The sequence below is a fragment of the Podarcis melisellensis genome (genome assembly GCF_964234715.1).
Source record: "Podarcis melisellensis genome assembly, chromosome: 4".
Taxonomy (NCBI): Eukaryota; Metazoa; Chordata; class Lepidosauria; order Squamata; family Lacertidae; genus Podarcis; species Podarcis melisellensis.
In genome coordinates this window covers 51693504-51981861 of record NC_138531.1, presented here as the reverse complement: position 1 = coordinate 51981861, position 288358 = coordinate 51693504, and the positions used below count along the sequence as shown (strand labels likewise).

Below are 288358 nucleotides of genomic sequence, written 5' to 3'. Positions count from 1 at the left end.
AAATTGAAAGGATCAGAGAATTGGAATGCTATTATTTTTTCTTATTGGGGGACAATGTCCCCCAAAGCAGGCCTCTGTGTTATGAAAGCTAACACAGTAGTCATTTCATATACAGTATTTGGTGGGTTAACTTGGTAGTGGTAGTTCCCCCTATCTTATCCCAGATTACTCAAAGCCTCAACAAATAGATAAATTGAGTTTTTGCTTCTGTCACATCACAAAACCCAGAATTTACGACTGACATTAAGGGAGTTGTGCAGTGACCACTGAAAAAAATCTGACATTTTAAATATATCTCATGTTATCTTTACCACCCCAGGAATATCGGTGCGCATGCTCTTGTAGCATGCTTACAATCTGCACTCCCTGCCCCTGGCTCAAAGTAGGCCTCTGTGTTATCAGAAATGGCAGGAAATGGCCATTTCATATATGTGTCCCTCAGCAAGGAAGAGAGGGGAAACTGCCGCAACCATTATAACTCACCAACTATTGTGTCTTTTTGTTGAAGGGGAAAGTCTAATTAACGCAAGTCAACAAAGCAACTTGTAATAAGAAAGTGGTCTGATTTTAGATATGGTCCAAATTTAAAAGACAACTAGTATAGAGCAAAACCCATCTCTGAAGGACACAGCCTGTGGTAACTTGATATATTCATTCCCATCGCAGCCTCCTTCTCCGCTGATTACAAGTCTCCACTAGTGTTTGCAGGACAGATTAGCCATTCTCCTCATATATAAGAGACACTGTTCAAAGAGGTTGGAACGCAGCTGCCTCTTTACAGACTTTACCTAGTTTTCAAAAGGACAAGGATCATGCGGCGGAGGGATGTATGCCTCTGCAAGAGAAAATCTAAATTAATCTTCATAGAAAACGGAGGGTCTTGTTTGGATCTAGCAGAAAAGAAGAGCCACTTGTAGGTAAAATCTTCTTAAGACCAAAGTGGAATCCTGTGAAAATTCGGGTCTGCAAAACTTCCTAGGCATGGCAGACAAAAGAAATTAGCTTTCTGAATAAAAGGTTCTTGGTTTAAATTTAAAAGTTTCTTGCCATGAGAGCCACTGCACTGCCAAATGTCTGAGAATGTAGCATCTAATCCTCCTATCTAGTTACTGCAATAGCTGTGGCTGCTTTTTGTGTTTTTCTTAGTAGCTCTCTACTTCTTTATATTCTTTCCTTTCTTTCTCTTCCTCCTTGGAGAAGAGGCAGGATAGTACATTTCATTTGGAAATGAGAAAATAAATCAATAAAACGAGCGCAGCTTCAAGGTTCGTGAGATACAATTCAATATCCTGCAGGGGCTCGCTCCTGGTTTTAAATCTTTGTTTCTCCCTCGTGAAACTTTCAGTTTGGCCTATAGGTACAGAAACTGAACTTACTTAGATAACAAGAATCAAAAATAGCACAGGCTAGCTACCCTGCTGCTCTGATCATTCATGAATAAGTCTGCTGCAGCCAATACATTCAATATTTGAACTTCCATTGGCTGCAATCCTGCAAACAGCTGACTGCTTACAAGCCCCATAAGAATTGATGGGCCTCAGCACACACCGGATTGCAAGTCTGGCGCTTTGGAGCATAACAGTTGTTTACAAGAACGAAGAGTTGGCACTTGACAGAGATAGCTCTACTTTATCAAATGGCTGGTGACTATTAGCATCTTTTCACTAGTCCCAACGGACTATGTGCAGCAACAACGTTAATGGGAATCAACAGACAAAGTTTGTAAGATAGTGCATCCATTCATTCTCTCTCCGTGGTATTTATTTACACATACACATAGTTCTGTGTTCATGGCTTTCAGGTCAGGGGACAAACTAAATGTAGGCAAGAGAAAAACTAGAAACTAAGGAAGTGAATAAGTGTTTTCTCTTTCTTCTTGCTTCTCAAATGACCCCCTACAAATTCTTCTTCTTATGAAAAGCCGCATAACCTCCTCTATAAAGGTAAAGGGACCCCTGACCATTAGGTCCAGTCATGACCGACTCTGGGGTTGTGGCGCTCACCTTGCTTAATTGGCTGAGGGAGCCGGCGTACAGCTTCTGGGTCATGTGGCCAGCATGACTAAGCCGCTTCTGGTGAACCAGAACAGTGCACGGAAATGCCATTTACCTTCCCGCTGGAGTGGTACCTATTAATCTACTTGCACTTTGACGTGCTTTCAAACTGCTAGGTTGGCAGGAGCAGGGACTGAAGAATGGGAGCTCACCACGTCGCAGGGATTTGAACCGCCGACCTTCTGATCGGCAAGTCCTAGGCTCTGTGGTTTAACCCACAGCGCCACCCACGTCCCATAGCCTCCTCTATACCTTTGAGCTATTTCATCCAAAGTCCACTTGAATCAACTGACTTTAGAACAACTGGTCCCATCTCCAGCATTTTCCCAAAATCTGTTGGACGGTGCAACTGGTTACAGGTGACTCCCAGCACAGGCATAGCCGGGAGGGCAGCCCTCTAATTTGAAATATACTAGCTCGTTAGTTATGATGGTTTGAGTAGTGCATGTTAAAGTGTTATCTACCTCAGACTCTCACATATCAAAACAAATTTTGAGTGGGATCATTGAAGGACGCTTAAGTCTTAGGTTTGTGAACTGGACACTCGAGGTGGATGTCTCTACCATTAGTTCTATAGGCTTTTAATATGTGTTGTGGTGCCAAAAAGATATGGTATATTTATATGAAGGAAATGGGTTGTAGGGAGAATCCAGGGCTTGCCTGCAGAGTAGAAGGAAAAGAGGACCTTTTTCTGCCTCCCCACTTCCAACCAGTCTCTAAAGACTGCAGAAGGGACCCTCTTAAGAATATTAGGGCGGTGGGCAGGGGAAGCATAGCTTTGTTTTTTAAGTCTTCAGATGAGGACTAGACCATGTGAAAAATGAATATAAGATTTCAGCAGCAGTTCATTCATTTTCAGCTTTGTATTCTTGTTATAAAAAGTGCGCCTAGACATTCTGTTGTTGCGCCCATAACCTAGGCGCCATTTAGCTCCTAGCTTCCGTATCTCAGTTTCTAACGCTGACTGGTCTTTAACTAAAGCCAGGTGGCAGCACTGGTGATGACAGTGATGAACAAGAGCAAGTGCCACTTCTGAGGAAAGTTCACCATTGAAAAGCTTTTCCTGGGGTGATGCCATTATGCTATTCCCTCTCCAAGAACATCCGTTAAGGTATGACATAACTGAAAGCTTCTCCAGAGAACCTATTTCTTGTGCATTCATGCACAAAACCTATGCAGAGGTTAGCTATATTTGGTCTTTAATAATGGTGTTTATATGTCTTCTTGAAGGAATGGGTGTCTGTGCAGTAAGTTTAAAACTGACTCAACCCCCCCCCCCTTTTCTTCTTTCTCCAAGAGAGTACTCTAAAATGCGTAAAACCTGAGCTGTTGAGCAAAAGCATAACAAGGATACAGCTGCATAAACAAGCTCTCTCCTTTATCAGTCATGGCAAGGGATGACCCTGGCTGTTCTTCTAGGGGAACAGAGAAGATATGTCAGTACCTTATCTTATGTGCTGACCACAAAAGACGCACAGGCCGATGTCCGTGAAAAACGCCAAAAGCGTGTTCCCGGAGATGATGACCTCTTCCTCCCAGATAAAAGTAGGAAGAGGAAGATCCTTTTATGGTCAGAAGTACAGGAAGGAACACCCTTTTATGGTTAAGAATACCAGAGCAAGAACATATGTGATGTCAACCTGCGTACATAGGCTGATGTGGTTGGAAAGACGGAGAGGGTGCCTGGAGGATATATATACTGCATGAAACCTGTCATTTCTTTGGACTTGCTGTGGACTTGATCACGCAGGTGCCTTCTGCTATCCGGAGAGCAGAATAAACTCTTTCTTTGAATCAACCTCGGTGTCATTTGACTTCCTTCCTCATGTCCCGGAGCAACGCAGACCCAATCGGTGAACTCCAATAAGGCTACATTCTCATTGATCATTTGTTCATTCCACACTTTCCTAACCACTTTTTAAAAGCAGATTTACTGTATTAGGGTGGCAGGGTGCTTTCATTCACAAACCTAAATTTCCCAGAGTGCATTCATCCTGCAAAATACTGACATTCAGAGAAATCCTGAGTTTTAATAAACAGGTTGGAAATTTGCCTGTTTTGCCACGCTTGGGGAGGGGGGGGGACCTAATGGAGCACATATACAGCAAACCTGCAACTTGCGTGCATTTAACTTGTGTGCATTCAGTTTTACATGTGTAACAAAGAAGAAGAAGAAGAAGAAGAAGAAGAAGAAGAAGAAGAAGAAGAAGAAGAAGAAGAAGAGGAGGAGGAGGAGGAGGAGGTGGTGGTGTGGAAAGCCGGCAGGCGTCTGGGGGTAAAGACTTTAGCAATCCCACCTGCCATTGAATCCAATGTATTTTGACTATACATGATTTTGGCTTTAGGTACAGTCCCTGGAATTAAACCCCTACATAAGTTGTAGGCTTAGCTTGTGTTTTATTTATAAGTTGTGGGTATGCTTAGCATTTTAGAATCATAAAGTGGATGATATTTTATTGTTTATTTTCTATATTATATGTCACTTTGTTACTTTTCTGTGGAAATGCAATTCAGTAATATTGGGGAAAATATATTTTAACAAACTGAAGAGCCTGTCATTCCTTCTAGGTCTTACTCGTTGCTTCTTATATTTTTCCTTCAAATTCCAAAATCATTTTGCCTTAGTTTTCATTGGAATTGCAGCATATAGTGGGTGGTTTCAGTTTGCTGAAGCCAAGACTGGGCCAAATTCATCATGGTAAAAAAATCCTGCCTGCTTTAATTCTTCTTAGGCCCCACTAGCTTTGATGTTGAAATCAAGAAAGAGTTTTGAGTTCATAAATACTTTCCCTATGAACTCGTATTTTTCAGCATAATTGCACAAACAATAATATCATATTTGGCACTGCTTCATGTATTTCGAGCTTTGATTATCATGTTTTGAAAAATGAAATGTTTCAGGCTTTCATTCACCATAGCGTCTTGCCACCTCCTTAATTCCTTCCCCTTTCAGCAAGGCACTTACAGAAGTGCTCAGAGTTAAGCAGAGGGCTAAAGTGCTTTCCTGAAATGAGATCTTACCATTTAAGACCCTGTCCCTTTGATTGGCCTTCCCACTGCTGCACTGCAGACAGCTAGTAGTAAATTACAGAGACATTAGGCCTTCTCAATTGAACAAATTTGTGGATACCTAAACATATAAAGGACTGTCCTCCCTCACCTTCCACACATCCACCTGAGCCTCTGCACAAACCTTCTACCAGGGCTGGCTCCAGATTCTGGAGAGCTGTTGGGTAACCTACCCTGAGTGGGTCCTCCTACTCTTCACTGCAGTTGTCACCACGTGTTCACTTAACCTCTCCCTCTGGGCGCAATCTGCTCAGCCATCTTGAGGGTAGCGTGGATCAGAGAGCAGCAGCACTTGAGAGGGCCTTCCCTGTGCTGTCCCCTGGTGGTGGAGTTATCGTCCATTTGTGGGGCATCTTGCACCATCTTGTACTGTTTGCTTTTGGACCATTGGTCAAAACACATCTTTATATCCAGGTCTTCGGCCCAGTCACGGAAGTCTTCCCTCCTCCTCCTCCTGTATTCTTGTTATTAACACTATTGGTGGTTTTATTTTATGGTTTCAAGTGTATATTATATTTATTTTCATTGTGATATTTTTGTAACCCGCCCTGGGACCTTTCGCTGAAGTACAAATAATAAAATCAATAACGCAATCTGTGCACACCTTGATTTTCTCTGTACAATCTGCAGAAACAAGGAAGCAGGTTGCACATCATGAGCCTACATTGGGGATCACTAGTGTGTGGCACCCTTGAGGTCTTCCTGTGTCCATCCACAAGTTCTCTGAGCCCCTCCCCACACTGTCCCCTTCATCATGAGGTGATGAGAGCTGTTACATTTTTCTCCCTTGATTAAGTATATACATCTTTCTCCTGTTTCTTCTTTCAGCTCTGTGTGCTTTTCACAGTTCCGGTCCATTCTATTGGATCCCACTTTTACCCAAATCCCTTGGGAAAGTCTCTGCAGATGCCCTTTCTCTCTTTCTGTCTCTTGCCTGGGGGCTGAGGGGCGGGGAGGGAAGTGACCAGAGAGGGTGGTGCCCATGGCGTTCAGCACTCACTCAAAAATCTAAATGTGTCCAGAGGTCTAGAAAGGTTGGTGACCGTGCATACAGCTTCTATTTATGTTGCTCTGTGCAAAAGAGCCAATCAATATGTAAAGGTTGGAAGTGAATCTACCTAGTGCAATCCTGACCCACCACATTCCTCTTGAATGGATTTGGTTGACCGAAATGGGTTTTGCTTGCTTTCCAGTCTCTGAGTGCCAAGGCATTTAACCAATTGTTCACAGGAACCCTCTGTGCAGACCAGACCTTAGTTTTGCTAAGTGCTACAATGTGTGTTGTTCACTCCATCAAGGGAAGAGGGCAACCCAACTACCAAAAAAAGAAAATACAGGAAGAGCATAGCTAAAAACATAAAAAATATAGAAGCCTCTTTAAAACTTATTCAATGCAAACAGTGAATTGAATTCTGTGGCTTTGCTTTTTTGACTCAACAGTCCTCACTTTGAAATCCAGAACACGCCCCCATCCAAAGATTAGGATATATAAAGGTTGATGAGAGATAAATCAAGACAGCAGTTTAAAATGTCTAAGCTAACCAAGAAGGGTGGAGAATTGTTTTTTTTAGACAAAAGCCACCAAAAGCAAAATGCAAAAGTTTGCTGCCGATTTGGCCTCTATAGAAGCATTACAAAAACAGGTACATTAGTGGGATAACAGAATAAATGTGATTCCAGCTATTCAGGCACACTGCAACAAGACCCTTTATTTGTTTAAAGGAAACTCTCTAACAATGGCCCTGCTTGCTTCGGCAAGCATGTCTTACTGTTTAATAATGCCAGGGTCTTTTAATTATTATTTTAAATGCAGGTTTCCCCCTCCTGACTATGTTTGAACAGATGGTGTGCATTGCAGCACCTACCAAGTTGGTCATACTAAATTTACTTTAGTAGAAGAAAACACATCAGGGAGGAAAAAAAGAGGAGTCTTGTTTTAAAATACTGCTTCTTAAAATGTTAGTAGCTGCTGCTACCAAAACAGGTTGGATTTCATGAAAGAATGGCAAAAATGCCATTACAGAGTACACTGATTTGAACTGCATTGTTTTTTGTTCTGCCACAGTGACTAGCAGTGGATATAGGTGGGCCTGGAGGAGTTTGATCCTCGCAAGACACCTAAGAACTTCCTTGTTTGAGCAAGGTCCATCTGTTCCGACAGAAACCCATCAGAATTCTGTAAAAAAAATATCGTAAGGAAAGGAATCCTCTGTCCAATAGCCTGAGTAAGGATTATCCGATGAGTTAGCTGGCAACTGAAATTACACATTTCTTCCTTTAGCTGGAGAAGGGCCATAGCTTTACAGTATCTGCTTTACATTCAGAAAATTCCAGGTTTGGTCGCTGACATCTCCAGATAGAGCCAGGATAATAATAATAATAATATTTTTTTATTTATACCCCGCCCTCCCCAGCCAAGGCCGGGCTCAGATGGCTCCTATCTACAACTCTGGGGAGCCATTACTAGTCAGTGCAGACAATATTGAGCTAGATGCACCAATAGTATCAGGCAGCTTCATGGCCATCCTACACCCCCTCTCAGGGCACTGCTCCAACAATATATAACACCAGTCTTGAAAGACTTACATTGGCTCCCAGTATGTTTCCAAGCACAATTCAAAGTGTTGGTGCTGACCTTTAAAGCCCGAAATGGCCTCGGCCCAGTATACCTGAAGGAGCATCTCCAACCCCATCGTTCTACCCGGACACTGACGTCCAGCGCTGAGGGCCTTCTGGTGGTTCCCTCACTGTGAGAAGTAAGGTTACAGGGAACCAGGCAGATGGCCTTCTTGGTAGTGGTGTCTGCCCTGTGGAATGCCCTCCCATCAGATGTCAAGGAAATAAACAACTATCTGACTTTTTGAAGACATCTGAAGGCAATCCTGTTTAGGGAAGTTTTTTATGTTTGATGTTTTATCATGTTTTTAATATTCTGTTGGGAGCCATCCAGAGTGGCTGGGGAAACCCAGCCAGATGGGCAGGGTATAAATAATAATTTATTATTATTATTATTATTAGATGAGAAACACACAAGAAAATGCCATATACCAAATCTTTGGGGGAAAGACTGTAGCTTAGCAGTAGAGATTCTGCCTTGCATGCAGAAAGTCCACGGTTTCAAGCCCTTCAGGTAGGGCTTGGATAGACTGAAGCCTGTGAGAGCTGCTGCCAGTCAGTGTAGATAATGCTATATTAGATGGACCAATGGTCTAGCTCCATATAAAGCGGCTTTCTATGTTTCTGTGTTTCATTTTATTTTCCACAGCCTTTTAACCCTCTTAAACTGTTGCAAGTTTTCTGTAATGATCTTTTATCATTCACACTGTGCTGTGTGTTGTTGTTTTAGATGTCGATTGGTTTCTTTTTGTTTTTCTGGCTTTTTGATGTAGTAGTAGTTGTTGTAATATTGTATTTCTATTCTTTCTGTATGCCATCCCACAAACACTGATTGCCCCTGAAAGTGTGGGATATAATTTTTTTGAAATCAACACGCTGTGTGTCTTTGTTCACAGTTGAGCAGCTGCATTTTCCAACCAAAGAACCCAAGGACAATTTCATACATATTTATTCCTAAGAAAAACTTTATCCATATTAATAGTTTGTCCCATCATCTTTCTCAGAGGAATCCAGCTGCTTGCTGCTGTTTCACTGTACTGCAGAAAGGGTGGGGGGAAAGGGGAAAGTTTTGCACACTGAAATACAATGTGATATAAATGGCCTTTAATAGCATTTAAGACTATATAGTGGCATTTCTGGTAAAAGTAGAACCCACTATATAATTTTAGTTTGTTTCCCATTCCCAATAGAAAACGAACACATAATGCAAACATTGTGTGTCCCTTTATAACGGGAGTTGTAAGAAAAATACTTGCTACCTGAGATATTTCTGTAAGTCAGTGAAGCAAACAGGCCAACATGTGGATTAGGTTACATTCAGAGCTGATCCTCATTTTGTAACACACACTAAACAGCAAAATGCAGGAGTCTCGGGTTTAATAAAACACAAACTTTCAGCCGCACATATAGCCAATAAAGACTGAAGCATCCTGGCCATGATCAGCATACTAATTGCTGCATGAATAAATCCTGAGGCTTGGCTGTTTTGAAAGGCAAACAAAATCTCTGCAGAAGCCAGAAAGAGTATTTACTAAGAAAACCTAGCCTGTGTGTACCTGTAACAGTGTCCTTATGAATGTAAACTATGCCTCTTGTTGATCTCTCTTGCTTGATATTAAATATACGAGTGTGTTTCAGAAAGTTTCAGCAAAATGACTGCATGCGCAGCATGGTGGAAATTACCATTCTGAATTATCCTGATATTAAGCAAAACTACCATCACTTTGGACTTCAGTTAAACTCTTTCTGAAAGGAACTACCGTAGTGGAAGTGTGATGGTGGGGAAACGTTGGAATTGTTCTTGATTCTACCATTTCATTCCCTCCAACCTCTTGAGTCCCAAAACTGGGACACACATCTTCCCACCAATGCTTCTGTGTGAGTCATGCAACCCTTTCAAGATCATAAAGCCCCAAAGACACAATTTTCTTGGCCCATGCTCACCCCAAAATGCACTTTTTGGGGCTCTGCGCAGGATTACAGCCCCACTGTGCTCAGGGGTGAGATCTTGGCATGCAATCGTGTGAGATCAAAATGGTTGCCGTGCTCTTGCACAAGAAAACGGGATGTTCCGTTTTTTCCAGGATACTTGCGGGGTACACTGTTTTGGCAGGAAGTGTTCAGGGTAACTCTTCCCTCACCTTCCTATCATGCCTCCTGGTTGGAGTAGGAACGAATCTGTGGGATTGAAGTTTTATCCTCTATTTCCTCTCAATGACTGAACTTCTACCATAAATTGGTACTCTGAATCTCCAGAAATAGTGGGGGGGGGGAGAGAATCTTACCCTCTCAACAAGAACACTTTTACCCCAAACGATGCTACACCACTGTCACAAACAAAGGCAATGTGCAGCTTTACTCCATACAATATATGAGTGGGAACGGCACTTGCAAAAAAACCTGTGTTGCCTCACAAATGAAAGAAGCTTCAGCGTGGATTGCACTCTTATTGCTAGAGATCAGCTCAGTCATCTGAAGTCAATTTAATAGCCAGATATAGCAAATCTAGGATGTGGGTGGCGCTGTGGGTTAAACCACAGAGCCTAGGGCTTGCCGATCAGAAGGTCCGTGGTTCGAATCCCCACGACAGGGTGAGCTCCTGTTGCTTGGTCCCTGCTCCTGCCAACCTAGCAGTTCAAAAGCACGTCAAAGTGCACGTAGATAAATAGGTACCGCTCCAGCGGGAAGGTAAACGGCGTTTCTGTGCACTGCTCTGGTTCGCCAGAAGTGGCTTAGTCATGCTGGCCACATGCCCCGGAAGCTGTACGCCGGCTCCCTCGGCCAATAAAGCGAGATGAGCGCCGCAACCCCAGAGTCGGCCACGACTGGACCTAATGGCCAGGGGTCCCTTTACCTTTACCTATAGCAAATCTATGTCAAAACTGCTTTTCACACCAAAGTCCCATTGAAATCAGCTAAGTGCCTATGCCTGATTGCTTTCAATGGGGTTTAGGTATGCCTGATTTTCTCTAGATTGCACCCACTTTATACTTAAATTGTCTGTGTGCAATTTAAGATTGCACCCACTTTATACTTGTTTCACACACACACACACAAATTATTTATGTCTAAATATAGTTAGATACTTTAAAGGGAATAACTGGAAAGTACCAGTGTTTGCTATTGGAGGCTTATGCTTCAGGCTTGATTTTCACAGCATTAAAAGATTAGAAAGTCTTCCCATGCCTCTCAGAGGGTTTCCTCCTGAAATGAACATTTGCTGAAGCCTTACTTCATAATGTGTGAGTGAAATACATTGCACAATGGATTGATAGGACTGTTCAAAGAAGCCTTTGTCAAGCCCTGTGCTGTGCACAACCAGTGTCTTTAGCGCTAAGCTCTAATCCAACATAGGTTTCCAGTGAGTAGAAGAAAACCGCTTGGCATAAATGGCTGCAGATCTACCTATGTGTGCTCTGATGTGCTGTGAGTGTTCTCTGAGCTTCTGCTCCACTTAAAAGGGCACCTGGTGGAATAAAATGCAGTTAGGAAAAAGAGAAAATGTTCCAGCGTTCCTAACAACATTGTTAAGCTAAAGCTCTTTAAGCATGTGTATACAAGAATGTTGGTGTGCATCTATTAGTAATAATGAGAAAATAGTTTGATACACCCACATATCAAAGGGATAAATGCCTTGTCTGCTAAACAGGTATGTCCTCATACTGAATATTGTCTGTGCTATCTAAGACCTGCTTAGACAAGCATTCCCCTGATCTCCTGACCAAACCTCCTGTTTTCATTGTTTTACCTGCCCTTTTAAACTGCTTTAATTGTTATGCAGTTTTAAAGGCCTTGTTTATTGCAAATTTTATTTATGGATATTTATTTTAATGCTTTCATGAAATTGTTTTATTGTGGATTTTAATTATGCATGGCCATATTTTCATAACTAGCTTTATATACCTGTAAACTGCTTAGAAGCCATTTTGGCAACAACACATCATATAACTTTCTGTAGTTTATAGAGACAAGAGTTCTGTTTTTTTTAATAAAAAAAAGATAAGTGGAATCCTATAGTCAAATATATGAAGAGTAAATATGGCATAAATGTTGATGCATGTAATAGCTTCTCTATGTGGTAAAATATCAATAGCTGTATATTGGAGGTATTTATAATGTGTATGCATTTAATTATTTGTTATAATAGTTACTGCTTCTTCTTGAGAGTTGATAAAGTTTAAAATATATAAATACATAAAATATGATAAAAGTGTAGCACATGGGGTTATTAAGGGGACTTTGACACATCACACTAAACAGGCTTTTGGCGTTTCCCAGTCTGTAATAGGAATGGAGAATCAATTTTGATTTAAAATGTCTTTCCTTCATTCACAAGCTTCACACATACAGACAAATTGTGAGAGAGGGGCTCAAAGAATCACTCCAGGGATTAAAGCTCCCCTCATTCCAGAGCATCAGTCATCCTGCCTGGGGCTGATGGAAGCTGGACTCCAGCAACAGCTGGAGAGCTACAGGTTTCTCATCTCTAGATTACACCATTAGGCTAGAATGGCAGAGGCCTGCATTAAAAATACTACTGCTTCTCTCTCAGCCTTACCTCTTTGGCTGTGAAATGGGCAAATAAACAATCTACCTCACAGGGCTGATGGTGAGATCAGAAACTGAGTTTTTAAGCATTCTGTACACTAAACACCTTATAAAGATAGGACTGGGGGAAGCCGTAAAATACTGGTCAAGAAGCTTTACTTTGCACTACAGAGTCTTTTAAAATTAAATGAAACTGGCTGAAAGTGAAAAATTCCTCCTGACACACAAAATGTGAAAAATAAAATCCTTAGTCTCAAATGCTAGATACCTAATTTAAGATTCTTCTATTAAGTCAATCTCAACTCTTCACTATTACATTCTATGCAGAAGCACAGAAAAGTTTGCAGTTTTAACAATTGTGGTAAAATACAGAAGTATGATGTGTCAGATATAAAAATGGGTTTAATTTTGCACTGCCACACAGAAACTCTGTCTTGGCTGTCATGTTCCCATATTGCCGGCTACGCTGCTTAAAAACAGTAAAGCAACATCAATCTGGGCTATGCTCTTATTCACATCTGTTTTCCATAGAGTCCACATGTCACTGTTTTCTGCTGGGAGTTCACACATTTCATCCTACAATGGAGCCCCTGCTAAGAAGTCTCCATGTTCTTTTCCCACATTATTCAGTGCTAAGACCTTTGTCTGATTTGATATATAGCTGAAACGCTTTGTTCAGAACCACCTATTCCTGCCTTTGCTTCTACTAAGAAACTCCATGAAACTCCATGCAACCCAGGAATAGAGTTGTAAGGGAAGGCCGCGGTTTCCATCCTGTTCTGGTTTCATCACAATCAGCTCTGTTTCCATTCTGCTGCACTTTAGCTTCTGCTAAAACCTATACTATTTATCGTGCTGTCTGCTATGGCCAAAACTTACATAATTAGTTACGTGATTCATTTCTTTATTGATTGCTTTTCAACAAAATATGAACAGAACGTTACGTTTCCCCCAGTTCCACCCTGCTCCCCATAGAACAGAAAATTAGTATGTCAAGTTTTGCCATAAGTCTGTGTGTGTAGCTGGTAGGTGCCAGTCTTCTGAGTGTGCATTCAAACATTTTATAAAGGGGTACCATATTTCAATGAAATCATCCATGTCAGATGTTCTACAATTAATTTACATCAAAAGATAAAAAACAATGTGATTATTTACATAGATTCTGCCGACTAAAAAACCTGTAGTGAATGCCAGTCAGAATTGCTTGTGTGATTTCCATTCCTAACCTCTGATGAATATGTGAACTCTGCAGATTTCCGCCCTGTTTCAATTTCTGATGGCTCTTCCCAACTTTTTTTCTTTTCTTTTATCATTAGAGCAACTGTTAAGGGATCCACTTAAGATTTAGCTTCAGGTGCAAGGGGGAAATGGGACAGGAGAAAGTTAACAAACACTCCTCCCTCCAGCACCAGTGTTCCAATCAAAATTGAAGTGTTCCATGGCTTCTTTAAAAAGTTAAAAAAGAAAAAGAAAACTCAGATGATCTGCGAGACATATGAAGGCTTGTTTGCTGTCTAGGCTGAGACTACATGCCGAAAATGGATTTCATGCTACATGCCAAAAATGGATTATACAAGAATTGTGTCTTGTTCTTAGCTTTTAACAGCTAATCTGGGACCCAGTAACTTAGCTAGTGTTATTTCCTTTTTATTTCCTTTTTTTTCATTTTGCAAGACTGCATTTATTGATTTTTATTTTGGGAGGGGAAATGACACAAACAAAATATTAAAACAAACATAGTACACTCACCAAATCAAAACACAGACTGAGTGTCTACCCACAAACCCTGGCATTACAACAAAAGCAAGAGAGTCTGAAATAATTTTGCATATTCGCATTGAAAATTAATAGCAATTTATAAACCTCTTATGTTTGTCTCAGCATCTATGGTTTGAAGCACGCAATAATGCATGGGAATAGCATCCAGCCACATAGATTTTTGAGAGGCAGATGGAAGAATCAGACTCTGTTGCTGGCTCACATAAGTTCTGAGAGGGTTCCATGTCCCATCAAACACACTTTTCAGTTTGACTCCCCTCAAACATCTGTTGCTGTTGTTGCTTATGAACTTTTCCACTCCACCCAACACACAAACTTTGACCCACCCAGCTTTGAAAAAATATTGTGTAATGTATCTCCAATGATGCGCAATTTCGAATTGGGCTTCCCCTAATTAAAAAAATAAAATTAAGGACTGTAGGTTATATTTGCAGTACTATAGCAGATATTTCTTGAAAAACTCTGTCAAAACGATTGTGTAACAGGGCACTCCCACCACATTTGTAAATACCCCCCCCTTATTTCCTTTTTATGTCTGATCTGATGTTTTGGTCTGGCCTGCTCCTGCCCCTTGCCTTCCTTAAGTATGTTCTGGAATTTAGTTTGAGAGATTCAGATGCTATGGCCTACACCCAGTTAACTCTGTCCCCTTGGACCCTCTGCCAACTAGGTACGGTGTATTACCTTGAATCCTAACTAGGTTTCTGCTAGTAAAAGCTTACCTAGAGCCGAGTTCTACTTACTGGATGCTCTCACCAGCAGAAGGGAACTAATGACCTTCCATTTCCTTTGCAACACATCCCTCCCGCCCAAATCTGTTCTGATGGGCTGGGGGACCATCTGGAGCAACATGAAAGGCAGTACAAGGAACTGCAATGGGGAGGGGAAATCAGGAAAAATTGCCTATCCCCAATCCACCAGAGAGGTCCTACACTGGATCTCAATCCCATCTGTGAATAGCAGGAGCCCTTCTGTTTACAGACATGTCGTTAGGATCCTATCCATTGAATGGATTTACACTGCCCTTCCAAATTTTCTAAGTATCATTAGAAAGGTAGGGAGTGGTTTCAGACAGTCCATGTGTTAAAACACAAAGGAGTACAGTGGTACCTCGGGTTAAGTATTTAATTCATTCCGGAGGTCCGTACTTAACCAGAAACTGTTCTTAACCTGAAGCACCACTTTAGCTAATGGGACCTCCTGCTGCTGCCGTGCTGCCGGAGCATGATTTCTGTTCTCATACTGAAGCAAAGTTCTTAACTTGAAGCACTATTTCTGGGTTAGCGGAGTCTGTAACCTGAAGCGTATGTAACCTGAAGCGTATGTAACCCGAGGTACCACTGTATTTAAAATACTCCTGCTTCTTTTGCGTACCTGAGCCTAAGTATCTGGAAAGACAGTAGCAATCATGTAGTAAGGAACCAGTGTAAAAGATGTTTAAGACCAACAATTTCAGAGTTTAAACCCAACAATCAGCTGGTTTTACGTAGGTAAAAAACAGGGCCACTTGAGATCACTGAATGCCAGCTGATTGACAGGTGGGCAGCTTGGTTCATGTGGGGTGGGGAAAATGAGGCTCTAGCCCACTGGCTATATCCAGTTCCTCATCCCTTCTATAGATGGAGAAGAGACACTTTATATTATCAGAAAAGAAGCATTCACATTATTATTAGTATTTGTTGCACTTTGGTTAATGAAAGACAGATTAACACTCCTGTCATGTCAGGCGCCTGCTGCAAGTGGAGAAATTCAGAATGAGTGTGGATTCTGATTTGCATGTTTTGTAGTTGCTCTTTCCCTAAAAGCTGTATTTTTAAACTGCCCAGCAGAATAAAAGGCCTTTCTATGGCAAGCTGACCTTTCTCTGGGTTATTCCTGCCTGAAGCTGAGCCAGCATGTGTTGCCTTCCAACTTGGAAAGCTACAGGTATATCAATCTGGGTTTAAACAAACAGGATGTGGTGGTTTCTGGATGGTTTGAAATGATCAAGAAAATGTATATTTATAAAAACTGGGATCTGCAGTTAAGATGGCCAGCAGTAAGGAAGTGGCCTGGGCAGCATGGGGATATTTTTTGTGAAAACGGGCCAGAGACTGTCTATACCTTAAGGTTAATATACAGAGATCTAATTGCAGAGAAGAGGACTTACAATGACAGTGGTCTGCTATTTACAGATACAGTGGTACCTCGGGTTACAGACACTTCAGGTTACAGACGCTTCAGGTTACAGACTCCATTAACCCAAAAGTAGTACCTCGGGTTAAGAACTTTACCTCAGGATGAGAACAGAAATTGCGTGGTGGCAGCGGGAGGTCCCATTAGCTAAAGTGGTACCTCAGGTTAAGAACAGTTTCAGATTAAGAACGGACCTCCGGAACGAATTAAGTTCGTAATCCGAGGTACCACTGTATATGGGGACTTTGGAACAGTTTATATGTAAGGGTGTCAATACACTGTCAGTGTCCTGGGGTTTAATACACAGCAACAGCACATTTACATCGTGAAATGTAAAGTAGCACAATTATCATCCATTCCTAAATAAATTTTGTTTTCCAGTAGTATCATGTATATGCGAATAAGCCTGGCACATCTATCCGGTCTCAGCTACACCAACACTCATTGCTTTCTTAAAATAATCACAAAATAAACATCATGACATTTAATATATCATATACCTATCTCTTATCTAATCTGCACAAAGCTGATGCCATATGGGCTGGGCAAATATATATTTATTTTTTTAACCAATTCTAAGATAAGTCTAACAGGAAATTGAAGGTTTAGATATCCAACTGGAAACTGATATCCAAGTGGAAATTTGAGGAGTGAAGCCACTGAACCGTCCCCCCCCCCCACAAACACATGGAGTATTTTCTAGACTATGTTCATGCTTTCATGTGGATTTGTTAAGTAGACTACAGACTGAATTCTCTCCATTGCTTTGTTTTCAGCCAGCACTTGCCTGCTCTTCCAAAGATATTGTTATGAATCTGCAGATGCAAGACAGCCTAAATTCTAGATCAGACTAGTGCCAGAATCTAATTAAAGTTTGAAGTGTTTAATTAAGCTTGTTTTAAAATCTATGTGTCAGACTATCTAAGAGTTGAAATCTAAGAAAGCTAGTTAAGTAGGCACACTTCTTGTGTTGTGTATTAAACACTGTAATCCTAACCAATTCAACAACTTCCTTGTGAGGTGACCGCCTGAGAGTATTAACCACTACGAGTTCAAAACATCAAAGCATATAGGTGTTAGAATACAAATGAATGGAGCCCTCCCTACCTATGTAGATAACGAGGGCTTGGTTTAGGAAAGGGGTGTGGAGTGTTGTAACAGTTAAACTGGGATGTTGCCTTGCAGAACAAGAGAGGCTGCAGAAAAAGGATGCTGATACTTCTTCTGTGGAATAAGCTGGTATGTTTTAGGCTGCGGCTGCGGCTGCTGCTGCGAGCCCCTCCACAAGTAGGCTCAGGATGTATATATGTGTAAATAAGCCATATATAATAAAGACACTATAGTGTCAATTGTTTCTCATTTCCAAAGGAAACACAAACCCTGGTTAAGTGCCAAGACCCCTGAAATCTCATGCACCACTCAACAGAGATTGGGGTGACCTTTAACAATTTTGTGTTCTAGCAGAAGAAAGCTAAGACACTTGTGTTGTTGTTCTCTCAGCTTATCTTTCGGCTTTCCAATCGTACTTATTATTGCTTGGATAACAATCAAATTGAGTGATAGGGAATCTAGGCAGTTCAAATTAGTTACAGCAGCTGTCTAGCAGCCACAGCAACTCTACCTTATCAAATGCTTTCTGTTTGCTCACTCCACGTAATTTTAAAATTACTGTAACAGTTTAGCAGGGTGGGTGGAAACTTAATAGTTATTCAGTACTAGCATGCAGAAGGCTAGTACTAAGAATGGTATATAAACCCTATATCCAAAAATTATAAATACAGTGGTACCTCGGGTTACATATGCTTCAGGTTACATATGCTTCAGATTACAGACTCCGCTAACCCAGAAATAGTACCTCGGGTTAAGAACTTTGCTTCAGGATGAGAACAGAAATAGTGTGGCGGCGGGCCAGCGGCAGCAGGAGGCCCCATTAGCTAAAGTGGTGCTTCAGGTTAAGAACAGTTTCAGGTTAAGAAGGGACCTCCGGAACGAATTAAGTACTTAACCCAAGGTACCACTGTAAGGACTGCAATTTACTCTTTTCCTACACAGAAAATGTGATTTTCTTCTAAAGCACTTGTATTTACTGAAAAGCACAAAACCCTTACTTAAATCACCACCTGTACATGCAACAGAATATACACATGTGTACTCATTGTGCATAGCAGTCAACACATTAGTTTCATATTTTTTCCTAGGTGAGAATTTCAATTTGATCTAGCCTTATGACTTTCAAGAAATTAAATTAATTAATATGGGGTCATCATACAAGCTGTGGAGCAAGCTCTATAGCATGAAATGTAACTTTATGCTTTAGAGAGAGATTGCAGACAGATGTTTAAGATTAGGACACCAAGCTGTAAAGCTTCTGAGCAAGATCCAGATTCTATTCAGGTCAACATCTAGATCCCTAACAATTTCCAACAGCCCAAAATTGCAATAAGAGGCGTCAGCTAAATAATGCTACATGTTTGGTCATGAATATCACAGTACAATTACAAAACAAAACACTGTGTGGCCTATTTCAGTCTTACGGCCCTGATTTAAAAACCAGTGGTACCATTCTCATGGTTCTGAAATCCACATGCAAAGACAGCCTATTGGTATACAAAGGTTTCATTGTAAAAACAACAACATTTCCATACTTGAAAGGCTTCTAATTTTTTACTTCTGCATTTAGTCTCCCTGTATATGTGGCCTCCCCCTATGTATTTTATCTTCAAAACAACCCTGTAAGGTAACCCTGTGACTAGCCCCAAAGTCATCAAATGAGTTTCATGGCTGGGTTGAACCCATCTTTCCACAGTCCTAGTCCAACATTGTATATCACTACACCATACTAGCTCTACTAAATGGGCTGCAGGAGCATTTGCCATGATTACTTTCCATCCCTGCTAGGTGCCAGTGATAGCACTGTCAAGAGCGTAACTGCAGCATCACCCCACTGCACCACCAATCCTGCTTCCCAGTAAACATGCTTAGAATTGATCTTTCTCAGATAGAAAGAACGGTTTTTTTACCGGAGCTTTTCACTCCTTTCAGGATATTTCAGTCTTTGTTTCAGCCCTAGAGAATATAAGCAAATTGGTTGAATTTAGGGGGTAGGGGTGCTATCCCAGGATAATGGAAATATCTTGGGATATCCCTCTTATTCATATGTAACTGACAATACAATAAAACAGGACCTTCCATCACAAACCTCCTTGCCATATTACTCAACCTAGTAAGTTGAGCATAATGAAAAATACGCATGAAATCTATAACTAATGTCTATCTTTGCATCTGGTTCTGTTCCAATGAATGAAATCTTTATATGTTTTTACATACTCAAATAACATATAGCTGGGGGGACAATGAATTTCTGAGCTTCATAGCCTTTTTTGAGATGGGTGACTGACAGCTTCCCAGGTTAAAATATTTGTCTACAGTAGTTGCAAAGTATGTCTGCAATCACAGAGACCATGACTTGTCAAATTTTCTTTACAGTGTTATAGAGAGTAACTCATTAAAATGCAAATAGCTTCTGTCAGGATTTATTGATCCTGATGTCAGCTACCCCCTAAAATAATAAAATGGTTGATTTTTATGTTATCTTTGGACCAGAACAGATGAGGAGTGTTCAAAAATAATCACCTTCTAAACAATGCTGAATAATGACAAGGGATCTCAAGGTGTAAAGGAATAAATTGCATTACACTTGCAGAATATCAATTTACTCCAGTAACAAAAGTACGGTAAATATAAAAAGGGAAATGGTGAAAAAGATCACTGATGGAATGTGGGGTTATTCTGCGGGGCGGGGTGTTGCTTTTGTTTTACATTTTTCACCTTTGGTCGACAGTTCACTATCCATCTGAAGAGGGAACCAGTTAAACTGTTCTTCTAAGTGTGACCTTGGAATATGAATACAGCTTTTATTTTTAAAATGTATATCCCGCCTTCTCCCAAACCGTGGCATCAATGCAGCCAGCAACAAATTTCAGACAGGTTAGCTAGGTGTACAGGAGGAAACAGGAAGAGATACAGGCACAGTGGCATAAGCAAGTAAGGGCAAGGTCATGGTAGTATACTGGGAACAGGCAGGGGCAGACTAAGGAATATAGTCTGTGAACTGTAGATGTGGCTGATCTCTTGTACGAATTTGTATAAACTGGTGCGCAGGTGGGAAACAAAAGTGATATAGCAACAGGAGAGTGTAGAGATAAGAAAGAAGACAATCCATAAAGTTAATTGGGGCCATTCAAGGTCCACGGTTTTCTAAAGAGCTGGAGTGGCTCCCACAATGTCTGTGGTTCACTTCTGACTTATAACCCTAACAGCAACATGTCTGAAGAGCTGCCTTTGAACAGCTATCATGTGCTTTAAAGTATTGGGCTGCAGTATAGCTCAAAGGAGCATGTGTTGCCAAGTACAGCTCCTATCAAGTATACATTTAGAGAACAATCCTATACACAAGAAGCTAGCATAAAACAAGCCAGCATAAACTTGTACCAGATCCAAGCCCCATTCAGGACCAAGGCCCAAACCAATCAGAGGGAAACAAGCCTTTAAAACAGGCATCCCCAAACTCTGCCCTCCAGATGTTTTGGGACTACAGCTCCCGTCATCCCTACTTAACAGGACCAGGGGTCAGAGATTATGGGAATTGTAGTCCCAAAACATATAGAGGGCCGAGTTTGAGGGTGCCTGCTTTAAAACTTACACTGCTCTTTTCCCCAGGCTATGTGAATGAGCTGAACAAAATTAGGATTGTCCCCTCTGCCCAGTCCTTCCGAACCACGCCCCCAGAATACCTCTTTTGGGGAACTTATACTGACTTCAGCCTAGCCAGCTGCAGCTCACCTGACTGAGCCCTGACTGACCAAGCCAAGGTTGGGGTCTTAACATAGGCTGAGCCCAGCTGAACCAAGCTCGTTCATTCATTCAGAGATCTGCTGTATCCTAAAATGCTCACCCAGGCAAATCTTGCCATAGGATTGCCCCCATAATCATTCACGCTATCTAGTGATAACTAACCATCTAAGAGAAATAAACACTGTAATGTCAAAGTGCCTTTAGTCTGTCTTGTCAAAGAGCCCATTGAGGTCTAACTCCGTTCTCTGTATTATTAATCTTAATTCTTATTCACAGCGTAGACATAATGGATCTTTCAAATGACGGCTTTGAATGACTATTAAAACAGTATGTCTTTGTGTACAGAATGTAAAAATAAACTGCATCGTATATATATTTAGCATATATCTCAGAAGGTCATGATACACATTTTGAACTTACTATGGAAATCAGACATAGAGACAACACTGAGTTCAGACGCAGGCAATAACTCTGATTCTGTCAAACAATATATGATGTAATTATATTCATGATCTGATGCTGTGTATATATTTATGACATTAAAAGGAGCAAAAGACTTTTTTTTTTAAAGGCATTCACAATCCTAAGAAGCACACATGAAAATGCTACATTTGATTCCAAATATTTGATTTAGGCTTCAATGCCCTCTCTGATACCCAATTTGGCATGTTTAATTGTCCACAGTGCATTATTAAATTATTAAAGCCTAGGGAAGATTGAATCTGTAAATTTTGGGTTCTCTCAGTTTCTTGTTTTTCCAATCTCAATTTCAGTTCTCCACGTTCCCACATTATATTACTTTTTTTTAAAAAGTCCTCATGGGAGTTCAGCATTTTAGCACAAATTTCTCCTAATATACACATATTTATATGTAGTTCTGCCTGTTTTACACATTTTTAAAAGAAATTTCCCCAATATAATACATTTTCTATGTTATTCTCACTAATATATACTTTTTAGGCACACTACGCATTTCTATGCACATTACATGGCTGCAGAATTGTTACAGGAAGTGCAAATTAGTTAGGTTCATCTTTAAATATGAACTGAATCAATTTTATCCCCATACTAAGATGTTATAGAATATATTGGGGAAAACAGATATATGCCCCTGCCTTAAACCTCGTATGTGATGATGGACAATTTATACATATTTGGACCTCATCTGAGCAAATTCTTTGTTCAGTTGGAGTTCTTAAATAATACACAGGCATGGTTCCCAACTTGAATTTCACTTGCATTGAATGTTGATTCTCACACTGTCGCTAATTCTAAACTGATATATATAGGAACAAAGGAATCAGCTTTAAACCACATAGTTCAGCATTGTCTACTGACTGCCAGCAGCTCTCCAGGGTTTCAGATGGGGACATTCCTAGCACTAGTCTGAAAAATATATCTCCCTGCGCTCCATAAGAGATTAAGGGCTGGCTTGATTTTGAATAGGACACTCTGCTCAGCCATTTCTACCTCGGAAGGAAGCAGATATTACACTCCATTCCCAAAAACAACATCTCTGTCAAGCAGCCCAGGGAAAGAGCAATAAACTGCTGGATCTTCCAGTACTAACTTTTTATTGAACTATCAAGTGCAGCCCATTTTACACTAGGGGCATTTTTTAGGTTGACCTATAACTATAGAAAGTAGTTACAGATAGGTAGCCGTGTTGGTCTGCATAGTCAAAACAAAACAAATTCCTTCCAGTAGCACCTTAAAGACCAACTAAGTTAGTTCTTGGTATGAGCTTTCGTGTGCATGCACACTTCTTCAGATACACTATATAGAAGGGTCTGGTGACTTCTGCTTCAGTGTATCTGAAGAAGTGTGCATGCACACGAAAGCTCATACCAAGAACTAACTTAGTTGGTCTTTAAGGTGCTACTGGAAGGATTTTTTTTTGTTTTGACTATAGAAAGTAGATGGATTATAGAAGTTATGGATGCTGTTATTGAACGTTTGCCATGCTGTGCAACACTGCCCGGCATGTTCCTGGCATGATAAACTCATTGCTTAGAAATCATACTGATTTCAACAGGAATCCCTTCTACCTAATGATTATGGCCCCATCTGCACTGTTATATTTTAAAGAGGCACCATACCACTTTAAACTGTCAAGGCCACTATTCCCTTCACAGAGCTAAAATTCTCAGAGTGCTTTAATTATCAATTCCTCCTCCTAGAGAACTCTGGGAATTGTATCTCTGTGAGGGAGAAAGGGCTCTCTTAACAAGCTGCATTTCCCAGGATGCTTTTGGGGAAGCCACGACTATTTAAAGCAGTATGGTGCTGGTTTAAATGTATAGGCCTTACGGTGGATGCAAGCGATTACTATTTTTACACATGGAATGGAGGAGAACACAAAATATCTATGGAAGATCAGCCTTGTTAATCCCTGTTTTGTGGAAGAATATTTGGCTTTTTTATCCTCCTTCCTCCCTTAATTTTTTACAGCATCCAAGAGACAGACCAACTATGTCAGAGAAGCTGATTGGTTTAGCTTACCATCTATCCCATGCAGAGTAGCAAGTGATATTTTTTAATGTATGACAGGTTACATTCTTTCATAATGCTACAGTAATTGAATACACATGAAACTCCGGTGCACTGTGTGACCTTGAAGTGTGCCACACACATGGGAGCAGAAAAGTTCAATTAACGTGTCACCGCTACTAATAATGGCTATTAGTGAGAACCACCAGCCAGTTGCCACACAAAAGGAAACAGTAATCCCAGTATTTAGACAGATAATAGCATGCAGTAAACACCATGGAACCATTGTTTACGTGAGACTGTTCTAGATCAAGAGCTAAAATGTGCTCCCTTAGGAGTTGTGTGTTTTTTTTTAATTTATTAAATGACTGCATACAATTCTCTTTCTCTCTTTTTCTTTTTGAATTGTTGAATCATAAATGGCCTAGACAGGGCATAGGGTACGTGTGTGTGTGTGTGTGTGTGTGTGTGTGTGTGTGTGTGTGTGTGTGTGACAGAGAGAGAGAGAGAGAGAGAGAGAGAGAGAGAGAGAGAGAGAGAGAGAGATTTTATTTACATTCTTTGTACTCAGGCTACTACGAATGAATGTGTACCATTTGTATTTTTGTATGATTTATTAATAGGATCACATACAGTGGTACCATTCCGGAGGTCCGTTTTTAACCTGAAACTGTTCTTAACCTGAAGCACCACTTTAGCTAATGGGGCTTCCTGCTGCTGCCGTGCTGCCGGAGCCCGATTTCTGTTCTCATCCTGAAGCAAAGTTCTTAACTTGAGGTACTATTTCTGGGTTAGTGGAGTCTGTAACCTGAAGCGTATGTAACCTGAAGCGTATGTAACCCGAAGCGTATGTAACCTGAAGCGTATGTAACCTGAGGTACCACTGTATTTGTACAATTTTTAAAAAATGCAATAAACTGGGAAAGAAGAAAAGAAAAGTTTCCATTTCAATCCCATAGGAAGACTGAAAGTACCTTATACTGATTCAGACTATTGGCCCATCCAGCCCCAATTGGTGACACTGAGAGGCAGAAGCTTCCCCTTCCAGGAAAGTGTCTCTTCCAGCCCTGCCTGGAGACACTGGCAACTGGACCTGAGACCAGTCAGATAAGAAGCAAGGGTCAAGGGACTGGTGGTCAACTTCACTTCTTCAAGCAACTTGTCCACAATCCTCAGGCTCCAATAACTGAGACAAATCCAGTACAGATGGAACAGACAGTATTCCGGTACCCCACACTGGACTTGCTCTAACTTGTAGCAGCCAACTCTGAGTGATTTTGTCCCTAAAGTGCCTCACCAAGTTCTCACAGCAGGCCACTTGGAAAAGCTGTGCTTGACAGCTACTTGCAGATCCAGTGGTGGTGGTGGTGAAATAAGTTTTCTCTGCCACCGCTACCACATTCAGACTGAGAATTACACCATCTGCCCACTGTGTTTCATCGCACACAGGCCACTGGAATACCAGTGTCACCTATGTACTCCACGGCAAAAGTGAAGGCATTCAGGAGGTGTTGTGTCAATGGCTCTGAGCATTTCCCCTTTCCTCAGTGAGACAAGGCCCTCAATATGAGCACCAACCATGTCAGCCAGCAAATTCCCCAGAGCATTCATGAATCCATCAGAGTCTATCAGTTTCTGAGGGCAGAGCATCTCAACGAGTCCCCCGCCCCCAAATGGAGTAGCTACATTCCCCCCAAACCTCACCGATGGACTCACAGCAAGCCCCAAACACACATGTCAATGGAGTACTACCAATCCACCCTGTTGCAAAGACTAGGTCTAGGGACTGCCCTGCCACGTGTGTTGAACCACTGATATACTGAAACAGCCCCATGGTTGCCCATAGAGACCATGAACCACCAAGCTGGCCTGTTTGAGGCAGCCTCAGCATGGATATTAAAGTCCTGCAACACCACCAGGAAACGGCTGTCCAACAAAGCATCCAAAATTACCCCTGCAAGTTTGGTTAGGGAGGTTGTAGCACAACAGTGTGAAGGGTACATTAACAATATCCCAATCTGTTCCTCTGGCATTTATCAACAAAAACAGGCCACAGGACAGCTGTGTGGCACCCCCAGATTCTGAAATACAGCAGGCAAAGCAGAGGGGGCAAGGGCTTTGATGGAACTAGCCCTTCTCCCTCCCCTCTATACCTTCTCCCTCCTCCATATCACCCTCTACCTACTATCATAGGGATGGCAACCTCACTCCCATCCCATCTACCCACCCCCCATTGACCCAAGGCTATACATAATTTCCCTGATCCACTTCTAGTAAATTACAAACATACAGCAGAGGATAGCGTCAGGGGGCATTAACTAGGCGACACAAAATAAAAATATCAGACGTGACACACCCCAGATTTTGTAAGGTGTTTTACAATGTGCTTTGGATACAGACATTGAAAACATTTAATCAGGATGTTAGGGCAACCTCTAAGAGGGTGTTCCAAGGCTGACATGCATTTAATTCTTTATTAATGCTCTTGAAAACATGGCAAATCAAGCTATGATCATGTATCAGCAACAGTTTAAATCCATCATTTCTAAATCATGAATAAAGAAGTCATGAAGTTTGCCTTTATTTAAATGACTTCCAGAGTTCCTATGACAACCATTGTATAAAGCCTCATGACGGCCATAAATTGAGAAAGAAAAAGTTTGTATTAAAACTTCTGTATTCCTTAAAGATCTATTATTCATTCCCACTAGATTAGTCACAGTGTGCATTCAAGGTAAGAGTAAAAGAAACAAAAATTTAAAAAAGCTTGCTTAAGTCACTGAACAGCACTTAGAAGAATACTTACATTGACTTTCAAAGTGTTCAAAGGTTTTCAGACAAATGGAACAAAAATACTCTAGTGTGTGCTTTTTCAAAGTAGGTTTTTCCTATTTCTTCAGCCTAGAAATTTCCTCCCTGTGATTAATATATTGCCTCCCCTTCTCCCAAGAAAGGTTTTCACCTTTTAAACTATCTACTCCCGCTAAAATGTGTGTGTGTGTAGCATTGCATCCTGAACAAGCCAGGGCTAATGTTTGCTCATGATAATTATTATTAATGTCCCATTTTGTAATGCTTTCAGAATATTCATCACGCACCAGGCCTAACCGAAACAATCAAGTCTGGCCCAAGCAAAATAGTATGAGTTTGATTTCAGTGCTGAAATATAAAACTAGAATCAATTGATGGATTTTGGCCTGAGAATGTAGCACTGAATATGTATGCTATTTGCACATAAGCTGGTGCTGGGGTGTTTTAAGTCATACTTTTGAATTAATTCATCAATGCTGACAACTGTTCTGGCGTGACTACATGGGTATCACACTCCATATAGAAATGCAAATAAACTGATTAGTCCATGGTAAAGGTTCCCTTTATTTAACAACTAGCATTTTCTGGCCTCTGGCTTTAATAGTCTCCAACAAATATAAAAAATGTTACATGTCTTGAGTGAGTGAGCACCCAGTCTTCATGTGGCAAAGCAGCATGCCAGGATAATATTTCTCATCTAAGCTCCCTACAACTTCTCAAGTAAAGGGTGGCTTTTACAAACTAGTCATACTGGCCATTTGAAAATTATCTTGCAGGCTGAACTTTATCGACACAGCAAAGAATTCCACAATGGCATATATAGCTGAGTGCAACTAAGGCTGTGTACATGCTCCTAATTACTCGTCATCCAGGGCATTCCCACAGCCGATTTGGAAAGTTGTGTACACACAACATTAGCCACCATCCATATCTATCCTGCATCTGCCCTGTTGTTTCTTGTGAAATACTGTGTTTCGATGCATTTCCCCACAAACCATCTTTGATCCAAATTGAGCAAAAGAATGATCTGGCTGTGTTTTAAGCTAGTAATGTGCATATAGCTTAAAAATCTACGCAACAGTAAATCCACAGACTGTGACCCTGAAAGGCCCTTTGTGTGACCTTGGCCCCATCAAATTACCCACTGTGTATGGTTGCCATTGTACAGGTAGTGAGTCTTCTGTATTTTAGTAGGACTCCTGTGGATATAATTGCATTATTGCTCAAAGCGAGCTAGGGGAGAGGAAGATTCAAAAAGTCACTTGGTTTAGAGGAAAAATAAAGATCGCTGTAAAGAAGTACCCAACATGATTCACCGCACTCAGGGTTGGAAATATCCAGACTGTGGGCCTAATGAAGCCTCCCCATTTTGCTCAAAAGACCACTCTGGCCAAGCCATCTGCCCTTCAACTCATGTCATATATAGCATCAGGTGAGTGGCAGCATGGCAGATCAGATGTGATTGGGCCAAAGCAGGTTTGCAGACACCACTGATCAGCTGACACGACTTGCAAAGCACTGTGCTCAAGGGTATATAGTATAGTGACTATACTGTGACTAATACACAGCATTAATATCGATAAACATATATCATCATCATCATTTGCTTACATTGTATCCCCACTTTCCACCAAATAGCACTCATTACACCTATTGGCAACAATGCAAATAAAATAAAACCACAATATAATTCAAAGCAAAAGAAACAAAGAAGCTGATCATCAATACAATCAAACAAATAATCGTTTAAAACCAAACTCTCTCACACTAAATTACCTGTGTCAGTTTATGGGCCAAAGGCCTGTTTAAATAAAAATCTCTTTGTCGGCCAGCAGAAGGTCATCAAAGATAGTGCTAGCCAAGTCTCGCTTGGCAAGCAGTTCTAAAGCCTTGTATTACATCTTTAAATGACAACACTAAACAGGCTGACATCCACAATCACAGCCCCAAAACAAGTGCAAGCCAGACAGTACAGACAGGTTAGCAGTGTGGGAATTAAACTTTATGTTTAGGGTACTACTAGGGGAGTACCCCACAACTGCAAATCTGTGCTTTGGTTTAATATCAGCCTTCTGTCCGTGTGCAGCAGATCTTTGATGTGTCAAATGTATATGTGAATTGTATCTCCTTATATTGCTTTTTTCTTACATAAGACAAGATATGTTGAACTTTTTAACCACCCATGAGCCTGTATGAGAAGAAAGGGTGCTGGGGATAAAGTATAAAATATAAAAACATTGACAACATTGCTTTGGGTTCTGTGACGTGAGTATTTTTAAACATTGACTTGTTGTAGGGGGGCAGCTGCCCCCCAGCCCCCCATGGGGGTAATGACCTTTCATTCTTTTGCATAGTGTAAGCTTTTGTGTCAGCGTCACATGGCTAGATGTCTTTGAGACAGAATGCATTGCTTCGAAATGGCACTCCAACCAGGGCCATCTTTAGCAGATGCAGCGCCGGGGTGCAAATATCTGCCCAGCGCCCCCAAATTACCATGCAATGGGGGGGGGTATGAAACTGCGCACTGACAGCCATTGGGGGGGCAACACTCCCCCATGCTGCTGCAGGAGAGCAATGCCTGCAGAGGCTTGAGAGGGAAGCTGCATGCCCGCCGGCCATATAGTTAGCGGAGCACAGCTTCCATCCTAAGCCTTTGCAGGGATCTCTCTCCTCCCACGGAGGCTTGGGAGGCAAGCTGCACGCCCGCCAGCCCTATGGTTGGCAGGGCGCAGCTGGCGGGCATGCAGGGAAAGGGGAGGCCACTGGCAAAGCCATGCAGCTCCCCCACTCACCGGGGCGCCCCTGAAAGGCCGGCACCCTGGCGCAACGCACCACTAAGCCCTACGGAAAAGATGGCACTGACTCCAACTTCCATCGCATGCAAAATGGCCATTGCTCCCTCTCATTGCCTTCTTCTGACATTTCTCTTCACCTGGCTGGAAAGTGCTGCAGATTCAGGTCTGCTGAAGCCCACAGAGATCGGTGAAGGCAGACACGCCTGCCTCGGTATATGACTGGGCTGTTATATCCACTGTAGGTGAAGCAAGGTTAGTCAAGCATCACACAGTTTTATGGAGTTCCTTATTATCCCAGTGTAATAAAAGGGAGATAAAAAGAAGTAGTCAATTAATGCTACACTTCCAACTCCATCCCGATTCTGCTCAGAGATAGGTTGCCCCAGTAGGAAGGAAGAATGGTTTGCTTACCTGAAACTGATTGGCAATTTCCTGAGCATTATTGAGGTCGCACCTGTTGTCTCAGCCCCAGGAGTCACGACCTGATATTGGCCAAAGGAAGAGTTGGCGGGGAGGGCAAAGCTTGCCAGATTTGAACTGTAATCTACCTATGAAGTATGGATTTCAAATTAGTTACATGTGTGAAGGATTTCCCCAGAGACTCATGCAAAGAGTCAGCCCTCTATTTTTCTCTTTCACTCACTGAGGCCACATTAAACAAACCAGCATATAGTTGTGGATAGACTTCTTGCTCTCCTAAATGCATTGGTGCCTCTGAGGCTTGGTTGGAGGCAAAGAAATAGACTTCCAAAAAAAAAATATTGCTTCCTACTACATTTAAAGTTTGCATATAAAAAGATTTTCTCTAAATGCTGGAAAGCATAAATTGTGGCATCCTAGGACCGAAGGGAAGTAGGCAGTCAGTTGGGAGCCTTCTGCTGTTATCATTACGTTCTGTGATTTATGTGCGCTTTTAATCAAATTAGTGCAAATGAATGCATTGTGCATGACTTCCATGTGTAGCTAATCTTGTTTACCAAAAGGTACTTTTTATTTTTAAAAGTTACCTTCATTTATAAAAACAAATACAGAACAGTTGTTGTCCAAAAATTCTCGCAAGGAAATAGGAAGTTGCATGCTGCCATCTCTTGCATCCCTATGCTAGTCCTCATTATATGCTGGCAGCAGAGCATGCCAGGAATGTTCACAGCATCCTGCAATGTGTGTCCCTTGATATCACAAATCTGACGCAGCACAAAAAACGCTGGGACCACGTCATCACCTTTTTCTCCGCTGCTACTGGCTGGGAAGCACCTTGACCTGGCCTTGAATCTGCCAAAGGCCCACTCAAGGCAACTGTGGCATTTTGAGAGTCCTCTTGCAGATGGCCTACCTGTGACCAAAGTGTCCTCCACATGCTTTCATGAGCTGCTTCTGCAGAGGGCAGGCACCATCTGCCAGCGTTAGTGGTGGAATCTGCACACCATTGATGGACTGTTGGGTTCCCTGGAACAAAACTGCTTCTGCAGGGTTACAGAGCGTAAGCACATCCATGGTTTCTTCTCCAACCTGCCTCAGTCAACAAATAACTTGCTCCGGTCAGCTTTCCTTAAAATAAAATGGAATTTGTTGACAAACACATCTGATGCCAACACAGTGAAGGAATCCCAACTTCCCCCAAACCATTCATGATCTGTAAAGGATAAGGTGGTCCAAGCCTTATGCTGTCCACAAGCATTGCAACCTTCGGGTTTGAAAACAAATCTTTCAGCCTCATCGCTAGCAGCTGGTTTAGCACAAATGCTCTCAGTGAAATCTCTGGTGCTGTCCATCTGGGTCGGGTTTTTTCCTTCCTTCCTTCCTGCTTCCTCCTCGCAACCCGAAACGCACGAAGTCCTGCGATGGAAATACTGACGCAATAATTGGAAAGTTAAGTCGAGCGGCGTTTAGTTGATCTCAGCGGCCCCTTTCCTTTCCAGAAAGTCTGCGTGCCATCTCTCCTACTAATTCTGAGGGAAATGGTGTTGTTGTTGTTGTTGTTGTTGTGTTGTTGTTTTTTAAAAAAAACAACCAGCTTCGATCCAGGATTGTGGGCTCGGAATAACTGGTCGGACTACAAAAGGGCACAATTCAGCCACAGCTAAGCCCTAAGGCAGCCTGATCCCACGCAGTCTCCCTCACCCGCTAGACTGACTTCCAAGTCAACGGGAGAAATGGAAGCGTGGTCTTGATTCCCCTATTGAATTCAGTGGAGGGGAAGATGCGCACATTTTTCAAGCTTGTATTTTTAAAATCAAAGTGGCTCAAAAAGTGATCGATTGGCGCAGCCATACACTGAAAGCACATCGCCAAAGGCACACACCCAAGAATCCCGGGAACTGTAACTCACCCTCAAAATGCTCTAATTCCCTTAAACTACATTTCCCGGAATTATATGAAGGGGTGGGAGGGATGTGTGTGTATATTATAGGCGCACAGCAACCCCAAAGGGCACTTTTGCGATCAGTGCCTGAGTTTCTAGGTTAGCTTCGCTTTCCATAATCGCTTTTGGTGTCTTGAAGGAGATCCTTGTTTTTTCTCATCGCAGAAAGCTGGAAAGGAATCCTGACCTGAAGTCGGGATCCAGGAAAAGGGAGAAGCTGGGAAGCGGATGGGGGAGCGAAGAGAGGGGCGCAGAAAAGGGGATGGTATAAAGAGCGTTTTCAGAATGGAAAGGGAGCACAAAAGCCGGTTCCTTAAGCCTTGTAAACCGGCCTCTCCTTGTTTGTGCAGGCTTTGCCCAAACATTGTTTCTGTTATATGGAGACATGGGTTCCCAAGCGAAAGAAAAGCCAGAAGTCGAGGAAAAGTAAACAGGCTCCGGTTCCCCGGACTTTGAAAGTCTCCACGTTTCTTCGCATAAAACTATTGGGCCGGCTTTTTCCTTCTATTAACGTGTTAATGTGAAGGTCAGATCTTAGCTTACCCGGGTCAGGAGAGCTGGCAGGCATCTGGGGCTCACGCTTCCACCGCCCCTTGATATTGTCGCGCTGCGGCGGGAGTCAATTTTCCCGGGGAGGGGGGTGGAGATAATAAATAGGCAGCAGCTCCAAAGCAAAATTGCCATCTCAGGTCACCGTCCCAGCAGGCTCCCTTGGGGTGGGGGACATCGCAACCCCCACCGAAGGTCCCGATTCTCTGCCTAGTTATTAGAGAAAGCGAAATGTTCCTGAGAGATGGCTTCATTCAAGTTAGCGGAGTTCGCTGCCTTTGGCCTGGAATAGCCACAAATAAAGGGGCGAGTTTCAAAGCACCCCCGCGGGCTTTTAATGCCCGCTCCTGCTCCGGTTTGCTCAGAAGTCAGCCTCCCTGAGTTCAATGGGACGTTCCCAAGGAGGATCGCTTAGGGACGGTGGCATTTCAACCCATTGTAGGTTTACTCGGAAGTAAGCCCATTGGGGCCGCCTCCAAGTTAAGTGCGCAGAGGGACAAGAGGCTCTTAAGGGTTGTTGTGGTACTGGAAGTAGGTGCCACTAAAATGAAGGGGACTGAAATCAGAACACATAGGATCATTCAAAGCTGCTTGAAAGCATACCTCGTGGATTCCAGTGCATACTGCAAAACTGAGAGCACCATCGTCAGGACAAATTTGCCCAAGTTTCCTTGCATTCAGCGCTGCTTAGACTTTTAAGTAAACCTGTGAGAGATTGCAGCTTCGGAGCCGCTGAAATCACTCCCAGCCAGGGTGCCAACTTGAATAAAATATTGGGGGAGGGGACCAGGTAAGCCGCGCATAATCGATCACAAGGCGCGCGCACCATTTGAATAGGAATCCCAACAACTTTGTGGGGTGGCAGGCCCCTCAAATATTTTATTGGGGAGGAAGCGAAGGGATCTCGGCCCCTAGGAGTTGGCTCTTATGCTCCCGGCCCTTTACCCATTGCAGCAAACACGCTCCAAGCAGTTATGTTAAGGACCCAAGATCAATAGGAAAACTGCACTTCTAGAGAGTCGAGCACATTGAACTCAATGGGATTTATTTCTCAGGCGACATCTTTAGTTAGGATCCTCACCAAACGCACCTCCATCCTAAAGGCAAATAGGACTCTTATTGCATCTTCCAAATAATTCATGTCAACAGGACTTACTACTACGATGACCTTCCCTGCCGTGTGCACCTCCCTAACTTGGAAGGAAATCCCTTGAAAGCAAATGTTTCCAGGGCATTTCGCGCTACGGATGAAATATACAGGGTCCGACTGTGTAAGGCAGGAAAGAACAAACTCCTCCGTTTGGGACGTCGGAGCAAGGATCTCCAAGTCCGCCCGCAATTGACAAATTGCGAAGAAATGGGCAGAGTTTTGTTCCCTGATTCCGGCGCAGCTGCTTCTCTACTGAATCTCTAATAATTATTATCAAGTGGCGTTTATTTATTATATGATATATGGTGTCCCCAGTTTGGACAGAGAGAATACTTTATGTTACAGCAGCTCTTGTTCCATTTTATAGAGTTTGGGGACAGGATTTTATGACCCACCCAAAAAGGAAAGCAAGCCCCGGCTCTAAACACACCGAAGGAGAGCTGACTTTGGTGCGAGATTCAGAGCGTAAAGTTATGTTTTCTATCCTTTCCACGCGATTCCCATTTATCCCCTTTCCCCAGGAAAAAGAATGTCTTTGGGGGGGGCTTTTAAGTCCAGCGAAGCAGGATGGGGACAGGAGGCACCAGCCTTTGGAAATGAGCTTCATCAGGAAAGGAAAAGGTGAAATATACCCTGCTAAGAAAAGCGCACAGGGACCGGCTTTGTTACGGCCGGAGACAGCCGCCCGCGTCTGCTAAAGAGATCAGGGTCCTCGTCTAGATGGGGAAGGAGGAGATCCGACTAAGGGAAGGAAGCGAGGGAAGCAGCTGCTGTAAAATGGCGGCGAGGTCTGGGCGCATTTACGCGGAGCCCGCCGCGAATCTTTCCCGCGGGCCGCTAGATGCGCTTCTGGCGGGCCGGCGCTTTGGCGGCTTCAGCCTCTGGCGCGCCACCGCCTGGGGTTTGCAGCAAGCAGAATGGAAGGACAAGGGGGGGGGATGAGGTGAGAGGGTCTCCCCCCCACACACACACAGGAAATGGACCTTTACTTTCCCAGTTAATTAGTAGTTGGCTAACTTCGGCTGACGAAATGGAAGAAAAGGGCCGGTTGGAATGGCAGAGCTTTGAGTAGGGAGACTTACTTTGGAGTAAACGCGCGCGGGGTTCGAGCTGAGCCGGCGCTTTGTTAGGATCAGATTGTGTCCACAATTTCTCTGCAGAGCCGCCTTTCCGCAAAACCGTTCTCCAGGCGGCCTACAACAAAAACAACTAACAATCTCTTTAACGCCCCGATTCTCCCAGAGAACATCTCACTGAATCCAGCCCGAATTCTTGGAATTGGGGTAGTAGGAACCGATGTCGGAATGCCTGCATTTGCCATGTTGTTGGGAAGGCAGTCCAAAACCTACCTAAACCGTCTGCGCATTTAGGCGCTTACCTCTCCCCAGAATGAACAGGCGCGCGCTCACCTCCCCAACCCTCATACAAATAGTATTCGTATTCACTCGCCGATTAAAAGGGGTTTCTGCCTTCGATTTTACAAAGCGATAGACAAAGGGGTAGAGTTGGGTTAATACCATTTATCTTCGCTTAGTGGCCAAACCTGCAAGCGAAGCGAATCAGAAGCGGACCCCGGATTGCTCGATCGAGGAAGAAGCAAGTGGCCCGGATTCCAGCGATCCCGGCTCAAATCCCTGCTGTCTTGGAAAGCCAAAGCCGTGGCAGCAGTTTTGCATTTATTTTAAAATGCAAGCAGATGTAGGGTAAGTGACTTCAGACGGTTCTTTCTGCACGGGGATGTGAGAAAGATCCGTCAGATAAGAATTGTGAAAAGCATATGCGCCATGAAAACTTCTGCAATAGTAATATTCTGACACATCACTACCAAAATACGGTACTCTGCTTCTGAGGATTCAGGATTGGGTATATTCCATTTTCCGCCTTTCCCCCCTTACCTTGTTTTAAGCCTGACCCTGTGCTCCTCGGGTAACTCTTACAAGTCTACCCATAAGCCAGTTAAGGACACCCTCCCCCTTTAAAAACAAAACACAAAACAAAACAATAGTCTCTCATTTGCTTCGAGGGCACGAAGTGAGTCTAAATCGGTCAGCTCTGGTTTGGCTGGTCAGGCCAGTCAAGCAGGAACTGTCGTTAATACCAAACTGTCGCTGTTTATTTTAGAAGAAGCTGATCTTTTATTACCGGGCCATTTAATTTATTTCTGTTTATCGTCCTAGGCAGCGATCTTGGACAAAAGCAGCCCCTTTCGGGCTGGAGTTTTGCTTAGAAGGGGGTCTCTCTGGGAGGGTCTGTTAATCTGTGACCCCCTCAGGAAATGTGGTGGTGGTGTTAGTTTGCAGGACTCCAAACCGGGTGTAAGAGAAGCGCTTTCGACGCCTTGCTGAACCAGGATTGTTCAGGAGTTCTCTCTCTGGCCCTCGCAAGTCACAGTTTAAAAGAGCCAGCTCTGATTATGCTAAACCTATTTAAGGAATACTTAATACAGAATGCGTCGTTTGTCAAACTCTTTCCTAAGAGCAAAGTACGCCTGTCCCGCTATTCGTGTCCTGTTCAGCCGAGTTAGTCGGTTTTCCAAGTCGACTGAACAGGCAGTCTCACCACCTCGAAGTTGAAAGTTACAGACGTAGAAAATACGTTTTTCGTGTCGTGGTGGGTGCAGCAAAATCAGACACTTTGAAGAGAGAGAAAACCTAATGTGTGGAACCGCCTGAGAACTTTTGCCAGCGATCTGGAGCCGGCTTGGTTTCCAACTCGTGGAGCACATTTTTGCAGAAAACTGGGACAAAGCGGTTCAAACACAAATGTTCCATCCCGGCTAGTTCAGGAACAGATCTGTGATCGTGCCTGTGTCTACTGCCTGTTTCCACATACACAGAAGCAGCACTTCTGTCTCCAGAGAGCGCAGCCCAAGCCTTAGCCATCCAGATTGTATTCTGTGGCTTTGGGGATTGTCAATAGGACAGGGAACTTCCACGGCAAGCGCAAAGGGGTTTACTTTAGGTGGAAGCAAGGCTCCTTGATTCCTGCGGAAGTCAACGGCCAACCAACTAAGTGATTTAAGAGAGTGGTTTAAGCGCAGCAGCGCGCGCGCACATTCATTTTCTTCCCAATTGCTGAGAGCAATTGTTTGGTAGGTCTGCACCACCCGGGATCCTAAACCCTCTAAATGGAGAATAAAGCCGGTTTAGTCCCATGTCATCAACTGTCACAAAAGCGCGACGTGTCACTCATTGTATGTGTGTTGGAGGGGGGGGGGGATGTCTAGTCTCGCAGTCGTTGACCTTACGTAATTTTGTGAGGAAGAAAGCCCTACTACTGTCAATAATACCAGCCCAGAGAAAGCAGTTAGGCTGTCTCAGCTCCTCGCGTCGTAAGCAAGGAAATATATTAACAGCGCGACCCTACACGTGTCTACTCGGAAATAAGCCTTGCTAAATTCATCGGAGCTCGTAGGCTGCCATACTAACCCTCCCAAGTACCTGGGAGTAAACCCACTGGATTCAATAGGTCTTACTTCTGAGTAGACGAGGTTAGAATTGAACTGCGAGTCACCTATTTGAAAGTGTTATTAAATGCGCCTCATGTTCCGTAATATTCAAAATAATTAAATAAGTGGCCCATAATGGATTAAATTGCTGGTGTTAGTACGGTGTTTGCAATCTATTGACCTGAGAAATATGCGGCTACCAATGGCTCCTTCTGCCATGCAGGGGCTACTTCCAAATCTAAAGGATGGTGTTCAAGCTTTTAAAAGCGTTTCCATCCACTTCCCAGGGAGCAGGGAGCGTCTTTAAGTCCCATCCCTGCCTACTAGATGTACCAGGAAGTCTGATCCATTTCCAAGCACAGGTGAGACCGCGGCCCAGGCTGCGGAGGAATTGCCTCGGGCGGTGCCCTAAAAGCCTTTCTTGTGCCATTCTCGCCTAAAGGCGCAGCGGAGCCCTTACCAGAGGCCGGGTGTTGACACAGAGCAGCTTTGCTGGGGAACTGCCCCCTCCGAGCCCCGAAAGTCATAAGGGCGCAGCAGGGTTGGGAAGACAATCGGATTTCCCTATGAGAGGCGTTTCAGAAGCGAGCAGAGCCGCGCTTCCTCGGAAGTAAGCGTCATGGGGTTCACTTTGCAATAAAACTTGCTTAGGGCTGACAGAGTGTGTGCCTTGTGTATGTGTGTGAGGGAGGGAGCGGGGAGCTTCGCAGGATGTAGATTTCCATCCGATTCCTCTGCAGGCTTCAGAAAACACCTCGGAATCCTCCTCCCTAAGGTCAGTGTGCGAGGCATGAATTCACAAAGCAGATGCATTGTCAGAGGACTCGGGCAAAGCAGCAGCAGCAGCAGCGAGCTGATGGGAAGGAACCCAGAGTCGCAAACCACAGTCCTGCTTACGCCAGGACAGTCCCGTCGAATTTAATCGGACTACTCAACATCATATATACACTGTGTTACACTGCTATTTAGACCGTTTCTGCGCGTCTAAAAACGCCTAAGAAGATACTCCATGTTGAATAGAGATTAAAGGGATGCATGCTTGCTCAGATGTAAGTTCCGTGGGGCTAACTACTCCCTGTCTGTCCGTCTCTCGAGGTGGAAGTAGGCAGATTGGGGCGCAGGTACCTCCCTTCTCCGAAGCATCTTCGCTTGGAAAGAAGGCGCCCGCTCAGCCTGCAAGACCTACTGAATTCATAGGGAGTGCTTCTAGGCAAGCACATATAGGATCGAGCTGCACGCATTAATTCGCGCAGCTTACTTTCAAGTATTCAAGGTGGTTAGTTCACGTGTCAGAGCGTGACGCTGACAAGCCCAGGTCGTAGGTTCGATCCTGGTGCGCGCCAGCTACATATTCCTGCATTGCAGGTAGTTGGATTAAATGATCCTCGGGTCTCTTCCAACTCTGCCATGATTCTATGAGTAAATATAGTCTTTGGGATCGAGCGGCAGAGATAAGGAAGGCTGTGGAGTATAACAACGCGATTGCGTTCCAAAGGAGGAGGTTACTACAGCTCCCGCCATCCCCAACAATTCCCTATGCTGGCTGGGGTTGATGGGAGTCCAAGAACATTGGGAGGGCCACAGGCTCCCCATCATCTGCCCTAAAGACTGTCAGTAGCTCGTGTCCATTGATTGCGTAAATACCGGTCAGTTTGCCTCAATAGCAGATCCATCCTCTTGTAAGGTCAGTCTCCAGATCGGAGAGTTTGGAACCGCTAATCACCAGCACACCCAACCCTCCTTGCTGGTCCCAGAGCCGCCAGCCGCGTTGCTCGACGGCGGCCCCTCCACCGTCCCCTACAATCCCAAGGTTGCTGCAGAGGACGGACAAGCGCGGTCCTCGCTAGCCGCCAGCCGCCTGAGCAGTCCGTAGGTGGGATGAATTCCCCCGCCGGCAGCGCAGTTAAAGTGGGCTGCTCTCATTTGTTTAGTCGGCCTGGGAGCGTGGTAGCCTCGATGGGCGACACTTCGGGGCACATTGCCTGGCGCATGCGACTTTCCTGCAGGAAGTCACTTGGGCGCAGCAAGATACGCTTGTAGGCAAGGAGATTATGGCCTTTTCAGGCTTCCTCCTGGGTTGCACGTATGTACCCAAAAGTCTCTCCCACTGCGTTCAGTGGAGCTTACTCCCGGGGAAGAGTGACTTCTGAGTAAGCGCGCATAGGACCCTGTATTGCTAGGGCAATTCAATGGATGGAAATCCCACAGTGTTAAATGAAGCTCCCTCTTGAGTGAGTGTGTATAGGATTGCAGAAAATCCTATACTTCTGAGTTCTTGGAGTACAGCCCCATCATACCCAAGGAAGCTTAGCTAACGGCCAAAGATGATGGGATTTGTGGTCCAACAACATACTGGGACCCAAGGTTGAGTTTAGGCCAAGTTGCTGGATTCCCCCATTCCGACTCTCGAGTAGATCTGGGCCTCTACGTTAGTGCGTCTTAGAGCTACTGGGGACCCGCAAATCTAAACTCAGAAGAAAGTCCCACAGAGTTGCACGGGACTGACCCTCAGAGACGTGTGTGCAGGGTCGCGCACCCCATGAACATTGGGAATAGGGTTGAGCAATCAACTAGGTCGAAGGGGAGTTATAGTCTGGTGACAGATGAAGGGGTTGCATATATACTTGGAAGAGGAGGACACGACTAACTAACAGCACAATCGTATGCTTGTCAACTCAGAAGCCAGCCTCATTGAGTTCAGTGGGGCAGAGAAGTGAGTCAAGGATGGGCGCCTAAGTAATGTTGATCCACTCTTTCATAACATGCCTGGGAGTCCAGAGGGGATTTTACACCCCAAACCTTCTTCTTGCTCACTAGAGGGGAAATCCCACCGTTTTAATGGAATGTATTATTAATAACCCAGTCAGGATCCATTAACTAATATGGTTGCTCAGAAACCGCTGAAGCCTCACTCCCAGTTTAATAGGTAACAAGCTTGGTCAGTTGAGTGGAAACTAGTGCAACTTAAGGACCTTTAACCGACCAAAGGAACCTTAATTTCCAGCGCGATCAGATCCTAAGCACCTTTATTCAGAAGTAAACAAATTGCGGGGAGTTCAGTGCTCTGGGGACCGCTGCTTTAGGTAGATGCTGGTTCCGGCGGGGATCAGGGGCCGGAATTTTTTATTTCAAAATGCCTAGGTTCTGTCGAAAGCTGTAGGATCTTAAATAAGGCAAGGCGTTCGCTTGGAAAGACCTTCCACCGACTGCCTTCGAGATCCTTCTTTTGTGGACAGAGAGCTGAAAGACAAGCGCCTTCCTGGCCTCGGCAGGACGTCTGCACTTGGAAGCGAGCAGCTCCCTCGAAACCAGCGCCATTTGCACCAGGGTCGCGAGGGCGGGCGTCGAGGCTTGCGGGCCTGAGGGTCCCTCGCAGAGGGAAAAGACACTCGAGCCAAGCCAGCCCGAAGCGGGGCCTTTTTGGAAAGACCAGCCCTCGGAATCGAGGGGATCTACTTGCAAAGTCAACGCATATTTGAAAGAAGGAGGGCGGGCTGAGGGGTTGTCAGAAGGCTGATGGTTTGAGGCGCTTGTGGATGGAGCAGGCTGGCTGCGAAACGAGAGAAAGAGAGAGAGGTTTGTTTATTTATTTATTTGTGTGAGCGAGTGAGAGAGAGAGCAGTATAAGAGTGGAAATAGGAACGCGCCATTCGAAGAGAAACCCTGCCTGCCCCCCCCTTCCCCGCGTCCAGTTAGTCCCCTCCTTCCACTCGCACGCACCCGGCGCGCGCGCTCTCCTCGTCCCTCCAATTCGAGTGTTAATTGGGCCTGTATTTGGCTGGTTTGGACGGCGCTGCCGCTGCCCTGAGCAGACCACGCAGACGTCACTGGGCGCGCTTTCCCCCTCCCCTCCGGCGGCTCCAAGCCTTTGCCTAGCCAGGAACTGACGAGCCCACTTCAGAGCTTCTTTCTCTAGCCTGGCTGCCGCCCGGAGGAGAAGCGGCGCCCGGCGACAGCTCCGCAGCGCAGCCGCCCTCCGCTAGCCCGGCCAAGCCACGGGAAGCGCTCTCCTCTCGCTCCGGTGGCCGTGAAGAGAGAGCAGGGAAGAGAGCCACCCCGGCCAGGGGAGGTGGACATTTCTCTCTCTCTCTTTCTGGCGGGAAAGAAAGAAGAAATATCCCCTCAGGCTTGCTGGCGCGCCAAGTGCCCAAGCGGCAGGTCTGCGTCGCCCACCGCCGAGAGCCGCTCGCTGCTGCCTCGAGGGGCGGGGCGGGCGGGAGAGAGCGACGTCCCCACACGCCCTGTGGCAACTCCGGGCTCTCTCTGAGGGAAACGGATCCCCGCGGAGCCCTTCCTTTGGGAGCCAGGCGAGCCGCTCTCCTTCCCGGCCGAGGGGCTTGGGCGCGTGTGACGCACAAGGCAGACCAGTTTGGCCTGGAGGGGGGTCTAAAATAAACACAGCAAGTACACACGTGTTAAGGGGGGCGGGGAGAGAGGCGGAGGGAAAGGAGCGAGCGAGTCCTCCCTGCCTTGCGGGCGAGCGAGCGAGCGAGTCTCGATTCAGGGGAGACGCCGCCGAGCCGAGCTGGCCGGCCGCCTGCTTCATTCGAAGGCTGCGCTGAGGCGAGGGAGACCATTAAGCACGGAGAGATAGAAACGCCGACGTTCTCGGACGGCCATCTCGCTGGCCCGCTTTAAAAGGGAGAGAGGGAGAGAAGAGGCAACCGGGCGCCGCCACCTCACGCTCCTCCTCCTCTGGGCTCGGGGGCTGGTGCTGCCCGCCGCCGCCGCCGCCGCCGTCGGAAGGCCCAGGCGAAGTCCCTGCTCGCGGCCCGCCTGCAGCAGCCTCGCGGGCCCGAGACTATGCCAGTGCCCGCCTCGCGTCCGCCTCGCCACACTTGCCGCTGCGATGAAGGAGAAGTCCAAGAACGCCGCCAAGACGCGCCGCGAGAAGGAGAACGGCGAGTTCTACGAGCTGGCCAAGCTGCTGCCTCTGCCGTCGGCGATCACGTCGCAGCTCGACAAGGCGTCCATCATCCGCCTCACCACCAGCTACCTCAAGATGAGAGCCGTCTTCCCCGAAGGTGAGTCCTCCGGGACGAGGGGGGATTCGCCTCTGCCCCTTCAGATCGCGAGGGTCGAGGGAGGTGGGCGGGTGGGGGGGTCAGGGATGCAGCTGAGAAATGTAGGACCCCTGGACTTAACGGTTTTCCGCCTCCTTAGGGGGCCACTGCATTCAGCTTCAAAGGTGGGTCAGCTAACCCTGCTGGGGTTAATTCTGTCGAGGAGGGGATCCTGGACGTGCGCCCCCAGATCCTGATCTGAAGGCACCAGTTGGCTTTTAGGAGGACCCGAAAGAGAACCACGGGCTAAATGGAGCTTTGGGGCCAATCCAGGGGCTTCTCGGGGTCCTACTCGATTGTCAGCGGAGGCTGTCGTGAGCTCTCGGGGTCGCCTTGCAGAGGCCGGCGTTTAGTTCTCTGCACACAGTTAGAAAGATACTCAGAGCTCGATTTGCAACGTTTTGGATGGCCGCTCTCTGACACCACCAGCTGAATAACTTGTTCAGCCCCACGGACGCCAAGGCAGCCGCGCATCGCCCACCCCCCAAATTCTCCCTTGTTCCTATGTTTGTTAGTTACAGTGAAGCCCTTTGCTTTTGGGAGCGATTTCCGTGACTTTTTGTAGGACTACTATGAAGTTTCAAAAATTGTAGATTGTGGCCCAAGAACCCCAAACGCCGTTTCTTTAAAATAACTTCAGTGGCCTTTTGCTTAACGAAATGTGTTTAATATCGGACTGAGAGTTCTTTAATACCAGTCGCGGAAGCCTGAGTGCAGAAATAAAAGATATTTGCAGCAATCTACAACGCGTTGAATGCTGGAGTAGTCCTGCTGAAGTCAAGAGAGATGGCCATTGCAGCCGGGACTTTCCACCATTAAAAATACAGTACAAATCCTTCCGATGTCACATGTACTGCATTTGATAGGACTTCTGTGGGAGGAAGACAAGACAGGATTTGTCCGTCAATTGTCAGACAGTTCACCATAAAAGCACAGCAAAATAAACCCTTTAACTTAACTTTGCTAGCAATATGTAGAAGAAAGAGGGGGAAATGTGTGTAAGGTTCCAGAAAAAGGGGAGATCCGTGTTTTAGCCATGATTGCTGGGGTTTCCGCCAACAGTCAATGGTTTGTCAGACTCAGGGAAGAAAAAGAAAACTTTGGAAGATTACATTTTGTATCTCACGGTCTAGGGGGGAAAGTGTCAAGTTTTCCAAGATCAAAGGCCTACCAACACTACAGATTTGCTCGCTTGTTGCCTGAATCGCATTTACCGTCCGGAAAATCGTCCAGGTGAAAAATAGACAACAGTCCTGCTCTCCGTATCTTTAACTAGCAAAACAAGCTGAATTGAGTAGATAAAGGACTCGACAGCCCGAGGGCGATCGAGTGGGGAGGAGCTGGAAAGTAAACTCACTTCCCTCCAACCTGAGGCGTTATCACAGTTTTTTTACTTTACGAGTCATATAAAGCAACGGCGCTTACTTCTAAGTAAATGTGCTGAGGATCTAAGTGAACAGATGCAAGAGGCAGTGAGCAGTGCAATCCTATGCGTTCCTATTCAGAAGTTTGTGAGAGATTGCAGCCAGAAGAACTTTATTTGAAAGTTAAGGCGGAATGATTTAATATAAGCTTTCTTATACTGTAATACAGATCAGCTTAATTGGGGGTTCAGAGAGTCGCACACGATCTCAAACCCCCTCTCGCAAAGCCAGCACCCTAAACCCATCTAGACTCAGACGGTCCCAGTTCAACTCGGGGTGTCTCCAGGTATGGCTTTTTGCAGCCTTGGAAAAGTGCTCCCAGTTAGAATATTGTGCTACATGGTCTGACTCAGAAGTTGAGTTGTGCGCTTAAAAAATAACAACAGTAAAGTCGATTGATTGCAATCTAAATACTTTAGGCGCAAGGTCTGCTATTCTAGGATATCTACTTTAAAATGCGCCCTACTGGAATTAGAGGCGAGATCAGTGGCAATTCCTAGATGTAAGATTAGCTAGCAGTATAACTGGACTTGCAGTACAAACTGAAAATTCGGCCCAGGAAGCCCTCTGAGTCTCCCTCGTTGGGTCGCCTATATTTGAAAGTGGTGTAAGTAAACTCTCCACCGCAGCTGATCCGCAATGGTGTGGATTTCGCCGGTTTCCCTTTTCGCGCAGCCGCCTGCAGGGCCGCGCTTTCGGCGGAAACCCCTCCTCAGCGCCAGCCTTGAAATTGACAGGAGTCGCAGGGAGATTTGCGTCTTAGCCTCCGCTGTAAACAAGCGCTCAGCCGGCTTGGGTGGTGGGCAGCGCCAGCCGGGAATCGAGCTGAGTTGAGCTGACGGCAGGAGATATAATTAGTTCCATCCAGCGCCGCGGACAGCTGTTCAAAGCAGCCTCTCTGCTCTGATAAGCCCCGCGCACTGCTTTAAATAATGTTCATTCTCCTTTGCAAACAAAGAGACACACACACACACAGATGACTTACCCACCTCTTTCCCTCTGGAGGCAGGGTTGCGTCAGATTAAATGTATTGTCCTTGCGTTTTCTTCCCCTACAATCCTAAACCCTAAAATAAAATGCACCTGCCATTTGGTGGAGATTGCCTTGTGGCTTGGCTTACTCGCTTGAGTCTTCTAACTTCCGCATTTCGTAGGATCACTTCCTCCAGTGATGGGAAAATAGACTTTCATTTTTCGTTTTATGGTTTAACAATCGCTGGGTCAGTAAGGAAGTCACCCTTACACCTGAGCCGCTCTAATTTTGATAGCAGACGTTTTATTTCTACACTCGGATTTGGAAATATGTCCTGTTTTCGAGCAAACTATGTAGTTAAGAGTGGTTTGAGACAGGTTTTTGTTTTATATCTCTCTCCTTAAGGCCGGAGCCCTACGCATACTCAATAAAAGTACAGTTCTATGAAAGTTGCCGAAATTAAATGCCATTGAGTTAAATGGAAATTACTCACGTGAAAGCATGTCTAGGATTCTATGCACACTTAATTAGGAGTATGTGCCATTGAAGTCAAAGGGACTTACTTCTGAGTAGGCAGGTATAGGGTTGCACTGATGATCACACTGAAGTCCAGGGGGCTTGCTTGCAAGTTGAGGTGCTTGAGGCTGGTATTCTATCAATGCTGATTATAATCTAAGCATCGTACATGGCGTATTACACTGTAACAAATAGTTCCCTGCCCCAGGAAGCTTACAGTATAAATTGTTGTCCTATTTCTACCCTATTCCTTTAAAAAGCTTATATTGAAATCAATTGGGTTTACCTTTTCACTCCTGCTTGTGGGCAACTCTGGCCTGAATAAGGAGTCCTGTTGAGGACCTCTTCTAATGCGCTCATTCTGCATCTGTTGCCTTGAAAGCCGAGAGTTTTGTTTGTTTTGTTTTCATTTGATCAAGCGTTTGCTATAGCTGTAAGCACACTATAAAAAGCCCCATCCCGTCGGAAGGAAGGCAAGTAGTTTGGGGAATCTGCTCTTCCCAAATCACCAGAGCTCTTTCTGGCTAAGAATTCTTTTTGGGATATTTTTTCCTTCACTTCTTAAAATTAACTCAGAGAAGAGGCATTGTGGGAGGTTGCTTAAGAATCGCCATCTACACCATTTCAATTTCTTTGGGTAGATTTTCAGGCAAAACTGCGGTTCCTTCTGCAAAAGGATGCCCTCATTTCTCCAGTCCACGGCATTTTATTTCATAGGCTTTGAATCCAAGGTTTCATTCCCCTCCAGAAAACGCCACAATCCTACACAAGGAAGCAATTAGTCCCAATGATTTCAGTGGCAGTTTCTTAGTGGACCCGAACACTGTCCGTAATCCATGCTCACTTGGAAAGGTGCGTTTGAGCTGCGCATTTTCAGTCGGAGGAAGTAACAATCGGACGTGCAGTTTGTTCACGCTTTTTCTCCTCCCTCCTCTGCCTTGATAACTTGAGGCAGTTTGCCTAAAGAAAATATACCAAATCAAGTGCAAGTTTGCGTTTGGCTTGTGTCGAGACCGTGGAGGGTAAGAAAAGAATAGGCACCTCAAAAGCTCTGATTTTCCTTTCGCAGCTTCATCCACAGCCCAGTTTAAGACGAGTTCTAGGTGTTAAGGCGATTGCAGCTCCAGTCTCATTGGGCTTGTTCGGCATTTCATAAAGTTCGTTGGTGTTACTCGGGAGTAAGTACTATGAGGATTGTAATAAATCCCATTAAGTTAAACAGAGCTTACTCCCAGGAAACTGGGCATGGGATTGCAGCCCTAACATTGACTGCCAGTCAGACTCTAAAGGCGTATACCAAGTTGTCCAACCGAAGCACCAGGAAAAAAAAGTTTGCCAGCATGTGCGTGTTCCTGCTGCGGAGATACACCAGCAAAGTCTAGCTTTAACAAAGATCCATTAAACAGAGAACATCTGAACTGACAAAAGCTAAGGACGCTGCAATACTTAGCGTGTCTAGTCAGAAGTAGGTCCCATTGAGTTCAATAGATTTTACTCCCAGGGAAGTGGATTTAGGGCTGCCGCTAACTCTGTATTCCTGGGCATTTCTAGAATAAATCCCACTGGACTCAGCAGGACTTACTTCCCAGTAAACATGGAGAAGATTGGGCTGCTCCTCTTTCTCCATTATTTCATAAATTAAAAAGTGTGAATAAAGTACAAAGTTAACAGCAGGGAGATTCGATAATTCTGCCATGCTTACAAAAACTTTGAAAAGATTCCCCACGTATCTTAAAACGTAGGAATTGAGTAATATCGGAGACATAATTTTGATCCATTTTTGTTCAATTCCTTCCGCGTTCCTTCTAGAAATTAGCCAAACTCCCTTTGTTGAGAAGTATGCATGAGAAGTGAAGGTGCACAAATATGTGAGCGATTTTGTGTGTGTGCGTGCTCCGATTTGGGATGACTTCACTGCATCCCAGTTCTATCCTTCAGCCCTTTCAGGAAAGGATCGCTTGATAATAACATTTTAATGAAAGAGGAATAAATTTGGATAGTGTCTGGATTTTTGAAGGGAGCCGGTTCCGAGGGTCGCAACTCGCCTGGACACTTTTTCTAAAGGGCCGGGAAACCTGGAGGGCAATTAAAATGATAGGGGGGAAACCATTTTAGGCCCACGGATTCAGTTGGATTTACTTCTAAGTAGACATGGTAACAATTGCTGTGTAAGCCCTGTAGAATTCAATGGGGCTACGTTCCAGGTGAACGGGGTTAAGACTGGAGCCTCAGTCCTCTTCAGAACAGGACGTGGCGATCCCCGAAACCCCCTTTGGGACTATAAATCAATGTAATCAGGTTTATTAATTGCAGGGTTTCTGGGGGCGGGGGGTGGTTCTTTTAACTTTCGTATTCAGCAGTTCTTTTCAAAGTTGGGGATCTGTTAAGTACGGTAGGAAAGCGGAAAGTTCGGTGTTATATAGGACCTCCCTGACGGTTCTTCCTCATTGTCTCCAGGAAAAACATGTTGCAAACCACAAGCTATTTATTGCAAGGAGTTTCGCTTTCTCTCTGTCTCATAGTTGCTAGCAACTCACAATCGTCCGGCATGCGTGGAGGGAATGTCACTTCGGGTGGATTTGGTTTTCTTAAGCAAAGAGACAGGAAAAAGGAAGGGCGGGAGGAGAAAGAGAGATGATCTGCCTTTTCGTGTATCTTTCAAGAACAAGGGCTCCGGCTACGTGCATGGGTAGGCGAACTAAGGCCCGGGGCCCGGATCCGGCCCAATCTAAATTCGGCCCGCGGACGGTCCGGGAATCAGCGTGTTTTTACATGAGTAGAATGTGTCCTTTTATTTAAAATGCATCACTGGGTTATTTGTGGGGCATCGGAATTTGTTCATTCCCACCCCACCCAAAAAAAATATAGTCCGGCCCCCCACAAGGTCTGAGAGACAGTGGACAGGCCCCCTACCGAAAAGGTTTGCTGACCCTGTAAGGGTTTCCAGGCCTTTATAACCAGAAAAGCCCACCGAAACGGCCCAGATTCAGAGTTACCAGTCCAAAAACAGGATTGCACTGGAAAGTCGAAACCCACTGCAATCTGCTACCGACAGCAACCACTTAAGAGTGTCCTATGGCCCAAATAATTACATTAAACAAGAACAAGAACAAAACCACCTACTCCCCCAGCTTGCGGATTTCTCTATTCGTAATGGTTTGTATGGTGTGCAATAAATGCAAACTCAACTCTATATGGAATATTAATTTAGATTCGCCCGTATATAATGTATCGAAATAAATGTCTTCCGCTCCTCCCGCCCCCCTTTCCAAGAGATCTACTGCACTTCCCTTGTTTTTCTGCCTGGTACTTAGGAGAGGTTCCCGCAGCAGCCTGGCTGGGCATTTCTCTTGACTAGCGGGGGCGAAGGAAGAAGTGTGGTTGGGGGGAGTTGAGGAGCAAGGAAACCGTAGCACCGCTGGGAGGAGGAAATGCCTTTGAACCCCCGGCTCCCCTGGGCTTAGGCAGCCCCAGCCTCCGCTGAAGCCTGATCCTGCATGAAACAGGTGGCCGCTAAGGCCGCCTGCGACCCCGAAGAGACGCACGAAGGCCGTCGGCCTCATTGAACGCCCTGGGTCTTACGTGCAAGTAAACCGCCTTTATGAGCGGGCCGAACGCGGGAGCGCTGACCAACATAAATCCTGGCTCTTCAGCTCTTACAGATCGGGGGATCAGACCGAGAGCCTTTTCAGCAGATGCTGGCGAGGTTTCTCGACTGACCCGGCGGAGTCCCCGAGCCCCGCAGTGAGAATCCCCAGCTGCTCCCCAGGATCTAATATCGCGCTCGACTTTCTCCCCTTTCGCCCCTGAGCTTTTGCGCTGACCTTCGTGATCCACGAATTAAAGTCCAGGCAGGAGGCAGAAACCCGCGTCAGATCTCGGCTCTGTAACACTCCCCGCGGCTGTGCTTGGATTTTGTGTGTGTGCATGTTTTCATGTCCGACCGTTTATTGCTGTAAAACAAAAATATAGAACAGGATGCCTTCATTTTCCTTTCCTCTCGCCCTCCCTTCTCCCCCTCTCTCCGCGGGTGTTTACTTTTCTTTTCCCTCCACAATAGGAAAGGGGGAAAGAGGAACACTTTAGGAAGTAAAGCGCCCCTCTCCCCCCCCCCCCCGCATCCAGGTCCCTCCAGGTTGGGGACGCGCCATGGTTAAAGTGTGACACGGCGTAGCGATGAAAATGGACATTTAAAAACAGCCCTCTTCGTAATGATTAAACCAAAAAGGGAGGCCAGCTGCTTAATGAATGACTTTTTTAAAAAAGCAAGCAAACCTGGAACCTCGGTCGCCTTAATCCAGAAAGAAAGGCAGGCATATGATAACGCTTTCCAGAGGTTTCTTCCTCGCATAAGCCCCTGTTTATAATCGTATAGTTATCAGCTCAAAATCAAGTACAAAGGTGCCATAGCTGCATTGAAAGCACACATCCACGAGAATCCTGGGAACTGTAGTTTATGAAGGGTGCTGGGACATGTAGGGAAGGAGGGAGAAACGACGGTCCCCATGATTCAGTTGCTTTGCTTTAAATGTATGTCGTGCGCGCTTTAAATATAGTGGCACCTCGGGTTACATACGCTTCAGGTTACAGACTCCGCTAACCCAGAAATCGTGCTTCAGGTTAAGAACTTTGCTTCAGGATGAGAACAGAAATCATGCTCCGGCGGCGCGGCGGCAGTGGGAGGCCACATTAGCTAAAGTGGTGCTTCAGGTTAAGAACAGTTTCAGGTTAAGAACGGACCTCCGGAACGAATTAAGTACTTAACCCGAGGTACCACTGTATCCTGCTCTGCTAGCACTGCGCCATCATTGCCATTTGCCCTGTTGGTTAACTTATATGGCGAAATAGAAAAAGGCGCGTGGGGCTCACAACCCCTCTTTAAACGGAGAGGACTCGGGCTAGAGGGGGGCAACTGGATAAATTGTAGCCTGCGGACTTAGTGGTCTTCACCTCTATTAGGATGCGTCACGTGCTATTTCAAAATGTGACCCTACTGCGCTTGGGGGGCCCTCCAGATTCTGCCCTGGTGGCACTTGGTTTGGGGCGCCGCCAAGGTAGTGGTGGGGAACGCCATAGCCTGGTTAAGCGGAGGACTCCCGCACTAAGAAAAAGTAAGAGACTCTCCCACTTCAAGTCAATGTGCTTAGAATCCAGAGTCCAGTTCGGGTTTAAGGACTTTTCCACTCGATCTTAATGGGACTCGCTTCATTTATAAAGGTATCCCGCTTTCTGCCTTTCACGTTTAGTCACCTCCCAGCCCAGCTTCAGAATACTAAAACGCCCGTGACGCAACTGTGGATCGCTTAAACCAAAACTTAGTCGTCTTGCACAGAACCACCAGGCTGTAAAATCCGAGGGCTTTGTATATTCACACACACTCCCTCTCTTTCTCTCTCAGCTGAAAAACTGCATGCACCTTTTAACATGCCATGAGCACAAACCCCTGTTTACTATCAATCAGCGTTTGCCGAAGCCAGCCGTCTCCTTCTGTAGCAGCGGGAAAAACCTGGAGATTTTCAGCTTTCCTTGGCGTTGGCTGTTCTTATTCAGTCAGAATTGAAAACCCGCAGCGCATGGTCTTATTACTGTTTCTGGTTTTCTTATGAATATTGCATGATCAATTATATTACACCTATTTAATCACTACTTCTAGAGCAGATTAAAGCAGAAAAGCTAACATCATATACCAGGTCCAAGTGAATTCACATTTACTTTACTTATGGGTAAACATGTTTAAAGATTATAACCCTGCAGCACAATCCTATCCACACTAACAGTGTAATCCTAACCAAATCTACTCTGAAATACATCTCTATGAGTTCCGTGGGACTTACTCCCAGGTAAGTGGAGTTAATTGCAGCCTAACCTGGGAGCGAATCTCTCTGAACTTAATAGGGTATACTTCTGAGTAGACATGCTATGGATCGTACTGTATTAGAATACTTTTATGCAAGTAAGTGACAATGAACGCGCTGGCTCTACTGTTAGGATCTGGCTGGCAGAGCACAGGGTGGTTGCTGTTGTTTTCAATAATTGCACACCAATTTTTAGAAATACGCAATTTGGCCGTGGGAAGACTTTCCTGAGCAATGCAGTACAGTGGTACCTCGGCTTAAGTACTTAATTCGTTCCGGAGGTCCGTTCTTAACCTGAAACTGTTCTTAACCTGAAGCACCACATAGCTAATGGGGCCTCCTGCTGCCGCTGCGCCGCCGGAGCACGATTTCTGTTCTCATCCTGAAGCAAAGTTCTTAACCTGAAGCACGATTTATGGGTTAGCGGAGTCTGTAACCTGAAGCGTATGTAACCTGAGGTACCACTGTACTGTAGTATTTGGGGAAGGAATGCGGGGCTGACAGTACAATCCGATTCGTTCCTACCCAGATGCAAGGCGTTGCTGAATCCAAAGGGACTTACTCTCAAGTTAAATGTTTGCTGCAAGCTATTTTCAGCCGGGGTCCGAAGGTCCCAATAAAGACGAGAGTACCCCCACCCCCAGCACTCGCAGAGTGCCATCTCCTCCCTCCCGTGTAGTCTCAGCTCCTATTTATCTGACATTAAGGGCAGAGGCGTGTTTGCACCTCGAATAAAGGAGAGGAAAGTTTTACGTGCTTAATTCTTGTTTGTGTGACTGCTGGTTAAGACCCAGAAGGACCGCTGGCCTTTCCTAAAACCGCCATCCTAAACACCCGATGCTCTCGGGAAATTGGATTATATATTTCTGCCAGAGCTCCTGGCCTTTCTATGCCTGTGGCTCCCTCCTGCCTATGCCTTCAGCCAGCCTTCACCAACCGGGTGCCCTCCCCATGTTTTGGTCGAAACATCTGGAGGGCAACAGCTTGGCGAAGACTGGCTTAAAGCATGTGGGCGGAGGCGAGGGGGGCAAGCCAGCCCAGAAAGCTGGTGGTGACCCCAACTGAAATATGCAGTAAACCGTGCTTAGGATCAAGTGTCAGCGCTATCAGCAGTTTTCCGTCGGATTTAACTCGCTCTGGATGATACGTAAGGGAGAGAGGCGCCCTCGGCTTCCCTCCCTCCGCGACACCCAGCTGCTTTCCTCTCCTGTTTCTCCAGCCCCCCGGATCCCTTGAAGGACCGCCGTGGGCGAAGGGAGGGCAAGGGGCGTCTGGGACAAGGGGGAAGGAAGGAAGGAAGGTAAGCGGGGCTAGGACTAAACCCGACTGAATTAAACGGGACACAGTCCCAGGTAAGTGACATGACTGCCTCTCCCCCACACTTACCTAAGAGTAAGGCCCATTGGATCCAGGGGGCCTTAGTCCTAAATGGGCAGGGTTAGGATCGTAGGAGCCAAGGGGTCTTCGGCTCCCTCCAATAAAATATTTGAGGGGGCCGACCCCCCCCCCCCAGATGATGGACATTGCCATTCACATACGTGCACCAAGTCATGTGATCGATTATGAGGGGTGCGGCTTACCTGCCACCCCAAACATTTTATTCAAGAGGGCAGCCCTGGCTAGGATGGCAGCCTTGACCTTTCAGCAATTTCTTTCCCCGCCCCACTCGATTCAAGCGCGAAGTGAAAAGGAGTGGGGATTGGGTTGGGAGAGCGCCATCCCTCGGCCCGCGGGCGCTGCTCGCAGTCAACGGGCGGAGCGACGCCGCGCAGAGCCAGGTTTGGCGCCTGCTGCTAAAAGGAAGGGAGACGTTTATTTTTCCTGGGAGCGGAGATGTCTTTCCTCTAGCAGGCGATTTCCCCTTAGAGAGTCACGGGGCGCTGCTGCTGCTTGTTCTCACCAGGCAAGCAAACAGGACTTGCCAGCAGAAAGAGAGAGAGAGAGAGAGAGAATTGTCTTTGGGCTGCCGCCAGTTTTTCTGCCCCAGAAAAGGTGCGCTCTTTGTTTGTAGATGGCGGCCTCGCTCGCGTGCCGCAGTAGCAGCGGCAGCAGCGCCATAGCAGAAGCGAGATCTCTCGCACAGAAGCCAAGGGCCTCTTATAAGATGGCGCCTGTCACGTGCACTTTTTTTAAAAAGTACTTAATGTGGGGTGGGGGGGTGTTGAAATGCCTGATTCATCGGACGCCTGTATCGATTAAGTTCCATCAATTAATCAACTAAGGCTGCGATTCCTCCGTTTCTCGCTGAATTCGGTGGGATTTACTTCTAAATTTATAGTTGCGTTAGGATCGCATTGCAAATGTCGCATTCTACAGCCCGTGCAGGTATTAGGATTGCTCCGGCTCCGGATTTCTTAAAGTGGATCAGATACTACATAACATACATATCGGTATTCATCGTCGTCGTCACGGACTGGTGTCCTATACTTTCAAGCGCATTAGCCATGAGTTTTTAAAGGGGCGATAGCTTTAGGTAAATTAATCCGGACCAACCGTAACTGTTGCGAGTCATATACAGTACAGTACCTACAAAGCCGAAGAATCAGCTTTTCTTCAGTCTCCTACTTCCCCTTCCCACGCAACCCTTTGGGTGCAGAAGGTCTGCAGTCTGAAGAGGGAGCTTTCCAGACACTCTGAGAATCGCCGGGCCGGTACATGCGCGTACGCCTTTGCCAACAACCAGCAAAAATAAAAATAAAAATAAATCGCGGCCCGGTCGCCTTACTCCCGCGTATGCCGATTTCATTATATACTCCTTTATGCCCACTGGGCCCCAGAAGATCCTCGGGAATCCTTCAAAGTGCCGCTGATGGTTCTGATTTTGGGGCCAGGGCCGATTCTTTGGAGGCTCCTTCCGCTTTCCGGAAAGCGAGCGCTTCCAAGCGAGCTGTTCCAAAAATAAGCCTTTACCTCGTTGTTTACCTGGGAGACAGACCCAGCTCTCAAATTTAAGCAGGAATTTAAACACACATTTATCTGTGAGGAAGCCCTGGAGAATTCTCAGAGTTCTGCAAATAATCCCTGGTTATGAAACAACAACACAGAAGAGACGGACGCTTGTGCTCCCTTCGGGGGGTCTGTTTCTGGGGGCGTCCTTGTTTCCCTGGGATGGGAGACCCTGGCGTCCAGTGTTTACATTTTAAAGAGAGATGGAGGCTCAGCCCCTCGGGTGGAAAGTAAGGCGGATAAACTCCGCGGTTCTCTGCAGTACCTGACTTAGAAGGAAGTTCTACGTACATTTAAAGACCCTCACTTTAGGAAGCACGATGTGGATCCTAAACGCATTGCTGCTATTCGTGTGATGCGCTTGTTTTGGATTTATATGCCGCCTTCGCCTGAAGGTTCAAAGGCGGCTCGAACGGTGTCCTGTCGTTGGAAGAATCTCCCTCATCCCCGTGTGTCATAGATCTGGACTCGGGGTGAGAAGAGGAGAAGGAAGGTGGTGGGGACTGGGGTGCGGATCTTTAAAATATGTACTCAGTTCATCAAATACTCAACAACGACAGCAATCTTCCCACATGCCGGGAAGATAACAGTTCCTCCGGGAAATGGGGAAGAGGAGAGATTCAGCTGAGCTTAGTTGAATCGTCAAGTCGGTTTCGTTGTAGCAAAACTGGCTGTTTCTTTTAAGGCAGCCGTTTAGGAGGGAGATGTAAAGAGGAAGTCACCTCGGCAGTCATTCCTCAATAGAGGCTACAGCAGCAGAGCAGGGAAAGGCAAGCAGGGACGACCAGCCTCCTCCTGCTCCTTCTTTCGTGTCTTCTGGGAGTTATTTGCCAAGCCAATCCTCTGCGTGCCAAATAAAGGAGCTGCTCTCCGAGGGGGGAAACCCTCACCATGTACGATAAATAGAAGAAGAAGAAGAGGTAGAGAGGTTACACTAGGATGCAAGCTAAAGGATTAAGCAGCCCACTTCTGCTTCGAAGAAATGTCGGAGTCCCTTTATTCATTATGACCAAACAAAATGTCACGAAACAACGAAGGAGCTTTTGAGTCTTCCGAAACGCTTTCATCAGCCTGTTTGATATTGACCATAAAGTCTGTATTGGTCAAAGGTTCAGCTTTGTTGCCTTAGGAGGGGCACATGGCTTTTGTTGCGGGGAGCACTTTTGTGGGGAGCGGGGCAGAACCGAAGTGATTGGTCAGTTACTTAAGTATTTCTATTGTTTTACTTGATGGGTGGGGGCAGCTGCTCCCCTGCCCTCCCTTGGCTATGTCCATGAAGGGACATGGAGATGGGGTATTCACCGCTACATCACTGCCGACGCACACTTACTTGGGACCAAACCTCACTGAATGCTGACTGTGCTTCTAAGTAAACACTCACAGGATTGCGCTTTAAATAGCTAATGTCGCAGTTTCTATCAGCATTAGCCTAAACAATTCGGCTTCATTGTTTTTTGGATCGAGCTCTCTCTGGCGACATACACCTGAGCTTTAGCGGTGGGAGCAGTGGGGCAATTTTAGACTTTGGTCTTATATGGTCCCGTCTCTGAATGCTAGTAACGTGCGTTTTGATACCGGTCCCCTACTGATTTTGCTGAGTGGGACTATGGACCTCTGCCCCAAAGCCCTGCCGTCACCGTTGACAATGCGACTGGAGGAATTCAGTTTTGTACTGGAGAGAATCTTGCAACACTTAAAAATCTTCGGGAATCCCGCAACTAATGTCAAATGATACAATGCAAAGGAGCCCGTCTGGCGGATTTTGGTGCATAAATCCATTGGCTCAAAGAACAAACATGCTTTGTATTTCCTGATCGTCAGCAGACATATTAGCATCAAAACACACACTCACAAACAAAGATTTAGCATTTTGCTAACTCTGTTGGCCCTTCTTATGATGTACTTACGGCTGCCAGGATGACAACAAAGTTGAAACTGCTGATGCCGTGGTTGAATGTCACGCCGAGGGATGGACTTGGCAACGTTTCTTTGTATTTCTATATATTTTTCTAACCCAGTTAAGACAGCATTTCTATGTATAAAGACGTAACGGGTATACGTGGGAATGGAATTTGTAGCCCTCTGGAAAAGGCTTTGAGATAAGTAGTAGTGGAGAGCAGCAGCAAATAAATCTACATTCTGTTCCTTGGGAAATGCAACAATGGATTCATGTCTTCCTCAAAATGCAGCTGGGCTCTGCTTAATCAAGCAGATTAATCATTAAATAATCATTTAATAAAAAACAACACGATTTGCTTGTACAAAGAGGTTAAAAGGTTTATGAGACAGCATTTACTGAAGCCCAGGCGATAGTTATTCAGACAAAAGGTGCATGTAGAAATAACTCTGAACATGCTGATAAATTCGTACCACAATGGGATGGGGAGAATAAAGAAAAAGGAACTCAAAGAGACAGTGAACCCCGCAGAGCCACTTAAACACTAGCATGCCAGTTAACAGATGTTTAATATAAAACGATGTATGATTTCTCTCTCTAGTGCTTCCCTCATTTGGCAACGCCGGGGCGCGATCTAAACCACAGTGAGTCGATGGAAGGTCTCCCATTCATGTTGTTCAGGAATTTTATGATAGCTATATCTTTTCCTTTTAAAAGATGGGAGTGTGGCTCTTAATTTCTATATCTTTGTGACATCACTTCTTCAAGATACGGTGTTTACAACGTAGTCTAGCATGCACCCCCCGCGCCCTGTGCATTCCCATTGCATGCAGTTCCCTTATTAGCAGAAAAAGTGGACGGGGCACCAAGTGCACATGGCTCTGCATCAGCTTGTATAATTAGCAGGCGCGGCGCAGCCGGCGAGAAAGCAGGTACCGAGCGGCGGGTCTTGAAAAGCCGGCGAACAATGGCTGGCTCATCTGCTCGAAAGAACGGACGCCTCTTTGAATGGGGGGATGGCTCAATCCATAAACCTGTTAAAGCTAAGTCTTAGCTTTAACAAAAACAAACAAAACAAAACCCAAACCAAACCAAACCAAACCAAAAACACACCGATGTGTAATTCGGAACCCAATTGATTTCTGTAAATATTCTTGCAGCACAATGTACTCTCAAGTGAATCCCATTGCTGCCCAAAAGGCGTTGCTTCTCCAGCAGCATGCTCTTTCGGACTGTGAGCTTAAGGGGGTTTGCACTTCTGCACGAATTTGCATGGCGCTGGATGGCAGTCAGACGCATGCATGCATTTCCCGCTCCGATTCCGAGCTTGTCTCGCAATGTCTCCAGCGCAACGACCCTGGGAGCAGGTGCAGTGGGAAAGGCTGACTGACGAGTCCCTTTCTCCTTCCCCTCCTGCACAAGATAAGGAGCAGTTCACATCAGCAAGAAACCCTTTTTTAAACAGCCTTGGAAATAAGGCTCTGTCGGGACCACCAGAGAAAAGGTGCAGCTTTGGTTTCCCCACACCTCCATAGGGTAGATCGCGTTTGTCCTCTATTTACTTGACTGGGGTCAGGGCTCCAGTCTCCGGAAGAGGAAAGCAATAAGATGGATATCTCGTGCGCCACCCGCAGGCAGAGCAGGAGAATGACAGGAGGGAGGTGCGGCCACGGACTCCGCGGGGCTCTTCGCTGTGCTTTCTGGGAGCCACGCGGAATTCACAGTGGAATGAATGGAGCGAGCGCCGCAAGCCTAGGCGAGTGTTTTAGGAGCCTCGAAGAGGCAGCGCTTATCCCGGCCTTGAGTACTGAAAGTGAATTTGTGCTAGAATCACCACATGAGTGACCTTTGGCTATTCTTAACTGCAGTCACCTTAATTAAACTTGCGGATTTCCAACCAAGTCTCCCCCGCTTCCCGCATGGACTGGCCATGTGTGCAAATTAGCCCTCCACGCAAATTAATCCGAAATAATTACCAAGTTTTGCTTATGCATACGGACGTTGGTTAGCATCCCCGCAGCACTCATACACATACAGGGAAAGGGTGGAAATAAAAACCCATTCTGTGAGTGCGAAGAAAGGTTAATAACTCCTCATTAAGATGAGTATTGTGTAACCACGAATCTGTTACTGTGTGTTTACAATGCTTCTGGACAAGGAAGGTACCAGGCCTTGATAGTTACTCTGGAATAGCTAATCTGGGTTACGAGGAGTGTACCATCTCCTTACTCCTTGTGAGGAAGCGGGAAGATTGCTTTCTACAGCCCATTTGCTAGAGTTAACGGGATAAATTATGTCTTCTTGTGGCGCTCTAAAAGTCATATACATCATTATCATTAATCTCTTCTACTATGGAGCTTTTGCTGCACAGAGATGTCACCAAAACCACGCTCTCCAGTATTAGATAAAGGAAATATGCCCCCGTTGTGAATCAAGCACTGATAATCTGGTAGCGCTCAGACAAAATAAGATTTTATCCTCTTGTGAAACTGCCCCAAAATCATATTTACACATCTAGATCACACCAACCTCATATATGAGGTGCTGTACGAGTTGGTGCTATCAATTAATCAATTAATTACACCGTATAAAAGTGATAAGAACCCAGTTACACAGGCAATATTGTGCCAGACGGATAAGGATTCAAAGGAAAGAGATGCCCAGGGGAGAACGAGACCTTCACGCCTCTCTTGCGTCTTATTAAAAGTCGATTTCAGAGCAACTTGCTTCTGATTTAGCTCCGGGCAAAGCGGTCTTTTGCAGCACGATTTAAACCAAGCCTTCATGCAAATCTTTCATTCCGTGTTACAAAACTGTTATTAGCAGAGAGCAGAGTGGGACTGGAGAGAGGTGGCGAAGGGGCGTGGGAGAGATTATATAGTATGTACAATCTATGTAGGCTGTAGTACACACCAGATATTTAAAGCACAGATCACACCCCCCCCCAAAGAGTAATGGGAACCGTAGTTCGTAAATATAGTTCAGTGAGGGGTAAAATGCAGTTTGTGGGGTTCTTCATAGAATTGTAGAGTTGGAAGGGACCCCGGGGGTCATCTAGTCCAACCCCCTGCAATGCAGGAATCTCAACTAAAGCATCCATGATAGATGGCTATCCGACCTCTGCTTAAAAACCTCCAAGGAAGGAAAGTCCACCCCCTTCCGAGGCAGCCAGTTCGTTCCACTGTCAAACAGAAAATTCTTCCTGACGTTGAGTCGGATTCGGAATATCCTTTGTTTCTTGAAACTTGAAGCCATGGCTTTTTGTGTGTGTGTGTGTGTGTGTGTGGTTTGAATATGCTTTAAAGGTATAGCGTGTGTAGTGTAATATTATGAGTTAAGGTTTACATACTATGCCAGTATACAGTACACCCAAATCGCCTATTTAGTCTCTGAACATTCTTTCAGCATAACGATTTTGGCCAGGAAAGCATGTATAGAGTACATATAGAGCGCCGTTGCAGCTGCTGTTCGAGGGGCTGGGCTGGGGCTTCTAGAGTCCAATGGGCAGGCCGAAGCCCCGACATCTTCAACGGCGGCCTGGCGGGGTGTGTGTCTTCCTTCCCTGCAGGCTGACTTGTGGCACATTTTTAGCTTAGAACTGAAACCTTGGGAGGATTCTGCAAACGGATTCTTCTTCCCTGATGCGACCTGTGGCGTTGTTGCTTTCGGCGGCTTTTGCACATGGGCTGCAGCTTTCGTTACTGCTAGTAATTTAGGAGAGACGAATTTTCCGAGGACAATGTCAGGGGAAAAACAGGATCTCCGAGGAACCGTCTGGAGTACTCATTTTGTTTTGATCCGAAGCCTGTTCGAGGGGTTCTGAAATGGCCGTGTTGAAGTTAAGGGCATTATGTTATGACCTCTCTTTGGTGAAAGAGGCTTCGGCCATCCGTTTACACAGAGCACCGTGTCGATCACTATTTAAAGAATAATTATTATTTTAAAAGCAACCTAAGTGAAGCAGTGGTCCACGCTCTGCAGACAACCAGGAGTGTGAGCGCTAAGGTGTTTCGGTCCCCTTAAAGAATAAGCGGTTAGGTTGTCTACTCTACGAAAGCGACAGCCCTATTATCTATGATTTATTCTTCTACTACTACTCCCAACATCCCACTACTTTTGTGGTAGTTGGTCAACCTCTCAGTGGGTCAGGAGGTGGGTCCGAGCAATGCCATTCATAATCAAGAACCTATTGATTAAATGTGTAACACTGAAGGAGATCCGTGCCCGGGATAAACAGCGTGAGATCCCATCTACCCTCAGTCTAGACTTCCTGCTGAAGGGACTTCCGAGGATGGAGGAAACGAGGGGATTTCACGCGGCTGAGGGAATTTTCCCTCACAGGAGCAAAGGCGGGAAAGTTACGTTCAAGTTATGCACAGCATAGACCCATTAAAATAAATAACTTCATTGGTTTCACTGGGTCTAACTCTGATTATTTCTTAGAAATCTAAAGGGTGGATATAATATAGCCAATTAACAGGAGCTGCACGGTTTGCTAGCAAACCGTTCCGCCCAAAGTCAAGTTGTATAGATGGGGAGGTCTTGAATCGGAAGGATTTGTGAAAGGGACAAATGGATGGATTTGCCGAAGCGACAGCAGCGGGCGTTTGAGTGAAGGGACCAAACGTTTGCACTTAAAAGCACCAAGGCAATAATACTGTATAGCTCGGCGGCCTTTTGCCTCCGTGGCCTCCCTTCGCAAGGGCTTGTGGGAAGATGGCGGGGGTGGTGTGGGGGAAGAGGGCAGAGAGAGAGTACAAAACTCTTTTTCAGGGCGTCTTTAGCGAGGTCCCCTCGGCCGATTTCAGGGAGGCTTATGTTACTTTGTGGGGGATCACCCCCACCTCTAAAATGGCAACTGAACCCTGAGTAACATGTGGGCCGGCCGGGCCCTTTCGCAACGTGGCGGCCTTCAGCTGAATCTAAACCCTAATGTCATGGAGCTAATTTTCCTGAGGAAAAGACCACCTAACTCGCCGAGAAACCCGCTCGGGGAACTGCACAGGCAGGGCAGGGAGGCCCAGCTCCCCCTAATATGACCCAGCCAATGTTACGCTGCTTCTCTCCCTCTGCTGCAGAGGGAAAAGGCCAACTTGCACCTCCCGCTAGTGCTTCAGATGAACTGTATTCCTGTGCGTTAACTGAGGCTTCTCGGTTTCTTTTCTAGGTCTGGGAGACGCCTGGGGCCAGCCGAGCAGATTAGGCCCCTTGGATAATGTCGCGAAGGAGCTGGGCTCGCATTTGCTTCAGGTAGAGTCTCTGCGATTCGTGCTGCTGCTTCAATACTGCTTGTGTTGTTTCAGGAGAAGTTCGTTGCGTTAAAACCCACTGGATTTCGCCCCAGAACCCAAGGCTCGGTCCCCTGGAGAGAGCCGCATTTTTTTTGTTGCAAAGGCGAAAGGGAAGAGACGGTCCATGAGTCTAACAACCGTGGCTTGTGAATAAACCGTCGCAGAGAAAATGGGCACATGCTGGCCAGCTCTCTCTTCTTAGGGGTAGAGTGGGACTTCAAGTCCGGGTTTATTATGATTTGGGAGTACAGAATTAGGGCGTGGCAGTGAATGGGTTAATGCAAAGTAAAAGAATGTGATGATCTTGTGTATGCAGGACAACCATAAATCAAGTGGCATAAATGGGCAAGAAACCCTAGTGGCTTGTAATTTATAATATATGCTTGCATATACACACATTTCAGTCAATCTACACGTGCTGCAATAGGCTCTTTTTAAACGGCTGCATATCTATATCTATACACATACATGCATTTTTAATGGGAGACTTCAGTTCACTCATTGCTCAGTAGGGAAAACCTTTAAAAGAACGCATGGCTCCTGTGGTGGGAGGAGAACATCTGGATTAGATCTTCCATTGACGTTAGCACCTGAAAATACAGTTGTTCAAAATCTGGTTGATCCACTTTGGAATTCTGCTTCTCTCTATTGTGTAAGTCCCAGTGCTGCAAAGGGTATAGACATGCGTGTGCTCACCTCACAAAAGGTTTTTTTGCTAGTAAATTCCTCCTGACTTTACAGGTATAATAAAGAGAAAAGCAGCCTAGAGTAGGTGAAACCGGAAAAATAAAACAGTAAACTGTTTTTCAAAATTACTATAATTTATCTTACACTCACTATTGTAACCATTTTGCATGTTGGTAAAGGTAGCCCTGAAAATATTAGGTAAGGGTTGAGAACTTTGTTTTAGTTATGCTTTATGCCGCTGTTCTAACCATGTTTACTCAGAAGTAATTCCCATTTAATTCAATGGGGTTTACTCCCAGGTAAGCGAGTTCTTAAACTTTTCAACCACATTTTACTAGCAGATTGACATTTGCAGGGCCTTCTGAAACTTGAATAAACAGACACTGTATGATAAAGGTTTCCATATCTTAATCATTATTTTCACTAATTTCCATTGGATAGTGGGGTGTATATAATTGTAATACATTAACAAATGCTTTGGCATTGATGTAGAATGAGGTGTATAATGATCTTTTTGCTGGAATGTAACCTGTTTTGAAAGTAACTTTAATGTAAACAGAAATTGATTCACATCCTTAAAGTATATTTTGTCATATTGTTGTTGCATAGAAAGTCAACTTCATGAAAAGTAGTGTATACTTTGAGGAAAAAAAACTTTTAGAACACCTTTGTTGACAAAAATCAAATATATGTTTAAACAAAATGTGATATAAATTAATCTTTCAAAAATATAGTTTGGCACACAGTAAGGAGCTTAGTGACATCTATTTATTTGCTAGCTATTTAAAAATTTGTATCTTACCTCTTATGCTTGAGATTGCATGCAGTAGTTAATATTTATAACATACCTGCAACTTCTTAATTTACTATTTTCAAATTGTATTTAACACAAAATAATGATGTAATACTATTTAAAATGTCCAGCTATTTCTGAATTATAAATGTTGTTTTAAGACATGCAGCTACTTTACTGAAAATATGTGTGCTTTCACCTTTGAGCAAAGAAGGGAGGGGAGTGCCATGTATTTAAAGAGCCACTAAAAGTAAGGTTTTCTAATGGAAGTGCCAATGCAGCCTAACTATAACATCGGGGAACAAATTGCTAGTTTATGAGGAATGTTTTAAAGCAATGTTTTATTTAAGAAAGCAGTGATTTCTTCCCCATGTTAATACTGCTACAAAGTTTTGTTTATGTTCAGAAGAAGGGGGGCGGGAATGAAACCAAAGAGTAATCTGGTTCTAATTACATGCTGTAAAAGTAGAGTAGGTCAGAGAATAATTTGGAATATTTTTTATTGGGGTAACATTGAACTTGCCCCTCTGTTGCAGACTTTTATTACTTTCCTTTTGTTCCAGCATCTTAAAATATGAACTAGTAAATATAAAAGGCAATTGTTTTATCTATATACAGTATTTAGAAATACATTTCCCTTTTCAAATGTAGACCCCTTTCCCTCCATATGAAGAATTCTTATGGTCTAATCACACTTGTGTAGAGGTGGGTTTTGTTTTAATGAACATTTGGTCCTCTGATAAGCAGTAACTTCTAAGGTCTTAGACAGAGGTCTTTCTCAGCCTGCCTACCTGAGATGCTTTAACTGGCAATTTAACTTGAGACCTTTGATGCTCTGCTGTTGAGCTGTGGCAACTCTCTCAAATGATTGCTCCATTCTGATTGGCAGGCTTTTTCGAACTTTACCTGCCTTGCTACCTGAGATTCTTCAAAAGGCAATGCCAGGGATTAAACCTGGGACCTGCTGCATATTAAATGGTATTCTAGTGCATTAAGGTTCTTCCCTGAAATCAGCAGAGCTTGCTTCCAAATACATGTTTCTGGGGCTGAGATTGCTTTCCTTTTGTGACTCATACCCGAATCCTCAAAATGGTGTTTGGAAGCAGATTTAAATCTACTCATGTGATCAGGATTAGTGTTTTTAAAATACAACAATATGCTTAAATTTTTGCTGAGCCTTCATTTTATCTTATTGGTTAAAATATGCAATATTAGGTCCCAAGCAATAACTATAGAATCAGTCAAAGTAGCATATTGCAGAGTTACTTGTGAACAATTATATAAGGTAGTTTTAACTTTCAAGGGATTTCCCTTCTATCGCTTTTGAAATTATGGTTTCATAAAACTTATTTTATGAAACATTCATGTTCTTTCCATTACAAGTTTCAAAGGAGCCACTTGTCAGATTATTCTATGCTCACGAAACCCTTAATAAACATAGTCAGAAGAATGTAAAACATCACTCAGGAATCATTAAAACAGTAAATAGTGATAAGTTATTTCAACCAATTAATTGGGATTGGTTTCCCCCATAAGGACTCAAGATTTTTGCTAAGTACTATAATATCCCAATATCAACATGAGAATGTTAAATTTGCTGCTGCTGTAAAACTAGCATATGTAAGGGGAGAATGAGTTAGATTTAACTTTTTATAGTGTGTGTATAATAGTAATTGGGCAGCACCAATTATATAATACAGTTAAATCTGTTTTTAATCTGTTTTAATTTTATTATTGTATACTTAATTTGATTATTTATTTTACCTGCTTATAAATCATTTTGGGATGTTTTAGTGGGAAGTGATACACATATTTAATCAACCTAACCTAGTCTTCATCAAGCCAATTTGGGTAATATGTTTTAAAATATATGTTCTTCTGTAGGGGGAAATAAAAAAACTTATCACAAGCAACTTGACTGTAAATTGTAAGTGGTAAGATTTTATTATATTTCTTTCTCTTTTGCAGACTCTGGATGGGTTTGTTTTTGTGGTAGCATCTGATGGCAAAATAATGTATATCTCAGAAACTGCTTCTGTTCATCTAGGTTTATCACAGGTAGGAGCAAGTTCTGTCCCCCTATTGAATGATGATGTTCTTCCTTTGAATGGATTTTTGTTTTGTTTTTTAAGTTAAATAATTCACACAGCTTATCACTGTAAAGGAAAAACTTAGCATTTTGCTTGTTACTTATATACATTTTGAAACTAAAAATGCAGTCCACAAAAGTGCTCTGCTAATTCTACTCTCCCTTGTGCTACTAAAACCTCCTGGAAGCTGGATACAGCATAGTCCACTTGTCATACAATTATAGCAAGTGCTGCCTATTGCTTGCTGGGTGTTGTTACAAATGGCCATTGACCAGAGCAGTGGTATAGATCTCTGGAAAAAAGTGGAAATTTCCAGTCTGTGTTTTGAATTGTATGCAGTAAGAATATAAGAACTGCTGGATCTGACCAAAGGCCCATCCATCTCACAGTGGCCAACCAGATGCCTATAGGAAGTCCACAAGCAGGAACTGAGTGCAACAGCAGTCTCTCCACTTGTAGTGTTAGCTGCTGTGAAAACAGAGGAAACCTGAGTTTTATAGTAAATGTGCTTTAGGAAAAAATAAAAAGGGAGCAGATTTATGAGTGTTCACATGGAATTCAGGCAATTTTTCTTGAGTTTTGCCAGCCTTGTGGCCTTTTCAGTAAAGCGTTTTATATGTTTATGGTAGAACTCATAAAACCAGGTTTACTACTGTTCTGCTCAAACGTTAGTGTTTGGGGTTTTAGGGCACTGTTACATTTGTTCATTTTAAAGGTAACTAACAATTTCTTAAATGTATGTTCAACTGAAAACAATGGGATTTACTTTCAAGTACATGTGTTTAGAATAAAGCAATTCTATTTCTGTTAGCAAGCTGAATTGGGATGTGATGCAGCATTTTGAAATATTTGTGCCCCAAACTTGTAATTAGCCCATGTTTAATGGTTTGAAAAGTTATTTTTTAGCAACCTTAGGTTGCAATCACATACCACTTAAACTCAGTGTGATTTCCTTCTGATGTAGAGGATTGTGCCATTTATCAACACTGGATGTTCCCACTATCATGGAAATGTTTCCCACCCCCCCCCCCGAAACCTGTGTGAAGTACTGCTGATTCAGTAAACAGTAAAGAGGGTGTTTATTTTCATGTGTGGAGTGGCTCTTACAGAATGCTCCCATGTGGGCCTTAAAGTGCATGGTGGGTCAGTATTAGCTTGCCAGCTTCATTTTGTAGGCTTCTCCTTGTAGCCTTGAGCGAAGATCCACATATTTGCTTTGACTTTTATTAATTAGAGACAGATTGTTATTTATCTTAAAAAAAAATTAAGAATGGTATGTAACTATTTATGAACTCACTGATAGGACAAAGGACCTGAGTAGAGTCTGGAATCGTATTGCCTAGGCACCACTAAGAGGGGAAGGGCAAGGCAGCAGATGCAACCTGCTTGCTGTTTCCTCAGGGGCAATTAACAATTGGGCACTAAGTTTTTTTGCAGGACCATTTTTGTCATTGTTGGACCTTTTGAAATAATTTTCTTTTCTGTGATTAGAAAAGACCTCTGTACTAGACTTGTCCCTGACATGACACCATATTCTCGAGTTGCCTACACAGTAAAAACCAATTTTCTAGCTATTTTTTTAAAGTAACTTCTCATTTCTTTTCAAAAGTGCTCTGCTTTGGTGACATCTGCTTTTCTCTGAGACTCTCAGATGAAAGCAGACACCACTAGAATGAGGGAGTTCTTTGGTGGAAAAAATAGAGTAAAAGAAAGCAACTAGTTGTGTTAGTAGTAGCAAATCCCTAAATGCAGGCATGGCAAGGAGGTATGTGAGGTATAGAAGCACTCTTAAAAAACTTTTGACTGTTTTGGTATTCTGGGGAGAGGATTCCCTTCACTTTTTCTGTGCGCCAATAATGTATAGGTAAAGAGGAAATTCTATACATGTGATGCCTTGTTAAGAGACTAAGGTATGACTATGTCTGTTCTACCCTTCCCCAAGTTCTTTCTGTCTCTAATTTCTACTATAGCTGCCTTTTCTGCCTTTTCAAACCACCTTTTCCCTTTCCAGTTTCTATCCTTCACTCCCTAAAAATGTTCATTGTGCAAACTGTGTTGCCTCCTTCACTCTCCTGTCTGCAATACTCTACCTTCTTTCTTTACCCTTTTTTCCTTTTGAGAACAATAAGTAGGAAAATATATTTTGGAAGAATGGCTTCGGGTAAAACACTGCATCTTTGCATTTACAGTCTCTTTCCCAACAAAGCTAGAAACAGAGAGCTGTGTTATGTTAGGTCTGATTCAGGGTAATTCTTCCTTCTTGGAAAGGACACAGATACAAACTGATACTACTACTTGTTTCCATGTGGGTGGATCTGCCCCTGCTTATATACCACTTGTTTCCTCAAAACTGGAATGAAGGCCCACAGGACAAGATTGAATTTTTCATATAGCTATTATGTATACATTTGGTAAACATTAATAAGCATTCACATAGCTGTTAGCCAGATGAAAGACTGCATTCTCTGGCTTATAAAATGTACTGAGGGACAGCTTTTAAAACTTTAAATTAGTTGAGATTCCAATCTCTAAATGAATCTATGCCTTAATTCAGTAAAGCAAGGCACATGCTTGTAGAAAACACATGAGTTCAACCACATATTTAAATTTAGACCTGTTGTTAACTAGTTAAGTACTGAGAACTGTGAAGTCTAATTCACAAACTTGTTAAAGCTGCTTTTCATTCCAACCCTAAATGTCCTAGTTCTGGTTGGAACTCAATCAGAATACTAGTCTCATGGAGTTTACTAATTGGTGGGAGAGGAGAGCAGGAAGAAACGGTTGAACCTGTGACTCTTAATAGCTCATCCAGACCATGATAAAAAGGACTGTTTTGCAGTTTTAAGCTACTGAATGCTAACTGCAATGGTACAATCTGCATAAGGTGTGAATTCACCTTTATAGAAAATATAGCTATGTCAGTTGTTTGAGGAATCAGGAGTGCAAATGGATGGTGTATACACTGTTTCCAAGCTCAATGTAACAGCCACACTGCCAGGGTTGTGAGAACATAGTCCTTTAGGAAAAGACCAAACTCTGGTTAGCCTTTGAGAAATGAGTGGGGCTATTCAATTCTCCCCTACCACCCTCCATCCAAGCTGTGATCACACATTTTTTAATAGAGGTTTTTTTTCATTGTGAAAAATCACGGGAACTAAACATTCTATTTCATAGTTATCTCCTCCAGCAATAACTGTTTGACTCCCGAGCTCAAAATAGGGTCATACTTAACACTGAATCCTTTTTTTGGTGTAATTAGTATTTACATAGATCACAGTCTTCAAGTCATGTATGCTGCAACTGAACCTTTTTTGCTCATGATAAGACAAAACAACTTGTTGATCATGGCTATTGGTTGATAGCTGCTTTTGGTCTAGGAAGACAATAGGAGTGTTAGAAATGCAGTGGAGTATTTGTAAATCATATGTATATTACACACAAGAGACCTCTGAAAATTAATACTAAAAGGAAAAAAAAATCTGCTATAGTTCTGAATGTATTAAATATATTCTTGACAGGTGGAACTCACCGGTAATAGCATTTATGAGTATATACATCCATCAGACCATGATGAAATGACAGCGGTTCTAACAGCTCACCAGCCTCTTCATCCTCATCTCTTACAAGGTACTTCCATATGATATGACCATATACAAGTAAAAAGGATGATGAGATATAGTGCTGATCTTAACATGCCAACACTTAATCCACTGAAATTTACAAATGTAAAAAGGGTTCCTGGCCAAGTGTTGTATGTAGCTATATTGATGTAGAATCTTTTATCTCATTCCAAATTGTGAAATTAATATTAAAACTTCATTCTTCAGCATATCTAGCTGCAATATTAGGTTTGTTCACAGTGACGAAACTTTAAATTGTAGACTACAGTTATGAAATAATAAATGACTTTGCTCTGTGAACAAGGGTATAGTAGGTATAGAGTTGTGAAAAATGCTTAGTGACCATTTGACAACAAACAAAACATTCTGAAGTTTTATGTGATCCTTCTTCAAAACACATAGAAATGGGAGAGAGCAAGTAAGATTGATTTCATTCCATCACCTCAGGGATGATTCAGGGTTGCATGAAAGCTAAATATAATTTCACAGAAGGGGCTAAAGTATCTTGTTAAATAGTCATGTGCAATCTGAATGTACAGGCACAAATTCATTACATAAAATAGCCACTGCCTCCTTTTTTAATACCGTGACGTATAGCAGAGCAAACCGTTGAAATGTCCATAGGACATATTTATTTGTAAATCTTTTTTGAAGTTGGACATGTTGTCTTTGAATTTCCAGGAAAATGGGATAATTTAAGATACATACTTGATTAAAACAAGAACAATTCACTTATTTGAAATTCCATTGACGAGATCAAATGAGTATTTTATCTTTAATGTGTATTTGATAATTGGCATCTCAGTTCAAACTGGATGTAAATAAATAGGTGGGTTTAGATGAGTCTGTTTTATGTTCTCTCTTAATATCTGGATTGTCTGATCTTCAAAGTATCAGCAATCTATTTGATGTATGGGTAAGACAAGGGGGACACAGGTGGCGCTGTGGGTTAAAGCCTCAGCGCCTAGGACTTGCCAATCGAAAGGTCGGCGGTTCGAATCCCTGCTGCGGGGTGCGCTCCCGCTGCTCGGTCCCAGCGCCTGCCAACCTAGCAGTTCGAAAGCACCTCCGGGTGCAAGTAGATAAATAGGGACCGCTTACCAGCGGGAAGGTAAACGGCGTTTCCGTGTGCAGCTCTGGCTCGCCAGAGCAGCGATGTCACACTGGCCATGTGACCCGGAAGTGTCTCCGGACAGCGCTGGCCCCTGGCCTCTTAAGTGAGATGGGCGCACAACCCCAGAGTCTGTCAAGACTGGCCCGTATGGGCAGGGGTACCTTTACCATTTTATGGGTAAGACAAAGGTACACAAATGACGTGGAGCATGATTTCTTTTGTCACATGTGGAGAGTTTCTTATAAGGCCTGGTTAATGTCTCTTCTTTCCTTCCTCCTCTTTGTCATATATGCACCAGCCATTACATTGGAATAGTGCAGAAGGTCTGGATACACTAGAACCATGCTGGCCTTTTGTTCTGAGTAATGGCCAGTACATGGTCTCCAAGAGGGAAAGGAGAAAACACATCATTTGTCACCCCTCTGATGGTGGCTACACATGGAGATGAATTGCCCCTTTGGTTTTAATTCATTAAGTATCACACATTGTCCAGTTGCAGGCCATGTATCTGGGAAATACTGGCTAGAGTTTTATTTGCAAATTTTCTTTTTAAAGTGCTTGATACAGTTGTACCTCTAGTTGTGGACTTAATCAGTTTCGGGGTGCTGTTTGCATCCCGAAAAGTCCGCAACTAGAGTGCCTTTTCTGCGCATGTGCGCGGTGCGATCGAGCGCATCTGCGCATGCTTGAAGCACGCAGATCGCTTCTGCACATGTGGAAGACCTAAGGAAGGAAGACCTAAACCCCAGGAGGCAAAGGGGAATGTTGCTTGAAACTCTGGAGTGGGTTCCTTGTTTTGCTTTCTGGTTGAATTCACAAAGCTACTAATCTGAGCGCCTGGTAGGTGTATGTGTGTTTGTGTCGTTGCACATGAACTTACTGGTTTAGTTATAAAGCGGGCAGGGAGGATTTCCATGAAAAGGAGCATGCAGGGAGTGGAGGAAAACCTCCCTTCCTCATCCTTATCTCTCTGCGTTCGTTTAAGAGGTTTTCTCTGTGCTGTACTTCTAGTATTGGAGCTAGACAAGGAAAAGGATGGGTTTCCTTCTCATAAATACTCCTTTTGTCTTAAATCCCACTACCCCTCACTTGTCCTTTAGGGACGTGGGTGGTGCTGTGGTCTAAACCACTGAGCCTCTTGGGTTTGCAGATTGGAAGGTCAGTGGTTCGAATCCATGTGAGCTCTGGCACTCTCCACGGTGTCCCGTTGCGCCAGAAGCGGTTTAGTCATTCTGGCAACATGACCCAGAAGGCTGTTTGTGGATAAACGCTGGCTCCCTTGGCCTGAAAAGCGAGATGAGCACCACACCCCATAGTCACCTTTGACTGAACTTAACCGTCCAGGGGCCATTACCTTTTATCTTACTTGTCCTTTAACTTGAAGCAGCAGATATATGCTCTTAGAAGACTCAGTGAGTGGACAGTTCTTCAATGGAAATTCAGTGATTTGACAATGATTATTTAAGGGCCAGCAGTAGCAGCTGGGTGAGAATACAGTGCAAAAAGCAAAGCAAAACAAAACAAAAAACAGTGACAGGATCACTCAAGTGGATTTATTGCTAAACAATTGACAAAGATGCTGAGATCCTGAAGAGGTTTAAAAGTCTCAAGGTTTCAACTGTGGCCATGTTTCCTAAGTGTGTTGTAGATTGGCTGCTCTTTCTCAGAATGTAGGCCATAGCATCAAGGGTCTTTAGCTACCAGTTAGATTGCTGCAGCTGCTGACTTGAAAAAAAATGTAGCAGACTATGAGACACCTTGCAGAAAAAGATTTTCTAGTTTGTTATTCTAATGTCATCTTTTACTTAATGTGTTGAAGTAAAGCTATGGCTTACATATTCATGTTTTGTATGTAACATGTTAAGTCAGCTAGTTAGATAGATCTTCAGGATTTTATAGGCGTTAGGCCAATAGATTTGTGGGTTTTTTTAGTTTATGAACCTAGCTCTTAGGTGGCTCAGGAGTTACATAGCTTCATAGGTTTGGGAAACTTCTTGCTATCTATAGATTAGGGATGGATCAACATGTTTCTGGTCTGTGTTGGTTCACATATGATCATAAATCTGTTTCTGCAACTATCTGCAATTTTTTAAAAGCAAAAAAAAAATCACATCAATGTATTTTTATTTTTACAAAAGACACATTTTGAACGCATTTTATCCTAAAATACACATTTTTGTGTGCATTTTGGTACATTTTTTGAGCTGATACCTGTATTGCAAAATGGGAGAAGTATGAAAACAGAAGGATAACTGCATTCTGATCCACGTATTAGTCTGGTAAGTGCAAATCTAGTCAGTTTGCTTAAAAATGAAGACCAAACAAAATCCTCAAGCAATTCAAGGATAGGTGGGTGGGTCATTTGTCTCTCTCGTAGTTTGTCTGCAGGGGATATCAACCTGCTAGCTGTATGAACCTGCATTATCTCTACAATTCTATGATCTCTCACCAGGCAGCTTATTGCAATTGTCTAGTTAGCAAGGATGTGCTCTGTGTGGCACAGGTCCTTAAGCAGGGGTCTGCAACCTTTAAGACAAAAAGAGCCATTTGGACCCGTTTCCGAAGGAAAAAAAACTGGGAGCCGCAAAACCATTGCGACATTTAAAACAAATATATCTCCGGAGCCGCGATCTGACAGCGGGCGGGAAGGTGACGTCAGGACGGTGCGTGACTAACGCACGCCCCGCCCCCATGCGACGTCACAGCCAGTACAGCGCCCGCCACAGTGGGGAGTGTCGGGGCGCACAGTGCGCCTCCTCCCCTCACTAGTATCCGCCCCGGAGCCACGGCAAAGGTGTAAAAGAGCCACATGTGGCTCCGGAGCCGTGGGTTGCTGACCCCTGTCCTTGAGGAAAGAAAAAATGAATGCAGTCAGCAGGAGGTAGCAGGTTGTGCATAGATGTAGGGTGCCCAAATATTTGTTCAAGGGCTAAGTATCCACGTGTCTCCAACATGTCCAGAAAGGTGAGAATTAGTATCTTGCTCTAATTTCTAGCAGATCTTAGTACAGATGTCATAAAGTCAATTTTTAGTGAGTTTACATGTGTATTGTTCATATTCGTAAGCCGTTTGTTGTGAAGAACTACTGTTTTCCATGTAGGAATGTTACATGGAAGAAAGTGAAAGCATGTAAACACCTTAATTTGGTGGAAGCAGCACAAAAATGTCAACTTCTTAATCCATAGGAAATAAATTTAGGTTGTGATTGTATGCTTAGCTGGGAGTAAGTTCTACTGAACTTGGTGAAGTTACTTCTGAGTAGACGTGCACAGGATCACACTGTTTCTCAATTTGCTGGAATGTGGAAGTCCTCATCAAGGGAGTTTGGGAAGTTACTAAGGGAAGTATAATTCTGCATTTAAATAAAGCATCTTAATTGCAAATAAAATTATATTATTAAAATCATTTTTTTAACAATGGAATATACTTTGAAACCCTGTGCTCCAATTTGACATTCTGAGCATAAGTTTCAAACACCTAAATATTCAGAAATAATCCGAAGATAATGAAATGAACATCTCTGTGTGAGATGGTTGTCTTTTCTACACTAAATAAGGCAGTTTCCTGTCAACTCATTAAAAAATCTATACTGGACTCAGACAGTTGTGCCAGCTTCCTGCCAGTTATCAATGTACCTTTTGAGGAGAAGGTGTTCACGCAACTCCAGACACCCTTGAATGACACTGATTATCTAAATCCATTTTTGATTAGGGTTTGGCACAGAAACTATGATCACCATGGTGCCACCTTTGTGAGGAGAGAGTAAGAAATTGCAATCCTGTTGATTTTCCTGTACCTCTCAGAGGTGTCCAGTACCATCCACTATGATATCTTGATGAACTGGTTGGCTGGTGGAACTTGGTGTATAATGTTGTGGGCTCCTGCTCCCTTGATGATCAACTATTAAGGCTGCTTATTGGGAGTTATTCTATGGTGCTCTTCAGGTTTTATTCCACGCGATGGACAGCATCTATATAAATCTACTGACTGGGGTGTTCTCAATATTTTGATAGCACGGAGCTCAATTTCTCTTGTTCATTATAGTCAGGTTCGTTGTCAGGTGATAGTGTACTCCACCTGAAAAATCAGGTTCCCAATATGGAGGTGTTAGCTTCAGAGACCCAAGTGACCTCTGTGGCATGAAGCACCTTTCGTTTGCTAACGGTTGCACACCAACTGCTATCTTTCTCAAGAATGAAGATAGCCTGACCACAGTTCTCCATGTATGCATTTAGAGTATTGTAACGTACTGTTTCATGTGGGACACCTTTTGAGGACTGTTCAGAAACTACGGCTACTGCATAATGTAACCGTGGGGCTGGTCATATTGGAGTTTTAAAATAGCTACACTGCCTTCCAGTTAATTTAAACGTGCTGATTTTGACCTATTCTAATAGTGAACTCATTCTCAAAGTGTGGATACCTTTGGACCAAAGCTCACAATTTGAAAGAGAATTAATACAAAATAAGGATAAACCTTTGTCCAAAATGTATAACTTTTTATTAGAATGGGAAACGAATGACGAGCTAGTTAAAGCTTCAATGACACACTGGGCAATAGATATAGGACACAATATAGATTTAAACCTCTGGGAGAAACTTTGAAAAAATGATCTGAAATTTACTGCATGTTATTCATTCAAAGAGAACTATTTGAAAATGATCCATAGATGGTCTTTAACTCCGAATAGGTTGGCTAAGATGTATAAAGTAGAATCAGATATGTGTTGGAAATGTAAGGAAACGGAAATACTTTTTTCATGTGTGGTGGACATGTAAAAAAGTAAATGAGTACTGGGAAATGATTTATAATGAGTTGAAAAAAAATGTTTAAAATAACCTTCCCGAAAAGACTGGAGTCCTTCTTATTGGGAATAAGTCATACAGAAATTCCCAGATGTCAGAAAAGTTTTTTTATCTATGCAACAACAGCGGCTTGAGTATTGTTAGCACCAAAATGGAAAGTGAGTGAGGTCCCAGGTAAAGAGGACTGGCAACGTAAGATTCTAGAATATGCAGAACTTCAGGCTTAACGCATAGAATAAGAGAACAAGAAGAACACATATTTAAAGAAGAGTGAAAAATATTTATTGAATATATGGAAAATAATTGCACACAGCTGAAAACGCTGGCAGCATTAAGATAAATTCATCAGTGTGATTAATGTTTAAACAATGTAAAAATGGAGAACTGATTTAATTGGTTATAGTAAAATATGCAGGAATGGAAGATAAGTAAAATGAACCATGGAAGGAGAAGAAGGGAAGTCACTGGATATTTAAAAATATGTAAAATGTTTATTCTGAAACGTAAAAATTGATACATCTGAGAGAATGATGGCATTTCAGAGAACATAGTACAGAAACTGGCCTAAAAATGTTTAAAATAAATAAATTCATGTTTTTAAGATTTTGAGGGATGCTTAAAATCATGAGGCCTGTGACAAATAATGGCTTAGCAAGCATTCTAATTATCACTTTCATATTCATGCTTCATGTTTGTAAGCTTAACTAAAAAAATGTACTACAGGTTTAATATTAAAAACTATGTTAAAAGGGCAAAAGGAATATTGTAAAGATTCTTGAAACATTTGTATTTTGTTTTCAGAGTATGAAATAGAGAGATCTTTTTTTCTGCGAATGAAGTGTGTTTTGGCCAAACGGAATGCAGGACTAACATGTAGTGGTTACAAGGTAAAGTGCTTAGATTTTTGCCATCTTCGCAGGGCAACAGGTTTTAATTATAGAAGCTTGCCTTAAAGCAAACATATATTTTACAGTAATATACAGTAATATCTGTGACATTGATACTAGGGCTGAGCCAAAATGGAAGGGAGTCTGTAAAAATTCCCCCCCATCATGAAACTTGCCTTCACTCTTTTTTGGTGGTATGTGTGGATTTGTGAAACATGGCAAAAATGTTTGACTATTCAAAATGCAGTCAGGAAAACATCATTCTGTATAGCTTCATAATAACACCATGAAGCCAAGTTGACTGTCTCTTTGACATCCTCATGCTGTATGTGTCTGGGATTCCATTTTTATAAAAGGCACTAAAGTGGCAGATCAGGAAAAGAAACACCTAAGAACAGTATGCAAAAAAGATAAGCAATGAGTGCATGTGTAACACTCCACTCTTTTTCACCTTAAAACTTCACAGGTGAAGATTCAGTACAGCTCTGATTAATAGCATTTATTGCCATAGGCTCCCCAGTGATTGAACTTTGCTTCCAGGGAGGCTTGTATTGTACTATTCTTACTACTTTTGAGGGGGCCAGTGAAAACCTTCCATTATTGCAAAGGGCCTCTTAGCTGAGTTAGATTTAAAACTGGATATTTTGTCTTGCTTTGGGGGACGGATCATAATTCAGTGCTTTGTGTACAGAAGGTCACAGGTTCTCTCCATAGCATTTCCAGTTAAAAGATTAGGTAGCAAGTGATGGGGAAGACCTCTGCCAGAGACCCATGATAACTTCTGCCTGTCATAGTAGATGTTACTGGGCAAGATAAGCAAATGGTCTGGCCTGGTATCATACAGCTTGCTACGGTGTTTTGCTCTGTAAAGCTCTTTCTTACTGTGAACTACCCACAATGCTTCACTATGGGGCAATATGTAAATTAAACAAAGAACTTATTTAGGCAGGTAAACTCCAGTGTATTTTGTACCTTCTCCTTTGACTAATTAGCCGACTGTTGGGCAATCTCCGTTTCCCCAGCGCATCCACCATGCATGTTTCTCTCTCTCTCTCTCTCTCTCTCTCTCTCTCTCTCTCTCTCTCTCTCTCTCCTCCACCCTCCCCATTCCCTTCTTCCAGGTCCACAGCCTCTTGTGCAGACATGCAAATGCTTTGCAGTAAAGCTTATAGCCTGATACTGTGCATGTTTACTCAAAAGGAAGGCTTTGCTGAATTCATTGGGGCTTATTCCCAAGTAAACAATCATAGTATTGCATGTTTTCCTTTGCTACTTCATGCTATGTCCCGGGAGAAGCCAACCCCAAATCCAGTCTGCGACGGTTTTGGCTGTCATTTGTTTGCTGCATCAGCAGCCTCTATGAAAGCAGCTATTGCCACAGCAAATAGCAAATGGCTTGTTTGCAAGGATAACTGAAAACTCTGAGGATCAAATAGATTGAAGGTGGAAATTGCACAGCAGTTCTTCCTCCTCTTCTCTCCTTGAGTGAATGTGAGGAGGCAAAGGTGGAAAGCCTCTGCATGTGTACATGTTATTGAAACCACTAAACTCACTGAACGTACTTTTGAGTAAATATGCATAGGCTACACATTATAATGAATCATGAATGCATGTGGAGAAGCCAATGGAATTGCTTCTATCCCTATGAAGGTTCAGCATGCCATGTGAATGAGCCTATGCATATACTGATGGTATGGCTATAAGCTCTGTCTGCACAATCACAAACTCTGAAAAAGGCTTGTCTCCAGTTGCATGTGCAGTGCTTCCACACTCACATATTTTTGTGCTGAATTATGCCATGAGCGCCAACCACAAAATGGCTAACATGGTGTGGGTGGCATAAAATGGCTGCTCTAGGGTGTGTGGCATAACTCACCCATGTTTAAAAGAGCAGAAAAAGAATCAGCACTACCAAATGGTGTGTGCATGTCCCCCCTGTCGCATCAGTGTGGAAAAAGGCATCTTCCCCAGCAACTGCCGTACTGCTCATAGAGAGAAGTTATTTGCACCTCTCTTTGTTCAGAATAGGTGTGTGTCCATTCAAGTGAAATGTGGGCATGTTTAATGGAGTGTGGTCAGTGTAGGAGAGGCCAAACCAGTGCAAACAGGAGCTGAGCTGAAAGAGCAAACAGACTCTCATGCGTTGCAGATTTTTGAGCGGATTATTTACTGAGATCTGTGGACTCTGTGTTGGCAACCCCAGGGGATGGGACACAATCCTACTGTCTTTCAGTTTCTGTCGGTCTTTCTGCCACCACTCATCTCTGCCTCCCTCCTTCCAAGCTGATAACTGTTTATGGCAAGACTTCGGTACAATCACCAGTGTTCTGTGTGTGCATTTCAACATAGGCTTATCAAATGTATAATTTAAATTTGTGTGTATGCATGTTTAATTAGGTTTATGCAAAGACAATCAAATATTATCTGGATATTTCACATTGAGCATTATGTTATAAGAAGATAATGTATAATAAATATTCAGAGGGCCACAAAAATAATTTGATACTCTGAATGTATCTAGAGAATGTAGAGTCAAGATCTTTGCAATTTAATGTCAGCTTAATTGTCATATAGTGTTGGCATGCAATACATGGTATATGTTGACCTCTGCTTTAAACCTACCAATTCACCTGTAAAAAGACTACTCAGGAAACACACACACACACACAGAGAGAGAGAGAGAGAGAGAGAGAGAGAATATATCCTGGAGATTTTAGGTAAACAGCATTCTCAAGAGGCCATCTTAGTCATTCGTTTCTCCTTCATAACTGTACCTTTTTTCTCCCATATCATACCAGGTGATCCACTGCAGTGGCTATTTGAAGATACGTCAGTACATGTTGGATATGTCTTTGTATGATACCTGTTACCAAATTGTGGGGCTGGTTGCTGTAGGTCAATCATTACCTCCGAGTGCAATCACTGAGATCAAACTCCATAGTAACATGTTTATGTTCAGAGCAAGCCTAGATCTAAAACTGATATTTCTAGATTCAAGGTAAGTAAAAATTTATTTTCAAAAATGGTTGTTCCATTTTCCCATATGCTTGTGGCAACTTGCAAAAGATAGCTAAAAAATATAAAGCTGAAAAAGAGCAAGAGAACAAGAGAATCCACACAAAACTGTAGAAACAATATTATCTTTGAATTGTTACAGCATTTGAAAATGAAGCTTTGTTGTATGTTATACGTGTTAACGCCTGTAACATGAACATAGGATAAAGTGACACTTTAAGTATCACTGTAGGACAAGCCACTGCTCATGGAGTAAATACTTTTATTTGGTAGCAGTAATGGTTGAAATTGAGTTAACCAAAATTACTGGAAGACTGAGGTTGTCTTTTGAAGACTGGACATTCTTTTAATTATGCAAAGTGGAGAATAGAGGAAGTACTAAGTTGCTCCATGACAAAGTTGACAAATGAGGCACAGCTTAACTAGAAAGCTGTTGGCAAAACTTCATACACACTTCAGGACTCTGAAGTTCTTAGTTTGTACTTTTATCACAAAACCAACTTTTGTTCCTAAGGTCACAGTTTGCATAGCTTGCATACCATAATATGGGAATGCTGGGGGTTGTTTCCCAACCTTGTGCCTCCAGCTGTTTTTGGACTACAATTCCCATCATCCCTTGCCACTGGTCTTGCTAGTCAGGGATGATGGGAGTTGTAGTTCAAAAACAGCTGGAGGCACAAGGTTGAGAAACACTGGACTAGATGATCCTCGGGGTACCTTCCAATTCTATGATTCTATGAAAATAGTCATTTGTAAGATGTAATGTCAATATTGGCTTGAATCCTAACCAAAACAAAATAGGCCTTTGCTGCTAAAATGCTGAAGTGAATTCCCACAGAAATAATAGAACAGGAGAGTCTTCTTTTGCTGTTCCTGCTGTATACAACATACCTCACCCAGCCCTAAACCACTGCATGTTAAAAAGAAATAAAACTAATTCACACTAATTGTTTGTTTGTTTATGGACCATTTAATTATAAATATGGTCAAAGCAGTCTAAGCAACAACTTACTATAAATTCACAATAATAACATTTGCTGTTTTGTTAGCAGCCGTGTTGCTCTTTCTTGGTCATGTTTGTCTTTGTCTTTACTGAGATGTTTTGTTTTATCTTGCTCCCAGTTTAGCAAAATTTAAAAATAATAGGGAAATGGATATTGGACAGAAACAGTAGGTTGTGAAGTTGTCTTTGTAAATATTTCTCGAACTGAAATATTGCTCATTACATCTGTTGATATTTGATACGGGTATATTTGAAAATATCTTAGTTGCTATGCAATGGTGTTTCGTATTTCACAGCATTTTATATTACTAATATATAGTTAAACTCTTGTATCTGGAGTGAAGTGAAAAGGGAATACTGGTTGTTAACCCAGTAGTTTTTTTGGTCGACTCCTGTACTGGGGTAAGACAGTGAATTATGTCTGTGCTATGTGAGCTACAGATAATTTTTTGATCATAAGGTGGGATGAAAGGATCTGTCATTTTTTATTCTTTAAGCTTCTCATTTTTTCCAGTCTTAACTTCAGTTCTACAGCAATTTGTGATTTATTTATTTTTAATCCTCATGAAAATTCTTCAGCATTTTAGTGCAAATTTAGTAGGCAAATTTATCCTCCTAAACATATTTTTGGGTGCAGTTTTGACTAATGTACAGATTTTTAAAAGCAACTTTTACTAATATAATGTGTTTCTGTATGCTTTCACAGATAATTCATTCTTATACACATATCTTTCTAATATATGCATTTTTGTAAACATTGGTTGGAGAACTGCACAGCAAAATTCAGATGAGTGTGATTTTGATTAATTTGGCTTTAAAAGCTAACTGAATTCAATTTCTTCCCCATTGCTACTTATAAGTGACCTTTCCCTTGGTGTTCAACTAAGCAGTACATTTTGAAACTTTAGTGGAGAAATAATTTAAAATTATCTACAAGTGGAGCAGTGCTGGAGGTTACAATGTAGAGAAGAACTGAAAAGTTAATAGGGTAGGGGTGTGGACATATGAGTATTTGTTTCTATCAGTTTTCAAAAGGAGGCTAAAAGCACACTACTAAATTTCTGTATCTTACTTTCAAAACTTACCAGATATTGAACGTGAGAGATAAATGAAAAATCTGTTGACTTCAAGACAAAATAGCAAACTCATGACCTTAGTGGTAGAGGAAAATGAATACTCTCAGCAGTGCTTGATTTCATTTGCTGTATTAACTCATTTCCTCTTCTGTGTTCATTACAAACAGGAAATTAGTTCTATATAATGCCTTTGTAAAGAGTTATATTTTAGGCTTTTGAGTAGAATACCCTATTGCTCTCCCCCCACCAAGGAAAGGATAAATATCAATGTCACAAAGTTTATTAGCATTTTCTTGCTGTTATTTGTAATCAGACAGCACAGCCATTGATGATGAAGTCCAAAACATCTGCAGGGCACCAGTTGGGGGAAGCCTTGCCTAACCCTTTAGTATCATGGTTCTAAGTAATAATAGCACCTTCTCTGATACCTATTGATAATCAAAGACGGGTGACAAACAAGATGGACCATGTGGATGGGTTTAGCATTCTGATCCCTAGATAAATCTGGATTACCGTACTTTTCTGTCTATAAGACTATGGGTTTTTTTACTCAAAATTAGGGGTCATTTTATACACGGGTAGTGTGCATTGTGGGGATATCAGATTGGTTGCTGCTAGTTGGAGATTATTGGTGGCTGTGGCAAGGGCTGGTGTTGATTGGCTGTCACTGTGGCAATTGGGCAGCCAGTGTGCTGCGTTTTTCGGCATTGGGACAGAGGATTGGTTGATTTGGCGATGTGCTCAACAATTCTGGGCAGTCCTCCCCCCAAAATCCCCCCTTTTCTTAATTTTGAGCCCCCCATAATAGGGGGCATGTTATACACGGAAAAGTACGGTATCTTTAAAGACCAGTTAAGACAAGATGGCTTTGCCCTATGGCTACATCATGAGATTCCTGCTGAGAGGACCTGTAATAATAATAGCTTATCAAATGAGTTATATTGCAGTGAAGGCTGTAACTGTGCAAATCTTGTGTCCAGACAGTGAAATGATCACACTTTCAAATCGTACAGGTGCTGCAGAAGGCATATTTTATCCTTTTATCCTCAGTGGTAGGGCCTTAGTATTTTTTTTGTACCCAAGTTATTTGTGTTGCAGTGTTCATTGTCCTGTTATTCTGTAATATCTAACTTAAATGTTCTTTTCATCCCTCTTAAGGGACACTGCTATTCCTTCTCCTAAGACAAATATCTAATTTCTTTTATGCTCTCTTATATTTATAAACTGATTACAGGCCCTACAGATTAATCACTCCTGTTATATTCATTAATCTTGGCAAAAGGTAAATGTCACTTGTGGGTTTGCCAGCAGTAAAGAAAATGATCTTTGCTTACTCTTTTCTTGAGTAGCTCTCTAAGCAAAGAAGGAAGCTCACAAGACAGTAACAAATTTGTTTGAAAAACTGACTATCACATTGTTGATACATACTATTGAGCACACTTAGAATGTATCCCCCCACCCTCCCTACTCAGGCAAAGAGATAGCAATAAAGCATCTAGACCAGGCATGGCCAAACTTGGCCCTCCAGCTGTTTTGGGACTACAATTCCCATCATCCCTGACCACTGGTCCTGTTAGCTAGGGATGATGGGAGTTGTAGTCCCAAAACAGCTGGAGGGCCGTCATAAATTTAATGCATCCCAAAGAAATAACAACTGCCACATTTGGACCAGGAATGAGACTTAATAGTATCCAGCAGGTGCTCTAGTAGGAAGCTATCTCTTATGTACCCTTTTAGTCTGTATTATTGTCCCAGGGTCCCCGTAGGAGGCCCCACAATTTATTTCATCTGTGCCATATCCTGCAGTACTGCTAGTTGTATCCTTCGGCAATTCTGAATGTGAGCAAATATTCATCCTCTGTCCCATTAACCAGTCAACACCATACCTACTCATTATCTTACCAAATGGAACAGCCACTGAAAATGTTTCTGCTTAAAAGTGAGAATTGTTATTATAGCATTCCCCTTTAATAGATCGGTGCTATGTAATGCTTGATATATTTCAGCATAATCCTTTATACTGAAATGCATATAGGTATTTTAAATATACTGTTGAGGTTTTGTACTCTATGAAGCTAATAAAGTTAAAAACAAATGTATACTGTAAGCCTGCAATTTATGTGGGGGTTACATTCCAGGGATTGCTCCTTAAGCCAAAATTGTGTATAGTCAAAACACATTGGGTTCAATAGCAGGTGGGATTGCCAGAGTCTTTTTTCTCAGATGCCTACCTCCTTTCTGCCCTTTTTGATTTTTTAAAATGCTTTTTGCCAAGCATGTAAAACTGAATGCGCACAACTTAAATGTGCATAAGTTGTGGGTTTACTGTAATTCTGAAGGTTTCAGGAAACTTGATTTCTGGAAAAGGAGAGCAATTGTTTATTGCTGTAAAATATTTAAGGATGCTGCTTATTAGCTATATTTCTTTCTTTTAGAGTGACTGAATTAACTGGATATGAGCCACAGGACCTGATAGAGAAAACTCTCTACCACCATGTGCATGGATGTGATGTATTTCATTTACGATATGCTCACCATCTTTGTAAGTAATGGAAAACAAGTAAAATAATTTTGTAATGATGTTGATGTGAGTTATTCACAGTATAAGTGTTGGGGCACAGCTTGCCTAGTAAAAAACTCACATGTAAAATGATAATGTATTGTCTACACCTCGGTTTCATATTAATTCATTGGTGTAACTTTTTAATATGTGAAGCTGCTGGAACAAATTTTGAAAGCAAAGTAAATTGATGAATCAGAGATTATTCATATCCATATTCTTCAAGTTAAGAAAATGTGAGCTAGTACTGGAAGAAGACGAAGTGACTGACAGTTTGTTACAGCTGTTGTTCCAGTACTAGTAGATTTCCTAAAGAACTTCATTAGCAACATGCCAAGCTATGAGGATGACTAGGGTAGGAATGATATTTGTGCACAAGTCTCTGGATTTCATGTGTATTACAGATTAGGCAACTCCTTTTTAATCATAATGAATTTCTTTGGTATTCTGACAGTGCAGTAGTGGCAGAATTCACGTGTTCAAAGGCTGCCTGGATAAATTTAATAAATAGCAACAACAAATAATTCACACTTTTTAGACAAGCCTGAGAACTTTTATTTTGAAGTTAAAGCAGCGTTTTGGAGCTCTGCATTGATTTCCCACCAAATATTGTCCTCTCCCAACTGTTTACAGCACCTTTGGGAGCAAATGGCTGCTGTGGAAGGCAGTAACATTTATAATGGAAATTAGGTATGTTGTTTGGCTCAGAGTAATAAATGTAAAGAACCTTCAGGCACCGGCTATCTTAGCTGAACTAATCTATAGTAAGAAAATCCAAATTCTCTTAAGGGTATGCATATCGACTTAATAGAGATGTTTTAATTTTCTGAAAAAATACATGCATCAGGAAGCTTGGGAAGTGGTCTGTGAGGAAAGAACTCTAGGTTAAAGCTAGACAACTGTACAACTAGTTCTGTGTATTGAGCAGGACTTCTGCTTGTTCCCAAAACTGTGGTGCCCCGTTTCTCTGCTCTTGGAATTGGTTGCAGGATCTCAAGCAAACCACTATTTTTCAATAAGCTGCTAAAATATAAAGTCATGCTTTAAAGTTAAATAGCCTGGCTTGTTTGGAAGCCATTAACCATAGTTTCCTGCTTCAGTTGTAACAGGAAGCTATAGTTAACTGCAAATTTCCTGTCTTGCACAAAGAGAGGAGCAGAGTAGCGACATACAGGTGTATGAGGCTCATTCATACCTCAGCTTATTAAGCCAAGATATGATTGTCAGAAAGCAGCCACTGAGAAAGTATAGTCCAAAATGTTCTTTCTCCATATCACTTCATTCTTAAATCTACAGTCAATATGGGATGTTAAGAAAAGGATATACAAGAAGGCAGAAGGCAGAACATGTTTTGGTTTGAGATTTTGTATTACAGCTATAAGAGAATTGGATAAACTTTTAATTAGGCAAGAGTCCAGGAGTACAAGAAAGCACAAACGAAGGCTCAAATGAGTTTTTAGCCTGCAATCCTATACACGTTTAGTGGGACTTCTGAGCAGACGTATCTAGGATTCTGTTTTATTTATTGGATTTTGTATTAGATAAGACCTGTATTAAGAGAACATTCAGTCGCAGTAACCGAAATATTGCCCTTGCTTGAAAGTTCAATTATAAGGGTAAAATGCTCTTTTTAAAAAACAAATAAACCAAAGTACAATGGTATGGCCTGAAAATCAATGATGTAACAAACTTTCTTAAGCCAAGCAGGTCTGGATCAATGTCTGAACAGAAGGTCACCTGGGAGCCTTAAATATGCCACCTCAAGTTTCATGGAGGAAAGGCAGAGTATGAGTATAATTAAATTCCTTTCATGTTATGTTTTATAGTGTTGGTGAAAGGACAAGTCACAACCAAGTACTATCGGTTGCTGTCAAAGAACAGTGGCTGGGTTTGGGTCCAGAGCTATGCCACGATTGTACACAACAGCCGCTCATCACGACCTCACTGCATAGTGAGTGTTAATTATGTCCTAACGTAAGTCCATATTTCCTACCATTGTATACCACATTCATTTTATTCAGTGTCTCATGTTGATAACTTTATCTGTTTCTTCCATCCTGATTTCCAAATTGTTACTTTAAAATGTTGATCACCGATATATATATATATATATATATGCTTTCGTAGATTTTCACGGGTACAGGAATGCAGGTTTTGGTGTCCTCGGGTGTCTTCCCGTGTAAAAGTTGGGGTGTCTAGGCGACGTTTCGACGAGGTCTCACTCGTCATCTTCAGGCTGGTGCTTTCGGCTTCTTGTTACTGGAACAGAGCAGGATCTCAGTGTTTGAGTTCCTATAAATACTGTTGAGGGGGTGTGGTGTATAGCCTCCAATGTTCCTCTCTGCCCAGAACATTGGAGGCTATACACCACACCCCCTCAACAGTATTTATAGGAACTCAAACACTGAGATCCTGCTCTGTTCCAGTAACAAGAAGCCGAAAGCACCAGCCTGAAGATGACGAGTGAGACCTCGTCGAAACGTCGCCTAGACACCCCAACTTTTACACGGGAAGACACCCGAGGACACCAAAACCTGCATATATATATATATATATATATATATATATATATATATATATGCTTTCGTAGATTTTCACGGGTACAGGAATGCAGGTTTTGGTGTCCTCGGGTGTCTTCCCGTGTAAAAGTTGGGGTGTCTAGGCGACGTTTCGACGAGGTCTCACTCGTCATCTTCAGGCTGGTGCTTTCGGCTTCTTGTTACTGGAACAAGCTCTGTTCCAGTAACAAGAAGCCGAAAGCACCAGCCTGAAGATGACGAGTGAGACCTCGTCGAAACGTCGCCTAGACACCCCAACTTTTACACGGGAAGACACCCGAGGACACCAAAACCTGCATATATATATATATATATATATATATATATATATATATATATATATATATATTTGTTGTGCTTTATAATACTCTATTAGGCTTTATAAGGTAGACATCATTTCCTGGGGGGGGGGGGGGAAAGTATTTTGGTATGGCCAACTCACTTCTGGGTTTCAATCTCACAGCTGAAGACTGTGTTCTAGACAACCAATCTAATACTAAAAGAATGACTACATTTCAAACAACATAAAATGACATTATTGAAAAACTTTCTTGAAAGGTTTGCTGCCTGACACAAGGTAGAAGAGAGCACATCCCTTTCCATGTACAGAGGTTGCCTGAACTAGAAGTTAAATCTTATTTCAACACTGGCAATTGTACAGCATCTTTCGCTGCACATCAAGGGAGCAGTCTACCTTAGGTGGCACAATGCAGGCTGCATTGCACACACATAATTCTATTCTGCATCAGAGAGGCACAGCTGGGGTAGGGATCAGGGGGCGATGCTACTACTGCCCTCCTGCACTCCAGCATCTGCCACCTGAGATGCCCACCTTGCTCTGCCTAATGTTAGGGCTGGTCCTGCTCTACCCCTACACTGTGACATATTAATGAACTAAAATGGCATTGGAATAAATGCAGCTCTTTTAGAGAAAATGCAGGTGCAGATCAGCTGATGACAAAAAACCCCAAAAAACTCCAGAAAACTAATTAAACAAAAAACAACCTAAGGAGATAACCATTCTTATGACACAGAGGCAGACTATTACTTTAGGATGGAGAAGGGCAGCCATTTTTCAAATATATTATTAACTATTAATGGGTTCCAGCTGCACAACTATGAACAAATGACAGGTTGAGAGTGTATATCAAATAACTGCTTACATACACAGTATTATAGAGGCAGTTGAATGAAAGCTTTGAAAGTATGAGAGGTGGCCCAGTTACTCCTCTCTGGCAGTGTCTGGAGTTCAAGTGTCCTGAATTGAACTCCTAACCTAGCTTCACGGCTACCAACCCCTTCCTATCATTTCTTTGTGCATTAAGGATTCAGTTTTAATAGTCCAGTGACTGCGGCATGTCTGGTATTCTTTTTTGAAGCTTTCTTTATACCAGGGTTGGAGAACCCTTTTTCAGTGTGAGGGAAACATACACTCAGGGTTAACTTTACAGGGGTTATGTGCCAGCAGGGGGCAAAGCTGGAGGCCAAAGTAGATAGAGCAAAGGGTGTGGTTTTTACCTTGTGTGTACCTGGAATGCAGCCTGCTGTACACGTGTGTATACACGCACAGTCTCCATCTAGGCATCTGAGAGATACTATCATAGTTCAAGGAAACAGTACAGCCAGGCAAGAGCACTCAAGGAGCGTTGGGAGGGTGATGCATGGCTTGCAGAGCCCCAAGGGCCAGCTAGAGAAGCCCAAAGGATCACATTGGCACCTTAGGCCTGAGGTTCTCCCCCCACCCCAATTTAAATGCTTGGGGGCACCTAAGTGAGGAGAAAATGGACCATTCCTCTGTTGCAATGCTGTTGTTGTTTTTTCAGAGATATAGAATATAAGGAACTCCCATTATCATTGGACCAGGTCACCATTTCTAAATCACAGTTTCCATGCAGAAACTCGGCATCTACCTCACAAGAAACAAGAAAAGCAACAAAACCTAGAAGTAATAAAATGAAGACAAAACTCAGAACAACGCCATATCCACAACAGGTAGTAGTTTTCCCCCTCTATCAACATTTCATGCTAAAAGTGTGTGGCAACCTATCTGCAACAGTAGCTGTGAATAGTCACTGGAATTTCCTGCAATTCAAAATATCATAAATTCTGTTCCTTTTAATAGCCTGATCCTACAAATTGCTGCTTGGGGTACTGAGTACTGCAAGTTTAGAGGATCAAGAATATGAACTGTTGCAGCAATACAGCATCACTTGTGGTTGAATTATTTCAACCAATTCAGGGAACTACACTGGTGCAACAGCTTGTTGTACCAGCAGCATTCACCCTTTTGACAGATGCAACAGTTTGACCAGGTCCAGAAAGGTGCTCAGGCTGAGCGTTAACAATAGACACAAGAACAAGACAAAGGTAGAGTGCAGGGACAAAGAATAAAATAAGGTTGAACTGTCCATCCAAAGATCTGCCAGCTTCAGGACTGGTGTAGTTTCCTCCCTAGCTTGGGAGTATATCATTTGGATACTGCATTTCGGAGAGACTTGCAGTCTTCTTTCCCTGATTGGATTTGGGGAACCTGTCTTGATTTGGAGCAGAAGCCATCTTTGCCTTGAGGACCACCATACCAGCAATGTGCAAAGTCTTGCTTTTAGGGAATGTTTAAAATGACTGACAGAAGAGCATTCCCAGCAGTGTTGTGCAAAGCCTTTGTGCCAGTCATTAGGAAACTTCCCTTGGAGCAATGCTGCTCACATTGCTGGTTAGCTGACCCTCATGTCAAAGCCAGCTCTCACCTCTTTCTGAGCAATTTTCTAAGTGTAAAATAGAAAAAAAGGGGGCAGGCATATGTTTGAGTGGATAAACTTGTAGGCACTTGGAAAAAAGGAAATAAAAAATTAGACAGCCTGACTTGAAATATGGAGGTAGGGGTGACCTTGAGCTTTCAATCCAAAGCAAGATAAGTGTGTCAGATCAAGAACAAGCCAATGGGAAGGAGATGTTCCCACCTCAGCAGCAGGGTGGCACGACATCAGGTCCCCCAGACCTCTGTGTGGCCCTCTGAAATCTTGCCAGCTAAACAGAATATGTGAAATCATTTTAAAGTGTTTCCAAACATGTGCAGAATGCCTCCCTCCCTCACCACTGAAGCTATAGCTTGTCCATCACACACAGGATTAAGGAGCAGAGCTTCCAGAAAAATGCCAGAAAGGCTTGCGCTCCAGTTCCTCTCTTTAGAAATTAAGTGCTGCCAACTTCTCTTAGTTTATATGAACTGGTGTGACTGCAGTTCAAGGTGGTACTTGGCTGCAGTGCACTCTGTTAGTCTGTTATACTGACAGATTTCAGAGTCAGCTATTAAACACTTTTCTTTCTTTTTATTTGCTTTTTCAGCAATACAGCTCCTTCCAGACAGACAAACTGGAATGTGGCCAGGTTGGAAGCTGGAGATCCAACTCCACAGCAAATTCTGCCACCATCCAAGAACAAGCCTTCCATTCAGAAAACAGCGAACTTTTATACACCCCATCGTACAGCTTACCTTTCTCTTACCATTATGGACACTTCCCTGTAGACCCTCATGTATTCAGTAGCAAAAAACAAATGCTGCCTTCTAAATTTGGGCAATCTCAAGGAACACCTTGCGAAGTAGCTCGATTTTTCTTAAGTACTTTGCAGACAAGTGGAGAGTGCCAGTGGCACTATGCCAATTCTCTTGTTCCAGGAGGCAGTCAGTCACCATCGAAAAGTCCTTCTGATCAGTCAGCAAGCGGTGTACGCCATAATCTCTTACAGAGTTATGAAGGTGTGTATTAAATGAACAAATCTGAAGCTCTATTATACCCAAGAAAAATTCATACATGTTAAATATTCTTCAAATATTAAAAGTGTGTAGTGGGTAAAGCTGAGTTGTTAAGGAAAGGGCTGAAAATACTTTAATTTTGCTCCTGAATTGTTCATATTTCTTTCTGAACATAATGCAAGAATAATAGTTAAGATGCAAATCTGATTGATAACTAAAATTACCCCAATTCTGTTGCAAAGAATTTAACAAGAAGCCTAAATTCAGTTTTCTTAGGTCTCCTAGATTTTCTTTGGGTGTATTCACATAACACACCTTTTTTTATTGTGTAGCCCTGCTACTACAAGCTTACTGACAATCCTATATATTGTAGACCTCACACTAGAGTTCATAGGGCTACATCAGAGCAGACAATTGGACCACATTGTCCTCACAATATTGTTTTGTCAGAGAATCAGATCTGAAAAGAAAGAGTTTTTGTGGGTACAATACTGATCACAATAGCAACTTTTCTTTAGGGAGCATATATTGGAGTGTTCCACAAGTAGCAGAAACAAGCCTAATAAATCAAATGGAAAGCATTTTCATGTATTACATCTGATTATGTTGCCCATTTATGAAGGTATGTATGCAAAGTGAAAAAATAAAACTCAAAATTGTTTACAAAAATTACATTTTTAAATAGTTCCAATAATGCTCCAGTTGCCTCAGAAGGTAATTAGCTATAATTTAATTATTTAGAGTTTCCAAGAACCTGCTTTAACTCCCATCTTGCAATTTGGCACGGAGAAGGAATGGATAAGTTATTCCTTCCCCCCTCCTGATTCTATTTGGAATGCAGCTACTTGCTAATTTGCACAAAGGCTTTAAAGCAAGCTCAAAAACAGCATTAAACGAATGTCCCCAATCTAAATAGACTTTACTGTATGTTCAAACTACACTTCATTGCTTGAACTGCTTTCATTAAAGAACTTTATTTTTTTTTCTTTCAAAGTGCCACTACCAAACAGAAGATATAGCCAAGACAGTACATCTGACAGCTTTGCAAGCTGTGCCACCCTAGCAGCAAATAACAGATACAAAGAAGAGACCTATGATTCCACCATTATAAAGCACAGCAACAAAATGGAAAGCCGAATATATCCAGCACATCATCATCTAATTAAAGAAGAAAATAAGCTAGTTTTCAATAGAGGTGTACAAGATAAAAACAACTTAAGTGAAAAGTCCTTTTCGAACTCCTTAGCCAACTCTTTTTTGTCAAAATCTGAATGTTTCCAAACTAAATCTATTGGACAATTAAATCACCTTCTCCCAGTTCCAACAGTATATGAACAAACAAGAAGAATTTGTATGAAAGAACCAAAATTTGAGCACATTGCCCATCATGCTGCAAATCTAGGTGAGCTGGAACCTGATGACAGAATGACCGGAAAGTTTGATCATGACTCTGAAAACGATCACACTGTGGATGTTAGGCATGCAGGGCAAGTTCCATTTGTACTTCTCAACTACCACCGGGTTTTAGCCAAACATGGCACATTTCAAACTTCTTCGTGTACTGCCACAGGACATGTAGCAGAGAATTATGGACACAGTTCTGAGGAAGTAAACATGTTTTACAAAAACCAAAGTCCTTCATCAGCCTCTTCCCCTGAGGCTCACAAGGAGCCTGCACTTCCCCATTATATTGGAACGTCTGTAATAATAGCCAATGGAAGGTGACAGTAATAGAAAGCTGTGGTTTATAAAATAAATAAATAAACTGGAATAGTTCCCCTAAAGCATGAGAATACATGGTTGCACTTAGTGAGCATGGTTTGAAATCAGTGGGACAAACTTGCATGCATTCTTGGCAAGCCATGTGTAACAGTACCTTTAAGGTCAAGGGGGAAAAATTACGGTAGCTTCAGTGCTTTGTTGTTCCAGATTAATCTCTGCAGTTGACTCTGCTAATAAGAAGCCATGTAACAGATCATATTTTTGTTATTTTTACAGTATATAAGTTAAATTATAAGAGTTTATGTGCTGATACATAGAGTGACATTGTTTTCTTAAAAGATACAATCCCTCAATTATTTGAAAGTTATAGATCACTTAACAAACGGACAGTCTGGTAGGAGACAGTAATTACCAGTTATTTCTGATAGTCTCTGTTTAACTGCCGTCAAATGAATTACCTTGAGGACATGCATTTAGGATTTCAATCCCTGAAATTAAACCATTTTTTTAATTCATGTGGCTTGGATATATATTACTCAAGGCAGTATAGAATTGCCAGGCTGCATGGCTACTATGCATCTTTAGAAAATGAAAATCTACTTGCCCAATAAGCTTGGAGATAACTGCCAAAGAGCTGGTGATTGTTTCACTGTAGGGGGGGGGGAATCAAAGCATCTATTTGAAAACGAAAGACAAAGGTTTTCACTGTTTCAGATACACTTTCCATTTAGAATATATTGCAAACTGTATTTGTTGCCAGCCAAAGAGGAGTGAAGTTGCATTCTCTTCATTTTGCTCTGTCAACGAGACTTCAAATCTTTTCTGTTTGGTGGCTTTACATTTTTAGCCCAGCCAGTTTTAGCAATTTTTATGGTTAAGATATGATAAAATACATTCACCAACTGCACTAATGATTAGATGAGAATTCTCAGGCACTTACATTTTATTTTGCATTTTTCGTAGAGCACGTAGTATATTCATCTTTGGCTTTGTAATGTTTAATCTGGAAGGTGAGGCAACTCAAGTACCTGCAAAGATTTAATACCATAAGTATATAGCTCTCCTGTGTTCCAGTTTTCTGTGGGTGCTTTAATAAAATCATAAGCAATAGCACAAAAGGATACACATGCAAAGTTGTTCGTGCTATCCAGTTAAATGGGGGAAGCTCTTGTGTACATGTGGTGGGTGTGTATACACATGAAGGTTGTTTTGCACACTAGGAATTACTAGAATGTGGTTGTCATTCCAACATAACTAATAAACCATTTATCATCTTAATCACAGAACAGAAGGTACCCTAATATGTAAAAAGCTTATGTATAAAAATGGTTGGCATTAAATAACATTAACACTGGAGTCAGATGTATATTTTAATTTGACTAGTTTTTCTTAGCTTTGCTGAACTCTGAGCTACATCAAAAACTTCTAAAATGTCCTTCAGACAAGTGAAGTTTTCATTAGAAGCATGGAAGAACTTCTGTGCCCCCAGGAAGCAAATAACAGTTTTGCCGTTGTTTTGAGTATAGACAGAACCAATTTAAGAATATTTCTCCGAGAAATAATATATAATTTAACTTGTGCAATATGGAAAACAGCTTTGATTGCACCTTTTCAAATCTCAACTAAGTTGAAAGGTAATGAGGACATTTTCTTAAACTATTTTTCTGCATTTAGATGCAGCAATACAATCCATTTCCTTGTCTAATTTTATAAGGCTATTTGTTACTGTAAGGAAATAAGCTTTTTAAAAGTGATCGGCTGTGCTCAGTATTGCTCTAATTAACCATTTTGAGCATGCACATTTTTAAGTAGTGCCAAAGCAGTGTACATTAGAATTCAGACTTAACCTGTGCCTTGAGTTGAAGCCAATAGTTCCCAAAGTGTAAAAATACACTTCTCCCAAAGGTGCTAGGCACCTTGCCTTCAGCCCATTGTTCACCATGACTAATATGTTTCATCTCTAGTGCTTTATGGGGTACTGGGTCATTCTTCTTTCTTGCACATGTTTGTTTGTTTGAATGAATTGCCTTGTTCATTCCCTCTTGTGCTTGATCTTTCAGGCTGAGAAAAAAGTGTGTGCTTCCAGGTGAACTGACTACCATTCTTTGGTCATAGTTACATTTGGATAAATGCTTAGAGTATTTTATGAATTGGAAGGCTCAAAACTGCATTATTTTGAGTGGTTTTTAAGATAAAGGGAACTTCACATTTACAGTTTGGACTCTAGCCTCATCTTTGTAATATTCACCACACTGCACTAAGAGGTGTCTGACACATCCTTTGCACAGTGCTAATTGTTGTAGAACATATTTCAATACCGACTACAAAAAACTGCTGCTTGGTGGTGTGTCTTCTAGACATAAGGATAAGGGATCACAGTGTACATGAATATAAGATCCAAACTGCACATGTGAAATTGTCCTAACCTTGGTTGAATTCAGATTTAAAGGTGGTTTTGACGGTGTATTATTCAGTTGGAGTTTAAATGGTTTGGAGCTTGTGGTTTAATTCAGTGCTCCAAGTCAGGATGAATATTTTGGGAAGTAAGATTGCCTGGATTTTTTTGAGGGGGGGCCATTAAGATAAAAAAAATATATAGAAAGGAGGCTGAAAACACAAGCCCTAATCCACACATCACTTGCAAGTAAAACACACACCTAGTACAAACTGCAAATAAGGCTCCTGTTTGTAGTACTGAAAATCCATCATTGTTTGTGTGTTACTTCATCAAAATCACATCCTTTGCTGATACCTCAAGTGTTAAGAACATGCATAAATTATCTGGGCAACAAACTTGCCAGAGACTTAATTTTATAGTTAAATTGGACTAATGTACTTAGAAGGATGGAAGTGAACTTTCCCCCCTAACAGCCAAACAAAAATATCCTCCCAGATGCCCAAGGTAAATTCTGTGAATGTTGATACCTTTTCTGATGTAATTGATATTGCTGAAAACAGCAGCAGCACTCTTAGCTTGTCTTCATAGAAAGGAGCTTTTGTGAATGATCTTATCATGATGTCATTACACAATTCTATTGCCAGATGCAAGTTTGTTTACAGTCTTTCAAAGTGTTCATGCAGATGTAATCCTGAAAGAATACATTTATGCCAAATAACATTTGTTTATTTTGCTACGTGAAAAAATGTATTCCCCAATGAGATACAGGCAATTAGCTGACTCATAAAAAGAAATCTGATACACAACTGCAGTGTAGCATACTTACTTTATTTTCTTCAGCGTGACTGTATATATGCTAAGCCTCTTTCACTTTGTAAGAAAGAAAATATTTCTGAAAAGAACACTTTATAAACTGTTCAATTGCCCAGTGTCATTTAGGTAATGCTGTTGAAGATAAGCAGTTTCAAATAATTAACAGCCTGCCACTATCACAATGTATAAATTACCTTAGGCATTTTGAAGTCCTATCCACAGAGGGGACTCAAGGATGCACATGCCTGCCCTGGCCCTTCCCTTCTGATCTTCCTGGGAAGGCCTGAAGAGGACTTGCAAGCACATTTTTACTTATGAGCTTACAGTGCTCCCTGCAATCAGGCTTCCTGAGAATTGGAACCCTTTTCAGCTCAATGTACTGCAGACCTTCCCAGTCATGAGAGGTGACGCTGCCACATGCAGCCCTTCCCTCTCACTATGGATACAACTTTAAAAATCCTGAATAGTGCTTGAAAACTGGATGTATCATTTACATGGAATGGAAGTGCAGGGAGTGGGACACCCCCTTTTTCACTTTGCCATTTCTCTTCTTGATTATGAACTATAATTAATGAACTATAATTACCTATCATCAATGCTTTTTTTCTAAAAAAATGTTTAAGGGTTCTCTCATTTTGAGTCAAGAAAATCACCATTTTATAGTTCAAATCGGGAAAAACAAATACAATAAATGGATAAAAGTACAAAGATTCACAAGATGTTTAGGGGTATGTGTACCCCTGCGTCCCCCCGAGAAAAAAAGCCTATCACTGTACTTTGCAGGGTTCTATACACTTCGTAACAAATAGTAAAAAATGGAGATGGGAAATGTAACTCTCAGTTTTGCATCTTATGAGTAGAAATGCCACACACACCTAGTACAAACTGCTCTGCTGAGTACAATTGTGTAGATTTCCCCTGCATCAATCTACTTTGGTTAAAAAGCTCAACTTTGCAGCAGCAAATCAGTGAATAATTTTAAGATGCATAATCCTATGCATGTTTACTCAGAAGTGAGTCTAGCTATGTTCAGTGGGGCTTGCTCACTAGTAAATAGGTTTAGGATTTGAACTTCACATTCATAAGTAAAGGACAGCATTGAATGAATTAATATAATTCCTACTATAATTTTACTTGTCCAAAATCATGATACAGTTTTTTGAGCTAGTTTCTTGAGAGAAAACTTCTGTTTGTTCCTCTACTGGAACATTAGATTTTGCTTTTTTATGATGCAAAAATAAATTATTTGACAAAAGTATGTGGAAAAAGAAATACATACACATCCTACTATTGCTTAGGATTATATATCTACTCCCTTAAATTGTAAAGCTTTTGCTTATTTATTACGTAAGACTATGTTAAATAAAATACTGTAGACAAAGGAATAATGGACTTCTATTATTTGCTTGGTTTTAGAAGTACAGTACAAATAATGTGTATTTACAAAATACGTTTAATGTTAATTGTATTTTTAATATTACATTGACCAATTCAGGTAATTCAATGAAATGAAATACGTCATTTGTTTTCCTCACTGTATAGCAGTTCTAGAAACAGACAGATTGTTAGGGCTTATTCAGAACTTTTGAATGTAATTCTGTTGTTACTTAATTAAATGTCCCCCCCACCCCACTTATTCCCATCCTCAGCTCAAGCAATGATGGAACAAAGTTGTATTAAGTATAAAAAATGAAGCCATGTTGGTCCGTGAGAAAAAAAATGAGTTAGGCAATACCTTTAGGACTAGCCAAAATGTCAAAATAGGGAGCAAGCTTTTAGGTTCTTCAGAATTCTTGTCAGGCTGGATGTTAAACAAAGTAGACTTCAAGTTGCAGCTAAGCACACAGTGGTTCATCCCCTTTTTTCAAAACAGAAAACCTAAATCAGTTTCCATTCTTAGAAAGAACACCAACACTACTTCCATTGCTTTTTATGTGTGTTACCACAGAGCCTAGGGCTTGACAATCAGAAGGTCGGCGGTTCGAATCCCCACGATGGGGTGAGCTCCCGTTGTTCGGTCCCTGCTCCTGCCAACCTAGCAGTTTGAAAGCATGTCAAACTGCAAGTAGTTAAATAGGTACCGCTCTGGCGGGAAGGTAAACGGCGTTTCCGTGCGCTGCTCTGGTTTCACCAGAAGCAGCTTAGTCATGCTGGCCACATGACCCGGAAAAACTCTGCGGACAAACGCCAGCTCCCGCAGCCAGTAAAGTGAGATGAGCGCTGCAACCCCAGAGTCATTTGTGACTGGACTTAACTGTCAGGGGTCCTTTACTTTTAGAATACCCTATTCAGGAGTGGAATCCTAAAACTGGAGAAAGACTCGCTTCTATCACTTGGAGAGAAAGACCTGTAGCAAAGCCCCTTCTTCAACAACTAATAGTAGTCAATTTGCTTTGCACTGACTTCTTTGTTTATCTGAGTGCACCACTTAAAAATAATCTCTGGCTTTATAGTTAATATAAAAATTGCCTAGTTTCTCAGTATATCTGCTTTCCACCTTACCAAAGTATCTGTTGACTCTAATGATGGAGAAAGGTCTGGGTAACAACTGTCCACAACTTCAACATCAAACAAGTCTTTCCCCTCTTCTCCATTTCCGTTTGTTTAATAGCCATCATGAAGGCTTGCTTACCATTTTGCAACATTCAGGTTGATCCGAATGCTATTGCTGCAGATGGATTTAACACCAAAAGGACTTCCAAACAAAAGATCAAGTTTACTTTTTCCTTGAAAATGCTAGAATGGCAGTCTTTAGTTTTACAAGACTGTGCAGTGCATCTCTGCAACAGTACAAACATTTGACAGTCCCAAGTTTGCTTGTGGGTAGGTGAAGAAGTATCTGGCAAGGCAAAAAAAGAAGAGGAACGAAGCTCTGAGGTAGGAGGAAAGAAGTGCCTACCTTTCTACCGTTCCTGTAATCGCTACTGCAGCAGTCACAAAGGAATTGATCAAGAAGGTGAAGTTCTTAGGTATGTGCTACGGCTGTGCAGATAGTCTTTCGTGCCAGAATGTTACCAGCTTGCTCTAGAAGTTCCAAATATTAATCTACACATGGGAAGAACAGAAAGGCAAGACTGCACAGAGACTACAAAGAACTGCTATATCCTGCTTTCCACATGATATATTGTTTAACAGCACTTCTATTGGCAGCTATGCAATGTATAAATATTCCCACCAACTAGCTTCAAAAATCAGAACTATGCTGAAACAAAACTATTAACTTGCACTTTATAACCCTGTAATCAGTTAAAAAAAAAATCCTGCAGAAGGAAAGCATGCTCCATAGCATAAACACACCATGCTTTAAAAAAGATAACCCAGGCATAACGACTTGCTAGGACATGTATTTCAAGGTGTTATGGAGGCTTATAGATGACTAATGCCAGTTTATTCTTAGTTCTGAGTACCTAACCTGGTGGAAATTGTGTAATTCTGGAAAGGTCATCAGTTCTGTCTGGATGCAATTCACCTCATTCTTTTCAAATACTAGCTCACCAGAGTTCCTTAAGAAGCCTTACTGTCAATAAATAATCTGTACAGATATTTTCTTAATATGTAATGAGGAGTTTTAAAACTTTGGTCCGGAAGAAAAGCGCATATTGCAAAAAAATATGGGCACCCACCATAATGAAATATTTTTGAAAGCACTTCATCTAAAGAACAGTCTGAAAGACGACATCAGCTACACAGTGGAAAAGGTGTTTTACTAACCTGGACATTTTAATAGTATTGCACATTTTCAGAGGGCTACTTCTGGATTCCAGGATGCCTGGCTGGCTCCTCCAGACTCTGTCCAGACACATTTTGCTATGTTATAAAGTCACAAGGACTGTTATAAAATGGTTTTCATAGAGAAATGGTGAGTAGTTGCCAAATTTGATGTGGAAAACAATGTGATTACCAGCTGTACTACCTATGCACACCTTTACTTGTGTGTCCTATAGAAAGTCCTGCAGGCGATTCTGACTGCGACAGCTGTGAGTCAGAAAGGCCTTATTCAGCTGTTCTGAAGCAAACAAAAATAAAGTCAGGTATATGACAGTTTACAATTGATGCTGACTCCCCCCCTTCATTCAAGACAGTATGTTGTCTTGTATGTACAGGGCAGGCCATTCAAAAGCAGAAGTAAAAGTGATATTCCCACCTAATCCACTTGTGCTTCAACATGTCCACACTTCATTACTTTTCATTTACAGAAAGGAAATTAAATGAAAGAATTTTTCCAGTGCAAAAAACTGTAATATGGTTTGAAATAAAACAAACCATAGGTTGTTTTTACTTTGACAAAGGTTTACATTCTTTATTATCCAGGTAAGAAAATCTTATGTCTTATTCAAATTTCTACCCCAATTTTCTACACAATAAATTCAAAGCAGCTTACAAAAAAACATACCATATATATAAACTACAAAATAATTCAATAATGTATATTAAGAAGTAACAGTAAAAATATATAGCAAGATAAAACAGTAATAATAGGTCAAGCAATTAGTCTAGTACCAAATACCAGTAGAAGCAAACAGCTCTACAAAATGCAAGCAATGATGGAGCTTGGCAGATCTCCCATAGGAGGCATTCCAGGTCTAAGTACCAGCACAGAAAAGGCCTTGTCTCTGGTGCCCACCCATCATCTAATTATAATGGGGCCCAGAGCAGGGTGTCTGTTGTTGATCTTAAGCTACAAGTAGGCTCATGTGGGAGAGGACAAGCTTCTTTAGTACTTTAAAGGTTGAAACCAAAGCGCTTTGAATTTGGCTTGGAAACAAATTGGTAACCAGTATGAGTGGGGTAGTTCTAAGCTATAAAGCCCAACTAAAACTCTAGCAGATGGAGCATGGCCCAACTATTTTCAAAGGTAGCTCTATGTAGATTGCATTATTGTTATCTAATCTAGATATAATTTTTTGATTAACAGGTATTTTTGCTGATTTTTCCAAAAAGAAACAAATATAGTCAAACAATACAAAATCAAGTTTAATAAATCAAGAAAATGTATTCTGTGCATACATGAAACAGGGAGGAGCGGAAGAAGGGGAAGATCTAGACCAACCACATGCTCAGTCATTCAGGCAAACAGAAGTCAATACAGCAGAGAACTGTCCATCTTTCACATTGTTATGGAAGGTCACCTTGTATAATTAAGGCATGAATGACAAAGACCAGAACAAGCTTCACTAGGAAAAGGAGCAGCAGGCACACCACCTAAAGCTAGTAAAAAACACTCTTTGCCATTGCCATCTGGACATGCATGGCAACAAGTGAGGAGGTCTCCAAGAGCATCTCAAAGACCACCTCTCGCATCAACAAGAATCCTGTCCTGTCCTGAGAGCCCAGCACCTGATGTAAATCTTCGGCATCAGTTGATTGCTGGACAGGCTGCTATGAAAAGGAAAGTGGATGATGGACCCCTTCTCCCCAGCCATTGAATATATATTGCTGCTGCACCAATAATTATCAGGACACCATAGGAAGAGATTAGGCCTGTCCCTTTCATCCAGCCCAACCTTGATCATTAATGCCAGGTAGATGCCAAATTCTATATGGCAGCTGTTTTTTTTCTGTTCACTAGTATAGTATTCAATAGCAAAACAATTAGATCTGATGGACTGCCAGATGACACGATAGCATGAAGTTATCCCTTCCCTCACCTGTCTGAACTTTCACTGCCCCAAATAACATCAATACTGATGCTGTACCCTACATTTCCTCAAACACATACTAAAAACCAGGGCAGAAATTAGTAAGTGAAAGGGGCAGAATTAAATGAAGAACAAGCTTTAGAGAATCTTTCAACAACTAAATTTCACTGATCCCGTCTCCAAATTCAACACCTCTTTTTAAAATTTACCCTACTGAATAACTGTGAGCAATCTTGGCTGTCATGTATAATCAAACTACCCTACATTATTAAAATGGTGCATACTGTGAAAAGTCATAAGATTTTCACAGTAGGAACATGTTTGCAAGATGTCAGGTAGAAACTGGGGAGTGGATTGCTGTGCGACTTGGGATGAAGGTTCAGACTGAACAATGAAGTGGCACAGCCCTGCTCTATTAATTTGGCAGCTAACAGGTAAATAGTATGAATCATACATTTAAAAGCTCCTGAGGTAGGACAATAGGACAGAAGGATTCCACAGGCAAATAAAAATAAAAATTGAATACCAAATACATTGCTGGAGTTTCTATTTATTTTATTATACTAACTCAATCTTAAGGATCACTGGAGTTATTAAATCAATAATAATAGGAACTTTGAATTCCTAGTCCCAGAGAGTTTTGCAAGTCATTGATTCTCACCATTAGTTGTTTGAACAAATAATCAATATACAGCCACTCAAATAAGCTAAATTGTTTTACTTTTTCATTTGTTAGATAACAATGCCATCAAGCAAGAAGCAGTCATAGATGTCACAATGTGGGAAACATTATGCAACAGAAGTCAAAATCCTCATTTTAAATGAAATGAAAACTTAATCTCCAGTAATTTATAGTCAAACTACTCAAGACTCCAATATGCAGGGATTATGCTAATCCACCATTACAGGCCAACTTCTTTGCTTTCTTTAAGGCTTCTTGGATTTATATTTGAGCCAATCTACTTATTTCCTGATTCTTTATAAAGTGAACTTTAACCTACAAACCTGCTTCTGGCTACATGTCAGGCATGCATTTCAGGGCACGTTCTTAACTTAACATGAGGGAGTCCTTTAGAACCCATGGCAGTTCTCATTAGGAGGTCATGTTACCAACAGTTCCCCAATATGCAGAAATTGGTTTCAAACTTGACGGAGTTGTTTTCTAAATTTTGGGGGGTTGAAGAAGATAAAGATTTCAGGATTGTGACGGCCTTCAGACTGGGAAGATCGGTTAAGAAAGATAAGTCCAGAGACTGTTTGGTTTGTTTGAGAACAAGAGAGGAAAGAGACAAGATATTAGGCCAACATTTCAAAAAATCCCTGGAAGTTGAAGGCAAAAGGGCAGAAATTTATAGAGACATTCCTAAATATTTGTTGGACCTTAGAGCCACATACACAGACTTGGCCAAATTGTTAAGATACAACACAATCCCTTATAGGTGGGAATTTCCTCAAGGTCTGTCATTCACCTATAGAGGAAAGAAGGTAAGAATTAAAACACCAGAAGACCACCAGAAGTTCCTACACGACAACGAGGAGGACCTCCAAAAGAGAGCTGCAGATTCCTGGCCTCCACCACCGGGACTACCACCAGGATCCATACCATCTGGAGGCGGCCCGGCACCACAGCTTCCGGAAAAGGACGACAAATTAGATACCCAACTGTGATACCCAAGAAGTAGGCCGGGATGTCTCTACAGCTTCTTAGCTGGAATATAAATGGCGGGAATTCTCCAGAAAAACGCAGAAAAGTATTTCATATTTTGAAAAAAGAACAATTGGACATTATTTGCCTGCAAGAAACGCATGTGACAAGACTCCACAGAAAAGTGTTAATCAATAAAAGGTTAGGCCAAGAATTTATTTCATCGGACAAAGTTAAGAAAAGAGGAGTGGTGATTTATGCAAAGGAGAACTTGTCCCCAAAATTTGTATTTAAAGATGAACAGGGCAGAATTTTGGCAATTGAAATCCAGACACAAGGAGAAAAGTTTTTAATTCTAGGAATCTACGCCCCAAATGATGGAAAATCGGAATTTTTTAAGAAACTGCACGAGATTATGCTGGACTATTTGGACTATAACAACATTATCATGTTGGGAGATATGAACGGTGTCGCCTCAGTGAATATGGATAAGTCACAAAGTGCTAATATAACGAAAGATGGCAGACTACCAAAAACCTTTTTTGAAATGACTGACAATTTGGATTTGATTGACATATGGAGGATCAAGAACCCTCTAGGGAAAGAAGGAACTTTTTTTTCTGAGGCCCATATGACATGGACGCGAATCGACCAAATATGGATAACTAGAGGGCTGGCACCTAAGACCAGAAAAGTGGAAATCTGCCCAAAAACCTGCTCCGACCACAACGCCTTGAGAATGGAATTGAGACTAAATACAACCGGATCGTTCAGATGGAGAATGAATGACGCTTTGTTAAGAGATCAGGAGATTGTTAAGAAGGCCCAAAAAGTTTTAAAGGACTATTTTGAAATAAACTTAAAGACAAATGTGGAAAAAAGAATAATCTGGGACGCAAGCAAAGCAGTTATAAGAGGGTTTCTAATACAACAGAACACGATTAAAAAAAGACTCTGGAATGAAAAGAAGGAGAAGATCTTGGAGAAAATAAGAGAAGGAGAGAGAAAACTGAGATCCAGGCCTAAATCAAAGGAAGTATTGAGAGAAGTGAAGTTTTTCCAGGCACAATATTCGAAACTGATAAATCAAGAGGTGGAATGGAAAATTAAACAAATGAAACAAAGATCCTTTGAATCTGCTAACAAATGTGGAAAATTGTTGGCTTGGCAGTTGAAAAAGAGACAAAAACTTAACACAGTTACAAATCTAGAGATTGAAGGGAGAATGGTTCAGAAACCCGACGAAATTAGAAAGTCCTTCCAGAGATATTTCAAAGAACTTTATTCTCAAAGGCCACAAAAAAGCTCAGAGGTGGACCAATTTGTTATAACTAATGGATTACAAAAAATACCCCAGGAAATGAGAGCAATCCTGAACTGTAATATTACAACTCAAGAAATTGAATGCGCCATTCAGAACCTTCAACTGGGCAAATCTCCGGGACCTGATGGGCTTACTTCCAAATATTATAAGGTACTGAAGGATTCATTGATACAACCATTGCTGGAAGTTTGCAACCAGATTATGGAGGGGAGGAAGGCACCGGAAACGTGGAAAGAAGCTTTCATCACGTTGATCCCAAAACTAGAATCTGAAAAAACTCAACTTAAAAACTACCGTCCTATCTCACTCCTAAATGTGGATTACAAAATTTTTGCAGACATTTTGGCAAGTAGGTTTAAGAAAGTCTTAAATGAAGTGATTCATAAGGACCAAGCAGGCTTTCTCCCTGGTAGGCATTTATTTGACAACACAAGAAACATCATTGACATTTTGGAGTTTTTACAGATTAATTCAAACACAAGAGCGGTGTTGATTTTTATTGATGCGGAGAAGGCCTTTGACAACATTTCTTGGCTGTTTATGAAGAAAAATTTGGAAAGGATGGGAGTAGGGCGGGGGTTTGAAAATGGAATAGAAGCAATTTATTCAGAACAAAAAGCTAAATTGATAGTAAACAACGTGGTGACAGAGGAGTTCAAAATTGAAAAAGGGACACGACAGGGGTGCCCTCTATCTCCTCTGTTGTTTATTTCAGTCCTGGAGGTGCTATTGAACATGATTAGAAATGACCGGTTGACACAGGGAATTGTGGTCGGAGAGAAACAATATAAACTGAAAGCTTTTGCAGATGACTTGGTATTAACATTACAGGAGCCAGCCTCTAGTACTAAAAGAGCGTTAGAATTAATTTCTGACTTTGGTCGGGTGGCGGGATTCAAGCTGAATAAACAAAAAACTAAAGTTTTAGCAAAAAACTTGACAACTACTGAAATAGAGGAGTTCAGAAAAGAAACAGAACTAAATGTGGTCAAAAAAGTAAAGTACCTAGGGGTCCATTTGACCTCCAAAAATTTGAATTTATTTAAGGACAACTATGAGAAATGTTGGTCAGAGATCAAAAGAGATCTGGAAATATGGTCAAGATTAAAACTTTCCTTGCTGGGCAGAATAGCTGCTATAAAGATGAATGTATTGCCGAAAATGCTATTTTTGTTTCAGGCCCTCCAGATCGTGGATAAGGTGGAATGTTTTGGAAAATGGCAGAGGGATTTATCTAAATTTGTCTGGCAGGGCAAAAAGCCCCGAATAAAGTTTAAAATACTAACAGATGCGAAAGAAAGAGGGGGGTTTGCCCTGCCGGACTTGAGGTTATATTATGAAGCTGCAGCCCTCTGCTGGTTGAAGGATTGGATTTTATTGGAGAACACCGATGTCCTTGACCTGGAGGGATTTGATAATGCTTTTGGGTGGCATGCATATTTGTGGTATGACAAGGTTAAAGTTCATAAATTGTTCAAAAACCATATTGTCAGAAGGGCAATTTTCATGGTCTGGTCAAAATATAAAGACTTATTGGAGAGTAAAACTCCGAGGTGGCTCTCACCGATGGAGGCCAAAGCACGTAAAAGACTTAATATGGAGGCCCACTGGCCTAAATATTGGGAAATAATTGAAAAAATTGGAGATAAATGGAGGTTACAGAGTATGGAAAAGTTAAAAAACAAGGTGCGAGATTGGTTGCATTATGCTCAAATCCAGGAAGTTTTTAAAGCAGACAAAAAAGTGGGTTTTCAGGAGGGAAAATCGAAACTAGAAACAGAGTTGCTTGAGCCAAAATCTAAGCTAATTTCGAGAATGTATAACTTGCTGCTTAAATGGAACACACAGGATGAGATTGTCAAATCCTCTATGATAAAGTGGGCACAGGACTTGGGGCATAACATTATGTTTGAAGACTGGGAAAGGTTATGGAACACCGGAATGAAATTCACGGCATGTACTGCCTTGAAGGAAAACATTATGAAAATGATATACCGGTGGTACATGACCCCAGTCAAGCTTGCAAAGATATATCACCTGTCCGATAATAAATGTTGGAAATGTAAGGAAGAGGAAGGGACATTTTTACACCTCTGGTGGACCTGCCCGAAAGTGAAGGCCTTCTGGGAAATGATACATAATGAACTAAAAAAGGTGCTGAGATTCACCTTACCTAAGAAACCGGAGGCCTTCCTTCTGGGCATGGTAGACCAGAGGATGGTCAAGAAAGATAGAACTTTCTTTATGTACGCTACTACAGCAGCGAGGATTTTGTTGGCAAAGCACTGGAAGACACAAAATCTACCCACATTGGAAGAATGGCAGACGCAGCTGATGGACTATATGGAGTTGGCTGAAATGACTGGCAGAATTCGAGACTCGGGAGAAGAAGAAACGGAGGAAGTTTGGGAAAATTTTAAGGACTATTTGAAAAAGCATTATAAGTTGTATGAATGTTAAAAAATGCTCCTTTCTAGGAAGGTATAGCTTCAGTTTCGGCAAATTTCTGAATTGATAAATAAGACACTATAAGACAGAAGTGAGATAATGAAATATTTTTATTGTGTGGAAATTAAAAATTAATGCAATTGTACTGAAATGTTTACATCAGGTAACACGATAAAATGGAAGATATATTGTTATGTATAAAATAAGTTAACAAATTGCTGAGGTTTTGGTTACACAGGGAATGCAGTGCTCGGGAGATGGGGGGAGTCCATTGGATCTATGGAAGTATGTATTTGAAAGTGGAAATTTGTTTATTAAAAACCTAATAAAATATTTATAAAAAAAAAAAGAAATTGGTTTCAAACTATAGCCTGGGAGGGCTGGGTTGAGAGTGAGTTCCATAAGCCTAGGCAGCCTAGTCCAGAAACACAGTCATACACCTAGGAGCCTCTGAGAGCAGTGCAAGAAGCTGAACGTATCATCTATTCATCAGTGTTTGGCATCTGATCATAAAAATGATCGGAGTGATCAGAGGACCATACTGAGTAGGCAAGATGACACATAATTATGTATCATAACTATGATATATTTAATGCATAAGGCACAATAGATAATACAGGAAAATAGGTTCTGCTATAGCCATTAAAGTAGAAACACTTGTCGGATTCATAATCCAAGGAAAATGCAAAATAGCACTGCGAACTTGAAACATACTTCCAAGCAATTCAGATTCTGTATAGTCTTATAGGAATCAGGGCAACTGCCAGAAATCTATTGTTAGAAAAAAATAACAATTAGTGGTCAGTTGTGGAAACATCAAGCTTCTGAAAGACTTGGACTCCAATATAACACAGCATATGGAGAGACCTTACTAAAAGGCTAAAATTCCTTTTGATCATTGTTTTGTGGGTATGAGACAGCAGGAGGGGTAAAATTCTTTAAATAATTTTATGGCATACTCTAAAACAGATGTTCAAAATGAATAATATAACTTCATTTTGCATATAGCTGTTCATCCACAACTTAAAAACAAAACACCATACTAAACTGGGGCATTGGTAAACCAAACTTATTATACCCTATCATTTTAATATAGGAAATATTCTACTGCAAAATGCATTCCTTCCTATAGATACAAAGTAATATGAGCACTGGATGTAAAGGTATACTGTAAGTGCAGGCGTGAAGAATCTGTAGTAACAGGATAACACAGATTTATGGAGCTAATTCTACTTGAGTGTTCCATGCCAAAAATTAGAAGCTAGAGCTTTTCATGCTGACCATAAAGTTTCCTTCACATCTGCATGGAGACTGAAAGGAAAACAAACAAACAAACATGAAAAGCCACTAAATCCCAGGTCACTGGGCCAAGAGCCCAGGAAAATTAAATGACCCAAAACTCAATGTTTTCCTTGGTATACAGTGTTTCAATTCTTCAGATTAGATACTTCTAGTTTGACAGTCTCCAGTCAAACTCTACAAAATGGTCTGAGAGAGAAGCTGTTTCACCATATTCAAAAACTACTGCTGTTTTGGAATTATCAGGTTTCTCAGCATATCAAAAGTATTGCCATCTGGGTGCACGGTTACTACATTTTTGCCTTCCTCGTGAACTTGAAGGTATCCGGAATCATCTATTCCAACGATCCACGCTAAAGGCCCTTCATCACTTCCAAGCCGTACTTGTTTACCACTGCAAATAAAAAACAAGGAATTACCCCACTTTAAAAAGCCATCAAGTTTCATAAACTCACCTCAGTCTAGTTATAAATGTTACATAAACATGTAAAAGGCTTTGGTATTTTAGATATTGATATTAAGTTTAAAATGTTTTTATACTGATTGGAAGATGCTTCGGGAAAATTTTGGGTTTTGAAAAATGATGTAGAAATCCTTGAATAAAATTAAGAAATGAACGATTTCCCCATCTAAACAGAGGGTTTTAACCAACTTTGAATAGACAAAAGGAAATAAATGGATTAATGAAATTCATATAAATGGCACTGTACCAGAGATAATTCTTCAGAAAGGCACATAGATCCTACATAGCTTATACACAATAGGGTTTACTGACATGGTCTACCATCATAATGAACAATGTCAGTGGGAATTTCCTGCACCCACCTGTTCATAGGTAGACTTGATTAACTATAGTAAAATTAATCTGTTTCTTCTCAGATATTCTGCAAAGATCAGACTTCATGATCCATGTCTAGCACATTAACTCAAAATGCTAGGTAAATGTAGCTTTAAGGTACAACTCCAATGTAAACATTCTGATATATTTTAATGCATGGGTGCTGAATGACAAATCTGCCTATGCATAAACAAATACTTCTAACACATGCTGAAAAAGTAAAACATGTTAAATGCATACATATATATCTGATCAGTCACTATTGGTTTGAAATAAATGCCTCTTGATGGGGTTAGTTCAATTTATCACTAAAACAATTAAGATTAAGAATATTAAGAAGGAAATTTTATTTTATGTTGTTGATTCTTTATGTTGTTCTTTATTACTTGTAAAAGAAAAATAAGTATTCTTTTTAAAAAAGATATAGAATATATATTTTAAATTATTTACCTGTGCACCCAGTACTTATAGTACATGGGAAGAACTCCATTAGGTCCTTTCTCTTGAAAGGTGTTGATCAGACTTTCCAGCACTGTCACACTTCTTGCAATCAGGTAATCTGCACTTAAGGGCTTTAATTCTGTATTCTTTGTCTTATTGTGCTCCATAATGAGATCATTGATGCATATAGTGGGGTTGCTGTTATTCACGTTAAATCCACAGCCTGGGGAAGAAAAATAAATTAGAAAGGCAGTGTAGGAAAAGTTTTGTTTCTCTGAAAAAGTCTCTTTGTATCATAAGACAAATCCATTCCTCCAGACAGCTGTAAAAATCCATCTACAGATTTCCTGAAGAGATTTGCTTTCAATAATGATGAAAGATGACAGAAGCTCATATAAACTCAAATCCATCTCATGTGCTAAATACAAGACAGCCTGGCTCAGCCTCATGACAGTGCTTGATGGTTTTTTCCTCCAATGAAAGCTAGTTCAGTCCAGGACAATCCACATCCAGACATGCAACTTTGGAACAATCTTCATTTAAAACAAAGAACAGTTCTCTGCAGTAAAACTGCCAAATAATATATTTTGTCAGTTTTTATGTGACAGAACAATACTGTCTGTCCCATCCCACCACAGTGAGTTTTTGTGGGTATGGAAACTGTCCCACCTACAAGGGCTGCCCTGCTAAATTTTGATGGAGGAAGTTGTCAGGGAACTGTCATCGGAAAGAGAGTTGGTGCAGAGGCTCCAGCAGACTCGGAGAGATTCTGCAGCGGAGGAGGGAACCAGCAGGGGGAGAGCAGAAGCTCCGGCAAAAGGGGAGTCGGAGGAGGGAGGGCTCTGGGATACTTCTAGTGAGAATAGTGCAGAGGTAACAAGACCCCCGTTGGCAACTCCCACCCTTCGCCGGAAGCTGTCACGTAGAGAGTCACGAAGGCGCATGTCCGTGAAACAACTTTTATGTTGGCGTAAATTTCGTAGACGCCCACTGTCAGATTCTACCAGCGACTAACGGAGTCATGCCTTGGGAGGCTCCGTTAGTGCCTCGGTTTGGCTGAACTGCCAAACACCAGAGGGATCAAGCTTTTACGCACAAGCAGCTCATTATCCCATCACAGAAGTCAAGCTGCATACACTGTTTGGTGTGCATGTGTAGATGTGCTCTTTAGGTTGAAATTAATGGGCCATCTCATGCATACACACATGGTTCAGCATACAGGCAAGAGAGCATTAACTGGAAAAAGAAAGATGCGGCTATGAAATGCTATATTCTACCATTTTAAAAAATTGCATTTCCCCCAGCTCCAGGGCAGCAACTGGCTTCTTTGAGAAAAGCCTAGAGGATTCCACATTTAAGTCAACTTTCAGCTTTCAAGGGCTCTCTTGCCAGACTCTCTTTGAAGCCTCATTTCTCACCCAGCTCTCTAGCAGGGGATAATATTATTGGCAGAAAGCCAGGGTGTTTAAATGCAGCTCTCAGGGCTTTCTTGATCAGGCCTCCTAAACATAGCTCTGCGAAATGTACACACCAATCTTGTACTACCTGTTTATTTTCCTCCCTTTCTGAGCAATGTAGGTTTTCCATTCCCTGTGCATGTGATGCCAGAGCCAGACTTGTCAAGTGTACTCACATTTAAATGCCCTATTTTTGAAACCATTACTTTAATAATTTATAAGTAATATACCTATTAAATATGGAAATAATTATTTGGTAATATTCATAAATTGATCTGAAGAGGATTAGTTACCTTGACATTTAAGAAGGGTTGAGTCAGGAATCAAATCCATATTATAAAATTTTAGAACATTCTCTGTTAACAAAACCCACAGATTGAAATAGGATTTTAGGAGTGCTCCTATAAGCACTGAAGTGAAACTATAATATTCTCAATAGTGTATTTTCCACACTAAAGGTAAAGGGGTAAAGGGACCCCTGATCATTAGGTCCAGTCGTGACCGACTCTGGGGTTGCAGTGCTCATCTCGCTTTATTGGCCGAGGGAGCTGGTGTACAGCTTCCGGGTCATGTGGCCAGCATGACTAAGCTGCTTCTGGCAAACCAGAGCAGCACACGGAAACGCCGTTTACCTTCCCGCCAGAGCGGTACCTATTTATCTACTTGAACGTTGACGTGCTTTCGAACTGCTAGGTTGGCAGGAGCAGGGACCGAGCAACGGGAGCTCACCCCGTCACGGGGATTCGAACCGCTGATCTTCTGATCGGCAAGTCCTAGGCTCTGTGGTTTAACCCACAGCGCCACCCGCGTCCCTATTTTCCACATTAGTTTTATCCAAAATGTATTCTGGTGTGTGTGGAGAACATTGTGAATGCTGTTAATGGATATGGGCTTAACAAAATGTTAAGCGACTATCCACTGCAGGGTGAACACTGTGAAAGTCATAGATTTCAACCTGGATCATCTCGAATATTATCCCTGTTCCAAATTAGATTGCACTGAGATGCATTCTTCATACTGTTTATAAATGAGTATTGCTGCCACCATCTCCTGAAGCTTGCTAACTTTGAAGCAAGAGATACTGAGAGTAGGTCTGCTGATTGCTCTAAGTCTAAACCTGATTCTGTTATTCCTATTTACCTATCCTTTAAAGCACACAACGTGGACACTATTTATTTAATAATCAAGGATTCTTGATTATGCCTTTCCTCCCATGACTGAACAAATCAATAATTTCTCCTGCAAGCTGAAAGCAGGGAGTCAGATAACAATCCATTAAGGGCCAGGTGAATCACGGCCACTTTTATTTTGCTATGTATTTGCATTATAAATAGCAGCAAAAATGCCTAAAAACAAACAAACAAACAAACAAACAAACAAACATATTTTAAACCATTTATGTTCTTACCAATAAGAATGTGGAATGTATCTCCTGTTAGTGTGGAATTCACTAAAACGCCACCCAGCTTCATAAGGTCACTATAGTAAATATCATTTGGCCATTTCACTCGAAGCTCAATATCCTAGGGAAACCAACATGTATATTTATAGCTCTATATTACTGCATCCCAAAGCAGCATGGTGTTAATCCTTTGTCTAGCGCTTCCTGTTCTCCAAATATTTAATACTGACACTGAATACACAAATGAAAACTTAGCAGCATTTCTCTCTCTCTCTCTCTCTCTCTCTCTCTCTCTCTCTCTCTCTCTCTCTCTCTCCCTCCCTCTCCCTCCCTCCCTCCCTCCCTCTTTCTAAAAGAGGTTCAAGGTTTGTTCTTGGCCCCTGGTGAGTTCTAATAATTCCTGTTTGTTGGGAAACATGTGACCCTGGAGCTTTTTCTCCCTAACATCTCATTTTCAGACTAGCAGAACCACTTAAAAAATAAACAGACACATGGAAAAGACAAAAAGAGAGAAGAGCCCTGATCCTGAATGTGATCTGGATTAACTGAGTGGTGCTGTGGGCACCACCTGACTTGGATGCCTTTGCAAGAAGGTATGTTGTGGAAGAAACCAATGTCCCATTCTCCTGCTGGATGCAGGAGGTATCCTGCAGGCGGGATACATAAAAACTGTTGCTTTCCTGCAGTGGGTAGATGACTGCTGCAGCACTTGAGGGACAATGTGCATAAAACCCTACCCCCAAAGCTCCATACCATCTAAATTGTGCTGTCATGTCAACATGTTTGTTGAGTGGCATGTGGCTGTTTGGCATATTTCAGATATGGGTGCATTGGTTTACAGAGCAACAGAAGTGGCAGCTGCCCGAGTGGAATGAGCTGTTGTATGAAACAGAGTTGCTAAAGAAGGCTTCTTCAACCTTGGCCCGCCAGATGTTTTTGGCCTACAACTCCCATGATCCCTAGCTAGCAGGACCAGTAGTCAGGGATGATGGGAATTGTAGTCTCAAACCATCTGGCGAACCGAGGATGAGTAGCCTGTGCTAAAAGATGGGCCTCATAACCAACAGCTTTTATCCATCTCACCAGAGTTGAAGTAGACTTTTCTACCTAGTGTGGAAGTACAGGCTGCCCATTTATCTGAATGTTACTGTGTTCTGGATGTAGGTTTTGAGTCCCTGTCTTGACATCTAGCATATACAAGTATATTTAATGGGGTAAAAAGTTTTGGAACATGTAGGGCTAGCTTCTGATGGAAGGTATGTTGAGTTCAGTCACCCTACTTGTAGGGGTGATAGCAATGAAGAAATCTGCCTTAAGGAACAGGAAGCAGAGAGACTGAGGAAGCAGAGGGGCTATGGGAGAACACAGAAGACCATGTCCATTCCAGGAGAGAAACCTGTGGATGACCAGAGGGCTTCAAAGAGATGCTCCCTGAAAGAACCTCTTAAATACTGGATGGGAGCGCAGGAGTCTGTCCTGGATAGAACTGATGACAAAGCAAAGACTTGATATTTCAGTGTATTTGGCTTGAGATCAAGTATAAGGTCTGATTGGAGATCCTTTCTTCAGGAGAAAGTTCAATAATCTGAAAAAACCTGTATTGTGCTATATTAAGACACTGGGTGGTATCAGTATTGTGCAAAGTCAGTGGGACCAATGTCCTTTGCTCTCCCCTGCACACCTGGAAAAATAGTTGTTGAACTATTTGACAAAGATCCAAGTACACTAATCTAGAGACTTATTTATGAAAAGTTACTGAACATATCAGAGAAAACAACAAAAAAGTACAACAGACTTCTAAAGGGATGATTTGCTATTCAGTTGTACTGTGTCTGACAACTAATATATTTACGAGATTGAATTATCCCTGTAAAGTATTCCTTTTCTTTTTGGGGACTCCTACATTAAACAGACTCCAAACCACTATATTTTATTTTATTTTACATTCCATTGTGAAGCATTTTTACAGTCAACTTATGAAGTCCTGAAGTTGGGAAGTGTTAATAGAAGACAACCGTTAAACTATATGAAAGGCTACTGGGTACCACTCTAATGAAATTCATGTGTAAATGTGCTCAAGTCACTGATTTTGTGTAATATAGGAAACACATGTTTTCATTGACTAGTCCTGTAAAATACCAATGTTTTACAGTTAGCCAATATTATGAATTGGTTACATTCAAAGGAAACTGATGAGGTGCTAAAGAAGATTGGTTTGTAATTTGAGCATTGATGACAGGACACTTGATTCCCCCCTGAGAGGATATGGTTAGCCTCTTGCTTCCGAGCTTGGGGCAAACATTTTCAATGTTAAACAAGAAGTGGAAAAAGAAAGAAGGAATGAAGTGGCTAGTGAAACAGCTCCAACTAAAACCTAAGAGGCAATTGCAAATCTTATTATTTTTTCTTTTCTCAGTTCCTCTCATCACTTTTATAACAAAAATAAAACAAAGTCCAGGAGTAAGACCAAGAGGCAAATCAATCTTCATTACAGAAACTCAGGTATAATACAGTAAACCAGAATGGGTTGCTAGTCTTAACTTACTTTTTGGGGGGTTCATTATGGAAACAGCAATCATACACATGAAGAGGAAAAAATTACCTGGGGGCAAAATCAAATTTGCCTGGGGGCAAATTCTGATAGTTGAATGATGCTAAGTGGGGATGTCAATTATATACTCAAGTCATTTTAGGTCAAAAAAGCGTAAAAATAATGGAATAGGAAACACGCAAATACAATACCTGGTATCCAGGTATGGATCTAACAGACTCTACAACTGCTAGAGAAACCAAATGCTGAATAAAAGGAATTCTTCGTCCCAGTTCAGAAGATAAAGGAATGGTGATATGTAGAGTTGATAAAGCTGCTCCCACAGGACTCAGCCAAGCATTCCCACCACGGCCTTAAAAAAAGGGGAACAAGTATTTATGTGAAAGTTTTATTTTGTTATATAAAAAGAAAGCTTCATCAGTTCACTGAGAAAATCAAATGAAATATTTTGAAGGCGTTCTAATATATTGAGGGTTTAAAGTTTTTACATTGTTTCTTTCTGTTTTTAATTCACAAGTAAAAAATCATATACATGTGATTTGCTTACACCGTAAGTTGTAGCAATAAGAAATGTATGTATGTCTACTGTCAATCTGATACAATATGTCTACTCTGGCCAAAAGAGAAGAGAAATGAAGATTAAAAACAGGAACAATCCAGTCAATGGATTAAATCCATGCTTAAATACATAATTATCAGAGGATAGGTTTTATAATTTTTCATATTAAATACCACCTAGTTGTTGTTTTTTTAAAAAGATACATTGAAAAGAACAACTTTGTGGTATATATTTGTCATGCCAAAAAAAGCATACAGCTGGTAGTAGTTCTCTGTCACAGAACTGGGGTGTGGTGAGATTGCATTTGGCTTCCCTGAAAAGCATCTATGAAAACCCCAATGGGATGAAAATACAGAGTCAGAAAAGTGCTTACTAACAACTCGGGATGGTTTCACACACTCTTTCACACAGCTATTTTAGCTATTTAAAATTGTAATCTTCAATGCAGATGATTATTTCCAATTCATGAACTTGTATTGCTGACATCAGAATTACACCAACATACCTTTCCCTTGAGTTTGTTGAACCGCAATCGCAATCAGACCTATTTCCTGTGGCACCTTGTACATCAACCTGCAAATTGTAAAAAGGAAAACTCCTATTAGAACAATGTGTGGCTTTCATATAAACATTAGATTTATAATTTTTGTTACATTATCATTTCAGCTTCAGGTCAAAAATGTTAAAACAATGGGAAAGGCAAAACATATAGAAAAATGTTGCAATGAAAATATCAAATCTATAACAGCAGGATATTTTTCAATCAGGTAGCTGCACTTCCTACATTTCTTTTTGAGGTGCTTATTCTCACTAAAGTGTTTCACTATCTTCCATATGTGACAACCAGCAATTTCTAACATTTGTTACTACTTATAGCAAATTCATGACTATACTCCTGAATACAGCAACAGCAGCAGTTTCTGATTATTTAGAAAACCAGTATGGTGGCAATAAAGCAGTTTAAGAGAGACACTATCCCTTGAGAACTAATTATGATTTAACTACAGTAAATAAATCTACACCTTCTGAGAACTCTAGAGAACACTAGCTTATTTTAGGCTTGTGCTCTGCTTTTAAAATTGTTTCACTTAAAAGAATACAGTTTTCCTACAGGGGATAAGTAGAAACTAAAGCATATTCAAACACCACCAAATGAGCCAATGTTGACTTTCATAAATCTTGCTATGAGAATATTGTTTAAGTTGCCTTGGTAATAAGTAGTACTAAATAGTGATATGGTTTTCTTTTCTTTGCAGGTTAGCAGAAAAAAACATGCTATGACATATTGGTCAGGGCTTAAAATATTAAAGCTTTGATAGACCCTTTTAATGTGGAGGATTTCCATTTAATATAATGCAGAAATACTTACAACCAAAGACTGTATTGGCACCCCCCAGAAAGATCTATATCAGTGCCCCCCCCCAAAACACTTTACTGCAATATCTACATTAGAAATTACTACATTTTATGAGTACTCAAGTGTCTGGAATGAGGATGAGGAGAGGAGAAAGGGCAACAAAATTCAAATACCTTTGTGCTGCAGTGCAAGAAAGATGGGACACTTCCCCTGTGTTTGATCTCACTGCAACAGTGGCGACATATCACCACACACATACACATCATATATTCCATAGTCTGAGAAGTGAATTTTGCACCACCCCAGAGCTAGCACCTCTGGCAGTGGTTGGTTTTGCCAGCCCCCAGGGTTTGCCTCTGCTTATAACATATTGTAGAATTACTTTTTCTGAATTTTGGAAGATTCAAGGACTTAAAAACTCTGGGATTGAGCTAATGGCAGTCAGGAAAAACAGAATTGTAAGCATAAATACACCCTCTGGTTCTTACTGGGAACCAACATTGGTTAGTGCCAATGGTTCCTGAGGGCGTTTCCTAATTCACTCCTGCTGGGGTTTCAAGAATAATGATTTATAAATAGGTTAGATAGAGGATGCATAAAGAACACAAAATATGACCCAAAATATTTCTGAACATGTTTCCACAATGGATCAGTTGTTCACCTAACTGCAAAAAGAGCAAGTTAAAAGGCAAAAAAGTATTTGAACCACAGGAGTGGTAATGCAATGTTCTCCTCCCTTTAATGCAAATATCAGAAATAGTCCTTTTTCTAAGCAATGGCCAGAGTATCTCTTTGCCAGTCCCACTTCCATTATATATTAAAAGTACAGCCTGATAATTGTTTCTCTTGGCTACCATGAATTGCTTATTGAGACTGTCTACCATCAACTGTTGCCGTTAAAACTGTATTTTACTTGTGCTGGGAGCTGGCAGAAAGAATCTGAGAGAGGTTCTTTGTAACCATTTAAGTTTAATATTGTCTTCTAGAAACTCTGCACGTAAGAGTCAAAAACTGCTTCAGCTTCAGTACCACATTCATGTTACATAAAAGGAAATGTAACTTAAATCTGGAAATGGTGCTATGGACAGATTATAAATATAGCTGAAGCAACTGTCTAGGCTCCACATAACAGGCAAGTCATACGTTACAAATCTGAGGGAGACAAATCAGGAGAGGGGAAAAAGTTAGTTATGACACCAAACACAGTGCTGTAGAACAATGATGTGATTAAGGAAACCTATGCATGCAGTTGCTAAGTGGTTTGGCCAGAGTTACTAGAGCACACTAAGACAAGACTGGGCTCCTGTGCTACTGAAGGCAAAGTTTCTGTAAGGAGGGGAATTCTGTAAGAAGGAATACAACATAGAGAAGTTGCTAATACCTAGACTGAGACTACTGGAGACAGACAGATTTATTTATGCTATCTAAGATAACTCTAGGGGCATTACCACACAGTTCCAAGACCATAATAAAGTGCTTGTGATTTTTATAACCCCCCACCATTTTAGAAAATACAAGTTTTAGGGTTTTGTAACAGAAAGAAGTGATTGTAAACAGTCTACATGCTAAACTACCTTAGTGTAGTCCTATATCTATGTGGGTACAAAAAGAAGAAAAACTTTCTTGAGCTAACCTTCGACTGCAAGCTGTTGAGTCTTACAGGACTCTTATTCAGGAAGACGTAAAAAGCAAAGATGATATTGGGGGAAAATCTTCGGTACGTAAGCTTAGATTTAACCACCTGATACTGCAATAATTTCATATGATAATGCATAATCACCTATTATTATTCAAACTATAAACTACATATGTGCTGACGGTTCAATAAACAATAACAGTATTTATTATAAATACCTAAGAGCCTTACAGGAAAAAACCCAGACCAACCATGTCCAGATATTCTACAAAGGCATGTTACAGTAGGTAGTGACTTATTTTATATCAGCATATAATTCATCTGCTTATTTTCTTTAACTCTTATTTTCTGTTTTTTTAATTTTTGTTTAATTTTTTCTGTTTTTTAATTTTTGTTGTAAATGTGTGTGTGTGCGCGCGCGCGATAATCCCTGGTCCTTGTTCCCCACTCCTGAATTGAAAATGCAAGAGTTAACCAATAACATTTTGCCAAAGATTGTCATGTGTGTTGGCTGTTGTAAACCATGGTCATCCTTATTTACATAAGCAATAAATGCATACCAAATCTCAATAAAAGCATTATCCTCATGTCCTGTACTTTTTGGTAAGTTTCTCCATAAGAGCTAGGGACCAGATTTATTGGTGCCAACAGTCTACCAACAAATTTTCCAAGCTCTTCCAGTTGTGTGTGAACCAGTTGCCTTGATGTCACTAGTATAAATGTAACAAGCTCTTTAGGTAGTAAGTTCTCCCTGCGTAACACAAATAACTGAAAGACTGTCTTGCAAAAGATATTTATACCTTCACATAACGATCACATGTGGTAGAAGCTTCTAATCCCAGGACTTTAGATTGTAGGGTGGGTAATAAAATATAAATCAATAAATACTATCTTCTTGAAACTTGGAGTTATGAAACTTGGAAGCTGCTACCACAGCACCTCTGGGGTGTCAGATAACAGTTATATAAGACATTAGATGTTGTTTCTCTATTTTTCACTAATACCGATAATGGAAGTTTTTGGCCCACACATTGCAACTGTTGGCCCATTCCAATTCCTTCCCCAAGCTTGATTCCTATAGGCTTTTCATAGATTTGAGACAGCAAGTTTTGTAGATGATTGAAAGTACTCCTTTGGATGATACAGATGTATTTATTACAGTGGTGCCTCGCAAGACGAAATTAATTCGTTCCGCAAGTCTCTTCGTCTTGCGAGTTTTTCGTCTTGCGATGCACGGTTTTCCATAGGAATGCATTGAAAATCAATTAATGCGTTCCTATGGAAAAAGCCTTCCCCCCACCTCTTCTGGCAGGCGGCATTTTAAAATCGCCCGGGACAGCGGAGGACTTCTCCGCTGTCCGGGGCGATTTAAAAGCCCCTGGGAAGGCAGGCAGGGGGGACAAAGGCTTTCCCGCCCGGCCGCCCGGCTTCGGGACATCGTTCCGATGCCGGGCGGCTGGGGGAGGCTTTCCTGCCCCACCGCCCGGCATCGGGACGATGCCCCGATGCCGGGCGGCTGGGGGAGGCGTTCCTGCCCCACCGCCCGGCATCGGGACGATGCCCCGATGCCGGGCGGCTGGGGGAGGCTTTCCTGCCCCACCGCCCGGCATCGGGACGATGCCCCGAAGCCGGGCGGGGGGGGAGGCTTTCCCGCCCGGCCGCCCGGCTTCGGGACATCGTTCCGATGCCGGGCGGCTGGGGGAGGCTTTCCTGCCCCACCGCCCGGCATCGGGACGATGCCCCGAAGCTGGGCGGCTGGGGGAGGCATTCCTGCCCCACCGCCCGGCATCGGGACGATGCCCCGAAGCCGGGCGGGGGGGGAGGCTTTCCCGCCCGGCCGCCCGGCTTCGGGACATCGTTCCGATGCCGGGCGGCTGGGGGAGGCTTTCCTGCCCCACCGCCCGGCATCGGGACGATGCCCCGAAGCCGGGCGGCTGGGGGAGGCGTTCCTGCCCCACCGCCCGGCATCGGGACGATGCCCCGATGCCGGGCGGCTGGGGGAGGCGTTCCTGCCCCACCGCCCGGCATCGGGGCATCGTCCCGATGCCGGGCGGGGGGGGGAGGCTTTCCCGCCCGGCCGCCCGGCTTCGGGACATCGTTCCGATGCCGGGCGGCTGGGGGAGGCGTTCCTGCCCCACCGCCCGGCATCGGGACGATGCCCCGAAGCCGGGCGGGGGGGGAGGCTTTCCCGCCCGGCCGCCCGGCTTCGGGACATCGTTCCGATGCCGGGCGGCTGGGGGAGGCGTTCCTGCCCCACCGCCCGGCATCGGGACGATGCCCCGAAGCCGGGCGGGGGGGGAGGCTTTCCCGCCCGGCCGCCCGGCTTCGGGACATCGTTCCGATGCCGGGCGGCTGGGGAGGCTTTCCTGCCCCACCGCCCGGCATCGGGACGATGCCCCGAAGCCGGGCGGGGGGGGAGGCGTTCCTGCCCCACTGCCCGGCATCGGGATGATGCCCCGAAGCCGGGCGGGGGGGAGGCTTCAAAAGCCGTCCGGGGGCTTTTAAATCGCCCCGGACAGTCCCGGGGCGATTTAAAAGCCCCCGGTTAGGCAGGCAGGGGGGGCAAAAGTCTTTGCCCCCCCTGCCTGCCTTCAAAAGCCGTCCGGGATAGCGGGAAGCGCTTCCCTGCTATCCCGGACCGCTTTTAAAATGCTGGCGGTGGGGAGCAAAGCCTTTCGCCCCCGCCGGCCTTCCTGGACCTCTTCTGAAGTCCGGAGGGGGGGGAAGGCTTTGCTCCCCACCGCCAGCATTTAAAAAAAGGTCCCCGAGATTTCCCTATGGGCTTTCGTCTTGCGATGCAAGCCCATAGGGAAAATCGTCTAGCGAAGCGTCGCAAAAACCGAAAAACCCTTTCGTCTTGCGGGTTTTTCGTCTTGCGAGGCATTCGTCTAGCGGGGCACCACTGTATATTTTTTTCAAAAGGAGTGAAGGGCCTGCTTGCTTGCTGGTGCATCAATTTTTTCACGCTGAAATGGTCTTGGTGCCAGCTTATGCCAACTATTTCCAGTTTAGTAACAATCTGAGCAGCTGTAAAATGCTGCTGGTTTTTGTAAATGTCACATGAATGATACAGTCCTTCTTCATTCCACTTTTGAAAAACGAAAGTCCTGTCCTGAAAGTCCTGGCGCCCCTAAGTTTGTAGCCCAAAATGTGTTCCAACTTTATTATTATTATGGGATGAAAACGTAATAGCACATATTTTATTGTGCACTTCCTGATTATACTCCGTCCTTAATCATGAACAATCCTTAGGGTCCTGTAGCGTAGTGAGAAGGATTCTAATATGAACTGCCTCTTAGTACCACTTAACTTGAGGTAATCCTAGACCCTCTTGTTTTGATTTTTAACAAATGGTTGCCAGGCCTAATCTAGGTCTCTTGCCTTGGTGTAGGACAGAGTCTCATCATTTCTGCCATTGCAACAGCATTTTTCAAGGATTTTTTATTGGGAGCACTTGGAATAAGAGAGTCAATTTGGGGAGTAGCATCATCTTGGCAGCTGCTACCCTCCACAGCCATGATAAATTTGTTTTGGACCATCAAAGAAGTACCGTATTTTTTGCTCCATAAGACACACCTTTTTCTTCCTAAAAAGTAAGGGGAAATGTCTGTGCGTCTTATGGAGCGAATGCATGCCCCCTGGAGCCAAATTGCCCAAGGGCAAAAAGCAGATCATGGTTTTTTTGAAAGAGGGAAGTGGGTGTTGAAACAAAGCCACTGATTGTTTGTCAATCAGGGAGAGAGATAAGGGATGCTAGAGATAAAGGAGGCTGCCTGGGAGGGGGGAGGTAAAGACAGCAAACTTACAAAGGGGGGGGCAGGAATACTAAAGCAATGAGGAGAGAAATTAGAAGAAAAGGAGGAGCAAAAAAAAACTGCTGCAGCTAAGGAAAAGATACTAAGGCAAACAAAGGGGAAGGGAGTGTTGAAAGGAAACAGCTGATCAGTGGAATTGGAAGAGAGATAAGGGACACTAGCGGAGGCTGCTTGGGAGGGGCGAGGTAAAAGCCCATGGATCCTCAGGAATTTTACACTGGGTCACCCCAAATTCACCATCAGATCACATAGCATGCCCATGGCTACAGCCTACACCAAAAAAATCACGCACCCACTGTTGCGTGGGGCTGCAATGGCGCAAAAATGTGGTTACAAATCATGGATCCACATGGATTCTCAGGATTTTTGCATTGGGTCACCCCAAATTCACCATCAGATGTCTGTGGCCACAGCATGAACCACAAAAATCATGCATCCACTGTTTCTTTCAGAATATTTTTTCCCCTTGTTTTCCTCCTCTAAAAACTAGGTGCCAGAAGGGGGTGAAATTCAATTTCTTAATGTTAGACTATTATCTTGGCACTTGTACCCTTAAGCATCTACATATCAAACATATTTAAAACCTTGTAAGGTGTTGTAGTCATAGTTGGGAGTCTGAGGGAATATTGAAGCATAGAAGTTGAGATTTTGAATTGTTTATTGTGAGCTCCACAATGTTTCATATGTAGATATTTCCTATGTAGATATATATGTAGATATATGAAGGGCCGCTGCAAGATATCATTCAGGCTTGGCTACTATCAGGACAATATTGTCCACAAACAGATTTGGGTGGCACGTTGGATCGGAAAGCTGAGTGAGGCCTGGCATTAACACAACGTATAGCTATATGGCCTTCAAAAAGGTTATGAAGCGCCTTCACAAATTTGAGAGGAGAGCATAAAGATAGGTTTAGTGTACTTTATTTAGTGTATAGCGAAACAAGCACAAGGGGCTGGCATCTGTTTGCCATAATAAATTGGATTAAACATATGCTGAGTGGGATCAATAATATGCCTTGATCACATATAACCAGTTTGTTCACCAAGGTTGGAAGAAGGTAGAAGCCTATCTGTCAGGATGCTGGGAAATAATCTGGCATCCTGCATACCCGCCAAGTGTTCTGATTTTCCAGGCACAGTCCTGGAATTACAGAAGCCATCCCAGTTTCTGATATGATCGCGGTATGTCCTGGTTTTCCTTTTCCCTCCCCTCCTTGTCTTGGTTAAGAGTGGTGGAGAGATCAGACACCTCACTGTCCTTCTGGGAAACAGGAGCCTTTTCTATCTCTCTCTTTCTGTGTATGTTTATACACATACAAAGCTCTCTCTATAATTTTGAAGGAAAATTCTTTAATAGCAATTCTTCAGAAGCCAGCCATTTTTTAGGAAACACATGGAATGTTTATTCCTTTATTGTAAATTAGGCCCTACACTACTGTATTCAATGAAGCTTAATCCCAGGTAGTTGGGTAAAGACTGTGCAACCTTACACTGCAATCCTAAGCATTTTTATTCAGAACTAAGTTCCACTGAGTTCAATTGTTCCTGAACATTCTCGTTGTTGCTATACCCTGCCTTTTCCCCTGACAGGGATTCAAGGCAGCTTACAGCTAAAAAAATTTTCCATTTCATTTATCTGCGGAAGGTGTTATACACAATCCCTTCCCTCGCACATTTTTTCTTTACAACAATCCTGTTAGGTAGGTTCAGCAGAAAGGTTATAATTGGCTCAAGGTGACAGATGTATATTTGTATGGTGAGATCAAAAGCAGGAGAACAGAATGTCCCTATTTTCATCTGAGAAATGTTGGAGGGTATGATCCTGGTATTTAACTTATATTTTCAAAGTTTCTGTTTTCAGAAACTGTTGCATTTTTTGAAGATCTGTGCACAAGAAACTGTTTGAAAAGCATAATGGTGTCCTAGACTTTATGAAAAACAACCTGCAAATTTATACTGAAGGATAGTACATTTTAGTAAAGCAGAAGCAGCAGCACCAGACCAAATAGGAGACTGAAATCTTTGATACCCAAAATGAATTTCAGCTTAATCTCCAGTTGCCATTTCACATAAAAATGTTGAAGCATTAAAGTTTAATTTAAACTTCTATAGGCCAGGTAAAATAGTAAAACCAGGCAGAACTTTTTAAATGCTCCTACATCAGCCCATTAAACATTTTTCACAAAAAATGCTTATAGCATAGATTGAAAATGGTATTAGTTTAATTCAGCATAGTTAACTGAAATTTCATCAAGTCCAAAGACGCTCAGTGCTCATAGTCAGTAAATGACTTTTATTATACCTACTTAAAATTGGAACTAAAACCACAGAAACTATGTTTGACTAATGTTAATGATCTGACATCTATAAATTTCATTGATGTTGTGGTTTTCAGACTGAAACTCTCATTAATGCACCCTGCTGTTTTATGGTATTGCAGAAGTATTACAAAAAGCAACATTACATTCCAGATGTTGAAAAACCTGAGGGTCAAAAGTAACCTTTCTTTTGAGCTGTTTGTTAATTATTGTCTTCACATGACTTGTGTACAAGGCTCTGTGATTCCGTTTATAATATATGCCTCAGAATTGGAAGCAATTGCACCAAATACATTGTATTTTTATTGAATCTTTTATTCAAGTTAAAAAAAGAGAAGTCATTCCAGTTCTATAAATAGACCCGGCATAGCTGTTACTCTAATGCTGCAATCGTAAAGAATACATACATATTAGGAAGTAAGTACTGCTGAATACAATTAAACTTATTTCTAAGTAATCATGTACAGGATCACACTTTAAAAGATCAATCCAAGCCACTTGAGGGTCCCTCTGCCCAGCCCTGCTAGTCTCCTTGTGGCCTCTGTCTGCAGAGTGATGCTAGTGTCACTCTGCTAGCACAGAACTCCCCTTCCACCTGTTTAATAAAAAGTACTCACCCCCCACAATGTTCATAACATTTATGTAGTTCTTAAACATATATGTACAAGAAAAAGACAACAAATGCTCTCAAAAGTTACTGCAACTTCTGAGTATATTCACCAACAGGCTTTTGAATCTCAACAATCTTTTCACAACCACTGGCACTCAAATCTATTTCCAAGTCCACATGATATGGCCCCCCACTGATGGAATAGGTTATTCAAAGATACATAAAAGAAAAAAGAGTTAGATTTTAAACCCAGTTGGGAGTTTACTGGCTATATCTGAAATGCAAAATCCTATTTTTTGTGTGGTCAATCCCACAACTAATTTGTTCCATCAGCACAATAATTTACACTTGCACAATGGAAGATTCTGCTCCTTATGTGTACCCCACACTCTCCCCAAATCTGCTCTAGAGCATTAGGGCAACCCCTAGAATAATTTTAAGGCATACGCAGTGGGAAGAGAGGGAGAAGCTCTGTTGTGCAAGTGTAAATTCTTGTGTTGATGGAATGCTTTACTTAGCGCTACACTGCATATAAAAAGGTAAAGGTACCCCTGCCCGTAAGGGCCAGTCTTGACAGACTCTGGGGTTGTGCGCCCATCTCACTTAAGAGGCCAGGGGCCAGCGCTGTCCGGAGACACTTCCGGGTCACGTGGCCAGCGTGACAAAGCTGCATCTGGCAAGCCAGAGCCGCACACGGAAACGCCGTTTACCTTCCCGCTAGTAAGCGGTCCCTATTTATCTACTTGCACACGGAGGTGCTTTCGAACTGCTAGGTTGGCAGGCGCTGGGACCGAGCAGCGGGAGCGCACCCCGCCGCAGGGATTCGAACCGCCGACCTTTCGATCGGCAAGTCCTAGGCACTGAGGCTTTAACCCACAGCGCCACCTGCGTCCCCTATAACCCAGAGTTATTTTTGGGAGTCATGGGTGTGTGTCAAATGACTGGGTTTTTTAATAATTCATAAGTGGGTAAAAGCCTTTTAACAACTTAACATCTTAGAAGGCATTTTAACAAAGGTATTGTTGCATAAAGCAAATGAATAGAACAAGTTTGAGTTAGGCAACCCAAAGTGCCAGAGAATATATTCAAATAAGAAAACAGGCTCTATTATGCCAACAAAATGCCAGTAAGATTTGAAATGTTGGTTCAGACTCACTGGTAAAATTCCAAGTTTAGAAGGACCTCTTTATTCAGCAAATCATTTCTCTGTTAATATCATAAAGACCCCAAATTACAGCAAAAAAATGGAGTTTCCAACAGAGCTGTCAGAGATGGTGAGGACTTCAGATCATATTCACTTTAAATTATTTTTAAAAAATTCTCTAATATACTATCTTCTCAGTCACAAATCTTCTTCACTTAAATAATAATGGAAAGTACATAGAAATGAAAAAATGGTTTCAATTTAGGATTTAATAGAGACAAACAAAAATAAATAAATCTGATAACAGCTTTGTGAAATAGTCGACCAACAGAAGATGTCAAACAGTAGTTGTGTCTGCAATATAATGCTAAATCACGGTTCATTATTATTTGAACAAGCTTCAAATGAGCTCAACCAAAGCACGGGGCTCATAGAATCAGAGAATTGTAGAGTTGGAAGAGACCCCAAGGGTCATCTAGTCCAACCCCCTGCAATGCAGGAATCATTTGCCCCCACCCCTACCATGGCTGACGGTTACTTCAAGCAGAGTTTAGTTTCATCTGTAATAAATCTCAGCTTAGTTTTAGGTTCAGACTAGACACCCTGGTTTAAAATTACCTCTGGTAAATTTAGCAAGACAGCTTCATAAACTGGGGTTTGTTCTAAACCTCAGCAGAGTTTGTTTAAAACCAGGATTCTTGGTTCAAACATAATGCTAAACCAATATTCCTTATAAGCAAAACTATGTAAGAAGAGCATTGCTGGATCAGACCAAAGGCCCATCTAGTCCATCATTCTGTTGCCACTTGGGAAGCCTGCAAGCAGGATATGAGTGCCGTGGCACTCTTACCACTAGTGCTTCCCAGGAAGTCCTGGTTCCTCCCAATTCACTGGGAGCCCTGATTTGTGGCAGCATATGGTGTTGGGGAGGGATGGCAGCCATCACCCTGCGGTGGGGTGCATTTGGCATGCTTCACCCAGCTGTGAGGCTTCCACCCTGGGAGCCAATTGGGACTGGTGCTTTGGACCTGGAGAAGACTTCCCATCTTGGGTCTGCTCCCAGGGTTTAAAAGGAGGCCCGCAACCATTTCCCCTTACCTCGCTATATCTGGAGCAAAAAAACCGCAAAGCTTACACACTTGGTTCAATCAAGTCTTGTCCGTGAAAAAGCTTTCCTTTGTCCAATGGCTTACAAAATTACTGTAAATTCTGAGCTTAAACTCTGACTACCAGCAGGAAATATATATATTTTTACGTCAATTTTTAAAAAGCTTAAAAAATGAACCAAAAAGAAACATATAAAATGTGCATGATTTGCTGTCCTACAGACTAGTAAAACAGTATTTCAATAGATTGCTCAGTATTTGACAAGTGGAATTATCACCAATAAAACTGAGTTCAACCACTTCATCCTCACTTAACTGTTAATTTCCTTGCTCAGACCAGCAACAAAAGGTGCCCTAGTGCAGTGTTTCCCAACCTTGTGCCTCCAGCTGTTTTTGGACTACAATTCCCATCATCCCTTGCCACTGGTCTTGCTAGTCAGGGATGATGGGAGTTGTAGTTCAAAAACATCTGGAGGCACAAGGTTGGGAAACACTGCCCTAGTGGCTCCTTCTATGATGAAAACATCTGTCTACTAGGAATAAGATCAGATGGTCAATTCTTTCCACACAGCCCACCAAGAGATCTTCACCTGCTAACAATTTCTCATTACTTACTACAAATCTGAGCTAGATTCAAGCTAATGATCTTAAGTAAAAAACTTTGTATCATGTTACCAATATATCGCTTGTAATTTTTCAAATTATTTTTAGAACTTCATTAAACAGAATTGCTTAGAACACAGACATCCAACTTTGCTTATCTGTAAGACCATTCTCTTTTTTAAAATACCTTTCTGAAATAATTACTAGATGATTTTTATTCTAGGTGTTTTAAGTTAATTTTGGAAGGATTACACATGATGCTTGAAGGAAATGGTAGCAAAAGAGAATAAAAGATCTACAGTGTGCAATCTATACTTTTAAAAATGCTCTGATGATATGGTACATACAGTGTCAAAAACATAGTGATAAACCATAAAGTAAAGACAACTGAAACTTTCATCAATACTCAGCCAGTCAATAAAACTCCAGGGAAAGCCTATGTCCTGGGCAAAGATGTTTAAATCTAATACTGTACCAAATAGAGGACCGCAATTTTGGCTAAATCATTGAATTATATGGATTTAACTGAGATAATTCTTGGTGTGAATTTTCCCTGCATGAAAAGTCCAATAGTCAAGAAGGCGGCTTCTGCATATGCTGTAGACGGAAGTGGGGGTAGATGGGGCTAGCCAATCTAGGAAAAGGAAAAGGCTGCCCATTTCTCATATAAACTGGGATTAAGTTTCTAATAGCACAAAACTGCTATAGCTCACTAAATAAGAACACACAAACTAGTGATCCTGCCAGATTACAGCTCTTATATTTTTGCAACATTTACACATAGTTAATTGCCCTGTCTCTATGTAACTCTATTGACAAGGTTTGAAAATCTTGAAACCTCCAGTGCTGTTTTTCTGAATCTCTTGCTACAAAGCACACCTCCCCACAGATCTTCCAATCAGTGTAACCATGACAGCTCAAGTTACTGCTCAACATACACATTACAGTACAATGTTGCCTGATGGATGACACAAGGAGCACTCTATACTGTCTGAGCTGATAAACCTAAAGTGTATCCACACTTCTACCACAATACTTTGTCATAACGACAGAGTGTAATGCATTTTAGAATGAAAACTGTGACATTTTCACATGTACTTCTTCACTGCAGAAATATTACAAACTATATGTTCACTATAGGAGAGAAGCATACTTCAACTTGGGGGAATCCCACCCCCAGTAACTATGATACTGCTACTTTTGAAAAGGCTCAGAAATGCTATCCTCCCTTTCTCCTTAGAATGACTTTACATGAAACTAAACTATTATTTAAAATAGCAACTGAAAATAAGTGAAGACAATGAGAGGAACTCTGCAAATACCCTACATTCACTTTTGTAAGACAGACAGCAAACAATCTTTACTAAAATCCTTCTTTAACACATGCATTAAATTCTTTCTGGCTTGTGCAAAACCACCTAAACAATGTGGCTGCCATGATAAGTATATATGTACAAAAGGATTAGCATGCCATCTTCCCACTTACACAATAAGACGAGAAAGCATTCCAATGTATTTTCACCCTGAAAAGGGTAAGGTACCCTTTTTATAATGCACAGAGGTTGTGTCAACAGAACTGTCTTAGCAGCTATGTAGCTCTTTATTAGTCTCCAGAAACACACACAGGATTTCTCACTTTTCAGATTTCAAAGTATCTACAAAAAAGTTAAAAGTAGAAACAATAATTTGCTTCCCAAATTAGGCTCAGAGAATCCTGCAATAAGGGCGCAGCAAGTGTATTCAACTGTAAATAAATCCAAAGAGCCTGATCGTTTGTAACACAGCATATTGAATGTCATATAAAGATTCTTTCGCAGTCATGAATAATATTCTGCTAAGCGACTGTTGGTGAAGTCTCTTCTTAAACTACTCCCTTTCCATTTTGACAGCTGAGCTTGAAATACCTCTAGAATTAAATTTGTTAGACATCTGTTGAAGAGCATTATTTTATTTTATTGCCAAGGGTATTTGCACCCTAAGACTAAGTAACCCCTGGTGTTTCACACCTCAACTGACCATACAGAAAGTTATCTTCCTAGCTATTTTAGGTTCCCCTTCATTATCTTCTATAAGAACAGTTATTTAAATACATAAACAGCTTATAAAGCACACAAATTACACTTTAAAAAATGGATGACTTTTTTCTTCTACAATTTTGCCAAGTGTAACGGGCCTAGTGCATTGCACATACCCAATGGTTAAACTCTATGTGCTTAGCTAAGTCTTCAGAAGGAGCCCAAAGTCAGAATCAAACTACTATATTTACCCTGGACTGAAAAATATGCTTAAGAAAATTTCTGGAAGATTTACAGTAGAGAAAATTTGTTTTTCAAAGCACATACATAGCCCTCAAAAGGAGCACCACATCACTCTCATGGATCAGTTGCCTTTAGTAACTATTCTTACAGTAAAAGAAACATTCAGGGTCTGTTCTTGGGTATTTTCTGTTGGCAATGCTGCAGGAAGGAACATGACCTCCTTCGCTCTGTGGCAGGTTAAGCAGTCTGATTGAACATTGGTGCTAATTAAGAGCTCTTGTTGTTTGGCAGGACCACCAGAGTACCTTCGGCACTTGTTCATGACAGCAGTACCTCTTTCAGAAATTAACACTTGATGAGTACAGACAGGGAACCCAGCTGGTTCTCCTGAGTCCTTCAACTATATAAATGAAGTGTAATAAGAACACTGGTGACTACCAAGGGAAGAAAGACTATTCGTGACCTCTTTGTAAAAAAACAGAGTATACTTTTACATTGACTTAATTTTCTTCACTGGGGTTAGATAATGCAGCTGGGGACTGTACAAATAGAGCCAAATAACAGGAGGCAGCACCAAGTTATTCTCGTACCAAATATTTGGCTTTATTATTAAACCTAAAACATTATTCTTTTTCTAATATCAATTGCACATGAAGAAAAAATACAGGGGGAAATATATGGTTCATAAGGGAGAAGCATTTACATATGGGTTCCTTTTTCAAATCAAAATGACTAAAATATTTTACTGACACCTATGATTCTGAGCAGTATCATATAAATTCATTGTGAGCAAGCCACATATAAACACATACATATGTGCATCTGTGTATATAACACAATCATCCTGGGGAAAGGCAATGTTCCCAAGATTTCAGCTAGCAGATAGTTATAAAGCAGACTTTGTATTCTTTTACTAGTTCTTATTTTTGTACCACTTTGCTTCTTGCCCTCAATTAGTCTTAAGGAAGTGGTCCAGGCTATGTATACAGCAGAATGTGTTGGGAATGAAGTTGCAAATTTCTGAGGTAGATTATTTCTCTGCATTAAAAAAATAAGCTCTCAGGAAACAGAAGACTAGTACAAAGAAGGGAAAAGTTGCATCAGAAGCTGCAATGTTAGCTTTTTTACTTGCAAGGAATTCCTACATATGTCTTTGTATGAACAGAGATCGTGAAATATGTTTTACCTCTGAAAGCAGATACTGTATGGGCTTAGGGAACCTGGTCCTAGAATCCCACTGTATCTCAAACAAATCCCAACAATGTAATTACACTACTGACCATACCAAATTACTAACATATTTCTTAAGATTGGTTGAGCGTCGAATTGCTAATGCACAATCAACCTTTGGGGTGATGCCGATGTCCAACTCACACATATTTTGTACGGGGCTAGACACAGCCATACTTTGGCAGTGTCTGAAGTCCCAACTGTCGATAAACACTGCAGAATAAAACAGTTAAGTCATGTTACCCACTATGTCAGTAAGACATAACTTATGTCAGTAAAATAGCATTATGCACATAAATGTTTTGAAATTCCCCACTGCCTCCTGGGAGCACAGCCACACAGCTAACAGGAGGCCAGGTGCATGGTGCTGCCCCTCTCCATCAACCACTCTGTGAACAGAAGGTGCTGAACATAAAAACTGACATAAGAACACTTGCAAATCTCAGTTAGTAAGATTTCATGCAACTGCACACAATCATAACTTGTTATCTTTATATAGCCTTGTTACTCCTTTCTATTGTGGCACCCAGGATGTGGAACTCCCTCCCTAGCAGGTTTCAACTGGTGCCTTATCTTTTTAAGCTTTATTTTGCTGATCTTTTAGTGTGGGTTAAAGTTTTGTCTTCATAAAGCTTGTTTTATCTCATTATTGGATTTATTGAACAAAAGGGACATTAGTAATTGGGGTGTTTTTACTATAGGTATATGGACATTTTTGCTGAGCTGCTTTGAGTTTATTTTATAAAGAGAAGTGGGGTATAAATGTTTAGATAGATAAATAAATAGAAATGTTTCCCTTGTATGTTTACTGACTTCACATTTAAACACAGACACACTCAGTGTCAGGCTATTTTAAATAAGATAAGCAGTCTGCTGGCAAGATAAAACTAGGTGTTCCCTCACATCACAACTCTTACATTTTAGGAGGATGCAAACATAATCTGGGAGAAAACTTTAGAAAGAGGAGTTCCAGTGCTCCAAATTCACTTCATTTCATGGCAAAAAGAGTTGCACCAAGCTACAGGATGATGTGTTTCATAACTGAGCTAGGTTTACAGAAGGCTAAATATATTTAGCCATAAAGAATTTGGAACTGTTATGAGAGAAACTTCATAACTTTGCTATGATGTTGAATGTTAAAAATATGGCTCAAGGCTAGAAGGGGGAAGGTTGGATAACTTTGGATAATGCAATTAATAAATGTAAAATAATAAATCTATTTCTATCTGGGAAGTGGTTGGCCTGGGAAACAAAGTCTACAGGCAGTACATTTAAGTATGGAAGATGTACATTAGGTGATCACTCATGATGTATTTTTGAAATAAGTGCTGAAAAGTCTGAGGAAAACAGAATGCTAAAGAATTCTGAAAGGCAAAAATTCCTGATGTTTCACAGAACTTGTATCATTGACCAGAAGCCTCACTTCTGGACCTGCATCCTGTTGTGCTTCTAGGATCACCTTTGTATTGATGTCGAGTACCTCATGTGCCTTTTGATGGATATTCCATGAATGCTATTTTAGCATGCTTTGAAGTTCATTTTTATGGACCAACCTAGACCAACCATGGCAAAAAGTATTACTGTCTGTAGCAGTAAACTGCAAGCTGCTGCAGGATCAGAAAACTAGAGGCAAAGAAATTGAACAGAGTCTGCTTCATGAAGTCCAGACCTGCAGGCCTACCAATCTCAAGCCCAAAAGAAAAGGATGCAAGAGACATGAAAGATGAAGGGTAGTAACAAATGGTTTAAGAACTATGGATGCTTCCACTTCCAATATTTATACTTCCATTGTAATATCCAATGGGGATTTTTACGAGAAGCAGATGTACAAAGTTCAGACTATGCAGGCTGTGTAAGTATATCTAGAAGACTCCTGAGTCTTTTGCATATTCACTTGCTGACACTTTAATCAATCCAGATTACCGTTTCCTTCATTGGTTATTACATCACTCGTGTTGGAGGCGTGGAGAGAAGGAAGAGGGACTAAGGACTAAATAAAAAACAACTCCTTAACAATTGCAATTGGCATACATAACTTGTTGGAAGAAGGAGCAAACACCTTGATGCTGTTGAGGTGCTGCATCACAAATACGTTAAATAAGTTCTATCACAGCTCTACCACCTCCACACCACATTCCTTCCTTAGCTACACAACCAACCAATTTTGTATTTGCCTGCCTAGGAGAATACATATTGTGCAACCAATTTATAGTCATTGTTTTGAAGCGAGTAAAAATAAAGTTAGGACACTGATTCAGAAATACTTCAATTATTTAAAATATTTGCATTATTACACATAATAAATCCAATAAATCCAATCATTTTACAAATGTATTCCTAAACGTGGAAAATTTGGAGCGATGTAATATGAAAGGTGATTATAATCTGTCAAACGCTTTTTTTCATGTACAAAAGTCATATCCATGATATGTCTTAGTTTTAGTTTCATTGTTTCCTAAAGAGTCCTATCATTAGGTTTCCAAGAGGTTTCTATAACTAAGTATGGAGACGTGGAAAGAGATTCGGTATCAGTGATTGCATCAATGATTGTGAGACACAGAAAGGAATGTGTTGTCCTCCAGATGTTGCTGGACTACATCTGTCATTCTTTCCATTAGTTATGCTGGATAGGGGTGATGCGAGTCCAGCAACATCTGGAGGGCCACAGGTTCTGCATTACAGAGTATACACTTGGAGTTTCAGAAGTCCCACACCATGGCTCCTGTGTCTCTTACCAAAGACTTCTCAGAAAGATTCTTACATATCCTAAAAGAGTGTGTCATAGGACCAAGCAAAGAAGATGTGGCCCTAGACTTAATCTTAAGTGGCATGTGGGACCTAGTACAAGATGCAAACAATGACCAAATTGCTTCGAAATTCAACATATATGTAGGTGGGCATTTGCCAAGTTAGTGCAACATGGTCACATATGACTTCAAAAGCAGAAATTTCTCAAAAATTGGTAAAAAGGGAATTGAAAGGGAAAGGGTTAAGAGGGTCAAATTTCCCTAGAATGCTTGAGGGCTATTCAAAGCCACCATAATAAAAGCCCTTCTGGAATGTATACTGCAGATTAGGAAAGGTACTGACAAGGCCAAGAGGATTCCAGTGTCCTTAACAAGGAAAGTCAAGTAAGCTATTAGAGGCAAGATCATGGTGGCTAGCTCAGTGAAGATGCTGACCCAGTATGCAACAGCTGTGAAAATGTGAATAATTCCGGGGACCACAGGAAAAAAATGATGAGTAAACTAGTTTGAGAAACATGAGGAAAAGGGAGAACTACATCTGAGGTGTACACTGGCTGGACTCTGATGGTCAGCTTTTGAAGGCACAGGAGAACCTTTAGAAAAAAAGGAGGGAGATATAGAAGGCAACTGTGAGTGTGTGTCTCTTTGTGTGTACTTTATCTGCTGAATTTCCTCTTTTTCTACTGCAACTTCGAAAGGCTAGGATTGCTGATAGAACTTTAAAGCCCCAGCTGGGCCTTCTCCTGCATCTGTATCATCTATACAACATGCAGAAATAAGTCAGGGAGATTCCAGCACATGAAAACAAACATGACTACTGCTAACGTTGTTCAATGAAACAGTTGTTACTGACATAGAAGCAGTGGGGGTCAGTAAAAGTTGGAAACTCCATTAAAGACACAGGACAGGACATGTTACGGGCTTTCCATATTCACTGAATGTCAGGAAATTACAGTTGTTAAGAGCCACACTTTTAACAGACACAATATTTAGGTAATATTATCCTGTTCCAGCTTCAGATCTACCTTGGGGTTAGATGAGTGTTAGTGGCAACAGTGTCTATTCATCTATTCACATGAAATCTGTGTGACTGAGCTGCCACTGCACATAACATGTATCCAACTAGCAACCAATACAATGCACATGTTTAATTACTTCCATATTTATAGTATATTGTTTCAGGTTTATTAGTTTCTTATCAGCACAGACTCTTTGTGGCACTGCTGTTAACAACTCTGTTTGACAGTTTAGTTACATACTAAAGACATTGTTTATTTCTAATCAACCAATCTTACCTTACAGCATACTGTGAACTTCTTATATGTCTACTTTCTGCTTTTGCAACTTTAGCAACTATGCAACTCAAAATACACGAAAGGAAAGTCAAGGCACACAAGAGAAAAACCTAGGGTAAGTTGTTTTAATTTTTAAAAGAACTCTTATTCATGTTGTCATTAAAGTACCATTCAATTACTATGGTTTATGGTCAAAAGAAGTCTATTATCTTGCAGGCTTTCAAGTATAGTTGTGCAATTTGCAAACTGCAATTGGTTAATGAAGCTAAACTTAATTAGTTCAACTTTCTGCAGCTCACATCAAACAATGCTGTTTGATATATCCTGCAAGAGGACCAATTCTCCTACAGCTGGCTAAGTGCCACAATGAAAAGGCAGCTATACGTAATTCTGGGAACTGAAATGAGCTGTTTTAAGTAGAGCTTTTCTTCCATTTTCTGAAACTGCTCTACTCTGACCTTCTCAAAATCAATCCTTTGCGGATTAACATGTAAAGTAGTGTCGAATTAATTTCAGAAAGCGAATATGAGATCAGCCTAGGATCATACAAAACATCTAACTCCTAAATACACTAATGCTTCTAGAAGCTCAATGAGAAGCTGTCAATAAAAAGGGAGGGGGGACCAAGGAGGATTTGAAGCATGGAGCAATCTATCAGGCTAGTTAGAGCTTTGCCTACTTCTGTGGCATAGCTAATGCATTCCTCTAGAAGTTAATCCTATTTCTAAAGGCCCTCCCGAGAGGAGCACATAGGCCGTGCCGAATGAGAACTAAAATGCATTAAAATTCTAAACAACGTCACCAAAAGGCACACTATTGGATTTTGAATGTCGACAATAAGATGGTTCATTAAAGTACAAGGTCTTAAAAAGGTTCATTTTTACATACCGTATATTTGGCAGGAAAATACAGGCACATTTAGGGAACACTAAACAGTTTCATCTTGAATACTGACCCTTAATGAGACAATATCACACAAAATTATAAAAACAATGGAAAAAGAATAGAAAGCATGCACTTTAAAGTTTTTAAATTGTTTTATGAGTCACCCAGAACTTACGTTATGGGCAGCTAAATAGATTCTGTAACCAACTAACTACTTTGGATGGAAATGTATCATAACAGTGTAATGAAATCTACTCTAACTTCCCTAGGATATGTTTCATTCCCTATACAATTTTCAAAAGATGTAAGATATTCACAGTTCTTAAGAATTGTTTTACTTAATTTAGCTCTTTGCAATGTGTGGGTTTTAAAATTATTGTTGTTACATTGTATTTAAGGCCCCCAAAGCAATGAGCTGCAAGTAATACGATAGAAATAATTAATAAAAATGCAGTATATCAACCAAAATAATTGTTTGGTTGTACATCACTTTAGAATGCCTTGGGCAAGATAACATAAGGAACATATTTAATAAAATAAATAAATAATAATAATAATAATATAAAATAACAAGATCAGCAAGCATAAATCAATCATATTGGATATATGTTAGAAACACCAACCATGTGGCAAAGAAACAGAAAGGCAATTGATCAAGCCACTCTTCTCACCCTTTTTATCTGACCCATGGGAGTGTCCTTATACCATAACTCCTCCTTAGATCATGTACCCTCTCCCACGACCACATCTCTCAGAGGCACTGCTCCATGCCTTCCTTGAATGCTTTTGTCTGACTAAAACATGTTCTGGAACTATAAAATTGCCCCTTGCGCGCCTGGATGGAAATGTGTTGGAGTTTGTGTGTGTGTGTGTGCGTGTGAACTATACGTGGCTGAAATGTAGCCTTCTGTATAAAGTTAAGATTCACTGCAATGTCCGCTTCTGCCCTGCGCCTGCCAAACCCTTCCACTGGAAGGAAATGCAACCCCTGGGCTGAAAAGGGATGCGCCCCGCCCCTGCATTAGGTTGTAGATGTCTGCCTCTGGTCATTGTTTTGTGCCCTGGAATATGTCATGGTAGAAAGCCCCATGCAGATCTACACTCATCAAGAAGGTTGCATATATCTTGGAGCAAGAATAGCTATACTAGTATTTTGTTGAACTGTTACATCAGATGAGACAGAGAGGTGGCAACTTCCTTAATCCTAAAACAAATTAATTTAAGAGAAAAAACAAAACAATTTGGCCAGAAAATACTGAGATCAAAGTTGAAAAAGTGTGTTTTCCTATTCAAACACTTATATACGGGAATGGGTATCTTCTTTCCCCCTGAGTGGTAGCTAAGTTCGCACTTAATTTTCCACAGCAGAATATCAATTACTATCAGATTGCCAAGGTAAGCCAATTAGAGAACAACACTACATTCAAAGTGACTAAAAAGGGGGTCATCATAACCTACAAAGTTAAGTGTTATCGAACTGCCTTATAAAAATGGTCACATATCACAGGAATCAGATTGGTCATATGTGCTGATTAGACATTTTTATTGTTTATGAAGCTCTTCAAAGTATTACGTTAGATATAACTGTACTCAAAACATAAATTTATAAATGAAATATTTTAACAGGGCAAGTTTTCTCAGTTTTATTCTGTTATGTAATGAAAACATCACCTTAATGTAAAACTTAGCTGTATACTCTTGTTAATATAATTTGGTTGAATCTGTAACAACTGTGAGCTCAGTTCTTTTCACCAAATGGTACTTACCTTCCCTCTCCTTCCCTTACAACCTCTGCATCCCCTAAAAAGTTAGTCTTAAGGGTTGGGGGATGTGAGTGAATGGTATGAGCTTATAGCAGATGAAAATGAGAGACAGCAGAAATAATAGATCTTTCCTTATTTCATTCACACCAGACACCATATGATTCAAACTATACTCAAGCAACAGGAGGATTGCTAAAACCAGGGTTTCTGTTTTCCCCAATTTATCTACAGTCAGTTTGAATTTGAAGCATGAATAGTTCATTATTTCAACATCCAAATGAATCTGCATTAAAAGCAGAGGACCTGTGATTCAAAAGTAGGTGCAACTAAGGGCAGTTGTGAGAATTAAGGTGGGTAAATATTTGGTGACAGATTATGTTCATATTTAACCAATGTATTGTACTACATACATGTGTACAGTTAGAGAGTATTGGAGTAATATAAGTACAAAATAATGATGGAAGCAGGAGCAAGGGAAGAAACATGAATGGAAAAACTAGATTTGTTACTTTATATCTTCTTTCAGAGTGTTCTTGACACAAGTATTCTTGCCTTTTTTATATTGTGCAGTATTTGTCATCTGTCTTGAACCAAGTATTGTCTATATACTAAAAAAAGCATTCTCTCATTTTCTCTTAAGAGAACCAACTATCCCGAGCAGAGTGTTTAAATCAGAGGTTGGCAAGGTTTACCTCGCCTGGGCCGGTTCACTCCAGCAGAGATCCCTCCATGGGCCTGATTGTGTCGTCTGCGCAGATGCGATTCCTGGCGTCTGCGCAGATGCAATTTCAAGTGCTGCAGAAGCGAGTCCCTGCGCCAGTTTCGCAGGGACTTGCCAAGCGGGTGGCTCGGTTTGGGGGCAGCTTGTAGGCTGGTTAAACGACCCTCGTGGGCCGCTTAGGTTGCCTACCCCTGGTTTAAATGATTATTCAGTTAGGGCCTTTTTAGTAGTCTCACCCGCCCTGTGAAATGCCCTCCCATCAGATGTCAACCACCTGGCTTTTAGAAGACTTCTGAAGGCAGCCCTGTATAGGGAAGTTTTTAATGATTGATGTCTTACTGTGTTTTAATTTGTTGGAAGACACCTAGAGAGACTGGTGTAATCAGTCAGATGGGTGGCAAACAAACCAAGAAAACATTTTTACATATATTGTTTCCAAATGGGTCTCTGAATGACCAGGATAGGCTGCAGTGCCTCAAGAGACAGCAAGCCTCTGGAGTTAGAAGATTTAAGAAAAGCTCTATTTGACCAGGCCAGAATTCCATGTATTACAGCAACCTATTTCTAACAGTGGCTGGCGAGATGTTTCTGAGAAGCCCTCAAGGAAGTTAAAAACAACACCCACCACTCTGAGAATTGGGGGAAGGGGAGCTCCTGCTTGCCAGTACAATACTAAAATTGAGTATTGTGATTTTATCCTCACACAAACCTTTCGGAACCGGTTCACTGAATGCTATGGAAAACACCTTCATACAGTGGTACCTCGAGTTACAAACACCTCAGGTTACAAATGCTTCAGGTTACAAACTCTGCTAACCTGGAAGAGTTACCTCGAGTTGAGAACTTTGCCCCAGGATGAGAACGGAAATCGTGTGCTGGCGGCGCAGCGACAGCAAGAGGCCCCATTAGCGAAAACATGCCTCTAGTTAAGAACAGTTTCAGGTTAAGAGCGGACCTCCAGAATGAATTAAATTCGTAACTAGAGGTACCACTGTATACAGCAATGGCAACTTAACATACATGACTGCCATTCACCATTTGGATTGAACCAATCATTGGAGACTCTCCAAAATGCTACTACATTCCTGGTAGTAAAAAATCTGTGTGGTAAATTATAAAACTCTGTACATAGTAATGAACAATTAAACTGAGGAGCCTTTCATCTTCCAGCCTTTTCATTCATAGCTGTAGCAAATAAATATATTTAACAGATAAGACAACTGAGTACTGCTTGGAAACATGAAATTGGAAACATGAAATTTCACTTGCCTAAATGCATTTAGTGAGCTCAGAAAGTACTTTACAGCACCAAAAGAATTAGCAAGGATTATACCAATCAATGTTACATTTTTTAAAAGGATTAACAATTAAAGATTTAAAATACATTACCATTGATCTTCAGCATAAAATAGTTGTGATCAATAAGGAGCTAATCTGTAAATTTGATTAATTGAGTAAATCCTATTTATTATAGTACAGTATAAGCATAATTTACAAAAACTATAAGAATAACCCACTCTATCTTATGGTTTAAAGTATTAGATCAGCATCTGTGGAATTAACTAAAGATTCTAAATGTTTTTCTTTCAATCTGAATTCTGAATATACACACTGCAAATCACACAAAGCTTTCTAGAACTCACAACACTTCAAACAGGCAATTTGCACACATTTCACCTTAGCTGATGACTTAAGGAATAATGGTACATGTATTAGATTTCCTTTTTTACAACTAGTTAATAACTGACAAGTCTAATAAGTGACTGGAATTATGTGGATATTTTACAAAGTGCTTACGTTATGAAGATAATTAAGAACTGACAAGTCATTTGAAAAAGGCTGCCCCCAACTACAATTTTAGGGAGTGGCTCACACACCAAAAAAATAAAAAATAAAAAGTATGCCCACACTCACACAGCTGGTGTATATTTATAACAGTCAAGTATGCATCTCGAACCCTAGTGCGTTGAGAACCCACTCCCCTAGGTGCTTCTATACTCAAAATGTCAAACATTCTAGCCACTTTTCAATAGTTTGTCCATGTTTTATTTTCTCCTTAGAGTAGACAATACCAAGTTATTTGGACCAACATTCATTTTCAGTACAGTATTAGATAGAACATGCATGTAAATACCTGGTGCAACTGGACTTCTCCGTGACCCTTCCCCTCTGCAGGGAGGTGGGACCAATTCGGATGGTCCGCCCCTGCCACCTAATGGATCCAAATGGTTTCTAGAGAGTGGGAGGGGATGCTTTATCCCATGCTGATGGCCTTTCAGCTGATTCTCTGGTGGCCCACTGCAAAGTGGAATTAACCAGGGCTATCGACTGTCTGGCTCCGAAGTGCCCTCTCCAATTGCATGAAGTCCGGACAGCCCGGTGGTTTTCACCAGAGATGAGGGCGAGGAAACAATCGCTGAGACGGCTAGAGCACTGGTGGCAGAAAACTCATTCTGAAGCAGACCGGACACGGGTTAGAGCTCAACGTCGAGCCTACCAAGTGGCAATAGCGACGGTGAAGAGGACCTTCTTCACCGCCTCTATTGCATCTGCAGAAAATAGCAGCAGGAGGCTCTTTCAGGTGGTTCGCAATTTAACGGAACCACCTTTGGCATCTGGGCCTGGTCAAGACCCCAAGACCTCCTGCAACGATTTTCCTACGTTTTTTGCAGATAAAGTCGCTCTGATTTGGAAGGAGGTAGACTCCACCATGGGAACAGGGCTAGGGAGGGAGAGTGCTAGAGTCCTGTTTAGTCAAGTTGCATGGAATCACCTCCAATATGTCCACCTCCGATGATGTGGACAGGCTGCTTGGATGAGTGAAACCAACCACTTGTCTCCTTGATAATAAAAGCGAACCAGGAAGGGCTGGGCGATGGGCTCTGCAGGGTGGTGGATGTTTCCTCTTTGAGGGAGCATTCCCAGACACGCTAAAAGAGGCAGTCATTAAACCACTTCTTTAAAAAACCACCTTTAGATCTGGCCAAAATCTTCCATTCTTGGGCCAGGTGATTGAGCGGGAGGTTGCTGAACAACTCCAAGCATGCCTGGAGGATGCGGACCATTTGGATCCCTTCCAATTGGGATTCAGGCCTCATCATGGGACTGAAACTGCCTTGGTTGCGCTGGTCGATGATCTCCAGCGAGCTAGGGACAAAGGTGAAAGCTGTTTCCTAGTTCTCTCAGCGGCCTTTGATACCGTCAACCATAACATCCTTCTGGACATCTAGAGGAGCTGGGAGCTGGGGGCACTGTTATACACTGGTTCCACTCCTTCCTCCTGGGCCATGTCCAGAAAGTGGTGGTGGGGGGGATGAGTGTTCAGACCCTTGGGCCCTCACTTGTGGGGTGCCTCAGGGTTCTGTCCTCTCCCCCATGCTTTTTTAACACCTATATGAAGCTGCTGGGAGAGATCATCAGGGGGTTTGGGCTGGGTGTTCATCAGTATGCAGATGATACCCAGCTCTACCTCTTTCAAATCGGAACCAGTGAAGGTGGTCAAGGTCCTGTGTAAGTGCCTTGAAGCGGTTCGAGGATGGATGGCTACCTTTGAACGTGACCCAGAAACTACAATTAATGCAGAATGTGGCAGCTAGGCTGGAGACTGGGAGCAGCTGCCAAGACCACATAACACCAGTCTTGAAAGACCTACATTGGCTCCCAGTACGTTTCCGACCACAATTCAAAGTGTTGGTGCTGACCTTTAAAGCCCTAAACAGCCTCAGCCCAGTATACCTGAAGGAGCGTCTCTACCCTCATCGTTCGGCCCAGACACTGAGGTCCAGCGCTGAGGGCCTTCTGGCGGTTCCCTCACTGTGAGAAGCCAAGTTACAGGAACCAGGCAAAGAGCCTTCTCGGTAGTGGCTCCTGCCCTGTGGAATGCCCTCCCATCAGATGTCAAAGGAATAAACAACTATCTGACGTTGAGAAGAAATCTGAAGGCAGCCCTGTTTGGGGAAGTTTTTTAGTGACTGATGTTTTGATGTATTTTTAATCTCCTGTTGGAAGCCGCCCAGAGTGGCTGGGGAAGCCCAGCCAGATGGGCGGGGTATAAGCAATAAATAATAATAATAATAATAATAATAATAATAATAATAATAATAATAATGGTGCTGATTTGGCCATAGGTCTAAGCCTTAGGCTTGCATATTCTGTCCTTGACTTCCTGGTTCATGTAAAGTTTACTCTGCCCTTGACATTCAAACTGGAAAAGCACAGGTTGCCAATTTTAATGCTAATGATAAACTACTGTTTACTCAAACTAAGAAGTTGGGGAGGGAATAACAGCATGCACCTCAGGCTATATGACAGTGAAGTAGTGGATAAAGCAATGGTATACCTTCAAGCTTTTGCTTATTTTTTAAAAAATGAACCCTGTTAAAAATTATGTGCCAAAGATTACCACACTTTTCTATGAATTCAAAATTAAACAAACAAAAATGACAACACTGCGTTACTATGTAAATTACGTAAGTCAAGAAAATGAAATAAATGTTCACAGTTTTCAAAAGTGACTTTTAAAAACAATCTAGTAATCCCTGCTATCAGCCACTTTGTCTTAAAGAAAAGGAGATATAAGCTACAGACCTTTTTACTTGTTTTACATGCATTAATTAAAATTATATTAGAAGTTAATAATGCATGATATCAAGACTTTGCCTAATTCTGATGATTTTACAGTACAAGGAAGTCTGCACTGACAGTTTTCAAAAACTAATTTATTCCGGTGAGAATTAAAATGTTAGAGTAATAAAATGTCTTCTACACGGTTTCTAATAGAAGAGAGACTTGCACCTTAGGCAATGGGCAGTGCTACAACTCTAAAAACAAAAGCTCTCAACATGGCTCACAAGAATGTCAGCTTTAAAATCCTCTTTTTCCTTCCCTGCAAAACTATAACATGTGAGAGTAACTAAATATTAGAAAGATCGCCTGAGGTCAAACCCAGATAAATGAATAGCAATTTTACACATTGATGGAACTGTTTTCCTTACTGAGGAATAATTTTAGACAAATCTGCAAGTCATCTGCAATCATGGACATTTTGCCAAGCTTATAATGACTGCTACTGTTTCCGCATTGCACAATATGAATCCATGAAATTCTAGTCATGGACTCAGAACTTTTCCTAACACAATAGCTGTAGTCTTTTTAAGGAGCATACACTTTGAAGTTAATGTCCATGTCCTCTAATATAAATGAAAACAACTTTTAAAGTTAATCTATGCATAACTAGGGTTTTTGCTGTTGGGGAAGGGGGTGTTCTTCTTACAGAAAAGCATGAGAAACTTCTGAATGCAGAGTTCTACAGCCTAGTTCTTAGGTGCCAGGCCTGCCAACTTGAATCATTGATCACAAGACACGGTGAACACGCACCATTTAAATGGCAACGCCCATTTTAGAGGGGGCAAAGGGGAGCTCAGCCCCTAGGGGTTGGCTCCTATGTTATTTGCCATTCCTGTATGGTTGCACCTTCTGCATGGCCAGAATCCCACAGCGCAGGAATAATGTTGAAAATGACAAACCATGTGAACCACGGCTACTCCTTTCCTCAAGGATGAACAATTATAGGAACCTAAGAAGGGGCCTGACATGGAGTCAGACTGTTGGTCTAACTAGTTCACTAACTGGCAGTGAGTGTCTAGGGTTTTTAAGACAAGTTTCTTTCCCAGTCCTACCTGGGGAGGCTACTGATTAAACCTGAGACCTTCTAAATGCAAAGCATATGTTGAAACACTGAGCTATGAGCCTGACTAAAAGTGTTCCTTGCTAATCCTTCCTCCCCAACTCACGGTTTCACTCTCTGTGCTAGCTTAACATACTCTTCTTATTCTACTCCTAATGGTGTGGTTTTTTCCATGTTACTGAAGTAGTCTCTCCCTTTTTAACTGGTTTAATCTGTGATGGCTAATTTTTTTCACCAAGCACAAATTTTAATCACTAAGCACAAATTTTAATCACTAAGCACAAATTTTAATTTGTAGGGCTGTTAAGTACTCTGAGGCTGTTCTGTCTAGTATGTTACTGTAATAGAGAATGAAATATCTAACCGCGAGTAGCAGATTTTGCTTATGACATTAGGTTCTCAGTTCTTTCAATAAATCACAACCCACAAATATTAAAGACTAGGTAATATGCAAAATTATTCTAAATCTACTTGACTAGATTAGTTAAAAAGGAGAGATTACATGCTGACATTTCTATAAAAATAGACACAAAGTATGTACATAAAAACCATAGATTTAACTACAATCAAACATAACATGTAAGCCCTTTTGTAACAGCTTCAGTTTTGTTTTATACCAGTGGGTTTTGATAAACTAATTAAATGTACACAACAGTATCTATTCATTCTTACTTCTACTTTGGAAAATAAGCTCTTACAGCCCAAGTAAAGAAGCACTAGATTCAGACCACATTCACAATGAGACCTAAACATGTTTTCCTTGAAAGTAAATACTGCCTCATTCACTTGCTGGTGAAACACTTGAGACTGCAAGTAGATCCAAGTAGATCAGTCAGCACCTATCAGAACTAAAACCTGCAGCAAGTCCCTAAAGCTGGGATATCAGACACTGGTACTCAGGGATATGCCACACAAAGGTCTGAGAAGAAGGGAAAACTGGGGCAGGGGGGATTAACCAGTCCTATAAGAAACTTTATTCTTGATTGATTAGAGCACAGCACATGACAGGACCTGGCCTCTATGAGCTTCCAGGCTGGACCTGCTTCCTGTGTCTCCAGCCCCTCTGTCTGTTTTCCAATGCATCTTTGCTAACATTTCGCTCCCAGAACTTTGACAGGCCACTTAGCACACCTGCTAAATGGAAACAGTCTGGCAGAACAAGAAATACTATATCCTAACTAGATTTCTTTCAAATGACATGTCAAAATCCCCAAATACGTTTTCACACATTTGCTCTGGGCAGACTGCCATATATGTTAATTAACTTACAATGCTTCTGTATTAATAATGGTTATGATAAAAGTCTACTTTTGCAATGGGGCTTTCCAGCTACGTCCAATATTGAAATATGATGTGGTCCTACCCAGAGAATATACATATACAGGACAGGACGGGGGCACAATCCTAATATGCATACCTAATATGTACTTAGATGTACATATGAAAAACATCTATGTTTTACAATTCTGTATTTGTCAATACAAGAGTTCTGCTGTAAATTATATTTATTGGGCAAGAAGGCAGGATAACTAGCAATAAGTTAAATATTCAACTCTGAGCTTTGTAAAAATATTTCATAAACTGAAGATAGACATAAATACAAAGGACAGCATATACATTCTAATAGGTAAGCTATGTTCAAAATATGTAAGAATGTTCAAAATAATATTTTCCAACACATTAAGAGAAATACCTGACCATTTTAGATGGGAGTCTGTTTAATTCTATCATATCTCAAAAGGTAATACTGGTACAGAACAGCAAACTTTTGGTGCTTTTTTAAAATAAAAATAAAAATAATGGTAGAACTCAGTTGCTACTGCTCTGTACTGACAGAAGTAATCCACAATGTAGGTAAGAAGAAGAAGAAGAAGAAGAAGAAGAAGAAGAAGAGGAGGAGGAGGAGGAGGAGGAGGAGGAGGAGGAGGAAAACAACCAGCAAGACCCTATCTAAAATTCTGGAAAGAAGCATAGATATCCAAGACCAATAAGAAAATATGTATCGAATAAATGTATAATCACAACTGCTTTGGTGAGCAATATTGTAGGTGAAACAGATGTTAGGGACCTATTAATGAAGGTTTTTTCAAACATCTGCTTACAATTTGAAGGCAATTGTAAATACAGCACAGAAGGTCAATTGGGCCAATTAAGGTCTATGTGCAAATCTACTGCTGCAGGTTTCTTTTCAGCTTATGCTGACTCTCTTTTAGCACAGGAAATAGTATTTAATAGCAACTTTGTCAATTTTGATTGTGATTTTATACAACAACAAACACTGATCATATGCCCTATGCTTCACCAAACAACTCATTTTCCTTCCTACATTTCCTCCATACCTACAGCACACTGTAAGTTCACTAAGATGTGGCAAAAAGTGGCAAGACACACATAAAAGCTTGATTTTGTTTTAAACAAGCAAATCAGAAATTCTGCTAAATAGCCCTTTAGACATTCTCTAGTAAAATCAAAACAGTGATCCGCAAGTATACTTAGCATATGGCTTTAACAACATTTCAGTGACAGATACAAGGTCACAATAAATTCTAGTATGTTAATTTTATATATTTTTGAAATTACTATTTTATATCTTGCTTTTCCTCCAAAGAGCTCCATTTTTATAGGATTATCTCTTTTACCCAACTATAGGTAAATAGTCATGGCTGAATGACGTTCTAGTCTCCCAGTCAGCTAATGTGAGGATGTGAACCAGACCTCTACAAGCAGAGTCCAATATTCAGGTTCAGGTGGGGGATTTAAGAGTGGAAAGGTGCTCCAAATGTACATTCAGAGAGACCAACACACACTGGGAACCCTACATGGCAGAGCAGGGGGTAGAACTAAATGGGTGGAGAGCAGGGTTAAAAGCGTTATTGCTCCATGCCACATTTTTGCTTCGAACTCTGCACAGTCCTAAAAACAATAACAAACAAACAAAAAACTTAAACCTTCAAATAATACTGGCTAATGTTAATAGCATTTAGCATTTGTGTTGAACTTTTCTGTTTAACTAGATAGAAGCATTTTGGATGGTCATCAAGCTATCATCAGAACACTGGACAAACGAAAGCAACTCCCTTTTAAAACACAAGTCTGACTTAGTGAGTTGTCAAATAACATTGTGCTGCAGAGACCTTGAAGTCAAGTGGCTGTGGACTCAATTCAGGTCCAGACCATCCATGAGGGAGACTGAGGCAGCCGCCTCAGGTGGCAAAATCCAAGGGGCTCCTACATGGGTGTGCCCCCTTTGAAGCAAGGAGAAGCAGCTTCGGTGGTTTCCGGGTTCCAATGAGATCTTACAAGAGCCTTGCAAGGTTTTGCCAGAAGCCACAGCCATTCAACCCCAGTGAAGCTTTGGCGGGGGAGCAAAATTGGATAGGCCGTCTTTGCCTTAATTGGTCTGAAAAAGTATGATACCAGTGGTATATAATGAACCTTTAAAAAAATAATGCTCAAGTCAAAATGCTATGAAGCTCAAAACATTTTTAATTTGAGTCATACATTCCATTTAACATGAAATGTTGATAACAAAAATGCTATTAATTTGTTTACATAAAGAAAAAGGCTGGGAGTCAATTGCATGGTGGGTAGTTGAGGTGCTCCAAGTACCATGGCTGCCCACTGCCCAACCCCCGACTTCTTCTAGGCTGAAGCTGGAGTGGAAGATAGGGACAACTCCTAAGCCCTTTCCCAAAACTATGCTAGGAAAGAAACTTAGAATTTGTTCCTCTTGTCACCCTCAGCAGACAATGAAACACTTTTCATACCGGGTGGTAAAGCAATTTGGTCCCTTGAACGTGCTCCTGCAGGTAAAAAAGGATGCTATCAAACATCTGGTGTGATTTGTAGGACTGTGTTAGTAAAACATATAAAAAACATGTCACTCATTTTTATCCAAACATGTAATTGTGTTTTATGTCTGCCAGACTACTAAAATATAAGATCAAACAGTATTTCTAAGCATGAAATACTGTGTTTCAGATTATAATAGTGACATTTTACTTGTCAAATACCATGACCGAATAGATTCAATAAACTAGGATGGTGTGGTATGACATTCCTGAAATCTAAAGAACCTCTAAGGGGAACAAGCACTAATAGCGCCCAACAATCTTACAAGATGATTGTAAGTTCTTGTATGTTATAACCTTGAAACTATATCCACCAACATCTGAATGAGGAGCACAAGGCCTCCTTAATTAAACAGTTAAATCTGAAAGTAAACATCAGAACTCACAGACAACATTCCCATCAATTAGGAGTTGTCTTTACTCAGCTTGGCCTAATGTCACTTGCTTTGAAAACTTAGCCTCTCATCCATCTTGCCTGTAACATATCAGTAAGGATATCCACAATGACATAATTTAGTTTCTAAAACATGTTCTTTCATATTAGATAGTGGAATTTGAATTACCAGAAAAATATTTTTTCCAAACACAGAATTGAATAGTATCCTGTTTTAAAACATCTTACTTGAAACATTTATATTTATTTCAACTAAAATACAAAGCTTCATTCCACTATTCTAATCTATAACAAGGCACCATTTTGTTTTATTTCCTCCTGCAGATGTTCTTTCTCTTCTAGTGTCTAGGATAAAAGTTGCAATGAACCTTTCCTATTTAATAGCTTTCAAATAGGAAATTTTAGCATAAAGATTTAATTACACAGCAGTGAGAAAAGCTGTATCTGCCAATATACTCTCTCTTACATGTCACTTTTATAGGTATTCTGCCCCTTTGCATGTGGCTTCTGTCTTGCCCTTTCCCTTTGAAACTGTGATGGTGCTGTGGGTGCAACATTTTTGGTGGGTCCTATCCCCACCCGACTCAAGGAATGCACACTCAAATAAGGTGATAGGATTCCTGAAGGGTGCTGGGGTGACGTTTTAAACTATCTCACCAGAAAGTCCCAGAAAGGTCCAATTCCTTAGCTACTGGTGATTCACTTACACATCAACCAAAACTAAGACTGCTTAGTCTGGCACTGGCAGAACAGACATATGTAGTTTTTAAAAAACAGATTAAACATTTCCATCACATTCACCAACACCTGAAAATCATCAAAACAAAATCCATGTAAGGAAAACATAAGCCGATATAGAAAAGCATTATGCGGTCTCATCAGTGATAATCTTCTGTCATTTATACCCATTTCATTATGAAAGTGTAAAGTTCCAAATTCATAAATGTGACATTCTCAAAAAGAAAAGCCCAGGAAATTCTCAACAGTGGAGTGCAAAGGGAGAATTAGATTTTTCTTATATGAAAGGATTTCCTCTGAAAGCTGAGGTACTAAAACATGAAGCTAGAGACTACCAAGGGTTCATATGCCCACTGCAAACTGAACAAAATGCTACAGTAAAGAAGCGTTTGGCAAACATTGTCATTGTAAATGCCAAATATGTTCCTTGGTTTGAAGGAAAATGTAGCTACAGAGTGAGTTTGTTTTGGAATGAACTCTGGCTAAATAAATAATTTGGTCCAACTTTATTTTTAGAGAGGCGGGTCAGTAAGGAAGTGGCGGGGGAAGCAGTGTTTCAACCCAACTAAAGATTTATCATGTATTTAGTCCAGTGTGGTGTAGTGGCTAGAGTGTCAGACTAGGACCTGGGAGATCAGGGTTCAAATCCCACTCACTTATGAAGCTCACTGGGTGACCTTGGCCCAGTCACAGCCTCTTAACTAACCTCATTGGGTCATTGGAGGGATTAACTGAAGGGGTGGAGGAGAGTGAACCATGTACTCATTGGAGGAAAAGGTGGGATATAAATGCAATAAATAAGCTCTTCTGCTTACCTGCTTAAGAAAACTGGAAGGGCCAGCCAGATGGACATGTCAATTGCCAACCTGGCATCCAGAGATCTCTACTCTGTCACAAATGGGCCCACATCAGTCGCAAAACACACCTGAAATCTGGGGAATTTCTAACACTGTCCTCTACCTAAGTGAAAACTGTCAGGTAACAGAGTCAAGCCAATTACTTTATTCTATATGTACTGTTGGGTGTTGCCTTTGGCAGGTACTTCTGGCAAAAACAAGAATGCCTCCACAATATACTCACTTCATCATTCATCATTACTGCAGGGTGAAGTTAACAGCTTACTTTCCCTTGTCAAGAAGCCTCCTTCATTGCAGTAAAGACTACGTACAGTTTAATAGTCAGTCCCTTGCTCTGATTATTTCTGTGCTGCCAGTCTTGCATCTGCCATGATCACCATTCTCTGTAGTGCTATTGAGATTTCATTTTCTCTCTCGTTTTTGGAGGTTTATACAGCAGCAATCTGTGCCCCCCCCCGGCCAGAAAACACAGACGTTAGTATCAACAGAAGAGGAAACTACAGGAAAAAATCTTCTGCTACTGGGAACACTACTCCAAGTGCCAAAAGCAGAGACAGAATTATCAGGAAAACTGTATGCTGACTGTCTAAAATAACTTCTGTGGGATCCATCCTGCAGAAAGAAAAATCCTGTGGGCTACCAGTATATTTTATTTAGATTTTGAGTAGATTTTGAGTAGATTGTGAGAAGCAACTCGCTTTGCTTACGGTTTGTTAGAAATGAATGATTTTACAGAATTTTTTTTGCATTTGGTCTCGACTTCTGCCTGCCTTTGATTAGGTATGTGGTTCAGATCCTCCTGATCCTGTTTGCTGTTCTGAACCTTGACTGCACAAGTGCCCTTGGCTTCTTTGACTACCCTGGAACCTGACACCTGCTTATTTTGCACCACATCCCCTACCTCTGATTTGCTGGATCAACAGCCAACCGCCACCACCACTTTCTAAATGCTTAGAGCCCAGACCCAGATGTAACCTGACAGAAATAAAAGCAAGAGTGCTGGCTCATCTTCTTGAATTTTGAGTTTGCTGGGGTGACTGACTTCCTGAACAAGGGACTGAAACAAGTTTTACAGTGAGAAATAATGCTGCTGTTTGCTGGGGACTACATGGTCTAGAGAAGAGCTTTCAAAACTTTTCATGTTGGTGTCACATTTTTTAGACAGGCATCATTTCATGACACAGTAATTCAGTTTTACTGGCAAACCAGGGGTTAAACTAACCCCTTTCCAGCCCTGGGAGGAGCGTGGGAAGCATTCGCAGGACACCTACACACTGCAGCTGACACACTAATGTGTTGCAACACACAGTTTGGAAAGCTTGGTCTAGAGTGAAGACGTATCATCACTGGGTAAGAAGCAGCTACATCAGGAAGAACTAGGTAAATCTGATTACATCAAATTGGTTTTAGCAGGCCTATTCAGATAATAATGAACAGTGTACACATAGCTGGAGATTTCTATATATGCTTGGAAATGCCAGAAAAATGCAGCAGTACAGAGAAACAGGCATGAGGATGTTATTCAACAGGTGGATGAAGCTGCAGACAGTGAAGAAGTACAGCCCCAGGCCAGAAAAAACAAAAAAGATATGCAGAACAAGCTGACAATTATTTGAAACAGGATGACAGATGGTAGCTGGTAAAATTATTCCTTCACAACATATTTACTTCATGGTTCACCAATTATAGTACATCACCACCAGCAAAGGTACGGTAACATTAGGAAGCTGAAAGGGAGGACAGGGAAAATTTCAGTAAGGCATAATCACTGTACTGTATTCTTAACACAAAACAAAATGTCTGAAAAAATGCTTGATAGTTCTAAAGATATTAAAGGTGGTTGCATTTCTGCAAAAATAGTCGCTGTACTGTTGATATTTAAAATTGCTATGTTATTCTATGAAAGCTTCACACATATTCACAAAATCTAGATAATTTAGAGAAACCATCCAGTAAACTAAGGCAATTTAGGGAACTAGAGAACTGTACTAGTATAAAATATTCACATCAATATGTTCCTATCCACCCTTTTATATAATGAAATGGGCACATGCTAGTGTATGAGATGGTTGGTTATGTACTCACTGCATATTGATGCCTTAAAAGCAAAACAACAACAATTAGCTGTTGGAGTGGCATACAAAGGATGAACAAGTCAAATCTGTGATGATAGATTGGGAAAGAGATGTTGGACACAATATAATGTTGGTAGATTGGGAAAGGCTGTGGAAGAAATGGGTTAAATTTACTGCATGTACTGTATTAAAAGAAAACATTATGAAAATTATGTATTGGTGGTACTTAACCCTGATTTATCACATGAATGATAATGTTGGAAGTGTAAAGAAAAAGAAGGCACCTTTTTTCATATGTGGTGGACATGTCCCCAAGGTTAAGGACTTTTGGGAAAAGATTTATAATGAGTTGAAAAAAATGTTGAAAAAATACATTTGTTAAGAAACCAGAAGCCTTTTTACTTGGAATAACAGGACTGGAATTGCCCAAAAAGATGTTACGATTGTGGCAAGACTACTATTAGCTAAAAACTGGAAATCTCAAGAAATACCAACTGTAGAAGAATGCAGATGAAGATGGACTTTTTAGAGCTTCTTTGGAAGAATCCGCGATCAGAAGGAAGAGGAATACCAAGAAGATTGGAAGAAATTTAAAGATCATTTAGCTAAATATTGCAACATAAGATAATTAGAAGTCACTTGAAAATATCAAATAGGCTTAGGATTAGAATAAGAATAAGAATGAGTTGTAAAGCATTATGGATTTAGACTATTAAGAAAAGAGAAGAAGATAGTAAATTGAAGGAGTTAATTTTATTAGAAAGATGATTTTGGAGAACTGTTACAAGGTGATACAAGGAAATTCAGCTAGGGGGGATTTGAGGAAGTCAACAATGAAAGTTAAATTGGGTTTTAGAAGTAATAATTGTTTATATTTTTGTTTTTTTAGTATTGTAATGTGTTTTCTTTTGTGTGTTTTATAGGTTATGTCTGTTATAAATGTAGAAAATCAATAAATTTTTTCGGGGGGAAATAAAATAAAAGCAAAGCAACAACAACAACAAGGTTTACTAGAATATATACAACTAAAAGTATGCACTAGTCAAGTACTTATATGAATAGCAGCTCAGCCCCTTGATGACACTATGAAAGGAGAATCTTATAAAACTACTGTCATGGTCATGTCTGCCAACTCTGCCTCTGGTTGCTACACTGCCAACCCCTACTAGTTTTTAGTATTCTTTTCTGCTTGGTTACCTTTTTTCTTTGAAAGTACAACCAATCACATCCCGCCCCCCCTCAAATAAAATGCAGCTCTTGCCAATGACTTTTCCCTGCCTGAGGACCCTGCCTGATCTTTCCAGCAGGAGGGGTCATCCCTATCTGGAATGTCCTCCAGCAGCATCTGACAAATAGCTTGGCATTAGGCAACTTGTATTAGGCAACCACTCAATATTACATTCCCCCCCCCCCCCGATATGGCATTTGTTGGTAAAATGCTACATGAACAAATCTCTGTGATGAAGTTCCAATGCATTCTAAATACTGTACCATCCCACAAAGATAGTTTAGTATTATGTATCTTGTGGTTATTGTTCTACCTTCCAAATGTATGTTTCTCTGTGGTGAAATGAAGACTTAAGTATTAAAATGTAGAAATTCTGCACAATATCCTTAACACATTTAACAGACCTCATCAACCAGTTTATCCCTCATTCCAAAGGTTGAGAAAATTGTTAGTGATAAAACAGAATTACTTTTTATTATGTCTTTCAGAAACCTGGGATTGTTACCTTTTATGAGCCATGTCTAATTTGTACGTGGCACATCTGGCATAACAGATACTAAGTATAAACCAGGAATGCTTGCAATAATATGTTTCCCAGTGTTAAAATAAACACCTCAGCACTTTACACTTTGGCGTAGCGCTTTTGCCACAGTGGGGAAGCACTTATCTACTTTAACACTTTGCCACATATGAATTATCACTCAATTATTGAATAGGGTTTTTAATCCTGGAGACAAAATGGTTTCATATTTTCTTCACATTCACTTTAGCTAAGCATAAACGGATAGGTAAACATATAAAAGTTCATTTCACTCTCATTTTCTTGCAGACTAAAAACAGACCAAAATATTTCCAACAGTTCTCCATCCCATCTATTAATAACAAAGACTTGCAAATGTCATGGCTCTGCAGAAAACCCCCAAACATTCTCAAAGTTTCTCACCACAGTCTCATCTTATTCAACAGAACTGTTTAAGTTCCTAGTAGCACTTGCTGAAAATGAAACAGATCTAGCAAGACAGGGAATGAAAACATGGAGCTGCGCTTAGTGAAAACCCTGTATTGCATAGCAGGCCAGTATTTTTTCTCCTGAAGCATCTTTGTGTGCCCAAGGGTGAATTCCCACAAACTGAATTGTACCATGTATCATTTGAGCCTTCTAGAAGCAAGCTGTGAATTACCTTTCCATGTCACTCACAATATGACGAGTAAATAAGATGATGTAGCACAGTAAAAAAATAAACTATTGTTCCTAATTAGTGGCTTTCTAGAAAGAGGCTGCACTTGCTATGCTGAAAAGTCAGTGATGGATAAACGTGACCTACAGTAAGAGCTCATAAAATAGTTCTAAAATATACTTTTTTCAACTGTATCTCAGAATTGCTTTTGTCACACATATAAAAGATTGGCTAAATCTGGAAGCTCTTTAATGTTAGAAATTATTATATATTTATTTATTTATACCCAACCTTTTTCCCTGATTGGACTCAAGGGAGCTTACAGATAAAAACAAAAACCACTAAATACACAGTAAAACTGATCATAAAAATACAGTTAAACAATGATAGTATTAAAACTATACACATATGTAAAATCTGTTTAAAACAAACCAATAATTACAATGAAAACAGTATGGCACCAGCCATTTAATTAAAAGCAGTTAATTCCCCAAAACCTGTTGAAACAAGAAAGTCTTCACCTGCCAGCAGAAGGACAGCAAAGAGGGACCCTGTCTAGCTTCTCCAGGGAGGAAGCTCCAAAGTCTGGGAGCAGCCACCGAGAAAACCCTCTCCTTTAATCAAAAGTCTAGACTGGATCAGACACTCAGAAAGCAGTTATAACAAGCTGGTCAATTTACTAACTGTTACATACATAGTAATACACACACATACTAATGAGGAGTGGTTAAATAAAATAAATAAATAAATAAAATTATTTATACCCCGCCCATCTGGTTGGGTTTCACCAGCCACTCTGGGCAGCTTCCAACAGAATATTAAAATACAATAACCTATTAAACATTAAAAGCTTCCCTAAACAGGGCTGCCTTCAGATGTATTCTAAAATACTGGTAGTTGTTTTTCTCTTTGACATCTGGTGGGAGGGCATTCCACAGGGCGGGTGCCACTACCGAGAAGGCCCTCTGCCTGGTTCCCTGTAACTTGGCTTCTCGCAGCAAAGGAACTGCCAGAAGGCCCTCGGCGCTGGACCTCAGTGTCCAGGCAGAATGATGGGGGTGGAGACGCTCCTTCAGGTATAAATAAATAAATTCAAGCTATGTTGAGCAGACAATGGTGAATGCTATGGAAAGCGATGTACTGTACTTTTTTTGTTTCCAACTGTGAAGAAGCACACAAGTTCCTTCTATATCTACATGAAGCAAACAATTCCTGTAGATGCAATGTCAAACCATGCTTTGGCATAATCTGAGTAAATCCTCATTTGACTCGAGTTCAAAAAGACTCCCACCTCTTCTCTTCCTCTGAGCAAATATTACCTTCTTCTGTGACAATCTTCTTTCTTGCAATCTGAATCCATTGTTTCTGGTCCTACCCACTAGAGCAACAGACAAACAAGTTTGCTCCATCATCCCTTCGGATATTTGAGGATGGCTATCATATCACCTCTTTAGTCTTCTCTTTTTCAGGCTAAATATATTCAATTCCCTCAACAGTTACTCATAAAGCTTGGTTTCCAGACCCTTGATCATCTTGGTTGTCCTCCTTTGCACATGTTCCAGCTTGTCAATATCCTTCTTAAATTGTGCTGCCACAAGAGGAAATAGTACTCCAGTCTGGGGCTGACCAAGACAGAATAGAGTACTATTACTTCCCTTGACCTGGACTCTAGACACTAGAATTGTACTGCACTCAAGCCAGGTGCCCCAATCCTACGTATGCGTATCTGATTTTTCCTGCCTAAGTGCAGAACCTTACATTTGTTCTTATTGAAATTCATTGTTATGGTCATCTTGAATCTTGATTCAACATTCTGAGGTATTTGGTACCCCTCCAAGTTTTGTGTCATCTGCAAATTTGATCACCATGCTCTCTATTCTTTCATTCAAGTCATTTATAAATATTTTGGAAAAATACTAGAACCAGCACGGAATCCTGTCACATCCCACTTGTCATTTTTTTACTGGATGATAAGGAACCATGATTTGGGATAGCTCAGTTGGTAGAGCATGAGACTCTTAATCTTAGGGTCATGGGTTTGGATCCCACATTGGGTGAAAGATACCTACACTGCAGAGGGTTGGACTAGATGATCCTTGTGGTCAGTTCCAATTTTACAATTCTATTATCTTGGTCCAAGTCAGCCAACCAGTCACAAGTCCACTGAACAATGAATTGCTGTACATGAATTCACATTCAGCATGAATTGCTGCGCACAAATTGCTGCACATGAATTCATGTTCAGCATGACATGAATTGCTATACACAAATTGCTGTACAAATCCACCCAACATGAATTGCTGTACATGAGAAAAGGAGGGGCGGCTCAATTAAGAATTCTCCAGCAATGTAATACCACTGCAGAGAATTTGAACTATGTAATGGTTTAGTCTGGCGATTTCCCAAGTCAATTATCTTAGGGACTAGTTACTTTGTGAATCAAAAAGTAAGAGCAGTACTTGGTATAACAACATCTATCCAACCTTGTTTCCTTTCTGTGCCCCCCTCCCAGTCCAACTGGTAGAAAGATAGCTATTTAAATGTTTTCTTTGTAAAGAGAACATATTTTATTTATAATTGTTATAATTTATACAAAATACAATTACATAAAAATTTATACTTTTGCTTGATGACTAGAAACAAGCTTTTTTATATCTGGTTCTATTGCTGTGAGGGGTAAGAGAAGATCACCTGGGCCCATTATGTCAAGGCGATTCTGCATTAGGCTGAGTAAATAATTCACATGACTGAAACTTGATTCTACAAAATACGAAGTAGGAAATGCCATAAAAAAAATTGCTTTATCCCAAAGCCATGGAACCTTTTTAGATATTGTACTCTTAGCTTTTCTTGACTAAAAGTTACTTTGGCTGCTATACCACTCTGTAGCTGTATGAGCACTTCTTACACAGAAACATAAACATCAGCAGCATTCACAGGCAGCAAATGGATCAACTACCCAGGCCGGAATATCCATGTCCAGCAAATCACGGAAATGAACTTCCATATCATTATATAGCTGCTTCAAATGACTCACACGCACAATTATTTCATCATCTTTCAATTCATCACTAACTGCTGCCAAAGAGGAAAAGCAGTGGAGTGCAGAAGTGGCAGGGAGAAGGAAGTAGAAGCAATGTTGCCGCATAGTGCATGTGGTGATCCATCCACTGGGAAGCACAGTCACTTCTCTGCTCACTTTACTTCTCTGTTTCCTATTTTTTTCACTTCTCCGTTTTCTGTTTTCTTTTCTGGGTCACTTCTCTGTTTTCTTCATTTCTCACTTCCCTTTGTGGTCCCCTAGCCTCATGCCATGCCCCCCCCCATTCACACGAGTTGAGAAACACTGATTTAAAGGCTACAAACTATAACCAGAGCCTAATAATTAAGTAACATCAAGTTCATAGCTTGAAGCAGCTTGCAACACTTTCACTTTGTTGTTTCTTGCCAAAAAAAGAGGGAGAAGGCTCAAAATAGATCAACTTGCATAAGAGAGTTGACAGTATAGCATATACTGTAAAATTCCAGTATTTCAATCTCTTTTCTATCTAATTCTCCATTTAAAAAAACATTGCATGTGCTGGATTGACATTTATGGCTGCACATTCAGTCCACTAAATTAAAGATGTCAGTTTTGAAACATTCCTCTAAAAATGAGTATAGGAACCTGAAGTGACTAACAATTTTAGCTGCTTCTTTCTCTGTTCACTGGTTCATATACTACAGCATGTAATGATCATGTCTTCTGTTCTAACGATCCACATTTTATGCACAGTAAAAAGTGAATAATATACTTTTTTTAGCCATGACATCATTCTCCTGCCCAATATCTAACCACTTGTGGACAATGTCACAGGAAAAAAGTGCCACAAAAATGATAATGCTAACAACATGTAGCTCTTGAACAATACTTTCATGCAGAAAACTGCAATTCACTTTAAATGTTTTTTTTAATAAACCAATGTTGAGCACATAATTCACAAGCCCAAGGAGCACTGTTTCATAATGCTATGAAAATAATAATAATAATAATAATAATAATAATAATAATAATAATAATAACATATTGTAAGAGTTACCCTGTCCTGAACAAAGCTCTTCACAAACAAAGTTCTGCTACTTGGAAATACTCAAATTATCCATTCATTCCTACCACTAAAATCACTTGACAAAATAAAATCACATTTGGTACCATGACTTCCATATTTTTGAAAGGAATCATATACTTTATAAGAAGTGTGTATCTCATCTTCCTTGCCTGGTATGAGCACATAAACAGATCAGGAATGATAGTTTAACAGTACATTTGAATCTAAGTTCACGATAATAAAACATGATTGGTAAGCCAACAACAAACCATGGTTTAAGGCCAGCTAGTAATAATAATTTGTTAGGACAAAACAATTCACAATCCTGGGTCTAAATTATTGCTTTCCTGCAAAGTATTGCTACCTGCTTATGAAACTCTCTTCAGTTTCCAAAGCAGTTTGCCAGGCAGCAGAGGGGGTTGTTTCAAAATATACAAACCTGCAAACCCCTTAGGTTCACAGAACCAGTTTCAAGAGTCTCACTGTAGTCTAAAAGTATGCGATTTGCTAAGTGTCCTGCTTACACAATGTCCCTTTCCTTGAATGCCTGAAGAAGCACCTCCCAAAGATCAGGGATCACTGGAGACTATTGCCTAAATAAGGCAGAGGCAACTTGCATGAGTAGATACCAACTCACACAAAGTATTTCTGCTGAATTTTGGGCAGTTTCTCTTTCCCACTGAAGTCTGTGCTGTCATAAAGATTTCCCATCTTCTTGAAAAGCCTTGCAGGGAGAGAGAGGGGTGAGAGATGCTTGCATTGCATGAGGCTATGCAAACAAATATTTTGGAATATGCTCCCAGGCAGCATAAAGGCCCTGTTTAGCTGCAAACCAGTATGTTTTAATTCTAGCACACTTGTTTTAGAAATCTATGAAATTACAAAAAGGAATATTTGATTTATATCACTGACTGAAATTTGGCTTCTTTCTTCTTGATTTTAATAATGATTTTAATTAACTTGACTCAAACCAATTGCCTGACACTTGATGTATTTCTCAAGCAACTCTTGAATTATTCCTAACCTACATGAAATTTGTATTTTCCAGGTACATCCTTAATAATGAACAAAGATATGCACGTTACAGAAGGACTACGACAGCATTAACCTGTCCTAGTTACTGATAATGCTTCTGACTGACATGCTATAAAATGATAAATTTAACTTTAATTTCCACAGCCACCCTGACAATGACAATTTTGAACAAATCATTCCAGAATGATAGCCCCAATAGATTTAAACATTTCTGATGTCAGAGTAATACAAGTATTACAGATCATTGCAAATTATTTAATATTTAAACAAATCTTTATTTTACAATTTGAGTAATACCCCTTAATTTAAAGATACTAATAGAGGTGTTCACACATTGCTTGTTAGTTGTACATGCAAATATATGCCAACAATAATACAGCTTGTATAATAATATGTGATACATCAATACAGGCCATCTGGAGAGCTAATGAATAATCAAGGGACTCAAAATTAAACTACAGAATTTTTCTTAGAATCTTTAGGACAACACTGTCAAGTTCAATCTATTCATTTAGGCTCCAGAATCAATTTTTCAAACTTTATGACAGGTCTAATAGTTCCCACCTGTTTCTCTTGCTTGACTTTTGACTGGCAAGTTACCAGCTAGGGTGGAAATGTAGACAAAGACCCCTATTAGACTCCGGCTGTTTCTCTACTGTGAGGTCACTCAGCCATTAAATTAGTTCCAGCCCACTTTCTTCTCCGTCTTAATTTTTTTTTTGGGGGGGGAATATGTAGATTTGAGGGACTGGGATAGATTTAGTATCCAGCTTCAGAAAGGTTTGGAAGCCTATTAAATATAAACTTTATATGCCCATTGTCTGAATATGAGATGTCATTTGCAATCTCAAGATCTCACAATTTCATTTATTAAATCACATTACATTTTCATATTAAAAAGCCTTCAAAACTCAAAAAAAATCCATAAACAGGAAAAGCCTAAAATTACATTAATACATTTCTGTGAAATCAAAGCTTATTCAAGATAATTTATTTGCATTTTATTAACCTGGTAAATAACCTTAGTACCATGTATAAACATGTTTGAAAAGAATAAAATAAATGGCCTAAGCACCACAGCATCAGCTCTTAATTCTATGCATGTTCTAATGTAGCTCTAGGCCAAAAATCCAAAATGTATATAAATTGTTCTACACAAAGGTGTCATTGTGCTCGCATCTCTCAAAGGCTTTGTTCACATGAAAGACTATACCATGGCTTAGCTTTACAGCAAGAAACTAGTGAGTCTTGGACCAATGCCATCTTCTCCCTACTGCACAGCTGCAAGATGAGACTCTAACTTTCATTTTAAGCTAACTGCAGCTTCTTGTGATGTCCCAACATGGACAAACTGTGATTAGCCTTAACTATAGTTAGTGGAATCAAGTCAATTTCAAACCATAGTTTATGAAACTGGGTTGTTTTCATTAACCATAGTTTAGGTTTGGGACATGACCTAAACCAGGATTATTAAAAATGGAAGGAGAAGTTTATTGTTTCCTCCTCACAGTCATAGCTTAACAGTAGATGCAATCTGGGCCAAAGAATATCCCACACCCTGCTTCTGAGAGAATGTTTGAATGCAATTTCAATTATGGTCCGGTACGCCTTATGGAGCGAAAAATACGGTAGAAATAAAGTGTTGTTGATGTTAAAAACACTTAGCTGACAGAGAAGATAAGAGAGAGCCAGAAGAAAGCCTGATCCTTTAGGCAGGAGAGAACTGAAGGGAACTGTGCCTGGCTCTCAAGAGTTCTTTGCTCTCCTGCCTCCGTCATGTAGTGGAGTATGGGAAACTAGCAAACCAAAGATGGCAGGGACTAACCACCCCAGTTTAGTTTCCCTAGCCCTTCTCTTTTCTCATGCCACTTAGTCCTGGCACCTGAAAAGTGCACTCTATCTATAGCAAGGTAGGAATATAGGTTTCCTTGTACAAGCTCCAGGGACACTATTACTTCCATGTGTGGGCCTTGGTCATGGGAAGTAGCGTACCTGTCAGGGGTTATGACTGAACAATGGAAGAGAAAGAGCACAAAAGCAAGGAATACAGCAGAACCAGCAATAATTTGTCTCTTGCTCTGCTAACTTCCTGTCTTCTGCACACAGAGAATACCGAGTATAAATTTATTATAGACATGTATTGTTTCATTGGGACACTTAGAGCATTTATACTGCCCCCCCCATGATCCCAAACCAAGGTAGAGTGGCTGTAAAGTGACGTACTTAGCTTTAACAATGTAACAGCATAATGTTCTATAGACTATGGTCTGGACTGTCAAAGAAAAAAAATGGGAAGTTAGTTCTGCTACATGTTACCCTTAGCTACAGTGACCAAAAAAAAGTGCAATAAAGTGAATATTAACTTTACACAGACTCATTTGAACAGATTATAAACTGACACATGTACTCTTTTATAGAAAAAGTTATTTTAGATATTTTTGGAGTTACCTTAAATCTACATTAATACCAATCTGCAAGATTTAATAAGACACAAGGCACTCCACAAAATCACAGGTTTTCTATACCTACATACCATACTCTACCTTTCCACCCACTATCCAGCAAGGAGAAGACATTACTAAAAGTTAAAGAACACATTCCAGCTAGGCTAAATCACTTGAGGAGGGAGCAGAGCTGGGCCAGTGAGGAATGGGTATTTGGTAGAGTCATGAAGGCTAGATAAAAAAGCCTGGAGGACTGTATTTTGCCCCTGGACATGAAGTTCCCCAACCCTGCCACAGGGCATTTTTCTGTCTCCTAATCGCAGCCCCACTCATAGATGTCAGGACACAGGGGCCTCGGCTGAGTAAGAGAGCTTATGTTATAAATCCAGGACAAATTCCCTTATTAAAGAGGAAAGCAGCCTCCAGTGAAACAAGCCTGAATCAGTGATCAGGAATGCAACATGGTTGGATAGCTTGGCCCTTGCATGGGTCAACTAGTCTTTCTAGTCTGTCTTATCCCCTCTCCTGACAAACAATGTGACCATTCCCTCCCTATGCTGCATCCCAGGAATTAATGCCCCTCCCACTCTTATTATCCCTCCCCTACACACCCTGAAAGAAACACAAATCCTCTTGTGCACTCAGAGACGCCTGCCCCCTCACACTCAAGAAAATGATATGGATTCATTCTTTATTTATTTTTTTGCATCTGGTCCGGGGCAAAGGTTGTACCACCAACAGGAATGTGGATGTAGACTGAAGTAGTATAGGATACAACACAAGTGTGCTTCTCCCCTGTGCCACCCGTGACCCAATCTCACTTCAGTCATTCTGCCAGCATTTCTTTGTTGCTGAAATGACTCTGCGGGGAATCATTCCATATCTGGCTTTCTTATGAGCTGAATACAGTGGTACCTCGCAAGACGAAATTAATTCGTTCTGCGAGTTTTTTCGTCTTGCGAATTTTTCGTCTTGCGAAGCACGGAAGCCCATAGAAATGCATTGAAACTTGCAAGACGTTTCCGTCTTGCGAAGCAAGCCCATAGGGAAATTCGTCTTGCGAAGCAACTCAAAAAACTCTTTCGTCTTGCGAGGTTTTCGTCTTACGAGGCATTCGTCTTGCGAGGTACCGCTGTATTTTAAAATCTTTAACTACTCAGTCCACACTGACTTTAGTGAAAAGCCCACTGTGGAATCATATTAGTGTATCTAGTTTCTAAGAAAAAGAATCAGAAAAAGAAAAAGAATGTTCATGTAATTGAGGCTGCTATCCTATGCTTGAAAGACACAGACTGAAAGGCATTAAGATTTGGCAGATGCAGGCCTTTAAGAACCATATTGTCAGAAAAGCAGTGTTTAATGTCTGGACAAAATATAAAGACTTACTGGAAAATAAAACACCAAGGTGGCTTTCACCTTTGGAAGCTAAGGCCCGAAAAGGAGCCAATATGGAAGCCTACTGGCCAAAATATTGGGAACTGTTAGAAAAAGACGGAGACAATTGGAAATTGCAGAGTATGGAGAAAATGAAGGATAAAGTGCGAGACTGGTTACATTACGCTCAGATTAAGGAAATTTTTAAAAGTGACAAAAAGTTAGGATTCCAGGTGGAGAAATCGAAGTTGGAAACAGAACTGCTAGAACCTAAGACCAAGGTACTTTCAAGAATGTATAACTTGCTGTTGAAATGGAATACACAAGACGAAATGGTTAAGTCTGCTATGATAAAATGGGCACAGGACATTGGGCATAATATTATGTTTGAGGACTGGGAAAGGTTGTGGACCACTGGGCTGAATTTTACTGCATGTAATGCTTTGAAAGAAAATGTAATGAAAATGATATACAGGTGGTACATGACCCCAGTTAAACTTGCCAAAATATACCATTCGTCAGATAACAAATGTTGGAAATGTAAGGAAAATGAAGGAACATTCTACCACCTCTGGTGGACTTGCCCTAAGGTGAAGGCCTTCTGGGAAATGATATATAATGAGCTGAAAAAGGTATTTAAGTATACCTTCACCAAGAAACCAGAGGCCTTCCTCCTGGGCATTGTCGACCAGAAGGTGTTAAAGAAAGATAGAACATTTTTCATGTATGCGACAACAGCAGCAAGGATACTACTGGCTAAGAACTGGAAAACTCAAGATCTACCCACACTGGAAGAATGGCAGATGCAACTGATGGACTATATGCAACTGGCGGAGATGACTGGCAGAATCCGAGACCTGGGAGAAGAAAGGATGGAAGAAGATTGGAAGAAATTTAAGACTTACTTACAAAAATATTGTGATTTAATGGAATGTTAAGAAGGATGCTTGGTTATAAATAATTGGCCATCACTAAAATAGATCAGGAATTGAAGATAAGAGAGATCAAAAGAAACAAATTTGCAGGAGAACTATTTTATTGTAATCAAATAAGCGGTCACAAAATTTGGAAATAAGATGATAATTTGCATGACAAAAATTTATTAATGATGTAAATGGGAGCGGGAGGCGTGAGGAAGTTCAAGGATGATATGAAATTTTGTTAAAGCAAAGTAATACTGTTGATTATTATTGGATTTTTTATTTTGTAAAAACCTTAATAAATATTTATATAAAAAAAAGATTTGGCAGATGCACTGTTCTGCTGATGGAAAGCCAGATATGGATACGTCTATAAGATATGTCTATTTAAGACATGTAACCATTATATTTACTGCAGAGTAACTTCACCTTAAGGGACGTGGGTGGCGCTGTGGGTTAAACCACAGAGCCTAGGACTTGCCGATCAGAAGGTCGGCGGTTCAAATCCTCGTGACAGGGTAAGCTCCCATTGTTTGGTCCCTGCTCCTGCCAACCTAGCAGTTCAAAAGCACGTCAACAGTGCAAGTAGATAAATAGGTACCGCTCCGGCAGGAAGGTAAACGGCGTTTCTGTGCGCTGCTCTGGTTTGCCAGAAGCGGCTTAGTCATGCTGGCCACATGACCCGGAAGCTGTACACCGGCTCCCTCAGCCAATAAAGCAAGATGAGCACCGCAACCCCAGAGTCGGTCACGACTGGACCTAATGGTCAGGGGTCTCTTTACTTTTAACTTCACCTTTCCATTAAATTAAAAGTCAGTTTTTTCATCTAGCTACAGAATAGCACAAAATATAATGAAGATTTCAACATTTGCCTTGAAATATTCTAAAATTATACAATTTATGGGAAATTGCATGCATATAGACAGTTTGCTCAGTACAGTTTAATTAACCTGTAATTAAAATATTAGCACATTAAGGTATAACTATTACGGCATAAGCTCTTGAAATTAGTTGCTGATGTTAAAAACCTGAAACAGTTACGTTCATAAATTAAAGAACTACAGCTATCAATGAGATACTCTTTGCTCATTAGCTTTTCCAAAACCACAACTGCAGTGATGCTGGTGGTGTGATTCAAAATTCTAAAATAACAATTTTAAAATAACAAAGATTTATACAGACCAAACTTGCCAACAAGAAACGTTCAGCATGTTAGCCTGCTTGCTAAAAAAGAATGTTTTGTTTCACAAGCTCAGTTTCAGAACAGTCACAATGGAAAAATGTGGAGCTGCTTACCTTGGAAACTGTGCAACATATATTTGCTGTTGCAATCTTATAACTCCACTTGTTCAAGTTCAAATTAGAAATTCATTCAATTCCTGCTAGAAAAAGGCTTGGTTCTGTGCTCTGAGTTTCTTGTGTAGAAACAAGTTCCACCTCCTTCAAACACTAGAAGGAGATTCTAGGTCCAGGCAATCATCTGGGGAAAGGGCCTCTTCCAGTGGAAGAGTACACAGTGGAAGGGTCATACACATAAATAAGTTTTTTGGAAGTTAGGAGACAGCTTAACTCTAACAGAGTATCGTAAGACAAAAGGAGTGACCTTCTCATCCCTATCACCATTCCAACCCCACATGCTCAAAAGACAACTGCCACCCTGCAACATGAAAAGCTGCATACTAGCATGGAACACCCCTGAGCTGCTGTGTCATGAATTAAAGCTTGTGTTGTTACATCTATAAGACTGAGGATCTAATGCTCCCAATACAGGAAAACTGTACTATGGATTCCGTAGTAAAGCATATATATTGATTAATGAATGACAGTTTATATGTTTAACATTTGTCTAACCTCTTTCAGCAAATTGGTCAAATGTTAAGGGTCTCTGTATTCCTATGCCAGAACTATTTTCAGTAAATTGGAAGTATGGGAAGTCCAACAGAACATTTTTGTTTTTGCCAACTTATATACAGAAAAAAGTTATCACCATCACAGCTACTCTTACCCATCAAGAAGATTCATGGTTGTTGATGTAACTTCAGCAAACAGAACCACTTTCCCAAGCTTCTTTGTATGTAGATTTTGCCTGTATCTCTCAAAACTGAAATGTTCGGATGAGAAAGCTTCCATCTCAGTAACTACCGGCATGAGCGAGGGTGTTACTTCTGTTCCTTTGATGCAGGATGATACAAACTTGAGGGACACCATATTGGATCTGATTAATCCTTCTGCATTCACATTTCTTTCAAGCCACCCCAAAAATAAACCATGGACATCCTGTTGGGCATAAAACAAAATTAGACAAAAATCAGCTAGGAATCATTTATTTGAAGATAAGGTTTTCTAACAACAGTTTTCCCAACACATGCTATGCTATAAGCTCATTGAGTTTTAAAGTCAGTTTGAAACAGTTTGTGCCCCATTATTTGATGCACCATTGTATTACTTATTTACTTGAAAATTTATCACCTGCTTGTTCATAAAAAGGTTTTTACCTGAGCCAAAAGGATGTTGATGATGGTCTGAATGCATCTACCAGTATCTAGTGATGTTTTACTGATGTTTTATAGCTAGTCATAGATTGATTTCATTGTATTTTATATGTTGTAATCTGGAATGTTATAATCTCTTCTATTTTTGATGGACAATAGTCAAACCACCTTCTGAGGGAGCATTTTTGCTGCTGAAATGTTGGTTCTGACTTGTTAATTCTCTTTTACGACTTTTACTGCAATGCATTCCCCCCGCCCCCCGATTTTATCAAATCATTTGAAAAAACGATGAATACAATTTCATGCCAAAATTCACTTTACTTCATCAAAAAGAAATATTTTTTTGTTTCAAACTAGGTTTTTTTAGCCAAATATATCCCTTATTAATCTTAATCTATTTTAAAATATTAACACGTAATTCTTTTTTAAGTTGTTGAAGGAAAGAGCATTATCTAAAGAATGTGAAGTAGTTGTTCAAGCCCATTCTTCCTTCTTCTCTGTTACTTTATCCATAAGATCCATGAGATTTTGTTTAGCGTCAAAAAGGGGCTTCTTTTAAAATATACTGGCATATGAAAATGTATGAAACAAGGGAAGACCATTGCCAGTACTAATCCATATCCAGTTTTATTAAGCATTATCTCAGAAATATAATATTGTTTTTAGGGATATTGATAAGACATAAATATTAATAAAAATGAAACAAACCTATATGTGTGTCTGTAAACTACTTTTTCAAAGCTATGAACGAAAAGAAAATCCCTACACCTAAGTGCTTTGATTCCAGAACTCAGAACTTAACACTATTTACAAGCTATAGACCAAGGTGTGCACTGTTTTGTGGCAGCCTCTAGTGGCCACTTAAATGAAAGGTGTTGGTACTAATGTTCAAATATCTGACCTTATATTCCCTTGAGACCTTGTCAGAAATACCACATAAAGAGCACAATTGTGAGACCGAGGTTCCTGGTAATGATTACAGAAGCCAGCATCAACTTATGAGAAAGAACACAAAACATATATCAGTAGCCATGTGTGTTAAAATTAAACCATGCTTAATTAGCTAAGGATGCATGCATTTGCTTGGACTGTGTTTTACACAGACACCTGCTGGCATTTGAATGTGCCATCACAGCAAATCTCTATATTTGCAGCCCTGTATCGAGAAGTTTTTACTGTTGGATGTTTTAATAAAGTTTCAATATATGCTGTAAGTTGCCTAGAGTGGCTGGGGAAACCCAGCCACATGGGCAGGGTATAAATAATAAAATTATCATCATCATTAGGAAGGTGGCACTCTTCAAACACTTTAAAGTTTTGCTATTAAAAATACACAAGCATTTATATCAATAACAACCTACCCTAAAACTGGTGGAATCAATGACAGCTCAATTTAAGTAAGTTATTAAGCTCCTATCAAAAGAACAAATTTTAGTTTATAATCTTAAGTGTTATACAATGATTTTATGTTCACAAATTTAAACCATATTTCCCCTTTTAAAACATGTATATGTATGGGCAACCTCCCCATTTACACGTGCTCAATATGTGTGTGACCGTGCACATGTGCAGCGTGTTGAACCTGGAAGTGACCAAAAAAGTCACAAAAAGGGGTTGGGCAGGAGCGGAATGGGGTATTTGCAGGCTTTTCCCAATGGTGTTTCAAATATATGTGATTTCACTGGCGCGTGTAGAGCTTTGGAATGTAACCCTCCTATAAATAGAAGGTTGCCTGTATTACATCTGAAGCAAGCCATGGGCACTCACTTTGCACCATTAAGCCTACTGTTAGTAACATGGACAATTGTATGCAATACCCCACTTGTTATACCGAAGGGTGATGTGATGTAATAGCTCCCACTTTTTGCATATTACTAGATGGCTAGATAGCTCTTTCAGAGCCAACTTCAATATTCCTTTTTGACATGACAGGAGGTGCTATTTCATCTCGGTGGTTGCATATGTAAATATTTCTTGTCAATTGTATACCAACAATACCGTAAGCATTCAACAATGCAAGGGAAAAGGTATCTGTTTCGTTAACATAGTAAATATTAGCTGACATCACATGGCATTTATCACATGAAATGGAAAGGTAAAAATTATCTCATTCTTGTGTCACCAAAGAAAACATGAACAAACTGAAATCTAACACCATATGCTTTCCCCTGCTTCCCTGCCATGGAGCAAACCATAGTTACATAAACTTACATAAACTCACTTCAATGAACTTTGAGGCTTTTTTGTTTCTAGGAATAAAGTCCAATATATATTTTAAAACAAAATACAAATGCTTTTTCAGCTGTTGCTTTATAGTAGGTGTAGATTTTAAGTCTCATGCATGAGCGTCAACTTCAATGTTTCAATTTGTGGAAGTTTCATGATCATTTTGGCAGTGAACTAAAAGAATTACTAAACCTAAAGAATTAAGATCTAGGACAAAAATAATGTAACTCTTGCACACATGCAACTGGAACCTTGTAGGGGGAAAAGCCATTGTGAAACAATCTGGAGTAAAGGAATGGAAAGTTAGGAAAGCATTAAGTACTCACCCACCCTCTAACTCTTAATCAAGTGCCAAATCTGGCCATGTTAAAACTACAGAAAGCTCTCCAAAATATGGAAGCTATTCAGATTCTGACATGTTTGTAATGTACACATCAAAAACAGCTTTTTAAAAAAAGAAACAAATTATAAGGAAGTACATATTACAAAATTTAGGAAAAGGTCATGTAGACGATGGGTATATGAAATCAATTTCTTTACACAGTGCATAATAGCTGACATCTAGTATAGATAAAAGATCATTGAAATAGTAACTTGTAAGTTTACAAAAATACTGTCAAAAATCTATAAAGCTTAATATACATATAGCTTGAACTTAAATTCTATAAGACCATATATTTATTAAAATTTGCTGCCAACTGAAACTTATACACAGAGTAGCAGCAGTGTATTGAAGACTATGAATAACCTGTTTCTAACATGACTGAATTTATAGATATCACACCTTCATATAGCTAAAATGTTATTTTTCTAGCTTATTTTCACTTGTAAAAAGTTTGGTTCAAGAATCACCCTTATTTGAAATTTAGAAAAGGGTAAAAATTTATCAATAATGTCTTTGATTATTTTTTTTAAAGTACTACACTCTGGGTCTTAATTGAACACCATGAAGAAACCGAACTGGCGCACATACTTTACTTGCTATATTACCCCAGACATATAAAAGTGAAACTGTCAAATGTCCTTTGGAGATCTTCCATGTCATTATACCAACACAAACTACAATCTAAAACAGTAGCAATAGGAGCCTCGTGTGATCCAAAATAAAGGAAATGGTAACACCAGCGCCAACACAGTCAATACTTGAAAGTGGTCTGCTGATAAAAAGAAGTGACATCTGCTATGATCCCAGGAACCACACAAAAAATTAATTTCAAAAAGTTGTTTGAATTCCTATACTAGGATGACCCCTCCCCCCCGCTAAGTAGTGCAATTCTGAAAGTGGGAGCGTTGCGTCTCACTTACACTATTTTGTTTTAGCACATAATGATAAGAAATAGTAATTTAAAGTTTGCATAAATACAAGTTTAACATCATATACAAAGCTGATAAAGATTTTTTTTTCTCAGATGAAGACAGCAAATGTGGGGGCCTAATCTGGGTAACATTTCATAAAATTATGTTTTAAATAAAGTTGGCAGACATGCTTGCATTAATGCAAATAAGGACAAATCTCAGTACTTGTTCATTTGGAAATTCAGATTGTGCAGATAATACAGCTACAGTGCAATAAATGTAACTTTTAAGAATTTGCCAGACAGAACCTATCAAACTGTGACTATGACATATAGCAAACTCTTCACAATCAATGCGCTTTTGGCCTCACAATGCCCTGTTTAAAATGACTGTTGCAGGCTGTCACAAATTAATGCAGAACAGAAGTGAGCATAAGGGCCAACTGAACACCCTTCTAAGAATATAAAAAGAGCTATGCTGAATTAGTCCAAAACTCATTTCATCCAGCATTCTATTCTCACAATTACCAATCGGATGCCTGTTGGAAACCCATAAGCAGGACATGAGCACAAAACCAATCACTCCAATGTGCTCCCCAGCAACTGGTGTTCACAGGCATTAGACAGTACCCATTCATCATGTTGAGTACCATTGATAGTTTCAGATGACTCTTTAAACCATCATTATTAGTATCATTAATTTATCAACTGCCTTCTAAACAATCATCTCAAAGTGATGTACAATAAAAACAGGAGAAACAGTGAAAAACACAAAAAGCACACACATTTAAAAGAACACTAAAAATATTACAATGAAACTAACACAATAACTAGGAATGTCAGAGGAATCCACTGAAAATGCACCATAAAATAGATTTCCTTTCACCTACTCACTTGAGCCCCATCACAACAGACTCCTACTATGAAAGCTTTCCACCTTAATTCTCTACAAATGCTTTAACATGCAAAAACAGATATGCAAATTGAATAGCCATTCAAATTGCTTTGCAATATATGTTATTTAGATATTCATTTGTGTATATTTGCTGTTGTCCAAAAGGTGCCTCACAGTTTGTGTGAGTGTCTGGACGCGGTTGAAGGATGGACGGCGGCTAACAGATTGAGGTTGAATCCTGACAAGACAGAAGTACTGTTTTGGGGGGACAGGAGGAGGGCAGGTGTGGGGGAATCCATGGTCCTGAATGGGGTAACTGTGCCCCTGAAGGACCAGGTGCACAGCCTGGGAGTCATTTTGGACTCGCAGCTGTCCATGGAGGCACAGGTCAAATCTGTGTCCAGGGCAGCTGTTTACCAGCTCCATCTGGTACGCAGGCTGAGACCCTACCTGCCTGCAGACTGCCTCGCCAGAGTGGTGCATGCTCTAGTTATCTTCCGCTTGGACTACTGCAATGCACACTATGTGGGGCTACCTTTGAAGGTAACCCGGAAACTACAACTAATCCAGAATATGGCAGCTAGACTGGTGACTAGGAGCGGCTGCCGAGACCACATAACACTGGACTTGAAAGACCTACATTGGCTCCCAGTAGGTTTCCGAGCACAATTCAAAGTGTTAGTGCTGACCTTTAAAGCCCTAAACGGCCTCAGTGTAGTATATCTGAAGGAGCGTCTCCACCCCCATCATTCTACCCTGACACAGAGGTCCAGCACCGAGGGCCTTCTGGCAGTTACACGGAACCAGCCTTCTCGGTGGTGGCACCCGCCCTGTGGAACGCCCTCCCACCAGATGTCAAAGAGAACAACAACTACCAGACTTTTAGAAGACATCTGAAGGCAGCCCTGTTTAGGGAAGCTTTTAATGTTTGATGCATTACTGTATTTTGTTGGAAGCTGCCCAGAGTGGGTGGGGTATAAATAATAAATTTATTATTATTATTATTATTATTATTATTATTATTATTATTATTATTATTAGTTGACTTTGTATAAGTTGCTGCTTGTTGCTGGGAAACAGCCTATATGCTCTAAGGCTGCAATCCTGGCCATGACCACTCAGAAATAATTCCCAGGTAAGTGGAGTTAAGATTGCAGTCTTAATCCATGTTCTCCTGTGGATTTTAAAATGCAACAGAGTACATTTTTCCAAGGGTGGCCAACTTTTTTGGATTGTGAGCAAGTTTTGAAAGATTGCTGAGTGTGTCAGTCACAAAATGGCTGCTATAGAGAGGCATGGCAATACAGAAAATTAGACAGACAACCATAACCCCACCAACAACCATATGTTTATCATGAGAAGTCAGCTACGGTTTGCTACTCCTGAATATGGTGTGCTCTTTGGCGCACTCTCTTTCTCTCACATACACACACACACACACACACACAAAAACCCAACAGGTGCTGTTGCCATTTAATAACAACACAGAGCATCCTGCATTACCAGGAAAAACATACAAGGTATTCACTCACATTTCATATAAATCTCTTAGATGGTACCCAGCTCATAGTCTGGGTCTGCTTGATTGGTGCACCGCTGGAAGCCTTCACAGGCATCATGGTACCTGTGGACATTGGCCTGTTGACCCCTGCATTATTCATTATTATTCTTTTCACATGGAAAGAAGTGATCTCTTTTATTAGCTGTATACTTTATCTGTGCCCTCAGTTAAAGTCCAAGCTTCTTTGTCAATGTGGGAAGAACCATCTGGATTTGACCGCTCCTTTTTTACCATCCACCCTCTTAATCATTATTTTCAAATCTTAAAATATTTTTGCCCTACTCCCAGTCAAATCTCAACCGAAAAAAATCATTATTCTTCTTCACATAGCAGGAATACATTGGCACACACAAAAAATTACTATAAACAATTTAAAACATAAATTAGCTTCAACACTATTTTAGCACATGCAAATGCATGACCATTTGCTGTATTAAATACACAGTTAAGAAACAAATGTTCTAATAAAAAACACTTCTATGTTGTTAAGTGAGTGACATGAGCTTCAATCCTCTCAAGCTTACTGAGATAGGCTGCAAACATAATCTCACTTACCTAGGAGTAAGGCCCATTAAATTTAATTGGACATACTGAGTAGACATGGTCAAAATTGCAGCTACATATAGTTTTGTGATGGGCGATTAGCAACTTCATTAACTTTCATCTTTAACACGCCACAAGACTGCTTGTTTAGCTCCAAAAGACTACCTCTCTCTGGAAACTCATTAGCTTTGAAGGGAAACACATGTGGAAGGTTTTGATTTGCAAATATGTTGATGGATGAGGCATGTCTATTGTACTCCATGGTATATGTATTCCAATGTATTTGAAAATAATTTATTTTCACAAGACAGACCGGAAGAAAGACTTGGGTAAAATAAACTCATTGGAATGTGCATCTATGTGAGAAAAAATGGTGGGAAGTTTGTACATCCCTAGCAATCACCATAATCTGTTGCAGCAAATTACACTGTACAGTATGAGAGAGGAAGTATGCCATTCTCCATACATGCATGGTTTTATGTACCTCTATCATGTCCCCACTTGTTCACATTTTTTCCAAACCAAGAAGACCCAAACTCCAGCATCAAGGAATCTCTCCAACTACACCCTCATGTGCTAAATGGAACAATTTCATAATTTAGAAGAAAATCTCTACCAACTTCCCAGCTACCACTGCATCCAAGTTCTACTCCAGAATCATTGCAAATATAAGTATTTTTTCAGTAGCTTATTTTTGAAGACACACAACTATGCTGTTGTACACTCTGCTACCGAGTATTTCAATGCATAAATATAGAGATGTTGATATAATATAATGCAAGCACAGTGAATATAATTTTGCAATGCCTGCCCTTTGTAAGGTGCACTCTGCTTTACTTTTTCTCTCACTCAGTGCTGTGAGAACAGTCTGGAAGCAATCTTCTTAGCAGCTGCTCTCATCAACAAACTGTTTATTGTAAGAAAGTGGTTAGGTCAAAGGCTAAACATCATCCTAAGCTGAAAACATACAATATAAAAAATTAATACTGTTCATGCATAAGAAAACACTCTCTCACATAAAGAGAGTACCATGTTCACGTCAGAAATGCCCAAAAGTCTACTGGAAAAAAACCTCCTGTATGTGAATGAGCAGTAGTTTAATATGAAAGCAATTGCTGATTTCCTTTCAGTATTTCAGAAATAAATTATTTTTATCAAGTAGTCACAATAAACAGAATGCAACCAATGTTTTTAGACCTTTTAGAAGATTAAAACATTTTGCTAGTCTGTTAGTGATGTCTCTTTCAGTCATAAAAATTGCAGACTTGCCACCATATAGGATTAAGTTTGCCACAGCTAGTCCAGCAAAATATAATAGCATTTCACAGTACTGAAAAAGCTATCAGTCATTGACAAAAGCCATGTATACTGAATTCTTTACTGCAGCAATTTTAATGACATCATAGTCTATAGGTTGTCTTGGAACATTTCATCATAGCAATATATTTTTAAATTTGCACTTTAAAAACGTTTCCATTATAGGATTTGGGTTGCAAAGCATCTTATGGCATTTTCTTAAAACAAACTTCAATAATGCGCCAAGCAGAAGATGCAACAGAACTGTTTTAATGTTTGGTATCAGCCACAACTTTTAAAGAACAGCAGGAATTTTTATATAGCATTTCTTTTTCACTTAAGTCATAAATTAAATTACCTTATGTTTTCAGCTAAAGCATAAATTCCATTATTTCATTATATCAGGAATTAGCAGTGTAATTCCTCAGAATAATGAACAATGAAAGGTAGATTGGTCTAAGCAATATTCTTTATAAGAAATTCTAAGATGAAGTGGATTACTCAAAACATACATATCTATGGGTGTAAGCAGAATGACAGGTGTTCAAGCAATCTGCACTTAATTATGTGACAGTTGTGCATACCACATAATGCAATCTGTCACCTATTGTTCTTGTTTAGCCTTTCAGGGCTTTTTGTATGAGAGTATAGAATCATAAATCTTAAGAGTTGGAAGGGACCCCAAGGGTCATCTAGTCCAACCTCCTGCAATGCAGGAATGTCAGCTAAAGCATTCATGACAGATGGTCATACAACTTCTGTTTAAAAACTTCCAAGGAAGGAGAGAGCTGCTGCAGTAGCTGTTCTCCCTACCCCACCTCAACCTTATGAGAACCTTGATAAGCAGTCTGCTGCAGAACATCCTGAAGGCTATATGGCTGCTTGTGGTGGAGGTGGCAGGGGAAGAACAATTATTTGAATTCAATGCTAAGTACAGAGGCCAAGGACTGACTGTTTATTTAGTTTGCTTAGCAGCTTGGAAAGGGATAAAGACTGAGGTTTTCTTTTTGCCCAGTCTGAGAATCTGGCCTGCTGGAGATTTCCGCATCTTTTTGTACAAATAAGTTTCCAGTTCAAGGTTAGTGTGAATTGAAACTGTTTTGAATTCAGCTATTTTAGTAGTTTTTAAAAAACTATTCATGATTATTTATTCTACTTTTAATGTTTGATTTATATGCAGGGAGTCAAACAAAGAGTTCATCTTGGTTCCTTTAGTTCCTAGGATGTTAATCATTTTAAGACTTATAGTGCAATATATTGATTTACTTTTGATCAACCGTGGTTCTGACAAAATAGCAGCAAACACGTGAGAGCAGATTCTTTCAATACAGTAGTAGGAAAATTTAAAAATACGTATCAAAATTTAATATGTGTTTAAATTTTTGGTTTTTTTTTAATTCTACACCTTATTCATTTGTTGATGGTCTTATTTTTGTTTACTTTTTATAGTGGAATTTTTCTGATTATATTAACCTTTTGCTATTTATGGTTTATTTGCAAAATGCATCTGCTAAGTTTTCATCAAGAATTGTAAAAGACTATGGCTAAGCAATAAAACTTGCTGCTATGCTTTTTCAACAACATAAACAAGCATAAAAATAGTATTTCAATATCCAATATATTTTCCGCTGATGTATGTAACATTTAAAGTAGCTCTGAAGTACATGCTTAAGGTTTGAATTATGTGCTAACAATCCACTTTATCCATTAACTTTCCTCTTTCCTCTTGCTGCTTTTAAAAGTTAATCTTTCTTCTGCTGGTAACCCTGAACAGATATGCTAACCACAATCAAAAAGCAACCTCAGGTCACAAATGAGGCAGTTTTTAGGAAGTTATGTTTTCTTATAAAGCAGGGCTCACAGGTCAACCTTGGCTCACCAGGCAGTTCAAGTTGGCCTGCAAGGCCGTTTCCTCCAAATCATACTCACCTACCCATTAGCTGACATCATTCATGATGTTAGCTGATGGGTCAAGGGCAGGGTTTAACTCCTGCATTGGTTGAATGCATGCCCAGAAGTGAATAGCAGCACAAAGCCATCCAAAGCAGCATTCAACCTGCACTATCAGCTGATGAGCAGGGGTTAAATCCTGCCCACAACAAGGGACTGAAACCTACACCAGACCTATATCAACTGTGGCATCAAGGCTGGAGCAGAAATGAGTGCTATTGCTCTTAAAGCACATGGCAAATGTGTCACAATAGACGTCTGTGAGTAGGGATGGACTGATGTTCCTGGGCCTAAAGTTTTCACCACCCTAAGAAGTGTTCCATAGCAAGTTGAGGATGCAATGGTGGCAACACAGTAGGCTTTTTTGCTGCCACCACTGCAACATGCTAGGCACAATTACATGCTCTATAAACTATTTCAATCATAGTTGAATTTTGAATCCCTCTGGAATGAAAAACCTTGTAATCAGCACCATGACATGGACCTGTATACAAGCTACTAAAACATTATGTCCCTACACTGATATCTGGGGATGTTGATGGGCAAGCAAGACAGATGCACCTGCTGGATAGGGAAAAACAGAAAGGTTTGATCTTGCTTCTCTGTTGTGCTTTTGGAAACTTGCTTATTCTTCTACTGTTTTCCTTTTAAAGGAAAACTTGAGGCTTGTCTACTTGTGATTTATTACTTTATTTTAATTAGGATTACTAATTGTTCTGGTCTCCTCCTGTTTATTCAGCATCTGCCCAGCATTTGCTTACACAAAGCTTACATGGTGAGTAGACTGCATCTGGTCTTTAGTGAGTATTTGTTCTGATTTGTTTATTGGGCAGTTATAAAACAGTGAGCATTCATCCTGATTTACTTGCAGCGTGTTCACACATCCTCCCATTAACCATTTGTTCAACCCACACTTTTAAGTGTCTTTCCTATTTTTAATTGTACATACCTAAATTTCCAGTATGCACTTGAATCCCTCCCACAAAATGTTAGTAATAAAAAGCAATATATAAATATTAGAAATAAGTAAGTTGGATGCCCCTGTCTTTCTGGATCCGCACTGCATTGTACCTTCAGTGACTAAAAAGGTAAAGTGCTAACCAGCCTATGACACAAAGCAATCTGAAGCATTAAGCAGAATCTTTCCCTGCTTGGATTAGGTGAATGTACTAATTGATGTATTTTATACATATCTTAGTATTTTTCATACCCATTCTGGGATAAGACACTGAAAAGTAAAGAAAGTAATCACAAGAATGCTCATAATGGTAAGACCTGGCAATTAAAATAGATATACCTACTTGTACCTCTGGTTTTCTAATTGTGCACAATTAGAAAACTGTTTCAAATAATTCAATGTTGCCTTAATCTTAGAACTGCTGTTTAGGTGTTACTCATTTTAATTCCTGATGCCTTCCTAGCAGCAACATGTTATGTTAGTTTATCTGCACATCCACAATTTCCTTAGCTTGTGAAGAAACATATACAAAACATTTTAATGCTCACCTTCAAAAGATTGATGGCATTTATTTCAGACTTCAGTGGTGTCTTAGCACTGGTAGCCATTGTTTTCTTAAATGTTGAGTCAAACAATTCATCATACATTCAGCAATATAGGTAAACCATCAAAAGTAAAAGTTTCTGCCTATCACTTGAAGTTCAACTTTAATTTTTGCTAATATTGTTAACCATAGTAAGATTTTGCCATCTGCTTTCTTTGCTAAAGCAAAATACAAACATTCTCGTACTTAGCTAGAAGGATCCAGAGGTTTTATTTGACTATCAGATTATATGACAATGAACTAACAATCTTAATGTGACAGTATTTCATAACACTGAGGAAGATGCCACCTTCCACACACATCCAGGTCTCTTATGTGCATTAGCTAGAAACCGCACTAAAGGGGTAAAAAAAACATTTGCAGGTTTGGAAATGCTCCATTTTTTGCCAGATCTTTGCAGCTGATGTCATAGTTAAGTAAACTACTGCCAAATTGAAAAGTTTCTCCAGAGTATACTTTATAAGACACAGAGTCTATATATTTAAAACCACCCACCTGCTTCACACCAATCCCCTATAACTCTGAGACTCAAAAGGATATTTTCTGTGACATTTTCTAAAGTTGAAACTGAATCCAAAACAGTCACTTTCTTTAATTACTCTAAGTGCAGATGGTTCAGGTATCATGTATTAAAAAAGCAATCTGTTGCCAGACTTCAGATGTTGTTTTGAGTCTCTACATTATGGCAATATAAGAATACTGTAAGTCAGTAAGTGCAGGGTGGGGGATAGAATGATGTGGCTTAAAGTGAGATTCAGAGCACACTTACCTTTAAGTCAAACTGTACTCAGGAGGGCTTATTTTGAGGTAAATTTGTTCAAGACAAAGTTATAGCCCTTCCCACACAACCTTTGTAGTCAATAAACCTGAGAACTTTGCATTAGTGGATTCCCACAACTTTTCATGGAGACAGAGAACATGCAGAATGTTTCCAGCGACAACTATGGAACGCGCTGTGAACATATGGTCCACAATGCTGGGGACAAATCTGAATTAAGGGCTTTGCAACTTGTGAACATATTCAAGTCTCAGAATGTGGTCAAATTGTCACCCTTACATTTCACATTTCCAGTCTTTAGTTTGTAACATGAATGAAAAAGTAGGTCAAAACACAATTCAATAACAGCACTCTCTCACCAAAACAAAAAGCCTTCTAAAAATTATACACAAAGAATGCATTGATGCTGATTTTGTTACAGGAATACATACATAATGAAGACAATGAATGGGTTTTACTACAGAAAAGAGTTATCATAATCAGTCCTTTCCTTTTTTTCCATAAAAGAAAGCTAACACCATTAGCTCAAGTTAAAAATTTAAACATAGTGAAGCACAATTCAGGAGGCAGAACAACAGTGCATAGAGGATTGCCAAAAATGTAACAATAGAAACCAACATGGGCCAGACTTTTCAATGAAGAAAATGTAATGTCTGATAACAGGTGATATAGAATATTTCAGACATAAAGATTTGTTAGAAGTCTTGCATAAATCACTAATATTAAGCTGCTTTACAGAATCAGAATACAGATCAAGTAAATAAAGCACTTTGAGCAAAATGTTGCTATTACTACTATAACAACACACTATTGAGAACGTAAGAAAAGTAGCTAAATGAGAGCAAAGGCCTAGCTAGTCCAGCATATTTCCTCCTCATCAGATGCCAAAGGGAAGCTCACAAGCTAGACGTGAGGGCAATAGACCTCTCCCTCTGTTGTTCCCCAGCAACTGGTATTCAGAGGCATGCTGCCTTTGATCTTGGGAGTAACTTAAAGCCATAATCATGACGTATTTAATCCTAAAACCAAGCTGGCCACCACCACAGTTTGTGACAGGGAATTCCACAGTTTAACAATGCATAGTGTGAAATACTTTTAATCTGTCCTGAATCTCCCGCTATTCAGCTGTATTATGATTTTTGCTAACAAGAGCATTTTTTCAGTTAGCCATTTCCAAAATTACCATACTGTGTTAAGTTTACAGAGCACCCTTGACTGATTGCATAAGAGGGACACCTAATTTTAAATAAAATAAATCAGTTAAATGACTCAGAAGCCTCAGCCTCCTTATCAATAAAGTGGATGTGTGAGAGCAAAAGTGAGTTAGTTGTGACAAGGTGGAGCTCAGGAACAGACAGTAAACATGTATTTTAAACGGGGATGTGTAAAATATCCTAAAAGAAGGAGAGAGGAGACTAAAACTGGGCATGGGGGGGAGAGACTTGGACTACCCGTGAATAATTAGGATAGTCTGAGGATGAACAACCACTGAGGGTTTTGCACAGACCCAAGGAGACGAATATGGGGAACTAGGAAGGAGACAATATTGATTCTGCGGTCTGCTCAGTCTCCTTACCCAAAGGGGTGGGTAAAAAGGAAGAATTCAGGTTGTCATTTGACAAAGGATTCATCAAAAATTATGCAAGCAAAGCAATTTGACTTTCCTGAGTCTTCTTCCCTTCACCACATTCCAAACAAACTTAGAAGATCTGAAGTAGGGGGAGAAGGTTGTAATATTTCTGAACATGCAAGGAACAAAAAGTGATAGCAGGGATATCAGAATGTTGTGAGCATAGCTGTCAACGTTTCCCTTTTTTAAAGGGAAATTCCCTTATTCCGAATAGGATTCCTTACAAGAAAGGGGAAAAGTTGACAGCTATGTTGAGAGACACCGGACTTGAAAGGCATGTAAAATTTAAAATCAGACCTAAGGCTTACAACTCTGGTAGGTCTTTGACAAAAACAGTAGTAGCAAACTATTTCTGAGACTGGGGAAAATATGAAAAGGGGAAAAAGGCAGGTGATAGTCCATGAAGAAGATTAGAAAAAAACAAATTTAAGAGGGAACATTTTTTTTAAAGAATGAAGATGAAAATATTGGGCACCTAAGGAAACTAGACCATGAGGCAATGGAATGGATTGACTGGAACCACAAAAAGTAACCTTCCATACTGCAACATTGTGTTTCAGGCTCCCACTTGTATATTATACAGTGGTACCTCTGGATACGAACGGGATCCGTTCCAGAGCCCTGTTCACATCCTGAAGTAAGCATAAGACGCGACTGTGTTTTGCTGCTTCTGCGCATGCGCCTTACGTCGTTTTGAGCGTGTGCGCATGCGGCGAAACCCAGAAGTAACACGCTCCATTACTTCCAGGTCGCCGCAGAGCAGAACCCCAAAATATTAATCCCGAAGCTACTTCAACCCGAGGTATGACTGTACAAATATCTCAATTCTTTAAGTGCTGGTTAAAGAATTCCTAATTATTTCCTGAAGTACGAACATTATTAAGCATCCCAATGAGGACTGAACATGCCAAAATGATGTGGCTGACATTTCCAATTGATGTATTTTCAATAATTTACCAAAAAAAACCCTTTAAAACATACTTTACTCTTTTTGGTGTGCAAACTTTTTATGCATTAAACTAAACTAAAAAAAATCCTGTTGCATTTTATTTACAGTAAAATAAAAATGGGATAATATAAGAAAAAGGTTGAACAATATATGAAGTACAATGAGCTTTGCAGGTCTACCCTTGACAGAAAAAACAATGATATGTACGTACTTGAAAAAATAACAAAGCTATTTGAAAATCAATTATTCATTGTAATGATTTCTACTGGCTTCTTACAGTAAGAGGTTAATAGATTGCACCTCCTTCAGCCTTTAATACTTGCAAGCACAAGCATATATTGCTGACACAGCTATACATGTAGCATTTGTTTTCCATTCAACTAAAAATAAATTATAGCAGGTTCGTGACATTATTATATTAGGGCCAAATTAGATGTAACAGTAGTCATAGGCTTAAGCACATTTGTTTAACCTAACTGCTTTTATTTTGAAGAAAAACCAGCCACTGAGCCTTGATCTGGAATGTGTGATAGTCCAGTTAATGGAACATTAATCTTAGGACTGCGGTTTCAAGACCCATGTTGGGCAAAATATTTCTGCATTGCAGGGGGTTGGACTAGATGACCCTTGTGGCCCCTTCCAACTCTACAATTCTATGATTCTATGATCCAGAATGCAGCCGCACACCACTTTTCTCCTGAAATTGACCTAACTGCTATTTTCCCCTCAATGTGCTGTTTGTAGTAAACAACATCTTCAGGGGCAAAGAGGTAGCAGAAGACAGGAGGGAGCATTTTTTAATGGAAGACATCCAAAATAGAAGCAACCAGTGTGTGTTTATGAACTGAAACATAAAAAATTACACAAGCAGCTTTGGAGACAGTTTACTTCTTCAAGCAGAAATCTAACATATATTGGGGGTAGTAAAATCCCTAAACCATCACTGATGTCTGCTGCCCAGGTTAAAATTTCATTTTGAAAAACCCATGGAACATTTTTACTTCAACATATTGCACTTTGGACAAAAAAAAAAGGGGGGAAGCACACTAAACAAAAATCAGTTGATTTCTTGGGATATTTTCTCCCCAGGCACTTTTGTGTGCAGAAAGAAGATGGAAAATAGTAACGTAGCCATTCAGGGGGAGATCTACAAGACAAAGATGAATTTCTACTACCTGACAATGGACCTTGACATGTGGAGATTACCATCCCCTTCAACCACTAGGTGCTACTGTATAATTTGGTTGCAATTGGCATTTATATAGAACAACTATTTTTACTTAGCACGTCATCTGAAATTGCTAGTGTTTATCCTTACTTCTGTCTACCCAACAACCTGTGTGTTCTATAAGAATCTAGACAAATCTGTTACAAGTCCAACTTTAATTTCTCAGAAATCTGGAGCAGCCACTGCTTCTGTATCCCAGAATCCTAACTGTGTAAGATGATCTATGTAGCACTGAGTGGAAATTATTCAGCCTATAATTTCCATATTAGAACTGACTCTACAAACCCACTCCACGGTTACAACATCAAATTAATTTTTCATTCTTTATATTTCCTCGTTCCCCTTACCCCCTGTTTTGTGTAGAATCTTGCTTGATGAAGAATTATGGACAAGTTGAAAGCTTGCTATGCATTCATGACACTTGCGTTGGTCCCTATATATTGCCCAACTGTGGACTGTAAATAATAATAATAGTTGAAATTTGGGGACATTGTTTTATTACTGCGCAGGTTATAATCTCCTAGAATACCTATGCTATAGGTCTATTCCTGTGTAAATTATGCAATGAAAAGTGAACCCAGGATCAAGAATTTTTAAAACGTAAATATTATTTTCAGTGCAATTTGCTGCAACATATCTTCTGAATTCCCTGAGTTGCTTAAGATTGGTTTTTAGGTCCAATCTTTAGGTTTAAGTCCTAAAAACCAGTGTCTGACTAAGGCAAACATAACCACTTTTATTAAATTCACTATTTCAACAAGACAAACCTAAGCTCTAAAGCAGCTCAGAAGTGCCATCTTGTGGCAAAAGAAGAAATGTTGTCATATTAGACTTATGCCAAAGGCTGACCAGTATGGCTGGATATAAATAATTTTAAAAAGCTTTCCAAGAGATAGATGCAAAGGAACATGTTTTACCAGAATCCGAATTAATTTCATTAAGTTGGCCTAAGGAACTTGGCCTAAGGAACACTCCCTCTACTACTGCACCAAGCTAACTGCAAAGGCATACTGTCAGTCTGATAGTACCATTCCCTCATTTTAGATACTTATGATTTGATCACAGGAAGGATCATCAGGAAATATACAATAACCTAAGGAAATAAGTTATATATAGGTTACTGTATGGACACATATAAGCACATATTCAACGTATTAAAGCATTGTTTTAATGCTATTATCAGTATATATTTGATGTTATTGTCTACTGTATTCATGATTTACTGAAACCAAGTGAATGATGGACTAAAATTTCATAATCACATCTAAATTACTGTCATGTTATTCAGACATTTCAAAATGTGTAGATGTAATGGTTCAATCTTAGCTTAGCAATCAGGAAAAGCATTTCAGATTATATAAAATCATATTCCATAAAAATGCAAGAAACTCAGTCAACAGAAAAATAAAACTTGTAAACTGTGGATATACGCTTCCACAACACAGAGAAGTAAAAGGCATCAAGGACCCCACTCCAAAAAAGGTATAGCTGTGTTAGTCTATTGTAACAAAAAGCAGTCATGTAGCACTTTAAAGGCTAACAAATTTATTATGGGATGAAGCGTTCACAACATAGAATTCACTTCAGATATAAGTTGAATTTGATAAAGTGGACTCTTGAGTTGATCTTGAATATGGTGAACTCCAACCTGTTTCTCATGCCAAATGTGTTTCTTCCCTAAACCTTAAGATCTGCTTTAGAAGCCCTCCAGTTCACTAAAAATTCAGTCGTAATATACTTGCAAGCCTTCTCTCTCTTTTATTTTTTATGTATTTTTGTTCACTAACTTCTGCCTGTTAAAAGGAACACTGGTTTCAATAGCTCGCAAAATTATTCCACAAGACTTAAGTTTTTTATTATGCCCAGTTATGAATGCAGTCAAAGACATACTGTTGTCCAGTAATAAAATATTGTATGAAAGAAACCACAGTAAAGTGAGCAACTGGGCATTTTGAATGCTGCCTTTAAATTGAATACAATTAAATAAGGCTCACCTTATCAGATGAGAGCAAGTAAATAGGAGTTAATTGGGGAACTTCACTTAAATCACAGCTCAAATGAAGTAGCGTCAGGATTTCGGTAAGAACATCATATCTTTTGGCATTGCTCATTTTGAGCAAATTGAAGTCATCCTTTGTTTGAGTAGACAAACCCTTGACATTCACTTCCAAATGTGCCTGCGAATACAAGGCAGAAATATTACCCTTCAAATGTATTAAAAGTCACTTTAAAAAACCCAGGATTACTACATTAACTGCATAATCAACTACACTGATGCACCCTGACAATCTTCAATCACTAGCTACTTGGGTTGTTTTTTTATAGCAATTACACATTAATACAATACAGAAAGCAGAAATGGTACTACAGTGACAATGAATATTTACTTGCTAAGATCACTGTTGATCTTGTTTAAAAATAGCCCCAAAAATATTTTTTCCAACAGCCTAGAATTTAAATTAATTTAAATGCTAGATCACTTAATCTGAATGTAGGAACTGGGTGATACTGCCTTTTATGAAGAGGCTATAATATGGAATTTTATTACTAGAGAAGGAGCAGTGGAAATACTATAGTGCAGACTTACAGACATGTTCTTGGAAAATCTATCTGCCTACAAAATCTGTCATTTTCCTGAAAGCAGGATTCTTTAAGAAAACATTGAGAAAAACATTTGCAAACAAAACTTATGTCTACCATACCTGACAAAGAATGGCTTCTCCACCACCATTTCCATAGGGTAGATGGACAATCACCATATCTTTATCTGGACTCTCCAAGTAACCTAGTAGCTTCATGGGGCTTAATTCTTCTGTAGTTTCTCTCTCGAAAACTTTCCCACTAGCTAGAATATTTAGTCTAACCTCTTTGCTCTTTGCTGTTGAAAACACGAAGTCCTGTATTTTGCCCATCAGTTCATCTTTACTTTTTAGCTGTATTCCACCAAAAGTGAAAGAAGAAGCAAGTCCCAAAATCTTCCCACCTTTTGACATAAAAGCAATAAATTGTTTGGACACATCATCTGAAATGGGGTGTGATGCAGCAACAATCAACAGCAATGCATTGTCAAGCCATGGAACGCTCATAACTTGATTCTCTAACAACTGGTAGACTGTATAAGCATTAACATCTACACATTCCATGATGAGTGATTTTATTTCCTCAAACTTCACTTTTCCAGGATCAGAACCAACGTAAATTAAAATATTAGGAGGCTTCCCAGTAAGGTTTACCCTTTTAAGGTTTCTTGCCAGATTATCACTAACATCTTCGGAATTGCCACTATAATCATCAGGAAGATCTGGAATGTTTTCTGCAGAGGCAAACTTAACTGACTCAATTGTGCTATTCTCCAGTTCCAAGCACTCATGACAGCTGGAAAGATGAAGGTGGTGATGTTCACCAGTTCCCGTTTCCTTTTCAGATATTTGCTCAAGTTGTTCAGGATGTTCATTTACTTTCTGCAATTTACATGCTGATCTCTGCATTTCTTGATCGCCACCTGCTGCACAATCAAGAGCTTCCTCTTCTGGTTTAGCATCAGTCTCAAAAGTAGACCCTTGAATCAGTTCACCAAGTGGCATCTTATTAGTATTTCCCTCTTTTTGGGTATTTGGAGCCAGTTGTTCTAACTCTTCCAGTGCTGATTTCTGTAAGTGAACAGCTGACATATTTAAAGTAAGTTATTAAACAGAATGCATAATAATGGCAATGTTGAATAATGCTGCCTTTAATATAAGCTAAAACTGGTGTTCTAATCTTAAATAATTGGGATGACAAGTCTCCATTTTACTACCAGCATGTTTGCAATGCAATATATGTTATCATGACGATGCAATGGAGCAGCTGTTGGTAAAAAATTATGTGCTTACAAAGCACATCTTCAGATTAAGCTGTTGGTGACTAAAGTCATCATTTGCCCTAACAAAAAGTGCCTGTCTTACTTAAATCCTATGCCAATAAGCTATTGTAGGCATACACAAAAGAAAAATGCCTAACAGTTAGACTGAGGACAAGTATGGCTAAGCAATTAAGTGAACCAAAACATGTGGCAAAGGTCAAGATTGGCATGTGTTAATTCTGGAGTCTCATATTTGGATATCCAACTAAGAACACTTCAGTGGCCTGACCTTCAGAAGGAATAAGCAACCAGGTCAGCTCAGCACACAACTGTGTATGGACAGTGGTTATATTCTCATATTCATCTGTGTAGGTTCTGAATTAAGAAATTTGCTTACAAAGTACAAGAAAAAAGTGGTGCTGACTGGATGCAGATGCACAAATTATGGATACAGTTCTCATCAGCATGGCAGTCTGGATGACAATGTCATCCCTTCCCATCTCAAAATACCAATGCACTTTCCCATTTGCTATCTGTGTCCATTGTGTTCACTTACTATTAATGTAGAAGAGCTTGCACAACTACTGGTGCATTGAAAACACTAGTTTCACTGCATCTCCAACCAAGCATGCTTTAAAAAAACAACATTTTTAAAGGAAAAGTTTGCATTCCAAAGCAGTTACTAGATTTCACATTATTAAATAACGTACAATTATAGACATCACCAGGAGGACCTGAACTTCTAAATTCTCCAGTATCTGGAGGATACTTTGCAATGGTTAAGTATTTATAACTTTTTTTACACTTCAGAGAAACTCCAGGATAAAAATTAGATTTATGCTTGTCAGTCATTAGCTTACCCAATCAACAAAATAACTGAATTGAGAGATTAAAAATTAAATGTTTATAAGAATGCTGTGAACACCAAATAACTATTTCATAGGAAAGGTGCTCAAGTAAAGTTCCATGTTTTAACACACGATTCATAATGCTAATGCTAATAATAATAAATTAACTCAATGATGGCCCAACATTTTGGGCAACAAGTCAAGTTCAAAATATAAAACTGCACCATTAGAACAAGAACACCATTAGAACTTGTGGCTCTCCAGATACTGTCAAACTACAACTTCCATCATCCCCAACCACTGGCTATACCAATGCAGAGTTACAGGTTCCCCCCCTTATAGTGAGCACTACTGTTCATACATAACTGCCCTGTTCCTTAAGAGTAAATTACTTCTAGTTTCTGAGAGTGGGAGTTGATGTCATCAAAGTTGAGGAAAGCATTTTATGGTGTGGTGTATGATTGTCTATGACATCTAGCCCTCTACTTCTCTCCGGATGTATCAATGAGTCCTATTATCTCTGCCATTTATGACACCCATCTACACAGTGGCCAGTCATTATTGATTATTGTTTCAATATGTAATGTATTGGATGTATAAAAAGTCCCAACCCCAAGCACTGAATTCAGTGAAAAGTGTAGAAATGGGTTGTTTGTCATAAGTATGTTGTGTTGAAGTTGACAGCACATAATCTTGACCTAGCAATATTAAGACTGGGCCTTAAATTCACAAAATATGCACCTAGTAAATGATATAAATAATGGAACTACAATTAACAGACAGAAGGATGGACCCTACCCGTTTTCTTGCACAGAATATCAATTAAGTTATGTTGGTCCAAGTCGCTTTGTGGGCCACTGCAATGGAACACATTAATTATAAAGATACTTACACACAATTTTTTGAGGCTTCATTCCATTATCCATTTGGAGTCTATTTTCCATGAATGCTATCCCAAGGCTACTGAAGTTATCTATGCTTGTTTCAGCAAATAATATGTAAGGTTCGCCAGGTCTGAAGGCCAAAGGTGAACAATAGTCTGACCACTTCACAATCTGAAGAAAAAATCATGACATATTTCCCAGATTATTTTTTTAAAAATTATATAGCATTCATATCCACAGTTGTGCATTTTGCCTAGGAATACAGAAATTTAGGAGCTTGCACTGGTTTCTGACAAATTCTGAATCCTGTGGCAAAGCAGGATGCTTTGGAAGGATTTCAGCTTAGCAAAGGTGCAAGTTCTCTATGAGGCAATCAGAACCAAAGAGAGAAGACTGAGTTTTATTTTCTCTTTATTTCTCTATTTGTGTTTTTATCTAGATTAGGTTCTTTTATCTTATTGTATTATAAAAAAGCTTTAATAAAATCTTATGAAAAAATAAAAGAAAACCAAAACCATTACAGAACATACAGACCTTTTCTGTTGAGCAATTTACAGCCTGAGAACTGCCTGCTTGAATGGAAATACTTTCAGTTAGAAATGTGATACGTTCTGTTTCCAATATTTTATCCAAATAATGAAAAGGCGATACAATAAGCAACGTCCATTTGTTTAAATCATCAACAGACTGGAAAAGAGAGGGAAAAAAGAGATGCTTAACAACATTTTGGGAAGCTTACCTCTTCCTCCCCAAATTGAGCTCTGATATGTAATTTCAGGAAAACACAACAGTGAAGACTAACTTCACTACACTTTGCTCTATCTGGATCCAACTGAAACAAAAGAGCCCTGCTTGGTCAGACCAAGGCCCATCTAGTCCAGCAACGTGGTCTCATTGTTGCCAACCAGCAGCTAAAGAGAATCCTCTCCTATACTTGGTGTGCCATACCATATACATTTTTGGAATCCCACACCTTTGATGGCATCTTACGACACCTTAAGCTCCAACATGTATAGGAAGGTAATCTACTTCTTTGTTAGTTAAAGTGTTAGTCTCTATCATGAAAACCCTATATGCATGCCACTGGCAACTGAGAGTGGAAATTAGTCATATCTTAACACTAGCAATTCCAATAAGGAGTGTTGGGACTGCACTCTCTTGTACTTTATGACTGTCTAAAGATCAGAGTGTGACATAATAGCCACCAAGGGGCTGCTTTACATGTTACGAAACTAAAATAATGTTTCAAAGAATTAATAAGATTACAAAAAATACGTCAAACAAAATAGTCCACAAATTGAGTTGCAGTGGTAGAAATTCACGTATACTGTATGCATCTTTTTGCCTATCTAAATATACTTAAGATAGCAACCTAAATGTTTTACCTAACTCTTCAATTTTACACCCGCTTTTACATACACTAAATTTCTGCTTGTTTGATTTTAGCTCTCAGATCGATCATATGCAATAAATGAATTGTTGTATCCAAACATCAGGCTAACAGATTTCATCTTATTATATGTTTGTTTTTAAAATATTTCACATTTTTAAAGGACATGAGTGCTGACCGCAAGGGATGTTTTGCTTAATTTCACAATGTACAGTTAAACGTGCAATCCTATCAGCCACTGTTCCAAAATGAGGCACAATGACTTCTGCTCCAGATGAAAAACCACTGTTGCTATTATATCATGCCAGCATAACAATGCAGAGCAAACTTTGTTGATGAAGCATAATACCATCACATGGGACTGTCCTTAAAAACAGTCCAAAAGCTGCAGCTTGTGCAGAATGAGGCTGCCAGGTTACTAACTTGGACAGGAATATGGGATCTCATGTAAAACTGAAGTTTTGCACTGACCACTTGTGCACTATGGACATTGATTCAATGAATCAGTGCTAAATGATTTAAGGAACCAAACATCTACAGAAGCTCATCTTCCAATAAGAGCCACTCAATCCTTAATATGGATGGAGCTCTACCTGCAGCTTTCAGATGTCAGTTGAATGCAATTTTACTTACCCAAACTTTTGCAATCTGATAACAGAAGGTTTAAGCTTCAGAATATATGTATCTGTGTTTTAATAATTTGTAATGCATATTTTTATTTGTACATGTTTTTAGCTATATTCAGGTCTTCCACTAGCACAACAGGGCTTCCCTCACCAACTAGCTTGTGGGCTCAGGAGAACACCTGGAGCAACAGGCAAGGGGAGACGAGGGGAAATAATTATGTCAGGCAAGCAGAAATGCTTACACAGAAATATTTGAAACACTGCAATGCTGAATTCTTCCCTCAGTGTTGTAGTTAACATTGTCCTAGAGTTTACATCTTTCATCCTACCAAAATATTTAGGGTCATGTCACACATTACACTTTCTAAATTATATACACAAAGCAGCCTGTATTAACACATAATTAACACACACATGCACAAACAAGCATGATTTTGCCACTGCATGCATTTCACTGGTACATACACCAAACAATTGGGAGTAATCACATCTCCATTAAATGTGGCTGTGGGGGGGTATGTAAATAAATAACACTACTTAACATACAAAGCATCCCTGTACTTTTTACAGGTTAGAAATTTTTAAAGCATGCTTTTCCTTTCTCAAACGTGGTTTTGATTATTCTTACTATTCAGGCACCGGGTGGAAATAGGCTTTCCAGAGCTTTGACCTATTATCACCTGTAATCTTCAATTAACTTACTGCTGCTATATCTAATCTTAGTTACCGGTACCTGCTTTTTCTCTTTAGAAACAGCTGCTTTATAAGGAGTGGCTTTTAAACTGCAATGTTCTTGTTTGCAAGTTTGGGGGCCTTTCAAGCGAAAGGCAGGCTATAACACATCTGAACAAAACTACTCTGCCACCATATTGTTGCACCCTCCCCAATCTAAGGAAAGCTGCACTTGCTAATTTCTGCCTACCCTCCAGCTGTCAAAGGGCCAGAAACCCCAGAGTATTACAATATACTGTACTTTTTTTTTTAAAGCGGTTTCTATTTCAACTGTAAGCCACCTTGAGCCAGTCTTGGAAAAAAAGGTGGGACATAAACATGATAATAATAACTCCCTCCCCCGTCCAAATATCCTACACTTGTGTTGAGATATATAATCTCCCTACCCCCATCCTATACATCAGGGGTGGGAAGCCTGTGGTCCTCCGTACCTGACTGGACCCCCGTTCCCATCATCCCCGACTACTGGCCAAACTGGTCGGGGCTGAGGGGGGTTGGGGTGTCCTCCAACTGGAGGAGCACCCGCTGCCCATCCATTTTATGTACACCTGGCAAAGGGGCGCGCCACGGGCCGCGCCTCCTCCTCCCTTCCCGCCTCACACCTGGGTTTCGTCAGTGAAGAACACCTTGTCCCCCACCCTCAGGCAGACTCTCTCCTCCTCCGGGGGGCGCCGGGGCCCCTGCTTGCGAAGCGGATGGTGGGCAGCTTGCCGGTGCTGCGGAGTTTGGCGAGGGCAGCTGGGGCTGGAGGAGGAGGTAGAGAAGGTGAAGGAGCAGCGGGTCCGGTACAGCCTGCGCACCGTGCGGCGGATGAGCCCCGCCGAAGAGGCCCCCCAGCGCGCCCAGAAGTACAAGTAGCAGAGCGTGATCAGCATGGCGCGCGGGCGACGCGCCTGAGGGGCTCCAACCGCCAACCGACGCGCCCGCCCCCATCCGTACCTCAGCGGCTGCGGAGAGGGAGCGGGGAGGGGCGGGGGAAGAAGCAGCCGCCGCCGCCGCCCTGATTGGCTGTCCCGCCCTCCTCACGCGAAGATAACAGGACTGCTGATTGGCCCGCAGGTCTCCACCCCTCCCCTCTCTTGTGTTGGTTCCAGGCACGAATAGGCGCAAAAAACCCGGAAGCGCCATATACCCGCGCTGTAGCTTCTCTATACTCTTGCTGCTTCTTTGTACTATGTCTGTGGCAGAATTCAGAGAAGGCTAGACTGCCTTTGGATGGGAGGGGAGGGGAGGATGCATTTTAATTTATTATTATTTTTTTAAAAAATTATTTTATATAAAAGTTCGCTTTTTCGTCCTTCATTTCCTGGTTCCGTATCCGCATTTGATCTTACTCCCTGCTCTGTTTTCATGTATCTAGAATCACGTATTGCGCTTCCTGTTTTTTCTCGTGCACGTGCGCGCTGCCCACGATTTTGTCTCCGATCGGTTCTGTGAAAAAATTGGCTTCTGAGCGCGCCAATCCGCATCGGATCGGGCCGTAGGGGAGGTAGTCAATCCGTAGTTGCACAAACAAAACCTTTTTGAAGGAGGATGGAAGTGTTCCATAAAGTATAAAAACACGACCCAGTTCCTTGGAATGAGACACTAGCCTTTTCCTTGTGACAATTTCTAAGCATACATCGCTTCGAAGATGTAAATTCCTCTGATAAAAAAGAGGCTTGACTCGCAAGCAGTTCTATAATAGTTGAATGTTATGCAGACCACCTTATTGTGTAGAATTTATTGGAACAGATCCCTTAGTATCCAAAACACTGGAGGGATGTTCTGGAGCAACATTTTAAAAATTAAAACATTGCAACATTAAGTTATTGCTATTCCCAGCTAAAAACCATTTTTGTTTTTCAATATTTTGAAAATGAACATCCAATATTGGGGGTGGGGGTGGGGACCGACCGCGGGGGGATTTCTGCCTGCTTATGAGAATTCCAGAGCTTACCTTTAGTGAAGTGTTCGCTTCCCTCCTGCCTCCTCAATGCTGCCCGTCTATCTAAGATTAGGACAAATTATAAATCCTCTGTTGGCTTTTCCTACTCCTCATTGGACAGGAAAGCTGCCAAAAACGGATTTCTGGGGTGGTTTTTTGGGGGGGGGGGTTGGTGCTGGGGAAAACCAGCATCCGTTCATGCTCATAATTCGAAACCTAACTATTTTGCTTCCAATAAGCTGAACCACTTTCGGTAAATCTATTTAAAGCAAGGGAAACTGAAAGCACAGAAGCTTTGTGCGCATGTCTATTTATCACACTGTCTTTTTATCTGCACAAAGTTCTTTGGTGGCAATCCAACTAAGCTTTAAGCAAGCAAGATAGATTACCTATCTCCAAGCACAGATAGAATTCCCTTGCTGGAAGCAGTGCCTACAACTATACACACACAAATACTTGCTTGCAATTAATAGGTTGACTTATCCCCGGGAAATGTCCAATACACAGTATTTGAGAGGCCAAATGAATTCAGTTTAACTTATTTCCAAGTAAATGTGGAAAGAATCATAGTTTTGGAAGGGATCCCAAATATAATCTAGTCCAACCCCCTGCAATGCAGGAATCACAACTAAAGCATCCATGACAGATGGCCATCCAACCAGTGGAGGAGCTTCATGCTCCAGCCCGGGGCGGGGGCAGGGCTGGTGTGCGTCCTGGGGGTGTGGCACACCACCTGCGGGGCAGCTGTGATGGCACCACACTGGGATCACGCTGCGGGGGCGGTGTGTCCCCCCCCTCCGCACTCCTCTTCCTCTGCCAGTGCATACAACCTCTGCTTAAAAACCTCCAAGGATGGAAAATCGTTCCACTGTTGAACAACTCTGTCAAAAAATTCCTCCTGATGTTTAGTCAGAATCTTCTTTTTTGTAACTTGAATCTGTTATAGGAATTTTAAGGTCTTATATATATATAAAATAAATGTTCACAAATGTACAAGACAAACACATATATAAGTATATATAAACCATGTGTCTGAAACATAGTGTCAACCTTCCCTTTTTTGTGGGAAATTCCCCTTATTCCAGCACTGTTTCCTGCTGCTTCCCGCTGCTATCCCGGATTGTTAGATATCCCATAGATTGTCCCCGGGACAGGTGAGACTGCTGATCCCTTATTTTCGAGGCTGCTAATCCCTTATTTTCAAATCTGAAAGTTGACAGCTATGGTCTGAAATAGTACAGGAGAACAATCCTGAATTTTACTCTCCCAAATTGACTTCAAATATTTCTCTGCAAGGAGGAAGGAAATAGGAAAAGCTTTCCAATTGTCTTTGGACTGTAGAGGCTTATACCTCCCTGTAAATACAGTCTAGCAAGTTATCTGTTAAGCTGAGCACACTCTCAATATGCTTAAGAGCAGGGGTCGGCAACCTTTTTCAGGCGTCCCTCAGACCATGTGGTGGGCTGGACTATTTTTTTTAAAGGAACAAATTCCTATGCCCCACAAATAACCCAGAGATGCATTTTAAATAAAAGCACACATTCTACTCATGTAAAAACACCAGGCAGGTTCCACAAACAACCTAGAGATGCATTTTAAATAAAAGGACACATTCTACTCATCTAAAAACACGCTGATTCCTGGGCTGTCCGCGGGCCGGATTGAGAAGGTGATTGTCTACCCCTGTGTAAGAGATTCAGGAACTAAGTATTTACCATCTCAAAGGAATGGCCAGGCTACCCAGAAAAGGCAACTATCAGGTATCCTGGCAGACAGGATAGAAGCAACACTTTCAATTATCTGCTGGGGACCACCTCTTTCTGTGATGTATGAATGATGTTTTGGGGGGTGGTCTTGAGCTACAGGATAGTAGGCAATCTCAAAAGTCTATACAGTATAAGAGCTTGCACACCAATGTCCTGGGTTCTTCTCCTCCCTCCCTGCGTGGGGGACCCTGTTGCAACAGTTTACCGTAATAAAGATCATGCTTACTAGCTGCTTTGCTTCTCAATATTCTCTGATGGGCCTGTGTTATTATTCTCTCCTACCGACAGAGAACCTACGGTTCTTAAGGACTCTATACGGACTCTTAGATACCCCATAAGGGAAAGGGAGCAGTATTTTTCTATCATCAGTAAATGCATCAAAGTCAGTTTAAACAAAATAGTGGATAAGTTAGGGTTGCTTGGATAAGGGCATAATTTAGGAAACAAAGGGATCAAGGATCTTTGTTGTTCTTAAGTGGTTTACATTGGCACAAGTATTGCAGTTTTGCCAAACAAAAAAAGGTTAGGGTGTGTGTGTGTGTGTGTGTGTGTATATATATCGCTATCAACGTGGGTATCTGTTGATGTTACACAGGAAATCAGAGTAGGATCGGATCTTGTGCAGTTTCCCCCTAAAGCAGCACTAATTGATAGCTTTAGAGCTGAGAGATTATCTTCGGCTTTTTCAACACTGTAGTACACAGGTGTTTTACGTAAATTTAAAGGATCTAGTTTACAGAGATATCTGCAGAGTTAATGCAGGATAGCCTCTTATTGAGAACTTGGGGAGCATGCTGATCAGAAAACAAGTTCTGATTTTTAGACCCTACCAGCTTCTGCAGATTTTACTTTCCAGCGAGAGGACAATAGCACAAAATTGCTTTGCGTTCTTGGTTCACTGCTTTTACAGAAGCATGAGGGTAAGTGATATGAGGGTATAATAATAATAATAATAATAATAATAATAGTTGTTGTTATTATTTTATTTTAATTTATTTGTACCATACTTATCTGACTGGGTTGGCACGCCCTTTGCTCAGATATATTTGTGGTGTATGTGTGTTTTTGGGATGTAAAGAGCAGACAGAGGCTGAGGATGAATGGCACTTGGCTTGTGTGGGGACCAGGTGGAGCAAGACACTCAGACCTTGAAAGATGCTTTTTTAGTACTGCATCCATATTTTTAAGGCACTTTTACATAATCTCACTGAAGCCAAGCATTTTAGCACTTCATTACCAACCAGCCTCCTCAACTCAGGAATTTATAAATCTTTCCCATATGAATAAGTTTGGTTATTTTTTTTTATTAAAAAAATACTTTTTCTTCAGTTAGTTTCTAGGGCAGTCTTCTGTGTCCGACAAGAAAAACATTTTGTTTACTTCACTGATAGGAATATCTCTTAATGCAGGGATGGCGTCTTCTTGTGGTTTTTTCCATTTCTGATTTTTTGCGTAGTGGTCTGTAGAAAATGTAAGGAAAAATAAGATACATCATGTTTTGGTCATACTTAAGAAAATACTTTTTCACAAGGAAGTAGTTTTACAGCAAGATATATTAATGATTCCTCTAATAAGCCAGCACATCTATTTCCAAAACCTTGCAGTCCACCATACAAAATCAGCATACAGATTTACCATGTGAGTCCCAGAGGCTAAGGAATGACCTATATATTCAGAAAAAGTGGGATAATCCTTTGAGGACTGTACTACTTCAAAATGCAGGCCATGGGGTGGATAATTTAATGTTTTGCTTCCACTAAGTGTAGCCTAAGATAGTCATTTTTCCAAGATGGTAGCTTCTGCAAGGAAGGACTTTTTTAAAAGGTAGGGAAACCATTCAACACTTCTTTCCATAAGAACCCAATTGCAAGGCAGAAAAATAAAAGCTCCTTTTGTGCCGGGTTTTCCTGGCATAGAAAGAGCTTTTCATCTCTCTGACTTGCTTACCAAACTCTGGGATGCTCTCATGTGGGCTTCCCGGATCTTGTGTGGAGACACAAGATGCAACTATACTGTATTGAAGCCACCTTTGGAAGTTCACCTCCAAGTCTACCCACCATCAGAGGTAAGGTGGATGATTAAAACCTTCTCAGTAGCAGCACCTCATTTGTGGAATTTCTATCCCACAGAGGTCTACCTGAAACCAACACTACAATCCTTTTGCTTTTATTCTCCCTGGCTTTTAAATCTCACCCTCTTAACACAGTATTTAATTTCATTTATTTTTTAAACAAGCCTGGATGTTCTCCTGAAGGGTGGAATCTATCTATCTATCTATCTATCTATCTATCATTTATCTATCATCTAAATTAAACTAAGATTGTGGTTTGGTTTTCCTGTTTTAGGTTTTAACATCCACAGTTCTAGTATTCGTGTTTAAATTTGTTTTCTTGTATGAAATTGTTATACGCTGGTGCTTTGAGCTGCCTTGAAGAACTGTGGAAAGCCAGGACATAAAATGTTTAATACCAGAAATGATTCCCCACTCGCATTTTCAAGTAGGCCAGTAACATGCCATTTCCCTCAATATATAGCAAAGTAGGAAAGGTAACGTGTGATATATCGTAATCTATTGATTGAATGCAGAAACTCTTGAGTTAATTCAGTGGAAAGCCTTTTATCTATGTGTCAAGCAGCATGTGTTGATGAGAGTAATTTTTTACAAATGCAAATGACAAAAAGCATACTGATGATAAAACTTACTCTACAAGTACATGCATGTACGAACCAGACCCATGAGTAGATATTTTAAACTATAATAAAGTATAGGTGCAGGTTGATTGAAGAGGGGGCTACAAGTTCCAGGATCACATCCATTTCAGTATTGCCCACAAGATGTTTGTATGCCCATGGAAATCTTGATGCTTTTATTAACTCTTTTGCACATCTATTGTAGGGTAATACCGTTTTGACCAAAGTTTTCTCTTTTTTATAATGTTCTGATTTCCTTTCTGTTCTTTTAGGTGTATGTTTTTACACTGTCCTTTGAAAACTGTTGTGGGGGATCAGGAGGAGGTGTGGTCAACCATGCAATACCTATTCAGCCCCAGCGCTCACAAGTCCCACAATAAAAACAAGTACAGTCGTACCTTGGAAGTCAAACAGAACCCTTTCAACTTCCAAAATGTTCAGAAACCAAAGCACCGCTTTTGATTGGCTGCAGTAAGCTCCTGCAGCCAATCAGAAGCTGCAGAACCCCCATCAGATGTTTGGCTTCCAAAAATAGTTTGCACAGTCACTTCCAGGTTTGCGACATTTGGGAGCCAAAACGTTTGAGAACTAAGCTGTTCGAAAACCAAGACACGGCTGTATTGTGAGTAGCTAAAAATAGTATTATGAGTGTATTACTTGCAGTCCTTGTCAGCATCCTTACCTGTAATGGTGTGTGTGGAATTCAGTGGAGCAGTACTAATCATGTTAATACCAAAGAGGAGTACATAGGCTATTCCCACGCTAACTAAAAGGTAGACAGGCAAAGCGACAGCCCAGAACCTATGAAATGGAGGTAAAAACAGTTACCTTAAGTAGAGTTGTATACACAAGGAAACACACAGCAGAAATCACTTCAAGCACTAAATGAAGTAAGGTCACATTTCAAAGATGATGGTGTAGTGCTGGAGAAAATGGTACAGCAAAGAGCAACCAAAATGACTGAGGCTGGAGCAGTTTCCCTGTGGGGCAAGTTTGGTGCCTTTTAATTTTGTAAACAAGTCAAAAGGGGCAGAGGACAGGATAGAAATTTTAAAAATTAACAAGTGTTGGTATGTAATGGCAATCATACTCTTGAGTAGGTCTACCGATTTCAGTGGTTCTGTTCAGAGCATGACTTAGTTAGATAACACCCAAACAGTAGAGCAAGAGTTCCCAAAATGGTTCTCCATCTCTCATCACACAAGAGCGACTGGATTAAGAATGGTTAATCTATGGAGTTTGCTGGCACAGGATGTGGCAATTTTCACGTTCTTAGAAGGCCTTTTTTAAAAAAAGCTTAGACAAATGTAATGAGAACAAGGACATTAATAGCTCTTAGCCTTGATGGCTACAGGAAATCATTTCAAAAACATACTGCCTCTGAATATCAGGTGCTTGGGACAGTCTATTTTTGGGGAAGGGTGGAATGCATGTCTTCATGCTCTGCTATGACAGGTTTTCCAGAAGCCTCTGACTAGCCATGGATGTGTCCCCTGCTGGAGGCTAGTGCTGGAAAAGGGAGCAACAGCAACTCCCCCCCCCCCACGATTCTCAGCTTTCTTTTTTTTTTTAAGTATGTTTCCAGTATTTGTATAACTTGAGATACAAGGCAAAATGTACAGAAACATTTATTCTCTATTTAACTGAGGTCGACCGACATGAAAGACAATTAGTGTCAAAAATTATTCAAACCTACTTTTGAGGCCAGTATGTTAACCCCCATGAGAACAGCCAGGATTCAGGTATATAGGCCCAGACAAGGTACAGCACTGCATAAAACAAGAAGGAAGAAAAGTCAATGGCAGATGTGATATGATCTCCTACAACAAAGTAGCCAAGCTTGCATCTATGGCCTGGCTGGAAAGACTGTTATTGCTGGTTATGAGATTCTGATCTGGCTAATATCTATCTGGATGAAAGACCACTACAGTGCTGCAATAGACTTACTTCAAGTAAAAATGAATTGGGTTAGGTTCTTGTGCAGAGAAGGGGGAAGTCTATCAGACATCACTGGCCACAGCAGCTTCCAACAGTGAAGAGCTAAAGTTATTCAATTGGCTGAATGACAAGACAAGTCCGAAGGATTGCATGTTTTAGAACAATAAGAATATTGGTCAAGTGCTTTCAAATGAAGGCAAAGTACAACACATAAAACTGAGGATTCAGAAGAATCCTGTTCCTTTAGATTCTGTGCATGACTACCTGGAAGCAATTCCCACAGATTTGAATGCAATCCTAGGCTCACTTATCTGGGAATAAGTCATAATGAAATCAATGAGCTTTATCTTTACAGTACAATCTTATATGTGGCTCCTGAAGAGGTCTAGCAACCCTTGCAGAGTCTCAACCCAGCAAGCCTAATTGGTCATGATCCCTAAGCACTTTTGTTTTCAGTATTGACATTCTCCTTATCATCACACTTTAAAGTCTTGGAACTATGAAAGGGTGTTAAGTGGTTGATTATAAGGTGAAATAATAGGTTGATAGTGAAATAACCGGACGTGGGTGGCGCTGTGGGTAAAAGCCTCAGCGCCTAGGGCTTGCCGATCGAAAGGTCGGCGGTTCGAATCCCCGCGGCGGGGTGCGCTCCCGCTGCTCGGTCCCAGCGCCTGCCAACCTAGCAGTTCGAAAGCACCCTCGGGTGCAAGTAGATAAATAGGGACCGCTTTCTAGCGGGAAGGTAAACGGCGTTTCCGTGTGCAGCTCTGGCTCGCCAGAGCAGCGATGTCACGCTGGCCACGTGACCCGGAAGTGTCTTCGGACAGCGCTGGCCCCTGGCCTCTTGAGTGAGATGGGCGCACAACCCCAGAGTCTGGCAAGACTGGCCCGTACGGGCAGGGGTACCTTTACCTTTACCTTAGTGAAATAACCAGGTTGCCCAAGGTGTCTTCTTGGATTGCAGTCACAAGTGTGGAAGGAGGATTGGGCTAAAATGAGTTACTGAACAAAGAAATATACTTACTAAAGAGGAACTGGGATCCTAAATACAGAACAAAGCCATATATAGCTCTTTCTGGCAATGGGGCCGGTGAGTTTTCAACCATGTTGCTATCTTCTATTTATCTATTTAGGAGGGAGGAAAGACCATTAGTGTTTTGTTGTGTTAGCATTCTACCTCCATCAACAACAAGGCACTGCTCTCAAATAAATTTCCCCACCAACTGAAGAAGTGAAACTGTGGAAAACACAGTAAAACTTGTAAGTATAAAAGAGATACAAACTAGGCAACACTCCTGCTTTGGTTGGATGCAAGATGGCAAGTTACAAAAAAACACTTCATCAGAAATATGAAACGTTAGCTTACTCTCAGCTGCATCCAGGGCAATATTGATTATGAATTCAAATACTTCAATTTATGCTAATGTGCAATTACAAATCATTTAGCACTTCCAAACACCTAATAGTCCCCACCAAAAGTAGACTATGAACAGTTTTAACAGCTTCATGTTCTCTTATCATTCATTCAACTTTGTATTAAAAACCAACAACTTTCTAAGCTAATTATGATAAGTGTTTTCTACAACCACAAAGTGGGTTTCTTTTTTGGGGGTGGGGGGAGAATATAAGGCAGACCTGCAGTGAATAAAGTCTACAGTACATGCATCTCCCTATAAAGGCAACTGGAAGTTACTATTTTTTAATTTATATCGTCCCTGTCCTTCAAGGAGCTCAGGGAGCATATATGGTTTTCTCACCCCTCCTTTTCTTTTCTTGAAAAATATTTTCACAACAATCCTGTAGGGCAGGTTAGGCTCAGAGAGAATGACTGTGCCCAGGTCTTAGCTGCCTTAGACACGAGTCAAACACTTGGATCATCGAGCTAATCGCTGTCACCATTGCTTTGCAGAGGATTCCCAGGATTTGGAGCAGGATTATTCCCACCCCTGCATACAGATGCTGGGGAACGGAACCTGGAGACTTCCTCATGCAAAGCAAGCGAGATATGGGCACTCCCGAATTTGAACCTGGTCCCCAAACCTAGTCCTAACTCTCTAACCACCGCACTACACCTAAAAGCAGGCATGGTGTTGTTTTAAAAATACTGCTGTAAAATATTCGCCGCCCCTTCCCAGTTAAAAATCCGCCCTGATCTGATCAATCTCTATCGATGCCTGGATTGGATTTCCAATAGAGAGAAAAAGCCCCCTTCAAAACACACCTAGGATTGCAACTGTCTGGTTAAACTGCCCTCGCAGACATCCACCCACCCCAATCCATCATTTCAACCGACTGCAGGCGTCGATGGTCTCATGGACTCCGGCGCAGTCCCGGTTTGATGTTTCTCTCCCTTAGCGAACCCGTCAGATGGAAACTCGCCAAATTCAGCCGGAAGTTGGGCAAGCGTGTGAGTCAGCCCACAACTTCAGCCAGGAGACATTAGAGATGCTCCACAACCCTTCGCACAACTGCGCCGCAGCCCCTCTTAGCCTTCCTGGTCCGCAATTTGAACCATCTTTCGGCTCTCCCTTCCGATGTAAAGGGGTGCGGGCTCCCTATAGATATGCCAAAGGGAGGCAGCGGCGCCATTCTGAGCCCGCTTAGGGAATCACAGCTAATGGCGGTTTTCATTTTTTTTTTACCGGAAATGGAAGCTGTGCGATGCTACCCTTTTCTATCTCTATGCTTCGAATAAGAGACTCGTTGATGGCCCCGTTGCGGATGTTAAGTCACCTCCGAGTTAGCAAGCTGTTTGTTTGGGCATCTAGCACTACTGTGTTTGGTTTTTAAAAAAAGGTTCCTACGCTTATTTCTGCCCACAAGTCGGCTCTAACTGAATTCTCACTGTTTGTACTTTTGGCACTTCGTTTCCCAACCTCGCTGCTTTTACACACGCACGCCTTATTTGCATCGGATGAAACCTTCAAAAGTTCATACCATAAAAGTGTTAGTCTTTAATATGCCATAATACCCTCTGTAGTTCGAGGCACATGAATTGCAAAGGTAGTCGTGTTGCTCCCTACAAAAAGCATTCAGAATCCACAGTTGGACAATGCTTAAACATGGGCTCAATAAAAATGTCACCTAAGTGTGGAGATGGAGCCTCCATATTTTTAAGAGTATAAACTAATTTCATGTATACAACATTAGCCCATTCTTTGGTTCTTTTTGCATTCTTTGGTTTTTTTACTTGCCCCCCCCCCTTACCCCTTGCTTTGTGCAACATCTTGCCCGAGGAAGAATTCTGGAGTGTTTGGAGGCTTGTCACCTTTTTGTGATATTTGGGTTGGTCTCAACTGTGGATTTTAAGTTGAGGTTGGATGCCCTTTTGCGGGGCTGCTTCAGCATAGCCACTTCTCATACATTCAGTATGGAGAAGAACATTGGCGTTGGCAGTGTTACTTTTGAAACATTTAAACACAAACATAAACATTTTGCACACAAAACAGTACATACAAAATTATACCTGAGTTCATTAAGTGCATCTTCCCTGTGTTTTGTTGCTGTGGGTACCCTGTAGACTGAGCTATAATTCTGATTTTCTGTGGGCCGGAGCAGAGAAAAGTATGTTGCAGAAGGAACCGAAACACAAGATTTCAGGAACTACAGCCAATTCCATCAGATACAGGAAGCATTCTCTTGAGTAATATTTATACACCTAGCGTTGATGGGGTTGAAACCTGGGTTACAGGAAATTAAATGCAAACAGCTCAAATCTCGCTGATTGCAAAGATACAGACACATAAGCTTAGGATAGTTATTGAAAATGCCATGTCACGCTTCTGATGAAGTGGCTAGCAGTCCACGAAAGCTTATGCCATAATAAATATGCAAGCCTTTTTTGCTGCAACACGGCTAACCCTCCCGCAAATCGTTAAAAGGAACCAAGGATTTCCACCCGCAGGGAATGGGATCGTCCCTCCATTTCCCCGCAAGTCTACGGGGTTGCAATTCCGGCCTGTTTCTCGCTCTATGGCAGGAGAGCAGCGGAAAGGAAACCGAAGCGTCGCCTGTGGGTTTTCCTGCGTATTGCTTGGGGAGGGAAGAGCAGAGCAGCACGTCAGCGCTTGCGAGCGGGCGGAGCGAGTGGAGTGGCTGCTCGGAGCAGAAGCAAAGCGGCGGAGGCGGCGCGGAAGCTGCGCAAAGACTCGCCTGTCTGCCCGGTGAGAGAGGTACGGCCGGTGCGCGCGGAGAGTGGGTGGAGGCGTGGGGGTTTTGCTCGGGAATCCGCGTGGCCCAGCCTCCTGGCCTGCCTGCCTGGCCGCTGCTCCACAGACTCTTGGGCGGTTCACTTTTCTCCCATGCTGGAGCCTGGCATTCAAACAGTGCGTGCGCGAAAGGCCCTTTTGTCCATATTGATTACGACTAAGCCTGTGGCTGTTGTGGTCGGGGAACGTGATTTTGAAGTGCACGTCTGAATGCTGCCAGGCGATCGCTTCCTTCCAGCCACACCCGCTCCGGAATCGGGAACATTAGGCTCGTAGCAGTAGGCCTGCTGTTGGAGAGGCGCTGCAGGCTTTCTGCTCCGAAGGCGCCAAACTCTTTCCAGTCTCTTCCTCGGATGACCTGGAAGTGGACTAATAAACACTCGCCCCCCGTCGAATGCCTAAGTGCAGATTCGGAAGGGTTAACCACGCACCCCAGCCCCCAAGTTGAGAGTGGCACTTTTTAAACAGTTGCATTTCTGTACAGGGTCTGGGAGAGTTGGAGGCATTCTGTGTAACAATCGCATGAACGTATTTGTGCTTTAGATCCACGCCTTTGTGCCCATGGTGGTGATTTTTTGCAATGTGTTTCTGGGGTGATGCACGATTTGATTATGGTTTGGGGTAGGCCTTGTTTAAAAGCCTTATCTTCTTTTGGATCTGTGCCTTTGTGCATAGGGTTGTGAATTTTAAGTGTTGTTGTTTTTAAATAAACATTACAGGAAGTTACTAATACTATTGTGTGTCCATCATTATATATGCCAGGGCCAACTTCTTAAAATAAATTCCTTTGATGTGCAGATGTTTTGGTTATGAGCTTCCTGGTTGTGTTGGGCAGTTTTGTGCAACTTTATATTGGAGTGAGTTGTTTGCATGTGTAAAATTTCCCCAAACTCCATGTAATTTCTGTTAGTTTTAATGGATTTATTACTTTTTTCCCTAAAGCCCCCCAACAACAAACAATATATTGCTATAAAAGAAGTACAGTATACAGTTAAAAGTACAATTTCTTCCATTTTAAATTTGAGAAAATTCAAATTTACAACATAAGGCCTGTGGGCTGATTGATGTTTCCTCTTTTGATAATTTTCTTCACCTTTTTAAAAAGCATTTGTGGCCCAATCAAGTGGAGGTAGAAACAATATGCATTGTTTTGTGTTTGTGATTCAGAGGGTTCTGTTGCAGCCAGGAAGTCAGACTTGCACAACATGACTACTCATTGAGTTCAGTGAGGATAACGTAGACTGAGACTTCTTCATAATCAGTTCATGAATTAGGTTTTCTGCTGTGCACCCAAACCACTATGTGTGAATTAGACAAATGAATGTTTGGAAAAACATATACAGTATAGGCCTGTGCTAGTGCGAACCAATATTGGCAGCTTCCTGTCAAGTGTACCCTCAGTTGAATATCTGGGTTTTCTGTCAATGAATATTCAGGAAAGCCTGTAATGTGTGAATTGCTGGAGAGTGAAAAACTTGTGTGCTGCTGCCAGTGCTATATGTTAGCTTGAAGGAAGGAGGAAATGACAGAGACAACCAGAGATCAGAAAAGGAGACCAGAGTTTAGCTTTTCTGGTTAAAGAAAGGTAACCAAAATATACATTTAAAAAGGAGCTGATAGAATAAACTAGGGGGTCACCAACATTATTATTATTTATTAAATTTGTATACCACCCCTCACCCACAGATCTCAGGTGACCATAGAAGCATATGTTCTGTTCAGTGGTCTCTTCCCCTTCTCCTGCTATATTTTAGCTTGAATGAAGCATTCTGTTGTTTCCAGCAGAATAGATAGCGGTGTGTTGCAGGGTATGTGCAATGCCCATACCGTTTCCCTGATTTGCAAATGTGACTACAGGCCTCAAGAGGTTGGCGACAACTGGAATAAACCAGTCTACCAATAGTACTAAAACAACCAAACAATGGAGATTGAAATGTTAAGAGCAGAAACACTGCATCCAATTAAAACTTAGGCCTCTCCCCCAAATGCTCAGTGAAACACCAAACTCTTAACACTATGCCTGCGCCAGGAGGCTAAAAGCAAGGGGCCATATGGCTATCCCAGAGGAGGGAGCCCCAAAGCCTGGAGGGACTGGTCAGAAATGTCCTGCTCCACATGCCCACCAGCCTGACCTCACCAGGCATGGCAATGAAGAGTTGGACCATGGGCAGGAGTGGGAAACCTCTTGCCTGGGCGCCCAATGTGGCCCTCCTGGCATCTCTATCTGACTTAGGCCACCCCCCCTCTCTGTAGGCTATACCCTTCACTGGCCTTGTTTACCTGGAATGTGCTGATGACTTGATTACTTGGATGAGAGACAGAGAGGGGTGCCCTGAGAATCTTCCAGCCCACTCAATATACAGAGGCAAAATTTGCCTTCTTTGCTTCATCCACTGGCCTGTGGTCCCAGGATGCTTTCCCAGAAGGGAATGTGGCTCTTAATCTGAAAAAGGCTCCCCACCCCTGGCTGTGGGGGAGGGGGAGTCTATAAATTGTTGCTGAATTTAGCCTTGATTAGATTCATAGCTTTGTTATCTAGCAGCCAGCTGTAAAGCCTTGACCTGTCACAGTTTCAGTAGGCCTTGGCTCTGTGGGCAGATGCTTAGAATTCTACCTTAAATATATGGTTAGTCTTATCAGGAAGCTAAATAAATATTAGTGTTTTAAAAGGCTTGCAGAGCAGTTTTACCTCTTTTTTATTATTTCAGTTTAGATTTTTTACCCTCCCTTCGTTATAAGGCCCTGGGGCTTATCGTACTCCATACTTGTTATGTAAACTGTTCACCATACTGACTTTGGAGTGTTCTGCAGCCTAAAATACTTGCATAGCAACAATGGGGCAGCAAAATCCAGGGAGAGAACTGCTTTCAGGATTTTTGCACAGATTGCCTCTTCTCTCTGCTTTTATTGCCAGACTACAGGAACTGGATCTGACACTCTTCCCCACCTTCCTTCACCTTCTGAGCTAATCCCCCATACATACATACGAACAATCAAAACCTCTTTTGTGCTCCTTTAATCAGGCAACCCCCAGATTTCTCACGTATTTCCCTGCAGGATTCCAGGTGAGCTGTTCTGAACATGCCTGCCTCTTGAAGTGACGCAGCCACCTCCCCTTAATTCTTTGAGATTGAGAACATCTTTAATAAAAACAATTTAAAAAGGAAATTAAGAACTCAGGTGGAGGAAGATGTTTGCTAGAGGAGTTGGGGGCTCCTGTCCAATTTCTAGCAACAGGAGTTGGTAGTATCTGGCAGGGCCTCAGTTTATGACCTAAGAGAGCCAGCATTTTCGCTATCGGAGTTCAAAGCATCAAAGACTGGTATCAGGTCTTGAACTGTGTCTGGAGGCAAATGAGGAGCCAGGGTGATTGATGCATTATTGGTGCTATGCGCTCACTGGCAGGCTCCAGGTAGCACCTTTGTTGTTGCATTTTGAACCAATTGAAGCTTTAGAGTCCTTTTCAGAACATGTTGCAGTGGGCTGACCTGCATGTTTCCAATGATTGTGGCCAATGTACATTCACACAGTGAGCTGGCAGATGATGCTATTGGCTGTCTGGCTACCTCGGTTCCCCCAAGGTTCATATCTGCTTTGAGAGAGAAGGTGTGCACACTACTAACATAGAACACCTAAACTGCTCCCTTTCCCTTATGGGGTATTTAAGAGCCCGTATAGAGTCCTTATGTAGGTTTTCTATCGGTAGGAGAAAATAAGAAGCCAACCAGAGAATATTGAGAAGCAAAGCAGCTAGTAAGCATGATCTTTATTAAACTGTTGCAACAGGGTCTCCTGCTCACCCCACACAGAGGGAGGGGAGGAACCCAGGACATTGGTGTACAAGCTCTTATACTGTATAGACTTTTGAGATTGCCTACTACTGTATCCTGTAGCTCGAGACAACCCCCCAAAACATCATACATACATCACAGAAAGAGGTGGTCCCCAGCAGATACTTGGAAGTGTTGCTTCTATCCTGTCTGCCAGGATACCTGATAATGCCTTATCTGATTGCCTTTTCTGGGTAGCCTGGCTTTGAAGTGGTAAATACTTAGTTTCTGAATCTGTTATGCATATTGATAGTGTGCTCAGCTTAACAAATACTTGCCAGACTGTATTTACAGGGAAGTGTAAGCCCCTACAGTCCAAAGACAATTGGAAAGCTTTTCCCATTTCCTTCCTCCTTGCAGAGAAACATTTGAGGTCAATTTGGGAGAGTCAAAATGGCTTCAGGATTGTTCTCCTGTACACATGGTTTATATACTTATGTATGTTTGCCTTGTACGTTTATATACGTTTACACACACACACACACACACACATATATATATATATATATATGACCTTAGAATTCCTATAACAGAGGGTTATCAGGTGAGATAAAAATAAATAACAGGACCAATGCTCTTTTAAAAAACAAAAGCTGTGAGTAATAAAGTTACAACACCCTTTTCAAAGGCAAAAGTTTAAAGTTTTCCTGATACTGTTATGATTGTATGTAGGGACATCAATCTCGTCTGGGCCAGCAATCATCTCATCTACATAAGGAAGAAGGTCAATTCCCCGAGGATGTTACAGTCTAATTACAGTTGATCTAATCCCGCTATAGTTGACTATTCTTTGGATTGCAAGCTTTGGACTTGCTTTTGGGGCCTGTTATGCCTCCCATATGAACAAGTTAGCAAACACAGTGTCACTTTGCTTTAAGTAAAGTTTTATGAAATCACTTCGAGTAAGGCGGGGGAAGCATGTGGCCTTCCAAATGTTGTTCTACTATAGTTCCCACCATCCCATGGCCAGACTGCCTGGGGCTAATGGGAGTTGAAGTCCAGCAACATCTGGAGTTTCTCGAGTTCTCAGTCTCTGCAGTAAGGGAATCCAATGCAAACAAGTCTTTCCATGTCTGGTACTAGTGAACGAATAGAACTTTTGTAAAGAGTAGATTAAGCCTATGGTACTAATAATTATGTTAGTAGAGCTAGAGGCATGTTTGACACTCTGATTCAGTAGTTTTGCCTGGTGATTTGAGGTGTGATTTATCAGAAGCCTACCCCACAGGGTTGTTGTGGAGATGCTACCTTGAGCTTCTTGGAGAAAATTGTGGGATATAAATGCAATAAATAAATAAAATACTTACACTTGGAGCTGTGTCCCCAAGAGCTGAATCAAATAGTTTCAAATGTTTTAGTCCCTCTTTCATTAAGATCTTTTTTGTTATTGTGGGGAAAGGTGGTTCTTTGTGCTTTAAACCTGTATTAAAATCCCTAGGGATAACCAAAATTTCAAAGGCTAATTTATTTATTTATTTATTTCCCCCCCTTTTCATTGTTTCCTCGTTTATTTATTTCTTTTTCAGGATCATGCAAAATGGCAAATCCTGAACTTGATCCAGATATTTTCAATCACATCACGTTATATGGAGCTTATGTCAGACCGTGTTGTGAACTGGTAAGCTGTGCTTGATTTTCATGCTGCCTCCTAATATTAGCTGTAGAGGAGAGAGAGAGAGAGGCATAGAATCAGCTTAATTTTTTATTTCCCATATGTGCACATCTTTTGTTCGTATATCAGAAAAAGAAACACGTTTGGCACCACTGATGAAAGGTTTTTTTTATTAACCTATTTGTTCATTTTTAACATGGATGACCGTGGGTTAACATTGCAGCAAAGAGCTATTGGTAATGGTCTGTCAGGTGTCTTGTTCTGTCACCGTAGAAACAGGAGAGGATCATAGTCGGTACTAGGAAACAGTTAAAAAAAATATATGCTGTAGACTTGTGATTTGGGGGTAGAAGGCCCCTTCTGAAGGCCAGTCACAAGGTAACATCACTCTCTATTAAATGCTTTGAGGTGCAACATTTCACCATGGTAAACTAGTTTCTGTTTCTGAAGTTCTCTCCTGTCCCCTGCTATACATTTCAAAGGGTATTTCATACACTAGCTCTGTGGCACTGTTCTGCCACAAACTGTTTTATGTTGGTCCATTGGAAGTCATCACCATGCTGCTGGATTAGAAGTTCTTTTCTGTCCTTCTGTAGCAAACAAAGTCCTTCTGTTTCAGAGGTGAAAACAACACTCAGCTAGTCTGTATAACATACAGCAGGCTTTTTGGAGCAAACACCCTCTTCTCAGTCTGCATTGAGGAACTGCTTGGTAGGAGCATGTTCTGCAAAAGAGATCAGGTTTGGTTCTTGATAACTTGTTGGTAATCCTTTGAGTTGCATTCAAAACCTGTTCCTGGATCAGATGACTCACTATTGCTTACACATGAGCTGTTTTTAACTTTTGGTTCACATTATTTGCCTTCAGCACTTTAACTGTCAATATCTATGTTGTTTTGTAGGTTCGTGCAAAATTTGAAAGCTGTTCTTCAGTGAAATATAGACCAGGTACATAAACTAACAATGCAAGTTAGTAAGAAATTCTTTTTCCTATTTGGTTTGTCTGTCTATGGTTGTTTTAATGGTCCTGCATTTTGCTCTGCTGCAGAAGAATAGAATAAGATCTGATGTAGCAGTCAAGCAGTGGTTCAGATCTTCAGATTTGTAAGGCTTATTAGAGCTTAGTTTTATTTTTCCTTTCTTTTTGTTCCGTAGGTGAAATCTGTAAAATATGGTGTAGTAAACCAGTTTCTGAGCTGCACAAATATTGTGACATGATCAAAATATATACCTTTTGGCCATTTTTATTTGCGCCTGGATGTAAACACACAAAGAAATGTCTTGATTCCAGGTAAGCAGGCGTTTTTCTTGTTCATTAAATGTTTACTTTGCACTCCTGTTTGAAAGCTGAAATATGGAAAACCTGTGTATGTTTTGCAGCATCAGGACAGAGAACGGTTCTAAAAGTAGAATGCTAATGTTCTTTTTTTTAATGGGTCATGGGGAAATAACAATAAATTAACAACCACAATTTTTTCCTAGACCCTCACCTTACTCTCTACTTTTTATTACATCCTGTCTTATTAAGAGTACAGGAGAACTTGAATCTCTATCACAATTCTGTGACATTTTGGTTGGTTCCGTTAAAAGCATGACCCAACTGAATTTTTGAATCTTTTCTTATGGACCAGCATGCCTATCTTTGCTTTGTAAATTATTCAGAGTAAACACTCAATTGGACTTACAACTAAATAGACATGCCTGTTTGACTATTGATGTTTAAATGAATTATGAGAGTCTCAAAATCTTGTTTTAATATGTGAACATAGATCTAAGTACCACCTTTATTTTGATATTTCTCATATAGTAGTAGAAAATGTCATTTAATGTGAATCTGTTTATATTTAAGTGATTGTGAAGTGGGTGAGCTCAATCTGGAGAGACTATATGAAATCGAGACATTAGAAGATGTAACTGATATAGCCAAAAAGTTTGCGGTAAGTCATTAAGAAGATTATTATTGTATATTTATTTATACCCCGCCTTTCCCGCTGACGGGGACTCAAGGCAGCTTACAGATAAGAATAAGAACCACTAAAAACATATAAAAAAAATAATTAAAAACCAATTAAGCATTGATAGAATTTAAACTATATACATATTGAAGCCATACAAGTAGTTATAATGAAATCAGCATGGCAGCAGCCCTTTCATTAAAAACAGTCAGTTTGCGAAAGCCTGCTAGAATAAGAAAGTCTTCATCTGCTGGCGGAAGGACAATAAGGAGGCAGCCAGTCAGGTTTCTCTAGGGAGGGCCAAAGTCTAGGAGCAATCCTAGCCATGCCTAATCAGAAATAAGGCCTATTGGATTCAGTGGGGCTTTCTTCCTGGTTAGTATAGGTAGGGTTGTGTAGCCTTACTCTTCAATCTCAGCTGAAGTTGGAAAACCCCTTCAGATCACTGACATGGTGTTAAATGAGTGCAGGTTAGGGTTGTTGATAAGCCTTTGCTCTTCTTCTTCTCTCCATCCTCAGGATGTTCCACGTTTCATCAATGGCATATTGAAAATTGGAGCTGAAATAGACAATGTAAGTTTGTTTTCCACTCCCAGGTTCAAATACTAGAAGCCTTTTTGCTTTGTAAGAATCCCACAGCACTTTTTTTTGAATAAACACAATGTTTACTAAGATTTATATCCTGCCTTTCATCCATCATGGAAGGCATCGGACCAGTGGTTCCCAGGTGATCTCCCATCCAGCCGCTGACCCTCCTAGACCTCCTTAGAGTTGGCAGATTTATAGGAGCTGCAAGCTTGTTGTGGATCATTCATGATCCGAAATGCAATGGGGTCAGAATGATAATGTGACTTGTGGATCATGGGGAGCGAACTAAAAACTGCTGTTTGTAAAACCCAATCAGAATGATCCAATGGATGTACTGGATAACAATCCAGCATAAACAGCAGAGTTCATGCTGTCTGCAGAAATTAATTCTTTTCGTGGAGGCTAGAGTATAACTGCAGGCCGCTGGCTTGATTCTGAAGTCTTCATACTATTTAACACCCTCATGCCTGGATGGCTATATTTGTATTTAATTTTAACTTGTCGTTTTTTAAAAGTACTTCAAATAATAGTATCTTATATATTTCTCCTTCATCTGAAATAGAGAATCTTCAATATTTATGATGCTCTTGACTGGATAAAATATGCTGATGACATCGGTATTTTACAGAAATTAGAAAAGCTTGGAAATTATTGTTGGCCTTTCCTAGAAGTTTTCTTTGCTGAATGTAAGTTATACGCAATGTTACAATGAGTGGTGTATGGAAAAATGTCGTGTTCCTGTGCCTGCTTAATCTTAAACTTCGTTGTTCACAGTTGGGTGATACTTTGACTAAGATCAACCAAAAAGTCACAGAAATGGTGGCAAGCTTTTGAGTTTTGCGGAACTCTTCTACAGGTGATATGTTACACAAAGCAGGAAGCGGTGAGATGGTTATAATTGGGGTTTTTAAAGGCTGTAGATTCAGTTCCAGGATAAAGCTTTCATGGAACATTATTCCTCGTGAAGAGCTCTGAGAAATCAAAGGTTTGCCATGTTTTTGTGTCTTTTTGGTTGCTCTCCCCAAAAACGTATGGCCCAAAGGTGTGTTTTTTTGTGGATCAACCTTTGTTCCATAATACTAGCTCTATAAAGGCAGCTTCTTTTGGTTTTGTTTCTTTAGTCCTAATTGAAAGTAATTTTTACGGCGTTTGTGGTTTTGTTTTGTTTTGTTTTGTTTTGTTTTTGAGGAAACAGCTTATTCTTCACTGGTATGATGACTCATATCCTGTCTACTACTGAGCCTGTGTTCTTTTCATTTAGACCAAGCTGAAGTTAACATATCACTACCAGTTTTACTTCAAGATAGGAAGTCAAGGTCAGGAGGGATACCAAGTTAACTGGTTATTTCTGCAGTTGAAGACCAAAAAACAGCATCCTCCCAATATATACCAGTTGGCAACTTTGTGCTTGCCTTGTGCCTTAAGGTTGTTTGCTGGTAAATTTATCGGCCTGGATCCAAAGTGCTCCATGCATCAGTGAGACATTAATTCTCATGCATGGGGGGGATCATAGATTTCTACCACCTCCCAGATACAAGAAGTTGCATGCCATGTTGCTTCTTGGAGTAGCTTCTTGGGTAGCAAGAGGGGCAGCATGATTCTTTAGATCCAGGCCACACTTAAGTGAACCTGTTCTTTGGAATGCCATGGATGGGGAAGCTTTTTGGCTCCATTGGATCAACCTTGCAGGCCAAATTTGACAGATGGGTGGGGACACCTGCCAGTCACACAGCATTATAACATTACAAGGTTGAGAAGTAGGTAGTCCTGCCTACATGTCAGAATCTCTGGTGCTGAGCATTGGTCTGGCAAAGCGCTTCTTTCTCCCATCCCTTTCCTGCAATTTACAGGCATTGCTTCACATGTGAGAAATCCCCATCATGATCAATGTCTTCAGAAAATCAGGTTTCTTTCAGTGACTGGGGGGGTGGCGGGGGGGAGAGGGACGAGACTTGCTTTATGCAGATCAGCTGTACAAGGGACTTCTCCCTCACCCAGCTAGCTGGCGTTTTCTTTTGTTTGTTTTCTTTGACTGTGTGTGCCTGTTCCCAACATTGAACAGGCGTGTACAGCCAAATTGAGCTGGATTTAACCCCTGCTCATCAACAGTCAAGGGTGTGTGTGTCAGTCTTGCTAGCTTTGACTTTGAGCACCTGTTAGGAACAAGGTTCCCTTCTGGGAACAAGGATTCGACACAGAATTGAACCCCTCCTTCCCTCAAGGGACATCAGCCCATAGACAGGTGGCATGATTTGGGAGAAATTGAGTTTGTTAGTAAAAAAAAAAAAATCTCTTTCTGCAACTTTGAAATCTTTTTTGATTTGGAAAATAAAAATGGAAGATTGAACTACTCTCTTGGATTACACTAGTGTACATATGTGTGATATTTATATAGTTCTCAAAGGAATAATTTTGGGCAGGGAAAAGTAACTGAAGTACATGTCAGTACTATAGTTGGTAGCAGTAAACATTGTACTGTGTTTCACTTTGTAGACAAGCATCTTATAAGCAAAATTATATTGGAGGACTACAACTTAATAGAAGCATTTGAATCTCAAAACTGTGACGGTTGTATGAAGGTAAGATTTAAACAAAACGTTATATTAAAAAAAAATTGAGCTTACTTGTAGATGCCACACCTTTCATTTGGTCAGAGAAACCACCCTCTAGTAGTATCTCAGTCTTGTCTAAATTGAGCTTCAGTTTATTGGCTCTCATCTGGTTTATTACGAAGGCCTGGCACCAGTCCAGAACATTCACCGCCACATCTGCTTGAGCTGTAAAGGAGAGGTAGAGTTGGGTGTCATCAGCATATGGATGAAAGCAAACTCCAGAACTCTTGGATGACCCCCCACTAAGTTTCGTGAAGATGTTAAATAGCATGGGGATAAAATCAAACCCTGAGGAACCCTGTAATGGAGGTTCCTCCAGGCAGCGATCCAAGTTAAAGTGGAATCACTGCCAAACAGTATCCGCAACTCCCAGCTCTGACAGTCTCCCTGAAAGAATACCATGGTCATTTGTATTGAAATTCACTGAGAGGTCAAGGAGAATTAACAGGGACACACTCCCATTGTCCCAACACAAGTCATTGACCAAGGCCATCACACTCATCCAAGAGGCCTGAAGGTGGTTCAAAACCACCCATTCAAGAACTTTACCCGAGAAAGGAACGTTTGCAACGTACCTATAGTTGTTCGAGTGTTCTGGATCCAAGGATTTATCAGAGAATGTTCTCACTGCTGAAATTGCTTGTTTGTATCGTGGCTTGTTAGCATCCAAACGCAGTCATTGTGTAACACAATCTTAAAAATAACTTAAAGATGTTTCATAGTTCAAGATGAATTTAGTACACTGTATATATATGCACCCATCTGAAATTGCTTAACAATTGAAGTTAATTTGAATTTGTCCTGTTTCATTACAGAAAAGTGATCTCATGAAAAATTGGGGAAATGAAGCATTTGCTAAAGAGCAATTTGATATTGCTGCCGCTTCCTATACAAAAGCTATAGAATTATGGTAAGGGATAAATTATATTAATGAACAAAGGTGTAGAAACGTGCATATGAGATAATTACCTTTTGGGACAGAAGATGAAAGATATTTTCTATATGAAGAGAAGATTAGTTCCCAAAGACAGCTGCACATATACAGAGTAGGGTGTATGGAATGCACTATGGGTATTGTAGTGTTTCTTTGCATTCTTAAAGGTAAAGGTAAAGGTACCCCTGTCCGTACGGGCCAGTCTTGCCAGACTCTGGGGTTGTGCACCCATCTCACTCAAGAGGCCAGGGGCCAGCGCTGTCCGAAGACACTTCCGGGTCACGTGGCCAGCGTGACATCGCTGCTCTGGCGAGCCAGAGCTGCACACGGAAATGCTGTTTACCTTCCTGCTAGAAAGCGGTCCCTATTTATCTACTTGCACCCGAGGGTGCTTTCGAACTGCTAGGTTGGCAGGCGCTGGGACCGAGCAACGGGAGCGCACCCCGCCACGGGGATTTGAACGGCCAACCATGCGATCGGCAAGTCCTAGGCACTGAGGCTTTTACCCACAGCGCCACCCGCGTCCCTTTGCATTCTTAGTGCCCTTTTAATTAGATTTTACTCCACCTGAAATTGTCTATTTGCTTTCAGAGGGGTTTATTTTGTCCTTGGCTCTTGTCAGCAAACAATTAGCATCTTTTAGTGGATCATGTTGACCTGAGAGCAGAATCCCTTAAGTAGGATTTTAAAGTCCAGTAGGGAGTAATGACTGTTTAACAAACCACATGATTTATTGCCTCAATCTGGATTAAGATTTGGTCTTTTGAGACAGAAGAAACAGTGCCCCCCCCACTGTTTTTTCTTTTGTTAGCCGTTCCTAATACACCATGGGTTTTGTCCAACAGTGTCCCTCAGCTGACGGTAAGGCTTCCTAGAGGAAAGAAGCAATTTTCAACCACTTCCTTCACTCTGCTAGCTCACGGTGCACTATTTAAATCTGCTCTGGGGGGCTTCCCAACTTTCTGGAGCAATTTAGAGAGCGTGAGGGGGCTGCAAGGGGGAGGGGAAATAAGAAAAAAATGCCCTGCTGCTGGAAGCCTTACTGTCAGCTGAGTAGCACTGTTTGTGAGAACTTTGTAGTTTATAGCTTTTCAGTAGAGATACAGGATGGCAGAATTTTAAAAACCCTGTTATATTTGAACCACTTGAATAGCAATGCTTGGCAATGTATCTGGTAAGCAGCCCCACTAATACAAATCCGTATTACAGTACTGAAATTGAGTGCTGTGCCTATCGGTAGTACTTACTATTTGCAGCAATCACTACCTATGTTATCTGCAACAATTGTGACTTTTAGCTTCGGTTAGGCTGACACCGGGACTGCAGGTGTACCTGTTTCTGAATTCACCCTTCATGGGGAGACTGCTATAAACTATTCTCTTTTTTTTTTTTAAATAATTTTTTATTAAGATTTTCCAAATTAAAACAAATTAAATCCAATTTATAAACTTTTTCCAATAACCAGGACTTCCCCTCCCCACCCCCTCTTGTATTCCAAATCTTCCAGATAAACAATTAAATTCAACAAATTCTTATCCCCAAATTACACTCATCATCAATAACCCAATTTTTTTCCAAGTTCCCATCCCCTAAGATCGATCTAATCCCTTCCACGAGGTCCCCCTTTTCGGATATAATGCAAATAAATATAAAATAAAGATAAGAGAACAATTTTACAACTTTTGGATTCCAAATTTCCCTCCCCCCTTTCCCTGTTGCGTTCCCCATATCCCTCCACTTCTAGTATCTTTCTGAAGTTCCCACATTTCACTAAGCCCATACCCCTCTAATTCTTTGCCAGTCATTTTTAATTACGAGTGTACAATTTTAGTTACGAGTGTCCAATCATAGAAGGGGTCTATCTCAAAAAGGGGCCCATTTCTTCTATCCAGATTTTTGTATCCAGGAGTGAAAACTCCAATTTTATTTCCATAAGCTTGTCAAATCTGGATATCCCAAATGTTCCCACTTCCAGTTTCTTTTTGTTTCTTTGTTTATTTCCCTGTTCTCCCGCAGGAATGTTCTTTTTCCAAAAACTTCTAGTTCCTCTGCAGAGGCTTGTTATTCAGGAACCAAACGTTACGTCATGTCCCTTTCATTTTCCAGCAGATAAATCCATTGTTTCCTATAGTGTGTAGACCTCTGTAGACAAAATAGTGTTCCATTTCTGCAGTTTCCCAGGAGATTAAAAACTCTGTTCAACTATTCAAGTTTCCTGTCAAAAACACATGCAATATCCCTCAGCTCCTCTAGATGGACCACAGCAGCTGAGCTCCCCTCCAGGTCACATCCACCAGTCCAAATAACTTGTTGATCCTTATTTGAAACAATTTATATCCAATTTATGACAAGTCCTCGTAACAAAGACTCCAATTTGTTCTTCCGTTTTGACAGCTCTTTGACAGCTGTCAAAACCTCCGTTACTCTTCTCCAGGCATTTTCACAAATCGCTCCAGGGATTCCGGGGGGGGGTGCTTTTTAATTCAAATTCCACTTTTCTCCTCCAGCTCAATCTTATATTTTCCCCTCGCGAAGTTGCAGATTCATCAAGATAAGGTTACTCTCGATCTTAGTTGTCAAGTCCTTTGTTTTGGCTCTTCTACAATTAAGGGGGGGCTGACTTCCTTTTTCCACCTCCCCCGTTCGCTCCAAATTTTAAAAATTTATCCCTCTTTTTAGTCCATACTCCAATTACTCACGGGTTCTTCTTTTAGATCCGAATTCTCAATAGAAGAAGCTAGCGCTCTCCACCGAATGGCATGCGGCTTCGCTCGGCAGGGGAAGCGGAGGACTCAAAGCACCACCCCTCCTCCTGGCGCCCGTTCTTTAGCCTTTAAAAAGGCTCTTTCGCGGGCCGGGGAGGGGCGCAAAGGTGCCAGCCGAGTCACCATGTCCATGGGGCTCCGTGCCCATGGTTTTTGAGGGTCCCCGCGTCGCCGGCGCGGTAGGACCCAACCCCTGCCGAGCCGGCTCCCTCCGGAGCACGGAGGGAGCCCGCCATTCGGCGATGGCGCCAACCCGGAAGTCCCTGCTATAAACTATTCTCAATGACTTTGTTATGCAGACCACAGCTTTTCAAACCTTGCGTATTAACTGCTACCAAAAATCCAAACTAAGGCAGAAAAGTCATATTGGATAATTGCATATAAATACATGTATGGCTCAACTTTCAGGAGACTATTTTGGTTCAGAGTAAATAAACTGAATGCAATCTAACCTTTTTTAAAGGCCTGAAAATCACATTCTTTATGGCAACCGGGCTCTCTGTTTTATCCGAACAGGACAATATAAGTAAGTATATTTTTTTTCATGGGATTTAATGACTACATTTGAATGGAACCCTAAACTATGGTTTAGTGTTACATCAGTCTTATTCAGCTGTGGGTAATGATAACTGTGGTTAGTTTAAAACAAGTCTACTTCAAATCATGGTTTACGAAGCTGGCTTATTAAACTAACCACAGTTAATCACAGTTCTTGGTTTGGATGAAATGGCAAAAGTTTGCTTAAAAGGCAAGTGGAATTCTATGCCTTCAAACCCCTTGGCCAGAAGGGACTGGGAATAGAGGAGTATGAAAGCTTGAGAGGGCTTGCAGTTGAGTGTTCAAACACTGCCAAAGTATATTTATCTAAAGTGAATATAAATCTAATGCTCCATTTTTTAAAAGCTGTGTTGCTTTAAGAGACTAAACGGCTATGAAACATTTTATCTCCACATTTATAAAGTTAAATTTTCAGCTGCGAAATTTAGTATTATTTTACGTTAGAGAGGATTTATTTCAGTTTGTCATAGTTTCTCATCCTCTTCCACTTGCTCAATGGCATGAGCAAGAGCGAAAAAGCAATTAATTTTTGGTTTGATTGGAAGGAAGGAATTGAGGAGGAGGGCATTAAATTGGAAATGTTTTCAGCTAATCTCAGTTTTTAGAGCTTTTGGGTTTGGTTTTGATCTCGTTTGGGACTTTGAATCTTGGGGAAGCTGGTGAGCATTGCATTTAATGCATGTTAATGTTAAAGAAAAAAAAGTGATCTCTTAAAGACAGAAATACACAGTGGTCAGAGACCACCAAAGCACAAATGAACCAAAGAATTGTAGGGAGCCCAAGGGTCATCTAGTCCAACCCTCTGCAATGTAGGAATCTTAACAAAAGCATTAATCAAAGATGGACATCCAACCAATGCTTGAAAACATCCAATGAAGGAGAGATAATAATAATAATAATAATAATAATAATAATAATAATAATAATATAGTAAGTAAGTAATTTTTTTATTTATACTCCACCCTCCCTGGCCAAGACCGGGCTCAGGGAGGCTAACATCAAATATCAAATACATTAAAACACAATCAAACAATTGATTAAAATACAACTTAAAAATTAGAATCAGGATAAAATTAGATGATTGCCCACGAATTACAACCATAGGGGTCAGGAACCTCAAGTATTCATCAGGGCCAGCTATCCATGTTGGTCCCACATGAGGTGATAAAAGGGCCAAAGAGATAACCTACAGGGTCCCATAGAGGGGGGTCAAACTGGGCCCAGACCAAAGGCCAGGCGGAAGAACTCCGTTTTGCACGCCCTGCGGAAAGATGTTAAGTCTTGCAGGGCCTTGGTCTCCTGCGACAGAGTTGGGGCCAAAGCTGAAAATAATATAATAAATATATTATTTATACCCTGCCCATCTGGCTGTGTTTCCCCAGCCACTCTGGGCAGCTTCCAACAAAAGACTAGAAATACTAGAAGGGGGACTGCTCCACTGTCAAACAGCTCTTAGCGTCTGAAAGCTCTTCCTGATGTTTAGTCCATAGAACTAGTTTAGTGAAGTACTTTAAAACTGCAGATAGTTTCAAAAAAAGTAGTTTATTGGATAGTAAGGAGATCAGGTGCTCAGAGCAAAAACAAATACGATAAATTCCACCAGGTATGACCCAAGCCACCTCTTTGGATCCCAACCTGTTCTGTAATTTCTGTATTGCTTTTCTGTATCTTGGAGGTGAATATTACTCCTTCTCCTTGAGGAGTAAAGATTTTTTTTGGCGGGGGGTGGGGTAAATTAGCATAGACTGCAACTTTACAGAGTGGACAGTCTGCCCGGCTTAGTGTTTTGGTTCAGACTAGACTTGTAGGAATGCTGGATGGTATATTGGACCTTACAGAGATGTCCTTTTCTGTTGACGAAGCCTGTTAGCATTGAACTGTTGCCATGTTGGTTTGGGTCAATATGTTTCTTCGTATCTTCTGAGAGTACTCGGAAGGAAAACCTGGCAGGAACAAGCATTCAAACAGAAGGAATGACTATTGACTGTCTTACTCAGTAGTCAGTAGCATTCAGGGAGGTAAATGTGAAGGGCTTTGGTTCTGCAAGGCTAGGTCTGTGAAGACAAAAATATCCACTCCCCCTGGTGAAGTCAGAATTTGAACGTGGCTTCCCCCAGGAGGAGATGTGAGGTGAAGAATCCTCTGTCTGCTCTCCAGAATGGGAATTCATGGTGAGTGAAATTTCTTCTCTTTTAAAGGCAGAACTTTCTCAGGTTTTTGGATTTAGTCTTGCAGTTTGAAAAGCTTAAAAATGTACTGTATTTCAATGAGAACATTTTTCTCATTCATTAGTATCTTAACTTCTTACTGTTTTCAGAAAAGCCCTGTGTGATGGGAAGAGAGCCATAATTTTGAAGCCCAACTGGCCAAAGGTTAGCTGCATTTCTTTCACAGATCTGTCTTTGCTGGAACTCAAGTCAGAAAACATTGAACATTAACCATTATATAAACAGGAAGCTTCCCTTTTTGAGTTAATTTGACTAGTTATAAATCACTGGGGGATAGATGCACTGTATGCAATAGTTTTATTTATTTAAAAGCATTTCTAAACTGGTTAATATAGAAAAGATCTCTAAATGTAATATATTTGTGAGTAGGTAGGAATTATGTCCTTGGCAGCTTTTTAATTGAAAGGACCCATACCAGTTATTTTTAGGGCATGGTCTCTTTGGGCTCCTTTACCCAATTTTAACAAGTACGTATTAGATTCACTTTCTGCATCTAATGTTCTAAGAATGATCTAATGTTGATCTAATGTAGATGCATGTTGATTCTAGCTTTCTACCATGTGTCAGCATAGGATTGGATCCAGAGATCCTGTCGCCAGAGTTTTGCTCACAGAAGAGGCAGTCCCAGTGACCACTTAGGGAGAGTGGGGAAATTTGATTTTTGCCCATTTCCCATGCATTCCCCAGAAATGTGCTCCCTGGGGTTTGGTGAACCTACCACTTAATGAGAGGTGGTACAGATCGTAGTGTGATACACTATTGGTTCTTCAGGGGTTTAAAAGTTTGAACAGGAGGGAGAGGTGGAGCTCAGTAAAGGAGGGACTACCAACACTTAAGTTTCTACTAGATGAAAATCCCTCCTATTATTTATTATTTATACCCACCCATCTGGCTGGGTTTCCCCAGCCACACTGGGCGGCTTCCAACAGAATATTAAAATACAGTAATCCATCAAACATTAAAAGCTTCTCTAAACAGGGCTGCCTTCAGATGGCTTCTAAAAGTCTGGTAGTTGTTGTTCTCTTTGACATCTGATGGGTGGCCGTTCCACAGGGCGGGTGCCACCACCGAGAAGGCCCTCTGCCTGGTTGCCTGTAACCTCACTTTTCGCAGGGAGGGAACCGCCAGAAGGCCCTTGGCGCTGGACCTTAGTCCAGGCAGAATGATGCGGGTGGAGTCGCTCATTCAGGTATACCGGGCATACTGGGAGCCAATGTAGGGTTGGGCTTTTAGACTCATATGATGAAAATAGGAGTGAAAATGTTTTTATTTGGCAAAACCTGCTCTATTTAGGGGGGTGGTAAGTACTTTGTTCTTTTTTTTTGTAGGGACACTATCGATTCTGTGATTCACTCTATCTCCTGGGGGAGCACAAAAAAGCATTAGAAGCAAATGAGAAAGGCCAAGAGCTGTGCAGAAATAATCCTGAAGGAATTAAGGATCTTATACAGCAACATGAGAAATTTAAAAAGCAAATTGATGAAATGAGAGGTAACTTTTCCTTTTTAAGATTGTCTTTAAATACAGTAAAATACTTTGTATAATAACTTTTATTTAGTGAATCAACTTTTTTATCATTTATTTAGGTGTGAAACAAAATAAACACAGAATAAAGAAGGCAGTAGTTCAGAAAAAGTAAGTTTAATTCTATTTTACTTTATATGTGAAAGTAAATAAAAGTCAAGTAACAACGGGCTAAATTAATATTTTACCAGTACAGATTTGGCACCACTAGGAGATTTTGACAAATTCATGAGGTATAGAAACACTATTTCCTATTAGTAAGAATGCTTCATTAGCACTTAATTTCTGTAAGTGTCAGGCTCTCAAAGATTATCCCTCTTTTAAATTTAAGATAAATTAAACAACAACACTGCATTATGGTTCAATTTAAACAAACACTAAGAAGCTTTAAAACGGTTGGTTGCACATAAATATTCCTTAGAAGGGCATCTCTTTACTTCTTTCCACACATATGGATTGCATGGGCAAAAAGATTTTTAAAGCAATTGAAAGTGTTAATCCACATGAAGTCATGCTCTTAATTAACATGGGTGTTCAAAGAGGGAAATAACCCATTGACCCCCCCCCCCCAGTTTTTATTTATTTAGTTAAAATATCCTTCAGCACTTTCAGAGTGGCTTTCAAAAATAAGGTAAAAATACAGTAAAATATAATAAAGAACAATATAAAGGGTCTTGTGGAAGGGTCTTTGTTAAATTCATTCTGGCAGAAGCTTTATGCTCAGATGTGTTGAAGTGTTATCTGGAGTTGTGGATGCATATATGCATGGCTATAGAGAGGGAGGAATTGTAAAGAGTGAGGTCAGAAGGCAATGGAATGCAGAAAAGTACAGACAGTGATAATTACCTTGTTAAAAGTGACCATTCACCCACATGTTTGTTGCCCTGGTGTCTTCTCTGCTTAGGGACACAGGTGGCACTGTGGTCTAAACCACTGAGCCTCTTGGACTTGCCGATCAGAAGGTTGGCAGTTCGAATCCCCATGGCCGAGTGAGCTCCCATTGCTCTGTCCCAGCTGCTGCCAACCTAGCAGTTCAAAAGCACACCAGTGCAAGTAGATAAATAGGTACCACTGTGCCAGAAAGGTAAGTAGCATTTCCGTGTGCTCTGGCACTCGTCATAGTGTCCCGTTGTGCTAGAAGCGGTTTAGTCATGCTGGCCACATGAGCCAGAAAGCTGTCTGTGGACAAACACTGGCTCCCTTGGCCTGAAAGCGCTGCAACCCCATAGTCACCTTTGAATGGACTTAACTGTACAGGGGTCCTGTATCTTTTTTTACATTCTCTGCTTCCAATGTTGGGGCAGTGTCAATTGTTCTGAAAGCTGCCTTCAGAACTGTCCTTCACTCCCTAGAAAAGGAAAACAGTCCTGTATGCTTCTCTTAAGAGCCCAGCTGCTCTCTTCCTGCTGTAAAGAAGGGATCCTGAACAAAAAAGGTTGCATTTGTAGATACAGTTATTCTTAATGTAAATGTTGCAGAAAACGACTCTTCACATCTTATGATAGGGTGTTGCTTTATTTTATTACCAAAGAATGATGGGAAAAGAATGTTTCCGGATCCTAAAACAATTCATAATCTTCTGGGGACCCCCCTCCCCCACAAGCAATGTGTGTTTTATTTTGAATTATTGGTTTAGTTCTACAGAATCTCCTTCAGTCAGTGCCCAGGAATCAAAGAAATCTGACAATGAAAAGAAAACGCAGCCTGACAACAATCTTGGTAAACAGAAGCATACAAAGGTAAGTTGTTTTCGTTTGCTTGTTTTTAAATGCAAATGCTACTGAGAGCTGCTGTCTGGAAGACAGTGCTGTCAGGAATTTCCTTAAACATGAATATATTTTTCAGGGTTCTTAGGTTCCTGCTCCTTATCTTGCCAACCCTGACTGCTGTCACTTTAACTTTTTGCTGGCAGTGATATAGCCTGGCTTTGTATTAATTTATCTCACTTTAAAGTTATTTGAACTTGGCAAGCAACTAGCTACTTGGCCTGTTATAAGAAGATCTGTGAATGTGACTGAAAAAAGCAACAAACCTTTTAAACATAGCACTTTTAAAATCATGAAAATAGTTCTATTGAACAAAGCCAGTCTTGCTTCCAAATAAATATGCATAGGATCAGCTTTAACTAGGAATTTTTTAGAAGCAAGAGTGGTTGCTACTGGGCGAAAATAGTATTTCTCTATGAGATAGAAAGCAAGCGTCTGTGCTGCTTCATTGGCAGCCATATATATTCTTAATCTGGGAATCTGAAACATTTCAAAGCTCAAATAGCTGGAGAGCATAAGTAATAGCACAGGCTCATCCATAGTGGTTGAATGTGAAGCAATACATAGGGCGCTACCTCCTGGATTCTAGCACCAGTTAGAAGGTCACAACACCAAATATAATACAAATTCCATTTTTGTTATTTATTTGAGATAATGTTGGATATTAGAGAGTTTGCAATTTTGTCTAAATGCAGTAAATAATGTTTCCTGCTAGCCAGTAACAGAAATCCTTCCCTTCGCTTGCAGGAGAAGGGGAGGAGGGCTTAGGCAAGCTTCAGGCTTACTTTTAATACCTGCTTAATCTAAATGCCACACTATGTTTTCCTCCTACAATTAAATGTAGTCATTGTTTGAAGGGGAGTTTTGTCTCTTGCTCTTCAAGAGTAATTTTCTACCCACATGTAATGGTTCTAGGGGTTGCTCGTGCGTGAGTTGCCGCCACTCCTAGCTAGGTTACCTGGTTGAACCCTTTCTGTCTGGACAGCCTTTCACTTCGTGGCTGTCTCAGTCGCTGGCGGAATCCGTCAGTGGGCGTTTCTTGAACTTCTTCCAGCAAAGAAGTTCTTTGACGCCAAGTCTCCTCCTACTCTCCCTGTGTGGAAGTCTTCTGCGCAGGGTGGGTGTGGGCAGCGGAGGACCCGTGCTCTCCCCACTGGTCTCTGGCGAGGAGTCCTGGAGCCTCCTCTCCGATTCCCCCATCTGCCCCCCTTCTCCACTGGTGTTACGCTGATTTCCTTCCCCAGCAGATGGGCTGCCTCTCCCTACTGGGACCCTCTCCGGCATCCCTCTGGAGCCTTCCCTCCGCCTCTAGCTCCGATGGCAGTTCCCTGACACCACATTTCTAGTTAAGATTTCCTGTTATTCTTAATAATTTTGTCCTGGCTTAGCAAAGTCATAAACGGTTTAATGTTGCATTTTAACGTTGTTCAACTCGGCCTTGGGACCTTATGGTAAAGGGAGAGTAGGGAATAATAACAAAAACAACAACCTGCTATTTTTGTATCTTTTTCCTTATCTGCCTTGTGGTCCTTTTTGTTTCTGTTAAGTTTCCCATTATTAAGTTTTTTTGGCTATCTTTCAGCAGCTTCCAAGGTGGCTCATGGTATAATAAAACAAATTTAAAATCAGGCTTAATTCCTGTCCCCAGTGAAAATAGCAGTAAGACAAAAATAAAAGCAACAAGGTACCAGTAAAAGCAGCAATAAGAACAGCAAGGCAGTAGTAAAAACATCTGAAAATAAAATATATAAAAATCCTGGGAGAATAGAAATGTCTTCATCTGGTGCTGAAAGTCCAACAGAATTAGCTCTGGCTGAGCATCTTTGGAGAAGGTTCATGTAGGGCATGGGTAGGCAAACTAAGGCCCGGGGGCCGGATCTGGCCCATTGGCCTTCTCAGTCCGGCCCACGGACGGTCCGGGAATCAGCGTGTTTTTACATGAGTAGAATGTGTCCTTTTATTTAAAATGCATCTCTGGGTTATTTGCGGGGCATAGGAATTCGTTCATCCCCCCCCCCCAATATAGTCTGGCCCCCCACAAGGTCTAAGGGACAGTGGACCGGCTCCCTGCTGAAAAAGTTTGCTGACCCCTGACGTAGGGCTTTTGCTCTTGGTGATTCATAAACTGCCAGTGCATCTTATCTAGTTGATAACATATTACCTAGCTGTAATTCTGTGGATGGGACTCATGAATTTACTTAGTCCCTTGACATCAAGAGGATAGGGTTGCAGGCCCTTCCCGTTACTTTGAGAGTGCTTAACCTGTCCGTCCTCTTTACCTGCCATTGTGCAAATAAGTAGTAGAGTGATGACGGCTGTTCTAGATGAGAGACGTTGGTTGGCTCAGCACAGTTAGCTGAACCTGTGACAACGCATACAAAGGAAGTTAAGGGTGGACCTGGGAGGAGAAAGTGAGTCATTTAGCCGTTTAGAGAAAGGAAACGAAAGAGAAGGCTGTAGACTTGAAGATTGGCAAAGTGCGTATGCAGAGTTAAATTACAGCGGTGCTCCTTTTCAATGGGAGGAAATGCTGGCAAAAGCAAGGTATTAAACAATTATGTTGGGTTTTTATTTGGCAGCCTTTAGGATGCTAACTGGGTTTTGAGCAAGTAATAACTCAAAAACTTACTTCCCGTTCAATTTGAGAGGCTTCTTCTTTAAGAACAGTAGACATATGGCTGCTTCCTGCCAATCAGCAGCAGGGAAGCTTGGTTCCGCATAAACTGCAGCCGGAACTGATAATATCTGAGCCCCTCAGCTCTCTGTTTGGGGCAAGAGTTGGGGCAGGTTCTGTTTTGTTCACCAAGAAAATCTTAAGAGTAGTGGAGCTGCAGCTAGTCACCTTCCTGCCAGCTGCTGAAAAAAAGGAGCATATAAGCCATTTATATAGTGCTTTTAGATGTTCAGAGCACTCCATGTACATTATTTTGTAATTATTACAACTTTGTTATAGAGGTTGTTATTTATTATCCCTGTTACTCAGATGGAGATAGTGGGTGGGCTGAGGGAGAATGGATTGCCTGAGATCCCACAGGTGAGAGGCAAGTGGGGCATTGCATTTTAGCTCTTTCTCTTGTTTACTATGCTACAGCAGCTCTTGTATTAAGGTTTTTATGAACCAGGCAGGTGCAGCTGCACAGAAAGAACCTTCTTAATCTCAGTCGGGTCAGGAAAGGAGGAATGGATGGATTCATTCTGTTGTGAAATTTGATAAAAGCGATCACATTCTGCATTTGAAATGCAGTATCTTTTGGTAGTACCTGGAGTGGGCATGGAACAGGATGAACTGGCCCTAATCTCAATAGATTGGCAGACAGCAGATAATAATAATAATAATAATAATAATAATAATAATAATAATAATAATGTATTATTTATACCCCGCCAATCTGGCTGGGTTTCCTCAGCCACTCTGGGCGGCTTCCAACTGAATATTAAAAACAGTACAGAATCAGACATTAAAAACTTCCCTAAAGAGGGCTGCCTTCAGTTTTCTTTTAAAAATAAAATAGTTGTTTATTGCCTTGACATCTGCTGGGAGGGCGTTCCACAGGGCAGGCGCCACTACCGAGAAGGCCCTCTGTCTGGTTCCCTGTAATCTTACTTCTCGCAATGAGGGAACCACCAGAAGGCCCTCGGCGCTGGATCTCAGTGTCTGGGCTGAACGATTGGGGTGGAGATGCTCCTTCAGGTATACAGGACCGAGGCCGTTTAGGGCTTTAAAGGTGACGATACTGTAACTGGGAAGGTCATTGATTCCAATCTCTCTGCCCTGCTTAACCCAAGATTCTTAGCATACAATCGTACCTTGGATCCCGAACACCTTGCGAGTCGAACGTTTTGGCTCCCAAACGCCGCAAACCCGGAAGTGAGTGTTCTGGTTTGCAGACGTTCTTTGGAACCCAAACATCTGACTCGACTTCCACAGCTTCCGATTGGCTGCAGGAGCTTCCTGTGTAGGCAATTGGAGTCCGCGCCTTGATTTTCGAACGTTTTGGAAGTTGAACGGACTTCCAGAATGGATTCAGTTTGACTTCCGAGGTACCACTGTGTAGGAATAATTAATACCCTGCACCAAGGTAAAGGGTAAAGGGACCCCTGAGCATTAGGTCCAGTCGTGACCGACTCTGGGGTTGCTGCGCTCATCTCGCTTTATTGGCCGAGGGAGCCGGCGTACAGTTTCCGGGTCATGTGGCCAGCATGACTAAGCCGCTTCTGGCGAACCAGAGCAGCGCACGGAAACGCCGTTTACCTTCCCGCCAGAGCGGTACCTATTTATCTACTTGCACTTTGACATGCTTTCGAACTGCTAGGTTGGCAGGAGCAGGGACAGAGCAACGGGAGCTCACCCTGTCACGGGGATTCGAACTGCGACCTTCTGATCGGCAAGTCCTAGGCTCTGTGGTTTAATCCACAGCGCCATCTGCATAAAATTTGGTAAATAGCAATAGGTAGATGGAAGCATAGGTAGATTGAAGCATAGGTGCTGATATATCACACCCTTTTTCACTGTGTGATCAGGAAAAATAATCCAAAAATGGGGATATACATGAACAGAGTTGAAGCTTTGAAGTTCCCATCCTTTTCTATAGAGCCAGGTTAAGAGGCAGCAAAATCTACCCCCTCCCTATCTTGAGCACAAGGATCACCAGGGGTTGTGAGCATGTTTAGCCCTACCCTAGCAGCTTCCTGAATGCATCCATTTGCTTAACTTCATGTACGTGGGTTGGTTGGGAATTCACTCTTGCTGGGGAAAAGTGAAGCATTCCTGTTGCACATGCATAGGCAGTGATGGCTAAACCTGCCTTCCAGTCCTTAGGTTAGGCTGTATAGTTTCCTCCTAAGTTGTATTATGCCAGTTGGGTGTGTTGGGCTTCAGTTAAGAGTACACAGAGATGCTTTGCATTCTTCCCCAGAAATCTTTACCATTTGTAACTGTAATCTGATTTAGCAAGTATTATAACATTGCCCAAATCCCCGCGGTGGGGTGCGCTCCCGTTGCTCGGTCCCAGCGCCTGCCAACCTAGCAGTTCGAAAGCGCCCCCGGGTGCAAGTAGATAAATAGGGACCGCTTACTAGCGGGAAGGTAAACGGTGTTCCCGTGTGCTGCGCTGGCTCGCCAGATGCAGCTTGTCACGCTGGCCACGTGACCCGGAAGTGTCTTCGGACAGCGCTGGCCCCCGGCCTCTTAAATGAGATGGGCGCACAACCCTAGAGTCGGACACGACTGGCCCGTATGGGCAGGGGTACCTTTACCTTTACCTTTATAACATTGCCAGCCTGCTCTGAGCACAGTTAGACAGTTAAGGAGATTTGGAACTCACAGCCTAAGATGCCTTCCTGGTAGAAGCATTTGAGTTCTTCCATTTCCATGGCTGAACACGCACAACACTTCATATCAAGGAAATCTATTCAGGTGGGTGGTTTTAGCAACACGCCCCTTTCTGGTGCGGTGGGAGGAAATACTCATTTTTTAATCTTTTTACAGGTAGCTGCTAATACCTTAACTAAAGAAAACAAAGATCGTCTTTCAGATATTTCGTCAGGTAAGTTAAAATAAGTTAGACCATATGTGCTCCATGGTATGGATACCCCAAAACATAAGTGTGTCAGGCAGAGGCGCTGACTTGGGTCTCCCAATGTGGGTGTCGAATGTTGGCACACACTGTGCTGTAATGCTTCTCCATCATGTCGCGATAGCGACTGGATCAGGGCCTCCACACACTGGTCCCTGCTGCCCTCTGTATCTGGTGCCTCCACACACAATTCATTCCATTTCTGTTCAGCAATCCTTGCATCTTTTTTGTCTCCGAGTGTAGCTTGAAAATTATTGCATAGACCAGGGTAAAGACATCAAAATTCTCAGAGTCAGCTTTGTACAGCGCTAGCGCATAACAATCAGTTTCTAAACGTTAGCATGTTGCTTTTTTCAGCCCTGTCAAATTTTCAGCTTCTTTGTACAGTTCCTTGAAATTTTTGATGCAAAGTGTGTGCTTCTTTTTAAGGAAAATAACCAGGTTCAAAATGATTTTTCCCCTCCCCCTCATGACAGGGCTGAGGGAAAATCCAGGAAAATCCAGGAGCAAAATGAGTGACTTTGAAAAGACAAGGTATAGTTTCTCTTGCATTATAATAGTGGAAATACTTTCAGATTCAGAACTTCCCTTTTAAATGTTTTTGGGGTTTCACCTTAACACTTTTATTTATTGTAGCTTTCATACCTGGGTGTCCACATTTTTTTATTGGCCGTTATAGCTGAGGGGAGGAAACGTCACCAGGGCACTGGTCCCTGGTGCACATGAGAGGTTGGGGACAATCCTTGCTTCCCAGGGACAAGTTTCCCAGGTTGTGGTTTTTTTAGAGCATGAAATGTGTGTGCATTTGAGTTATTAATGACAAAAGTAACTGTGTTTTTTTAATTCCAGAGATGAGCTGAATTCAAAAACTGATTCTCAGAAATGTCTGGTCAAACAGAAAGCTCCCTGTAGTACTGTGCAACAGGTAACAGATATGTAAAAAGCGTGGCATTGCAAATTTAAGAGTTTACTGAATGTCAGGAATGCTGTTTACATATGGTTGGTGAAAGGCACGTAGAACATTATACAGCAGCAGCCTCCACTGAATATTTAAAACCAGGCAGTTTTTCGTTATGGGATTCTGTTCATGATGTTGCCTTCACATGTACAAGTGAAACACAGCACCAAGTACTTTTTTAAAATTGTGGGCTGTATCTAACACTGCAGCTCCACTGGTGTGCTATACATCCATGCCTGCAGTGGAGCTTTCTTCTGTCCCCTGGGTGTGCTCAAAATCAGCTCTGGAGGGTTCAGGGACACTGGAATATATTGGGGGGGCACGTGGAGGAAGGAGAGGAAGTCCTTTTGTGCCAGCGGAACCCCACGGGTGCAGCATTGGACACAAGCCCTTGTTGGCAGGTTTCCTAGTCTCAGCTGGGATCTCTTCCTAGCCTGAAGTCCAGGGGAAGACCACAATACATTATGCCAGCTGCATAAGTCTTTACCCACTCTTAATTGCATGTTATGTTTGTAGTAGTCTTCAGACCAGACTGCAATCCAAATTGAGATGATAGAGAGCTATATGCTAACAATTGTACAGTTCTTTCTGTAAGGAACAGGGTGGGTTTGTCTGAAATGGGAGCAGGGGTATGAAACATTGAATTTGTCATGAAAGTTCTTCCTTCTTAGTGTACAGTGGCATCCTGGCCCTGCTCTTATTCCTGGAGGAAAGGGGCAAGTGGGTCCTTATAAACAGAATAATCAGATCATGGGAGTGACCTGTTTCTGTCTCCGCCCCCTTGACTTTTATCTGTGTTGCCAGCTTGGCATAGTACATATTTTGTAGGGATTATTTGAATAGTCTCAAGGTCTCCTGGGTTTGTTTGTGTTACAGTTTGTGTGCCATTATAGCTCCCTAACATTGCTGCAGCATTAACATTTGAGTAAGAAATAAAAATGTGAAATATTCAATTCAAACAACATGTATTACTGGTCTGATAAGCATAATGTTTTGATAAAGGAAACAAAGACAACATTTGTTGATTTCTGCAGGGGACATTAGTACTGTCATTGAAGAGTACTGTAGAAGATGGATGTACATCATTGATGGATCAGCGCTTTCACAATGCTGAACAATCCTTTGCACGATTGTTAAATATTCTAGATCCAGCCAAGCTACAGGTAATAGGAAGAATGTCATGGTCTGCTCAAGATAAGTTTTACCTTCTGTATATGTTTACGGTTCTTTTAAGCATTCCTAAGAAAAGGGTAAAGGTTAGTTTTATTAAGTACATCCACTATTATATTGTGCTAAGTAATTGAAATTTCTGGAAAACAGAACAGGAAATATGCAAAATGGTTTTTCAGTGACTCTGAAATCCATCTTCCAGGTTTTGTGCATTTTGTGTAGACAAAGGGAAACTGTCTCTCTAATTTCTGTGTCATAGTAAATTATAAAGGCAAAGTAACTTATTTCTACGATTCAGTTCTCTGTAAGGCTAAGGGTGGCATCCAACATTAGAAATAATCAGCATAAACGAATTGAAATCAGTGGGCGGTTACTTAACTATATTGATTGCAGTCTACTCTTTAGTACGACCTGGTTGTAGATCACCCTAGGTGTTTGCAAAACGTTGGGTTAAAGATTTATGAACAAAGTAATCTTGTCTAGGATAGGGATCAGATGCAGTTGAGCAGACAGAAACTGAATGTATATAAAGTACAGGTTCCAATGGATACAATTCTTTCTGTCAAGTTTTGTTAACTTGAGGATGTGATTTTTAATGACAATCCATTTTTTCTTGTCTTCTCTTTCTTATTATTTTTTAAACTTGATGCAGCCATTGAAGTTTGCTATTGTTGATTATGTCGTCATCCTCTATGGCTATGCTACTGCTCTCCTTGGAATAGGGCAGCCTGAGGTAAGATTCAAGCTATTACGTGTTGGCCAGGGCCCTCCTGCCAATGTCTTACTAGAACAGTGGGTGGCTGCTGACTTAGCTAGCACAGGAACTAATAACTTGTTCCCATCTAAACTGTTTGCAGGGAAATGCCATCTTTTTTATTTGTAACAAATTTCAAAACTTGAAGTCATGAAGTTGAACCCATATGCAAATGTTTTGTATAAATAATCTTCTTCAGCTTGAACAAATATTTTATCCATATGTTCAGTGAGTTGTGTGCAGTCATGGGGATATTGTTTTATTTTAAACAGAGTACGAAACTCAAGAACCCAAGGACCTGTAGGCAAGGAGTCGGGAAACTTAATGACTGCTATCCTGACATGAGACAGAGATTATGTAACATTTTTATCATGCACTAGGGAAGTCCACATTTAAATTTCAAAATCTAAAAGTAGCCTACTTCTGCAGTTCACGTCACTGTGGTGGAAATTTCCAAGAAAAACTTTCAATCATGCATAGTTCTGTCCCATAGGTACCTATATTTTTTGCTGAAATGCAGTCATAGAAGGCAAATGTATCAGTTTATTTTACTTCGGAAGCCTTTTGTATCCTTGTGGTATTAGTAGCCTTTGTGGTATACTGCACGTATTGAAAACAAAAATGGTCTGATTTACCGTATCTACGAAGGCATCAGATGTCATTCTCAAAATTCTCAGCCTCAGTTATTTTAAAATGACTTTACCTTTAAAGTTTAACATGCTATCCCAAGAAGTCTTGAAATCTCCATCATGTGCTGTAACTATTTTTGCTTTACATTTCTTTTGCCTTTTGCTGTTTTGATTGTGTTTGAAATTATTATCAAACCGTTTCATTTGTTTTCAAAGGAACTAACCAAAGCCAAAGACTATTTCAATAAAATAATTGAGAAGTTTGAGAAAGTGAGATTTGATTGCTTAGCACATTATGGAATTGGAAAAGTATATTTGAGACAAAATAGGTGAGTATAATATGTTGATTTTAGAAATTGAGCTCATTTGTTCTTTAAAAACCTTATCACTTAAATACCTTGTCTGAGGACAGTTCTTGCACCTCTTGAATTTGTCCATTTCACATTTACTCTGATCGCACTAGAAAAAATAGTCAGAGTGGAAGACCAAAGAGGACAAAACTTTTCTATCATATGTGTGAACTCTTAGAGAGGAATTCAGAAATTTCATTTACCTATTCAGTTGTCCGCTAATACTGCTCTCTGTGAAGGCAGGCTTGAGATGAAATCTATGTTTAGTGAGAGAGTTAAAAATATGCCTGTGGCCTTTGCTCAAACTGGAAAGAAATGTGATAGTCAACAGTTTTGCTTGATGGCTTGGTGCTGTTTAAGATGTAGGGGTCACTCATAATCAAACCTCCCTCTGTACTGACCCCTGGTCAAGGAGTTTGACTTACAGCATGCAGTTAAAGTACCATGGGTTGGAGAAGACTCCCCCATGGCTTGCTTTTCTGACAAGGAGGGAATCTAAGCCATTGCTTTCCGCTTCCCCTCAGTGGCTGTTTTCCGCCTAGCAAATGGGTTTTTACTCCCTCTAATAACTTGTGAGAAGCTGTCTGGGAGAAGAGGGAAGTATGCCCTTTTGGTCTAGGGCAGGCATGTCCAACAGGTAGATTGTGATCTATTGGTAGATCACTGGACATCTGTGTGGTAGATCACTGGCTTTCCTCCTCCCTAAAAAAAGCTACACAATTAGACCTGAATCCCTAAAAAATGGGCCTTCCTCCTTCCTCTTCCCTAAAAAAAAAAAAGCTCAACAACTTGACCTGAAGGGGGGGGGGTTTAACACTGAGAGTAGAGCGCAGTCTCTTGGGAGTTGGCTACCCCTGCTCTAGGGAAAGCAGCTGTTGCCAAAAGTGATCAGGAAGCAAGCAAGATGAGTAAACAATCGTGGCAGCCCTCACCGCTGCACTACTGTGTCAAGGTGAGGGGAGAGTGAGCATGCTTGACTTGAGCTGCCTCTTCATTTTGAAAAGGACTATGGAATCCAGAGTTGACGTTTACTTACTGTTAGAAAAACATATGAACCTACCTGGACCCTGAGATCATCTTCTGAGGCCCTTCTTTGTGTGCCTCCTCCTTGAGAGGTCCAGAGGGTGGCAACACGAGAACGGGCCTTCTCTGCAGTGGCTCCCCATCTGTGGAATGCTCTCCCCAGGGAAGTTCGCCTGGCGCCTTCATTATACACCTTTAGGCGCCAGGCAAAAATGTTCTTTTTTAACCAATCAAGTTGACCTGATTGACATCCTATACCCTTTTAAAATGTGGCTCTTTTTTGAGGGGGGGGGTTAATTGGGTTATTGTTCTTATTTTGATTTTATATATGGTGATCTTTTCTGTGAACCGCCCTGAGACCTCTGGGTATAGGGCGGTATATTAAATAAATAAATAGCCAGAACTAAAAATTAAACCAGCCACAATTACTTCCCATTTTAATATTGTGTTTGGGGTCCTGGGGAGAGGAATGACACTCATCTTTCATTGGATTCCTAAACACGAAACACACTGACACTTGGGACGCTTGGATATAGCATGTGACGTTGAGTCTTTTGGCGTTCATGATAGGTTTTCAGAAGCTCTGGACCAGTTTTTGAAATCAAAGACCATGGTTAGTCATAAGATTGTGCCTGGTGTATTGACGTGGCCTTCAACTTCCATAGTTATTGAAGAGACAAGAACAGAAAAATTTCAAGTAAGTAAGATTGTTACCTTGTAAAGCTAAACAAAACAAAACAAAACCCACTTTGTATATAATTTGTGTGGTGGCTGTCCAGGATAAGTTCTGTCTATATTCTGAGGACTACATCAAGGAACAAATTGGTAAAGCAGAGAATCTTGCATTCATCTTCAGTGGAGGTGAGCATACTTGAGTGTGTGACTCTATCAATCCTTTCCGATATAAGGATTGCCCTTAGCAATTGGGAATCTAAATACCTGCTAAGGGTCCCTGAATGGCAAGGAAGTCTTTTGAGTGACTTGCCAGCTGCACTGAATATGGGATCTTTGTAGAATACCTCAGTTTGTCAGCTGAATTGTCCTGCCATCAGAAGTTGTATTTAGGTCAATTCACTTATTTGTACCTTCATCACTGAGATTGCCCCTGAGTCCTTCCTTACAGAACAAAATTAAAGAGCAATAAACCCATTTGCTTTGTAGTTTGACAGCGGAATGGACTACTTTGGAAACCTTCGTTAGAGGTTTATCAATAGAGCTTGGGTGGCCATCTGCCAGAGATGTTTTAGCTGTGATTCCTGCATTGCAGGGGGTTGGAGTCGATGCCCCATGGGTCCCTTCCAACTCTATGATTCTGTGAATCTATGAGCAGTACTGCGTGACTTCATCTCGCATCACTGTAGTCAACTTTGAAAGCCTGGCCTCATACAGATGGGTTGAATTCCTTCCTACCTAACAGGCAGCCTAATATTCTGTGGGGTGGAAAACAATAGAAAGTGGAAGAAATTGAAAGTTGAGGAAATGATGAATATTCAGTATTCTGCTCGATTTATAAACATGCACACTTGGTAGTACAGAATTTCCAGGGAAGATGCTACAATATTTAACTTGCTTTGCTGCTTCATAGGTTATATTGCAAGATCACATTGAAGAATGCAGATTTCCTCCAGCTCCACATGCAGTTTGTCGCTACCAGCAGTGCCAAGCGCAGAAAATAAAAATCTATTTTAGCGACCCAGATTTCAAGGTAATGTGAAGGTTGTTGAAAAGGATCGTCAGATACTTTTGATTTAGGTGCACTTTCTCTTAAGAAGCTTATGCGGAATATGTTTTGAATATTCCTAATATAAATGTTGAACTCACAGTGCTCACTTATCTGTGATCTCCAAACTTTAGGGTTTTATACGTGTTACCTGCTGTGAACAATGTAAAGTGGAATTTCATGTAAGCTGTTGGAAGAAGTTGAAAGCAGCAAGATATACAGATAAAACTGAAAAGGTAACATCAAATGTTTAATGCTTTACTTCTGTAGCCTCTGTAGCGAAATCCTACCCACAAGTCCTTTTTCTGCTCACATCCACAGGACTTCCTTCGAGAGCTATGTTTCACTCCAGATTGTAGCGGTCTCATTTCTAATATTGCTGTCTTCAGCTCCTCTGGTTTAATCAAATGTGAGGTAAGAATTGATTTCTGGTTGGTATTTTTTATAATATAAATACTAGAAATGGAATTAGATGAAAAGAAACCTTTATTATTACCTGCATTCAACATTTCCAAATTTGTTGTCATACTATATAAATTTCATTTTTGTTTCTTTGCTTTGACCTAATGTCAAAACAGTATTTTATTTTCCACAATTATAATAAAGCACTGTTACGGAAAATAAATCTTTGAAGCTCCCATTTTTCTTTTCTCCTCTTAGTATGAAGATAAAATAAAAAGCAAGAATCCTCCAAGGCCCATTGTTAAACAGGAATGCACAAGGTAAGTTTCCTAGCTAGTCATATAATACTAGCAGTTCGTTTTCAGAGTGGCTGACACAAGATGGTAGTCTCATTGAAGAACATGGGGGTTTGTATCGCCACCTGTTGTCCAAGGCAGGAAATATTCAGAGTAGGGTAAGGCAAATTGGCCAAAATGGTCTCTATCTCGTTTTCTGGTTAAGGGAGGCTTTTGTTTGCTGGAAAGACCTTACTGGATACATTTGGATACTTGAAGGCCTATTCGCATTTAGTGTTGTGATGACCTTCACATAAGGATTGCCGCGTCTGCTATGATTGATACAGTCAGGCAGCACATTGAAAGGCTGGCTGGCTGACTCTCTCTCTCTCTCGGGAGCTTCTGTCATATCTTAACAGGCCAGGAGACTTACCTTTCCGAGAAAGAGTGGTAGTCTTGAATATTTACATTTCATCTGGAAAATGTCCAATTGCTTTTAAAAATAAAACTTTGAATTGGCTGTGTCAGTTCTAGGACCCTACAGAAAAAACAGGAGAGGAAATTGAAGAGGAAATTAATGAAAGAAGACACATTACTGTCACTAGGGAACTTTGCAGAAGTACTTCACACAGCAGACTCTATATCAAATGATGACAGTGATAAAGGTATGGGGCAGTAAATACCTGTATTGAGAATACCTTGGTCCCCCCCCCCCCGTGGGGTCCTGCATTTCTGTTATGTATCTGGGCATTCACGGTTTTGTTTTTGCTTTTTAATCTTAGGGAGCGGTGGTGGTCTTGTTCACAAGAATTATTTTGCTGGGGATAGAGTCCTGCAGCTTATTATGCAGAATTTTGAGAAAATACGGAGAGGTGTACATGATGGCTTCAAACTTCTTAATGAACTGTTTTCGTGGTGGGTAATTGGCGAAGCAGACCACACACGGTTTTCAACAAACTGTGTGACCTCAGTTGAAGTAATGGATCAGATTGTAAGCTCCGTAATTGACAAAAATAATAGAGTGGCGACAAGAATTTTTGTTCATGTTTTAAGTGAGCTTGAAGAAGTGGATCCTAGACTACACGACTTAATGAAACATCTTGATAGTAATGGTAAGAGTAAGTTATTTGTGGTTAAACTGTAACATAAAACTGAGGCTTAGTTCCATTACAGGGTTTTAACTCTCGAGCATTTATCTATTAGGCTTGTTCACATTACATATGAGAGCTGGCTGCAATTGCAGCTGATCTGGAAAATAAAAGTTAGGAACTGGATTTGTAAATAATTCTGATCAACAAATCCCTCTCTGCTTATATTTATAGTTAAATCATAAGGTTATGCTTTAAGTATCAAAAGCAAGGATATAAGTAATTGGAAAATTTATGCCCTTGCTGGCCAGCACTGTAATTTCCTACAACATTCCAAAGTTTTGATCATTGCTGTTTTCAGTTTTTTACAAGCAAGATTTGGGTAGCAATAATTATATTTCCAATGCACTTCTTGTTCCTTATTTTTAATTTTTGTACTAATTTCCAAGTTTTATTATGCTCCTTTAATATTCTCAAAATAGTCTCAATATATTAGACTGCACATGTCCTGCTTAGAATTGTTTGCTGAGAAGACGTTCAAAGCAAGATGCTCATTTGTTCTTCACTCTAGCCAGGCATAGGCAAACTCGGCCCTCCAGATGTTTTGGGACTACAACTCCTATCATCCCTAGCTAACAGGACCAGCGGTCAGGGTTGATGGGCGTTGTAGTCCCAAAACATCTGGAGGGCCAAGTTTGCCTATGCCTGCTTTTAGCACACTGCTAGTTTTGCTTTTGCATATTTGCAGTTTCTCATACTGTTCAGGCAGACAACTTTATGACGGGTGTGTGGATCATTTTTTTGTGTGGTTCCTTTGTGATAGGATACTTATATCCATAGCCAGCTCTCAGTGGGCTCAATCCAGATGGACTTTTCATCTGGCAGAGGCCTTTATAAATGACTTCTTGGGAGGAGAGGGAGGTGATTTTCTCTGAGTTTCCCTGCACACACACTACATTCTGTGCTCTTCCAAATGGTCCCACAACCCTCCAGAGCAAATTTTCAGAGAGGAGGGGAATTGGTGAAAATGGCTTCCTCCTTTCCATTAGCAAATGCCTTCACTTGATCAGAAACCTTTCTGTGAACAGAAGGGTATTGTTGGATACAACCCAATAATAGTATTCACAGCTTCCGTCCCCACATAATGCAAAGAGCAATGGCTCCTAGTGTCATTGTCCCTGCCCCAGCTTTGGGCACTGGTAATTTTAACAAGTTCCAGATACTGAGTTTTTCACTATACTATCCCCCATCTAGTTGGTCTAATTCTTGGAGATCTACCCCAAAGAATGCTTCCTTGAAATGTAAACAGGTCAAATCCTTGTGTATGTCTGCCCTAGAGGGCAAAATATATTCTGTGATGTGAATCCATTTGTGGGTGTTATAATTTATATTTATTTTTGCAGGTTTAAAAGCTACAAAACAATTTTTTGCCAAGTATGGAACATGCATCTTACAGCTTGATCTTGACTTCATAGCAGTGCTGTGGAATGAGAAATATGGCATTAAACTAGGCAGGGAGTTCACCTGCACATCTCCAGATATGATAGATGAGCTATCGTTGATAGAACTTCGGTGTTTTTTATGGCTCTTAGAAGAGAACAGAGAGAATTTTCCATCTCTCCTTCAATACTTAGATGACTATTTTGATAACATGGGTAAGTATACTAGGATGACGAAAGGGAGTTTATTATCCCTTTAACTTTATCAATGACTTCTATAGATTTTGTGAGGGGAACAGTGGTGGGCAGCAATGAAAGGATTCAGACCAGGTGAATTGTAGGTTCTGTGCAGGTGGTTCAGCCCACATGGGGAAGGAAATGCGAAACCCCATGTTCCATTATCCTTCTAATTGCAGTTGTGGGGAGAAGCTGCTTTCTTTATGGGGCAGGTTCTGAGTTGGTTGCTGTGTATGGTGGTTTATGTATTCAGTATCACTTTAGTCATAAACATGTACAGTCGTACCTTGGTTCTCAAACGGAATTGGTTCTGGAAGTCCTTTCGACTTCCGAAAAAGCTCAGAAACCAGCCAATCGGAAGCTGCGGAAGCCGTGTCGGACATTCAGCTTTCTAAAAAAGTTTGCAAACTGAAACACTCACTTTGGGGTTTGCGGCGTTTCGCTCCGGCGGGAAGGTAAACGGCGTTTCCGTGCGCTGCTCTGGTTCGCCAGAAGTGGCTTAGTCATGCTGGCCACATGACCCGGAAGCTGTATGCCAGCTCCCTTGGCCAGCAAAGCGAGATGAGCGCCGCAATCCCAGAGTCGGTCACGACTGGACCTAATGGTCAGGGGTCCCTTTACCTTTATGTTTGAGTCGCAATGCATTTGAAAACCAAGGTATGACTGTACTGATTACAGCAGGACATAGGCAAGTTTCTTTTGATTCAGAACCATTGGCTTTAAGCAGCTAAAAATATACTCTGTTGTAAGAACTCTGGCCTCTTATCAAAGTACTGTAATGAGTTGGCCAACATGGTTAGATATCTCTATATAGTATAATGATTTAAAGCATATGCACAACCGCGAGAGGACAGGGCTATTTACTAAAGTTACGGCGCAGTTGTTCAAAACTGTTTAGAGCTTTGTGCTTTTGTCTTAGATTTTTGTTTTGTTTTTTAAATAAAATTTATTTTAAAAATAGATAATCGGTATACTGTAATAAGGAAGGAAGAGAATGCAACTGCCTCAGTAAGTTTTTATGTTTATTCCTTTCTTGAAATGGAAGCAAATACATTGCAATCAGAACCCTTTCTAATATATTTATGTAGAGTGTTCCCCTTATATTGCACTGCTGCTTTTATAACATACATCTGTTGCAGAGTTACAGTGCAGTCCAAACCCAAGCTCCTCCGGGATGAGAGAACTTTTCATTCAGGAGATTTTTGGCTTTGCCAGCTGGGCACAAGTCTCACCGTAGCTGAGCCAGAGATTTGCCGGAGTGCCCCTCACCACAGCTCAGCCGGTGGGACTTCACGCTAGTGAAAGACCCCCAAAAGGGGTGTTCTTAGGTGCAGTGGGGATGATAACATGGCAAGGAAAGACTTAAACCTGTTCCAAACCCCTTTCAGCCCAGTCACGGGATATTGGAATCTTGAGTACTCACCAAATTTCTGGTGCTTATCATGTTGCTTATTAGCTTGTTAGAGACACCGTGTATCCCTGTCTCTGCTGACATGGCTTGTCCTGCAGACCCTCCTTCTTGCATCCGTTAAGGGACCCTTCGTACATACACAGCAGGGCATGCAGCGTCGTCGTAGGCTCAACAGACTCCTGCAAAAACCTGGGCAAACCAATATGTATTTCCACTTAGCACCAAAATAAGTAAAGCGATAGCACCAATCTCACGTCTGAGGGAGGAGCATTTCAAAGGGGGAGGAACCACCACACGGCGATCATTTAGTTTTGGTGTTTGTCATCATGATAAGCTCTTACTGAAATAGTTATACATGGTGTCATGTTGCTCTGAAGGGGAAAAGTAGAAAAGAAATGATGAAACAGACGTAGGGATTTTGTTTCCTTGCTAGCGAAGGTGAAGAATGGAAATAGAATGTGCAAATAAAATAAGCAGTGTTATGGTAATATTTTTTCCTGGTGGTGGTCACGACTAAACCATCTCTTTTTCCGCCTAGAATAATACTATCAAAGTTAAAAACAGAAACCGAAAGAAGGCAAAGGAACCAAAGGTATATATTTCTTTAAAGGCGTCCATGCTGGTAGGATGCAGTAAAAGAAGCAAAGCTAGAAAATGCCTATGTACTGTTCTCTCTTCAATTTCTTCTCCCCTTCTTCACTCTTTCTAGACTTCCTCAGGCCTGGTTCACATGCCAAGTTAGACCATAGCTGATGTTTAGTTAACTGAAATGCGAATAAGCAGTGTGCTAGTAGTGCATGCTGCTTAGATGTCCCTACTTTGCCCCTCACATGTCCCTCGCCATGCCAGAAGCAGCAAACCACAAGCCTTGGCTTTGTCACATCATCTGAAGCTGGGCGTGTGATTTGCCTCTCTCCAACCAGGCCACGACCAGCAAGCCAAGAACAGAGCTTGGTTCACCCCTTGTGGTTTGATGGGAAGGAAACAAACCTTGGGCCCAGGTTCAGATGAAACGACAAGGCAGGTATTGTGGCATGTTGCTCCTGGCATGGCCAGAAGTGGGGGTAGAGTGAGACCGGAACTTCTGAGCATCATGCACCAGCTCCTAAGTTTTTAATCAGTTGGGGGAAAGGCCATAGCTCAGTAGGTGGAGGTGGGACTGGTCATGTTGCCTCTCAAAAATCCTGCAGACCTGCTGCTGGTCCATGTGATAGTAGTGATCCTGTTCATCCTAACAGTCTGTTGTGATATAAGGCGGCTTCTTATGTTCCTGTCTATTATCAACATAATTTTGCATAGAAGCAGAACAGTAGATTTGGAGAAAAATGTATGCTGCAGGTTTAAAGAGTCACTCTGGATTGAGTAGTGTTCTTCCTGCTTTGTATTTCTAGTTTTGAATAATAAAATTTGGTGTGTATCCAGCTGCATCCCACTGCTGCTAAAAGGCTCTCTGCTCCAGAGGTGGCTCCTGGGGATAGAAAGGAGGAGGAGGAGCTGGTTTTCTCTAATTCCCCCTTTCTCCTGCACCCCCAATGCTACTGCCACCTCCCATGTTGTTCCAAGTGGTCTTCCTATCCGTAGAACAGATTTGGAGTGGGTGGGAGGAGGGGGTTTAAGGGGGAAGCAGTGAAAATGGCCTCCCTCCTTCCTTGAAGAGAAGCTTCACTGTAACAAAGAACCTTCTGTGAGTGGAGGGCACAGTTGAATATTGTGATCTACTTTTCTTACAATCACACTGCCAAACCTCATTTTTTGGCGGCGGGGGGCATTGAATAAATGTGAGCTAGGGAAGAAGGATTATATAAACGAGTCTGTTGAATTCTGAAGATGGATTACTTCGTTTTAAAATTTTACATGTCATTATGTAACAAGTTTCTATTCTTTCCTTGTTGATTTAGTCTATTTTAGTCCTGTCTGGTGGAGTTGGTACAGTAACTCGAGAGGAAGACAATATATTTTCAGAAGAAAGCACCTTGTAAGTTCTGGCACAAAAAATGCATGGAGCACGCTCTTGCCAAAACACCTTTAGGCTGCAATCCTAAGCTAACCTACCTGGAAGTATGTCTGGTTGAACTCAATGGGACTTACCTTTGAGAACACTAGTACACTGTTAAATTCCTTTGACTGCAATGAGAGTGTGATGCATGTGCCTCTATTTTTTTTTTTATGGCACCTGAAGCACACAGTGACATTTTATAGAAAGGAGATTTAAGTCTTTGAACTGCAATTGTCACAGTGTATTTAAATAAAGAAAATTGAAAAATAAAATTTACTAATCAGACAATAAAATTGTTAACCAGACAGCTTGAATTTTACCCTATTAGTATGGGGGTATTAGAGGTGAACATCTTAATTCCTCATTGTTAAAACTTAATGTTTTTCCGGTGTCTTGGGAGACAGTGATACCTGAAAAATGTTACTTTTGAGAAATGAAACCCTTGTATTCTTTCTTCATCTATTGATTACACGAGTGACTGAGAATAAGAGAGGTGCAATATGGGTTTTCTGTGGACTAATTAATTAAGCTTTATGCCCCTGGAAATAGTTTAAGAACAGAATCCATGACAACTTGGAAGTGCAATGTGGCTTGTAACCAAGTTTAAGATGTGCCATGATAATATTTAAACATGACAAATTCTATTTATTGAATCTCTGTCCTTTCCCCCCTGAGGAAATCCTTTACTCCAGATTCAAATGCTACTGGCAGTTCCAGAGAAGCATTGTTATAATATTCCTGTTAATCTCTGCCATTGTATTTTTGAGAAGCCATTACAGATAATGTCCCACATTAATATATCTCCATGTTCCATTTCTGATGACAAGAGGGATGTTCCTATTGTAATTCCTGGTGGGATGAATTGAATTTAATGGTCAGACAGATAGCAAATAGAGCATTTATTTGCAGATATTAATGAGGTAACCCTGAAAGTACGTACTGTTGCCCTTACAGCTGCAAAATATCCAGACTATGCCAGTGCTCCTGTTATTGACTGTAAATTGTACAGCTGAGGTTGTTTTTTTATTGTCTTAGTTTATTTTTATTCTGTCTTAATATTAATCTTACGCTTGGAAGCATGTCTCTTTGTTATTGTTACGGCCTATGCCTAAAACAAATAAAACGGCTGTTGAGCTTTTTATTGTTCCCTGTGAGTTGGGAGCTTTCCATTCATAAGGAGCTTGCTCTTCTTAAAGTCTGTTCTTTGTCTTCCCAACAGTTTTATGAATCCACGTGACCCTTTCAGAATCCCAGATGGTCTTAATGAGCAGGTGGCGATATTTGAAGCTTTGTATAATAATTTTTCCTCCGGAAGCAGTTACCAGAGAATTTTGGACAATTACCCAGACCCAACGTGTGAAAGCTTATATGAGTATGTTTCCATTTCCTTTTCCTTCTTTATTTTTCAACAAGCAGAAAAAATAATGAAGGTAGAGCTGAGGTCCCTTGGATATAGGCATCATCCCCAGAGGAGGAGGATTGGGATTTAGAGTTTTCTCTCGAGTCTGCTCTCACCCAAGCTCCAAAATGGAATCTTTAACTCCCCTGGGTTTCAAAAGCAGTTTGAGGATTGAGCACATAGGTGCTGGCAGTAAGGCATAGGAACAAGAGCATGTGTTTCAGACGTTGAAGTCTTCCTATGACTACTAATGGTTATACTTGGGTACTGATTACTCAGCACTAACAGAATTCTCTTTGTTTCCTGACATTTACTTCTACCTTTTAGCTGCTGAAGAAAGCAAGAAAAGTGGGAAGTGAACTTTTTAGGGGACAGGCATTGGAAATACGATGGGACACTTCCTTTCCCATGTGTTTCTTCTCTGAGTCTCTAGTTCCTTTTTCCTTGACATATTTGCACCCGAAACTCATGCAGTTTTAATCGTTGCCACCCAAAGCATTGACTCCTACTTGTTCAAGTTGGCAAAGGTGTTTAAAAATGCCTGTTGGTCCCCAGTGAGGAGGAGGCAAGTTGGCATGATGGTCTTGGGCATCATAAGACACGGTTTGGTGCTTAGGGTGACAACATTATTCTATCAGCTTACATAAAATAAAATGTTGACGTGAGATCGGTAGGTGTTTTCAAACCTCTTTTGCCATGTATAAATTGGTAGCTTTTGTTAAATGAGTTGTGATCGCACAGCTTCCTCTTGAACTTAGATATGACTTTGATTGCTTTCACAGCTATTTTTCTCAAATCTTGGAAGAACATGGCCCCATGGAAATTGATAATCCACTGTTAGTTGGAGAGTATGAACACTTTCCTGCGGAGACTCGTAAAATAGTGGAGGATGCTGGGGGTCTGAAGTCTTTCCTTTTGGAATCTCTACGTTTTGTTATGATTGGCGACCTTATTGGCTTGATGAAACATTCGGTGATGCTGAAGGAAAATGCGGATGTCACTGGAGCTGCAGAAAGGACTAAAAATGAAGAAACTTTCTCGGCAAGCCTTCCTAGTCAAGAAAACAGCAAACCACGTTTAAACCCAGCTGCTAAAGAGTTCCAGCCCACCTCATATATTAACAATCCTTATGTGTCAGTATCTACTAATACTCCAGCCCATGATACTCTGGAATATATGACTACCAGCCATTCCACTTTTAGTCCATTCGTTCCCACATACTCCCTTTCCACTCCGGTAACTGACATGATAGCAGCATCACTGCCTATGCCAGATGCCTCTTTGCCTTCAGCTTTACCCCAAAGCCACCCAATATTTCTGAATGAGATTCAGTCAGAATATCAGAATGAGAGAACGTTGCCAACGATTCCTGAAATGCTAGATATTTTGGAGCAATCTAATTATATATATCAAGATGGTTTCCTTGATATTGATACAGAAGTGACATCAAGCGAGGATGGCGAAGATATTCTTCTGGCGAAAGATGAGGTGCAACTGTCAGCATTGTCTGACATTTGCTCTTGTGAAAATAATCCTGATAACATTGAGAATAATAGTACTGAAGCTGGATGTGACTCTGTTACTAAAATGGAAACCAATAATAAGTCTGTAGCAAGAAACAAACCCCGTTCTAGGATGATTGCTATTCAGGTGAGAATAATAAGCTGTGCACAGTATTCGTTGCGGAGCTGACAGTGTTTTTGTTTTTCTGTGTTATATGTATGAACTATGGAGTGAATTTCATTGGTGTGGGATATCAGTTTGCTTCTTTCAGTGCCTGTTCGCTTGATAAAGAATTTAATTATAGACATATTGTCTCTGATATGCTAGCTACATCTAGTTTTCTATGTTCATCTCAATGTAGAAAGAAGTTTCTTCTTTTAAAAAGACATGGGAAAGCAATATAAATTACTATTACTAATATTTTTTATAATATCTGTGTTAGACATGAGAGTCAACATGGACCTAGCTTTCAGACATGGTACCCAAAACTAAGTTTATTAGGTGGACACAAGGCCATTATCGCAAGTTTCCCTTGTGCATCTGTATACTATCATCTGTGAAGAACACAGATGACTATTTTGCTATGTGAAAAGCTGTTGCCAGCTTCCTACAGGATAATGGACAAAACAGCACATGATATCCATATATGGCATTACTCATGTGTCCGTCCCCCCCTTTCTGCAGCTGTATTCTGTGTATGAAAAATGTGTGGAAAGTGGTTTTCACTGGAGTTAAATAGTGTGTTAAGACTAGTGAACTTCTAGAAAAAAGTGGCCCTGGAATCAAACTTACTTGTTTCATTTTGCATTTGGCCGTATTAGCCTCATATTGCTTAAAGAACACAAGTGTAATTTAGGGAGCAGATTTCTGCAATGTTTCTATAAGGCAAGTTCCCAGTTTCCAACGGGGATACCTTCTGTGCCTGGAATAGCACCTGGCTTCTGGTTCTAGTGACCTTTAAGGCTTGTTAGTTCTCCCTCCTTTCCTGATGTCTGCTGACCAATGACTGATCAGAGAGGAGAAAGACTTTTCTAGGCCACTCTCAGGCTATAAAAGGAGACCTGACCGGAGGATAGGCTTTTGGTGATCTGTGTTTCTCCCACACGGCATTATAATCCTTAGTTTTGGTACTGTATGTTACCTTTAGGGTGGACTCCTACAGACCTAGTGTTTGAGAGGTGCTTATTTCCACTGACTTGTCATGACAAATGTTCTTCCCCTCCCTCCCGTCAAATGGATGGTTGAAGACAAGTTCACAAGTTTCTTCTGAAGAACTGTCAGGAAAATATTATTGTTCTCGCCAACAATTAGCTGCTTGTATTTAGGGACTATGAAACTCTTGTTCACGTGCTGAGTCTGCTTTTCTTTATTACCTTTGCCACTTCAGTTTGGGGTGTCGGGCTTGCAGTTAGGCATCACTCAGAAGTTATAAAATCAAATAACTCAATTTATTGAGCTTTCTGGGTGGTGGTGTTGAGGAAACACAACTACGTACATATTTACTGGGCAAAGGAACGATCTATGGGAAACACATTGTCTGTGAAATGTTGGGATATAACTAACCTCTACTGAAACAGTTTCTGGCTCTTTGCATTTTAGGTAGATCAAGAACTAGCAGACGAGGGAATCAATACTTTGCCTTTTCATCCATATGAAACCCAACAAGTAAGTGCATGAGTGGATGTCCACAGATGGCCCAGTGAGGAATAATAATAATAATAATAATAATAATAATAATAATAATAATAATAATTTATTATTTATACCCCGCCAATCTGGCTGGGCCTCCCCAGCCACTCTGGGCGGCTTCCATAAAAACCAAAAATACAGTAAAATATCACACGTTAAAAACTTCCCTGAACAGGGCTGCCTTAAGATGTCTTCTGAATGTCAAGTAGTTGTTTATCGCTTTGACATCTGCTGGAAAGGCGCTCCACAGGGCGGGCGCCACTACCAAGAAGGCCCTCTGCCTGGTTCCCTGTAGCTTTGCTTCTCGCAATGAGGAAACCGCCAGTATGTTTTAGCAAATGAAAAATTCTATTATGTAAACCTCTAAGCTGAAATATCCATGAGCCTTGCTTGCAGATAGTGCCATCTCTTTCTCTCTCTTTTTAATTACTTAGTTTATTGTTTTTTTTAGTTGATTTTCCAATTTGGTTAAGTATTAACTTCTGCAACATGGCTAAGATTACATGAAATACTTTTATCTCTGTTGGTTTAGTGGCTGTTATGTACCTGCACTTCTTTGTAGAAATAACTCAAGAAACTGTGCTAGCTCTGTTGGAAATTTCATATTCCCTTGACATGATTTTTCTCATATCACACATTTTGAAAAATTGAAGAACTTTATAGGCAATAACATTTTTTGGTGACAAGAACAGTGATTATACTGTGCCTTATATATACGGACTATAACTTCACTGTTGTAGCATTTAAAATTTGATCTGCATACTTCTTTTTTCAGGGAGATATGTTACGTATGGAAAAAGAACACCAGGTTCTACAAGAGCAGCTTAAAGAAGCAGGTGAAAAATATGAGCAGCTTAAATATCGAAGCTCTGAAGAAATCAATGTATTAGAAGCTGAGATTTTACAACTTGTTCAAGGAAACAAGGTAATAAATCTTTATGAATATAATATCAAAGAAAAATGGCCATCAGTACAGTTGAAACTTAAACTCCTAAACATAGTGAGTTGGCTCCAAAGACATCCTTCTGTGAATGTAAGGTCTGCCCTAAAGGATTTTGGGGACAGCTAGCAGCAAAGCTGCAAATCTTGTACTTGTGTACCTGGGAGTAAATCCCATTGAGTTTAAGGGAATGTACTTCTGAATAGACATATACGGACTGCACTGAACAAATGCAGATGATGACCCACATAATAATAATAATAATAATAATAATAATAATAATAATAATAATAATAATAATATAATTATTATTTATTCCCCAGCCACTCTGGGCAGCTTCCAACAAAATATTGAAATACAATAGTCTTTCAGATATTAAAAGCTTCCCTAAATAGGGCTGCCTTCAGATGTCTTCTAAAAGTCTGGTAGTTGTTTTTTCCTTTGACATCTGGTGGGAGGGCGTTCCACAGGGTGGGCGCCACTACCGAGAAAGCCCTATGCCTGGTTCCCTGTAACCTCACTTCTCACAGTGAGGGAACTGCCAGAAGGCCATCGGAGCTGGACCTCAGTGTCCTGGCATAACGATGGGGAGGTGGAGACGCTTCTTCAGGTATACTGCAGCGCATCCACAAGTATAAGATTTCAGAGGAAACAACTTACGGTAGCAGCATAAAAACATTTGCAGAACAGTGCTGGTGGCTGTTTTTCTTCCACTTACCTATCTTTGGATCAAAAGTATCACATGGAAGTGCCTTCCACTGAAAACAATGGGATATGTGTCCCTGTTATGGCAGTGGTTTGTACAGTCCCGTGGCTTGCTCAGTATACTATGTTAGTATGCTTAGTGGCATTTTCTCCCTGCCCCCCCCCAAAGTAGAATCTCCCCCTGTATTCGAAATGGAGTGACTACATGCTTTTTGCTACACTGAATGAATAACTTGCTTTGGAAGGAAAAGCCAAAGGTGCAGGTACACAAAATGCTTAATACACTTAAGAGAGGGGTCTTCAGTCCTTTGTGTTCAGGATAATGGCTAGACTTCACAACCACATCCTTCTCTCCCTTTGGATATATTCACTGTAAAATATGTTTGTGTTTTTTTAACATTTAAACAAGTTTCACATAACAGAAATAATAATAAAAATGCACTAACCAGAGAGACGGAGCAATGGTACAATCAGACGACAAAAGAAATATATTGTTGGACTTGGGAGCTAAGTTTCTGTCTTTGACTCCCACCTCCCATATTTTATAGCTCACTAGAAAAGAGCTGGATTGGATCCATCAAGATGCAGAAACAGAAATGAAAAGATGGCAACAGGAGAAGAAGGAAAACCAAGAAGGATTGAAAGTGGGAAAGAATAAATTAAGGAAGCTAGCAGAAACCAATGAAGGGTAAGTTTATCCTGAAAGTGAAAGCTGGTTTGTGGGAGAGGGTCATAAGGGAAGAGGTTGTGCAAGTCATTACATTTTTGCACATCTAAACTTGTATCAATAATACTACTCACACTTAATTCTGCTTATTGCAATGTTTGCACTTAACTGACCACATTTGCATGTTGTGTTAAACCACAGTTTACCATAACATATGCAAGCAGGAGTGAGCTGCAATGAGCTCCCGGTTTGCACACTCCTAACTTGACTCTTGCATGGCCAAGCAAAGGAGTTTGGAAGCTTTTCCTTCTGCCTTTGACTAACTATGGCTTGACTGACAAATTGTGGCCAACATTGGCTGTGGCAATTTTAAAACAGACCAGTTACAAATGTGTTTCTGGAGCTGCCTTGATTTAAACTAAGGTGAACCACAGTTTATCCAGGTTCAGATGAGACTGGAAGCTGTGGATAACAACAAAAAGCAGAAACAAATGCTTCCTAGTGACTTTTCTCTGGCATGAGTAGAGTGAGGAAGCCCAGAAACCTAGTGTATTGTTCAGCAAACCCTTGTTTAGTGAGGCATGTGAATACTGTGATGTTGGAACATCATGAGACTATATGGATACTTTGTGAAGATGTGTAAACCCGCTATCTCCACAGTACTCGAACTTACTGTAGTTCTAGAGTGCTTGCTTTTAAGTCATTTTCTAGTCAGAACATTTTAAGGCCTGCTCCTTATATTTTGACTTGTCTTGGCAAAGCGTAGCAGTGATTTAGGCTGCCTACCCATGAATTGCTTTCTCTTTGAGACTCTGCCCTGGTCTCTGTCTTCCCTTCTATTATAAGATTTATATTACAGCTCTTGATGCAGAAAACATTGGGTTGTATCCAGTTATGCCGTTGCAGGAGCAGAACAGACTTCCACGTGCACAATGCGACTTTCACTTCCTCTCCTCCCTCCTGCATGCCATCAAAACCAGCTCCAGAAGGATTGAAGTACTACACTTCAGAGTAGTTTTTTGGGAGTGCACAGCCAGCTGCAGGGACAGCGGAGGAAGGAAAAGTCTTTCTGTGTGAGGGAAAGTTTGTTTGCACAGCACTGGATGCAACCATAGTCCATCTTTTAAATAGTAGTTTGGGGTGAAAAGGAAAACGGGCTTCTAACAAAATGAAGGTTTGGGGTACGGTTAATGTAGTTAGTTAATTTTGTTTTGAATGAGTGTATTTATTTACTTATTTTGACGTGAGCCTTCTTTTTCCTAAAACCTGCCTGTATAACAAAACAGGTACATGAGAAACATTGAGGAGAAGGATAAGCAGTACAAACTACATTTGGATGAATTCATTGAGATCAGGTAAGCTTAAATTTGCTTTGCTAAGCAGTTTTTAATTGGACACTATAAGTTCTCTCAAACTGCTATGGTAGGGTTAGGAGTATGTCGCCCTGTCCGAATGCTCAGAATTTATTTAAGCTGTGAAAGGCATGCTGAGTGGGACGACTCTGGGCCAAGGGGTGTCCCTGTTGAATACTGCACAAGGAAATAATAAAGCATAAGAATCATATTAAGCTATTATGTTTGAATAGTCACAATGAAAATTCCTTTATGTATTTCCACTTTAGTATTAATGAACTATATGCTAAAATATTTCTCAGTATTAATTCAGTCCAGAAAGATGTGTGGGAACAATAGGTTAATGTCTGGTACTTCATGGTTTCTTCTCTTTGCAAAGGATATTTCAATTTAGTTACTGCATAAACCCAAATATTAAGGGGATAAATAAAGGAGAACTGTCCAGATAAATGGTGAAAGCTCTGCTGTTCTAATATGCAGCATGGATTCTTAAATAGCTACGTATATGCTTTTATGTACTTATTTTGAGAGAGGATGAAGGTGGTACCGCATAGTGGTTAAGGGCATAGACTGAGGAGTTGGATGTCCAACTCAACCACGAGTTTATTGGGTAATAGGCACCTTGCTATCCCTAAGCCCCCACTTGTGACATTTTTATGCATTGCCTTAGAGCAGTGGTTCTCAACCCGTGGGTCCCCAGATGTTGTTGGACTACAACTCCCATCATCCCTGAGCTCTGGCCTTGCTAGCTAGGGGTGATGGAAGTTGTAGTTCAACAACATCTGGGGACCCACAGGTTGAGAAAGGCTGCCTTAGAGGGTTGAAAAATGAAGTTTTAGGACTTAAGAAAACCACTGAAAAATGTAGCAGTAATATTTTTAAAGAAAATGTGCTTGTTTGGTTGACCTGAAATTTAAGCCTGCATTAACAACCTTCACCATAGCGGCACCCTGGTTATGGAACACTCTCCTCTCTGAGGCATCATTAGCCCTCTTTTTGTTTTGGTGCCAGCTTAAAACTTTGTTATTTACTCAAACATTTGGAAATGGTTAAAGTGTATATTGAAGTTTTGTAGGTGCTATGTAGTTTTCAGATTGATAATGGCTGTAATTTTAATCGCCCTTGTTTTCTGATTTATGGATGATGTCCGACTAACCCATCAGTCAACCCATTGAAATCGATAGACTTAAGTCCATCAATTTCAATGGACCTGCCATATGACTAACCTTCGTTCAGTGAGTCTACTTGGAGTTAAAAGTTAGTTGAATATAGCCCATTGTGTTTAACTGAAATCTCTGTCTGAAAATAAATAAGTAACCTTCTGAATTTACTCCCTAGTAATAAATTTGAAAATGAAAAAGTAAAAAGGGAGGAGCTTATAAAGAAAAGACGGGACGACCACCAGGAGTGTGTTGCACGAGCTATCGCAGCTGAGGTAATAACATGCTGGGTTGCAACCTTGCTTTCTTGTACTTCCCACAAATTCCTGTCCACTTTGGATTGCCATTTGAAGATTGCTGTAACGCTTCATCCTTGCCTAGAAATTTCCCACTTAAAGAACTACCGTATTTTCCCATGTATTAGACGAGGGTTTTTTTTTTTTACTAAAAAATCATGTAAAAAAACTGGGGTTGTCCAATACATGGATAGTGGCATTGGTGGTTGGCGGGAGTGCGGCTTCTCCCGATGCTGTTGCACAAGGGAAACACTCCCTGGGTCGTTTCCCGTGTGCAGCAGCATTGGGGGAAGTTGCCCTCCTGCCAACTGGCTTGCTGTGGGAGCACAATTTTCCCCGATGCCTCTGCGCACAGGAAATGATCCAGGGAGTGTTTCCTGGCCGCAGCTGCATGGGGGGGGGGAGGCTCAACAACTTTGGGCCATCTCCCCTCATTTAGTCCCCCAAAATAGGGGGGTTTCTTATACATGGGGGCGTCTTATAGATGTAAAAGTACGGTAATACGGAGTCTGAAAGACTCCAGTTTTGCTGTATAACCAGTGGTGCTCAGAATTTTGCACGTGGACAATAGTATTTTGTATTCCCCACTGTAATGTTTCCGCCATGTACCTAGAAGTGACTGGTTGTTTTTTTTTAAGGATAACAATAAAATTTCAGGTCCTTTTATGATTTTTAATTTCCTCCTTTTGCTGTTTCATTGGCTTGCCGCAATAAAGTGCATAACCTCAATATTATCTGGATTCATTGGTATCATTGCTAGTCGTATTAGGCTGCCAGACGAATAGGGTGCCTTTGCAGTCAAATAAATGAATTTTAAACTCGGAGCATAAGTTTGTTTTTAATGTTGAGGAACAAAACAATAACCTAGTAGGAAGGACATAGCCAGTAGCTGGGACAGTGAAGCTACCTCATTAAACATGACAGTATTTCAGGCAGGTGAATGAATGGAAATGTTTAGAATTGGTTATACCATACAGAAGTAACGTCCTGTAAGATTTTAAAAATCTAAGCTCAGTTAATTTTATTTCTTAGGTTTCTGTGCTTGAAAACTGGAAGGACACCGAATTATATAAGTTAGGCAAAATAGCAACAGATGCGGAAACTTATCTTAAGTATCTGAAGTTCATGACAAGGTATGGCTTTGAATATGAGTATGCCACAAACGATGCATTTAAATAAGATGGTTTGAAAGTTCCATCAGAACTTCATCTTTTCTTTCACTAAAACGAGTGCAGTGGAACCTCGGGTTGTGAATGTGATCTGTGTGGGAGGCACGTTTGCAACCCACAGTGCTATGTCTGCGCATGCGCGGTTCACGATTTGGTCTTTTGTGCATGCGCAAAGCACAATTTAGCGGTTTTGTGCATGTGTGAGCGCTGAAACCTGGAACTAACCCGTTCCAGTACTTCTGGGTTCAGCACAGTGTGCAACCCGAAATCGCGTAACCTGAAGCGTCTGTAACCCAAGGTACCACTGTATTGCGTAGAAAAGTAACATGTATTGAACTTTTTGGGTTGTACGTTGGGACCATATTTGACTTTGATCCACTATATTGGTACATTTTATATTAGTTCACCCAATCCTACATATGATAATGGGATTGTCTGGAGAAGAAAAACAAAGTTGCAGTAACCCAAGTTACAAGGAAATGATATAAAAATAAGGATTCTTTAAATACAGGCTATACATGTAAGCTTATGTATTTTTGGAAAATTACAAATTAGAAAACATAAATTCTCCAAGCACCAGCCACTGAATAAAAATAATGAAGTTCTCCAAACAATAGAGATAAAATAATTGACATGATCTCCAGGATTATATATTGCTTTGTGCTTCTTCAGAATCAAATTGGATTCTCTCTCTCTCTCTCTCTCTCTCTCTCTCTCTCTCTCTCTCTCTCTCTCTCTCTCTCTCTCCACACACACACACACACACACACTAGTTACAACTTGAAGAATTCACGTTGTGTATTGTACACTATACAATTTTATGTACAGTTAATGTTTAAATAATAATAATTTCATTCCCACTTGGGACCCTGTGATTTTGTCTTTTGGTACTTATATTTGGAGACCCTCCTCTGTGTTTTGCTATTGTCTAGAGAAAGCCATTCTTTGAAGCCTCTGGAGAAAAACTGGAGGACACATACTTTAAAATACTTAAAAATGTTACAAACTCTAGTACGGTACTTCAGATGAGTCTGGGTTACAGTGTTCACTCCAGGTGCTGGAATATATATCTGGAATATTGACTACTGCTGTCCTGGCTAGACAGTAAAAATCAAATCTTTTCTATGGATTAAAATACTGGAATGCCATTTTGGGGTAGCATTATTTTTCTTGGAAGTCCTTCTTAATTTCAAACTATTACCATGGCATAGAACTAACTAAAATTTTGTGTCTCTCTCCCCCCGCCCCCAGCCACTCTTCAGTACCCCAGTTGAAGTTACAAATTAATTCTTGGGAGTCCTTTATTTCTAATACCAAAGACGAAATTAGGAAAGTAGAGGTAATTATTATTATTATTATTTTTATTATTATGTTAATTATTGTAAAATACAGGTTTTAATAGCTTTCTCTTTTTGACAGAAGTGAATTAACTTATTTTGCAGATTTCTGTATACGGACTAATATGTATAGATTTCTCCCTAGGAAGGACTTTATAACTTTTTTTCCTTTTTAAAAATGTGTCCTATTTACATAAGGATATAGAAGAGGTCAAACTAGTGTTTCTGTAGAATCCTATCTGAAGCCACTAGAAGTTTAGCTGAGCCGTAAGAAGAGTTGCCTAGCTAGAGAAACATTACTGCTCACTTCAAATATCTCCCCTCTGTTCTTTTTGCAGAGGCAGTTTGATGAGAGAATTTACATGGTGAAAAATGGTGCCTTTCTAGATAGTATCTCCAAAGTGGAAATTGCAGAACTTCAACCTCCGAGTGTCCTCTCATCCGTAAGTCTTTGTTAACTGTTTTGTGTCAAAAGCCAGTGCGCCGTGAAATTCTCATTATAGATGCATCTAAAACATGAGGTAACATTATATCTAGCTCACATATTGAAAAATACGTTGTAGCACCTCCATCTTGCTCATGCGAGCTTTCCAGTGCATTGATGCGTACCAAAACAATTCATGTGGCGAGGGGGAGAGGAGACACAGTGCCACATCCCAGTGGCTTCCCAAAGTTGCATTTCCTGGGGTGAGGTGCAACCTCAGAGAGCCTCTTTCTTGAGACCCCAACACTATTTGGAAGAGCAGAGGGTGGTGAAGAGGGTCAAGAAGCCCCTTCCCATCTTCTTGCTTTCAGATCTTCAGCCCACCTGCCACAGTTCAGCACCACCTTCATTGAGGAGCCTGGGGATGTTGAAGTAGGAAAAGGGTTCTGGTGGTGATTCATTCTGAAGAGAGTGAAAGGCACTCTGGCAGAAAATCTCAAGGCAGTGTTCTGCTTATAATTTTGGCGTCTATGGGATAATGTGAGAAGAGCAGATTGCAGCTTTAAACTCTTACTTTTCCAAAAACCCAATGGTGTTGCAGTGCCCACCTGGGTAAAGCAGATGAAACTGTATCTTCTTGTCTTAATTTTTAATGGGCAATTTGATTGTGAAGACTTTGTAGGCTTTGAATTTTTTAATGTTTTATTATGTTTTTATATCTGTTGGAAGCTGCCCAGTATGGCTGGGGCAATAATAATACAGTGGTACCTGGTTTCTGATTGTCTCAGAAGTCGAACGTTTTGGTTTTCGAACGCCAAAAACCCAGAAGTGAATGCTTCCATTTTCGAATGCACCTCAGAAGTCGAACGGCTTCCGCTGAGTGTCTCAATTTTCTCAATTAAATTTGCAGACTGCCCTTTGTGCCTCGGTTTTCGAATGTTTTGAAAGTCGGAATAGTCTTCTGTAATGGGTTACATTCAAAAACCGAGGTACCACTATAATAATAAGAAGAAAGCCACCCTGGAAGTAGCAGAAGCTTGAATTCTTTATAGTGCTTGAAAATATTCCTCACCTTATTTGGGCTGTTCTTTTTTCCCTCAGGTAACACACGAGAGGCCTCCTATTAATGATCCAGCCATTGTAATGTATTCAGCTGCAGCTCCGCACCTGCCCTCTAATTTGTTTGCTACCTTTTCAAGTTCTGATGACGATAATCCTCTGCACTCCATAGTTAACAAACATATGGGAAATAAAAAATCCAAGAAAGATTCTAAGTACTCTCTGGCAAATAAAGGCTTGGAAGAAGTGCCTTCTGACTGCAGAGATATGTCACTTTCTGATTACATATGCCTACCCCAGTCACCAGGAAACTCTAGAAGATCTATCCAGGACACTCAGCTGCAACACAGCAGCCAAGAAGAACCAGCAGCAGCAGCTGCAGGGCTGGACCATGCTAATGCTATAAGTAGGCCAGCGCTGCCACAACCATATGAAGACGTCATTGATCAACTCATAATTATATTTCCTCACCTTACAAGGTATTTTCCATCAGTTAAACCAATTCCTCATAGTTCTGCTGGAGACTTCTTGGTGTATGTTTTTTCCCTTCCTAGTTCAAGCTGCTACCTTGTCCCTGATTTTCAATGTAGTAACCCTGGCACATAACCATCTAAAAAGATTACGTGCCAGAGCAATCCACATTTGCTTGCTTCTGACTGCACTTTTCCTAGGTTAAACAAGAGCTTGTAGAAAAATGGCAGCTGCCCTTCTTGCCATTAGCATGAACAGTATCTGACAACGGCAGACACACCTGTTCTTTGTGGTCCTTCATCATGGTCTTTGTCTCGATACAGGCAAACTCCGGACTTGGCAGCAGTGCCTTATCATCCATATATATAGCTATGCATTGCCATCAACAGAAGAGTAGTCCCCAGTTATTTTTACTTTGCATTCCACTGGTTGGTGTAAGTTGAGCAGAGTCTTGCTTCGGGATACTGATAAGATTCAGTTTCTCAATGACCCTATTGCTCAAATATTTTCAGTCCTATAGGGCTTGATGCTGACCATTTGTTGTGTTGAGTGTTTTGCCTGCATGCATTTTCCTGAAGCAGTTTTAAGGAAATTAAGTGTTCTTCCAAAATGCCATTTGACTGTATAGTAACCTTTTGAACTTGTAGTGTAACCCTGATCGTCTATTTCCTAAACACTGTTGGAAGCAAAATTGCCAGGTTGCTTTTGGGTAGAGATGAATTGATAGCTGGATATTGGCTCCATATTTGTAAAAGAATATGTTGTTAGAGAGTCAGATATTCGAGTCAGATATTCCAGGGGGCTAACATGCACCTAAGCTTTCTGCAAGCCATCCAGAGAACTGTGTTGTTAAAAAAAAAAAGGCTCTTTGTGACATCACTATGTATTCACACTGCTAACAAATGTATACCTTTTCTTCCTCCTGCTGCAGATCAGATATTGGAAATTTCATTGAAGAAGTCCAAGTCAAGAATAGAAACAAATGGAGCACAGCTGAACTCCTAAACAGGGTAACAGAATCTATTTTGGATCGTCCAAGCAAGAAAAAGGTAAGTTGCCAGAAATATTTGAAATGCTGAAAACACAAATTATGGTAAAAATATATATATATAATGTGTGTGTCAGGGCATGGGGTCTCTGTGGTACAAAGAAGTTCAGGTTCCTGTTCTTTGTCTAGGTTACAAAATAGAGGAGCTGCATCTATGGAAGTCCTTGCCTTGGATTGATCCACAAAGGCAGCTAGGTCAGGTTGGAGAACCAGTTTTGGCCAAAGCGACCACAGCCAGACATCAGATCAGTAGCAGTTCAAGGGTGGAGACTAGGGATGTGGGTTGCAAATGGTCTGCTAGGATGGGAGAACTGAGTATAGGGCTATAGGAAGCTGCCTTATACTCAAGACTGTTGCTCAGTATTGAAAACACTGATTGGCAGCTGCTGCCTAGGATTTCATGCAAGGCCTCTCCACCAACTCTACCCTGAGATGTTGGGACTTTTTGCATGTGAAGCATGAGCTCGATCACCGAGCTACAACCCTGGTATTTTCTTAAGATGTTACCAGATTTCATTATCTCTCTTTAGGTTCTCCCTTCTTCGGGGAAAATCGAAGGGGCATCTTCCACCACTTCTGGAGGGAGCAGAAATCAGACTCAAAAATTGCTGAAGGCACCAGGACGAAGTGTGTCTAACCTCTCCAAGTCTAAACTTGCTAATGAGAAAACAAAGAAGACGACTCTCCCACCTCCGTCAAGTCACACGCCTTGGAAAACTGTTGGAGAAACATCAAAATCAAAGTGGAAGAAATCAAGTGATGCCGCTGTAGGTCTTTGTATCATTGTCAATGTTAACAGTAAAAACAATGAATAATTTTATATGCGTAGTTAGGCAACATTTTCTTTTAACTAGCTTGTATCCATTGCTGCTGTTCTCCTTGTGCAGCAGACTTCTTCTTGTGCAACAGAATGTTCTCCTTTCCACCTGCAGATCTTCAAAATCTGGGGGATTCAGTTTTTGGGAGCAAGATGGGAGAGGAGATGAAGGGGAAGTTATGCTGCCTGGAATGGTCTCTGTTCGTGTAGCATTGAATAGAACCCTCTGGTCTCCCCCCCCCCCCCCATCTCTAGCATAGCATATGTTTAAAAGCAAGCATTTAGCCTTTAACTTTGTAGAAGACACTTGAGAAATGCCAGAGAGGGTGAGTTGGTAAAAAAATCCCTTTTCTTGAAAATCCAAAAACTTTCTTCTCTCCCAAATATGGTACCCCTGGTTTTTAGAATACTGAAATTAAACCTTCCTCAAAAGGTACATAGAAATCTTCTAGTCTCCTGAGCTTTCAGGGAAAACCTTCTGGCATGTTAGCTCCTCGTCAGTCTTAAAATATTTTGTAGACTTCCTGTTTGGCGGCTGTATCCATCCAACGCTGCAGTTCTGCTGGTGTAAGGGACTTTACCCGCATGCCCTCAGAATCAGCTCTGGAGAGTTGGGAGGACCCACAAGAGCAGATTTTTTGTGGGGGGGGGCACTCAGGGAGAGGAAATGGAAGTTTCATTGTGCCAGCTTAAGTCTGCTGGCACAGCATTGGAATCAACCGTCAAAGATTATCATTATCCCAAATGATTTGCTTCACAAATGAAGTCAATTTTAAAATGTCAGCCATGAATTGTTCAGGGGTCAGCAAACTTTTCCAGCAGGGGGCTGGTCCACTGCCCCTCAGACCTTGTGGGGGGCCGGACTATATATTTTTTTGGGGGGGATGACGACGAATTCCTATGCCCCACAAATAACCCAGAGATGCGTTTTAAATAAAAGGACACATTCTACTCGCGTAAAAACACACTGATTCCCAGACCGTCCACAGGCCGGATTTAGAAGGCAATTGGGCCGGATCCAGCCCCTGGGCCTTAGTTTGCCTACCCATGAATTGGGTCCAAAGATGTCCTTCTGTGAACAAAAGGGTAATTTATTTCTTGAAAGGCGCTTGGATCCAGTAGAAGCTTCTGTGAATGGAAGTGAGGTTAAGGAGACGATTTTCAGATACTGTTTTCACGCCACCAGAGAATTTCTAACTCTGGAGTAGATTTTCAGGTAGTTGCTAAGGAGTCAAGCGCACTCTGTTGCTAAATAGGAATTTGCTCAAAGAACTTGGGATCTAGTTATACATCCAACTTTTCGACTCTAAAACAGGCTGGATTTTTGTGTTCTCTTCCCAAATTAAGGTTGGAGACAGCCTGTGTCTGTAAAGTGGTTCAAAATGATTATATCTGAATAGTAAATGTAACATTATGGAAGCTGCTAAACTGGCCAGTTTGGAACCTATCATATGCTGAGTCAAATAATTGTTCTGTCTACCCTCCAGTACCTGGCGCTCTTTCTGACAGCAGCTCTTTGGGGTCTGGGACAGAAACCTTCATTCTTCCACCTTTAAGAGGAGATCCTTGGGATTTGCAAGGCACATGTTCTGGCTATGGGAATTAGTCATTCTCTGTGCAGTAGGAAAACAGTAGCTTTGTAACTAGTTTTGAAATGATTATAAATGCATTTGTTTCTATAGGATAATGATCCCTGTGTAATATGTCACGATGAACTAACTACCGAAATGTTGCATGTGCTAGACTGTGGACACAAATTTCACAAAGTGGTAAGTGGAATCATAAATCCAGCAAGGTAACTTGTATTAGTTCTGTTGCTCGTGTCTTTGTAAATTTGTAGATTGCCCTCCAAAAGCTGCACACACAGGCACTCCTAACATTTTGTCTAAATAAGTGTGTTTGCTGTGGTGTAAACCACTGAGCCTAGGGCTTGCTGATCAGAAGGTCGGCGGTTTGATTCCCTTGTGACGGGGTGAGCTCCCGTTGCTCGGTCCCAGCTCCTGCCAACCTAGTAATTCGAAAGCACGTCAAAGTGCAAGTAGATAAATAGGTACCGCTGCGGCGGGAAGGTAAACAGAGTTTCCATGTGCTGCTCTGGTTTTGCCAGAAGTGTCTTAGTCATGCTGGCCACTTGACCCGGAAGCTGTACGCCGGCTCCCTCGGCCAATAAAGCGAGATGAGAGCCGCAACCCCAGAGTCAGCCATGACTGGACCTAATGGTCAGGGGTCCCTTTACCTTTATGGCTGCTGCTTGCTATTGGAAGGATTGTATTATGGGCATTGGCTCTTAGTTGGCCAAAATTCTGGGATTACATTTCAGAAAACAAAAAGGCTAAACAGAAAGATAAGGTTTTACTTTGGAATTTACTTTTCAGTGACTGAAAATCCCAATCCTAGAGCATGTAAATAGGAATACCAAATTCACATTGAGGCAGTGAAGCTCAAGCCATCCTCAGTCCTGGATATGCTAGAGAAGCAACACCTCTATAACATACACTTGTGGTTGTAGTGGCATGTGTTCAAAACACCATACTTTCAGGGGACTGAAATGGGCCACTCATGTAACTTTTTGCTACTTTATGTATCTGTATCTCAACATACAGCCAGTTATTTGCTGTTGCACAGTTGGTAGGCTTTGGTGTATAGCTGTAGTAGAAAACTTTAATAGAGCCGTCTTTAATATTGTCTGACAATAAGTGGGAGCTTTCATTAGAATTCTGAGTTGCCTTTTGCTTCCAACATTTCCAGAAAGACTAATGTGTAAATATCATACATTGATGTAATCTGCCGAAAAGCCGATGATCAGTATTGAATTCTTTAATTAGTTGACAGCCCTTCTAATTAAATTGTCAGCCTTTTAGCATAGGTCGTTCACTAGTGATTGTTAGAAAATCTTTGAATTCAAAGCCTAGTTGCAGAAGTTTGGCTTTAACTGAAGTCAGGTCTTTTTTATATGCACCATAATGTTTCAAAGTTATGCTTAAGGTGCTACCACTTCTCTTCCTTTCATAGCAGGAATCTAGAGTGCTCAGAACTGTAGAAAAATGTCATTAAAAAAAAATGTTGCCCACCTCCCATAGCCCTACTTTTTAAATGAAAGGTTTCTGAATTCTTGCTTTTTTACATACAGTGTATTGGTCCATGGATTAAGGAGCACAGCACATGCCCAACCTGTCGTCGTCATGTTTTGTTACCTGAAGATTATCCTGAGCTTCCTGGCCGAAACAGAACCACTTAGATGCTACATACAGATTAGCAAGAATATGTGATTCACATCATACAGAATCATGATGATAAAGGTGTGGAGTCATCATCAGTTTATAGAGTATCGTATGTTACATACAATAAACAATTCCTCTGAAATACTTTTAAGCAAAGATGCAGTTAAAAATTCTGCTATTTTATTCAATTGTTTCTATTGTATTGGCATTAGTAATCTGGTTCATAGACATAAGCAATGAATACCTTGGTTGCATTGCAGCAAAACAGAAAGTTAGCAGCCTTCAAAATTTGCCTAACAAATGTTTATCCCCTTAACACAGGAATATATATATTTAAGGAGGAAGTAAATATCTGTTTCTGTTTCTAGCGTCTGTGGATCCAAATGTTGTGATGCTTGTGAATTCAGGAGGCTGGTTAAGAGTGGGCAGTACTACTGTTCAGCGAATTAAAGCTTGGTACTGGTTCTAAGAGAGGTTTTTTTTAATTTCCAGATGAGAGCAGTAGAACAGCCTGAAAATTCCAGGTGTAGACTCACAAGCACCTTGGTTTTTTTTAGTATTCAGTGCTTTCAAAACAAGTTAGTAATCTGCCCTTCAAAAATAATTCTTGGCTAATATTTGGCTTCAAAGATAACCTAAAATTTGGAATACTGAATCTAGAGAACCATGTTTGAAAGATGCCTAGACATGCTTGTGGAAGAGAAAGCAGACAAAATTGTGTAACGCTTTGTGAGAGAGGCTGACCCTGTAACAGTCCTCATCTTCCTGCTTGTGAAAAAGAAAGATCAGCTCTGAATTTATTTTCTCATACTACATTCTAGCATTTGCAAACCACCTGTGAGTAGGTTTCCTTAAAATTTGCATACAAAGTCCATAATAGTTTCCTTCAAAGTGAGCAAATAAACTAGCTTGTTTGGTTGTTGTAAGGAATTAGCTTTAGATTTTTTTAAAAAAAATAAATAGCCACACTTATTTTATACTGGTATAGCCTACTGTTCTTAATTAGCCACAAATAAATTCATGTGAATACCAAAGCTTTTAAAATTAAGGTTGTGTATTAACTGTTTTAAATTACATCAGGAACTGTCTTCCCACATTTCCAAATTGAATGTCTGGGTACAAAATATAAAACAATGACTTTGCTCTACTCAACCACGGAGAAAGCTCCTCATGAAGCAGGAATGCACCATTTTCCTCTCCCCCCTCTTGGCAAATAAACACTAAATTGTTGCAGAAAAGCAACTCTTGTCAAGGAATGCAAGCCCTTGGCCATAGTTTTGGGTTATTTAGATGAATAATGGGCTGCCTTTACTGATAATCAAATATTAAGAGGCATTTGTACTGACAAGATGCTTGTTAAGTTGATTGCTGAAAATGCCCTGTAATTTAACAAAAAGGCTGTTTGGGAATTCCAACCCTAAACCATGGATCTCTTTTTTGTCACTCCTTCTGATTCAAAATGTTGCATTTAAATGTTTGATTCATAATTGAAGACCTTCTATATGTTGTCTAGATGCTATTTCCTCATTTTACCTACATTCAGAATACAGTACTGAAATAGCCACATACTTTCAAAGCAAAACTTTGTAATCACATTTATTACAGTCTCTGAACCAATAAAAATGAACAATATCAACTGTGTAGTTGTCTGACAAACCTCTTTTTGGATTTTGTCACCTTGTTTTGTAATCCTACACTTTGTTTCACGTGCATAGGCTAGTGGTTCCTTGCTGCATTCAGATGTGCAGCTAATTGTTGTCTGCATTGCATATAATTGTTCTGTTTTTGTGTGTGGTCTGCATTTCTTTGCTCCTTATCTAATAACTTGAGGTAGCTTCAAGGAAATGGGAGTTGAAACTTTTCTTGCATGGTGTCTGCATCCCTGTCTTTGAGCGCTAGGGGGAGCTAAGCCCACCTGAGTCCATTGAAACATCTCTCAGAAATGCATTTCAGGTAAGAACCAACAGCTTCTTGCCACTTCTGAAGCCTGGGTTCATTCCTGCCTTCACTTAAGAGGAATTGGGTCACACACTTGGCCTGTGTCTCATGCTCAGCCCTGTTACTCTGTCAGCAGTTTGACTGCCTTTTTTGCCTTTGGACAGAGTTCTGTCATATAGCTTTTCTTCTGAATCCCCCAGTAGCTTAGCTGTTGGTTTCAGAGTAGTGTTTTCCTTGGTGTGTACATGGCCCTATTTAAGCTGCCCTATTCTCTACACAGTGTTACTGTCCCTTTCTACAGTTCTTTTTTTTAAAAAAAGAAGACCCTTTTATTGTTGCCTATATCAGTTTTTTGCCCTTCCTATTTTTCAATGTATTGCTCATTTTCACCTACTCTGCCTAATAGCTGCAGTAACGGGCAAAATGACTGAGCAGGGCTATCATCACTTCTGGCAGGTGTGCTGCTAGTGGTACAACTGTAAACAGAGCACCAGTGCCACGTTTATTAGGCTCAAAGACAAAAAAAAAAGTTGTTGTGAGACCTGATCATAATATCACCTCCTGTAAAGGCTGAGCTAACATGATCTACATGTAATGTATGTATGTAAAATGTAGGCTAATTGAATGTAAAAGTAAATGGGCACACATCAGCACCTCGTAGCATGTTTTCCCTGTAGATTCCAAAATAAGGTTCTAGAAACCGCTTCCCAGGAAGACCAGTGCACGCCTAACTTGGGTAGAGACGCAAGTTGTTACATAAGACGACACACTGTGAGCAAGCCACAGAATTTTAGTTTGCTTTCTAACATACATTGCATATGTGAGAGGACTTAATCCATTTTAGCAATAGACGTATTTGGAGGAAGAAATCAAAGCTCCCGTCACTTAACAGGCACTGTTGGATAATGAACTACAGATTCCATTACTTTATGCAAGTAGACACAACTCAGGAATGGGCTGTATTTGGTTGGTGTACAACATTTAGAACCTGGTAAGGCAATGCAGCAAGGACATGGGATCAGGTCTAGGCAAAAATGTACATCACCAGGTGGTTCCAGTCCTTTAGTAAGCTTGTAGGCTGACACCTCTCAAGGATAGGTAGCACAGTATTTATTCTACCATCTCCTCTTCTATGTCCCAATTTTCCCTTAGTTCAACTCAAGTAGATTTCGTCTCATTCTAAAGGCAAACTTGTCCGAAGATGGGTGTGTAATACCATTCTGCTTGCAGGCAAATGAGAACTAATCATTATAGTTGGTGCTCCAATACAGATGAATCCTGTGCTATTTGTTAAACCATTGCACCCAAGCCAAAATATCCCCCAGGGGCAGTTGATGGCCAGGAGTATTCACTCAAAGTTTTTATTTAAAATGCCGATGGCGAAAACAGGAATTTCGATATAGTCGTTTTTGAAAAATTCACTTACTTTCTAGTTTCTAAGTCCACTGCTTAGGTAAATATAATTCCTACCACACTGCTCTTACTCAGATTTCAGTAGATATTCTTCAAAATTTGTATAGTATTACTATATGTAAGCACAGTGAGCATACTCTGACATGGATAGGAAATGGCTTCAACTGAAATGACGTATTGGCAAACAAAACTCCTTCTTATGATCTCTTGCTAGCAGAACCAATACAAACAAGGATCAAGCAGATGAAGGGGTAGTTCAGCTAGAGTGGTCTTGTATGTGATACAGTTTCACCATAAGCAGAGGCAGCTCTTCAACATCTGATAAACACTTGACTCCACAGCAGAATCAGGGCAAAATTCAGCTGGTCCATGTTGGGCAACAACCTTGAGAGAGCACTTTTATAGCTGCAAGTGTACAGAACACCTAAATTTCATTCTTCTATCGCCATAGGATTTGAGAACACATGGCAGCAATCACACTGCTTGGTTTTCGCAGTTCCAACGCACTGGATTCCCAACTGATAGGAGGCTTCTGGTCCCAATGGTATTCCTGAAACTGTTCTAATTAATCAGAGCCTGCAGAGCTTCAGTGGAAAGTTCTCCGTGATGAGGTGATCGTCATGCAAGAGGACGACGACATTAACTTCAAATTCTAGAGGAACAAACGACACAATCTTTGAATTAGCATGTTCACCCAGGCCCCTGTAATCTTAGTAGTACATTTGTAGCTTGCAAAATGGTTTGAAATAATGATTAGGTAGAGACTGGATTAGCATCTCATTAGAGACAAGTAGATCAGTACATCCTTGGGTGCCAAGTAATACCTCAAAAATTCAGCTCCAACTGGGTTCCTTGAAAGGCAGCATAAAAATATTCAAGCATTTCTAGGTGCTGCGTATGTCTCTATCTTAATCAAAACTACATTTTTCAGGGAGTTCCAGACAGCCAGCACTGAAAAATCAAGTCAAACTATTGCTTCAACTTAACTAGGGAAGAAATATGCTGGCGGCAAGTTGCCTTGCTAAATTCTTGACCTCAGAAAATAAGCTGATAATTACCAATATAATACGTGTCAATTTCAGGCAATTTTGTATGGTAATATCCAACCTTAGTCACTCAGAATAGACCTACACTAAAACCACTGGGACTACTTGCTTCTAAAATTAATTTTTTAAGTTGCTGATAGACCTGTATCTATATAATGCAACCAATAAATAGGAATAAGTCAAATATCTATTCCTTACCAACTTTGAAGTTTGTGGTTTCCAAGGTGGGGCAGGTGAAGAGTCTGGGGAATACCATGTAGATTGGAATAGGAAGATTTCTGCAGACATCTCCGTCAGCAATCTGAATATTCTGAATCTCAGTGGCATCTCTAGCATAACCTTCAGCACAGCCTTTGCAAAAGTGGGACAAAAGCGGCATTAAAAGGAAACCAAACTTTGCTAAATAACATTACCATGCTTGCTGCTTTAAGTACTAGCACATTCCTACAGTTGGCCAGGGATGGGGTGCTTCCAATTAAGAACCAATGTCCTACAAATTCAGAGATTTGAATACACATGTAAATTGTTGTATGCACACCCATGTTATGACCTACGCAGATGTGCACTACAAGTACTTTGGGAATTTTCCAACATGTGGTGTGACCTTTACTATGGCTGGTATTCCATCTTGCTTACTGGCAAAGCTTTCAGTTATTCTAGGGGCATTTCAATTTAATGGCTAAGTTGAAAACACTTTGTCGTGCTTTTAAAATGAAAAACCAAACTCTCTGGAACATTTATAGACAGACATGTATAAAGACGTACCACAGGTTTCCACTCGTACCAACTGGAGTTCAATACTCTTAACCGCAGCATCTGAGTTGACCACCACAAGCTCCCCTGTGAGGGGCTGTGTTATGATGCAGTTTGTAGAGTTGAGATGGCCTCTTATGAGAAACTTCGGGAGCAATGCCCTCTAAATGCAAAGTGAAGTTAAAGGAGAAGGTAGGTAATCTAATCAAGAATTGCCATTTTCCCCGTTCTGTTCTGCGATTTCCCCTTTGTATTAAACTAAACCTGCAAGCAGGATCTGTGTCAGTTTCCAAAAACTCTGTACAACACTTTAGGTACTTTACAAATAAGAAATAACCTGGAAATATTCTCTAGGTCACTCTAAGTCTGTTACAAAGGAAGGTAGACTTGCCCAGCCAAATCTGTATGATTGCCTTTTAATCCAAGTTCATACTAGAAGTCTCCTAATTTAGCAAAACAAGGATTAAAATCCTAAATCACACCACACAATACTGCATTTTCTGTGACCAGTTTCCAGCAAACACAGACAATACTGAAAGAAAAAATTCTGTTTCCATTGAAACTTAAGTTTATTAAAGCTAGTGTTTCACTCCATTGTTTCGTTGCCTCTGTTTTAACTATCTATTTGTGCTTTTATATTGACTTTTTAAATCTTGCGAACTACCCTGATCTCTTTTGATGAAGGGCAGAGTATAAATCTAATAAATAAAAATAAATACAAGCAACCAAGAAATTAAAAGGACCCTTGATAAAGGGACTGCCGTTAATAACTGCTCTACGAGATTGTTATCACCTAAACTGAAAACCCTTTATATGTTGTAGTTTAAGCTCTTATCTAAAAAGGGGGAAAGCATGATGGCAGAAGATGGGACTGGAGTAGTTGTGCAGAAAGAAAGGTATTTTAGGGAAAAGCACAGAACCACTGAACATTTTAAAACCCTTGACCGATCAAATTTGCTTTGTCGTGAAGGAGAGGAACTGGATTATGTAGCCACCAAGCATATGGTCTCAATCATACCTCCACATATAAATACACTGCATCTAAAAATAATAAACCAAACCCAGTTCTAGGAAAAACACATTTTAAATGGCGATTACATCCCAACTGGGCAAATGGTCATTAGATGATAAACCACAGTAAGAACTGGGATTGCAATGCTGGTTTGCACAGACTGTTGTGCAATAGTTTACCCAGGCCAGGTGTGATGGCCAGCTATGGATTGCCACCAGATTGGAAGTGAGAAAGAAAAAACCAGAGCGTACATATGGGGGTGGGGGGTGGACAGGAACACACACACACACAAACAGGGCTCCTTGGTACCTATGCTTGGTTTGACACAGCAGCTCAACAACCAAATTTTCAGTAAGCACCCTAGTGCTGTATCCCTTACAGGAATATGGGTCTTACCTCTTTCACGTTCTGTAGAGTTTCAGGAGTAATAGTAAAGTCCACTGGGCTTGGGGTTGGTTTTCCTTTTTGAGGCTGCGACAGAATGAAAAGAAGGGTCAAAGTGGTAAGTCTACTATTTGTCAATTTATGATGCCTGAGGCGTTATATTTACAGTGGTACCTCAGTTCTCGAACTTAATCCGTTCCGGGAGACATTTTGACTCCCGAAACCATGCGCGGCTTCCGATTGGCCGCAGGAGCTTCCTGCACTCAAGCAGAAGCAACGTTGGACTTTCTGAAAAACGATCGCAAACCAGAACACTTCATTCCAGGTTTGCGGCGTTTGGGAGCCAATTTGTTTGACAACTAAGCTGTTTGAGAACCAAGGTATTTTCAAGTCACGTATTACAAGAATGAGAATGGATGACTATAGGAAAGGTCATTCTTGCTTGGTGGAAGATGTGCCAGCAATCCCAACTGGCCATCTGTGGGGCAGTCCTTTGATACATGCTCTCATCAGCCTAGAGGGAAGAGGTCTCCTTCCCATAATCTCTAATGGCTATGAAGAAAAGTCTCGTTATAGTAAGGGGGCAGTCTTAAGATAGTGTTCCCCTCAGGCATAGCAACAAGATGCAGTTTCAGTACAGAATTAAAAGGAGAGTGGAACGTAAACGATAATGACATGGTGAGCACATGGTAAGCCAAACCTTTGCTACTGATTATGGCTAAGGAGGAAAAACCTAAAACATGATCCTAGGTTTGGACAACATTTAGACTGCACTAAAAATATCAGGAAGAGCAATGCAGGTGCAAGTTCCTCTCCAGAAGACAGGATGGTCATGTGACCCCAATAAGTCATAGTTTGGCTCACTGATGTGTAAACCACATCATGATCTAACTGTAACAGACCAAAACCCCTGCCTTCTCGGAATCAGAATTCACATGACGTCTTCTGTCATTTCCCCCAACTTTAGGTCCACATTCTTCCTGCTATAAATCACCAGTGCATGTTTTGGCAAGTACTTACTGGCGAATGGACAATAAATTCACAAGTCTTCGTCAAATCCTTAGCCAGGAGAGAGCGCCGCATGTCACATCGAAGGGTATACTATGCAAAGGAAAAGCACTCATTTATTCCATCTTGGAACTGGAAAAATAATGCAACCTACTAACGAGTTATTTTGTTGATTAGTAATTTGAGAGCCACATCTTTCTGATGATTAATCTAGGTTTAAATAAAACAAATTAATACCTCTTTTAACCCCCCCCCCAAATATCTGAAAAATGGACTTCACATTTGTTCCAACTCACCATTAGACTTTTATGCACAACCTGTGTTGAAAACAGTTTATATCTTCTGCGAAATTATCTTGTCACAGGAAGTGCTGCAATACCCAGTTACAGTGGTACCTCGGTTCTCGAATGTAATCCGTTCCAGAAGACCGTTCAACTTCCAAAACGTTGGAAAACCGTGGCTGCAAGTTCAATTGGAAAAATGGAAAAACACGCAGTGGAAGCTGTTTGACTTCCAAGGCGCGTTCAGAAATGGAAGCAATTACTTCTGGGTTTTTTGCATTTGAAAACCGAAACATTTGGCTTCTGAGACTCTCGAAAACCAAGGTACCACTGTACTACAATGCAGCTCTAGTTGTGGTCCCTACCAACTCTACAATTCTGTGACTCTATGGTTCATCTCAAAAAGAATTCCAAGGATGAGCAAGTTCATTTACATCATCAAAACCCTACAGTAAAGGAATAAGGCAAGTTCTAAGAATAAGTATCTGAACTGCTTGTAGTTTGAGGGAAAGCATTTCTGCAAAGAGCACTCTTGATTACCAGTGATAATTTTTTTTATCACAGGGCCCTTGCTGTTTAGTTTGCTTCATTTTTAACAACTATAACAGGGAAAGTGTTCCAAATCTAAACACCTATATATATCATTAATTTTAATGGGAGTTAAACTCATAAAGTACAACTTATTAAGTGCTTAACTTGGTGTTTTTTAAGCATTTAATGTATTTGTGCGGGGGGTGTTCAATTAAAGATCAACTGGAAACACATCTAAATGTCATTTTTGTTTTTTACAAGTGACCGACTAAATTTTTAAAAATAATAACTATCTTAACAACTGATAAACTTATTTTCTTATATCATTGAACCAAGCTACATGAACTCACATGCCTATGCAGTAATGATAAAGCCAATTTATTCAAAATAATAAAATGTTCTGCAAGAGTGAGGAACAATTTTTTTTTCACAAGGTAGATATCTTATTGGCTACCCTACACAAGGAAAAAGAGTGAGTAGCCCTACGGAGGCCTCCATTTAAGCTCCCGCTGACCTCAGTGAAATTGCTCCCTTTGCTCCAGTTTAATAAAAATGGCTTAAGCATCAGTGAATGTATCAGTTTCTCAGTTAAAACTTTGTATGAAGTAACCCAGCATATGCATTGGCACAGCTTCTGTCATGTTGTTGCTCACAGCAGATGTTCTATCTGGAAGAAGTCTGAGCCAAAACTAGGTAAGAGGAAATTCATTAAATAAGAAAGACAGCTGGCACAAAGAGAGAAGTTTGGAAACATCGTGCAGATGTATAGAAGCATCACCCATGTCATTTAAGTGGAAATCAAAAGGGGAATCTACAGAAGAGCACTCTTAACAATCTTGTACTAGGTACTCTCCTTTATTGTGCTCTATTAGAGGCATATTTTTTATCTGAAAAGCAGCAGATTAAACTATCAGGAAAACAAATTAGATTTATGGAGTCTGCTTTGCAATATGTAGCAGAGGAGAAACTTTGGCCAAGGAGCTCATGCCATATGTTCCCGAGGAGCCAAAATTAAGACAACTCTTCTTTTTACCATATGTATCATAATTCTTGTGTGTTTCAGTATTTTAAACTGGCTTAGCAGAAAAATACAAATGCAAATAATAAATATTAATAGCTATGGTTGCACATTCCCCACAAGTAGCTTATGACTGCCAAACTGAAAGCCTCTCTTACCTGGATGTTGACAAAAACTCCATGGTAGGTTTCATAGAGAACTTTGTTCCCCTTCACTTGCAGTGGAAACTCAAAAGGAATTTCTGTTTTACCACTGGGCAGTTTTCCAGGTTTTACCATTTCTACAGTACTGTTAATAAGCTGAATAGGCTGCAAAAGGGGGGGGGGAGAAGAAAATGAAACATGGAAAGTGTGGTTAAGAATTTAAGTGGCCCATGATCAGTTTTATTATTTAACTGTTTATTTTCAAAATGTATAAAACAAATCTTATTTACAGAAAAAGGAAAGATAAAAAGCCATATATCGCTGTGTAGTTTAGCCCTTCACCAGTTCCAATGCAGGTACAGTGGTGCCCCGCAAGACGAACGCCTCGCAAGACGAAAAACCCGCTAGATGAAAGGGTTTTCGTTTTGGAGGCGCTTCGCAAGACAAATTTCCCTATGGGCTTGCTTCGCAAGAAGAAAGCCCATAGGGAAATCTCCGGGGACCTCTTTTAAATGCTAGCGGTGGGGAGCAAAGCCTTCCCCCCCCCGGCCTTCAGAAGAGGTCCAGGAAGGCCGGCGGGGGCCAAAAGGCTTTGCTCCCCACCGTCAGCATTTTAAAAGCAGTCCGGGAAAGCAGGGAAGCGCTTCCCGCTATGCCGGACGGCTTTTGAAGGCAGGCGGGGGGGAGCAAAGACTTTTGCCGCCCGCCCGCCTTCAGAAGAGGTCCGAGACTTTTCTGCTGTCCCGGGGTGATCTTAAAATGCTGGCGGGCGGCAGCGAAGGCTTTGCTGCTGCCCACCAGCATTTTAAGATCGCCCCGGGACAGCGGAAAAGTCTCCGCTGTCCCGGGGGCTTTTAAAATGCTGGGGGACGGCAGCGAAGCTTTCGCTGCCGCCTGCCAGCATTTTAAGATCGCCCCGGGACAGCGGAAAAGTCTCCGCTGTCCCGGGGGCTTTTAAAATGCTGGGGGACGGCAGCGAAGCTTTCGCTGCTGCCCGCCAGCATTTTAAGATCGCCCCGGGACAGCGGAAAAGTCTCCGCTGTCCCGGGAAGGCAGGCGGGGGGGAAGCAAAGACTTTCGCCCCCCGCCAGCCTTCAGAAGAGGTCGGGGGACAGACTGTCCCCGGACCTGGTCTGAAGGCGGTTTCCATAGGAACGCATTAATTGATTTTTAATGCATTCCTATGGGAAACCGTGCTTCGCAAGATGAAAAACTCGCAAGACGAAAAGACTTGCGGAACGAATTAATTTCGTCTTGCGAGGCACCACTGTATCAGCCCCTCAGAATACCTCAAAATGCATGACTACTGCAGGCATATAGATAGAACAATGATATTGCTTATTGAAATAAGCTTTCTTTTCAAAGAGTTCTAAGCTCAAAATTCACTCTTAGAAACTGAAGAAGTTGCTTATCTCTCTTCACAGATAGTGACTCTATGAAAGCCAAGCTAAGTTTTGGGGTATTTTAACACTCCATACTTTGGTGATGATCCAACCATGACCTTTGATACTCCAGCTTCACAAAAATAAAGAAGAGTTTTAGAAAAACTTTCCATAACCATATTTGTACCTTAACAGAATTGCAGAAGGCTTCAAACACACCAACACTTTTGGCACTCAGTTGCAGGTTGACAGATCCTTCCATTGTTAAGGAGATACCCTGGTGCTGGACTGCATCCTTACTTGTTATGACCACCACTCCAGTGAGAACTTCCTAAGTGGGTGGAAATGGGGAGGAGAGAGAAAAATCAAGAATCACCAACCCATTGCTCATGTTATTTTTGCATATATATTTCAGTGGCAATGTGCTGTCATTATCAAAAAGTATGATTCACCAGGCAGGGGTGGGGAGGATTACATGGGGGAAGAGTACATAATTTGCCTGGAACTCTTCTGTCCTAGCTCCAACTATTATGTGACACTGCTAAATAGCAGTGATTTGGATTTTCAAGAAGAAGAAAAATTAACTAGAAGTTTTTCTAGAAATTTTTCTTCTGCAACTTGGAGCAATTTGCACTGGAAAGTTTTCTGATGCTCTAGAGCGGGGGGGGGGGGTCAACCTTTTTATACCTACTAATGCATCTTTCTTGATGGTAAAATTTCCTTACCGCCTACCAGTGCTCAATGGAAGGAGGATTCAGCTTGTCCTGCAGAACCAGGTTGACAACCCCTGCTCTAGAGTGATCTAACTATTTAGATCTAACTATTTACCGTACTTTTCACTCTATAAGACGCACCAGACCACAAGACGCACCTAGTTTTTGGAGGAGGAAAACAAGAAAAAACATATTCTGAATCTCAGAAGCCAGAACAGCAAGAGGAATCGCTATGCAGTGAAAGCAGCAATCCCTCTTGCTGTTCTGACTTCTGGGATAGCTGCACAGCCTGCATTCGCTCCATAAGACGCACACACATTTCCCCTTACTTTTTAGGAGGGAAAAAGTGAGTCTTATAGAGCAAAAAATACTGTAATTTACTTGTATTTAGTAAACAGAACCAAAAACTTTGAAACTGTCGAGTTTGCCTAATTGGTGTTTGCAGTTGATACCCATTCGTTGTTACAAATGAGCATATGAAATGGAAAACTCACATCACTGCTATACCATTAACAGAGTCATTGACAAATGCAGCTCCACTCCATTCAGGAGCTTTTTCCTGTGTGCCACTTGGTTGCAACACGCTTTGGAATTCTCCAAAATGAAAGAGGTTATAAATGAAACATGACTAGCTCTGGTTTGTGTCACAGTAGTGGCAGATGACTTCCTAAGGAAGGCAAGCCCATGTATTAGTGAGATCATGATTCATAATTAAAGAGATGAGTTTGTAACATCTTTAGCTTAGCTTAGAGATTCCCAGTAAAAAAATTTATAAAGCATTTTGACAATGGCACCGAGTAAACAAAACAGTTATTTTTGACATTCTGTTCCCAGATCGCTCATCTAAATCGCAACATCTCCATCCCTGATCTCTGGCCTTAAATTTTGCAATAGTCTCCATTTCTTTGTGAATGGGAAATTGTTTTATTTTGATCTTCATGCCACCACATCTCAACACAGGCTGGGTTACGGAGAAAGCACATACAGGGATATTGTCTTATGCCCAGTGAGTACTGCCTACACTACACCAAGCAGCGGCCACAGGATCTTTATTCCGTGTAGATAACTCCTGAGCCCTGGCCTGCCATCTGGGGCTGTTGGGAGTTCAGCGGTGCAGCTGCAGGGCTCTATGTTCTCTCCTCTGCTGGTGCGGAGAGGACCCTCCTCTACTTGTGGGAACCAGGCAGAGGGCCTTCTCGGCAGCGGCTCCCACCAGATGTCAAAGAGATAAATATCTGACGTTTAGAAGACAACTGAAGGCAGTCCTGTCTAGGGAGGTTTTTAAGGACTGGGGTTTTAATGTATTTTTTATTTTTGTTGGAAGCCGCCCAGAGTGGCTGGAGAAGCCCAGCCAGATGGGCGGGGTATAAATAAATTATTATTATTTATTAATTATTATTATTATTATTATTATTCCCTCAATTGGAGCAGCAAGGGCGAGAATGGCTGGCCCCCTTCTTCTGCTGCCTGGGAAACGAAGCGGGGCTCGCCAAATACTCATCCCAGCTGGCACCCTTGCAATCCTACGAAGGCTAAGGGTGGAAACAAGCCCGGCTGAGGGAAGCCCGGCGTGCAGCGGGATCCCTAAGAGGAAGCCCATTAAAGTCCAATGGGAGTTACCGGCAAGGAAGGGGGCACAGAATTGCAGCCTTCCTCTTCCCCAGGGGGAAAAAACAATATTAATGGGGGCGGGGGACGAGCAACGCAGACCCTGCCGTCTCCTTCCGCTCCAACGCCGCTGCCAAAAGCTACTCACCCCACAATGGTACAGCTTGTTCGCCCGCTTGATCTTGATATCCAGCGCGGTGCCCATGGCGACCCCTCCCCGGTCCCGGATCACGTGACTCCGCCTCCCTGAGCTGCGACTCTGACCACGTGACTCCACCCCCCCGTTCTTTTTCTGGGCGGGAGGAGGGAAGAGTTGAGTCCTCATTTCCGCTTTTCGATTCGCTCCCACTTCCGCCCCTCCCTCTTTCGCTCTGGCGGTGGGGGGGTAGTAACGGTCATATCCGGCCCAGTAACGTTACACCTTAAGGCGCCGTTTATTTTTAAAACTGGACGCGCCGCTTACGTCATTGCAAATGGCCGCTCCTCCGAGTCCCCTCCCTTTCTTTCCTCGTCTGCTGCCTAGCAACAGTGCAAGGCGGGAAGGGGGGGGGAAGCTGCGCGTCTCCGTTCCTATTTCTATTTCAGCGTAACTAAAAACCGGGGAATTGCGGGCAAAAGATCAGGCAGGGTGAAAACGGGAAAGAAATTGGGCACTGAAAGCCAGCTTTGGAAAGGAACTCCATTTCCCAGGCTGCAGTTCCAGAGAGATTAAATATCGTTATATCACGCAAGACAATGACGTTCATGCCTCACTGTATGCCGGGAGATGTTTAAAAAAGAAAAAAAGAAAATGGGATTGTATCAGGGCTTTTCCTCCGGCCTTGCAACGCCATTAAGCCCCAGTAAGGATTATATGATAGGGGCTTCAACCATATGCACCTTGACCTGGGATGAAGCCCTGTTTAAAAAAGTGCTATTTAGAGTGCGCTAGGCAGAAATCAGATGAGGAAAATCTCTCTCATTGCCGTCTATGCAAAAATATGTGGAAATTGATGACTTCACGGGGCTTGTTATTAAGGCTATGTACACATTAGCGGCTTAAAACGCAGTGATGTCTTTCTTCCCAAGCTGTGTTTCAAGTCCCGTCTGCACGTTCCTGAAGTAGAGATTGGTCTTGGCGATGTAGTCACCCAATGTGCACAGTCTATGGCAGGCATGTCCAAAGTCCGCTCCGGGGGCCTAATTCGGCTCCCGTGGCAGTATATGTCCTCAGGTAAAATCCTTTTAAAAGCTCACCAACTTTGGGATAAAATTGTAAAAAAAAGGTTAAAAGCTCGACAAGTTCAATCCTAAAAAATGCTCAACAACTTTGGTCGGTCCTCACACGTGTTCACTTCAGCAAATCTGGCCCTCTTTGAAAAAAAGGCACCCCTGGTCTATGGTTTCCCTGCCCATGCAATCCCTTCCAACCTTATTTGTGAAGCTGTCATCTGCGCATGCGTTGTCATCTGCACATGCACTATTGGTGTCTTGTGCACGCCTCAACTACAATGTGAATGTTTCCCTTTCAGATTGAAGCTGGTTTAACAGCAGTATTTCTCAAAAAACTGCAGAAAAGTCTGCATTGTGGGTAATGTCATGTACACAGATGGAAAAGAAAGCACACTGGAGCCAGATGAAATGGTTGCTCCCTTATAGGTCACAGCATTTGAGGCTTTTTAGTTCAGAGAAGAAGCAAAAAAAAAAAAAGTGACATAGATGTGTATAAAAGTATGCATGTCATGGAAAAAGTGGATAGAGAAAAGTTTTTATCCTCTCATAAAACTAGAACTTGGGGACATCCAATTAAGATGTTGGCAGATACAGGACAGATATAAGAAAGTACTTCTCACCAGGGACGCAGACTTATAAAAAATATTGGGGGGGCCCGGGAAAGCTCATGAATAATAAATAAGCTCATGAATATGCAAATAAAGTGGCGCCGCCTCCTCGTGAGCGAATAGGGGAGAGCGTGCTGCGCCTATTAATCAGCTCCAAAGGAAATTGGGTGGAGCTTTTGCTCGGGAGGGAGGGCAGGAGGCATGCAGCCCGCCCCTCCCTGTGCATTTTGGGCTGGGGGAGGGGCGGCGATGGCGCTCTGCTGGAGGGGCGCCGGAGATTATTGGGGGGGCAGAGCCCCCCCAAACGAATTTTTGAGGGGGCTCGGGCCCCCTCAAGCCCCATGGAGTCGGCGCCTATGCTTCTCACACAGCAAATTGTTAAACTATGGAATTTGCTCATGAGGCAGTGATATCCACCAACCTAGGTGGACTAGGTGGACGTGTAAAAAACGTTCTGAAAATGCTTTTTTTAAAAGTGTTTTTAAAAATACATTGAATTTTCCATAAGGCCCACCTAGTGTCATATTGCATATTGCACTTAAAACACACTTTAAACATTTTATTTGCAGCTGTATAGTTGTTGTTTAGTCATTCAGTCGTGTCCGACTCTTCGTGACCCCATGGACCAGAGCATGCCAGGCACTCCTGTCTTCTGCTGCCTCAGCTGTATAGTAGAGGGCTTAGTAGAGGGCTGTATAGTAGAGGATTAGACAAATTCATAGAGGAGAGGGCTATCTGTGGTTACTAGCCATAATGGCTATTCTCTGTTTGCAGAAAGAAGAGAACCAGCAGAGGCTCCTGCTGGAAGAAGAGAAGAGAATGATTTCCTCTCCCCTCTGAACCATCTTCCAAACTGTCCTTGCTGAAATGCCCTCTTTTACACAACTATTAAAGGTAAGAATATAAGACCCAAAGTCACTGCTAGTTCAGACCCATTCGTGTTGATAAGTGCAGTGCTTTGATCTGGGGGAACACAGGGGTGCATATACCCCTAAACATTTTGTGAATCTTTGTACTTTTGTCCATTGACTGTATTTATTTCCCCCAATTTGAACTATAAAATGGTGATTTTCTTGAGTCAAAATGAGATTACCCCAAACATTCTTTTAATAGAAAAAGCACTGTCTAAGTGTAAGTGTAAATGTAAATGTGAATGTAGGATGTGGGCTAAATCCTCAGCTTCTAAATCTATTGTTAAAGTTTCCAATGCTGCGAACTGCCCTCTTAATATCTATCAAGGTTGACGACCCCACAAATGCTCCTCAGTCTCTCTCCTCTTTCTCCTGTCATGGAGGTGCCTGTCTGACTTGGTAACATGCATACACTTCTTTACATTGAAAGATAGAGCTGGCTATCAATCATCACACTTCACTCCAAAGCTCTGAATGATTTATTGAGTGACACCTACATTCTCCCTAGTGGCACTCCACAAGAGAATTCCCATGGGGTAGAATGGGGCAATAGTCCCCTGAACATCACCTTCCCAAACCTGTCAGTGAGACAGGAGAACTACTGCAAACTAGTGTTGCCAATTCTTACTGCTAATCCAGAAGAATCTAATTTCCTATTGTGTCAAGTGTCATCAAATGACTAGGAAAAATTAACCAGGTATTATTCTATACAGCAAAGAGTTTCATGTGAACACTATTCTAGTGCTAACTCTATTCAGTGCCAGTTATTCACTATTTAGTCCTCTTTCAATGGACAACTTTCTGCTGTTGCTGCTGCTGCTCACCTGCCCACCCTCTTCCCCATCGTTCTGTTACTGCTTTAGTAAAAGATAATTTTCTGTTTCAGAAGTATACTGCATGGAATATAAATTTCAATAATACACAGTATGTGTTTCATTAATAATAATAATAATTCCTTTCGGTTTTGGAAAAATACCACCCTCTTTCCATATAGAAAAGCTTGTATCTACATTACTGGGAGAACTCATCCCTCCATCATGTTCCACATAAAAGTTTCTGTTGTCATTGTTTCTCCTGATGTTCTGTGGCAGGAAGGAAAATTGACCTCCCCAACACTGAATGCGCAAAGCAGAGTTCATGCAACAAATGGACAGATTTTGGGGCTTATATAATAAGTAATTGTAGAATAAATATTGGTGGAGGGGTGGGTAGGTAACAAGAAGAGGTGGACATACACACTACCAGGAAACAGATAGTGATGAAGGGAAAGATTATATATTGTTGCCAGCGATGTAAGCAATGTGAGTCCATTACAATTTATTCTACTTTTCCTCGGGTTTAAGTGGGCAAGATGAAGGCAGTTGAATTCTTGCAATATAAAAAGGTAAAGGACCCCTGGACAGTTAACTCCAGTCAAAGTCAACTATGGGTTGCAGCGCTTATCTCGCTTTTCAGACCAAGAAAGCCGGCGTTTGTCCACAGACAGCTTTCTAGCACTGTGCACCTGATATTTCCTCACCATCAGCAGCTTATCACTGTAATAGTGTTAGAGGGATGTGATTACTCTACCAACCCTTACAATGTGGTGTAAAATATTGCTGTCAACCCCACCATTCTCTTTAACATAATGTGGCTTCTGACTCTTAGAAACTACATTAGGTTAAAGTTTAAATGGCATTTCCTTGTCTTGGAGCTGGGAGCTTAGCACCTTATCTATTTTGTATAGCATTGCCTAGGATCTGACCGTATGGCTTGGATCCAGAGATGCCTTCCGCAAGGGGATGCACTTATGCAAGGCAGTCCCACCAAATTCTACCAGTTTCCTGTCTCACTACAGTCCCTCATGCTCCATCCACACAGTTTCAGAGGGTCCTTGACCCTGACGAGTGGCTTTGACTGGGATGCAGGTGACTAGTGTGGGAGGAGCCAGGAAAGACCTGTTGCATGAGTAAAGGTAAAGGGACCCCTGACCATTAGGTCCAGTCGCAGAGGACTCTGGGGTTGTGGCGCTCATCTCGCTTTATTGGCCAAGGGAGCCGGATTACAGCTTCCGGGTCCTGTGGCCAGCATGACTAAGCTGTTTCTGGCAAACCAGAGCAGCACACGGAAACGCCGTTTACCTTCCCGCTGGAGCGGTACCTATTTATCTACTTGCACTTTGATGTGCTTTTGAACTGCTAGGTTGGCAGGAGCAGGGACCAAGCAATGGAAGCTCATCCTGTCATGGGGATTTGAACCGCCGACCTTCTGATTGGCAAGCGCTAGGCTCTGTGGTTTAACCCACAGTGCTACCCGCATCCCATTGCATAAGTATTGTTTTGTATTCAGTGGTCTGTGTTTGCCTGAGCTTGAGTGTGGACAAAGGATTCTGAGCTCCTGTGTTCTGATTCGATACATGATGTCCAATCACAGAGCATTTCAGGATTTGGGCCTCTGCCATTGGCCCTTGAAGTCTGAGTTGTGATTCGCAGCTTGGAAGTTTAGACAGCCAATCCCGTTGGAGTGGCCTTGGCTTTCAGGAATGTATATAAGCAGTTGCTTTGCCCGTTTCCCAGTTATGTAGTTCAATAAAGGTTCTTGTTGTTATCGCTGTGTCTTGCTTCGTGGGAACGCACCTATACCTCAAGTATCTCTGGATCCAACCTTGTGATTCTGAGGTCAAGAGATTTCAAAGCATATAATGATAATAATAATAAATTTTATTTATACCGCGCCCTCCCCAGCCAAGACAGGGCTCAGGGCGACTAACAACCAAGAATAAAACAAGTTGATTAAAATACAATTTAAAAAACAAGATTAAAATACAACATTAAAACATTAGCATGCAGCCTCTTCACAGGAGGAGAAAGGAAAAAGAAAGAGGGGGAGGGAATCAAACTGATTCTAAGCCAAAGGCCAGGCAGAACAACTCTGTCTTACAAGCTCTGCGGAAAGAAATCAGATCCCGCGGAGCCCTGGTCTCATGAGACAGAGCGTTCCACCAGGCCGGAGCCAGTGTTGAAAAGGCCCTGGCTCTGGTTGAGGCTAATCTAACTTCCTTAGGGCCTGGAACCTCTACGGTGTTGCTATTTATGGACCTTAAGGTCCTCCATGGGGCATCCCAGGAGAGGCAGTCCCATAGGTACGAGGGTCGTGTGTTGTAAAACTGGGAAATAATGGGTAATATCAGCTCAGTGATTTCCATGGGTTTACTCTAACATTGGATATCATCAGGTACCGGTATATCTATAAATAATATCATGGCTTTTCCTAGACTTTTGCTGAAGGTCCCAGCACAGATATTATTACTGTTTACATACTAAATTAGTATTTAATATTACAGACTAATACTATTTATTAGGTATTATTTACATGTAAGAGAGCAGTATACCAATTTACTCTATAATTTCAGTTGTTCTTTCTGACTTACGCATTGCATAAACATTCTCAAAATGTTATGGAACATTGCATTGAAAGTCTGCATAAATCGTTCAGTGATTATTCTGTTATATGTTTGTCTTAAACTGATTCTCTATAAATAGCATGATTTGTGGATAGCAACAGAAGAATCTCAAATATGTCAGTAAAATTGAAATAAAATGCACAAGAAATTTGTCCAAATGTGATAGGCAAAAAAAAACAATCCAGGGAAATAAATGAATGTTGACAATAATATATCATTATTTTAACAGCTTTAACATTTTGCTGTATGGCTTCATTCACAGTTGTGCTGTTCTGCTATGTTTAAGCATACATAAATGTCTCTGTAATTCAAGGTATGTGACCGACCAGTTATTTACAGTCCTCCTTTTCTGATTGGCTGGTTATAGAGATGGAAGTAATAGCAACCACATTTTTTTAGCGTTATTAGTGATAGACAAAAATAAAACTAAACAACTTGACCCCCTCAAATAACTTTCTGACTTAGTTTGTTATCCAAATATGGAAGCGGGTAGGTAAGCTACCACCAGAAAAAGATATATTGATACATGAATATTTGAATAACTCAAACATCTTAAGGCTGGAATGGTTACATTTAAAAACAGAGGGGAGGTGTTGAGACCATTCTTGACCGATACAGTTGCATCAAAATTAATGCTTTCATTCCTAGAGTGATTAAATATAGTATATATTTTAGAGATGGTTAATGTATTAGATTGTTACTTTCTTGCTGCTTAAGCAAATGTAAGACTTGAGTTCCCAACTAGATCTAGTAGTGATAAAAGTGTTGTGAATGTTATTTTTGAAAAATGTTAATAGTTGTATTCAGTATTTAAGACAACATTTGGTGTGAAACGGTGTTAGTCGAAGAAGAGAGAATTTAACCATGCTTTGAAAAACAAAGAACAATTTGCTGTTCTCCTTGTTGCTCTTTCTATTCCCACTTTTGAATTTGGGTGAGTTACCTTCAGCCAGATAGATGCCATTGTCTCATTTCCCATCAAATTTATTTTGGTTGTGTCGACATGAATAGTCCTTAGAAAAGATTGCAGGGAGGAAATATACTATATACTTATACTACATAGTATAAGGAAATAGCAATCACATGCACAATATAAAGTTAGAATTTGGCCCGTAAAAGTAAAGGGACCCCTGACCATTAGGTCCAGTCGTGATCGGCTCTGGGGTTGTAGCGCTCATATTGCTTTATTGGCCGAGGGAGCCGGCGTGCAGCTTCCAGGTCATGTGGCCAGTATGACTAAGCCACTTTTGGCGAACCAGAGCAGTGCACGGAAACGCCGTTTACCTTCCCGCCAGAGCGGTACCTATTTATCTACTTGCACTTTGAGGTGCTTTCGAACTGCTAGGTTGGCAGGAGCTGGGACTGAGCAACGGGAGCTCACCCCATCACGGGGATTCGAACCACCAACCTTCTGATCGGCAAGTCCTAGGCTCTGTGGTTTAACCCATAGCGCTACCCGCGGGATAGTTAATAAGTAAAGATAATAAGAAACACCCTACTGTCCCATACTTGAGATCCATGCGAGAGGAAATGTTATTAACCTTAGTAACTATATTTCACAATGTGTGAAAACAGGGCTTATATCTTTGGAATCAATTTGTGTTTTTTAAATAAAAAATAATATTAAGTTCTTGTAGAAGAGTTACATTTACCTAAGACTTGCAGAAGCATGATAAAGAGTTATTGTGCAATACTTCTGTATTATTATTATTATTGCCTGATGTATGTATTGTTAGTATGATCTCCAAGGTAACCCCTATGTGCACTGTATGAAAATCTTGAGAGAACAGTTCCTTCTAACCAGGTTGTTGATATTCAAACGTGCCCCTGGCATATGGCAGTTGGTGGAAATAGGAATGCGTGTATTGTTTGGAAGCACCAGAGGCACAATAGCTAGGTTTGTTCTCTGTCCCTTTCCCCTTGCACAGTGTGTGTGTGTGTTTCGATTGTAAGCCTGCGGGTGGGAACTTGTTTTGGTTGTACGTAAGTCGCTTTGGGACCCTTTTTGGCTGAAGAGTGCGGTACACAAATGCACTAAATAAATAAATGGACCAAAAATTACTTACACATGTAGTAAGCTACATATAGAACACAATGATAATCTTCCATAACAGCAGTGAGTGCAAATGTATATAGGGTTATTTGTCATAGTAAAACAACAAGCATCTTCAGGATTAACTTTTAAACATCTGTTAAAAACCTTTCTATGACGTCAGGCTTATACTGAAAATTAAAGGTTTTTTTCTGTTTCAGTCAGCCAGTGAACTGTGTTTTAGTTTTTATGTAGGTTTTATTGTATATGTATATGTGTGTGTATTTGCTGTATGTTGTTTTGATCTTTTTAATGAAATTGCAGTATTTAAGTATTTTTAAAAATAAACATATATAAAGTATGGGCTGGGATTTTGATGGTGATATTGTTGCTGCCCAAACCAAACCAAAACCTTACATACACAAATAACACATTATCCACAATAAACTTCTATATGGAAGTACCTGTACCCTTATATAAATGTGCTATTTATATTGTGGTCTTATTTTCAATTGCATTGTTAATATGTAATTTTCCTTTTTCACACCCATGATGGCACACTGAATTTATTCACCACAACCCCAAAATCTCCTTCCTGGTTATTCACTGCCATACTGGTGAATTTTATTTATTTATTTGCTGGGCAAGGTTGACATTTTTATCTCTTATTTATTTAGCAAGTTTGCATAAATTTTATTTATTTATTTGATGATTTGTATCCTGCATTGAATCCAAAGATCTTGAGACAGGTAACAATAAAATAGCAATGTTAATATAATCAAATAACAAAAACTTAGTGAAAATATCAAACCAAGTTCCACTGAACATCAGTGGGAACCTCAAAATACTTACATCAATAGTCATGTCTAAATATTAACCGTGTGAATGTTGAATGAATTTCAAGTTTCAAGGATTACAAAGCCAGGGTGCTGCAATGGAGAAGGCATGTAGTCTTCTGATGTATAGCACCTATTGAATGGATGCTAGGGAGAGCCTTTCCAGCAGTCTTAACTCCGGGGCGGGACTCTACAGAAAGAAGTGTTCTTAAAGTATTTAGAATAATAGAATTGTAGAATTGGCAGAGACCCCAAAGGTCATCTAGTCCAATCCCCTGCAATGCAGGAATCTCAAAAAAAGCATCCATGACAAATGGCCATCCAACCTCTGCTTTAAAACCCCCAAGGAAGGAGAGTCCATCACTTTCTGAGGGAGTCCATTCCACTGTCTAACAGCTCATACTGTCAGAAAGTTCTTCTAGATATTTAGTCGGAATCACCTTTATGCACCAAGTTGTTCAGTGCTTTGGACTGGAAACATTGTAGCAGCTTGGAACCTATTTTCCTGTGGAATATCAAAATATGGAATGCACACAGCTCCACCAAAATATCACTCATGGGAACTAATAAGCTACTGCATATCTAAAGATACTGGCTCCTTCATCTTGCTAAAAAGGTAACAATGGCTTTATCCCATTGAAAGCAGTTGGACAAATTAGTTGCACTTAGTTCAAGTCCCGTTGTTATATGTAATTTGGTTCAAACCCCAGCCAAAATATTCATTGACCAACCATTCTTGAAAGTTGTCACACTCAGTGCTTTTTTCCTAGAAAAATAGGTATCGGCAATCACCATGAAGTTGTTACAGTAAGTGCCACAGTTTTTAACAACAAAAAAGAGGTGCCGGTACTGCGTACCATTGAGCACCCTCTGAAAAAAGCACTGGGAATAAGTCACACAACTAACTTTAGCTAGATTATGATGTTTATTGCTGTAGTGATAACCACAAGGCTGTGTTTGAACCTTAGGTGCTATGCAAGTTGATAAACCAGGACTATATACAGTACTTGTCTCCAACCTAGGAATTGAAGCTGAAGACTGACACTTAAATCAGACGCTAGGATCTGAGCTGGATCTAGGTCTGGAAATTAGTGCACTGTTCAGAGGCTTCAGGCCCAACCAGAGGACGTTGTGTATCCTTTTCTGTACCTGAAGAGGGCTCTGTGATCTGGTGATCTGGTCCAAGATCAATGACTTGGATAAACCTATTCCAACCCTCGGGCAATGGCATGAGGCATTTGGTTCAAATCCTGGCTCCTCCAATAAAGATTTTGAATAAGGTCACAGGAGGATGTTTTTGTAACAAAATTAACAATATTAATCAAGATACAAATACTTGACTGAAACAATAGCTTGGTTTAATACAGTGCTACCTCGGGTTACATACACTTCAGGTTACATACAGTTCAGGTTACAGACTCTGCTAACCCAGAAATAGTACCTCGGCTTAAGAACTTTGCTTCAGGATGAGAACAGAAATCGTCCTCCGGCGGCATGGCAGAAGCAGGAGGCCCCATTAGCTAAAGTAGTGCTTCAGGTTACGAACAGCTTCAGGTTAAGAACGGACCTCCGGAACGAATTAAGTACTTAACCTGAGGTACCACTGTATTGTAAAAGGAGAAAAATGTGTTCGTAAATGAAACTTTTAAGAACCTCCTTTTTTCATATCAGACTTATCTGATATGTTGTTTGGCAAACACATGGAGTATGGACATGACCCCACCTATGCGCAGTGCTAGGAAATAAATAAATAATTCAATTCAAACCTGCAAACAGTGGGAGAGAGCTGGAGGGCCATTGTGGCACTCAAGGAGACCCTCCCCATAAGTGAGGGCAGAGGAAGCCCTGATGTGACCACAGGCACAGGGAGGCTTTGTTTAGGCTGCTCAGCTTCCTAGCCTAATAGCTGGTGCACACAGTAGCACAGCAGCCTCTTTTCTGTGCGTCTCCAGCTGGCCCCAGCACTTCAATTCTAGTTGTGGATATTTTTGGATATAATATTTTTGGTCTGGATTGGGGCGAGAGCAGCAGAGAGGGCATTTAAGGGGTGTTTCAAGGGTGCTCCACACTTATGCGATTTTTGTTTATGCGCATGGGGCCCCAGATCATAACCCCTGTGTAAGTGGGGAGATTCCTGTAATTGAGGATTCAGCAGGCATAAGGGAAACTCATAAGGTTCTAAAGAACTAGATCTGAAGGGGTAGAGACTAAAATAAGCCATCCCAATGAGCATTGAGCATATTCAGTGGCCACAGAATGCTGAGTATTTGTTGAGGGGTGGAGAATCAGTGAAGAAGGATGAAATGGAATATTCTGGAGGAGGGCATGGCCAGATTGCACCCTGAAAGGAGCATTCTTCTCTTGGAACATTTTGTCATCCTAGTGTCTTGACTCAGGTGAGCTATTATGGGACTAAGGCCATGAGATTCTTTGTATACTTCCACAAACAAAATTGAAGGACTTTTTAATTGTATTTGAAAACAATTTCAAATGGTTTGCTTGGGACAAATCCATGTTTTAAAATGGGAATGACTTTCATTTAACAGGCTTACTACTGGAGTGCCGTATCTGCTGCAAAACTACTTGGATTCCCATAGGTTTTGAAATAACAGCTGTTGAAGACTCATAAATTTCCATATTTAGTATTTTTCAAGTGGCAGGCTATTGGTTGTTTCATGTTTGAATCTTTAAAAAATAATTTCAGTGCCATTTAATAATGAATCCTTTGCATGTTGGGCGCAATAATTTAACATAAGGTTGCTAAAAGCATTTTATAGTATTATGAATTTCATTATTACAAATCAGTGGAGTGTGCTTGATAGCAATTGCAATAAAGCATTTTGCACCTGATACAGTTGTATCAATGCTAATCTAAGAATTAAGAAAAAAAATGAAAATGTTACAAACTATGTTGAAGTTAACCCTGTAACATTAAATTCCTACACTGTTTCTCACTGCTGATCATTATTACATTTAACCTAGAACCCTAGTAATTTAGAATAAGGGGTAAATTTGAACCTTAGTGGAATATTTCTACACATCAATAGGATTGAGTGCATGACTGCAGTCCTATGGACATCTACTTTGGAGTTAGCTGCAATCTATGTGAAGTCATTAAACTCAATGATACTTACATCTAACTAAACATAAACATGATTTAGCAACCTTATTAAATTCAAATGGACTTACTTCTGAGTAAATACAAGTTTGATCCGAATCATACAATGCAGCAATGCTAGAATAGTGATTTTGCACATTGTTGGTAAACTTCGTTGTAGGTACTTAACTTTTGGTGTTATAAATCTTTGGGTTGGAGCATTGTCCTGATGTAGGAATAGCAGTCAGATCTTAATCAGATTTGGAAAAGTCCCACTGAATCCAATGGGACTTGTTTCCAATAAGCATGCACTTGAAAGTTAACATGTTAACTTTAAAAATACTTATCGGAGACTTCTGCTACACTACAACCCCATTAACTTTATGAAACAACAAGTTATTTGTTCTACCATTACTAATTTCTTTGCTAAATAGTAGCAAAGCACAATTTATATGGTTTTTATCCATTTAAGTTATACCATTCAACTCTTCCAAAGGAAGCATTAAGTATTTCGAGTACCAGTCTTGAAGAACTGGAACACTTCGAAGAGTACCCGTGCAGTTTATTTTACTGTTCTTTTCATGAATTTCATGGTGGGTATAAAGTGGTATACTGTGTTGTTAATGGCACTTGAGTCTTCAAAAGATTTTGAATACACCAGTAGGCTTGCTTAGCACTAGCAGCAGATTAATCTGATAATATATTTTAATAGGGTTTAATATACTTCAGAACTTTAGCAGATGAACATATTGGTAGTCCATTTATAAGGCAATATTTGTGCCATGTGTGCAAATGAAAAGGAAGGAAAAGGAAAGCCAGAGAACTCAAAGGAGATTTGTGGGTCATCTAGTCCAAGCTCTCCCAGAAGTATGAATTCCACTAAAATATTTGACAAACATATTCTTGTGCATTTAAGAAGTAGAATCCTGTTGGGTTCTGACCAAAAGCCTTTAAATGGGATGGGAACTCTACAGGCCACTAGACATTGTGGGACCAAAATATTCATCATCCTTGACAATTAGTCATACCAGGTGGGAGTTGCATGGCAGTATTTGAAATACCTCCGATTCCCCATTCCTGCCTTATCTACTCTACTTATATATATTATCTTTTGACTTAGGTGTTATTCTTAAGCTGTTCATGTTTCTTTGTGTCACGGTTCAGTTCTCCACACTGTAACATTACAGGTAATATGCCCATACAGTGGTACCTCTAGATACGAACAGGATCCGTTCCGGAGTCCCGTTCGCATCTAGAATGTAGAGGTAAATGTATCTAGTGACGGCACGCCTGCGCATGCGCGCATCGCTTTTCACCGCTTCTGCGCATGACGTCATTTTGAGCGTCTGTGCGTGCACAAGCGACGAAACCCGGAAGTAACGCACTCCGTTACTTCCGGGTTGCCGCGGAGCGCAACTTGAACGCGCTCAACTTGAAGCAAATTTAACCCGAGGCATGACTGTATTTAACTCCTTAAAATCTAAGGAGATATTTTTGTTTCATTATGAAGCTGAGTTTTTCAAAGGCTGCCCATGATTGTTTTACTCCTCTCTTCATTTCCACTGTTTAATTTTCTCTCCCCAATATATATACTTTTTGTCCTAAATAGATGTATTCTTCAACTTGCACTATCATTCTCTTCTTTAAACATTACCTTAGTTATAGCAGATCTAGCTAAGACTAACCAACTAAATTACTAAGTTTTTAGGGGTAGTTATTCTAAAAGACCATGAAGCAATATGTTGCTCTGCTTCACTGTAGTTAAAGTTCATAAGTACTGGTAATTCTTCACATCCAGGCTAAAATGGGTTGGCTGCAGGTTGAGTGAGCGAAACTGATGTCTAATACATCATGCACTTATTTGATGGCCTGTGTTCATATTTACACACCAAAAAATTGGCAAGCAAATAAAAAAATAGTTAATTGGAGGAAGGCATTGCAGATTGGCCTATGAGCAGAAAGTCAAAGACTGAATCGTTGAAATGATTTATACCATGAATGCCATTCTGTAAAAATAAAAATAAAAAAATCATATCTAAGAAATTGGAGGGAGTCTTTTGGACTTGGAGAAAGAAGACTGAACAAAAGTTAAATTAGTTGGCCACATGCTTTCCGGTTGTTCTTAACATCTGACAATGCAGGTGTATGTGTGAGAAGGTATGGCATTCCTGTTTTGCCAATCCATAGGTAGGCCACTCAAAAATATTTCACTAGGCTCAGATTAGCTTCTGTATTAGGTCTGGAAACTCACGGAAACTTATACTAGACATTAATTTGGCTGAGAACAGCAATGCAGATCTGTTTAAGCGCCCCGAGCGTCCTATGTGTATAGAAATTAGGCATCCTCCTCTCCAGCTTGTAGGTCGCTTCGCCAATAGACTCGTACATCCCGAATGCGCTGCACCCTCCTGCCTTGTGGTTCTGTGTCTTCTTCCCGAGGCCGCTTCCCACCGAGCCAGGTCCAAATGCGAAAGCAGACGAACACAAACCGTATTGGGTCCTCGCAACACAGATTTGGTAGCGCTGAGGCCCGCGGACCTCCCTGTAACCTTGGAGC

The 288358-nt window shown here is 41.0% G+C and overlaps 5 protein-coding genes and 2 long non-coding RNA genes across 10 annotated transcripts; 3 read left to right on the top strand and 4 right to left on the bottom strand.

Annotated features, from left to right (window-relative positions):
- The first annotated feature begins 41237 nt into the window (after positions 1 to 41237).
- Positions 41238 to 91705, top strand: SIM2 (SIM bHLH transcription factor 2). The gene is made up of 11 exons (XM_081908098.1): positions 41238 to 41724; positions 60541 to 60623; positions 64113 to 64202; positions 67753 to 67861; positions 74576 to 74661; positions 77460 to 77659; positions 82191 to 82297; positions 84142 to 84289; positions 86697 to 86865; positions 88219 to 88630; positions 89622 to 91705. Exons 1-11 carry the CDS (start codon positions 41550 to 41552, stop codon positions 90350 to 90352), a joined length of 2310 nt encoding a protein of 769 aa, XP_081764224.1. The 5' UTR covers positions 41238 to 41549; the 3' UTR covers positions 90353 to 91705.
- A 647-nt stretch (positions 91706 to 92352) lies between these two features.
- On the bottom strand, positions 92353 to 100340 carry LOC309368265. The gene is made up of 2 exons (XR_014167679.1): positions 96460 to 100340; positions 92353 to 93438 (listed from the first exon to the last, which is right to left on the bottom strand). It is a non-coding gene; the product is annotated as an uncharacterized lncRNA (long non-coding RNA).
- A 4761-nt stretch (positions 100341 to 105101) lies between these two features.
- Positions 105102 to 190180, bottom strand: HLCS (holocarboxylase synthetase). Its single transcript, XM_081908723.1, has 11 exons — positions 189850 to 190180; positions 187034 to 187186; positions 186508 to 186670; positions 183629 to 184590; positions 182921 to 183103; positions 164527 to 164798; positions 113669 to 113736; positions 112796 to 112956; positions 110060 to 110174; positions 107204 to 107417; positions 105102 to 106309 (listed from the first exon to the last, which is right to left on the bottom strand). The coding sequence occupies exons 1-11, from the start codon at positions 190120 to 190122 to the stop codon at positions 106138 to 106140; spliced, it is 2736 nt and encodes a 911-aa protein (XP_081764849.1). The 5' UTR covers positions 190123 to 190180; the 3' UTR covers positions 105102 to 106137.
- A 3906-nt stretch (positions 190181 to 194086) lies between these two features.
- On the bottom strand, positions 194087 to 201181 carry PIGP (phosphatidylinositol glycan anchor biosynthesis class P). Of its 3 annotated transcripts, none has more exons than XM_081908815.1 (5): positions 201036 to 201181; positions 198594 to 198694; positions 197328 to 197400; positions 196314 to 196432; positions 194087 to 194400 (listed from the first exon to the last, which is right to left on the bottom strand). In XM_081908815.1, exons 2-5 carry the CDS (start codon positions 198673 to 198675, stop codon positions 194270 to 194272), a joined length of 405 nt encoding a protein of 134 aa, XP_081764941.1. In that variant the 5' UTR covers positions 198676 to 198694; positions 201036 to 201181; the 3' UTR covers positions 194087 to 194269. The 3 variants fall into 3 exon arrangements, with proteins under 3 accessions (XP_081764941.1, XP_081764940.1, XP_081764939.1); XM_081908814.1 differs by lacking the exon at positions 201036 to 201181 and adding an exon at positions 199791 to 200197; XM_081908813.1 differs by lacking the exon at positions 201036 to 201181 and adding an exon at positions 199840 to 200196.
- A 147-nt stretch (positions 201182 to 201328) lies between these two features.
- TTC3 (tetratricopeptide repeat domain 3) lies at positions 201329 to 262069 on the top strand. 2 transcript variants are annotated; one of them, XM_081908714.1, is made up of 46 exons: positions 201329 to 201732; positions 207134 to 207225; positions 208121 to 208166; positions 208374 to 208509; positions 209068 to 209155; positions 209693 to 209746; positions 210324 to 210447; positions 212255 to 212340; positions 213189 to 213283; positions 216536 to 216598; positions 218948 to 219002; positions 220187 to 220349; positions 220445 to 220493; positions 222019 to 222121; positions 227637 to 227694; positions 228201 to 228258; positions 228574 to 228649; positions 229717 to 229845; positions 230505 to 230585; positions 231452 to 231564; positions 233179 to 233305; positions 234194 to 234313; positions 234463 to 234564; positions 234650 to 234742; positions 234989 to 235050; positions 235534 to 235670; positions 235788 to 236117; positions 237497 to 237748; positions 238731 to 238777; positions 239719 to 239772; positions 241079 to 241155; positions 242396 to 242548; positions 243358 to 244225; positions 245678 to 245743; positions 246543 to 246692; positions 247961 to 248100; positions 249366 to 249434; positions 250770 to 250866; positions 251920 to 252020; positions 253308 to 253395; positions 253732 to 253836; positions 254919 to 255355; positions 256279 to 256396; positions 256926 to 257162; positions 258895 to 258981; positions 260343 to 262069. In XM_081908714.1, the coding sequence occupies exons 1-46, from the start codon at positions 201477 to 201479 to the stop codon at positions 260448 to 260450; spliced, it is 6150 nt and encodes a 2049-aa protein (XP_081764840.1). In that variant the 5' UTR covers positions 201329 to 201476; the 3' UTR covers positions 260451 to 262069. The 2 variants fall into 2 exon arrangements, with proteins under 2 accessions (XP_081764840.1, XP_081764839.1); XM_081908713.1 differs by having other exon boundaries at positions 201329 to 201741.
- Positions 262070 to 263269: 1200 nt separating this feature from the next.
- On the bottom strand, positions 263270 to 273962 carry VPS26C (VPS26 endosomal protein sorting factor C). Its single transcript, XM_081908796.1, has 8 exons — positions 273812 to 273962; positions 271530 to 271673; positions 269976 to 270125; positions 268000 to 268080; positions 266992 to 267066; positions 265596 to 265746; positions 265029 to 265181; positions 263270 to 264436 (listed from the first exon to the last, which is right to left on the bottom strand). The coding sequence occupies exons 1-8, from the start codon at positions 273866 to 273868 to the stop codon at positions 264354 to 264356; spliced, it is 894 nt and encodes a 297-aa protein (XP_081764922.1). The 5' UTR covers positions 273869 to 273962; the 3' UTR covers positions 263270 to 264353.
- Positions 273963 to 274087: 125 nt separating this feature from the next.
- LOC309368606 lies at positions 274088 to 284129 on the top strand. The gene is made up of 3 exons (XR_014167823.1): positions 274088 to 274505; positions 276258 to 276377; positions 283727 to 284129. It is a non-coding gene; the product is annotated as an uncharacterized lncRNA (long non-coding RNA).
- The last annotated feature ends 4229 nt before the right edge of the window (positions 284130 to 288358 follow it).

Bases quoted from the DNA above. Each gene is read 5' to 3' on its own strand.
- TTC3 (XM_081908713.1), top strand. From the start codon at position 201,477: ATGGGATCGTCCCTCCATTTCCCCGCAAGTCTACGGGGTTGCAATTCC. The intron at 209,747-210,323 runs GTAAGTTTGTTT...CATCTGAAATAG, and splicing joins TTGGAGCTGAAATAGACAAT to AGAATCTTCAATATTTATGA. The intron at 234,314-234,462 runs GTAATGTGAAGG...TCCAAACTTTAG, and splicing joins TTAGCGACCCAGATTTCAAG to GGTTTTATACGTGTTACCTG.
- SIM2 (XM_081908098.1), top strand. From the start codon at position 41,550: ATGAAGGAGAAGTCCAAGAACGCCGCCAAGACGCGCCGCGAGAAGGAG. The intron at 82,298-84,141 runs GTAAGTAATGGA...TATGTTTTATAG, and splicing joins ACGATATGCTCACCATCTTT to TGTTGGTGAAAGGACAAGTC. The intron at 86,866-88,218 runs GTAGTAGTTTTC...TTGCTTTTTCAG, and splicing joins CAACGCCATATCCACAACAG to CAATACAGCTCCTTCCAGAC.
- HLCS (XM_081908723.1), bottom strand. From the start codon at position 190,122: ATGCTGATCACGCTCTGCTACTTGTACTTCTGGGCGCGCTGGGGGGCC. The intron at 113,737-164,526 runs GTAAGAGTAGCT...TACAATTTGCAG, and splicing joins ACCATGAATCTTCTTGATGG to GTTGATGTACAAGGTGCCAC. The intron at 106,310-107,203 runs GTAAATAATTTA...TTTTATTTGCAG, and splicing joins TATAAGTACTGGGTGCACAG to TGGTAAACAAGTACGGCTTG.
- VPS26C (XM_081908796.1), bottom strand. From the start codon at position 273,868: ATGGGCACCGCGCTGGATATCAAGATCAAGCGGGCGAACAAGCTGTAC. The intron at 271,674-273,811 runs GTGAGTAGCTTT...CCACCCACTTAG, and splicing joins ACAAGCTGTACCATTGTGGG to GAAGTTCTCACTGGAGTGGT. The intron at 265,747-266,991 runs GTAAGACCCATA...CTTTGCATTTAG, and splicing joins CTCTACAGAACGTGAAAGAG to AGGGCATTGCTCCCGAAGTT.
- PIGP (XM_081908815.1), bottom strand. From the start codon at position 198,675: ATGGTTGAAAACTCACCGGCCCCATTGCCAGAAAGAGCTATATATGGC. The intron at 197,401-198,593 runs GTAAGTATATTT...TGTTTTATGCAG, and splicing joins AGGATCCCAGTTCCTCTTTA to TGCTGTACCTTGTCTGGGCC. The intron at 196,433-197,327 runs GTAGGTTTGAAT...TCCATTTCATAG, and splicing joins TTAACATACTGGCCTCAAAA to GTTCTGGGCTGTCGCTTTGC.